The following is a 288,358-nucleotide window of genomic DNA, read 5'->3' on the forward strand; positions in this document are numbered from 1 at the left end:
ACTGCTTGTGTATGTCTTAGTCCTATGGAGCTGTGGCTGTGTGAAGGGCTCCTCCATGTACTATGCAAGACAGTGGGGAAAAAAACCTAAACAAACAAAAGTTCCAGTGCCACAAGGTTCCAATTAGCAACTTTGAAATGATAGTTTATACCCCAGGAAAGTGCCACATTTCAAAACTCTCCTGTTTTGCTTAAATGAGGCCATTTGCTGGACAACAAAAGCCAGAGGGTTACCCTGCAGGCGCTCCAAAGTCCTGTACAATACAGGCTAGATTTATCAACAATGAAATTCCAAGATAAAAGATTTTCATTACAAAACATTTTTCTTTTAGATATGAAACAACTTCCACACATAACAACACTAAAATCTTTATTGAATCTAAAAGTAGACATTGTAATTGTGTGCTTTTAGAAAAACAGTTCATGCAACCTAGCCAGATTTTAGAAAAGCCATTGCTTTTGGAATAATTCTTACCTCCTCAGCCTCCAATGGCATGGGCTGTGGGTAACCAGGACCTCCTGGTTTTCCGTTAGCCTCCTCCTCTTAATTCCTTTCTACCACTCAATGTATCTTGGCATATGGAAGAAAATTTAATCTTTTAGAAAACTCTACTTCTTATTTTTCCACTTCACTTACACAATAGTTTGTCACTGGTAGATCTTGTGTACACGTTAATCAGTTTAACTGAACTAAATCAAACTGCCTGTGCTCAATTGTGGTAATCACTGGTGAGTTTGCAATTTGCACTGTATACAATTCATATCTTCCATTCCAAGGCTAACAGCTACTACTTACTACCATAACTTTACAAGATCAAATTTTATGCAATACTTTATACCTAGCAATGGTTTTGCATTACCATTGCACAACTCAGTATCCACTGAGCCTTCTGAGCTAATGTTCTTTGCAAAGCAGATTCTTTGTGCTCCCTGAAAGCTCTGCAATGAATCTACTGCAGAATCTGCAACCAGGAAAGTGCAGCCTTACAGGTGTCCTCTGTACACACAGCCTAGACCCTTGCTTCAAGATTCAAGAACAAACGCAAGCAGCTTGAATGGAAAGGTGTCCTATTCTCCCAAGATCAGATAATCCATCTTTTTATTGTAAAAGACAATATTAGATTTCTTTCTTTCACTGGACAGCACCCAAACTTCCTGGATTCTCACCCCAAGCATAGCGGGAAGAGTTAAGTTCTAGCGAACAATGAGCTAGAATCCAGAGTCACTTGTTTTCAGTTTTGTTTCACAGCCAGAGGGAAATACTTCTAATATGCTCTTTTTCCACTTTATTTTACAACACACAATTCCAAAGTGCTTCCGCTGTTCTTCATTATGAGCTCCTGGTTACTGAATGCTACCAGCACAACTCAGCAGGGCACTGTCCTTACCAGCTACGTATGTTTTTATCTTTATGACAAGGACTCGAAGTAGATCCATTCTTTAGATTTTACAGACAAGGACTCCAAGGCTCACTGACTTGAACCCAGACTGTAAACTACTGCTACAGGCTGGGCTTTTCTTCACTAGACAGCTTCTTCATGCTGACGGTGCCATTAAAACATTCCCATCACCTTTCTGAGTCTTCTGTAAAATCCAGTCCACATATTCAGAAACTTTTGTGTAGACACCTGGTTGTTCCTTGCGGGCACAGCCTTCACCCCAACTGGTGATGCCCACTAACCGCCATATTCCATTGTGTTTACAGACTAAGGGGCCGCCAGAGTCTCCCTGTGTCATGGGGAGTAGAAAAGTGAAATGATACAAAGTTATAACAGAAGTGACTAAAATAAATCATTGCTTTTAAAATTCTGCAGTTACACTTCAGGCATCACACACACACACACACACACACACACACACAGCCTCTTAAATTTTTTCAGGTACCTTGTTGGTTGCCAAATGTGTGATGACAATGAGTGTGTGGTTGTTTTTTCAGTTTATTTCCTTTTTTATTTTGAGGAAAATCTAACATATTTGACATCTTTATCCCGAATGTATGTTTTAGGAATAATCACTTGCATATTCAATTATACTTCTTATTAAGTATAGCACACATACAGATTGTGCCATAAGTACTCATAAGTACTCCATGATGTACATTTTATTTATTTATTTGTCTCTGAATTTTAAAAATATTTTAATGAAATATACTATTGGAAAATATGTTCTGAAGTGAATTATCTCAAATGAACTACTGTGCATTTTTGCGTAGTCTAATACATACCTTACAAGCATCTTTACCCCCTTCCTTGTGGCCAGCGCAGATCATCTGTTTTGTTATGACATAATCTCTGTATCTTTTCTGGCATTCTTCATTTGTTACCAAAGGTATATTCACCTTTTGTAGAACATTTTGGAGTTCACCTGTGAAGTAACCGTTATATAACTTTAGAGGGAGGAAATAAATATGAAAATCAGTCTAAAGCCTTCAAGCAAATCAGGATGATGTCTGGTACTGGAGTCATATTTTTTAATAAAAATAGGCAGCAAGTATCAAAAATATAGTCACTGAGTGTGTGTGTGTGTGTGTGTGCGAGAGAGAGAGAGAGAGAGAGAGAGAGAGATGCTTTAGCCTCGCCTCAGCCTCCTCCTCTCCCTCCTCTTCTCCTCCTTCTCTCTCTCTCTCTCTCTCTCTCTCTCTCTCTCTCTCTCTCTCTCTCTCTCTCTCTCTCTCTCTCCCTCTCTTTCTCCTGTGTGCTAGTGATTGAATCTGGAGCCTCCTGCATGCCAGGCCAGTGCTGTGCCACTGAGCTGCCAATCTTCCCCCAGCCTCAGTTCTTTTCATATTTTATTTTGAGACAGGGCCATGCTAAGCTGCTCAGGGTGGCCTTGAACTTGGGATCCTCAAGCCTTAGACTTCCCCTCCACAAGTAGCTGGACTTGGAGAGCTTTCACTCTGTCTCATGCACTATTACAATTCCATCACTCATGCTGAATAGAGACTTCCATATTCCTTGCCTTCCTCTCCTTTCAAAAGAATTCTCCATGAAATTCCTTTGTATGTTTATTATCTACTAATCAAAAGCCTGGACATTCTTATTTTTCACTGTTTTGTTTTGCATACTCAAAATTATAATGTACAATATATCAGTTCTTAAGATAAATCTCAAACATTTGACAACAAAGGAACATTTTGTTCTTTGAGCAAACACGTTTTTCATGAAGAACAATTTACTTACAGATAATTGCTACCTACGTCCAGGTTCCCCTTGGACATGTGTTAATAATTTTTTTGTTTAACAATTTTTGTTCACTTTTGTTCCTGTCTCAAAGATATTAGTTAAACATGTGAAAAATTTGAATTTGTTAAATACAGAGAGGATTCAGGAAAAATGGGAGAGCTTGGTCAGCTATTACTTTTTGTTACAAAAAGTGTAAATATTATTCTCTATGGTGTTTATCAGGATCTTAATATTGGAAAGGAAAAATGGTCCGTTGTGGAAAAGTTTTAGGAAAACTAAAATAATCTGAGTAATTATAAGCAGGGATTCTTAACTTATGGTCTACAAGGAATCACATGGTCCTTAAACTCAGATTTAAAAAAAATACTCTATTTTCATTAAAGTCCAACTGAAGACTAACGCTTTCTGTAGTTAAAATTATAGGCAACAGAGTACTATTTACAGCATAAGATCACAGAGTCTTTTACAACATATTATAGCTTTGTAAATAAGCTATAGATCATTTATCATCATTGTTTAAAAATACTATAGTTATTTTTAAAGCTTGCTATTTCTTACATCAATAAATAAGCTCATATACCACTATATCACATACTCAATATATTTTGATGACTACGTTACAATCTAAGTTGGTTTTCTTTATAATCTAGGTTTTAAAAAATAAATTATTTTTTATTTTATGGAAAAAAGGTAAAACAAAACTTCACAACAAAATAATAGGAGAATAGAAACAATTAGTACTTCACATGTTGTTATTTAAATATGCAAAGAAATTTTAGAGAAATCATTTAGAGGCTCCATTAAGTTGCAACGAGATACATAAAAATATACTCTGTACTGGCTCTAAAGAGAGGTGACGACATGGTGATCTATACCATTATCCAGGAGTCAGGGATACAGCTCAGCAACAGGCACAAGGTCCTGAGTTTGATTCTTGGAACAATAAAGAAAGAAAGAGAATCCATATACTACTAGCCATTAGTATCAAGGGAGAACATGGTATAGAGAGGTAGGGACACTATTAACTTATGGGTTTCCCTGTGCTCATGGCGCTACAGGACCATCATTTATACAATGTCAAGCAAATAATCTTTATTGTGAAATAAGATGCTTCAAATGTCACCTCATGAATTTTTTCACTGAACAAATACTTAAAAATAAATAGATTGAAAAGATTATGAGTCATGACAGATGTGGATTAAACTGATTGACTGCATGTATTTTAACACAAAGGTCTGGTTCGGGGAACAGCTGGAGTGTCAGGCTGTACCTTTTTCCTTATTGAAGCCCCATCCAGTTACCCAGCAGTTGGTATAAACTGTATTATCCTCTTTGGAGGGTAGGCATATTGGTTTTTGGAATTCTGAAAAGTAATTTTAAAATTAGATTTTGGTTAAACTTTTACAGATAGTGGCTTTAAAAATACACCTTATTTCCCTTCCTCTTCCCACAGTGTAGACCCAAGAATGAATGTTCTGCTTTTTGTGAAGTTCAAGGTAAATGATTCTAGAAACTTTCTACCCATCTGTCATTCTTACATGGTATTTTTTGGCATTAAAGTTTTCTGTATGAAAGGAAAATTCAGAACCACACTTACTGTCTAAAGTATTTAGAAGTTATTTTATATATACATGTATATATATATATATATATATATATATCACCTTTCACAAAGAAATCATCATTCTCATATTATGAATGAGGAAATTATCAATGCAAGGAGAAAAAGCAGGTTGTTCAAGGTCACATAATTGCTACTATTAATAAATAATTGTGTTAATGAGCATTTAACTTCTGTAGACACTGTACCTACAAAACAGCCTTGATGCTCAAGGTTTCCCAGAGCTTCTTTCTGTATTAGTCTCTTTTCTCCTCAAGTTACTCCTAGCAATGAGCATCAGGTCCTGCTTGTTCTTATATAGACTGAAGATTCCTAAATCCAAGCCATGGTACTTGAGCTGCTCTTGCCAAAGGAAAGCCAGTGTCCCAGATGGCAAACAGATTTCATGTCTGTACTATTTCAAGCATGTATGTCAATTCCTCCCTGAAAGAACTAATTAACATTTCTTGCCTTTGAATTGAAAACGTTTTAGGAAAAATTCTAGTAACTTCACTTATCTGGCAACCCTCACCTTTCACTAATTGCACCAAACCGGAAGATAAAGACAGTCTGCAGATCATTCAAATTGATGTGAACATTTAAATCAATACAGATCAGCCATTCAATTTTCCCCTTAAGTATGCTACGTACCAGTAAAATTCAAGGGCGACTGAAGTTTTATTAAGGCAATGTCATTACCAGTTTCTGAGACTTTGTATTTCTCGTGGATAATAAGTTGTTTTATGTGTGAGAAAGAAGTTTCTTTTGTGATCTCTGAGAGAAATAAAATGCCTCCATAAACACGCCAAACATCTGAGAAAGGAATTCTAGGAAGAAAAATAAATACTGAAACTGGAAAGATGCAATGTTGATAGCATTCCTTTTTCCTCTCACTTTCTCTTTTAAAAGAAAAAGAGGAAGAGGAGGAGGAGGAGCAGGATCAGCAGGAGAAGGAAGAGGAAGAAGAGGAAGGGGAAGAGGAAGAAGAAGGAGGAGAAGGAGAGAGAGAAGGAGGAGGAGAAGAAGAAGAAAAAGGAAGAGGAGGAGAAAGAGAAGGAGGAGGTAGAGGAGGAGGAAGAAGAGGAGGAGGAGGAGAAAGAAGAGGATCAGACAGTATCACGATATACATGACCTAATGCCTCCAAATAATTTGTCATTGCCAATAGCAGCAGTGCTCAATTGCTGAAGATTTATTTAATTTGAAACACTGAAAAATCTGCATTGATGTAATGACCCTAGTGCAAGAGAAAATGTAGGAATGTTGCGGCCACTCTCTGAGAAGCCACAGGAAAATTGAGCTCTGTTCACCAAACCTGAATGTAACTGCTGCTATTAAGTTCAGATCTATGAAATAATCAGACTAATCTAAAACAGGGCACTCTAGTAGACCAAGTTAGGAGAATTTCTTTGTTATTTAAAAATGTATCTACATTGTGGGAAATATGAACATATAAATTAACTATATGCAAAGTAGATCCATAAATATGACCTGGTTTTGTGCAAAGATGGGAGAATGTTTGTGATTACCAAGTAAGTGGTGCAAGAAATGCACAAAATTCATGGAATTCCATGGTAATTCATGATAATGGAGTTATCAGGGGCAAAAAGGCTTTCTTTCAGTTAAAGTGCAGTATTTCCATGTCTGTTATCGCTCACAAACTCACAGCACTGAGTTCTCAAGAGTAAAAATTACTGATTGCAAATAGTAGCAATAAGGGTCCTGCTGTTTCACCCCTCAGAGTGTTTTCTTCTGGATCAGTCCTCCTGCATTACTGTGACAGAAACCCAAGTGCTCTCACTGCTAAGTGGCGCGTGGAGGAGACTCACACTGCCCAGCTGGGCCACTGACTGCTGTATTTTGGTAGCAGTCAGTTCAGTCTTAAGATACAGTAATCAAGGGGTAAATGTTACTAAAATATCCACAGTTTTATTTGTGCTTATTTTTTGAGACAGATGAAGTATGTGTTAGTATCTCTTGCTTATGCATATGCCTTGTGCATTTTTATATTTCTTACTGAATTACCTTATGTTTTCTAAGTAATCTTTTTGTTTCAAATACAGTGCTAAATGTTACAGTGTATAATGTAACCTTTCAAAAACTTAAAAATTCATATTTACAGTAAAACAAAAATTTAGAGAAATTTCAAAATTCCCCATAGCCATATCTCTAATGAGTAACAGGCATGAATCACTTTTTATTCTGACAACAAAGCTTGCTTTAAAATTTTAAAAATTTGTAATATTGGCCAATAAAACAAAAACATATACTATATACATTGAAATATGCAGGGCAATAGGTTTTTAGATTTTTTATTAGTAGTAGTATATTTGGACATCAAAGACCAAAAAGTAAAATTTATATTGACCTATAAAAGAAGGCTTTAAAGAATACATTGAGGAAGTGACCAGTGGATAGAATCCCAAATGGGGTATTTGGTAAGCTTCCCCCTAGACAGGAGTGATATCGAGGCAGGGAGGCATTGGTCCTGAAAACAGGCCACAGCCTTCCTTAATGAGCCAGACTGGCCAGGACCCTCGGAGCTGTTAAACATTTTGAATACCATCCCTATATTAAACCTTATATTAAAATGCCTTTGATTTTATTGTGTCTGATGGTATGGGCAATAATTTTGAAGAGAACAAGAGGCATTGTGGTAGCCACTGTTGATTTCCTATTATCCCATTTTGAAGTCCTGTATCACTTCCACTGTTTTGTTTGATTGGCTTTATTCTGTTTTATTTTGTTTAGCTTTATTCTCTTTAAAATAATTTTTTAAAAAGTGTAAAATGCCATTGACATCATTAATCATAAGATAAATGCAAATGAAATCTGTAAAATCACTTCATTCCTATAAGAAAGACTGTTATCAAAAAGACAAAAGATAACAAAAGACAAAAGATAAAGGCAAAGATGTGCAGAAAAGGAAATTCTTACACACCATTGGTGGGATCTGTGAATCCCATTACTGGATGTTTATTTTAAAAAATTCAGTCAGCATTTCAAGAGACATCAGCACTCCAGTGTTTATCGCAGCACAACTCACAATAGCCAAGAAGTGGAGACAATTTGAGAGGAATCCCTAACTGAGGAATACATAAACATGATGCGGTACATATTCACAACAAAATGCTATTCATCCATCAGAATAGATGAAACGTGCTCATCCGTGACAACAGGTATGGAACTGGAGATCATGTTAAGTAGTAAACCAGATAGACAAAGAATACAACATGATCTCACTCCTATGTGGACTATAAGAGGGTTTATCCAAAAGACACTATGGTAACTACTATTAAACCGGGTTATTTGGTGGTGAAGCACTAGGTTGCTGAAACTGTCATGCTTTGACCTGTACTGTTATGATGTTATGTCCTCTTTTATCTCAATCTCTTCCTTATTCATTAAAAAATTATTTAATTATTTTTTAATGATTTTTTTAATTAAGGGAAAAATAAAAAAAATTAGCAGGATATATTATAGTAACATATTTGATTTCCTATTAACTTGATTTGAAGTCCTGTAATACTCCCACTATCCTGTTTTGACTGATTAGACTCTGTTCCATTCTATATGATGGTATCAAGTTAGAGGCAACTACTTTGAAGGCAATAAGATTCACTGTGATGCCCATTCTGGTTTGACTATTATCTTCTTTGGAAATCCTGTAGTGTTTACAAGGTTTAGATTTTATTGGTCTTGTTCTCTACTGTTTTGTTCAACTTTATAATACCTAATGAGATAGACAATCCTTTTTAAGGAAGCAAGAGGCATTATGGTAACCATTGTCGATAACCTTGTACTCTGTTTTTACATCCTGTGCAATGCCTATCCTTGGTTTTGACTGACAGCTTTGTTTTGCCATATTTGACTTTATTCTCTTCCAAAAAAAAGTAATAAGAACTAAGGAGTAATAAAACCCAAAATGTGTAAGTTTTGTTGTAAAAAAGAGAGGAAAAAAGGTGCTCTAAAGTATACAACTGCAAGTGTGTTTAGGGGTGTTAAATAGATGCCCATATTAATGTTTTTGGTTGGATCATTGAACACAACTGTTTGGGTCTCACTGTTTGAATGTCCACTTTGTATGCTTTGATACTGTGACTTGAGCAACTGTCTCTAGGATGATAATTGTAATCTATTGACTGGTGATTTCTTACTGTTTTTTTTTGTTTTGTTTTTTTGTTTTTTGTTTTTTTGTTTTTTTGTAGTTCTGTATTGATTATACCCTTACACTGCTTTGTTTTGTTTTGTTTTTTCTCTTTTTCCTTTTAAATAAAATTTTTAAAAAAGAGTGTTTATCCAGGAGACTCTGAGAATAGAATAATGGTTATCAGACAACACAGCTACAGTGAAGGAGGGGGAGAGAGAGTGAAGGTTGATTAATGAGGACTTAGTTAAAGTTAGATAAGAGTAAGACTTTCTTATATGGTATTGAACAATCAGGTCACTACTGATGGTGATAATGTTCCGTATATTTCCAAAAGTTAGATGGGTTCTGTATGCTTTTAGAATACATGTTCAAAAAGATGGAAAGATTTACTCTAATTAAAACTATATAGACATCAAATCATCCAGTGGTACCCCAGAAATGTGCAAATTTTATGTTTTCATTTATCATTTTAAAAGTAAATTTAAATAAAATATTTTTAAAAAGAGAATAATTCTTTATTACTAAGGGCACTGGATGATGAAGAAACTGATTCGAGAGGCTTCCAAAGGCACAGACAAGAGAACACTCGCCCGTCACCTACCCGTCAAAGCAGTGAGCAGCAGTCAGGACCCACTGGGGTGCGATGATAGACCCTCCACACAGGTGACTCTGACTGGTCAGTTTCACCTGCAAGCTGACCTGCCAGGGCCACTCGCCCCGAGAAGAGTTCGCTCCTCCCACGATTCGTGCATCTATTTTTGTTGTGCACACTAAGAAGAAGAATATCAGTCAGTGGATAGAATTAGAAGTGAATCAGAGTTCCCAAAATAAAATAAAATAAAAAGAAAATGAAATACCTAATTCGATCATATAAGACTAAGCGGGCTGCCCAAATGTCACACTTTACTGGGGAGTGTGCTTTACTCACCAGAGCTGTCTTCAGTTTTACACAATCTCAAAGAATAGCCAGCGCTCCCTTGTACCCCATATGTAATCCTGGTTGGGGAACCATCTGAAGACAATCTTAAAAAACACTTGCACCTAGGTGAAATAAACAGCACAAAGGTCATGCCCTCACAGAAGGGAAAAATATGAAATATCTTACCAAATAAATTTTCCCTTACTTCTCTCCCTTACAGTCTTCTGGGAGTAAAGAGTAAGTAAAAAACTGACAACGGATTGTCTTCGTACAAGTCTCTTGGCAAACACTTTCTCCCTTCACGAAGGTCACATTCAATTCTTCCCCATGGAAGTCAACTCCAGAGTAAATTTTGGAGAGGCAGGGTTCTGTGCCAAGGATGAACATAAAGAGAGATAACATGAGAAAGCAACAAATAGCATCAACACAAGTTTCGGGTGTTTTGAGGATTATTTCATCCCCGTTACTTGTTACAAAATAACAGGTTTGTTACATGTTATGTTAGTATAATTACAGAATCCCGTTACCAGGGAAAGTTTTCTTGCAGGTGGAAAGGCTGTATCCAGATATTGTTTTTTCTTGAGGAGTAAAGGAACTTGGTGTTCCACTTTGAGAAGTCTTAAGGAAACAAACATTTCTATTCTCAAAAAAGAAAGAAAACTGTATTAAAGGCATTAGGTAAATATAAAAGCATCAAAAATATAACTGAAAATTTTATTTTCTAAAGAAGCACTCTTCAAAGTCAATCCCCAGGACACTAATAAGTCATAGAGACTACAGGTGAATAAAGCCACGGCTCCCACTGGTGAAAATTAATAGACACAGATAATTTGAAAAGAGAGTGATAGTGAAGTACTAAATGTTAAACTAACATATAATGGGATTTATGCTGTCTGTGCTATTATACAAATATACACTCTTCTTCTAGTCTTATGCTGGATTTGAATAAAGGGTGGGATAGTCTGGATAAAGCAGTAGGGCCAGAATCTTGATCAGATAAATAGAGACCTAATTTCTAAAACAGGGAGAAATCAGAGCAACAAGTTAAAAGGATAAACTGCCAGCTAGCAGCTTTATCCCAGCTAGTAAAACACAGTACAAGCAAGAAAGGTATCAGATCTTTTCTCTGCCCCAGGTGGATACTGTTTCATTGACTCAGTGGTACGTTGTGTGTTTGTTTTACATAAGAAAAAGTACACAGAAACGTCTACTCATCTCAAACCTAATCTGCACTTGATAGAAAAGTATCTATTTAAATTGCTATTCCTAGAGTTTTGAGCGCCATAAAACATTTTCAAACTCCAACTATTAAAGAAGATGAGAGAGGAGCAGCACGCGCCAGGCTCTCACGCTCACCTTTGGGATTCTGTATTCCACGCATTCGTATGAAATGTAAAGAAGAGGCATCTGGGGTGGTACGTGCAGATGGTTCGACATACAAAGGCGTCTGGGGTGATGACTCTGGCCACATCTGTGTCTGAAAACGCAGTGTGCTGGAAAAGGTTCATGCGACAACCTGTGAACCCAGAGAGGAAAGAGACTCTTCAGTCAGTGGCACAATGCTAGTCACTTGTTAATTGTCATCACAGCTAAGGGACTTAAGAGTCATATCCTTGGTGAAAAATTATCTGTTGAAATAGACCCAAATTTGTTCACCATTTGGAAGAAGGCAAAACTGTTCTAACTCTGGTAAGAAATAAAAGCAACCAACCGATTCTCCTATTTCCACCCTCTCCTGTGCTGTTGGGGTGACTTGGTTCCTGTTCATATTTACTTTGTATTGCCTTGACCCCAAATTGGGCTTATGTTATATATTCTGGAACATTGTGAAAAATGTTTCAACAAAAACAGATTAGACAAGTTCCAGGCAGCTAACAAAAATACCATTCGCCCTTTGAAATTAGAATAGGAAAAAATTGAATGAATCTTTCATTCTCTTTCCATGATTTTATTTCTCAAGTTTATTATTATTTGGGTTTATATAACTTACTCCATTTACTTGATAAATTCCATTTAAATTATGGAAGCTTAAAAACTAGTGGCAGCAATAATGGAAAAGAAAAACACCTTCCTAACCTCAGTGGACATAGCTGGACCAAAAAAGAGCACCTCCCATTAGCATTCATATTGGAAGTCTAGAAAATCATACCTCAACTAATAAATTTTTTTTTAAAAATGCACGTAAACTTTAGAAGCTTAAAGAGAACATAAGCAAGACCATGAATGCTGACCCACAATTGTATCCTCACAGGGGCCACTTTCACAAGTTTTCATGTAACTTTACTTAGACATTTATAAGTGCTAAAGAGTTCACTATCACAAGAGAAGATCCATTTTTTTCAGGACTACTGCAGACAGTAGCTTTCTTTTAAATTTTCTGCACTATAATATCAACCTAAATAATCCCTACAGAATCACCTAACCTAATATGATTCCTTTTCCAATGATGACCCTTACAAACAAAATAAAACCAGCAAAAAGTTAAAAAAGTAATTCTGACTCTTTTTCAAGTTAAGTATCTTTCAATTTTTCCTTTAATCATTTGTAAATGTTCCATTACTTTTAGGTACTCTTATCATCCTTGTTCTGATCTCTTGTGCTCTGTGAACTTGCAGTCGTGGTGTGTGACCTGTGCAGATGTAAAAGGACAGGCACTCCGTATTCCAAGGATCACTTGATGAAAACTAGCTTGTTTGTTTTACCAAAATTAATACAGAATGTTGATGGAGATGGCAGAGTAAGAACCTCCAAAAGTGGGTGCTTTTTTTATTTATCATGGTGAAGTCATCACTAGATACTAGTACCATCAAGAGATGACTCTCCAGGTCTCTCTTCAAGAGATGACTTTGCAGGTCTCTCAATGGTTTCTTAATATTGCTGTATTAGGAGTATATTTACAAACTTAGATGTATAAACAAATACAAACTTATTACTTTCAGTTCTAGAGACAGAAAGTCTAAAATGGGTCTTATTAGATTAGCACCATAATGCTGGCAGTGTTTTGACCCTTTGGGAGCTCTAAGGAGAACGTCTTTGCTTGCCTTTTTCAGCTTCCAGAGGCCCCCTGCATTCCTTTGCTTATGGACCTTCCTTCCCTTTTAAAGCCAGCAATGCAACAGCTTCAAATCTCTATGCCAGGTTGACCCTTCTGCCTCTCTTTATCTCTTACAAGAACCTTGGGACTAGAGTGTGTATCGCATCTACATCATGCAGAATAATCCCCTTATCTTGGTCACAACTAGGAAGACATTTTGCTGAGGCAACTCAGTCACAGATTCCAGGGGTTCTTATTCTACCCAGTGCTGCCATATAATGAAATGGAAGCTCCCCAATTACCAAATTCTGAAAGTGCACAGGGCTTCAGTGAGAATCCAGATATCACGTTATTCACCATCTTGATACTGGTTGGTGTTCCTGTTGTACTTTGTTTTAATAGGCAGTCGTTCCTGAAGGTGGAGAAAAAAATGTTACTTGGCTTTCCAAATTTTTAGAAGCATGTAATGGTCCTGGTAATATATGCCCCTGGGCAGGGGAGCACAGTGGGGGAATTAGAACAGTAACATTTACTGGATCATGGATTACAGGCTTGAGGTGTCAGTGAAATGGACATCTTTCCAGTTTTCAGATGGGAGGTTAGATTGGGAATGAGGCAAAACGCATTATTCTACAAATCTAGACCTTCATTCCACAGACACAATTTATCTGTGAATCAAATGGTACTTATTCTCTTCAGTAAAAATCATACTACAATTGCATAAGTAAATAAAGGAAATGGTTAGGACTATTTTCTCTTGAAAGGAAAAACTGATATTATGAAGAATACAATTAAATCCTGAAAACACTATTGTAAGGGGAAAAAAATCCTGAATTTTACTCACCGGTACCTTGCATTTCCGAACATTTGTGTGGCATATGTGAAAAATTGGCAATGAATATTGTTGGTGCACAATTTTTGGCATTCTTCAACACTCTTGACCTTAGATACATTAAAATTTACTCCTCTCATATCCATTCCTTCGTAAACATCTCGATGGCAAGCTGAACAAATGAAATCAGTGGAGCAAATTCAGTCAATTTTCTTTTTAGAGGGAGGTCACCAATCACCATTTGGGCAGCAGGGTAGTGTGGGAAGAAAAAAGTCCCTGTTTCATTTATGGGGCTATTAACTGAAGAACTTCAAATTCAATTATGTCACTAAATGATTAAATTTGTGGTCAACATAAACATAATATAATACCACTCCTAGAGTATTAGTATTAGGTGGGGGTTATTTTAATTCCTAAGCCATAAGGTGCAAATAGCAGTACAGGTATCATTTCAAGTTGTGGTAATCAGTGGGCAATGGAAACTAAACAAGACAATAAAAACAAGGATCCTGCAGGGTGTTCCAAGTGTTTACCTCGGTAAACAAACTGATGAGCCTTTGACCTCTTGCACTATACAAAGACGTTTGTTTGTCTGGTTTATTTCTTTACTTTCAGCTACACAGATCTGATCATGAACTTCATTTATAAACTCTAGCGTTGACTTTCCATGCCAAACCTTTACTAAATATGGAGCATTCTTGTATACACATGGGGAACGATTCTTATTCTTGCTTTAAACTTTTATTCAGTTCTGTTTTTCTATTTAAGCACCCTTTCAAACAAAAAATGCAGGTAGTTCACTTAACAGATAATGAATCAAATTAGGTTCTTATTTTTAAATGTTTATTTATTTTTTATTTTAAAGAGAAAGTCAATAAAAACAATTATACAAAATTTCATATCAAGATAGTAGAAAATTAATAATGGTTAATGTAGTTTGTATTGTTATCTTCAGTGTAGTTGCTCTGATTACAAGATGTAGGCATGCAAAATTGATCAAACAATATAAGTACAAACTGTTCTCCTTAGTGAACCAAAATAAATTAGTAGTATAATTATCTCAGCTATCTTGTATATATATAGTTTCTTTTCCTTTCCTTTTTATCTCTTTCCTCCCATCCCAGTTGTTTTTCCCTTTGAGCAGTCTCTTTCTCTTTCAAGATTTGTATTGTAGATTTTTAGATCTTATTTACTCTTTCAGTTTCTTACACTAGGGAGACAGGATATGGTTACACATGGGAGTCTGATTTATTTCACTTATGAGTATGGCCTCTAATTACACCCATTTATGTAAAAAAGCCTTGAGCTTATCCTTTTTTTTTTTCACCTGAGTAGTACTCTGTTGTGTTAAAATACCACATCTTCTTTATCCACTCTTTTTGACAGGCATTTGGGTTGTTCTCAAGATTTAGCTATTACCAATTGTGCTACTATAAAGATGGGTGAACATATATTGCTGTGGTATTATGTTTTTAATTTTTCTGGGAAAATGCCCAGAAGGGGGATAGGTGGGTCAAATGGAATATCTAATCCTACTTCTTGAGGAATCTCCACACTGATTTCCACAGTGGTTGTACCAGTCTACATCCCCACAAACAGGGGAGAAGATTTCTTTTTTCCCTACAGCTCTACCAACATTGGTTACTGGTTTCTTTCTTGATGATAGCCACTTTTTCTGGGGTCAGATCAAATTTCAATGCTGTTTTAATTTACATTTCTGGAATGACCAGTGATGTTGAACATTTTTTCATATGTTTATTTGTCATTTGTATTTCTCCGCCTGAGAAGTGTGTATGCATCTTAGATGCCCATTCTTGGATTGGGTCTTTGAATTTGGGGGGCCTGATTTTTTTCAGTTCATTATAGGTTCCAGATAGATATCCTTTGTCTTAGGAACAATTGCCTAAGATTATTTTTCCACTTTATTTCTTTTGATGTGCAAAGACTTATAAATAAGATGAGATCCCAATTGTCAACTCTTTAAAGTATTTCCCGTGCAGTTGGATTTTTGTTCATGAATTCTCTGCCTACCCCTATTTCTTCAAAATTTATACCTCCTTTTCTTCCAGTAGATTTAGTGTTTCTGCTTGAATATATAGATCTTTGATCCATTTTGACTTAGTTTAGCACAAGGTGATAGACATGGAGTTAGTATTAGCCTCCCACATGTGAAAAGTCAGCTTTTCCAACATCATGTTGTTTTTTGTTTTGTTTGTTTTTTAGACTCAAACATGTTAGATTTTTTATTTAACCCGCATTATAAGCCAGCACCCACTGTGTAGATACTTTTCCTAAGGAATATAAAATCACAAAATCAATTTTAAACATAAGAAAGACAGAAGATACACAAGCTTTCAGGAGACCAATATTCTGAGGTGGGAGGGAAGTAAGTGCATTATCCTCAGGGCTTCATGTACATGTAAATCTTTAAAACATAAACTCTCTTTTCAAGTTTGCTGCAGTTGAGAAAACAGGCTGGAATTGGGATGGTGTATTTATAACCAAAACTTTTAAATTATTAATTAGGATAGCTTTAAAAAAATTTTCTCAATGCACTAGCATCACTAGGTATCACAATTAAAGTTCTCTAGCATCTTAGAATTCACTTTTTTTCTTATCTTTTTCGTTTTTATCGATACCAGGGATCGAACTCACGACTGCCTGCTTACAAGGCAGGTGCTTTTGCTGCTGAGCTATATCCCCAGCCCCCTGAATTCACATTTTTTAAAGCAGTATTTCAATACCAAGATTTCAGAATTCCATTTCAATTTGGGTTGAATGGTATACAACAAGGTTTTCCAAGTGTTTATTAATGGCATTGTTGATATTTCTAATGATAAAATTCCTTGCTGTGGGGAACTGTCCTGCATTTTGTGGAATATTTGGGATCTCTGGCTATACTATACGTAGTAGCAGTTTCCCTATTTGCAATGATAAAAAGTGTCTCCAGATACTGCCAAATGTTCTTTGAGAAGAGCAAAATCACTTCTGGTTGAGAATCACAAATTATTCTCAAGTCAACTTGGAAAAGAGATGTTTCCTGGGTTTTCTTTGTAAGTATCAGGGAGAGACTATTCATTGGATATGTACACACTTCCTCAAAATATTGTGACCCTCATAAATAAGGGAAGCTCATTATTGACTGACAAAAACAAGAAAATTGTCCAAATGAATATGGTTCCCCAGAACACTTTCCCAATTGGATTATTTTTCTTAGTGCTTTCTTTGAAAAGTCTGTGGCAGTATAGGCTTTGACCAATAACTGTTTTAAGACAGATCTATCATTAACTCAAATTTAGCTAAAAAATCCACTACTTACCACTTATTAGATGGCCACATTGCTTTAAGGAATGTCCAGAAACTGCATTTGTCCGATGCACTCTTGGTAGAGTTCCTGTAACACTGTCTTTCAAGAAACAACCAAACCTGTTTGTAAAAAAAGGGTCACTTAAGTAGAATAATACACATACATTAAGATTGTGTCTAGGAATTTCCCCACATTAACAAAGCTCAGAGTTAATAAAAATGTTATTTCTTTGACACTTAAAGAGTTTTAGAGGTGATTCTATGATATCTAATGGTTTCTGTAATACCATACTGTAGAATTTTTAAAAGATAAATTTTTTAAAGTACAGAGAATCAAAAAAGTACAGAGAGTCAACAATATCAAAAAATTAATTACTAGTCTCATGTTTCTAAAACTTTCAGGAAACTATGTTCCCAGTTGGTGGTGCTTTATATATATTTTCATTTACTTAAAAGTTAAATCAGTCATGAGTTGGATGTGTATCTAGTACTCATTTTGCTTATTGATTCTTTCCAATCTATATCTTTTGGAAGACTTCTGTCTTTAATGTCAAATTCAATGCTAATCTGACTATTTACAAAGATTCCAGACTCAATTCCTAACTGAATATTCAACATGATTATTCTCATATTTAGGACAGGTTTTCTGCACAGCTTAACATGTAGGAATAGAGAATGATTATCCAGTTTCTAGTTTTTAAACTGAAGCAATAAGGAGATAAGAGTAAAGAATCATGGAAATGCAAATAAAATATTCAGTTCAGATATTGATCAAAATGCAAGAAATTTAAATTATGGCATGTTCACAATCTGATAAGATTTTTGCTTACCAACTATTCTTAAAATACTCTTTCAAACTGCCAGCAAATAGCACATGTGTATATAGGCCCATGATTGCGTGCATGAGCACACACACTCACATATACACACTCACACACACACTCACACACACTCACACAGTGCATGCCACTGGTGTAGAAACTAGTTCACAACAGGCACCATTAAAATCTTCCCTCTTCTAATCATATTCTCAATAAAAAGCTTGGTTTATGTTATATTATGTTTTCTTTCTTTGTTTTTCTGATGTAGTACTGGGGAGCGAACCCAGGATGTTTGTGCTGTAAGACATTCCCAGCCCTTTTTTATTTTAAGCCTGGGTCTCACCAAGTCAATAAATGGCCCAAACAGCCTCAAACTTGCTATCCTCTTGTTCAGCTTCCCAGAGTGCTGCGATTACATGTGTGTGCCCTACACCCAGCTGTGTTATATTTTCTTTAGACTGTGCTACCCACAAATATAATAACAACTCAAATAATTAAGTACTTTCCTTATTCAGATGAAAATATTTGTTATTAGACCCCTTCATGAGATAATCTCTTGACACAGATGATTCTCTAGTATTTTTCTTGAGGTGTTGGATAAAAAGTATTATCACTATTACTTCTACTGCCTTACATAAATGCAACGATTGCTTGAAATGCAAATTTCCAGACCCAAGACACTTGAGTTCAGTAAGTCTAGCTCTGGTGTCAGATTCTGCTTTTGAAAGAATCACTCCAGAGCCTTCTCATGAACCTAGTCCTTGAATGCCATTTGAAAAGCAATCTTTGTGAGTTGATGTACTGTTATGGCTTGGGTCTAGATGTTCCACTAAAGCCTTGGGCTGTCTTAAATGAGACTTCTGAGATGGCTGTATGTAGAGTGTGTGATACTGAGATCAGGGGTGTGTGGTACACAGTTAGTCCACTGATCGCTTTGCCATCGTGGATAAAGGGTAGGATTGAAGTTGCCCGAACCTGGGTATGAGCACTGCCTGCCCCAAGGGCAGGTAGCCTGGATAAAGTATAAGGGACGGAAAGAGGGCTAGTGTTTTCAATTATTTCCTGTTTAATTGCTTTCTGTTTGCTGCTCTGCTCCTTCTGGCCACCACGATCTGCCATGGCATGTCCACTGTGCACATCTGCCATACCACTGTGCCTTGAAGCAAGCCAGTTATGCACTGAAATCTCTACAAACTGTGAACTAAACAAACTTTTATTGTCTTGTCAGTGTTGGTTATTTTGTCTCAGCAAGAAGAAAACTAAGATGTGTACCTTTCTGCACATAGCTGATACCATTTTGAAAAATGATTGACTTTGCCTATGAGAAAATACAAACTTTTACCTTTTGGTGATGTCATTAGTTGAACTTGCTGGAAAAAAGCTGAACAACAAGCACCTGGGGTGGAAGGTGCACATCATCTGACAGTACTGGGCATCGGGGGTGAACATGGCAGTTACATCTCCACCTCTGAAGAAAGTATTCTTGTACCATTGAGTCAGGCATCCTGTGACATAATAATTAAAAATTAACTTGGAATGAAGGCAAATAATAATCTTAACAAAATGTATGTATTATTTTAAGGAAACAGGAGGATAGCAAGTTTGAGGTTATTTGGACCATTTAGTGATTTGGTGAGACCCAGGCTTAAAATAAAAAGGGCCAGGAATGTTGTTCAGTACAAACATCCTGGGTTTGCTCCCAAGTACTACATCAGAAAAACAAAGAAAGAAAACAGGTATTTCTGTAGAAAAGATTTAATGAGCTTTGTTAAAACATAAAAAATGTGCACATAAAACATAATCCTAACTCAATTTCTCCTTGTTACTTAACATGCTATAAAAGGGTCATGCCTGGGGCTGGGGATTTAGCTCAGTGGCATAAGTGCCTGCCTTGCAAGCAGGCAGGTGTGAGTTCGATCCCTGGTACCGATAAAAATGAAAAAGACCAAAAGAAAAAAGGGTCATGCCTTAAAAATAATGGTGTTTGATCTATTTTTAAAACACTTTAATAAAAATCCCTACTACATTTTCACAGCTTTATAAGGGTAGCTTTATTATCTACATCTGACTTTTTTTTAAAAAAGAAGTTAAATAACTGAGGCTCAGGGTGTACAGATTTGCCCAAGATTCATAAATTAATGAATGTCTTGGGATAAAACCTCAACCCTTCTTATCTTCAATCTTGTCCTCTTTTCTAGGATGCACTATTAAATGTTATTCCTCATCTCAGTTTAATTCAATCAAACTAATAGGAGGTGTGATTTGTTTTTTAAAAGCAAATCCCTGTAAGCCCAGAACTCTGAAAGGCCGAGATAGCAGGACAGGACGTTGGAGCCCAAACCTGGCAACTAAGAAGCTTAGCAAGACTTTGTCTCAAAACAAAACAAAACAAAACAAAAAAACAAATAAATAAATAAAAACTGAGGATGTAGCTTAGTGCAAAGATCCTAAGTTCTTCCCCCTGTAAAGCATAAAAACAAACAAATAAATAAACTTTACAAGTTAAGGAATGTATGCATATGCTAAATTGAAAATAAATTTAAAACCATTTGCTAATCTGAATTAATTATGGTGATATAGTATTTTGTGTATATCACATATTGAAAATCCTTGCTGGCATTTGGGAATACAAGCTCCCAATTGTGTGTTGTTGAATTTCATATGTGCACAGAACACTAATTAGTTGGTTTTATAATGATGCTTGTTGTAAATGGGCTTATTTTTTAGAAGTTGGTGTTTTCAGCTGATTCATAATTTTCAGTGGTCACCACGGTCCCATCCTAAACCAAACATGCTAGAGTACAAATCATGACCAGTGGTAGCTTGGGAGCTCCCATTCTGCAGCAGAATTTTTGTGAACTTCCAGTGTGACTCAGCTGATGGAAAGAAGTCACATGAGTAATGCATCAGCTTTGGAGCTGTATGGAAAGAAAGTTCTAGTAAATGTTCACGCTTATTCTCATACATTGGTGGTGATGGCGATGATGATGACAATTATAAATTTATCTGCAAATTGTTTTGAAACATAAGCAAGATGCCATAAGATAAATTATCTCATAATGATCATATCTTCAGCTTTCACATGGGTCCCTGTGTCCATGTCCAGGTTATTCAGTCTTGTTAAAAAGTTACATGATCAAAAAGAGCAGAAAAAATAGCAGGATATGTTATAGTAACTTTTTGTTTTCCTATTAACCTGATTTGAACTCCAGTATTGCTCTCCCCATCTTGTTTTGACTGATTTTACTCTATTCTCTTCTGTTTGATAGTATCAAGTTTGAGGGTATAGGCAACTACTTTGAAGGCAATAAGATTACCTATGTTGCCCATTATGGTTTGACTATTATCTTCTTTTGAAGTCCCGTAAGGTCTCCAGTGTAGGTTTTATGGGTCTTGTTCTGTACTGTTTTGTTCAATTCTATTATACCTGACGATATAGGCAACTCTTTTAAGATAGCAAGAGGCATAATGGTAACCATTTTTGATCACCTGGTATTCTGTTTTTGCATCATGTATTATGTCCATCTTTCTGTTCTAACTGACTCTGTTTTGCTTTGTCACATTTGGGTTTTTTTTTTCTTCAGAAAAAAAAAAGTTATAAGAACTGTGGGAGTAATAAAACACCAAAAGTATAATTGTGATTGTAAAAAAGAGAGGAAAAGAAAGTGGCCTAAAGGATAGAACTGCATGTATATTTAAGTGTGTAGGATAGAAAACGATATTACTGAGGTTTTGTTGGATCATTGAACAGAACTGTCTACAATCTCACTGTATGAATGTCCACTTTGTATGCTTTAATTTTGTAATTTGGACAACTGTTTCTAGGATGACAATATGTAATCTATTAACTAGTGATTTCTTACTGTATATTTTTTTCTTGAAATTCTGTACTACTTGTACCCTTTTACTGCTTTGGTTTTTTTTTTTTTTTCTCTTTAAATTAAAAAAAACTCTCTAACTTTAAAAAATTAGATGACAAAAGCGAAAATTAAAATGTAATTTTTATATAGAAAAAATGTCTAGAAATAGTAAATAAAAGCTAAGAATCATAAATTTGTAAAAGTTAAAACATTAGCATGTCATTTTATCCACAAAGTTAGCAAAAACCGAAACTTAAATAACTGACTTTGGTTGTACATGATATGAAATGTAATTCAAAGTGGCTTGAGTCCAAATAAAATTTATTGGTTCAGAAGCATAAAGCCTGTGGTGATTTGGCTTCTGGATTAACTAGACACTGTTCTCAAAGGATAGCATCAGTACACAATTTTTACCCATTGGCTCTGTTCCATGGTGTTGCCACGTAGTAAAATATGGCACTAGTAATTCAGGCCTCTGTATTCTCTCATATTCCAATTCAAATTGGAAAAATTAAGCATCCAGTTTCTGGACATCCAAGCAAAAACCTGGTTGTAAGGCTTGGGCTCTGACCTGTCCAGTGCCAGCAAAATATGTGCACTTCCTGATTCAGATCTGTCTGAATCCTTAGCTCCTGCTGTGGTGTCAAAAGTAATTTCCACAGAAAAACATGGACCCAAAGTGCAGGCAATAGGTTTCCAAAAGTAAATATCCATACTGCTTCCAGAAAGGTGAATACAAGTAGGCCTGTTTGATTTGGTCAAAGTAGAGTACTTGAACACTCTTAAAAGCTGGTATAAAAAGCCAACTAGAAAATAACCCATCTGGAAGGGAAGATAATTTCATGATGCTTGTCATAAAAACTTTAAAATTATTCACACTTTTGTGTTTAGTATTTACTTTCCAGTTTAATCCACAGATTTAATTGAATATGTGTATAAGAAGATATATACAAAAATACTATGAAAAGAGGATACTAGACATGTATTTATTTGATAAAAGATAGTTATAAGTGGCAAAAGTAAGTTTTAAAGTATATATACTTAATATAGCCTTTGTAAAATAAGTAAGTAGATCAATATAGAAAAATATTTAAAAGATCAAGTAAAAGATTTTAAAATAAGTTTTTCTGCATTTTAGGAATTATATGCAATTACACTTCTAATTTTCCCAGAAAAAACTTGTGATTTTTTTTTCTTTTATGCTAAAAATAATCGAAACAGACATGGTCCACAGACTCTCTGTTTTATATTGCTCAGAATTCAGCTGGTTTTTACATAGTCATAATTATGGTAAAGATTTTGGTTAGGGTTGAGGGGACAGGTGTAGGAAAAATAGGATTTGGGGATTTCAAAGGTTTTCCTAAGAAATTAAGTCTCTTTCGAAATGTAAACCTCACCCAGAGCAGCTGGGCAGTAAGCAAACAATCTTGATTTGACCATTTTAAGTCATCAGACTCAGAATTGACCCCTAGGGGTAGCCCAGAGAAAAATTTCTCCTTTCTTCAATGACTAATTGAAAATAAGTGTCCAGAGTTATTTGAAAACTAGTGGAATAGACAGAGGAAGAAGTGAGATAAAAATCCAGGATTGAAAACTATTTGCCTAAAATAGCAAAGGGATGGCATACTCGTTTGAATTTAAACCAGTGATCTTCATTTCTGAAATATTTCCCCAGTGGCCTGGAATAAAAGTATGTGTCATGTGCCTGTCAGGTCCTTGGAATAGACCCAAACACCATAAAAGCCCAGTAATTGTTTTTACCTTTCAATTAAAGCTTATTTTTTGAATGTTGATAATGAAAATGGGTGATCGATTACTTATTTGTGGATCTGCACAAAGCAGACCTTCAGACAGGCTAGGGAACACGGGCCATAAGATGGTCTCTCTTCCAGCCTCCTCCCCCTTAAACGTGTATTTAAGGTAATACATCTAGGAATTAATTCTGGGCTCCAAACAGAAAACAGAGACAACAAAATGAATTATCCAGGGATGCCTCCTTCCTTAAAGCTGCATAAATCAAAAGCTTTCTCCCTGGGGTGGTAAGTTTTGCTTAACTTAACTTTATCTCCTATAGAGGCTCTACTTACCACAAAAAACTGTACCAAACAAGCAAATGAAGTAAGCTGCTTGGCTGAATGCAAACATACTAGAAAAGAAAGAAAGCAAGGAAGAAAACAGCTCATTTATAACTTTGCTAGTTTTCAGTCTTATTTAACACATTTAACGTAACAAACTTTAATATACTTTAATTTAATATAGATATAGATTTTCTTGTTAATGTCTAAATTTCAGATCAAAACACACAATTACTAATACAGAGAATAAGTTTTTAGGGTACATTTTTTTTTGGTCAAGGAATTTGGGAAATTTTATAATCCCTCCCCAGACACAAATTAAGATCTCTAAACTCTTATTTTGTTGACTGCTAACTTTCCACCTCTGATGCTAATAATTTTTGAAACAGAATTGAGAGAGAACTTTAAAAACTTTAAAATTTAGCAAAAAAGAAAATCACTGTAAAAAGTGACAATATTACTCTAAAATCACTACATAAAGAAAATTTGTGAAAATATTCAAATACATTTAAAAATTTTAAATCAGTCAAATACTATCTTTGACATATAAATATTTTGTATTTAAATATTTCTCTGTACAAAAGCTTCTATTCCTTCTAAACTGTCTAGATTCTCAGTAAATTAGAACACAAACTAGTAGATTCTTCATAAAGTAAAAATTAATCCTTAAAAACAAAACACTGTATTTAGAAGCAATCAGAATAATAGAAAGTTGCTACCTGAAAGCACAATTGTTTCTGTGGTTCTGCAGATGAGGGAGTCTCTTGCCACTTAAAAATGAACGGTCTTCAAGCTGTCCCAGAGGCACTGCAGGCAATATTTGCTTGGGTCTAATATTGACTTTTGCTTTCTGCCAATGGTTTCAGCTTTTTGTCCTGTCAATACCTTCCATGAACATCCTATTCCTGTGTTCACTGGTTTAATATATTAACTGTTTCAGGGAAGGATGTCAAGATGTCAGAATAAGAATTTCCAACATCCATTCATTTACAGAACTATCAGGTGAAAAACTTTGCAAACACAAAATTACCTTGCCAAGGGCTAAGGAATCCAAGTGAGAGGTTAAAGCACTTGGTTGGAGCTTAGAAATTAGATGGGCTGAAGATCATAAGAAGAATAACTTCACATTAGCAGCATCACCTTGTTCCCAAGTCTAGGCAGCTCAGCATGGAGATGTCCTTTGCGTTAAGGGAGGAGAGGGATGTATATACACCCCACTGCCAAAAAAACGCAGGAGCAGGATTATCCTAGTAAATTCTAGCACCAAGCCAGCCATTGTAACCTGAAAACTCAGTCTCCAGGCTCACTACTGTGTATGTACCAACTTCTGTGGTCTCTAGGTCAGACCACAGAACCTTGGAGCTCCAGGCTCTTAAATGGCCCCCTAACATGTGTACTTCATGTTTAGGTTGGACTTTATGACTCCTGACTCCAGATTCAGCCTATTACAACATCAGATTAGCCCTCAAGAACCCGGACTCTAGACAGTCCCTGTTGACTCAGCTGTTGGGCCTGCCTCAGTGGAACAAAATATCAAGATGAGTTATGTAGACTAAGGACAAGATCCACTCTCATAAAGCAAAATGTTATGTTGTATTAGTCATATTTCCCTTCTCAGGGTATAATATTGGATACCTATAATATAAAGGAAAAGAGTTTTAATTTGGCCCATGGATTCAGAGAATTCAGTCCATTGTCAGCTAACCCTGAGGCAGAAATAGCATGAAGGAAGCATGTGATCAAGCAAAACTATTTAATGCATGAAAGATAGAAAATAAAACAGTACCAGAACCATGTCAGAGAAAGAGGGGTGAGGGATCAGCCCTAGAGCCCAAGATTATGCCTCCATAACTCACAGAGACATACCCAAAAGTGTGCTCCACCAATGCCATAGTCAGATCCCAAAGCCAATCAAGCTGACATTTCACCCTAACTTCCCTAAAGGTGATCCCTGTAAAGGCAAGCTCATAGTCCAACCCACTATCAATTTTAGGACTCAATTTTAGCTTCAAGCTAGTCTTCACTCACATAGGATACTGGAAGCCCCAGTGAATCAAGGCTGCTAGCATACATGTATGAACATAGTCACCATGTCTGCCTTGGTGGTTCTTGGGGCCAGGCCAAATTGCCTCAGGATTCTAGTTCCAAGCCTTCTCCCAGTCCCCACGAACTGGCCCACCCAGAATCTTTGGATGAACTGATCAGTGACTTCCCTGATGGGAAAGTGCTTAACTTTTCAAATGTTCAGACACCAGCACAACACCGTAAGGACTGACAATCAGGGAAAAATAACATCAGCAGGAGAAGAAAATAAAACACCAATAAATAATTGTCACTAAACAAACTGAGGTCCACAAGCTGCCTACACAAGAATTCAAAATGATTGTCTTATAATAGCTTAACGAGCTACAAGTGAATACAGACAAACAATCAAAGAAAATCAGGAAGACAATACAAACAAAATAGGCAGTTCAACAAGGATAAAATCAGCAAGTCAGAGGCAGTTCATTTGAAATTATTCAGAGGAACAAAAGAAAAGGAAAGAAGAGTGAAGAAAATCCTAATAGACCTTTAAGAGCCTATCAAGAAAATCAATTAGCTTTCTGAGAGTCCCAGAAGGAGCAGTGAAAGAGAAAGGGCTAAAAGCTTACTTAGAGAAATAATAACAGAGAACTTCTTAAATTTGATTCCTAAATGTGAAGAGGGAAATGAATATACAGATTCATGAAACCCAAAGAAACTCAAATGTGTCAAATATTAAAATATTCTCGTGAAGACACATTACTATCAAATTTTCAAAAGTCAGAGACAAAAATTAATTTGAAAGTATGAGACAAGTAACTTATCACATACAAGGGACTCTTCCTGAGAATTTCAGTGGAAGTCGTAGCAGAAATCTTGCAACTTAGGAAAGAGTCACATGACATATTGAGAGTACACATGGTCCCAAAGTTTCATCTTTCAATTTTACAATGGTACAAAATTGATACATATTCAGTAGAAACCATGCCTCAAATATAGAATTCTAGTCTTTCCACAAGTTCGCAGTGATACATCCTTGGAATGCTGGACAGCAGCAGTGAGCTTCAACTCCCAGTGATCATGAAGGAAAGCAATCAACACTCTACAGTATACTGTGTTGTTATGCAATGATGTATATCAGTTTAAATTCATTTTTCCTTATGATATTTTGAGCTTATAATGGACCTATTGTGATATAATCCCATTTTAAAATGAAGAGTATCTGTACTGAAAGAAAAAACTGTCAACCAAGAATACTATACCTAGTAAGGTTGCCTTTCAGAGAGGAAGGAGCAGTAAAGACTTTTCCAGATAAACAAGAACTGTGGGAGCTTGACACCACTAGGCCTGTCTTGCAAAATGTGATAAAGGAAGTTCATAAATTGAAACAAAGAGTTCACTAAGAGAATGAAAACATATCTTTAAAAAACTCAGTGAACTAGTCAATTTCAGAATTATTTGCTACTAAATTGGTTGCAAAAATAATTATATGATAAAATTAAAAGACAAGACTTAAAGTATTATAGCTATAATAGTTTGTCATGAATATGTAACATATGAAAGATATAAATATGGCATGAATAAAATAAAATGTGGAGGAAGAAGCTAAAATGTAGAGAACTGTATGTAATAGAAATTAAATTGTTATCATCTTATAATATAATATAATTTTTATTTATAATCTTTACATCAAAATGGATGTGGAAATGCATGAACATTCCTAATCAGAAAAAATGTATTTTGACTTAGGGTCACGCAATTTATACACAAGTTTCCATTTTTTAAAAACGTTCATAACATTCTCATTTATTTGAGACTTAAATCCATCTAATTATTTTTCTCTATCACAGCTTGGAGACATGCCTAAATGAGCGGTGGGTAGGGATAACTTCTCTTGAAGGTGTATTTTAACAATGATGCCTGCATCCTTCTACACCCGGCCCCAAAATTCATGTAATGCTGAAATTTTAGAGTTTTAACGGGCTTGGTTTGCATTAAAGTCCTCTCCACCCAATTCAGAAAATGTGATGTGTAAGAGCTGATAAATCATAGGTTACAGACAAAATCTGGCTCAGTGGTTGTTTTAATATTCATTATCACACATCCATTGACTCATGTGTTGTCTATGCCTGCTTCTTCCTTATAACTGCAAAACAAAGCAGGTACAACAAAGAATGGCCTACAAATGCCAACACGATTTACTAAGTGGTCTTTTACAGATAAAGTTGGCTAAAACTTGCTGTACAGCACTTGTGGTGTGGCATTTAGACATCCCTGTTTAATGCCTCAGGCTGCCTGAGAAACACTTTAATTCTCCAGGCAGCCTCCTCCTGCTCAGGAAGCTCTGTTTTATTTTTTTATATTTTAAGGAAACATTTCCCCCTATACTGAAATATGCCTCCTTGCAACTTACAACTTTCAGTCTTAGATTTACCCACTAGATATGCAAAAATAGTTACTCCCTTTTGTGTTTTTAAAAAATATTTAAATGTTGTAATCACCCACTAAATCTCTTTTGTTTTCATTCATCATAATTACAGTATATCATTCTAACTAATAAATCAGATTTGTATAGAGCTGACTCATAAATATTTGATGTGTGTTACTGGAACGTAGATCTATATTGTTTAGAAATGTAAGGTAATGTTGCTAATAAAATATTTTTTATTACTATAAAGTAGCATATGTAATATTCATGCTTTGCTGCCTTTTAGATTCAAGATATTAACTGGCACACCACCAATCAACAAAACATAACCCTCTACTCTGTGCAGTGCAAAAGAACTTGAATTTAGATCTCATCTACTGGCCGGCTTAACATGGAAAATAGACGATTGAAACAAAAAGCACTATGTTTTCACTTGCAGTAAAAACTTAAATGTTTTCTCCCTAGAGATAAAAGATTTAACCTACTGAAAAATATTTCTAGTTTAGTTTGAATTTTTCTTACAATGAGACAGAGTTATATTCTACCAATTCAATAAAAACTAAAAATTCCTTTGTGGGTACAGGAGAACCAAATCAATATATTAAAAAGAGGCAACAGGGTGAAAATAATTCTAAAATGTTCCCCTAAATTTCTCACTGTAATCCAGAGGACTGGGTATACAATCAAGTATCAGGTCTGGCATGATCATACTACATGATAGAAGCAATCTTGCAGATGTAATTATTACTTGGTTAACTCTGAGCTAATCAAAATCTAAATTGTCTATGTGTGCCTAGTCTAATCAAGTAGAACTCCAACATTCAAAGTGCAAGAGACTGAACAACAGTGAACTTCTCCAGCGCTGGCCCTGAGATGGACACGGTTATGTGACAAGGACCTAAAAGAGAGCTCTGTCCAAGACCCAGAAAGAAAATGGGGACTGAATCTTTGCAATGAACTGAATGAGGCTGAATGAGGAGGATTCTTCCCCAGAAATACTTCCTTCCCCTCAACATTCTCCAGCCTCAAGTTCCCTTCTTCGACTGGGCCACCCAAATGCGTGGTGTAGCCAGTCGCATTTTGCTCAGTCACCGTCTCCTCAGAGCTACCATCCTCAGAATCACATCTATAAATGTGCTCCACCCCAACCCTCTCTGCCTTTCTTTTACCCTACTTCATTTTTTAACTTTTTTTTGTCTTTTTCGTTTTTATCGGTACCAGGGATCGAACTCACAACTGCCTGCTTGCAAGGCAGGCGCTTATGCCGCTGAGCTAAATCCCCAGCCCCTCCTACTTCATTTTTTTCACAGCATATATGAATACCTAGGATTATTACCTATTTTTAAATTTCTATGTTATCTCCTCTGATTCATCTTCTTGAATATCTTGCTGTTAGTACTTGGGCTTTTTTGCTTTCTTTCCCTACAGCTCTAAATAGTATTTGGCAGGAATTTGTTGAATGGTAGATAATAAGTAAATAATTAAAATGAATAGGAAATTAAATATTTTAGAAAACAAACTGAGGACAGATCATCCACAGTTGTAAACCATCAATTCCCATATGTGGGTCACAACGATTCTTTAAGCTGTGATGAATAGCTTATCTTAGATGAACTGAATGATCATTAGAGTAACAATTAGATGATCATTAGAGTAACTGTCAAACTGGCTTTATTCTCTGTTGAACGTTCTTTTGCTGTAGTTGTTGTTCAAACTACTTATAGCAATTATTACTTTAGGGAATATTTTAAAATGGAAAAATAAAAATGAAATGTATTTATGGTATACAAATGCATGTGCAATGATTAAATCAAGCAGTTTAACAAATCTATCACCGCACAAATACAATTTTTTGGGAGAAAAGTATATGAAATTTATTTTCTCTGAAATTTTAAGAATACAGAACATTATTATTAACTACGATTATCAACTATACAATATTTGTCAGAATTATTTTTGTCTAACTGAGATTTTGTGCCCTTTGACAAACATCTCCCCGCTTCCCACTGAGTCTAAAGGGCGGTCCTGAAGCCTTGATCCATGGTGCAGGCCCTCCTAATTTTGAAATAGGCCTGTTCTCTGATTCTGAGAGTGTGAGCTTTGATCCTTGGTCCTCTGAGTCTATCCTGGTCTTTGGGTCTGTAACAGGGGGATCAGAACCTCAACTCTCAAGTATTGGCCAAGTGCCAATCTGCAGGGCAGGGCTGGGCCCTGGTTCATTGGAGCCTCAGGCAGCAAGAAATAGTTTGGACCCTGGCATTAGGGAATACAGGTTCTAATCTGGAAACTGGAACTGTAAGATGACCTGAGTTATGAGTTCTAGGTGGATCTGGAGGCTGGAACTGTGAAGAAAAGCTGAGATTTGGGGCTTTGAGCCTGGTGAGTGTCCTTTGGTGGGAGCAGATGTCTTTCTCAGGTTCTGTTCAATTGCACCAGTGTGAGACTCTGCAGTCACTGGCTTTCAGAAGCAGTATCATTTTGGGTAGTAGCTGAACAAAATTGGATACAGTATCAAATATTACTGGTTGTACCAACAATTAAAGAATAGAAGGCTGAAAAACTGGAAGCACAATCAGACTTCTATGATAATATAACCATATGAAAAAGTTAATTGCATGTGAATAGTTGAAACAGCTTAATGTATTATTTATTTATCAGTGTAAAACGTAAAATTGATACTGACTTGAGAAAGAAAGGAACTATAGCTTGAAAGTACAATATTGTAAGAAACAATCAGTTCCCTTCTGAGAACCCCTATGTCTGCATATTCATCACCATTCAGCTAAAACTTATGTTTTTAAGCTTTTTAAGTTTTTAAGATACAGTTATGTATCACCTAATGATAAAGTTTGAGAAATGTGTTAGGTGATTTTGTCATGAAGTGCACTTGCTCACACCTAAATAGTATAAGACATTCATACCTAGGCTAAGTGGTCTGTGTGTGCATGCGTGTGTGTGTGTGTGTGTGTGTGTGTGTGTGTGTGTGTGTGTGTGTGTGTATAGGTTACCGTTCTTAGAGATATGATGAACAAAACAACATGAGATTAAATCAGGCACAAAAGCAAGTGGTGCAATCAGCAGCTGTGATAAACATCAGATGTATGAGGCTGCTATCAGCATAATACGATAGAATGGCCTAACATACAATTTTACAGAAAGTTTTCTTTTGTTTTTATTTGTTTATTACGGTGCTGGGAATCAAATTTAGGGTCTCATGCATGCTTGGCAAATACTCTATCTTTGGGCTGTATACCTAATCCTGTTGCAGGAAGTTTCCTAAGTGAAGCCAAACAAAACCAAATCAAAAGGAAGACTCTTTGTACAGAGGATGTAAGAAAGCAGCATTTAATCTTTACACCAGTGGACTGTAGGATTTTCGAGCCAGTGGACTGTTGCAAAGATAATTCCTCCAAAGCGATCATCCTGAATCAGGAAGGAGTTTAGTTTGTATCAAATTAGAAGTGGGGGATACAAAGCAAATGACCAAATGTTATGTGATTGGTTACATACATTACATTACAAACAGGCTAGTCTTAAAATAATAGAAACACTCCAGGAATCAGGGAGGGGGCTCTTACAGAATGAGCACAATGAAGGGCATTACCATAATGTTCTGGAGAGAAGGCTTTTACTGAATGAGCACAAATCAGCCCAGTGTTCCTTAAGGTATAGACAATTACTCTGACTTAGTGTTCATCTGTAGCTGAGCTACAGACACTGTCAGGGTCAATCAAATTTAGCAGAAACAGCAGAACAATAACTTGGTCAGAGATTTCTAACAGATCATGAAATAGCTATATAAGTTTGCCATCTCATGAATGAGTTTCTATATTATAACTTTGCCCCAACAACCCAAGCACTTAAATAATATTAAAGAACTAGTAAATTCATAATCCAGTAAGAGAGCATTTGTTATTATGGTGTAGTAGTTTTATAGGACTGGCAGTTCTGCAGTGCTGTTAACAGGTGAGTAGTGCCTTGTGCTGTGACACTGTATAGCTATATCACAGCACAGCAGAGATTTTTTCATCTTTCCTTTCATAGTATTGGACCTCCACTGCACATATGATCTGTCATTAACCAAAGTATCGTTAAAGTGTTTAAAAGTAAACCTAACATTCTTGAAATGAACTGTTCTGAAAATAAACAATCATGCATAAATATTGTGATAATTTTCTTCCTAATAGGACTTGTATCGTCTGTGTCCCTTGTAGAAAAAAAGAAAAATCTATCACTGTATTTCATACAGAGATACACATTTCTGGGCAGCTTGTATTTTGATGGAATACAAATTGATTTGTATCAGGAAAGATAGAGATAAATATGCATGAGCCCTATCAAAAAGAAAGTAATGGGCAAAAAAATAAAATTATGGATAACAGAAAAACAAAAAAATGTATCTTCTAGGATAAAAAGAACAGGAATCAAAGTAGCTAAATATTTCAGCTAATTTAAAATCATATTAGACCTAAAAAACCTGAAGAAATAAACATTTGGTGACTTCCTAGATAAGAATCTGAGGAAAGAATGCAATCAGCCCATTGTTAGTGATTATAGATGCAAGATTTCTCAATAAAAAGTGGAATACTGATAGCCAGAAGAAAAATAAGGATCCGGTTTATAATAAGAATAATTGGCTGCAGCTGCCTCAGGGTGAGATCTCCTGAGGTCCACGCCATGTTGGAACTTAGGGTGCTGGGAAACCAAGCAACCAACTTGCCTCCCTGCTAAGCAATCATGAGCCTACCAGTGCATGGCTGAGAATCAAACATCCCACCTACTCCTAGCCCCTTAGCAAATGGGATCCAGAGATCTGAGCATCTCTTGGGAGGTTGACCGTATGTAATATAGCAAATAAGGGGGATTTCCTTCTACCATCTCTTTGAAGTCAAATATTTTTACCAATGTTTTGCTTTATTCTGATTAATGGTATTGCTCTATTCAGTATTCTGTTTTGACAAGTCCTATAATGTTCTGTATTTTGTTTTGTTTTACTATACCTGATTGAAAGAACAACTATTGTGAAGATAACAAGTTATACTATGGTACCTATTACTGTTATCCTGATAACCTGCTGTGAAGTTCTATACCAATTTCACTACACTGTCTCAATTGGCTTTGTTCTGTCTTGTTCTGTTGTATTTTACTAATTTCAAAATAATAAAAAATTTTAAAAAGCAATATTAAACCTGGTTTATTTAGAGAACAAAAAAAGAACTCTTTAATCTGGGTACTGATGAGGATGGAGCTAAAAAGCTGGACTGTTGTGTTAGAGCAAATCTGGACATTAAAATTTTTTACTGCAAATTAAAATTTTCTACTATGAAGAAAAATTGCATTTTCTTAAATGCTACAGCATTTAAAAGGCTAGTAGATACATGTACTACTAACCCATCATAGAGGATATTTATACAGCAGAACAAAGAAAAAAAAGCAAAGACTGAAGATAATCTCTAAAGAATAAGTTCCCTTTCCTCATTCAGCACCTGCCTGACAACAAGTAAGTTGCTTTGGCTTCAAGTGGTTCAAGACAAACCACTGAAGCCAAATAGCAGTACACTGGCTCTTGGCTTCCAAGGTTAATTGAACAACTGAACATGATAAACAGACATGTGACTGAATCTCAGGATCATCTGGAACATTAAACTCTTTCTAGTTCTTTTGCTTCGTGCTTTCTGCTCTCTTTCTGCTCATCAGCATCACTTCATCTCCAAGGAGTTGCTCCAGAGGCTTGTTTGTCATTGCATCATAAATCTCTTGACCTCAGACTTCTATCAAAGAACAAATATCTGTTTTCATCAGTTTCACCTGGGAATCCTCAAGTGAAGAACTCTGGTTTGACTTTGTTTTAGGGCTCTCAGTTTAAGCTGAACAAGTGGGAACGTCTAAGAATATGATAGCACCAAGCAAACTACATCTGTGCAGCACACATGTACATGTATTTGCTGAGAAAGTGAAAGAAGGAGAACACGGAGAAGGGATTCATCATAAGATAGTTCTAAAAAATAAGGGTGTGGTCTTCCCAGAGAAAAATTTACATACCAATTATGCATCTCATTACACTCTAGAAATACTGCAATCAGTATCTCTTTATTTTTTATTTTAAAGAGGGTAAAACTAAACAGAACAAAACAGAACAAAGCAGGCCAGAAAAAAACAATGTAAGTGGCACAGATTTCAAAGCAAGACAACAGGAGATCTACAGTGGCTTCCATAATCTCTTGTTTTCTTCTAAATAGTTTTCTACATCTTCACACCCAATGAATTCATACAAAACAAAATAGTATAAAACTGATCAGAACAGAGAAATGAAGACATTACAGGCCTTCAAAATCAGACAATATGAAAATTAACAATGGCTGCCATAATGTCTCTTGTTGTCTTCAAAATGGCTGTCAATACCTTCATATATGTTGAAATTAAACAATACAAAACAGACTAAAACCACTCTGAACAAAGAATAGAAGCATTACTGGGTTTCATAGCATGACAATATGGAATCGGCAATGGATATCTTAATGTCTCTTTTTCTTCAAAGTAGTTGTTCATTTCATCACCTATACTATAATCAAGTCTTATAAACTGTTTAGGAGAAGTTCTACACACATGTATAAGCCTCTACATGTACACCTATATCCTTTCTGTGTTAGAGGGAAAAACAAAACAAAACAGATTACCAGAAAGATAAGAAAGAAAAAAGACAAATAACAATAGCAAAGATCCCAAAACAATGATGATATAGGCCTTCAAAACAAGGTGGTAGGAACATAACTAAAGTTGTTTTTTTTACATAGAAATCTTCAAAAGAGTTCCTCAGATCACCAGACAAAAACAGGCAAAATTGTTCCAAACCTATGAATGCTAACTGTTTTGCTCCAAGAACTTATAGAATTTGTAGTACTGACATCTTAGCTAAACTGTGTGTTTATAGAAATTTAGATATTTTTTTCTTTTCCCTTACTTTTGCTTTTTTCCCCCTTCCCTGAGATATTATTTTTCCCCTTTGAGCAGATTCTTACTATTTCACTGTATTTATTGAGGATTTTGTATCTTATGTACTCTTACCATTTCTTACACTAGGGAGACTATATGGTGTTTACACATATGAGTTTGATTTATTGCACTTGGGAGTATGGTCTCAAGTTGCATCCATTTACTTATAAAAACCACAGTATGATCATTCTTTATATCTTGAGTAGTACTCCATTGTATAAAAGTACCACATCTTTTTCATTCATTCCTCAGTTGATGGGCATTTAGGTTGTTTCCAAGATCTGGCTATTACAAATTGTGTTGCTATAAACATGGGTGCACATATATCATTGTGGTATGAGTTTTTCAGTTCTGGGAATATGCCTAGAAGTGGAATAGCTGAAACAAAATGGGACTTCCAATCCCAGCATTTTAAGAAATCTTCAGACTGACCTCCACAATGGTTGCACCAGTCTACACTCCCAGTAACAGTACAGGAGAGTTCCTTTCTCTTCATAGCCTCTACAGCATTTGTTGTTGGTAGTTTTCTTGATCCTGGCCATTCTTTCTGGAGTGAGATGGAATCTCAGTGTGGTTTTAATTTGCATTTCTCTAATGACTAATGATGATGAACAATTTTTTAATATATTTATTTGCCATTTGTATTTCTTCATCTGAGAATTGTGTATTCATCTCAGATGCCAGGTTTTAGATTGGATTTTGAATTTTGGGGGTTTGATTTTTAAAAATTCTTTATATGTTTTAGACAGGAGTCCTTTGTCTGAGGGACGGTTCACTAAGATTTTTTTCCTAGTTTGTGGGTTTTCTTTTCACTATGCTGGAGATTTCTTTTGACGTGCAGAAACTTTTTAATAAGACGTGATCCCAGTTATTGATTTCTGGGGAGTGTTTCCTGTGCAGTTTGATTCCTGTTCATGAATTCTCTATCTACCACTATGTCTTCAAGGTTTTTACCCAATTTGTCTTCCAAAATAGTGTTTCTGTTTTAATATTCAGATCTTTGATCCATTTAGATTTTAATTTAGTACATAGTGATAGGCATGGGTCCAATTTTAGTTTTCAGCATATGGAGAGCCAGTTTTTCCAGCACCATTTATTAGAAAGACTGTCATTCTTCCAGGAACCTATTTGGCCCCTTTATCAAAGATAAGGTGGTTGAGCGTGTTTGTAGTTGTGGTTGTATCTTCTAATCTATTCCATTGATCTTCAGCTCTGTTTTTATTCCAGTACCATGTTGATTTTACTACAGTTGCTTTGTAGTATAACTTCAAGTCAGGGATTGTTAATGCCTCCTGCCTTGCACTTGCTGCTTAGAATTGTCTTTGCTATTCTAGGTTCCAGATGAATTTTAGGAGTGATTTCTCTAGATCTACGAGGTATGTTTATTGGGATTGCATTGAATCTATAGAACAGTTTTTGGGAGAATGGCTATTTCACAATATTTATTCTTCCTATCCATGAGCAAGGGATTTCTTTCCATTTTCTGAGATCCTCTTCTATTTCTTTTCTCAGGGTATTATAATTTTCCCTGTATAGCTCTTCCACTTCTTTCAGGATATTAATTCCTAAGTATTTCATTTTTTGGATGCTAGTGTGAGGGTGTAGCTTCCCTTATTTCTCTGTCAGTCATTTTGTTGTTAGTGTACAGGAAAGCCATTGATTTTTGAGTATTGATTTTGTATCCAGCTACATTGCTGAATTTATTTATTATATCTAGGAGACTTTCAATGAAGTTTTCTATGTAGAATATCATGTCATCTGCAAATAATGATAATTTAACTTCCTCTTTTCCTATCCTTACCCCTTTTATTTCTCACTCTTAATTGCTCTGGTTAGTATTTCCAGTACTATATTGAATAGGAGCAATGATAAAGGACATCTTTGTCTTGTGCCTGATTTTAAGGTAAAGGCCTTTAGTTTTGGGCCATGTAGTAGGATACTGGCTGTTGGTTTGTCATAGATGGCCTTTATCATATTGAGGTAAAGACTATCTATTCCAATTTTCTGTAAGACTCTTATCATGAATGAATATTGGACCTTATCATATGCTTTTTCTGCATCTATAGAAATGATCATGTGATTCTTACTTTTGGCTTTATTGATATGATGGATTATATTTATTGATTTACATATGTTGAACCATCCATCCATGAATGCCTGGATGAATCCCACTGGGTCACGGTGTATAATATTCTTGAAGATTTGCTGCATCCTATTTGCCAATATTTTATTGAGGATTTTTGCATCTGTGTTCATTAGGGAGAATGGCCTAAAAGTAGTGATAACAGACATCCTTGTCTTATTCCTGATTTTAAAGTAAAGGCTTTTAGTTTTTGGCTGTTTAATATGATGCTGGCTGTTGGCTTGTCATAGATGGCTTTTATCATATTCAGGTAAAGAGCATCTATTCCAAATTTCTGTAAGGTTCTTATCAGGAATGAGTGGTGGACCTTATCAAAGCTTTTTCTGCATCTATAGAAATGATCGTGTGATTCTTATTTTTGGCTCTATTAATATATGGATTACATTTATTGATTTGTATATATCGAACCACCTCTGCATTCTTGGGATAAACCCCAATGGTAGTGATGTATACTCTTCTTGATGACTTGCTGTATTGCTTACCAATATTTTATTGAGAATTTTTGCATCTATGTTTATTAGAGAGATTGGCCTGTAGTTCTCTTTTTCGTTTGGGTCTTTCTCTGGTTCAGGTTCTGGTATTAGAGTAATACTTGCTTCCAGGAATGAGTTAGGGAGAATTGCTTCCCTTTCAATTTCAGTGTAGAATTTGAGGAGCTTCCACATTAAGTCTTCTTTGAATTTCTTATAGAATTCCACAGTGAATCCATCTGGGCCTGGGCTTTTCTTTGTTTGTAAGGTTTTAATTACATTTTCAATTTCATGAATTGAAATTGTGTTATTCAGCAGTTTACCTTCTTGATCAGCTTTGGCAGTTCATTTGCTTCTAGAAACCTGCCCATTTCTTCTGTTATCAAGCCAATAAGCATAGAGGTTTTCAAAATAGGTGTTATCTTCTGTATTTCCACAAGATCTGCATTGATTTCAGCCTTTTCATCCCTTATTGCATGAATTTGAGTTTTTCTTTCCTTTTTAAAATAAGGTTGGCTAAGGGCTTATCAATTTTATTTATTCTTTCAAAGAATCAGGTGTCATGGTTTATGTCTGTGTCCCCCAGCCCTCATGAGTTTGAATTGTGCATTTGTTATTTGTTCATTGTCTAGTGCTTGGGTTGATTGTGTCAGTGCTCCACCCACATAGGGGTGGAGCCAGGATGTGATGTAATGGCAGGAAGAAGGTGTGTTTTTCTCTTTGCTGGTTCGAGTTTGCTGTGGGCGGCTGCCATGAACTGCAGCCCAGCCATGCCTGCCTGTCTTGGAGCCAACTGAGTGTGGACTGAAACCTCCAAAAACTGTAAGAAATAAATCTTTCCTTTCCCAACTTTGGGCTTCAGGTATTTTTGTCTCAGCGAGGAGCATAGAGTAACTAAGACACCAGGTTTTTGATTCATTGTATTGTTTTTTTTAAGTCTCTATTGCATTGGTTTCTGCTCTGTTCTTTATAATTTCCTCCCTTCTTTTGGCTTAGGCTTGAGTTGCTTTTCTTTTTCTAGATGTGTAGGGTATAGCATCAGGTTGTTTACTTGTGTTCATTCTGTTTTTCTGATGTGGAAATTCACCGCAATAAATTAGTATTCTTAACTGTGACACAGGTGAAAGAAATGGACACTTGCTAGTTGTCCGTGACAGTGGGTAGCACACCAGCACAATAGTTCCTAATACCTGCAGAGGTTTCCAGACTCTAAATTCATGGGTTCCAACCATGATAGTGGCTTTTGCTGATTCCCAGGTGGTTCTATGTGATTTCATCTTCTGCTGTCAGGTGAACCAAATGCTCTGGTATTGTACTTCTTTATTCCTTAGTCAGGGAAATTCATAGCCTATGACATACAAAGAACGTATTATCAGAAAGTCTACGTGTCACTGATGACTTCAATTCAAAAGTATTATTTCCTTTATTATTATGAGCTTCCACTGATTTACCTTTTAAAATTATATATCAAACAGACATAAATTATTAGAAAAAATAGTACTCAAGTCTAAAATATAATTTATTTTTCTTTAGAAGGCTCTTTCAAGCAGAAGTAAGGCAGGTGATGATGATGCAGACAGATATTTGATGATACAGAGCATGACATAATTTTTCAGTTCCAAGTTTGATACAGTTTAAAGGAATTAAAGTAGAAGTAACAGATTATTCTTGGGTTAAATGAATAATTTAGGCCAAAAATAACAGTAAACAATGTTTTACGGAATATTTAATTTAATGTCTAATGTAGATTCACTGAAGATTTAAAAATCCAGGGTTAAACATAAGTACCTGAACTGAGAGATCATATCAACGTCCATGAACAAAACTTTTATTACCCAAAATTCATCTAGATTTACCACATATGTCCACTTTCCAGAAGGTTGATCATTTGATGGGAATCTTTTCCAAGTGTATCATCCACTTCCTTGGTATTTTCTTTTCAACTAGGGACCAGTATGTACGAGAGCTCTTGGACAGTTAGTGGGCGCTCCTGCTGCTGGTACCATCAGTGCCTCAGGGGAACTGCTTGTCACATGGCTCTGGTTTTGTCACCTCTTCCTTTGCTATCCATTGAATATCACATATTTTATTCTCCTGATTATTTTTTTCTACCTGCTAGAGCCTTGGGAAAATTGGAAAAAGCAACTTTAAAAAAAAAAAAAAGTCAGTGAGACATACTTTGTGTATCAAATTAAAATTTGATACACAATGCATACCAGTTATCTGTTTGATCAGGTATGTTCCACAGGCTGGAATTGGGTGGAATCCCAACATTAAGCTGAGATATTACTGAGGTACTAACTATAGATGAGTGGCTTCTTTGTTCACTTAAAAGTGAAAGAATTCCAAAAGAAATACAACTAAACCAAAAGCAAAAATCTTGAGTTCTAAGACTACTTCTTGTCATACAAGTTCTAAAGAGGCATACAGACATTTAGATTATAGACTCCTATTTCCAGCCTAATCTGAACTAATAGCATGACTTTGATAGAAATTTACCTTCTAGTTGATTTCATTCCCTCACTCTAATATAAGAGAACACAAGCAGATAAGTCCTGAGGTCATTCCAGCTCTGAACACTATTAATCAACCCTCAGGGTTACTGTGAAAGAATACATGACATATGACATATAAAGGTATGTATGATTCCATGGAAGACAGTAAGTGCAGTCAAAAGGCCACAGAATTTCAGTTAACTTGTAAATGATCTGCTGTACATAATAAAATCTGAAAAGTGCATAGTAATTATCATTCTCAAACTGAGCCACTGATATAACTTTAAAAACATAAACCCCTTAAGGCAATGTGCTTAACTAGTCACCATTTTCAAGTTATGTTATATGAGTTGTGATCAAAAATATACCAAATTTTTTAAACTCTAAAAATATTTGTTACAGAAAAAGACACGTTGCCACTAATTCCCCTCAAACACTCCTCCCCTTGTTTCGAACACACATATTCCATCATTGTCACCACTTTATGAAGCAGTTCTGGAAGTTCTCCTTTGTTAGTGTCATTAGTGGCATCGTACTAGTGCTCTCCATAGTAAATAAATTCAAAATGTTTGCTTCCACGGTCATTTTAATGTTGGGGCTGATCCAGAAGTCGCACAGCACCAGACCTGGCAAGGAAGGTGGCCAAGGACACACGGTACTGTTGTGCTGAGCCTGCTTTTCCACTGGATAGCAGCAGCTTTCACAGTATTATTCTTTTAATCAAGTCTCAATAAACAAGAAAAAAGACATCTAGAAGAACTGCTTCAGAAAGTGGTAACAATGTGTCTGAAGCCACAGAGAGTCTTTTGAGGGGACACTGATGGCAATGTGCTCAGGAGTGATATTTTTATCTAAACATCCAGTGTATATTTTGATCACCCCTTGTATATATTTCTGAGTCAACCAGAATAACTTTAAAATATTCTGAAGCTTCAATTAAATTATATTTTTGAGTATATCAAATGAAGTTGAAGTAACCTGCAGATTCCTCTGTTGAGAAATTTGTTATATGCTTATTTCAGTACTGATTCAGCTAACTGTATCTTTGAGGCCAAGATCATGTAGCATCTATGATGTTAACAAAAGTACAAAACTCTGATAGACTGGACCCCAAGATCAGTGGAGCAACAAAAAATTAGGCCTGGGATTAATAATATTGACTCATGATCTACAAATCTCAAATTTCACATTTCTCTTCTGCAAGGATTTTTTTTGGTGTTGTGTAATAAAGGCACAGCTGGAGTACACAGTTACGATTTGTCCACATTTCTCCTCTTCAATGTGATCCAAATGCCATTATGTGGTCGAAGAATCAACTCTCCTGAGAGGCCAAGTTCTTCACTTTTTTGGTTGGATTCTACCCAGAACCGTCTCAAGATACAGGAAAGAATGGTCTTTTCTTCCATCACAGCAAACTTTTGACCTTCAAATAAATATAAATACTATCACTTTAATTACAGATACAACTCAAATGTGAGAAAGGTCCTATTATAGGTACAAGCTACTATATGCTTTCACATAGGCCTTCAGAGAACCATAATCACCTGCAGAAGATGAAGATTTTCGAGCATTATTTTCTGTTCCAACCCAGTGTATCTGAATCAGTGACCACAAACTCTATTTTAGCAGGACAGTTAGTCCTCAGTATCCACAGGTTCCAACATTAGAAAGAAAATCTTTATAAAATTATCATCTACAATAACATGTACAAATTGTTTTCACTATTCCAAAAACAATGTCATATAACTGCTATTAATTATTTGCACACTTTCATTGTTTTAGGTATTGTATATCATGTACAAACTTATATAGAAGGATGTGTGTAGGTTATTCAGAAGTACTACAGCAAATACACTTGAACATTTGCAGAGTTTGGTATTTGTGGGAAATTCTAGAACCATTTCCTGGAAGACACTAGGAACATTTGTGCCTCAGATGAATCCTGGGTTCATTCAGGGTTGAGAATCAATACTTTATATTGTGCTTCTTTTGACTCTTTAATTTACAATAGTGTCATCAAATGTGCTTCAGATATACTCTTTTCAGTCTGGCCATATTTTACTAATGTCTACATTCATATGAATACAAGGTGCTAGAGATACTAAAGCCAAGTGTTTATGTGCATTCATCTTGCTTAAGTACTTCAACTAGCCGAATGGCAAGTATACTTTGTTTTGGTTCTACAAAAAATGTAATTGTTAAAACCACACACATAAATTAGATTAAGCATGGCAAGTCACATATTCTTATCATAATAAGTTATATTTTACCTTACTCCCAAACCTACAACTTTTACAAACTCTATCATGAGACTGAGTATGTCATGTTGTACAATGAACTGTGTCCGCATCCAAAACTTGGATGTGTGTGTTCCTATCCCTGGTATTTTACAGTTTGATTATACTAGAGATAGGATCTTTAAAAAGCTAATGAATGGCCAGAAATGGTGGCGCGTGCCTGTAATCCTTACTACTCTGCTGCTCTAGAGACTGAGACAGGAAAAGCACAAACTCAAGGAGACCTTGGGCAACTTAGCAAGACCCTAATAACTAAATAAATAAAAGGGCTGAGGATAAAGCTTAGTATTCTCTACATTCAATACTCAGTAACTAAAAAAAAAGAGGAAAGTGATAATGAATAAGAAATGTTAACCTTAATTAATTTTAAACCAGGTCATGAGGTAGGACCTAATACAAATGCTGCAGAGATATGAGAACACAGGCACACACCAAGACCAAGAGAAGACACAGAGAGAAGGCAGCCATGTGGGAGCCAATGAACAAAGCCTCAAAACCTTGTGGAACTTTAGCCTTCAAAACTGTAAAAAAAAAATCTATTGTTTAAGCCGACCCATCTGGGATACTCCAGAAGGGCAGCCCTAGGAAACAACTGTACTTTCTGACAGTAATATTTTAAAATTCTAAAGTGGAAGGAGAAAGAGTCCAGTATCTTCAAGACACTTGTGCGCAGATAATGTCATATCACATCTTAAAGAGATTCTTGTGAGGAAGCGCCTAACATATAGGCTAGAGAGATGAAACCAATTCCAGTGGATACAAACCTATACAGTTTCTAGGTCCAGCAGAGAAGGGCACATATGCATATGGATGGCGTCCCTTTGCATTCTCAGGAAAGAACCGCTCTGGCTGGAATTCCTCAGGATTTGGGAAGTACCTTGGATCTCTGTGCAATGCATAGGGAATGATGACGGCTTCTGTGTCCTTCACAACTTTGTAACCCGCTGGCAAGAAGTAAGCATCATGTCATTCACAGAACAAGGCTCACACTAGTGATAATATCCACTCTTCCAATTATCCTAACTATGGAACACATACCCACTTCACAATCTTCATTAAGACGTCGGGCAAATAAAGGTACAGGAGGAAAAATGCGAAGGGTCTCCTTAATGACACAGTCCAGATACTTAAGTTTCTTTAGGTCTTCCAAAGTCACGGGATGATCAGACTTCCCTGATTAAAGAAAGTGTATGAAATGACAGTGAAAGGACTCTGGGCTTGGGAGGGGTGAATGCATTAAAGAACAATATATGACTCAAAGCATGAAACACTGAATCCCCACAGGTATAGTAGAACTTCTAATATTATGGATAATCAAAATAAAATGAGACAAAATGCTAATTAAATAAATCAAATACAAAAATCACATATTATATGACTATTTGTAAACATAGAAAGCAAATTGGTGGTCACCAGGGTCTGGGTAGATGGAGAATCAGGAATATTTAATGATGCAGAGTTTCTTTAGGGGTGAGAATATTTTAGCACTAGAGATGACAAACACATTGTGAATGTTCTAAATGCCACTAAATTTTGCATTTTAAAATGATTAATTTCACATTATGTGACATTTACCTCAATTAAGTGTTACTAATTATGGGAGATTAAAATCATTCATGACACTGGCAATGAGACAAAAATTGTAGAATACACACACAAAAAAATGTGACCCACTTCAAAAGAACTTGTGAGCTTTTAGAAAACCAAATTTGTACCCTGAAGTACCCTGAGAGAAAGTAAAGTTGAAATGAGAAAAAATAAAATGACTACAGAAATGAAGCTTGAATTTAGATATCTTTACTCTCTAAAAGTCTTACTTATAAAATCCCAGTCTTCACAGGGTCTGGATGCAAACCTGTCTTTCCAAATATCTCTGAACACTGCATTGAGCCAAGGGTCCTGAACTCCAGTGTTTCTTACTGTTCATTACTGCTCTGCAAACCAGAAAGCTTCCTACTTCGGTGTCATTGTTCTGCTGCCTCCTCTCTTTCTAGAATGCTTTTTCTCAAGCACTGTTTTCCTTTATTTTCCTTTCCCACTTTTCTCTATGGATCTAAATAAGACACCACATTTTAGTAAGCTAAGCCAACTTTTTTCCTTTTCATCTTCTGCCTATGTGGAACCAGTTGACACATGATTTTTAAAAAGGGTAAAATATGATGATGCACTGATAATGAGCCCCTAGAATATGAAGTCTTGATTCCTGGAACCATTGAAGGCTATCTTACTCAGAAAAAAAGGACTTTAGAGAAGTGATTAAATTAAGGCTCTTAAAATGTGGAAATAATACTGAATGCCATCAGGGATCCTTAAAATACACACACACACACACACACACACACACACACACACACGCACACACGAGAAGGCAAGGTGGAAGATGCCATGCACTCATGAGCAGAGGTTTGAATAATGCACCCATAAATCAAGGTACATTAGCAGCTGCCAAAAGTTTAAGAAACAAGGGTGATTTTTTTTTCCAGTAGGAGTGCAACCCTGTTGATTTAGGCTTAGTAATACTGATTTTTGGATTTCAATGCTCAAAAAATGAGAGAACATGTTTCTGTTAAGCCTTCTAGTTTGTGGAATTTGTTACAGTTGCCATAGGAAACTAATACATCGTTTACCCCCCACTTCTGTCATTTTGGTCAGATGTAGTTCCCATATGAAATTGCTTTTCTTTATCCTATCAGCTCTGCCTGCTCCTCTGTGTTCCCCTCTTTACGTCACTCAAGGACACAGCCCTTGAAGAGGAGCTTTATGAATGTGTGCCAGTTTCACCCATCAGTAGTTGGATCCTTGAGGTCAGTCCTATGGATCTGTGCAGGCGCAGCAGCTAGCCCACGGCAGTCACATATCAGGGGCTTGACAAAGCTTGTAAAGGAACAGATAGAGCCTCACAGAGGAGAAAGGTCCTGGAAGTGACTCTGCAGGGGCATTCCTGCCTTGGACACTGTCCTTAGAACAGGTCCTCCTGCACATGCTTAAGGAGCAGGAATGTTGCTTAGGTGCATGCAGGGTCTACAATCTCATGAGTGAAGGAGTCAAACATACCAAACACTTCATCCAGTTCATTGTCTACTTTTTTCTGGACTTCTGGATAAGAACCCAACAGGTATAAGGACCAGTTTATAGCTGCTGCAGTTGTATCATGGCCCTAGAATTGTAAAAAAAAAAAAAAAAAAAAAAAAAGCAAAACTAAAAAAAACAGCTTTAAAAAACAGCATTATACTAAGAAGATCAGGAGTAAGTATATATTCCTTTGCATTTTCTGTACACTTGACAGTTGTAGCCTAACTGCAGAACATAAACTCTTTCTATTTAGAACTTCACCTCTGTGACAAATACTACAGTCTCTTAAAAGCAGAGGCCTGTCCTTAGCGATGACCTTTCAATGTCTCACCATGTTGCATATTTTGCAGGAAGCTGCTGGGCTGTGCTAACGAAGGTGCAGTCTGGGAGATCCTGGAGAGCTACATCTTTCTAAGAGACACAAATGTCTGGTTCTCCTGAGTCAACTTCCAGATCTGTATTTGAGGGAAAATTTATGTGACGATGCTGAACACCCAGAGCACACATGTGTGCAATTCTGAGCAATATTCTCCATTTCAAGAAGCTGCCTAGTTAATGCTTGCTGAGTTTCAGGCAAAATATTAAGTACTTTCCAGAAGTTAATTCAATGAACCTTCACAAAACTCTAGTATATATTCATTAATATTATTCATATTTTTTAGAATAAAACTGTGGCAAAAAAAAGTCAAACACATTCTCCAGGACCGGACAGCTTTGTAGAAGGTACACATAGAAAGAGATTTCCAAAATGACGATAAAACCAAGTCCGTGTTATCGCCCACTACAACCATGGGGCGTCCTGCAGGAAGGAAAGCTCCCTGAGTCTCACGGCCACACCTAGACAGCCTCATCCTCTAGCTAGTCAATATTTTAGGGTTCGCTTCTTATCTCATATCTTCACTCATTGGATGCTTTCTATATGCTAAAGCAGTAAGATTCAGGAAAAAATGTGTAGGAAAATCAGTAATTGTGGTATGTCTCTAGGAATAAGATTTGTAACACAAATAGAAAAATATAATCTCCTTCATAGATGATCTTACTTTTCCACTTTCCTATGCAGTATAAATGCTCACTGTAACATTTCAATCTCTGGGCAAACATCTCCCAAATCTTTGTTGCACAGAGTAGCTTTTGAATTGTTTCAGTTTGTTTTGAAAATTTTAAAAATTAGTCTACGAGTCTCAGATTTTGGCACTTCACTGCATTTTCTTGCCTAAGTTCTTTTATAAACTCTACTCTAGATGTGATTCAAGCCATTTCACTCAGTTCTCTACTAAGTGATGTATGGAAAGACTTCTGCTGAACCATTTGGTTTTTCTTGAACTTGTGAGTGGAAATTTGACCCACATGTATAGGACTGAAGGCATGGAATTTCCTACAGTATTCTATTTTGTCTGCTGTCCACAAAAGGTGAATGAAGCAAAACAAAGCAAAGTTAACTGGAGCACACTGGTGACTTGGGGAGAGCCAACAGCTTAATACCTAAGGCTGGGGCCTAGAACACAGAAGACCTGAACTTAGCCTGCACCCAGCTTATAGAGCAGGCTGTGATATTAGCTACATATCATATGCCTCTTAGTGAAAGAAGAAGAGAATTAGAATGTCAAAGAATGTTAGAGATAGAAGATCATTAGCCTAGCTGTCTTATGGCAATGAGAGATTACAGGTGAGAAGAATGTGCACACATGCATGTGCATTTGTATGTGTGTGTTAATGTGAGTGTGTGTATGTATGTGTGTGTGTGTGTGAACATGGGCAAGGCCAAATGATAATATTCAATACATGCTGCAAGCTTCCTATGTACCACTGAGAAGAATCTTTCATTCTTAGTGCTCTTTGAAAAACATCTAATCACTATGACTGAGGCCTTACTTTTAAAGCAAGATTACAGGGTTGGGGATATAGCTCAGGGATTCAATCCCCAGAACTGTGAAAGACAAAAGAGGAAAAGAATACTCAGACTCAGAAAAGTTATATGTGGTGACTGAGGCCATGCTTGTCGTATGTGTCAGGCTGGGGATTTGATCTCAGAACCTGTTCTACTTTTCAGCTTGTTTAGACATCCATTTTCTGTTTCAAGATTTCTTTTCACTAAACTGTTCCCTCCTAACTAGTAAGTTTAAACCACTGATTCAACCTATCTCTCTCTTTAACATAGAGAAACTGTGATTGAGATCAGGAATGACTGTAAAGTGTCTTAGGCACTTCTTTGTCACTGCAACAAAATACCTGACACCTGCAGCTTAAAGGAGAAGTTTATTTTAGCTCACAATTCAGAATCCTATTCAATTAGAATAGATGACACAGTTTCATTTGTTTGTGCTTTTTCATTATTCTTTGGGGTCATAGCCAAGAAATTACTGCTCAGACTAATCTCAAGAAGTGTTCTACCTTTTCTTCTAGCATGTTTACAGTTTCAAATTTAGTCTGTTTAGTCTGCTTTAGTTAATTCTTGTATAAGGGGAAAGAAAAAGGTTCATTTTTATTTAAGAGCATGTAGATATTTCGTTTTCCCAAAACTACTTACTGAAGACTCTCTGTCATGCATTTTTGACACTTTAATTGAAAGTAAGTTGGTTATAAATGCATAGATTTGTTTCTATGTTTTTTATTCTGTTCCATTAGTCTATACATCTATTTTCATGACACTACCATGCTATTTTGATTGCTATAGCTTTGTAGTATGTTTTGAAGTCAGCTGATATGCCTCCAGTTTTGTTCTTTTTGTTCAAGATTGTGTTAGCCTGTAAGAATTTTTTATTTCTCTGAAAAATTTTATTAGAATTTTGATAGAAATTTCAATGAACTCTTAGACTGTACAACCAAAATAGCCATCAACAAATGACTAAATTTAATAGTAGGATGTACATACAATGAAACACTACTCAACTTTCTTTTTAAAAAAGAAGAAATTTTCATTTTCAATAACATATATAAATCTAGAGGACATTAGCCAAATTGAAATAAGCCAGAACAGAAAGAAAAATACCATGTGATCTCACTTATAAATGGAAGCTACAAAAGTTGAACTAACAGAAGAAGTTAGTGGTTACCAGAGGCTGGCTGTGGGCAGGCAGATGGAAAGGGAGTGATACTGGCCAAAGGACACCAAAATTTAGACAAGAGGAATAAATCCTAGCAATCTACTGTACAATGTGGTGATTACCACTGATAGCAGTGTATTATATAGCTCAAAATTGCTAAAAGGGTGAAATTGAAATGTTCTCAACACAAATAAATCATAAATATGTGTAGATGATGGATATGTTAATCTCATTTAATCATTTCACAGTGTACATGCATCATGCAGTTATTATTTATCAAAAAATTAAATACAATTTTAAAAGAATGCATGAGCACTTGTATTATAACCAGATGGCATGAATCACTTGAAACATGGATGGGTGTTACTTTCTTCCTCTTAAAGGATATTACTACATATGGCTTCTAATTATCATTTCTTTATTTTGCAATCCACATATAGCAGGATTTATTCTTTGTAATATTTAATATTTAAAATTGTATTTGTAAAAAGCACTTTAAAAAAAGGTCAGAAATTCCTTCAGAATCACAAACTGGTTGGATTCTACATTGGAGATGTTTTATATTTTTAATTACAGTACTGAGGATAGATTTCAAAATGAGAAACATCCCCGCCCTTAATTTTTATTTTATTTTATTTACTTTGAGACAAAGTCTCATTAAATTACTCAGTTGCTCAGGTTAGCCTTGAACTTGTGATCCCCGTGCCTCAGGCTCCCAGAGTGCTGGGATTACAAGTTTTCAGTACTGTGCCTGGCTTAGTAGAAGATTCTTACTATCCTTTATAGCTAATGCAGCTCACAGCAGAAGCTAAGTGTTCGTCTGTTAGAACTCTAGAAGGAGAAAGTAAAGAAGTTAATGGGCTGAAGATCTTAAAAGAAAGCATGAAGCAATATAGAGAACTGAGAGCAACTTCTGGCTTTTCTTCTGGTTAGAGAAAGTCTGACTAAGCTTCGATTTTCTTGAGAAAAACTATATATACTGCTGCAGCCACCAGAAGTCAAAATGTTGTTCCGAAGAGGGAAGTTGATCCAGTATTTCCTCAGGTTCTTGAATTTTGTAATTTCTGATGGTAATACAATGTCTTCTTCAGTTATACTGCACTACTGGCTAATTTTTTTTTAATTATGCAAAAGATTCTAAAAAGAACAGGAACTTGTTTGTTTTTTGTTTTTGCAGTGCTGGAGATGAAAGGGCTTCTCCCATGTTAGGGAAGTGCTCTATCATGGAGCTATCCTCAGGGGCAAGGTATTTGTTAATGGTACCTAGAAATCACCCGAAAATATCAAATACCTCAAACATGAAGGTGTCAACTTCTTCTCGAATATCTTCATGACTTAGTTTGTTGCCTTGTTCATCAGTCACACTTAAAAGCAAATCCAGAAAAGCCTTGCCTTTTCTTTTGGAGATGCCGGGAGCCGAGCTGGCACTTTTATTTTCTTCCTTTGCCTTCATTTCATTGACCTTTTCGGCAATGACCTGTATGATTTAAGTGACAGTCATATGAGGTTGCTCAGATGTTGTTAAAGCCTTAGAGATACATTTTTTCATAAAAATATGCTGGCTTCTTGAACTTACTTTTTCTGCTCTTTCCATTTCAATGACAATTTAGGCTCTTGTGAAAATACATTAAAGCCTCCTGTTAACACTTAAGACATTATTTGATGAAACTATAAAAACAAACTTAACATCAGACAAGTGCAAAATTTTCAAGTTCTATTTTTGTAATCTTCCTGGTATGGAATAGAGTCCTGCTCTACTAAATTATACCCTAGAGATTTGAGTGAGTTAACGAGAAAAGATTTTAAGTGGTGGAGAGGACACAGCCATTACATAGGAAACTAATTATAGATCACTCTTAATTACTGTGTGTTATGTTAGAGAAAAAACCACCAAGTTAACTCATCGATATACTCCTTGTGCTTACTATTTGATATACCTGGAAGGCTCTTGCCTCAGTGCCTGCATGGCTTCTCTCGGGTCTCTGCTCACTGTCACAATACGAGACTTTGCCTAATGACTGGTACCCTAATCTCTAGCACTATTTTCCCAGCACTTGGTTTTCCCGATGTCACTTCCCCCCTGACATATTACACCTGCTATTCATTATCATTTTCCTCAACTCAAATGCTACCCTCCACATGGCAGCAAATTTGTTTTGAGCAATTGATATATTGATATATTTCCAAATTCTAGAGCATCCACTGGAATTTAACAAATGCTCATTAAATATTTGCTGAATGAATGCAAGTTAAAGTCTATACATTTAATGATACATTTCAATTTTCTTTTTCTTATCAGGCAACTGACAAAATTTTCTGATAAGTAGCTTGAATGAGCAGACTCTAAGCTTACTGAAGGTAAGAAGAAAAAGAAAAAGGAGGAGGAGGAGGAAAAGGAGAAAGAGGAAGAAGAGGAAAAGAAGGGGAAAACATCTATGGGAAGCTCATTCTGTAAAAGTCTCAGTATGCAATTTTCAATATGTGTAAAATGAATGACACTGAATTTAGTCTGGAATTTGTTCATATTGATATTAATACTAATGTTTGAAATGTAAGAGAAAATGTAATTGTAATATGCAACCTGTTTGTTGTTTTGTTACTATTTCTTGACATGAGGCAGCAATTCCAATGTAATTGAACCAGTTTATAGTAAAGAAAGAATAACTCAGATAGGTCTACTTTCAATATATCTAAGTTGTAATATGCGTATTTTCAACCAACTCATGCTTTTTTCATAAACACATTTTGATACAAAGATTGATGTATTATATCCAAACCAAAATCTTTATCTTCTGTTTATTTTTCACTTAGAAATAAAAGAATAAAACATTTTCCTTCTAAATTAAGATATGTACTGCTTTAAATGCCTTTTGCTTTTGAAAACTACTACCATCTCCAAATATTGCCCAGTAAATTCTTAGACACAGATCTGTTTTCTTATTCTTTTGCACAGGCACTGTTTGTCAATGAAGTGTTCACAGCCAACACCATATTTTGTTATAATTTGCTAATGGATAACCTCCACTACTGGCCTAATCTATTACGGAGGGAGGGATCATACATATGTAATTTATTACCATTCGAGTACCGCATTTGGCATTTAATGGGCACTATAGTCATAGACAAAGTTTAAAAAGTCACAGGCTTACAAATTTATGGAAATAGTGATGATGGTTATGCAACTCTGAATCTATTCAATGCCAATGAATTATACACTTCAAATGGTTATAACGGCGAATTTTTGTTATGTATCCTACTGTAATGAGAAAAATGGCTTACGTTTTTGGTAAAAGTGTGTAGGATCTCTAGGTCCCTTTTGTGCTCTCGTCCTTCTTTAAACATAAGATACCAAAGGTCAGGCCAAAGCCAGGGCATCTTCATTCTTCGAAAAATCTTATCACTCATCCTGTAAATAGCATAAAAACACATCACATTTTACCACTGAAGAGCATATTCCTTGAGCACCTAACTGGTGTGTAGGCATAATGAAGGTTATGCATGTGAATGAGGCTAATTAGTCTTTCAGGCTTAGTGCTAATCAAAGGACTGGACTATTACGCAATCAAGGAAGCTTTTAGAAAATGGACTCTTCAGAAGAATGAAAAATCCACTACAAAACATCCTTATAGATGATACTTGGTCCCTATGCTTCTTCATCTACAGTGAGTTCTCAACTTCCCGAGGCTGCCCCAGTCCTTTGTACCAAAGGCTGACATGAAATCTGCTTCTTTTGAAGATCCACTCATTCATCTGATCACTCTTCTGAGTGATGCCAAAGCTACTGGTGTTTTCTACAAAAGTGCGCTCATGGCTGTCCAAAAAACTCCCTCTCAGTCCCAGTGATGGAACAGAAAATCCTCTACATGATTAGGATGGGATTAGATGCCAGTTTTTCAGAGATCTTTCCCCTGTAGAACCTACCCTTGTTTTTTTCTTTAGTATAAGTTTTTCTTCCTAAGAACGTATTATAATTCTTAAGTTTACATTTGATAACCCAATGCTTGTCTCCTATGCTACTATAAAATCAGCACTGTGTGGGACTGACATATTATAGATGGCCAATCAACATTTATTAAAATGAAGTGAAATGAACCGTAGACCTTAAGATAAGATAAATCAAATCAAATCCTGGCTCCGCTTCTTAGTAGCCAAAAAATTACAATTAACTTTAAATAAAACTGATTGTTTCAGTTGCAAAAGAATGTGCAGAAAGTATGGGAAAGGAAAGTAAATACCAATGAATACAAAAATGCAATAAAAAAGACAAATTCATACACAAAACAATGATTAAGTATTTTTTCTTCTGGTTTTTTCCCCTACAAATAATTTCTTATATATAGTGGTTGTTGTATTACAAGAATCGTTTATATTTTTCATGGGTTTCATAATGTCACTATCATAATTTACAACATAATATAATCTCCGTATATTAAAAAGTAACAATTTTAAATTTCTACATAATCTGCATATACCATAATTTACATAACCATTTCTATTACTCAAATGCACGCTGAAATTATGAGATTAATTTTGAGTTAATCTTTAACTCAAAGATCTTTGAGTTCCTTTTGAAATAATACAAAGTCACAACATAGACACAAATAATCACCAGTAATTTTTAAAGCCCAACTCAACACTTTAAAGAATAACCAAAAGAACTCTTATTTACCTATAAACTGCACGGACGTACTTGGAATCTTTATTGCTCTGAGCACCAATACGCTTCCCCATAGCTGTTTCTATAAGACACGGGGGAGAAGCAACCATTTAACTCACGCACATATCTTTTGCTTATTTTACAGAGGCAAAAGGCAAAATTCTGCCCCTTTCTGCTGTATTTTAGCAGATTTTTCCTTTGTTTGCTTTTGTACTGTTGCTTCGCCCACTCTTTGCTCCTCTTCTTCCCTCCTTTGGACCTTCCCAGCTCCTTGGCTCTCCCTGTTGCCCTGTGAGTGGCTGCTGTTTCTCAGTGGCCAACCTACCAGTTGCACCAGCTTGAAGAACCCCATGTTCTTTCCCATTTCCTCATTTCCCTTCCCGATGGAATGTTATTCTCTATTTGGGCTATTTTATCTTTATGCCATGACTTTAGATACAAATCAATCAGGCTTACCACAGATTATATCCAAGACACAAAGAGTGATATAAAAAAAGCAGTTAAATGCCTCTTGGTTAACATGTTTTTCAAGTTTATTAGCCAATATATTTGCTTGTTCATTCATGATATCTAAGAAATCCTCCAGAATTGTAAAATGGAAAGTGGGTGTTAACATTTTTCTCCGGGAGCGCCATTTGATTCCAGTACTAGAAATACAATACATGGTTACAAATAAGAAAACTCTCATGCAAAATAAATAAAGCACAAATATACCTAACCCAGCAAAACTCTAAAGCAGCCTCACCTGCACATACTCAGATGCTTTGGTTGGAACAGCAAACATACAAAATATTCACAAGTAGTTACAAAATATAGATATTTTCATACACTGTTTCGCAATACTGATAGTTAAAAGAACATCCATAAAGGAGAAAAATTTAAGAATTTCTCTCCACTTATAAGTTCTGAGTTTCTAACACTGTCTTTCTTCCTCACTGATACTTCAGTTCTCAAATGTTCACATGTTCCATGACTCTACTTCCCTTTTTTCTGTATTTGAATTCTCCAAAGCTCTTACAAGTTTTTTTCTCGTGCCAGGCCCTGTCTTAGAAGACGCAGTCCTATCACTGGATTCCAGGTCAGGTTTGAAGTCACTGTGTTCAGTGTTCTCCGAGGCTGCTGTCTATTTTCATTGGCTTTGCAAACTTTCCCTGCTCCAGATAATCTTTTGCTTTACTGCACTTGAACATCAAGATCTCTTAATTCTTCTCGGAGCACTATAGGTGGTCATATTGAGTATCATGATTAGAGATGACCAGATACTTTGAACCTCTGTCTGTCAAAGACCCACAGTTAGCTAGACCTCTCCTTCTATCCTTTTTCCTCCTTCTTGAGACCAATCATGCTGCAGAAAAACTATCTTCTGTCAGTTCCTAAAACAACAATTTACACACACAAGTAATTATGAGACATCTTTACAAATTTACACTGACCTACCTTGTAAGTAGTCCTAAGCCAAGCCACGGCTCTATGAACTTGTACATAAAGGATTTGTCAATTTGCTTCGAACTAGTTAAAATTACCTTAGGTAGAGAGGGAGAAAAAAGAAAGATACATATACAAACATCAAAACAACTTCAATTATTGAAAAACTTGGTTAGTATACAGCTATATTTTATGTTTCAAAACCTTTATTTTCGGGGCTGGGGATTTAGCTCAGCGGCATAAGCGCCTGCCTTGCAAGCAGGCAGTCCTGAGTTCGATCCCCGGGAGTGATAAAAAGACAAAAAACAAAACAAAAAACCCTTTATTTTCTCTGAAGTTCATTTTCATTCTTGTGCCTCAGAGAAATCCAATCCGAGTTTTGAACTTGTCGTTCAGTTTCAAAATTAAGTAGAGTTGAGGAAAAGATACTTCCCTAATTCTTGCCATGAATCAGGAGCCAAGTAGAGACATTAAGTGAGGATGGGAAGAAGAGAAGAGGGAGAGGAGTTTGGAGGAGGACCACGATGGAAATCATGAGATTCTCTTGGAGAAGGCTGATTTTGAGACATTTAGCTGTTTATGCTCTGAGAGCAGGTAGGAAGCTCAGGATAAAGATGCTACAGCAGCATGTCTGAGTGTCTCTCGCAGACAGCTAACAGTGAAAACACTGAGTATCTAAGGTGGTGCACAGAATGCTCCCCCAGCTTTCTCCATTCTGGACAGATCTCTATCCACAGGTACCAAACCGACTTCAAGAGGTCTACAGTAGCCCAAATCCTCTACTTAGTTCCCCTCATTATCTTCCTGAACTAGGACTCTGGCACAGGGCACAAGGACAACTCCCACATGTCTATCACAACAACCAAGGGAGACTTATGCCAGTACTTGCCAGAATCCCTCAGGGAATCCTGTTTTTAATTTTTTCCATGAAGAGACACTCTATTGCATTTTTACTCCCTGACCCAAATCCAAATCCTTTTCTCATATCACCAGATAGTTCCTCCAGTGGCACAATATTGAATACAAGGTCTATAAATTTTCTGAAGAGTAATTTCAACAGCAGGAATTAATAATGTCTACTCTGTCGACATCACATGAGCATCCCCTTTAAATGTAGAATAACAAAATCACTGCTGTCATATGAGCCCCTGAGCACTGTGAGGGAAGCCCCATATGTAGTTAGTCACATTTTGGAATCTTACCACTGTGTCAGGTAGATAACAAGTGCTAACCTTGTACAATAATCTACTTATGGTTCTAAAAGGCATATCCCTCTAGAGACTTTCCAAACTGGAGAACAAATATATTGAGAGTTTGCAAATGTACCTTGTCTCTCCAGGATTCTCACTACATCTATGAAGGACTAAATGAATTTTACATAACATAAAACATTTAATGAAATAATCTTTGTACAGAGTTAAGTGAAATTCAAAGGCACATTTGTTACATGTATTCCCACACTATCAAATACAAGTAAAACAGCGATCTTATTTCCCACACATTTACCTCCACATTTTCTGCATGATAAAGGGCCACCATCGGCACTGGTCCAATCCAGAGTTTCAGCAGTGGCATGTGTCGGAATTCTTCTGTGTATTTAATTAGCTGTTGAAAAAATTCTAGGAAAAATTATTTCATTTTAAATTCCATCAAGAAATGAACCTTGTTAATAGTATTAACAAATGTTCATTGCCTCGTTTAATGAATGTACAGTACTAATTATGTAGAATGTTATCATTAAAGGAGGCTCAAGGGGGGCAAATGTGAACTCTGCACTATTTTTGCAACTTACATATAGATTTAAAACTATTCCAAAATAATGTTTCTGTCACAAATAAGTATAACATTATGACATTAGTTATTATAGAACTATTAGGTTTCCCTATGGCAAATGTACACTTCTAAGACATTGCCCATCATTATGGAGCTAGTAAATGGCTTTGTACCCAGACTCTCGAACTGTTACACACAAATTTGAAATGTCTCATGAATAAAATTGCTGTGAAAAGGACTGGGTCAAATCACCAGTGTCAAAACATGTGGCTTCATGTTAATGTACTGCCTGTCTTTTTCTGTCTAACGAAGTGAGGTCTGAGTCTGTGGTTTGAGCTGTCAGGTCCTTGGACACAGCTGGACACAGCTGGGCACAGCTAGGGGACAGTGAAGGGAAGCAGGCGTTCACACAATGCACTGGAGATGCACCACGTCAGGGTTTAAAAGCAATCAGAAGCCACGTGCAATGCCACAGGTGAGATTAATGAGCCAAAATTCAGGCTTCAGCCCCAGAATGGAAGGAATAGCCTCTTATATAGCAACAACGGAACTTAGAACACTGATGTTATCTTAGGGGAGTCTCACATCCCCAACTTTGCTGAGCTCAATGTTGGGTGTAAATCAGGGCTTCAGTAAATGCTTGATTGGTAATTAAAGGATTTATTTTAGCCAAGTTCCAGGCAGTAGTCTAGAAGCTTTCCTTGGGTTTAATCCTTAAAAATTTAGCTCTGTAATACAGTTCCTTTTACAAATAAAATAATGAAGAATTTTTTTTAAAAACTCCTTTGATTTAGAGACTTTTAAATTACGTCTCAAATTCTTTACTTGGTTACAGAATTAGAAACCGAGCAAAAGTGCCATACCACCAAAATCCAGTATTTGTTGATAGAATAAAAGGTCACTCTGAAACAGGCAAAATATTGTCATTCCTCTCACTCATAAAGTCATTCCACACAGAACTACTTTAAATAGCCCGTGGTTTCTTTTAAAACTGGTCTCTTTATTGGAAAGTTTAATTCTTGGAATCCCTTCTCAATATATGATGATATTTCTTAAGTGTGTCACTTTCTCGGAATAAAGTTGGGAAAGAGTATCTAGGATAAGGTCATAATCCAAAAAGACACTATTATGAACTCTATGGGCCAAAGTATCGAAATCCTTAAAGATCGAAATATTCAGTCTTAAACCCCTGAAGTCTAAAGAACTGTAAAGTTAAAATCCTTAAAGTAGAATTCTGGAAAAATAATTTTAAAAATTCTTTAGCAAACATTTGTGTACATTTTTAAAAGGGGATTTGAGAAACAAAAACATGACAGAACATAAGCCATTTTTCACAATAAAATAAATACAATATATGTTTTTGCAATAATGAAAACAGTTATATTAATAACATCCATATAGCTACAGTTGACAGCAATATGCAGATAAACTAAACTTATAAAAAATAGGTCAAAGAGCAAAATATATGATAACCTATCTGTACAGCTGGCAACTGTGTACATCCAGCTTTATAGCTGCTGGCATGAGAAATGCCATAGCAGACAACCTAAATTTTGTGAAAAGATCAAAAACCACAATGATGAATCATCACAACATAGAGAACTGTACAAAAGACTGAGATCTCAAAAATCTTAGCTTCTCAGATGCAGGTGTTAAAAAAAAGGCATCTCTTCGTTCACATTGTGTTTCAGTGTTTTTATACACACGTACAGGGCTTCCACACAAAGCTAACACTGTGATAATGAGCTTTTACTAGTTAAAATATGTAAAATAATACATAAAATGTATTAGAATTTTCTGAGTCATTATACAATTACACTGTATTAGAAATGATGCAAAGACAAAATCCATAGCGTAGTAAATGAGATGGCAGAGGCCAACACACGCCTAAGTCCTGAAGTCTGATGAGCTAGGAGTTTGCATAGTCAAGGTAGCAGAAATAAATTGTGTCCCAGCTCTCAGAGACCTATTTGCCTTCTATATTTGTTCCTTCTGAGCCACCATAGACTGTACAGTCTGTGCCCACACTGAGTGTTGATCCTCCCTACTTGATCCATTGAGAGTCACACAGAAGTCTCCTCTGAAACAGACATACACAAAATGATGACGTTCTGTGTGTCTAGGTATTCAATCTGGTTAACATGATGCAAGTACTCTTGGTATAACCAGAAACAGTCATCTCATCCCCAGAATTTGGCTTTCATTCTCTCTTTTTTGTAGTGAGTTTTTTGTTGTTGTCGTTGTTTGGCTTTCAGGATTCCAGTATTTGTGATTTGAATATTTCACAGCTGTGATTTTGGAAATTTTAGACTTTAGGGATTTTGATCGTTCAGAATTTCAATACTTGGGATTATGGAATTTGGGCTGTGTCTTTTGAGATTATGATTGACAAAGGAAGAATCTATATTTCTATACAATTATTAATATCATAAAGCATTAGAGTTGAAGGGAGGTTAGCTCTGCTTTTGTACTAACCAAGATGATTTTTATCAATGTGATTTTCATATATCTAAATGTGTTTTCAGGTTATTTGTACCATTAGTCATTGATATTTGGTTGAAGACATTTACTAGGGTTTCTTCTATCAGATAATAGTTTTGGCAGTACTTTCTCATGCAGGCTTATCTTACTTTTGTGAAGTTGACAGTGTTATTTTTATTTGAGGAAATAGAGACAATGAAATAATCCTTCAAGCTTTGCAAGTAATGCTCAGCATACAAAAGTTACTCATCATAAATCTGAAAAAGGAACCGGGTTTTGGTCAGTGTCTATTTTACTTTTCTCAAGAGTCCATTGTAAAATGCTATTTTGGATAAATGTTTGGCCCTGGGTATCCCGATTTACACACCCACAGAAGTGAGAGACAGCCATGTAGCTCACTGTCCCTAATAGGAGACTCAAACGCCAGGAACTTAGCAGAGCTTTCTAACTTAAAACGATATTTTTCCATGCACAAAACGTAAGTGTATCTCTTTTTTTTTTTTCAACAGATTACTTCAATTTTTAAAAATTCACTCTTCAATAAACAATGCTTTTGAAAACTTGCCATGTAAATTTGCCTTAAGGCCAATCCAACGTAGTTTATCAACTTTTATTTTGAAACCTCCTTAAAGATGTTAACATACGAAAGTCAAGAAGGAACAAAAAGTATGTAGTGGTTAAGTCATATGATCCCAGAGTCAGGCATATGACAGGGGTACAGCACTAAATTTGGGAGCGTTTGTCATATTCTGAGCAAGTTTGTCTTACAAACCAAACTGCAGAAAAGACAGGGTTTGAGATGTGCACCTCTCTTGAAGCAAAAGAAAGGAAAAACAGGACTAGATGCGGGTAAAAGCTGCATTCGGCCCTATGCAGAAGTTAGGTACCGGATGAGTGGGGCGTGGAGCAATTTGGAGAGGGGTCAACAGGAAAACCCGGCGGATTCCGGAATCCACTCTAGCGGAGGCAGGCGCTCCCTGCGGCCAGCGCCTCCGGTCCTGGAGTTCGGGCCGTGGAACCCGAGGGGTGGGGACTGGGGAGGGGGCGCACTGCGCACCCCAGCGTGGCTCAGGAGGGAGCCTGCCTGCCGGGGATCGGCGCCCGGAGCGCCAGGCCTCCCGCCCCTTACCGGCGGAGCTGGGCTTCATCTGCAGCGCGTGTCCCACCAAGGGGTAGGCGCGGGCCACCTCGGGGATGGGCTTCATCTGCTGCCACTTCCGCGCGTAGCTGGCTAACATCTGCAGGACGCTGAGGAGCAGGGTGGCGCCGGCCAGGGAGACGGCGCTCGCCGCGCCCCAGAGGAACAGCTTTTGCGCCACCGGCTCCAGCCAGAGCTCCATCCTCTCTGCGGCGGCCGCCCGGCGGGGACTGCGGTGGAGACCCGGCGAGGCGAGGTCGGCCTCGGGCCGGGGCGGAGCTCCCGGGCCGGAAGGCGGGGCCGCTGCCCGCTTCCTTCTGTGGCCCGAGGGCAAAGGCACCCGGCTGGGGGCGCTGCGGCGGCCGGGACCCGGTTTCCAGCCTGGGGGCTGGAGGAGCCCGCGCTTGCTCTGTGAGCCACACAGTGGTGCACGCGCAAAGCCACAACCCAGCGGTTTCTGGGCGCTGCAAGGTGGCTTGGACGCTCTGGAAGGCGCTTAGGGTGGGATGCAGAGAAGCCAGGGTGTACGCAGGGCAGCTCGGGGATGGAGACCGGAACTCACCTCGTACCACTTGGGGCGCCCTGGGGCCAGTCGGGGTTCACTGAGTTTGGGATTAGGGGATCATACTGCTGAGTTTGGAAGGATTTTGGTTTAGTGAGTAGTTTTTTTAAAATCAGATTAAAGAGATCCCTGTACTGAAACTCAGCTTTCAGAGTTCTAAGCTCAGTCTTCCTTGAGCAACCTGCAAGCGGGGTTCTACTCCTCGGCCCCTGACTTCTGCATCAGGGTGACTTATAGCAGCAATCTGACTTTGATTCAGAGGAGTTTTAGGGACATGACCTTCGGGAAACCGCCTATCAGGTTGTGTGGGCTGAGACCCTGGAGAGCTGCATGAACCTGTGAAACAGGCACTTTCCAAAACAGCCTCCAGGCTAAGGGAAGCCAAGCCTAGGAGAAGGCCTGAGGGTAAGCAGGTTAAGGGCGAGGGTTTGGGGTGGAGGCGGATAGTGATGCAGGGAAAGGAGAAGATGATCAGGAAACAGCAGCAATGGAGTACACTCGCCATGGAGGCAGAGCCTGGTGTAGTGAAATGTGCCTGAATCCTCAGGCTCCTACTTAGGAGGCTAAGGCAGAACTTCAAGTTCGAGGTCGGCCTGCGTAACCTCGCAGGGCGGGGTAAACAGCCAGGTAGCTCAGTGGTAGAGCACCTGTGGCTTCCAGCCTCGCAGGATCCGGAGGTGGGAAGAGGAACCGAATTAAAACCACTGGGCTTGCAAAAGGCGAAGGACTGTGAGAACAATGCTCTAGTTCTGCCCAGGGCTATGCTCCCTGACTGCTGGTTTTTCCCCTCCTAACAGAAGTGCTCATGTCTTTTGTACTCCGATACTCAGGTTTTTAGTATCTCCCTCTCTTAAGAGCTGGTCCTTTAGCACAAAGTAAAGTCACAAGGGAGATGAAATCTGAAGAATGTTGTGGACTCTACTTTGTTTAACCGTACTGATTTTCTTGAAGATATTGTGTAGGTTGCCTGCCAGCCACCTGCAGGGCCTCTCAAAACACATACCTGCGGCCTTTCTACCGTCTGACTCTTTTTTGCATCTGTATATGCTGACATAGGGAGAGATTAATGAAATATTAAAGAAAAAAAAAAAAAAAGGACAAGTCGGGTGTGTGTGAAAGGACGAAATAATATGAAGCAGGCTCCGGAAGGAGAAGTTAACTTTCTCTACAGCTCGGGTGACAACTGGAAAGAAAAGACTGTTCAGCTCTATGGAGCAGAGATGGAGCGAGGGGACTTACACTCTGCTCATCTCTGCACCATCAGTCACTTCAAGAGTACTTTAAAAAATAGTTATATTGGGCTGGCATGTGGCTCAATGAAGGAGCTTGTTTAGCATGTGCAGGGCCTTGTTTTTAGCCCTGAAATAAAAAAGTATTTAATACACCTAATCATGTCTTCTGGGCTTTTAATTTCCTCCTCCCCAAAGGACTGAGGCTGAGCCCTAAGGTCAATTATAGCTATAAAAGTGTAAGATATGCCCGTATCTGACTCTGCTAATCTCTATGGACAAAACAAGGTTTAGGATTTATAACCTTCCTCCCCCCCCCTCCCCCGTCACCCACCCATTAGTGGAGGAGGGATTGCGCTCCAGACGGTAGCAAACAAGGGCCCCGGCTAAGCAATGCTCCACAGCAGGGCAGGGTCTGAGGACTGAGGCCATTGAGTCCCTCTTGAAGACAGGGCCTCTGGCAGAAAGTAATGGCTGATAATGTGCACCATTATAGAGCAAACTGCAGAGACTGGACGGCCAGATCCAGATGTTTATCTCTTAACAGATTTTGAAGACAGTTTGTGAGTGAGAAAGAAGGGGGGGGGCAATGCAAATAAAAGCCTTGTGCCTTTGTTCCCTTAGTCATCTTTCTGTGTTCTTCTCATACTGCCTTGGAATGCTGACATTTCAGATGAAACCTCATGCAGAAGGCTGGGAGGGCAAGAAACATGTGGGAAAACTTTCACAGGACATCCTTGTGCCAACAGAGAGCACGGTGCTGCACCTTTGAATGTCTGCCTTGAAATGGTATGGGGCCCCATCTAGCAAGCCGTGGTGCTGCGCCAGAAGGTAATCTAGCAAGAAAGTTGGAAACTTAATCGCAAGGGTACATGCTGAGGAATACCACTGTAAGATTTGCTAGTTGTGTGAACACCATAAAGTGTATTACCAAACACCAAGATGGCCACGCTATCTCTAGGTGTACTAGTCCATCTTCTGTTGCTAATAATACGATTCCACAGATTAAGTTATAAAAAAAGACATTTATTCTGGCTCAAAGTTCTGGAGATAAGATGTCTAGAGGCAACATCCAGAAGATTCTTGCTGACAGTGTCCTAAGGCAGCATATAGCACCACGTGGCAAAAGACCAGGAGGGCACATGGGTTCTTCATGGTCATTGAATGATGTGGCTATATTTTAATTTCATTGATTTTTGTTCTTATCTTTGTACTTTCAACTATTTTGCTTTGACTTTACTTTTTAATTCATTTCCCCATTTTCCCTTCTCCCCTGGTAATTTGTATTCTTCCTTATGAAACTGACTACTCCAGGTACCCGATATAAGTAAGGTCATGCAATATTTCTATTTTTGTGACGCTTTTGCTTGGCATAATATCTTAAACCTTCATATACATGTAGCACATGTCAAAATTTTGAAATGAACTCCACATTTCTGTTGTTTTTTGTCTTACTAAACTATTTCAGATCAGTAGCATAGAAAGAAAAGTGGTGAATGTATGTCATTGTATTTTTTTTTTTTTTAATGCTGGGGATCAAACTCATGACCTTGCACTTGCCAGGTAGGTGCTTATGCCACTGAGCTAAATCCCCAGCCCAGTGTATAAATATCTATAACTTCTTGGATTGATGTCTACTATTAATTTTGGAAAATTAGTTGATAGCTTCCCTTTGAGTAGTTTTTTCATTTTATCTTTATGTGATTACAATTGCGTGTTATATTTTTCTACGTGTTCTCACCATCTTTTTGTATCTTTTTTCTATGCTTCAAGCTGATTATTGTCCCATTTTTCATAATCTTGTGTCTCTGTTGCTAAATATAGCTACTAAATTTGTAAATTGTTTTATTCAGTGTTAGACATTCAAATTGGTTATTTCTCAGCTCCTGTTTTCTGTTGAAATTGTCTTTTAATCACTTTCTTTGAATATACTAATCAAAATGTATCATAGTTTGTATCTGAAAATGATAGTATTTGAATCACATGTATCTGTTCTAATCTATTTTATCTCAGGTTTCATTCATCTGGTCCTAAATCAAAATGTATCATAGTTTGTATCTGAAAATGATAGTATTTGAATCACATGTATCTGTTCTAATCTATTTTATCTCAGGTTTCATTCATCTGGTCCTATTTTGTGGGCTGTTAATTTTGGGTTGTATATTGTAAATGAAGTTATAGAAACTAGGTGACATTGTTTTTTCAGGTAATTTTTTCTGACATGCAGATAAAATGTAGACATACCTTTCATTTACCCAGGGATTGCACTGATTCTAGGTTCTGCTGCATTTGCTTTCAGAGTTTATCCTATTCTGAGTATGCTCTTCCTCCAAGTGTTGTTTTTAAGGTTGTCAGTTCAAAATTTGAGGCATTTCCTAACAGTCTTCCTGTATGTAGTCTACTGAGCCTGCCACAGATTCTCCAATAGCATGTTTTAGTCTTTCTGTTCTATGCTACTGATCTGAAATAGTAAGACTCAAAACAACAGAAATATGGAGCTCATTTCAATATATTTTTTCTGTCTACCAGTCTGCTTCTTCAAGATGCCTTCATGTGTCTGTGTGCACCTCCAAACAGCTGTTTCTTGTCCATTTACAGCTTTTATCGTCTTCCATGGAAGGATTGGCTTCCTTGAGAATTTGCTTATTATCTTACATTATTCTCTTGTTATTCTCTCTTGTACCTAACTACAAGCAGGCTTTTCTTGTTCATTCTACTAACTGGGTCACTTTCTTGTCAGGGTCACTTTCTTGGACCATTTTTTGTTGCTGTCATTGAATACTACACACGAGGTCAATTTATAAAGGATTGGAACTTATTTAACTCACAGTTCTGGAACCTGAAAAGCCCGAGTGGCTGCTTCTGAGAAGGGCCTCTCATGGTAGGAACTTGCAGAGTCCAGTGATGGCTAGGGTATAATAGGTCAAAACAGAACAAAGGTACTAACTTGGCTCTCTTCCTTGATTTACAAAGCCCTAATTGTACCAGGAGGGTTCCACCATTATGACATCGTCTATTCTTAATTAACTCCTAAGGCTCTGCCTCCAAATATCACTAACATATGGCTTTAAAGATTAAGTTTCCAATACAACAAAGTTGGGGACACATTCAAACCATAGCAATCACCAATAAATTACGTCTAAATATTTATGTTAATTTTCTAACTTCATTTAAACTGACTTCTCAACAGCATTCGTTATATTTAATCCCTGATGCTACCTTGAAACACCCTACCGTGTTATAGGAATTCTGCATTATCTTGCTTTCCAGCTGTTCATTCTCAGGGTGTTTGGGAGGTTTTTCTTCACATCACAGGCCTGTAGATTTTTAAATGCCCCAGGCTCAAAGTTTTCTTGACCCTCTACTTCTCTACACCCACTCTCTTGGTTGCCTCATCTATTTCATATTTAAATAAAATCTATAGCAGATCACGTAGATAATAATTGCCTTATGATGCCTTGACTTACGAATTTTTAACTTTATGATGGTACACATTCAATATACATTCAGCAGGAACTAGACTTGAATTTTGAATTTTTCATCTTTTTTTCTGGCTAGTAATATGGCATAAGATCATTTGGTGATGCTGGGGAATGGCAGCACCAATCTGCAGCTCTAGCTGTCAGATGGTCCTGATGCTAAATAACTGATACTCTATATTGTACTGTGTGGTCAGCATTTTTTGGATACAAGTACTCAATTCATTATATGAGATGATCAACATTTTATTAGAAAATAAGCTATGTGTTAGGTGATTCTGCCCAATGTAGGTTAATTCTGAGAATGGCTAAGCTAAGCTAAGTGATGATGTTTTTAGGTTACATTCTAGGATATTTTCAATTTTTGGCCGAGGATATTTTAAATTTATAGTGAGTCTATTATGATTCAACCCCATTATGAGCTTACGCACACCTGAACATGCTGATAATTTCCAAATTTATGCCTACTGTCTACACTTCCTCCGCTATCACAGCTGCAAACTGTCCAGTTAATTCAACATCTCCACTTGGCCATCTAACATGCGTCTTAGGTGCGTCATGTCCCAACACTCCCAACCTACTCACACTCTTCCCAATTTCAGTAACGTGAACACCATTTCCATGTGATAATCCAAAAGCATTATTCTTCTTTATGTACTTGCATTCCATATCAAATATCATGATCTCAGATTTCAAAACTTAACTAAAACCCTGATTTCTCCAACCTAACCACCAACCTAATCTGAAATATGATTATCACTGTATCTTCAAAGCTTTGGTGGCTTATTTCACATTGCTGCCTATTTCCTAGAGTGCCAAAAACTGACTTGGTCTCTCAGCTCCTGTTTCCCTAATCTCATCTTCTATTATTCACCTTACTGATGCCATCCCATGTGCCCCTGGCCTCTTTGCTGTTTCTTAAGCATTACAACTATTGATTCTGATTTAGGCATATTTGTCTTCTCTTCAATCTAGAATTCTTCTCTGTAAATTTCATGATGTCTTTGTTTTGTTTTGTTTTTATACTGGAGTCTCTGCTGGCCTCTGCAATCGAGCCTTCCCTGGCATCACCATCTACAGCTGCACTCTGTCACTGCCTTGTTTTGTTTCTTCAGAGCATTTATTGCTAACTGATCTCATATCAGGTTTTTATTTGTTCATGATCTATCTCCTCCACTAGAATCTAAATTCTTTTAGGGGAAAAACTATCTTTTTTAGTCCAATGCTAAGAACATGTTATACAAAAAATACTTACTAGGTATTTGGAATAATAATAAATTCTTAGTGATTATCATTGTAAAAACATCATTTGAAACATATATTACATTGGGGTATTCATAAACGTTTACAAATAAACATGTATATACAGTTTGAATTCACTGAGAAAGATGTACTATGCAATCAGAAATAATTGAATATCTGTGTATTAGAAATTGCAAAACACAGGGATAATTGCATAAATTATATACAAGTTGAGAATATAAAGATGCTTTTACAAATGTGAATTTTAAATTTTTTAACATTCTTGTATTTTATTAAAAAATAAGAATCCTGAACAATGATCTGAAGTCATAAGAAAACAATAACAATATAAATTTAGCCAAATGATTTATCGTACTATAAAAATGTATCATTCAATTAATATAGAACTCCAATTTAGGTCAGAATAACATTAATGTGGATTCTTCTTCTTATACTGTTTACAAAATCTAGCAGTTTTTCTATGGTATTTTATATTTCCTAGCTTATTTTTAAATTTTTTCATTTCTCCTTTGGTTTTGGAAAAATTAAGATATTTTAATAAATGCAAACAAATTCGAAAATTGATATGAGAAATAATTAAATTTGCTTTTTAAAATTCTTAGCACAAATTCTGAAATATGGCTTATTTATTAAAAATTATTATGAATACATGGACCTAATTTTTGTATTATTAGTTTTAAAAACACCATTGTGACATAGGCATTATTTAACAATCTCTAAATCTCACAACATATAAATAAAAATTAAACAAAATTGGAATAATAAATGCTATGAGGTCACTTCTGGAAACAATAAGACAGCCAAATTCTTATAAAAACTTTAATGGTGTTTTATCTTCCAATCAAAATGCTTAGAAGATAAAATTCAAGATGTTTGTATCTCCTGTTTTTCATTTTTTTTGCCACTGATGTTTGGGTTGAATGGGGAAGCAGCTAGATGGTGCCTGAAAACTACAAAATAGCCTGAACAGTTGGGAGAGAGCAGAGTGTACAGTCCTTTCAGTAGCAATGATGGACCAGAGGACAACTAACCAGGGGCCCAATGTACAGATTCTTTTGACTACTTACCAGTATAGAAATTCCTCAAATTGGAAAACTGCTTTATTATGATTGATATTTTCTCTTAAAGATCTCCATGGCTAATGTTGAGGACTAATTTAAAAAATTTCCCTGGTGCTTCAATTCACGGTGATATATTTCCTAGAGTTAAGGCATTCTGGCCATTCAAATGAGGTCTCAATGTTTGCACTCCCAAAGAGGCACCATAACTGGAGAATGGAGTGGAGAACATAAAGGATAAAGTATCTACGGGGGGCAAACTACAGGTTCATTTGTATTTTGTCACTGTGATAAATGATAATGCTAATTATAGTGTCAGTACACTTTTCCATTTCCAGGCATCTATAAATAGACAAAAACAAATCTGTTTCCTTGTAGTCAGAGATGGGTCTGAAAATAATTTCTTATACATTTATATCATATATATTATATGAAATTTTGGTTTGGATTGATGGAAATTAGATCAACAAAGTATAAATACATGATGGAGAAGAAGAAATTACACTGATTTGAGATGTGAGATATCAAGATAAATCTAAAGACTTACATCACTATAAATTGTGTATATTTCTCCTTTACACCCTCCACTCCATCTTCTATGTAAAGCCAGACAGGGAAGCGTTCTTTGAAGTACTCCCAGGAAACAGAGTGAAGAGAGCTGCTGTTTTAAGAAACAAATGTTAAGGGCGTCCTTGTAGACTATGACGACAGAACAGTGCTGCTGCAAAGACTTCCAGCAAGATGGACACTTTCACTGAAATAATAAAGATGAAGCCACATGCGATAGACTTTAATGATGTTTATGTTCAGTTTCTAAAAAATCAATAAATGTGGTTATGTACACATACCAACTCCCCACAAAGAAGGTAATCATTATATAGTGCAATCATGTACTAATAAAAATTTAACTGACAAAAATAAAAATCAATAAATGTAAAGCATTTTTCAGTGGATTACCTGGATTAAAAATGAAAACTAATAAAACACAACTGGCTTAAGGGAATTAGCCACCGACGTTTCTCAAAGTGGTTCATAACTAAAACACTTTAACAAACATGAGAAAGTCAGAACAATGACCACGACAACCTGAATCCTTTTCAAATAGATTGTCTCAAATACAACTTTACTCTTTTCTGAAGAAAAAAGTGATATGTTTAGGGTTTTGATGGAATTATTAAGAGAATTAGAATATATATGCTGACGCACAAACCTATAAAATGGATTCCTAGATAATATACTCTTACGTAATATTAGTATATGAGTACATGAATACACTGATCGTACACATAATTGATAAAGTGAGGGAATTTAAACACACATTAGTATCTTCTCCGTAAAGCTTGAAAAACCTCAAGAATGCTTTCAGTAAAGAGCAGTGGGTCTGACCTTTATTCTCTGGACAAGGCAAAGTGTTCAAAATTAAGTCGCTTGTTTGCATATCTCTAGGGTAGTCTAATGTCTCAGACTGTCCGATAAACAGATAAACAGGATAATACTTGTTCTTCAACTTTTCAAGTGTAAGTCCACAGCTCTGATGAAGAAGTGTCAAGATGCGACTTGGAACCTCTTTCTTGAAGCCAAAGTTGTCCTCTGAAAAGATTTAGGGAGGTACTGTGAACCTGAAACCCAAACCAAAAAAATAATTCTCATTAAAAGATTAAAACATCAACCTTTCAAGAGGATTGTTTTATGCATCCCATGTCGATGTTACTTTTTACCCAGAAGAAAATACTTTATTCATTGTCAGTTTTGCACAAAGTTGGAAAGGACTACACACAGACAGCCGTTTGGAGTCCTAGGAAAAAGCAAAGGTGCTCTCACAACCGGGCTCACGCACAGGCCATGTGTTCTCCCCTGCTAGGACCTCAGGGGTGGAGCCTGGAAGTCCAGGAAGTTCAGCAGGAAGCTTGGGCAGCTCCTCTATCTTACAGGAGTAGCCACTCAAACTGACTGCAGAGATCTTTCCCACTACCAGACAATATCCCTACCCTGGGATCTTCGTTCTTTTTTAGCTCAGAACTTGCAAGGCACAGGTAGTATGACTTCATTATACAGTGTTACTGATTAACAATCTTTGGTGTGTGTTTTCCTCTGATCATCTAAAATTATGTTAACTAAATACCTAACTGCACCATGGATGTCCAGAGAAATACTGTTAGCACAAAGAATGATAGCTAATATTGCTAAGGAACCTTAAAAGCAACAAAATGTACAGTAAGGAACAACTTTCAGTACATAAGAAATAATTTAAAGGGCGAAAGACTCCCTGAAATCGTTATACCAAACAATTATAGAAAGGCTTATACAGCAATAAATCTGCTTAAAGTTTACTTAATTTTTGGAATTATAAGATATTAAAAATTGTCCTCTAAACAACATATTATCCTTGACATTTCAGATTATCTATAATGTAAATAGTTTATAATTTTTGAGTGGATAGCATATGCCTGTTATCCAATGAGGCCCATTTCATAGATCTTCAATGGTTATTAACCCATATAGCCTATTAGATGAGAAGAAGCTCAGAACAAGGCAGGTGAGGCCATTTCTAAGAATGGGCAGCTCCTAGATGGCAAAGTCAGGATGGAAACCTGATACCAGATTCTAGTGCAGTACATCTTGTGATTATGCTCTACCACCTTCATGGAATTAAAAAAAAAGAAAAGAAAACATTGTTGACAGTTAAAAAATCAAACATCTCTGGTTTGCATTCACTCTAACATTATTCAAATCACACACGTGTGTAAATGGGCATGTATGAATTTACTTAATTTTTATTTTTTGTAGTCATAGAGATTGAACCTACGACTTCACACTGGGCTACATCCTGGAGTTTATGGTTTATCTGTTTATTTGATTGTTATTTTTTGTTTGCATTGTGAATCCTATTTCTTTTTTTTAAATTTAGTTTATTGGTACATTTTTGGTTCACATAATAGGGAATCTGGACCTGTATATGACATTTCTTAATTGTTTTTGCTTTTCCCACTCCTACCCTCCCTTAACCCTTTTATAGATGAGAAAGCTAAGGGTCTTGCTCAGGTGCTTACCTGCCCAGGCTGGGTGTGATTTCATGAACCTCCTGTCTCAGCCCTCCAGGGGTCTAGGATTACAGGTTTGCACCACCATATGTATTTACCAATAAAAGATTATGTATCTATCTGTAAAACCCTACACTATAAAATAATTAGCAAGTAAGTATTAATTTTCCTCATACATCTTTACCATTACATTTTCAAAGGTGATCTAGGTTGAGAATTTTCTTTACAAGAAAAGCATGGAAATCTAAGAGCACAGAGAGTGAACTCTTGAAAGGCAAAGGCAGGATTTCTGTCTGTCTTTCTCTCTGTGTGTCTGTCTGTCTGCCTGTCTCTTTTCTGACACTGAGACCCTCTCTCCATACATTCAACCCAACAACAGTAGAGTTCCTGTCTGAGCAGGCTTGCTATCAAAGGAGTTTCCGATGTCAGGCTGCAGAGCACAGATGTTTCCTGTTTCTTCCTACCTGGTCAAAATAGGCTGATCAAGTTAGGTAACCTTCAATTTCAGTTTTTAAAACTCAAAATATTACCATTACACAGTTAACTTGATAGGTGGAAAAATCTGACCTGTCAAAACACTCTGACCTGTCCACGTGTGGTGGGCAATTTCCATCAGGGTCAATGAACCTTTTCGAGGTGTATCCGACTGTTAAGAGGAAAAGAAAATGATGGATGAACTTTATTTTTTCAAATTTGTTTTAAGAGTCAAAGTTATGATTCACAGAAAACCCACCCGGAAGGTGTGAGTTGTGCTGGGCCTTGAGAGCTGCTCCATGGTTCTTTCTCGAAGAGGTGATCGTTCTATGCAGTCAGGCACTGCGCTTAACACCCGGCTGGGTGGATTCCTTCCTCTGTGCTGAATGAAGGACCATGCATCAGAAAATTGATAGATATTTCAGCCATTCGCGTGCTTATTCACTGACATGCTTATTTGGAAATTTCATTTAGATATCGCTAAGTATATGGGCTATTAAAGATAAATAGCTAACTATGTCTAAATTACAAAATTATTAATAAATAATTATTAAACCAGTTAAAATGGTACCATGACAATAAATAAACAGAGATCAAAAGACTTAACCACAGGTACAAATTTCCTATGATGAATGTGATCAATATGTATGACCAATACATACTAATAAAAAACGAAGCTTGCAAAAAATAGCCACATAAAATTATTACTATTAAATTACACCAAAAATGTAATTTTGAGTTTGTGAAGCATCAGACTTACTTATTTGACATTTATCTCCTTTCAGAATTTCCTAAGGAGAAACGTAAAAACGCTGCCACTCTTGCTCTCTGGGCCTGTAGTGTACTGCAGTGCCCAAGCTGGCACAGGGTTAGGTCAAGAGACAGGCAGATCTGTGTTCAGACACTGCCACTCAGCTTGGCACTAAAACACTCTTGGCTGAGTTGGGATTTTTGCTCCCCGGTGCCCCAGTGTTCTTAAAACCAGGATCCTTGTGCATTTTATAAAGTAGATTGGAGTTTTTCATATCAGGATGAGGCCTCCAGGGGAAACCCGGCTGGTCATACTTCCAGCAGCACCCTGTCCCCAGACTCGCTGTGACAGCAGGACTGAGCGTGAGTGAAGCTCTACCTCTACACAGCAGTAAACATGCCAAAGGTCAGCTATAAAAATGAGAGCTGATAAAAAATGATGAGGATAATAATTTACTTGGCTGTTCATCTGTGCCTGGTACTATTAAAATGTATTTCTAATACTTTTATAATAATTCCTTGAAGAATCATTACCCTTTTATTTTTTGTTTGCATTGTGAATCCTATTTCTTTTTTTTAAATTTAGTTTATTGGTACATTTTTGGTTCACATAATAGGGAATCTGGACCTGTATATGACATTTCTTAATTGTTTTTGCTTTTCCCACTCCTACCCTCCCTTAACCCTTTTATAGATGAGAAAGCTAAGTCTCAAGGAGATTAAAGTAATTTGTACCACATCACAGTTGGTATGACAAAATCCAAACACAGACCGCCCTTCCTTTGATCAAAACTAACCTCTGTCCTCTCCCTATCACTATGCCACCTTGACCATCAGACATGTCCTTTCTGATTTCAGTTTTCTGACTCAGTTTAAGCCCCATTTTTATTTCACACAGTGGTGAGTTAGTCCTCTCACCCCACATAAATTCTCATATATAATTTGCTTCCTAGAAAGACATTACAAAGACAAGACAACTAGTAAGATCATTGCCTATGCTACTGGCTTCTCTGGGAAGTACCAAGATATTTTTCTTTGTCTTCCAACAGATTACCTAAATAGTTGCTATTAAAATGACATTCTGTCTTACGGATACAGAGCGGGATCCAGAAAGTGCTGTGTTCTGTTCCCCAGAGTCTGAGCCAATTGGAGGCAACCGGCTGCGGGAAGTCTGAATTGGTGGGGAAGACAGGTGGTCTATACCAGTTTGCCTGTAAAAATATAAGGAAATGCAACTGAATACCCATGTCCAAAGAGACACAGGAGCAGAACCTACCATGAAGCTCTTAAACTGAACTGCTGATCACAATCTGCCTTCCAGATGCAATGCTCAAGAAGAACACACTTCATTTTAGAAAGGCAGGTGCAAGGCTACTGGGACAGAGATCTGTGCCTATAGTGGAAGTGGTGGGGAGGCTGTAAAATGGTTTGACCACTCTAGGAAGCACTCTGGCAAAGTATTTCAAGAACCTTAAACATATTTATAACCTTGGCCTGGTAGTTTTTCTTCTAGGACTGTACCCCTAGGAAATAAGTTAAACACATGCTTATTCAAAGAGGTGTAAGACGGGGTTCACTGTACATCATCAGAGTAGAAATACAAAAAAAAATGAAAACTTGCACTAATAAAGAAATTAATACTTAATAAATGATCATATGTAGGGAGTGGCTTCGAATAGCTGCTGCTGCCCTGCCCCTCCCGCCTGAGGGCATTTTGTGTGTCAGCCTACATTTCCCATGATCCTCCCCTTGCCTGCAATGCACATGACAAGCAAACTTCCTGTTTCAGCCTGCCTACATTACCCATAATCCTCTCTTGCTTACATCATATAACCGGATGTGACGATGACCTATCAGATTAAGCCTTCTTCCTGCCTTTGGCCTGCCTCCACCCTATATAAATTGTAGCCATTTTAAAAATAAACAAGACTTGAATGGAATCCCGCCAAGTCTCGGTCTCTCTTTTCTCTTGCCCTGCCCCCATCCCGGATCCCCTCTCCAGGTGAGACCCATGGATTGATCCGCGGGCCGGATCAATCATAGATGCATATGATAATTTGTACTCATTAAAAAATCATGCTTTTGAAAATATGTGATAACATGGAAAATATGAAAAGTTAACATCAAATGAAAAAGTATATGAAAAAGTGTTACATTATACAAGAGTCAACGCTAATAGTAGGAAGAAAACATGATAAAGAAGAAAAAATACAATCCTAGACAAAACTGATAGGAAATTTATCAAAAGCTGTCATTTCTATATTTATGTGTGATAAAAACACAAGTGATCTTTGACTTCTGTTCACAGTTTTGATACTGTCATGTTCCAACAGCAAACTTTTGGTACTTAGGTATATCTAGGAAAATATTATTTATTATAATTATTATTATAATACATATTATTATATATAATATATATTATAATACTATTTACTTAAAGTGAGTGACAAGGGCTCAGTGACGGAGAGCTTGCCTATTACAAGGGAGGTCTTGGGTTTGATCCCTCACCCTACAAAAAAGCAAAACAAAGTGGAAGAAAAGAGAAAGGGGAAGAGGAAAGAAAAGGCAGAAGAGAAGAGAAAGCAGGAAAGAGAAGGAAGGAAAGGAAAAAAGAAATAGTAGAAGGCAGCATAAACAAAATCATGGAAATAAGAGGACACATAACAGGTGTGTCTATGGTCACAAAGAAGATGAGGCTGCCAGCTGGTGGAGGGAGACAAGTAACTCGCAACAGTCACGTAGGCACAGGGAAGGTGAGATCTCCTCTACATAGTGCAAGAAATTTTACTCCTGCAGAATGCAATTTTAAAGCACTATTAGTTTTAAAGATGAGTCCACCAACATCCATCCAAGAGCACCCTACCACCAGAGATTCATTTTATTTACGAGGTATGGTACACTGACTTTTCACTCTGATATACAGGCCTGTATACTGCTGGAATAAAATTAGTATTAAATACTGAAACAAACTTATTAGAAAAGAGTCCAAATAAAATCTGATAGGAATCCTCTGTCCAGAATTATCCCTGAATCCTAATTCACAAATGCCTCTATTTTACGGGACCTTTAGCTTACCATGAAAGAAACAAGACTTACAGTTTTGTTCCCCTAAGAATTTCATCACTGTACACATTGGGGGTTTTTATTCTCAGTGAATCTGACGTAAGAGAAGGCAGCCTCCTGTGCATCACTGTTTTCTTGGCAGAAGTCTGTAATCCTCTTGCATCTGAGCTCCGCCCCATCCGGTGACGAACAAAGGAAAAGGCCCCAATGCCTGCAGCAGATGATTTGTCCTCCTGCTCACTCCTGGGGGAGGGAAACCCGGTTATATAAGTGCTGTAAGAACACAGCACAGAGAACACATTCCCCTGAGTGTTTGCTGAGTGAATGGACAATCATTTCCAACTCTACGCGCAAGAAGAATCACTCACAGGAAAAAAAGAGCTACGTTTCTTACTGTAAGTAATCAAATAAAGCCCACAGATTAAGATTTCTGTTCTCTATTTTGCTTTTCTTATCTCCCCAACTTAACATGCAACAGTCATTTTTTTGTAGTTGACTTTAGAAGAATTTGCTTTTGTTCTTACATGCTGGCTGTGCTGTCTCTGGAATGTACTTAGACACATCTGGAGCCTAAGATTAAAATGGAATCTTCCTTGTCACGTGTACCTGCAGGCCTAAGTGCTCAAATATGTTACCAACTTAGGGCAGTGGTTGAGCAAGTCTTACGTACTGTGTTCTGTCTGCAAAATAGGTAGGTCTCTGCTGAAGAGGTTTGGCTTGAATTGTCATCACACCGTTCAAATCACTACAGAAATTGTTGGAGAAGCGATGAATCTGAGCAAAGTAAAAAAATAAATAACATGATAAATATCCACTGCCATTACAAGTATTGATGCACGTCAGGAACCAGGAGGAAACAAATTACACAGACTGGCTAATCAGAGAAAATTTTAGTAAGGAAGATAGATTGTACACATAGAAATCTCATTTTATAAGGTTCAAAATGCATTTTAAGCAAGGTAGGAAATGCTGTACTGAATTTAACACAGCAGTTTAGAGAGAGCAAACAACATAATAAGCAGGTAACAACAAGGACATTATGAGACAGGGTCTCACTAAGTCTCTATGTTGCACAGGCTGGACTTCTTAAACTTGCAGTCCTCCAGCACCAGCCTCCCAGAGTTCTGGGATTACAGGTATGCACCACCACCCAGCTCAAACACATCTTTTGAGAGGAAAAAAATCAATCAGATTTATTGCAAAGCCCTTCTAATACAGAGGAAAGCACTCCTAATAAGTATTGTCTTAGTCTCTGTTCCCTGAACCACAAACCCTTTCGATTGTTTTGAAGATGTTCCAGTTATTTGCTTCTATGGTAGGTGCACATTTTTTGTTTCTCCCTTTACTGTTTTAATTTAATGAATCTTACCTAAACTTAAGGCTTAGTTTACATCTTATCTTAGTTTGCGGAAATGATATATCTTTACCCTGAATTGGATAGCACTCATGATTTAAAGAATATCTAATTATGAAATATATAATAAAGTATTTGCTTACAATAAAAACTAATAGTTAAGTATATATACTTCATGCATGCTGAATGTCTTATTTCCTTGAATTCTTATACCTTCCTACTGCATAGATGATACAGATAATGAAACTGAGGTTTTAAGAGAGATGGACTAATTTGAGATCACACAGCTAATAAATGGGGATGTCAGGCTCCAAACCTATAGTGCATATGCAAAGCCAAGCTTTTTAATCAGTCAGCTCTCAACTACAATTCCTCTTCATGCATGTGTGTCTGTGTGCATGTGCGCGTCCGTGCGTTTGTGTGTGTGTGTGTGTGTGTTGACTACCCCTAAACTGTAAACAGTATGTAGCTAAGACGAAGAATCATATCCAACCTTTTTCTCTGCTCTGCACACAAGATTCACTATGTGAAACATAAAGGTCAAATTCTCTAGCACACTGAAGCCTCCCCATGAGTAAGTCCACCATTTTTCTTCACTTGTTACTCCTGCACATCCTTGAAGATATAATTTAATAAAAATGTATTGAGCGCTTAAAATATGCTAGATGCCTTGCACAGAACTCTCACCTATTTCTAAGATTTGAGCCTCACAGTAATTTGAGACAATGTATTGTTATCTTCACCACATAGATATGGACACTAAGTTTAGAAAACCAGATAACATTCTGCACAGGGCTCCTGATTCCAAATTCCACTGCTGCCACCACTGTGCTGTGCTGTTTCGTCCTCTGTCCTCTACATCCTCACTCAAATCACCGGTCCCCTAACACATTCATCTTTCATTCACCCATGCCCTTGGCCTAAAATGTTCCACACAGTACTTTTATCCATAAAATTTTCTTATTTCTTCACATTTCATTAGATTTCACCTCTAATATCAATAATCAATCCTCATCCTTTATCTAGGATGAATTATTATTTGTTTGTTCTACAATGCTTTCTTACATACCCCTCACAGAGTGTACTCTATCTAACTTTGTGTCATCACATCTCACTAGATCAGGGACATTGTATTCATTTGTATATTTCCCCTAAGTATCTAATATGGCATGTTTAATGCAAACAATAGCTGTTCAGCAAACACAATGAACATTCACTGATTCTTCTGTCACCTTGGCAGAAAGACAGGAAGTCATTTATAACTTTAAATTGGCCAAAATTTTAGGGGAAAGTATTTTTTCCTTCTGCAAAAATAAATAGTTCCCCATTTCAAGGCAAAGCTCATTAAACCATGCAGCAATTCTACTAAACATCATGAAACAACTTAATCTTATTGATAAATACCAAAACTTGATAGTAGAATTGAGCAGAACAGCACTGTTGACTAGGCGAGAGACAGAGTGAGAGACAGGAAGACTAAAGGAGCAAGAGAGACAGGAAGTGAACGCATCTACCTGAGGTGGATTCAGCTGCGAAGCCAGGGACACACAGCGAGTTTCAGAACTTCTGGACGGGGGAGCGCTTGGCACATCTGTGCTAAGGCGAGGCATGAACACACGTGGAGATCTGGTTTCAGCTGGTTTGAACTTTTCTTTCAGTTGTTTTCCTTCTGAGTCAACAGCAAAATCAATATGTTAAGTAACATCAAGCTATATATATACTTAAAATTCACTCTTCAAAGAGAATATTTGCTCTTAAATTACTACAAATTTATGTTAAAGCCACTGATTACAAGCCATTGCATTAGAGAGCAGAGAACTCCAAGAGCAACTGGCCAATATAATTATACTGCACTGGTATGGAACGCTGAGATTATACAGTACAGGAAAAAAGATTCTCGGAGTTTTATAAATAATACAACTAAGCACTTTGGTGGAAAAAGATGATGTTAAAGTTAACATGATTATTGCTTCTTATTGTACCAACTGATAACCTACAACTAGCTATGTCTACTATCGATATTTCTATTAGTTTTTTCAGCTCAATTTTAAGGGGTTTAGAGAACATTCTATAAGGTGAAATGAAGATAAATGAAGTGATGAATAAATTAGTTTTGTTTCCATTTTGCTTTGTAAACAATGTCATGGAAGTTTCTTAAAAGTCTCATGATTAAAGACTAGTTTGGTAAGCATTTTTTTTTTAACTACAGTACATTTCTGTGATTTCTCCGAGCTGCATATATATTATTTTTTAATCTCCAAACCACTAGTGCCCTTTTGAATTGATTAAAGATCACATAAGAACACAGCCATTGAGCACGCTTCTCTTCCCATTCCAGTCCTGTACAAGATGTGGCCAGAAGCACATCTTAGAAGCTCAAAGCTGAAGGAAACGGGTGCTGTTTTAGTGTTTAGTAGGCCAAATTCTACAAAGAAGTACCTGTCAGTGCAGTTTCCCAGTGCTTCTGAATTAGCTCCCCCAATATTTCTACCATATTTGTCCAGACATGATCGAACACTTCCGCTGCCACAGTGTCTTTGATACAGTCGTGAGGGGAGATGGGAGGAAGTCCGTGTTTACGCCACTTCCTGCCAGCGCCAGCTGGCTTTTGTTCAAGTTGTTCATCACCACTAAGGATAAAAGCCCATCCTAATTACCAGAGTAACCAGATTGAAGTTACACCCAATCACTTATTAGTCATCTATCTATAATGACAGATATATAAGTATATGCATGTATTTACATATGTTAATAAGCACAGCATTCCTTTGGGGCACCATATTGTTATTTTTCATATACACTATTTTTATACCTCAATAAAGACAAGGAAAAAGCAAAACAAACAACTCTTTTTTTTCCTACTATCTATTTTCTAGTCTCTATTTTATGTCTATTCCATCTTTCTTCCTTCCTCTTTTAACTCCAGGCTTAATTTGTTCTTTTTCTAGTCCTTTCAGATGAAAAATTAGTTTTCTTGTTTGAACTCTTAAATTGAAGGTATCTACAGCTACAAATTTCCCTCTTAGAACAGCTTTTGTTTCATCCCACAAGTGTTACTATTTTGCATTTCCATTTTCATTTATCTCAAGATATATTTTTGTTTTCCTTTTGGCTTCTTCTTTGACCCATTAGTTTTTCAGGATATGTTGTTTAACTTCTGCATATTGGTGAATTTTCTAGATTTCCTCTTGTTACTAATTTCTGGTTTTCAATTATAGTACTATACTTTGAAGATCACTTGATATGATTTTAACCTTAAATTTGTTAAGACTTATTTTAACAACTGGTTATTTCTTCAACAGTTTTCAAAATCACAAAGCAAATTTTTACCCTTCAGTATTTATAGCTTTTATTTAAGAATAAAATACTCAAATTTGTATGGAACTTCCCCATTGCTCTTTCCACTGCCAGATATAGGGATCCTGGAGCCCCCAGTGCACCAGGTAAGCTCAGTAGCTTTATCCAATTTCACTAGTAGGCAGGACACAGCTCTGGTTTCCTATCAGCTGTGCCATGGTCTCAGAAAGAAAAGGAGTTACTGCTGTAGTACATATTGCTACAAAATGAAAAAATTGGGGGGTTACACAGTATTGTCAAAAGAATAGAAACCTGGATAGGTAAAAAAAAATACACAAAACACTAAATGAGCATTATCTTCGTCACATTCCCATTGCTGGACATAATAACTGACACTCAAAGGAGGAGACATTAATTTCAGCTCATGGTTACAGTCTCTGGTTGGCTCAACCCAAGGCAGCCAGATCACAGAGAGAAAAAACAAAGGAGCCAGAAGCAGAAAGATTCCTTTCTGGGTCACACCTGGTGACTCACATCGTGTGACCAGATCCCACCTTCCAAAAGCACATTCAGCTCTGAGTTGTCTAGTGGGGTAAGCCCCTGGTGAGTATTAGCACTGCATAATCACTGTCCAAAAGCTGAACTTCCGAACACATGAGGCTTTGGGGGAACATGTTAGAACTAAACCACAACAAGGATATAATAAAAATAAATGTCAGATAAAGTAACATTATACTATCAAGTCAATGTCAAATAAAACTCTACTTACTCCTCTCTTCTATCAAAAGCAAAATACTCTTCAATCTTCCCATCCACACCATAAACCTCTTCTTCCAGACATGAACATGCTGCTTGGCTTTCAATGCCTGTGCCATCGGAGTCTGGCAGGGCAGCGGCTGCAAGTGCTGCTGGCACTATCTGAGAGCCAGAGATGCACAACCTATGGGAAGAACCAGACTCTGTATGGGAGTTTGTAGAACATGAGAACGTAATGCTTGCATGATCCCAGCAGATCTTTTAACTGTCCATCAAGTACAAAATCTTAAATTTTAAAAATCACATTATATGTCACATTTGACAAAATTCATCTTAAAACCACTTTAACACAGGATCATAAAAATTTGTAAGGACTTCTTAAAAGATTAAGTTAATCTTCATGTCTGTGTCTTCTGTGCTATCTTAAAATGATGTGAAGACAACAAATTATGTAAATGGCATGAAGAGATTTATCAGTCTGTTAGTGAGCACAAGAAAACAAATTAGCATTTAATTTTTTCTGCTTCCATGGCCTCAAGACTTAGGATCTGTCATAATGAGGTGATGTCTGATTCTACATCTGTTTTACTTTTCTAGTGCCTCTGGGTCTTTGTGTGTGTTCAATACATATTTTACACACACACATACACACACACACACATCATTATCATCGTCATCTGATGATGTCATCATTTCATCAACCTGGCATCAGAAACATCTTGTAAAAATCATTCTCTGTACCTGTCATCCACTATTCTGTATCTGCAGATTTAGTGGAGCTAAGGATCATGAGTGAGACAAACTGAAAAAGATGACTAAAATACAATTAAAAGTGGCTTTGGAAAGTAACATTCATGAACATACTGTCTGACGTTGCTGTTGGGTTCAGGGGCATCAGGAAAGGGTTTGTGGCTGGCAGAACTTGGCAGGCTGCCCTGGAAGTGTTGGAACCCTTCATCAGTCGGCAGGATGAGCTGTCTTCCTAATACTCTGCAAGGACAAAACAGAAGCTAAGAAGCTATTAACACCTTTGATCAGACAAGGCAAAAATGTTTTATGACTTTTAAAGTAGAGTATAAAGTGAGTGTGCTGCAGCGTGTCTACAATCCTAGCAACGTGGGAAACCAAAGCAGGAGGATTGCAAGTTTGAGCCCAGACTAACTCAGCAGCACAGCCAGGCTCTATATAATCAATCAATCAATCAATCAAAAGGTGGAGAGCACTGTTAAGTACCTCAGTATGAAATCCCTGGCTTCAAGCTCCAGTACTACACCAGATAAATAAATAAAAATAAATAAATAGTAGAGTACAATAATGATTTTACAGGCATGAGATGACACAATGTGTATACACTGACCCATGAAAAGCATCATGGGGTTAGAGAAAAAGGCGGCTCTCTGAAGAGGCAGGACAGGCCCTTCTCACCATAGACTAAGTAAGAGTCCGCCTGAGGTAAACGACGGATGGTACTTGGCTGTCAATGACTGTGTTCTGGTGCCTATTTTGATTGGACAAATGCTGTCAGACACGGTATACATCGATCCCACTCTGGAAAATGTCTTCAAAGGATTTCTGTACCTCAGGTGGAGGGACCTGCTTGCCCATTCACTGCATTCCACCAGCAGGTTCTGAGTCTGAGCACCTACTTTCCCTTCAAATAACATTTCCTCCACCTCCCAAAATAGCTGTTGCACCTTCTGGGCATTGGCTTTATCAAATTCCTAAGATAGAAAGGCACAGTGAGTTACAACAGTAGAAGTTACACAAATACAGGTTTCACAACTGATGACACATAATTTAAAATGACCCATGACATAGAGGGAAATATAATAATGTGACAAGCATGTGGACTTCTACATTGACAGACAGATGGAAGTGTTCCCATTTTTACTTTTTTGATCAGTTCCATCTCATGTCAAATCTCCACTTCAGATTTCTTTACTGTAAAGTAGAGATGATTTCTACCGCATGAATCATGAAAGTTACTGGAGGTTTTACACATAAGGTGTAATAAAAATACAGCAAATGTTTAACAATTTAAAAAATATTACTGCAAAAGATACACTGCCTTTAATGCCTTCAAAATACTCCCTTTCAGTTGAACACATTTATCCTGCCACTCTCGCCCCTTTCGGAAGCAGTGCTGGATGTCTTCTTTCATTAGTGGCTTTTCATGGCTGCCTTGATGTTCTGAGTCAATTAACTTTTGTGCCAATTTCTGTCAATCAAACCATTACGGTGTGTCTTTATCTACCTTATTCCCAGATCTAGCACTGTGCAACTTCTTGTTCTTTCCCAAAATCAAAATAATCATTAAAGTAAATATTTTGAATCGATTTGGGACATGAAACCACAACAGCACGATTAAAGATACTTACAAAATGCGACATCCAGAACTGCATCAGAAGGTGGTAAGAAAAATGGAATAAGTGTGTTCAGAGGAAGAGGCATTGATGGCAAGATTTCTTTTACTGTAATAGTGACTTTTCAAATGTAAACATTCACTACATTTATTAATCACACAGAATAGATACACAGATATAGGGGAGGTCCATCTGCAGACATCGATATAGATGCTCAAACTTACATACACTTACCCACACACACATATACCCATAACACTCAGACACACCCATGGACATACATAAATGTGTCCTTCACAATGTTGTGCTTAATGTACCTAGTCCATCTGAGAAATACAAACTATTTTCTTCTGATGATACAGTGGAAAAAAGAAATTACCTTTGTAGAAAGAGCCATTAACCTTCTTTTAATCTTTAAAGGAGAAAGACTTCTTTAAAAATCCTTAGTTATTAGAGTGAGACCAGAGCATTTTTTTCTCCTGAATAATTTGGGCAGTTCTGTAACAGGAGAAGTAACCCACAGGCTCTAGGCTATGTTTTCTGTTCTTTTCTTTTGGTACCGGGGATCAAACTCATGACCTGGCACTTGCCTGGCAAGCGCTTGTACCACTGAGCTAAACCCCCGGCCCCAAGGCTGTATTTTCTCATAAGAGTATGTGAATCCAATATCTAACGTACAGGTCAAAGCACTAAAGTGCACATCAGGTTAAGACATACTTGACCCAAAATGCTAGAGTCTGATTGTCATACATAGTTATACATTACATTATTTTTGTGCCAGTTCTTCTTTCAAACTGCTAATAAACTAAGTTCCCAGATTCCAGGGAGCTGTATTAATTCTTTTAAAATTCAACAAGGAGAAAAACAGTAATACTTGTCTCTTAAAAGGTGACCACGTGGCTGCAGCACATGAGGAAGATTACTTTTATCCTGCTGTGTTGCATTTTGTTGCTTTTTGCAAATATTTCCTACAAAAATGTAATTTAAAAATTTAAATTAAAATGATGAAAAGGAAATTTCATAGAATAATTTAAATTCTATAAATGGAAATCATAAGAACCTCCCTTGACCATCCTATGAATATGTGTGCTGAAAGAATCCTAGATTTTGGGGGCTGGGGATTTAGCTCAGCGGCATAAGCACCTGCCTTGCAAGCAGGCAGTCGTGAGTTCAATCCCCGGTACCGATAAAAAGCAAAAAGACAAAAAAAGAAAAAAGAATCCTAGATTTGGACAGGGTGAAGAGACAGTTCTCAGGCTCCTTGGCAGGGGCCTAGCCTTGAGAGAAAACAGTGTGAGGTGGGCGGGCATGGCACTGCGCAGGCATGCAGGTGGCACTGCAATCAAGGGAGCCACATGTCCTTTCAGAAGTCCTCTGAGAGACTCTGAACTGACCCCTTCTAAGCCCCTCCTGTGTCCGTCTCACTGCCCCTCCTTTGGGAATCACTGCTGCCAGAGCACAAGAGGAAGTAGACTGACATGAGCTGCGGACAGTGGAGAACTGCTCTCAGAGACAAGGAGTAAAAGCAGACCAACAACAATGAGGAAAGCTAGAACCCAAGACGCCTTGATGGAGGCTCGTCCGTACCCAGATGGGCTTCTCAGAAACGGTATCCCAGGATGCTCGGGGACACTGATGCTGACAAAAACAGCCGAGACCACGGAGACAGCATAGCAAAGCTAGGGGTGCAGCTAAGAGCTCGGGCAGCTAAGAATTGCACTTTCACAAAGGATCAAAGTGAGATCACAGTTTAGAGCTTCCCTGTAGTGTCAGAAGATGAAACTATAATATCTGCTTTACTACATCAAAGGGAAATTTCCTAATTATGGTGGCGTTTCAGCTTTTACTTTTCAAAACTGTTCTTTTGTGTTCCTAATTGCCAATTTTATCCTAAACTTCAGCAACAGACAACAAATAAGAAGTCTTAAAAATATAATGGAGAGCAAAGTAAGGGTGGAAAAAACAAACTTACCAGTAGCCAAGGCTCTGGGCTATAACCCACAGATTATAAGTGATTTTCACTGTTCCTTATATTTCACTATTTTTATGTGTTACATCAACTACTCATATACACGTATGGATGTAAGTGATAATGCTTTTATAAATGATGAGAAGTTCTTGAACATAAAGTAATTCTCCATTATAACTGTAATAATAGATTTATCCAAAATATTCTGAGACGTACATCATCCCTCCAGGAATACACTGAGCTCCTCTCTGTGGACAGGCCGGTGGTAGAACTCTGTGTCGAGGACACAGCCCACGAGTGGTGGGCTTCGGTGGGCGTGCAGGTTCCACTGGATGAGGCTGATGATGGGGATTCACTGCAGAAATGAACACAAACAATGGAAACAACATGTACAGTACTGGTAAGAGATTATACTGTGCAACAAGAAGCGGCTCTGGACCTACTTCTTCCTTCTTTCCTTACATACATTTGTTAATTTCATTTGTTAATTTCACAGTGCACTCATTTCAAAATATTTTTGTAATGTCATTTTCTTTGACAGCATCTCGCTATGCAGTCCAGGTTGGTTTTGAACTCACTATGTAGCCCAGGTTGGCCTCAAACTTGTAGCAACCCTTGTGCCTCAGCCTCCTGAGTGCTGGGATTACAGGAACATACAACCACTCCTGGCTGCATTTTGCTTTTAGAAATGCATGTGTCTGTTCACTAATGTTGTTTTCTACATTTCTCATGGGTAGTTTTTTTAGTCAGTTAACAGGTTAATTCTTACCTGGTATATTTATTAATGGCCTTCTGCACATTTCTTGTGAAACATAGAGGTAAAGGCTTTTTGTTTTTCGCAGCAAAACTGTGCTTTCTAGGTCCTTCTGACAGTCCTCTTCTGCAAAATAAAATAAAACATGAAAAATCTCTTTAATATAATAATACAGTTTTACTCACTGAAACATAAATTTCCTTTCTATAAAGTTGTCTGTCTTATGCAGCTTTATTGTAAATGTGTATGCATACACATACATCCTCAAGAAGTTGAAACCCAGGTTTTTGACATTTTAATTTTTCTTAGACTTAAGGACTCCAATACCTTGAATGAATCGTTATGTAAGCTGGAAAAAATACATCAACTTTTAGTGATTCAGCTAGAGAAGTAAATGGTGGCCCAAAAGAGTTGGCAATATTCCAGGCATCCTCACTTGGAACCATAAGCCCTGAGCATGGGCTAGACTTCAGTTTGCCCTGACCTGTGCTGTTGTACTGTACTTAGCCAGCACTCCAGGAGCAAATCATTAATCCTGTATTAGTGGTGAAGCCACCAAATTATTTTGGATCACTAAGAAGCCACACATTTCACCTTGGCACTTTGGCTTGCTATGTGTTCTGGGATTTGGAAACTCTGAACATGTTAAAATTTAATGGAGAGTGAAACAGAAGAAATATATAAATTTTAAATAAACTATAAACTTAACTGTGTAGCACAGTTGAAGTTAATCATTAAAATACTCCTTCAGTGAACCTCTTAAAATATTTACTTCCCTCTGGTCAAAATATCTTTCTAATGTTAATAGTATACTACTTCTAGTCTTTTAGTAGGAATCCCATTTTTCTATGAAAATAAAAACTATGTTACTGTAAGATATGGTAGTGAACTAGAAAAAATTTTGAACTTTCAGTTTTTCTAACAAGAACACCATTGTAGTTTGCATTTAAAAGGAAAAAAAAAGTGTTTTGTTTTTAATTAAAATAGTACCTAATTTTGGGGCTGAGGATGTAGCTCAGTGTTGGAGCACTGTCTTAGATCCTGGGTTCCATCCCTAACATCACAACAAACAGGTAAATAAACAGACAAGCAAAATGATACCTAATTATCAACATTTATATATTTTTTTAAAATATAAGTGGGACAGCTCCTGCTTTATTTATGTATCTATATACTCTCCAATAAACAGAATTGTAAAAAAAAACAAAATAAGACTATAAACAGACACTGGCCAAGACCTGGTGCCCTCCATAGATATGTTTTGTACAACAAAAAATAATCAAATTATATGATTATTTCCCTTTCTTAACTATGCATGTGTCTTCAGTACAATCAAATAATTCTGATAAAAGTGTTAAATGTACCAGAGAAATGAATAAAGGACAAGCTTTCCTGCCAATCAACTGCTTTACTTTTAGCCCTCCTGAGATGTTTTCAACCACTAGTTATTTACCATTTATAGTGGGGCTCGATAACTTGAGAGAAACACAATAAAATATTTAAAAATTATAAAATATAAAACAAAACCCAACTAAAATTACATCAAATAGGTCAACTTTGAAAAACAAATATATACTCTAACATGAGCTAATGTTTTTGAGAAGTAATTTTAATACAGCATGCAGAAATAACTAAAATTTGCTCTTTCGTGATATTTTCTAAGAGTGGATTAAAATTTGCTCTCCACTGAGGTTTGTGGCATCGTGTAAGTTTGTACAATTTCTTAGACTGTTTAGAACATATAGACTTCTACACTGTTACGGTTTGTGTCTAGATTCATGCAGTCACAGGTGGAGCCTTTGGGAGGCGACGGGATCTAGAGTGTGATGCTGGGATTGAGGATGTAATGCTGGGATTCAGGGTGCAATGCTAGGATTAAGGGGACCCATAAAGAAGGATATCCTGGATAGACTACAAGCAACAGAAAGAGGCTGCTGCTTGTTGCTAGCTGCCTTTCCACCTCTGCCCTCTCTGAACTGTTGCTACTCTAGCATGCCACCCTGCCTCGGAGTCAGTCAACTATGAACTGAAACCTCTACAAACTGTGAGCTGAATAAACCTCTCCTTCCTTAATTTTTGATGTCAAATATTTTGTCACAGCAACAAGAAAGGTAACCAAGACACTGGGTAAAGAACTTGGGCGCATGAGTCCAATGTAGGATGGTCTAGAAGACACAGGTAGAGCTCCAACCAGGATGCACGCCACTGACCTGTTCATCTCTCCAGGAAGTACAATTTACTAACAGCACTGAATATTATCCTGTGAATAACGCTGAACATCTTTAATCCTTTGTAAACTATCGACTTCTATAGGTTCTAAACAATGGAAGAAAGTGTACAAACTTACAGGTTACATCCTGTTTGTTTTATTTATTTTTCTTGTTGCTGAGACAAAAATATCCAACACATAAAGTTAAAGGAGCAAAGGTTTATTTCACTTCACAGTTGGTAGCAGTTTTAGTCTGTAGTCAGCTGGCCCTAAGGCTGGGTGGCATGGAAGAGGGGCATCACCGAGATCAATTTGTGCCAGGTCAGGCAGAAAGCAGCAAGCAGCTGCCTTCCCTGTCTTTTTGGGCGGATGGTGCCACCCATACCTAGGGCGGTGCTTTCCTTAGCCACACCCAGGACCATGGTAAATCAATCATTTTAGTTATCGCATACTCTAAATCCAGGCCTACTTATGAGCATATGAGGCCATGGGGTCATCTAGATTCGAGCCACAACACTGTCCTGTAAGTATTTTAAAACTTGAATGTAGTGAGACCTGTTCAGGTTAAATTTCTTAACACATAGGCACATGTCAATTTTGTGCTTGTTGCTTTCTCTATCTATAATATATTGCTGACAACAAAATACTGCTTCCAGCCACATTTCATGTGGGCTTGAGATCTGTTTTCCCTAATGATGCACTGAAGTGCAATTGTCAAATTGCGCCTGAGTCCCAAACACCGTGACTCACTCTATTCCAGCTGCCAGGAAAATGATTTAATTATCAATTTTGCTTCTTTTAGGTTGCTTAACAGCTCACAAACTCTTACATGCGGCCCCAGATAAATAAATTCAGACAAGTAATAATCGTGAGAGCTTTCAAAATGCAGTTCGATTTGAAAGAATTATCAAGAATGCGCACGTCCTCTGACTTGGCTAATATCCATGGAGGTCTTCTAGACCACCAGCAAACACAGGCCAAGTGACCCCAGGAAGCTGCCCCTCCTGCAGGCACACTCCTGGTGCGCTCCCTTAAGCTAGGTCTAAGACCAAAGGCTGGGAATTGATGAAGTCACCTCAGATGCAGAGTGCTTCTGGGAGCAGGTGAGCAACTTTACTGGGGGAAGCCAGCTGATGTGTGCACGCCACGGTTTCATGAATGGATTCAGGAAAACAGACCAGATGGATTCTAGCTTTTCACGCAGAAAAAAAAAAAATCACTCACATTGCACAAAAATAGGACACAACAGAGAACTAAATCCCACCCCTCTCCAGAGCAAGACTTACCCAATCACAATCAGCTCAAGGCCTTGGTCTGCTTGCCCTGGCGCCGGCCCAGCGCCCCGAGGCCCGGGTGCCGTGGGGTGCTGGCACCTCGCTGCAGGCCCACGCAGGCAGCGGGCGGCCGTGCGCCCCCGCGCCCCCGGGGCCTGGGCTCCGCGCCCTCCCAGTCCTGCGCCCAGCCCGCTAAGCCTGCGCACGCGGCCGGGGCGCGCCCCGGAGCCCCGGGGAGCTGCTGGCCGGAGCTGCGCGGCCCATGGGCGCTGCTGCTCGTGGGGCGCCCCGCGCCTTCCCCTTCCAGGTCCTTCGGCACCGCCAAGGCCCGATTCCGGCGCGGCCGGCGACGCCTCCTGGCCACTCCGCAGCCGCCCTCCTCTCTTCCTCCCAGGCTGCCGCGCCCTCAGCAGGGGTCAAGCAGGGCGGGGCGGGGCTCCTGCACCCCCTCTTCCCCGATCCTGCCTGCACTTTTTGCCCCCTCCCACTAGCTCCTCTCTGTGTCCGCGCGCCCAGTCCCCAAGCACCGGATTCCTGGAAAAGCACGCAACTGTTCCTGCCCTTTCTCCTGAGCAGAGGCCCGGTTTCATGATCCAGTGACCAGAGCTTTTGGGCTCCTGGTGCACAACCCAGGGTCCTCTCTCGACCCCCAGTGCACGAAGTCTGCTCTCTGTCCTCTTTCTGAGGTCTCTCTGGTGAACAGACAGACAGAAGGTTTCTGCCTTAGCTCAGTGAAATGGAATTTTAATATCCAAGAGGACAGAGAACTACAGAAGACATCCCCACACACCCACAAACACAATTAAATGATGCTTAGGTTGGGGGGGGGGCGAGTGAAGTAGAAAAAAAAGAAGCCCCCAGTTGGTAAAAGCAACATGCATTACTCATTAGGAACTCTGAGACTAACCATGTTCACTATAGATTTATTTCCTTTCATCACCTGTCTCTCCAAGCTTTTTGTCACAAACTTGGTAAATTTCCTAGAAATCAGAAGGCATCTTTGCGGTCTGGCTTTTCAATATGTGCTTGTTTCAGTTTGGAGTCACACAGCTATACCAGTCACTGGACTCCATGGTGGGAGACTGCAATCAGCAAGTTATCACTTCTAAGCTAAAGGAAACAGGAGCGAGGTAACTGTGGTCAAGTGCATTCTGAAAGCCAGACATCCAAGGGAAGGTACCTCTCATGGCCTTACTTTTGTTACAGGCAGCTGAGTTACGTAGAAGTATTATAGGCAGTCAGACAGGGCTGAGCCCTCAAAGGAGCCAGGGCAGAAGACCAGATACTTTGCAGCCTTGGAAGAGAAAATCACCTTCTGCTGTGGGCCAGATCTCAAGACAAAATGCAAAGCAAATACAACCTTATCCTAAGGATCCACAGTCTGAATAGTTCTCCATCACCCCGAGGAAGTCCCTAAATAGGACAGTCTTTGGAAACCCACATGGGATCTCTTTTATCTCTCAATAAATATATTCCAGTCTTAACCTCTGATGTTCCTAAAATTCATTCTCTGATTTTAGAGAACATGAACTGGTACTGGACATATAGAAGGTCAGGAGTTTCATGCCCCGTATCACTTTCTCCCCTAAAAATTTTTAATAGTTAGAATTAAGAAAGCAAATGCAGGAGTTTTCCCCACCTCTGTACTGCCCTAAGCTTTCTCCTTTGAGAACTGAGGCCCCTATTCTTGAACAGGACAGTGAAACCCATCTATCCCTCCCGCATTTGCAAGATTGTGTGTGTGTGTGTATGTGTGTGTGTAATTTTGAGAGCTGCCTATGCTGACCTCAAACCCATGATCCTCCTGTTTCAGCCTCCTGAGTAGCTAATATTACAGAGGTGCCTCACAGTACCTGATATTCAGTATGTTTGGATTTTAACATTTTACATTCCTTTCTTTGCCACATTCATGCCATCCTTTACAACATGAATAGTAGTAGGAGGTCTATGTTTACTTCAAATACCATCTCCGTGTGTTTGCAAAGCATACTACCCCAAACTAAGTGAACTAAAGTGATAGTCATGGAGCTAAATACTTGCTTGGTGTACCATGCTTGCCTAACATACATAAAAGGCTGGATTCAATTCCCAGCTCCTCAGAAAAAACAAAAACAAACAACCATTCTGTGATTCTCAGAGTTCTCAATATTCAGGAATGCTGGCAAGCTTAGTGGATGATTCTTCTACTCCATGGGCAGGACAGGGGTTGTGTGGGACTGGCCTGGCCTGGAGGATCTAAGTGGCTTCACACAAGCTTCTACACCAGGAGGCAGAGGGATGGCTCTAAGTCGGAGCCCAGAGGAGTCTGACTCTCCCTTATTCTAACTATTTCCCCAAGCAGTCCCTCTAGCAAGGTGGTTAAATATTCAGCATGCTAGTTTAGAGCTTTAAAGACTAAGGCAGAAACGTCGTGGAAGCTGTGAAACTGGTGTTGCCCTGTATTCCCTAAAGCAGATCATCACAGCATCGAAGGTTTGGAAAGTCAATCTCAATTTTCAGTAGAAAAAGTGTTGAAGAATCTGCAGGCATCTCTAACCCCCTACAATTTTTGTGTTGGATGTAAATTATTTGTACTCATCCTAAAGGCACAGTATACTCAATCCTCTAAATGTTCTCAAAAATCTAATCATCCAAGTCACGTCCTGGGGTGGATGAGGCACCTCTTCTATATCTAAAGACTTGTGAACTAAAGAGAACGGTGAGCTTCCTTCCAAACACCCCATGAACAGTGATGAGACAGAGACAGGAAAACTGCCCCAAGCCTGATTCAAAAGATACAGGAGTGGGTGACACCCAGCAACAGTCTGGTCCATAGTAAACTTGCATTACCAGTTCCCTGAGGAAGATCTCCACCTCCTCGCCTCCTCCCCAGCCTGCTGCCTGCCATCTGGGCTCTGGCTTCCACCCTCTGATGTGTCCTCAGGACTAAGAAATGGCCCAAGTTTGCAACTGACCAAATGGCTTCACACTGAGCTTCCTCCCTGAGGACGTGGGAAAAGGGATTCTACAAGTCTGAGTCCTTTTTAGTCTAAACCAGTGGTGCTTCCCTCCATCCACCGAAACAATTCTTTTGTGAACTCTTTGGTTTTATTTAATTCAGAGCTCTTTCCCATAGTCCTAAGTCACCTTTCTGAGCCAAGCCCTTGGTACACTGAGAGTGCTGTGCAACAATTCTCCTAAGATCTTTAAAAGCCTTCTGTTTTAACTTAGATTTAGAGAGTGTAGGATAAGACTCTAAATCTTTCTGAGCCCTAGTTGGCCAAATTTTCAATTTCAAGTCTGTACTGCCAAAGATTTGTTCTATCCACAGAGACTGTTTCTTAGTTTTCCCCAGGCAGACAGTTTTATGTTCAGGTCCAAAAGTACTGACCTGTATTTCCTAAGATTTTTGCTCAATACTTCTATAATTCCGGCTTTCGTTAATATCTCTCTCTGCTCAAATTCCAAAACCAAGAGCCATATTGCTTACTAAAGGAAAAAGACAAAAAAAATGAAAGTGATAAAATTTTCTCATTTTAGATTGCTCTAGACCACCACTGCCCAGTAGCTGTATGATGTGAACACACATAATTTTAGATATTCTAGTACCCACGTTGACAAAATTAAATGGGTGAAATTAATTTTAATAATGTTTTATGTTATTATCACTTCAGCATATAACCAATGTAATGAATAATAAGACATTTTGATTTTTTTTTGGTACTAAGTGTTTGAAATCTGCTGTGTATTCAGACTATATTGTAAGCATTAGTAATAGCACACGAGTGTCATAGCTACCATATGGGACAATTTACATTTTATTTTTAAGAATAAACTTTTTTTTTTTTTTTTTGGTACTGGGAATCGAACTCAGGACATTGCGCTTGCCAGGCAGGAGCTTGTGCAGCTGAGCTGTATTCCCAGCCCAAGAACAATAAATATTTTAAGATTACATCATTCTAAGCCCAGTCTGAAGTTAAGTATTCAGATAAGCAAGATAGGTAATATAGAAAATACGTATGTGCATACACATTATATTTCTCTTCTAAATATGCTCTTATTTTTAGTAGTGGTTATAAATACAACCAACAGAAAATTAAATGCCCAAATACCAGAGCACAACTGCTGATTCTATTATTTTATCCTTGAAAATACATAAAAATATATTCAGGTTGTTAAAATGATCAAACATTCTAGATTTGAATATGATTTATGAGTGAAAACACATTTCACTTAGTATTTTAATTTTATTTGTTAATTTTATAAGTCAATTTAAGTGCATCATGGGAGCTAAGTGTTCGGTCACACATTATTCTGTGTGTTTCTGTAAGAGTTCTAGGAGGGCAAGATTAATATTTAAGTCACTGGACTGAAAAATAATAAATAATTCCATATTGTCACTTGAGTGTTTTGCATTCTAATTGGAAGGACCCCGGGATTAGTAATTCTAGTAACTGAGTAAGAAACCTCAATTCCTGATAAGGAAATAGGATCTGCTTTGGCATACTGTCGGAAAATTGATTAGGATACAGTGAATTGACCCTTGCGATGGTTAATTTTAGCTCACTGGTCTTTGAGTAAAGCAGATGACCCTCCACTGGCCTCATTTAACTCACTAATGGCCTCAATGGGAAAAGACTGACCACCTCTTAGCAAAAAGGGATGTGGCACTCAGTTAAGGGTGATGTGTCCACACTGGTTCATCAGTTGTAACCAATATATATTCTTTAAAGGTATCTTTGAAGAATCTACCTTTAAAGAATCTAAAAGCATTCTACAATTTAAAAAAATTTATCTTAAAGTACTTGTATTAACTTGTTCTATGCTTCTTTTTTGTAGCACTGGAGACTGAATCCAGGGTTTCAGGCATGCCAGGCAAGCTCTCTGTTCCTGAGCACATCCCCGTCCCTCCTGTACACATTTGGAAACATTTTCCAGTTAGTAATTATTTTCAAAGAAGATTAATAAAAACACCATTAAACTATTTATATGCGAAGCGTAAAAATCTTAGCACTGGGTAAACTATGTGGTCCACAGTTTATATAAAATACAAAAATTCAGAAGTAATGTATTTAATGTAAAACTGAAAAACATTACCTAGATGTTGAAGTTTATGAGGACATCATTTTAAAACAATTATAGGAAGTTAAATAAATTATATGTGACACTAAGCAATCATAGAATTTTTAAATGAAAGAACTGCAGGCGTATGTTATGTAGAACAGATCCAACTCCAAGCCACGTTCACTTCGGGATTAAAACGTTTTCATGTAATATTGACAGACAGCCACTGGATGTCACCATTTTCCTTATTTTGTTGCTCTAAAACCCTTCATACAGATTTTAACAGCACTGTCTTTTGTAAGATTTAAGATTCACTGAATTTTCATTCCAGAATACACGAAGAATCCTGTTTAATAAATCAGAAGTCACTTTTGCAATAATTAGTATCTGGTACAAGCAGTGCATAGAAAGCCTCACAATACTAAAATCCACCACTGATGGGTAAAACAGTCACCCACACTTAGACAGCTAGGGCCAGAGGCCCACACCCTTCTTCTAAGCCTCGATACCATCCTAAGAGGCGGCTGATGTTCTGTAAGGAATAAAAAACCAAAGTCAGCAATATCACATACATTGCCAAGGACAAGAACTTTCACCCAGATCCTGAATCAGTTCAGCAGTTCACCTAACAAAGATTTGTCTCAAACTCAGTTTGCTCATTTCTATTAAAGCTCCTTTCGTCATATGTCTATTGAGTGTTAAGTACCTCAGGTATGTTCTGTCACTGTGAAGGTGAACCTTTTAGAGCTTTCAATGATAATAAACAGTCTGCTGTGGTATGCATGCCATAGGTTTGCCACCACTGTTCTGTAACAGTAACATTTCTTGACCGTGTGCCACGTGCCTGGCCCCATCTGAGGTACTCGACATAAGTTTGTGTATTTAAGTTTCACGGTCATTCCCTGAAGGGAATGTTACTGTTAGCGCCATTCTGCAGGTTAGAAAACTGAGGTGTAGAGAAGTTGATGGACTGGCAGGGCACAGGTAAGCAAGGCTATGGGTAATAGGGCTTACATACAGATGGCTGCACAAAGCACACCCCAAAACCCTCTACAAATGACATGGAGATACTAAGGCTCACTATATTTAGCCAAGAATATAAGGGACTTTTCTAAGCTCATAGCAAAATTGTCTCTGAAAAAGAGACAGCAGATGAAAATGTGCAAGACTTTTAGTATTAGCAATAAAATCTGAATATCCTAGGCAATCTACAGGATTCACAAGCTTATCTAAAATCATAGAAAGACATAATTAGTATTTTACTCAATATAAATCACCTAACTTTTGAAGCCCCAAACTTTGAAATAAGGATTCAAATCTAGAAAGGACAATAATTGTTAGGCAGGACCACAAGAAATTATCAGCATTAAATGATTTTGAACCACAAAAACAGAAATTTCATGTCTTAACTGAAGTTAAATAAATATGTTCAATGACATTCTTGAAAGCCTACATTTTTCTTATATTTAAGGATTTTTTTATACCTTTATCAATAGAAAGGGAAAAACAGTAGAAAAATTCTGAAAATTTATTTTTATAAAAAATTGTTTTTAAAAATAAAAACTGTCCAAATATGTTTTGTTTCCCCAAAATTTATATCAGTATGTTCAAATTTTCCTAAATTTTTTTTCTATTACTGGATTTTTTTTTCTTTTAAATAGTGCAGCAACAGATAAACATTTGGTAGTAATTACTAGGTTTCCCTTAAATCAGTGCTGCATTTTATGTCCTTGGAATATTTAAAATACAATCAAACTTTTTTATTCTCTAGTTTACTATGTGTGAATTCATCTACTTGCCTCAATTTATCTGCAGCCTCAAAACAAATTTTAGGGTGTTTTTCTGCTCTTTGCAATCATGTGGAGAGCGAAACACTGGTTTGTACTCCAAGCTGAGGTCAAACAAGGTGACTCTGTATTCTTTTTTTGACGTCTTTTGCTATAAATGACTCTGGTTTTCCAAGGTTTTATTAAGTGATGGGTTTTATGAAGTTCTGTGCTTTGTGGTTGGTGAATTTTCTGTTTAAAAAGTCGCTGAGTGTCATGCTGAACGCTGTCTAGTGCTCCTGAGCACAAGGAAGCTATGGTGTGCCTTGTGCAAGAAATCCACAAGTTGCATTAGGCATCATTTATTGTGCTACCATCAGTAGTGAGTTTATGAGAGTGAATCAATCATATTATTGGTAAGAATGAGAATCAATTCTTTTATATACATTGCTGTTTGTATTTTTAAAATTCTATATAATATCTTCCAAAATCTATTACTTAACCTCAAAACTCTGTTGGCATATCACAACCATGAAACAATTTTAGATTACTAGAATTGGGAGCTAGTGTTAAGTTTCGTATTTAACACCTAAAGTAGCAAAATCTAATCACTGTGTATAGTGCTGTCTGCTGTGCACACTGCATTCCGCTCACCAAATTCAGCTGAATTCAGTGGTTCTCAAATTTTAACATGTGCTCAAATCCTCGATATGCTTATTAGAAGATAAATGGCTAGACCTTGTCCCAGAGTTTCTGTTCCAGCAATTCAGGGATGAGAATCGGGATTTCTCAATCTCAAGCGTTGCTGCTACTGTTGGGCCAGGTGGGCTCACTGCTGCAACTTCTGCTTTGCTGCTCTATCCCTCTACGGCATCCCACCCACACTCTGCCACTGAAACTGCTCGAGCCCAGGAGTCAGGTCACTCTTAGCCTTGCACTTTAGGCTCAGCACGCAATAGGCTTTTCATCAGAGTGTCAAGGAAGAGAGGAATCATTCAAAGCCTTTACCTCAAACAAGAGAAAAGTGAGACCCCTGGCTACTCAGTTCAGACCAGGACAGAAACACCAGCCTCCTGCAAACTGCCAGCACAGAAAGCTATTAGTCAAATATTCTCCTGTAATGTGCAATTGTCATCATAGTAGAATTCATTTTATCTTGGGTGGGGACAATGGCTGAAGAACACACCCTTTCCAAACACAAAGCAGCAACAGAACTGGCCAAGAGGGTATCTAGGAAAAACCAAGGACTTAGGCAAAGGAGACATTTTGGAGAATGCAGAGGTTCCTCTTCTTCATACTTCAACACTCGCAACGACCAAAGCTCAAAAGGGAACTCAGAATGCCAAACGCTCTCAGAATAACTGTGCTCTTGCTGTTTGTCTCATTCCCATAAAAAGCAAAAGCCAACTCTTTCACTACTTGCTATCACCCTTACAACAAAACCAGAAATGAAAATGCTTCGCATGCAATTTTTATGACTCTCGCCAAAAAGATGGCAGCCTAGGAATCTGCAAAGGTAGAAAGTGAAGACCATAACTTTTCACATTTTAATCTCAGAGGTTGAGATGGTTCATCAACAGCCCCTTGAAATGCAACTAAATGCAATAGGTTTGCCTCTTGGTGACTTCAAAGCTGACAACTAGGAGCTAAGTGTGAAGATTTATTGCTGGCATCAAGCAAAGAAAACCCTGCAGATAATTCTCAAAATAGTGTCTTCCTGCACAAAGAAAGGAAGGGACTTTTGTCAGGAAGCGCCTATATATTCTGTAGGAAAGACTTGCTGTTGCTTGTGGAGGGAAGCGGGGTGTCACATTTCTAAGCCTGCATGTGTTTATACATCACATATTCAGAACAGAAGAGAGGAACAGGAGTGGGTGGAGAATGCAGTGTACAGTGAGCAAAGTTGCCTCCAGATCCCTAAAATGCGTTAATCAAAATGATTCTTCAGTTTTGCCTGGTTCTTTGTAAATTTCTCTGGAAGCCTTATCTGAAACAAAGCAACATTAGCAGCCATTTAAAGCCCTCTCTGTTATCTTCTTTTCTCCCAACCACCAACCCCCTTCATGAATAGGTGTGTCTATTACACTTGTTGGTTCGTATTTGCACTTTTAGTTAAGAGAGGGGAAAGGGGAACGAAGGAAGGGAAAAGAAAAAAATGAGAAAAGAAGGATAAAATGGAAATACAACTTTATAAATAAGGAGGGGAAGAGAATTAAGGGAGGGGAAGTGGGAAAAAAATCACGATATATCATGTATCGGTACAAATTCCCTACGGTGAATGTGATCCTTGTGTATATCTAACTGGTATTAATACACTTAATATAAAAGAAAGAAGTATTTGCCCCTAAAAGTTCCTGCCTCACTGCTAACAGCCGGCATTAGCTAAGCAACAATCATGAAATTGTTATAAAATGTAAAAAAAGATTGCTTTCTGCTTCCCACTCATTAGAATAGCTATATTTGTATTTTTAAAATAGAAATAACAAGTGCTGGCAAGGTTATGGAGAAACTGAGCTCCTTGTGTATCACTGGTAAGACTGTAAATTGATACAGCTACTCTTGAAAAACACATTGGGAGCTCCTCAAAAGTTAATCATGGAATTGTCATATAATCCAGCAATTCTCTTTGGAATGTGTGCAAAAAAATCAAAATCAGGAACTTTGATGCTCCAACACTAATGCTCATAGTAGTAGTATTCACAATAGTCAAAAAAGAAATAATCCAAATGTCCTTGAATAGATTGAATAACAAAATGTAATATATATACAGTGAAAAGTTATTCAGACTTTGAAAGGAGTAAAAATCAAATTCATACTACAGTAGGGATGGGTAAAACATAGTTCTAAGCAAAATAAGCCAGACACAAAGGACAAATATCATATGATTTTGCTTACACGAGGTACCTAGGGTACTCACATTCACACAGACAGAAAGCAGAGTGCTGGGTGTCAAGGGATAGGGAGGAATGAGGACTTAGCTTTTCTGCTAGATGATGAAAAACTCTGAAGCTAAACATAAACAGGGGCAGTGCTAGGGGTCTCTAGAGAACAGAATCAAAAGAAATCATATATGTAACTATGGGGAGGGATTAATTAGTTGAGTTTACAGGATCAGAGCAGGAGAGTCCACCGTGGTCATGCCTTCACTGGAGAGCCAGAGGACCCAGGAGCTGCTCAGTCCAAGAAGCTGGAAGCCACCAATAAGAAGGATTGGAGATGCAGCAGTGGTCCAGGACTGAATCTGCACTGGAAAGTCTGGAGACCCATCTCCAAGGGTGGAAAGCGAAGACTAGAATGCTTCCAAAATGGGAACGCTGTTTCTTTCTTACCTTTTAATTTTCCAAGCTACAAGCCTCTTGGTCACTGCCACCCACATGGGATGGTCTTTTTCCTCCAATTTGTTGGCACACCTGTCAGTCACAAACAGACACACCCAACACTCTGCTTCGCTAGTCTGCTAGGAATTTCTTCATCCATTTAAGCTGACATACTGTGATTAATAGTCACAGCGGTAATGATTGTGCAACATTATGATTGGACTCAATACTACTGATTTGTACACCAAATACGGTTTAAATGCTGTATTTTACGTTATGTATGTTTATTGCAATTTTTTAAAATGACCTCCCAGCTTGCAGAATAAGTGTCAGTGATGAAGAAGTCAAGGGGTAAGACCAGAGCAGTTTCTCAATCAGTGACTTCCTGGCAAGGGTAAGGGAGGTGTCAAAGCACACGTCTTCCTCACATTCCCTAGGCGGTGCACAGTTTAGCTCTACAAAACCGCAGGAGTAGCAGACATTAACACCTCCAGATCTGTCATAGTACATTTCATGTATCTTTATTACATGCTATTAGTTCTTATAAATAGAAATTGAGAATGCTTATAGCAACTCATACACTGAACTCTTATCTTTATGAAATGGCCGTGGTGGCTTCTACCAGTGCGGCTTCTTTTCAAGTCTGCTCCCTCTGATGGTACAGAAGCAACAGCAGCTCTTTCGTTTATTAAAATATTTTCACGTACAAGCACTTTGCCTTTAATTTGTTTTAAACAATATTCTAATATTTGAGTGACAGCATTGGTAAACAATACACAGTTGCTGTTTGTGGGTTACATTCAGACAGGATTATATTTACTTCTTATAGCTGACTGAACCGTACTAGCAATCCTGGGTCATTAATCCAATCAGGGGTTGAGGAGATTTACAACTAGGTTTCAAGCCCTGTGAAGTTGGTCTATTCCCAGTTCACTTTAAATCCTGGTGTTTTTTAAAAATTTATTCAGTTTTTAAAATTTCTCTCAGCTGCTTGGGCTGGAAGTAGAACAGAGGGGCTTTCGGTAAGATGCTAGATGGTCTGTAAGCCACTGTGCATCTTCCCAGGGAATCTTCCATAAAATACAAGTCTCCTAATGATTTAAGTCAGAATGATTAATTATTTATGAGGAAAGTAGAGCTTCATCCGGCTTCATGATCAGTGTGAGGCAGAAACACAGACTCCTCACGGAACCACAAATACATTGATTAAAAATGTATTTTTTAGGTGCACACAAAGACGTGTACACATACTCATACGCACCCAAGGTAAAACTCAGTACATTATTAGCAAAACAAGAAATCTAAGTACATAAAATAGGAAATACAAACATTTTCATCCTAAATAAACTGAATTTAATATTGGCCTTGAGTTCACAAAAATCATAAGCTCTGGAACCAGACACACATCCAGTAAGCACAGCTCAGCTTTTAACCATAATAAAGACAAAATTATGTGTTCCTTGTGATAAGAAGGAAAAATGTATTGAGTTTTAAGATGGTCCAGAGAAAGTTCCCCTGTTTTTGTTTGGCTTGATTTCTTATAATATTTAGCTGACTTGCTCCATCATGACAGAAAATTACAATATGAATCTTCCCACAGAATACAGTTTCTTCTCACTCCTGTATCATTCTAAAATCTTGGCTCTTAAATGCAATATGAACTGTGAAGTATGACCCTCTCAAAAACAGAATTAATTTTATCAATAGTTTACGTTTGGAAATAAGACTTTTAAACTACCTATGTACAGTCCTCTTTTCTTAGTTGTGTGGACAGTGAGGGATATAACTACAGTGATTATACTAACAGGTGCTCAGAAAACTTTCTTGAATGTAAACATCACAATCTGGAATTTTAGGAGACAAAAAAATATTGGCAGCTGCTAGGCATAGACTTAGTAAGCACACTCCAGCTGTATGACTTCTGAGGGGCCAAATTCCTATAGACTTTCTGAGTTACAGAACCATTTGTAAAGATTCCAAAGGTTTTTGCAAAAACTATCTTTTCATTCAATCAACCTGCCTTGTCCAGGATGGCTTTGGAAATAAGCACACGTCTTAATACACAGTAGTGCCAGTGCTTTGTTAAAATAGCCCTAAGAAACAAAAGCTCTGGCTAGAAGTATTTGCAAATTTGCAGGGTATGACAATCCCTCCCTGGTTAATTGTAAAGAAGCAATGTGATGCCATTAAGTGTGGAATTGGAAAGAGATGTACTGTACATCACTGGCTCCTGTCGGTCAGTAACACCAACTCCAGCATACTTCTGCCTCATGGGAGACAGAGTTTCTCAAAAGACCACTTGAATTTTTTTTTTTTTTTTGAGACAGGGTCTTGCTCTGCAGTTTAGATTGGCCTTGAACTCACTTTATAGCCTAGGTTGGCCTCAAACTCACAGTGATCTTCCCGCCTCAGCCTCTCAAGTGCTGGGATTACAGGTATAAGTGACCCTTCCCAGCTTGAACTGTCACTTCTGCCTTCGTAATGAGGGAAATAAATCAGAACATTTGGAATTGGTATACATGACAATTCTATCATTTTTTAAAACTTTATTTAAAGAAAGACTAAATAAAACAGAAAACAGGTAGAAAAGATACATACTTCCAAAGAAAAAATAAACAGTAAGAAATCACTGGTTGATGTTTACATATTGTCCTCTTACAAATAGTTGTTCAAGACACAAAAGTGGAGCATATGAAGTGGGGATTCAAACAGCAAGACTGCAAACAGTTCTGTTCAACTATCCAACAAAATCTTAGTAATATGGTTATCAATGCTATACACTTAAACATACATGCAGTTATTCATATCTTCATTTATGTTGAGATTAAACAAACCAAAGCAGGCTAAAATCACTCTGAACAAAGAATAATAGTATTGCTGGATTTCACATCATGATATTCAAGGATCAGCATTGGGTTCTATAGTGCCTTTTTTTTCCTCAAAGTATTTGTTCATTTCATCATGTGTCATAAGATCAGTTCTTGTAAACTGTTTATAGGTTCTATGCATGCATGAGTCTTAACATGCATTTCTATCCTTTCTATATTAGATGGAGAAACAAAACAAAGCAGGACAAAACAAAACATATTCTTATAAACACATAAAATGAAAAAGACATATAAAACCACTGTACAAGGAGTTCTACCATGATTATTGTGTTGTCTCTTGATATCTTCAATAAAATGGTCTATATCATTAAATATAACATAATTAAATATAGCAGTACAAAACAGTATTAACAGAAACACAACTTTGTGGATAGTGTACAACTATAAAAACAGTAGTAATCAAACCAGGTTGGGTAGAGTAGTGAATCTTGTCATCATCAGTGTAGTTGCCTATACTCTCAGACTTGATACTATCAATCATAACAGTTTTGAATAAAATCTGTCGATACCAAGCAGCAATCAAACAAACAAACCAGATTTGACTAAGGTCAGTCATGATAAAACAGTATAAGTTACACAGGGCTCCAGATTAAGTTAATAGGAAATTAAAGATGATTACTGTGCTATATCCTGATATTTTGGGGATAGCTGTCTGTGCCCTCAGATCTAGTGCATGTAGACAAACTGGGACAGAATAAATTCTATCTAAGAGCAGTGCGAGTAATATAGGCTTTAATTTCTGATACACTATTAACAATATCTTCTGCCATGTTTTTTAAGACTATTTTTCCCCTTTCACTCCCCACAGGGTGCAACTGTGCATTTGTGGGTCTCACCAACACCGTTGGTTTTAAGTTGGGGGGCAATCTGTTATTTACCTAAGTGGTTCTGAACCTTCTCCCTCTTGGACTTGACCTCTAGTTGTATTCCTTTGTCTATTAAAGCCTGTCTTTCCAACCTATCCATAAGTGCCGGCCTAGTTGCCCCTATTACTCTCTGGTTCCCTGTCATATAGAACATTGTTTTCTCATATTTGATTTTTGGTCCATATACCCTTTTTCAGATTAATTGTATTTCCTATAAAGAGCATCTCAGTGGATCCTACCTCCTGATCTACTCTGTCTGTGATTCTCTTTTTTTTAATTTAGTGTATCAAGTCCATCTATATTAGAGATTATAGCCAACCTTCTCTGCCTCATTTCTACTGAGCTCTTTTTCTGCCATTAGTTGTCTGTTTGTCTTCTTCACTTCGCTTTCTGCTCCATTCCCTGAGGCCTCTCTGCCACTGTTCCTGGAATCTTGGTACTTTTTCCTCTCTCTAGAATGTCTTGCAGTATTCTCTGTAGAGTTGGATTGGTTGTGAATTCCCCCAGTTCCTCTTTATCCTGGAAGCATCTTGTTTCTCCATTAATTTCTAGAGACAGTTTTTCAGGGTACATCATTCTGGGTTGGAGGTTATTTTCTTTCAGTGCTCGGAATACTTCGCTCCAAGTTCTTCTTGATTTGATGGTCTGTATTGAGAAGTCTGCTGTAATTTTGATGGGTTTTCCTTTATAAGTGATCTGTTTCTGGTCCCTGACAGCTTTTAATATTCTGTTCTTATACTGAATTTCTGGGATCTTGATTATTATATGCCTGGGTGTAGCTCTGTTTTGGTTGTAGGTAGCTGGAGTTCTGTATGCCTCATACATCTGAATATCATTTCCTTTTCCTATGTTTGGGAAGTTTTCCTTAATTATTTCTGTGAATAGCCTTTGTAGTTCCTTTGTTGTACCCCTGCTTCTTCATTCACATTCTTTATTCTTAAGTTATAGATTCTCTTGTTGTCTTCTAGCCTTTGTATTGGTACTGCTTGTTTCCTTGCTATTTTTAAGAAATTTTTCCTTTCACGATCCCACACTGCAAACCTATCTCCAGTTTGGATAATCTATCCTTAGTTTCTTTCAAGCAGTTTTGCCAGCTTTCAATGGAGTTTTTAATTTCCTGGTAATCTCTTTGAACCTGCTTCATGTATTCTGTGTTTTCTTTATATTCTTTATCAAATGATTCTCTCCTTTTTTGGGGTTCCTCCATTCTTCCATCTGTGTCTTCTTGAGAGGTGCTTAGCATTTCTTTTATTAATCTATTTATATCTTGTTTTACTTGGTTAAATATTTCACTTTTGAACTCATCTATGAGGTCCCAAAGATATTCCTTTATGTCCACCGGTGGCATATCATATATTGCTTGTTTGCTGTCAGTCTCCTTTGTATTTACCTTTCCTGAATCAATGTTCTCAAGTTTGGGGGCTGGGGACTTTTTCTTGTTGCTTCCTCTTCTCATATTTTTTGTTTCTTCCATATAGGAATATATAGGAGGTCCCAGTCTCTTTCTTTGTTGGGGTTTTTCTGTCGTGCCTTGGCTAGATGATCCTGCCCCCTCCAGTGTGTTATTGTGACGCAAACAGGGCGGTGAATGCTGGCTCCTCTCCTCCAAGTCAGTCAACCTGCTTAGGCCTTCACTGTGTTAGTGTATGCTGGCACTCGTGGGGAGTTGGTCTGGGACAACTTATTGAGTCTCAACCAGGGGCATGACCCATGCCAAGCATATCCTACCAATCCCATCGTGGAAGGAAACAACTGACTGAAGCCACTGCTGTTCCTTGTTCTTGCCAGTCCTGCCCAGTTCCAAGATGTGGAACCCTTTTCCACTCACTGCAGGTCGATGCAGGTCCTCCACCCACTCGGCTCTCCATTGGATCCACCAACCCCCGACCTTGGTACAACTTCAGTTCCAGTGAATTGAAATGATAGGAATTCAGGCAGCTCAGTAAGTCACGGCAGTGCATGTTCTGGCGCTGCAGTGGGAGCACTGAACCTTTAGCTGCTCCAATAGTAGCACCAGGACATCATGTTTGCTTGATTCTTCTCACCTTAGTTTCTTCCTGGGTCGAGAAGATCCATCTCCCTCTATCAGGGACTCCCCATGGAGTGTTATTTTGGCATCTAAGTTGACTATCTCCAGGAGTTTCTGAAATGTACTCTTATCTAATTCACCATCTTTACCGGAACCCCCGACAAAATTCTATCATAATAAAGCACCACTCTGACCCTCATCAACCTCTTTAGTGACTTGGAAGCACAAAATTAATTTAAAGTCACCACAAAATTTTTAATATTGCTAGTTTGTCAAGAGCAAGTCTCTGTTAACACCTATACCCATATTTAGAGTTTTTCAGAGAAGCAAAACCAATGAGAGATAAATAGATATATAAGGAAGGAGAGGTTTGTTACGTGAATCCAGCCATGCGATTACGCAGAGGAGTCCCATGATCTGCCATTTGCAAGCTGCAGACCAGGAAAGCCAATTCAGTGTCAGTGTGAAGGACTGGGGAGTCGATATATGTGGATGATATAAATACCAGTCTTAGGTCAAAGGTTGAAGACTTTGGAGCAGGGCCCAGGAGTGCTGCTAGTACAATTTCTGGGGTCTATGGGCTGAAAACCATAAGACAAAGAAAGACAGACAGACAGTCCATTCAGGAAGTAAGAGAATTTGCTTCTCCTCAGCCTTTTTCTCTGTTCAGCCCCTCAGTGGATTGTACTGTGCTCTCCCCACACCGGTGAAGGCAGATCTCACTCAGTTTGATTCAAACTCCAATCTCTGCAGAAATACTCTCAGAGACAGGCCTGGAAAGCATGTTTTACAGGTATCTGGCATCTCTTAGACCAGTCAGTGAATACCTATTATCAACTATCACACTCTGTAAGGAAGAGAATCTGAGCAAATGGATAAATTCTCTCCATCTAGAAGGAAAGGAGAACTTGAGAAGAATTTAATTGGATCACTTCAACCTTTTTGGTGACTAGGAATGAGCCTCATTCAACTTACCCCTAGAAAGGACTTTTGGGAACTAGGAAAGTGAAGTGATAATACCAAAAGGGTTTTTAATGGCAGAAATTATTAAACTAGGAATATGAAAAGCATGAATTTAGATCCCAGAAAGAAGTGCCATGAAAAAGAATACAAGGGAGGAGCAAAAATGGCTGATTCTGAAGGACTGGCATTTGGGTACATGTTAGCCATTCAGCCTCCCAGGTGGAGGGAAAATAGGTCACCATGTCACCCTCTTGACAGGATCATGAGTATCAATACTTCTCATCTCTTGCGTGTTGCTTCTTCAGTATCTTCAGTATCAGTATCAGCAATCCGCAGTATCTTAACCTCCACCCCGCGGCCTCTGTTTCCAAGCTTTTAGTTACCCATGGCCCATACATCTCCTGGCCTCTATTCTTTACGCTCCTTGCTCAAGTGTCCTGCTTCAAATGTTAACAATATTAGTATTTGTTACCTAACACTTGTGAGGTTTCAGCCAAGCACTCTGCTAAGGGCCTCATGTGATTGATTTCACACCCAACAACAGCCCTGTGAGAAAGAAGTGTTCTTACTGCCTTTCCTCTAACTCAAATGTAGGTTCTCTGCTCTCTGTGCAGAGCTTTCCATCTGCTGGCCAGCTAACAGATGGATTGTTTTCATCAAGGTTTCATGCTGGCCAGATTAGCTGTGGAAAAGTAACACCATTATGCTGTGTTTGAGAAACCACCTGGCATCTTCCCTTTGCAAGGCCTATGGGCAAGAGTTGTGCCTCCCAAAGAGTGGCAGGTATGCCAGGCATCCGGAATGATGCTCATTCAATGGGAAAGACTTGGTTACGGGGTGGGGCAGGCACATATCGTAAAATAGCAAGTTAAAGACCTGAAGTCTTATTGTTATTTTGCAAAAAAGTACTGAGATAAAATAATGGTTGAGCGATGCTGCCGATGAGGATTCAAGATTGTTGAGTCACAGACCTGTGTTATGGTGACAGAGTCCTTTGAGAAAGGAGAAATATTTAAAGCCAATCTGGCCCCTGCCATCAGTTTGGAGGAATGCAGTACAACTGAATTTCCTATTCACAAAATCATTATGTAATATAGCTTACAATCTTATCGTGAGGTCCAAACTGACCAAAATTTCACATCTTGTGGAAGACAACACAGTGACCAGCCACTATGAACTTTCTCACCACCCTAATGTGCATTCATTCTCCTCACTTCATATATATATAAAAAACCATAAGGTATTTTAGCTATCTAGTGTAGACTGGACGTTTTAAAAGTAAAATTTTTGTCTATGAGTTCTACCTATTGTCACTGCTGTGCATAAAAGATGGTTCTGTTTAAAATGTATGTGTCACTTAAATATCAGCTAGCATATAAATTCTGAAACTATAATGTTGGTAATCAAAGACTGAAAAATCTGGAATTTCATTTTACCCTGTTTATAAACCAATACTTCAGTTTGTCACTATTTTGAAGGTGCTTAGAGAAGATGCTAGAGTCTCAGATCAGGGATTGAACATATTACTATTACACACAATGTCAAAATTTTTACTTTCCCCCTGAACTCCAGTTCTGATGTACATGCAGAAGTAAAGCTAGTAGCCAGCCTTCAAGTTGTCCCTTATCTCTTACATTCCAAGGGCAACCTTGAGAAATAGCAATAACAAAGAGCCATCAAGAGCCTTGCCCTTTTGGAACATCCAGCAATATGTACAGGAATGAAGGCCCATGGCGAACTATCTCTTATCATTAGCAAATGTTCTTTTTTCATGAACCCATCTTACAAAGCACAGATAAAAAAAATTTGAGGTAACTAGACTACACAATAAAAATAATGATGCTTTGACAAAAATAAGCCTTGCCTATGCTTTGAAAGACCACAGCAATATTTGCTTTTGAAACACCTATATATATAGCTTACTTATGTTAATGCTGAAGGATATCATGATGGCTGGATATTGAAATTAGAAGCCTGGCCTAGGTATAAAAATATGTTTTAGCTCTTTCATCATTTTTTATTCTCTTCCTTCACACTTAAAATATTCATTTTTAATTTTCATCTTCCTTTTTTCTTAGAAATTTTGTGTCTTTTTTCAGGTTTTAAAATTTTACAAAAGAAAGTCATTCGTGCTAGAGCCCTTCAAGAAGGACAGAAATATATTTGAAAATTATGATTCACAGATTTTAGAATACAGTACTCTAAGTGGGAAGAATTTCTTCATCATGTTTTAGTTTATTATTTACATGTTTGTTATCTATTGATTTAAATTATTTATGAAAGTTTCCCAATAAAAAGAAAACTTTTAACACTTCTATTGATATGAGAATAATATTTTTTATGTACCATCACCTTTCTAACTTTTTACTGTAACATTTTAAAAATATATGAAAGAGTTGATGATCCATGCAAAAACTCACACCTATTGCCCATGTTCAACCAATGTTAATTTGCCATAGTCCTTTATCACACATATTTGTTCTGAGGCACCAGATAGGAAATTGAAAATGTCATGACAGTGTACACAGAGATAATTCTAAAAGATCATTTGCCAAAATTATCTCCATTTGTCTCAAGTGTCTTTTACAGCTATATTTTTAAACCACCATTCAAACTTCTACATTTTAAATTCTTCTTGTATCTCATCATTCTGTTTTAATCTAAAAAGAAAATGGTTCTACCTTTTTTTCTGAGATCTGCTACACTAACAATTTAAAAGAGAGCAGGCTGGTTATCCTGTGGAATGTCCTAGGTTTTTGAATTGTTCTTATAGTTTCTTTTCCACTAGTTTTTTTTTTAAAGAATTTTTCATTATATCCTTATTAAAACATATAGACATTTTGATAGAAATATTCTAACTTACTATGAATACATAATTAGTATGAGCGAGTGATTAAGCAAAGAAAAAAAGTATGAGCTATGCAGTTCTCCATGGTAAGGAAGGCAGAGCTAGGCACCGTATCAGGCAACAGGTCAGTTTCTTTGGAAGGTTATAGAGCTAGATCTGGATGGGCCAGTACAGTAAAGAGAAGCCAGGAAGGGTGATCCTGGGGCACTTACATCAGGTACTCAGGAGCTTTAAAGCTCAAATCAAGAGCCAAATGTATTCAAGTCTCAGATTAAATTCCATCACAAAATCAAAACCAAGACAAAAGAATGAAAAATAGAAATTCAGTGGCATCAGAAGGATGAACATGGGGAGAAAGACAACAGTTAGATATAGCATGGGCAAAACTGAGTTCATTTTTCTTAGCCTCAAACTTGATGGTGTGTACATGTAAAGTGGCTTTTAGGATAGTCATTATGTATGTTCTTTGCATCAAATTTAATTACTATTGGTATTTCTATTACAGTTTTGATAGAGTCCCATGATACTCTCAATGTAATTTTGATAAACCCTACTAAAGAAATTTCATGATAAGGAATTAAAGTTAATGACAAATTTTTAAATTATCATTTCAATAATTTTTAAAATAAAATTTATAATTTGTATCCTTGATACTATATCACTGATGTTAGATATCAAAGTAAAAAAGTGATCCAAAATATTATGTAATGTGAAAAAAATATACTTCTTGGATAAACATGAATATTAGTGCTTGGCAAGGGTTACAGTCATCAATATTTAATTTTGAGACTTCTACTGAACCTTTAAGTGAAATTACTAATCAAGAACATGCTAATGTGTAGACAGAGACAGACTTTCTACTGGCAAGTGTCATATTTAATTGACTTTTGCTTCTCTATTTTTTCTAATACAATGTTTGCTTATCTGTTCTACTACTATTATTTGATTTGGTATTAAATATATGCAAAGTAATTCATGAGCAACAATTACATAATGAACTAGAAGTGAGTTGATATTAAAAGAATGCTTTACTTTTTAAACAGTCAAAATTGTTTAATGAAGTTCATTAAGTGTATAACTTCCTACAGTCAGATTGTTCAAAGAAAGATACTGATGGAGTTTTTAATACTTACTGGCATGTTAAATAATCCATTAAAAATACTTGGTTACCACATATCTGTATATGATATGGGTTGACTGCCTGGATTTAAATGTTACATTTTTTACATAAAAGCCAGGTGGAATTGGACAATTTCTTATTCTCTCTGAGCCTCAGTTTTTTTATTTGTAAAATATAAATAAAATTTCTATCCTGTATGTTTGTTTGGGAAATCATTATAATGAGTATAAAACATACATGCAGCATTTGGCATCTAAAGGACAATAAAATATCAGCTGTCATTTCAAATGCTTGTACAATATGACATATTTGAGCAACACTCTTATCAGTCATAAATATGATTATAAAACAAGGATTGGGGATTTAGCTCAGTGGCTCAAGCACTTGCCTGGTAAGTGCAAGGTCATGAGTTCAATCCTTTGTTCAAAAAAAAAAAAAAAAGAAAAAAAAAAAAGAAAAGAAAAGAAAAGAAAAAGCTAGAATTACTAAGTAGAAATTCTTACTAAACATAACTTTTACTGAGAATGCATTATGTGATTTTTTTTGCATCATGATTTTTAACAATGTACTTAATATACTATCACAACTCCTTAGAATTTATTTTTTAAGCATTAACTAAGCAATGAAACTACTATGTATGTTTACAGAATGCAGATTATTTTATTCAATATAGACTTTTACTTCACCTGATAATGGAGAGTCCTGCAGATACAATGATAGTTTCAAAGGTTTCACATGCTCAAAATAAAGAAATTAAATCAAACTTTGCATCTACAAAAATTGTTTTGCAAATAGCCACATTATCTGACACATACTTAAAGCTTTACGTAAATTATGAGCTTTCATGGTGGGGATTTATCTTCATCTTCATCATATTTACTGACACTATTCAGAAGTTCTACATTATTTGAAAATAGCTTCAAAAGTTATGATTACAAAGTTGAAGAGACAATGATTCTAAGAATGTGTGCATATATGCATATGAGAAGAATGTTTTATTTAGTTTTAGTATCAAAGATCTGTTTATTTAACAACGGGAAGAAAAATGTTTGACAATCTTGTTTTTCATTGCCAAAGGCCATCATCAATTTTTCCAAATTCAATGATATTTAATCTTTAAAAAGGTTTTAATTTTTGTACTTTGTAAAACATGGTGTCTCAAGTGAACTGTTTCCGCCTTTTAAGAATAAAGGGCAACTTTTACATACTGTAGTTCACAGTATTTCATGTCAGCCAGGAAAGAAGAAAGAATATTCTCTGTGTGTGAAGGATACACGAGAGGGCATTCTTAAATTTGAACTGGCATTTTTTCCCTACTGTTTTCATTTTCCATTGTCCCTTCCATCACTGAGGAAAACCAAAGTTTGTTTTGGCTGCTAAATACTTCAGAAAAATAGAGAAAGCAGCAGGCAGACTCTGGTGCTCCCAGGAGTCACAAGCGTAAGACAGCCAATGTGAAGTCTTCATGGATATGGACAGGAAAGTCGGATATAAAGAAAGAGAAGAAGAGATGATGCATGTCTCAGTGGATTCCGAAAGGACAGAGGCTACCAATGAACAGGTGTCTTCTGCCACACTGGATATCCCAGTCCCATGTAAACCCACCAGAAAGAGACCAAGCTTTCACAAAGACGAAAGCAACCTCAGAGAACTGAAATTTAATTTTTACCACTATGAAAAACTCTGAACTTAAAAATAATAATTAAATTTGAGCTAGAAAAATTTCCTTATGAGGCATGAGATAACTGATCCCATCATGATTCCTTCTTACAAGATTCAGCAGGATCAAGTATTTAAGTAATTATCAAGTAAATTACAAGTATCTACTTGTTTTAAGCAAGGTGCTCTTCTCAGATAAACTATAGATTGGCAACAATAGAAAAGAGCTTTCCATAGTCCTATCAAGTTCTTCTATTTAAGAATTATTGTCTGTACTTTATGCTTTATGAGAATAACTGCTAATGTGAGTTGAGAGTGAATTACATAGATTCTGATGGAATTTGACCAATGACTTACAATGTCAGCTCAGATTTTTTTAAAAAATCATCATAAACTCCCTCCTTTGTGGATTCCTGGCCAGAAGTTATATCCCCACTGCCGTAGCTCTCAAAGCCACTGTGAATTGAGTATATCTTCAACTCTAGATCGTTTAAAAATATAACCTCATCTTTAACCAGAGGGTACTATTTGAATATTATTTAGCACTATATATTAAGAAAAATAAAATATAATCACTTGGTTGTGGGCAAAATATATTAATTTTCACTGCAAAATATATTAAAAATATATTAATTTTAACTGCAAAATGTATTAATTTTCAAAGCAATAAGGCATGCTTTATAGAAAGGATGGTAATTATTGGTAATAAACAAAAATACATTGAGAATAATGGACATTATAAAATAAAATTATATCATAACTGTATACTGACTGCTTACATATTCATTATAAAATAATACTGCATATATTGATCCTTTTAATGCTTGCAAAATCTTCTTGAATAAGTATTATTAATTGGAGGAAGTGAGGCTTGTAAAAATTAATTAAGGTACATAATGTAAATATTTAATTTATATTTTTAGGATTTTAAGAAAAATTATAAAATGGTATTAAAAGCAGATTCAATCTATGCACTAAAAATCATACTAATATAAGTTAACCATTAATGTGGTATGACTAAAGAATTCAATTTCCATATATTATTGTTGTTATGTTTGGCTAATATCAAGGACTGTATATGCTGAATTTTATATCAGTAAAAATTCAAAATGTGTTCTTCAAAGTTGTAGCAGTACACAGACTATTAGCTCAAATATAATCTTCTAGATGTCAAGAAATTCCATAAGTGTGGTCAAAGGGCTTCTGATAAAGTCTACATCAATGCTTCACAAACAATCTATAATGTTAGTTATTTTAAAATTAATTGTGAACAGTAAGCAAAATTTATTGGGATTTATGCACATGCTGGATGTGGAAAACCACATCACGTATATTGCTATTTTTAATTAAACTAATGGTCAGATGACTATAATAGAAATTAATACCCATATGACAATTGTACAGTGAGCTCACCACTCATCCCTGGAGAAATGCAAAGTCCCAACAGAAAGCATTAGTAATTTTGGGAAAATTAAACTCGAAGACAATGAAACAAAAAGGTCAAAGGCAACAATAATTTTTTAAAGAGGGACATTTTTAGATTTTTGAAATTAGGAAATCATGAAAGTAGATTATATGAGAAAGAAAATATTTTTGTTTACTCTTTTAATGAACACTAAATGCCTCTGTGAGCTCGTGTTGTCTTAAATGTCTTCATTATATTTAATAAAGAATATAGGCATAGATTGCAGGGTAAGAATGAACAACTGTTATCAAAATTGTCACACATGTGTGACATGTGGTGCTGCTTACTACATTCTGCATGGTCCCTAAAAACTAAAAATTTGATTCCATGATGTTAAAATACACTTCCTTCTTAGTGTTACACAGTACTCAATAGTGATGCTAATTAAACTAGTCATTTTCTTTTGTTAATCTTACAAGAAAAATAACTATGAAAGATTAGCATGCGCTATAATTTGTTTCCCAATAACTGCACTAATATATGTCATTTACTTGCAGTCACATGTAAATATAAATGAATCATTAGTAGTCTCATTCTTTTCTTTACTTGGAATATTTCCTTTAATAAAACATTCGTTTCCATGAGAAGAAGCAGGTGGTAATTGCAGATAACTTTAAAAAAATCTCTATGAGCTAAGCACTGAAAGTATTATTTAAATTAATTTTTGGAACACTTGTTTGTAGAAAGTCTTATTATCATCTTCATTTTATGAAAGAAGAAAAACTATAGAGTGGTATGAATGAATAATTTGCCCCAAATTACTCAATGAACGAATCGTTTTAAACTAGAATTAAATATGTCTGATTTCTGGGTACATAGACTGTCTTCCAACCTTAGGGTACCTCAGCGACTAATGAATTGCGATTTGAGTTCTGATCATCTTACTGCCAGCTGACTTGACAAGCCCTTGATATGGCAGGTACTGCAACATGTCCACATTGCCATGGCCTTAACAGCGGATGGCAATCACTCAGAAAAGCAATTAGTGCAGGCCATTAACAGTGACTTAGAAAAGATATAAATGCTTCCTGACTACAAGAAGTTTACAGTATACCAACACTCAAATGCCACAATTATTTACCTACCTACCTACTCTATCAATTTTTAGGAATTCTTTTATCTGTGGAAGAAACGAATAATACCTTTACAAAGTGATAATTTGTATGGCTTTAAAGGGAAGTATGAAGAGGCACTGATGAATGGGGAAAGACAGTGGAAACTGGGTAAATAAAAGGTAATGTGTTAAGTGGAGTATGTAGGGAGGTGAAGGGGAGGCGAAATAGAGTTGGACTGAATAAACAGGGGTGCAAGACACTGAGTTATAGAAAGAGAATTCAGTAGTCTGCTGCCCAGTCAGATGCAGCAGCCAGTCTGACCTATGCATGGAAAGATCAAGCCTTTTGTCCTCCGATTGTTTGCCTATGGAATGCATGGGTCAAAGATCAAAACCCAAGCTGCTAATAAACATCACGGTAAGAAACAGAAAGCCAGTTAGGAGTTGCAAGAGAGTTCCTATATTTTCTTCTCAAATTACTTTGCTACTTCTAATTTTAACAGGGGCCAAGTACAAGAAGTGCTTAAATGCAAAGTTTAAAGTTTATCTTAATACGCATAATATATATCACCATAAATTTCCTTTATAAAGTTATAAATTAGATCTGCAAAATTAGATCTATATTTCTTAAAACATGTTTCCATGTGCTTTACATATATTCACATTCTCTCTAATCACTTTTTCCCTTCCTACTTCTACATTAACTGTCTGCCTTTTTCTGTATCCTCATATTTTGAAAAATTAAATACTCAATTTCAGTTTTGCCTGAGCAAGCCAATAACAACAGCTACCTACTAACTGACAGATGATCTGGCAGAGAAATAATTTAAATTTGTTATCTTATAAATAGCCACCACAAAATCCAGGAGGGAAAAGATATACTTAAAACTGCAAAAGTTTCATAATCATGAAAATCTGCCTCAATACTAACTTTCATTCTGTCCCTTTCTGCATTTTGATGGCTAAAAAATGAAATGAGAAGGAGTAGTTGTGCATTTAAGAAGAAGATGGAAGGCTTAGAGGGCAGTCGTGTTTCTCTCCTTGACTTCTGCCTGCTCTAAACAGGAGGAACACACACCATCAGAAAGACTCTTACAAACGCACCCCAGTGTGTATTATTTCTCAAACTAATCACCTAAAATTCACTTTATTCAGTTTCAGTAAAATTGCATTTATTTGCTGATAATCTCGTCTGTAAATAATACCAAATTCAGCGCTATTCAAAAAACAATCTCAAAATTTTTTGACAATACAGACAGAACTAATACGTTCAAGAACTGAAACTGACAGAATTTTTTTTTTTTAACTGTCTATCACTCTTCTGTATTCCACTGCCTGTTTGTTAAAAGCACTCAGGCTTAAGGTCAGTGTGGATCTGTTGACTCATAAAACATTAATTGCATAAATTTTAAGGACCAGTTGCTAATAACAAAGGTCTAATTCCTTAGGTATATGGATTCTAGCCAGTTTTCCAAATGCAAGGAGGTTTTTCTCCAGGGGAAGCTGATAAACACATTTGATAAGGTAATATTTTAAATGAAAGGAGACAAGGGCTGGGGGTTTAGCTCAGTGGCATAAGCACCTGCCTGGCAAGCTCCAGGTTGTGAGTTCAAACGCAGGTACTGCAAAAAAAAAAAAAAAAAAAAAAAAAAATGAAAGGCAACAACCTAATATTATTTGACAATTTATCTGTAATAGCAAAGACACACAGTTTTGCGAAAGCCTAATAATAATAATAATCAATTGTGAGTGAATTAGGGTCAGTCTTACTGTAAAAATCGTCCAGTTGGGACTCTTGTTGGAGGGGGGAGAGGGTGGGATGATTCTTGAGCCACTACTAGGACGTTTCTTTACTAGATTACAAAGCAATCTGTGAACAAGCTCCCCATGCAACTTTGACCATTTCACTTTTCTTCACTCAAGAGGATGAAATTTTCACACTCACCGAAGAACTGCTAGCTGTATTCTCTGCACATTAAAAACTGAAACTCACCTTAGTTCTAAAACACAGTGCAATAGTAACAATGTTGCTCACTGCTATTGGCATTAGCTCAGAGCTTCAGAGCAAGGACTCAGGACCTCCAGGGAACACAGTCAGCTGCTTCCTGAGCACTACAAATCCCCTTTGTGTCTGACGACGACGTGCTACAGATGTCACAGAAAGGCAACCCATCTCCCTTGGGCTAAGACTGGCGCTGATTTTGGAAAGCACCCAACATAGTGTGTCATGGTCATTAAAATCAAATCGTGGGCGCCAAGGTGTGTTTCTTGCACGCCTGATACGCTCTGCAGGAAGGAAGGGGCTTTAAGACTCCTTTTAAAAGTCCTTGAGAAAATCAGACTGCTAATCAACTATCAGTGCTTCACATGGAAAAAAACATTAAATTCTCCTTGCCTTCCTGTTTTCCCCCTGCTAAGCAAGTAGAGATTACTTCTGCAAAGTCGGAGCAGCGTGATCTTTGAAGACTCCAAATTCAAGGAAGTCGGGACCCCCAAAAGTGCAAGGAGCGCCCAGGGAGTTGGGGAGTTGGCGGAAGTTACTACAAAAGGCGCGTTTTCTAAGTCCGCGGGAGTAGGAGGGTGTGGCAGGCGGGGTCAGCTGTTCCCTGGAAGCAGCTACTCACCCTTCTGCGCCGTCCTCCGAGTCGCTGTCCGAGGGCCGCTCTTCGCCGATGTGCGGCAGGGTGAAGAGCAGGGTCCTGGGGCCAGGCCCCGGCGCCTTGGGCGCGCTGGGCTCCCTTCCCCCGGGGAGCGCTCGCTGGGCCGGGGACCCCGGGGCGCTGCGCCCCGCGCTGCTCGCGGGCAGAGGCGGCGGCGCCGGCGGGAGCTTGGCTGCTCTGGAGCTGCCGGCCGAGGGCGAAGGCGACCCCAGCGCTCCGGCGGCCGCGACCCGCGCGTGGGAGGCAGCGAGCGGAGGGCGCAGCGCGGCGGGCGCCCCCCGCGGGGCTGAGCCGGCGTCGGGGGCCAGCGCGGGGAGCAGGGTGCGGGTCGGGGTCGGGGTCGGGGTCCGGACGGCGCCCGCAGACCCTGCGCCCCCCGAGGGGCCGGAGGAGCCCCCCGGGGGGCCGGAGGAGCCCCCCGGGGAGGGGGCCGCGGGGGGTGCCTTCGGGGTCCCGAAGAGTTTGGCCAGGAGAGCCCCGAGGTCCAGCACCGCCACCTTCATGCCGCGCCCTCGGAACAGCCGCCCTGGCTGCCGCCGGAAACGCGGGGAGCCGGGCAGCCGGGCTGCGGGGCTCCAGCCATCGCGCCCACCGCGGGGCTCTGCGCGGGGCGGCCCGGGCCGGGGGCGCAGCGGGGGTGCTGGGGTGCCCGCACCCCGCGAAACTCCGGAGAAGTCGCTGCTTCCGGCGCTCAGCTCCGCACGACAGGGACAAACTGTCCTGAGACAGCGACCCCCTGGCAGCCGCCCTACAGCGAAGACACCCGCTCCGGGGTTGGGGGTCGAAGAGCCCAGCTAGGGCGCCTCCAGCTCGCCAGCGCCACTAGCCTCACTTCAGATGGCAGCGACCTCAGCCCCGGGAGGCCAGCGCCCAGGGGCAGCACCGGCGGTTGCTAAGCTAAACAAAAACCCAGCTAAGCCGAAGGCTAATTGGGCCCCAGACAGCTCTGGGCTTCACCTACAATAGAAACCCTGGCTCCTCTCCTCGCCTTCCGCCTTAAAGAGACAGTCTCAGATTTCTCCATCACTCTAAGATTCTCCAGCGAGGGACTAGAGCAAGAAATTGAGAAAAACCAGAGAAATATAATCCTGCTCCGGAAAGGTTCTGAATTCAACCTGTCTGACAGAGCCAGAGGTGGTACAATCAGGGGCAGTTCTCTGATGTGAGGGACAGTGGGTTAAAAAAAGGTATTCAAGGACCTATGTTCCAAAGAGCAGTGCCCCCCTGCCCAGTCCCAGGGCCCTGTTCAAAGGGTGTCACTAGGAGTGGCGTATGGCAACAACAGAAGGTGCTTCACCCTAAAATTTGGAAATAAAATTGGGCTGGAGAGGTAAAGCAGAAAAATCCACATACAGTTACCAGGACGCTATGTACACTATGTAAGATGTGTATGAGTCACACTGTTTTTGTTTCTTTTCTCTGGTTTCTGAGACAAAATACCTAATTGCCCAAAATTAAGGAAGGAAAGATTTATTTAGTTCACAACTTGTGGAGGTCTCAAAGTCCACAATCAGCTGGTTCCAAGACAAGGTGACATGACACACGGGCAACACTTAAAGGCAGCAAAAAAAAAAAAAACCAGCAAAAGCACTAAGCAGAAGGAGGAGGAGGAAACCTCTTTTCCTTCCTTTAATAAGCAGGCCAGGCCCCCACCCCCACCCCAAGTGTAGCACTCTCACTACCTGCTGGTTCCCTCAGAAGGAGGATGTTTACAAAGTGAGGACTCTACCCCATGCTGAGTCACTTAAACTTCTCAAGTTGACACAGTGTATCAACCAATGTATCAAACCACGGTTTGTAAACTTGGCAACCAGACACATTTCTTCAAACAGCTTTCTAGATACAGAGACAAGCTTATTCTTATCCTTTCACAACTTTAACATTATAAGTTTAGTAATCCTTAAGAACCAGTATTAAACTCTATCAATATATTACATTAGAGCCATAACACTCTGCCCCTGTTCCCCCCAAAGTCCATGAACATCCTTTTACCTAAAAGGCACTTAGTCCCTCTGAAAGTTGCCAAAGTTCTAACAGTTTCAGCATTGCTGAAATGTCCAAATTTCAAGTCTTCCAAGATGAAAGGCAAACTCTTAGCAGCAAGACCTTGTACAAATAAAAAGTTAAACACTTAAATATTCAATGGCAAGAGATAAACATTTTCTTTCCAAAAGTTACAAACAGAGGATACAAAGGATTGGAACCAAAGCAAGCCCAAAATCCAGCAGGGCAAACAGTTCTGTGGTTCCATGTCCAACATCTGAAGAAATCTGTGAGAAATTGTGAGCTCCAAAAGGTTTGAGTGACTCTACCTCTATAGCACTTCTAGTGGTTGCAGCTCCCATGGATTCTGGCTTAGACTTGCCAGCTGGAGCAGTAGCTAAGCTTTTCTCCTTCTTGGATGTAGAGATCAAGTGCCTGGATTGCTGGGAATTCTGAATCCAATTCTGAGGAACAAATTTTCTAAGCTGCTACCATTCTGGCACATAATAAATACTCTGGGCTTTCTCCTCAAAGCAAAGTCTTTCACTTTTGCAGTTTTGAAGCAGCAAAGAGTGGGGATTCGCTGCTTCTTGTGATCTTTTATATTTTCCTGTTACTTCTCAGTAATGGAGATCTCTTTAGCTCCATCTTTGTAATGTACAGCTTTACTGGAGCTTCCTTTCTGGCCAAACTGACAATGTTTTAAATCATCCCACTGGATTCTTTGCTCTTGATTTGCAACATAAATCTGGATAAAAGCTCCTAACAATAGCCATGCCCCAGCTTCAACATTCAGTTGTGTTGAAATTTTTATTGCAATATTTATTAGTCCACTCCCCTTGTCTCAGGCTCAAAGTGTCTGAACAGGAACAAATTGCAGACAAACTTTCTGCCAAACCATAACATACATCTAAACTCCAACAATCAATGTAGTCCTTTTCCCAGTAGAAATTTCCAGAGCCTGGACTTTACTAGCAGGATTTCTGTCAGCTGCCGTGTCTTCTGAACTCTGATCAGAATCTTCCATCCAGAACAGTCTAAGGCATTCCAGTGATACTCTTTCAGGCAACATCTCCAAATCTTTCCAAACTCTTTCCACAAGCCATTCCCAGGCCCCTGAACCACATGGTCAGATATAGTTACAGCAATGACCCCACTTCTCTGGTACCGTAATCTGTATCAGACAGGATTTGCTAGAAGAACATATATATCACAAGATATACAAATGTATAAGAAATTACAAGACTGGCTTAGATGGTCAGCCACAGAGTTAGATGAGGAAGCGAGCAGAGGGAGTCTGCAGGTGGGAGGATGAGGAATCCAGTCCTGAGTCCACTTCTGTGTTCCATGTAAGTCATTATCAGGAGGCTGTTGGGTTTTCGATGGAACACTGAAGAATTTACCCTGGAAGGCTGGGGAGTCCCAGGTGGAAACTGAACAGTCTGCCCCTGAAGCCAGAAGACGAAGTCCAAGCTGAAGTTGAAGACTGAGCTCCTCTGAAGAACCAGCAAGCAGTTCTTCCTCATGGCCCTTTTGTTGTGTGCAGACTGCCCGCTCTGGAAGAGGGATCCTTTACACTCACATCATCTCCATGCCCTCCTCTTGCACAGGCTGAGGATACTTACAAAGTAAGGACTCTGGCACCCTGCTGAAGCACTTAGTTAAACTTCTCAGATTGACACAATGAACAATATCCTGGAGTATTAAAAGCATGTCCTCTACACACCAGGATGCAGAGCTGCTGAGTGCTTAGCTGAGCTTTTAGACTTCTCAGGTTGACTCAATATATCAACCACTGCACACACTAATCAGAATACCTATCTACAAATGACAAACATAGAGTCAGATAGGAAAGTTAAGACTCCTTAGTGGAATAAATTACATTTTGCTTAATGTGAAGAAATCATGGCAGAAATTCCTCAAAAATTAAAAAATTCCATTTTACTCATGTATCACCCTTCTAGGTATCTTCCCAAAAGAGTTAAAATCATCATATTATGGTGATACATGCATCTTCATGTTTACAGAAGTAATTTATAATGAGATTGTGGAAAAACCATGTATGTCCATAAACAGATGAATGGATAAGAAAAATGTGGCATCTACACACAATGGAGTGCTGTGTTGCCATAAGGATAAACATGAGGTGTTTGTAGATAAACTGATGCAATTTGAGAACTTCATGCTGTGTGAAAAATGTCAGACACAAAAGCTCAAGTATCTCATAGAGCTTCTCTCATAGGAAAAGCACCATATATATTATATGGAAAGCAAAATAAAAGAGGGATAAATAGAAAAATTAGTAGAAGTTCAAATACTTCCCAGAATTACATGTTCTATCATTTAAAAATAATTTAATATATATGGTAATTAGTTTCATTTACCCTACTAGTTTACAATCCTTTAGTCCATTGTAAATAAGGTATTAAGTTATTACCTGTTTCCTTTTTATGTGTTTCTTTTTTATTACCTGTTTATGTCTTGTATTCTGGATAACTACTCTGAGGATAATGATACAGTGTATTAATTAGTTATTCTTGTATTATTTTGTTATTAAACTTTGTTTTATATTTTCATAAAATAAAAATAATAATGTACATCAAAGGTAGAGTATAAGAGTGGGAACTTCTATACCAGGTTTAAAAATATTGAGAAATAAGGTTTAAAAATATAGAGAATCAGGGCTGGGAATATAGTTCAGTGATTACTGCACCAACCTTGGAAGTACAAGGTCCTGAGTTTAATTCCTGGTACAAAAATAAATTTAGAATTATCCATTGATATAAGAATTTTTATTTGGGGAAAGGAATTTCTGCTAGATGAATAGTCTGCTAGTGAAGAAATAAACTGACGCTCATAGTCATGTATTGCAGGGAGTTATCAAAATGAATACGGAGCTATAATAAAGTCCTCGGCAATGCTAAGTTTTGTTTTCCTGGAGACTGTAATTTTCTGCTTATGGTATTGACATTCTCTTATAATCTATTTTCTGCATCCAACTAGCAGTATCAACAAATATGTATCAAGCACTTTTTCTATGTCAGGATTTGAAAAAGCACTGAGAGACAAAAAAAAGTTGTGCTTTTCTCAGAGCTGGAATAATGATTTTCCCATCAGATGCTGTATGAGGTAAATACCTCGGAAAATATGAACAGTGGGCAGCAGCTGTCTCAGTCAGCACTGGCTTGGGGAAAGCAGAGCATGTGTGTGTATAAGAGAAGAGAAAAAGCACTAAGGCTGGATCATAACTAGATGTCAGAAGAGGCAACAGTATACAGTCCTCGGCATGTGAAGCACACGGTGAAATACCAAAATGAAGGAAAGAGAATGTAAGCCATAGATATCTCAGCAATGAGAAGAGGTGAGGTCCCAAGGTCGAGCAGGAGTGCTGGGCCAATTGTCATAATGCAAGGTCACCAGAACAGTCTGAATGCATCAACACCTCCCATTCGTCACCTCCCTGCGTTCCTGCAGCAGCTCACCGGGTAGGCTCTGGAGTGCATAAGGTCCACCAGATCATTTTGTATAGCACTTCAGACTATTTCCAGACTCTTCTTTGTTTCCCAAGAATCTTGATTCTGACTCATACATCAGTTAAATCCTTATATGTTAGGTTGCTCTCAATACAAACAGAGGACATTTTGGGGACATGAGTTTTCACCTTCTAAGCTTTTGGTCCTCTTGAAAGGACATGAAGGGACAAGCAGCAAGGAAGGGCCACTGCCAACGGAAGCTTGAAAGCGTGATCCAACTCATCGAGTTTCTCTTGGAATCAGATCCCGCTAGCTGGAACACTTGGAGATTTCTGATTTTTCAGGCTCAGAATTCTGATTGGTCCAACACCTTCTCAGTTCACTAGCTGGTGAGGATGAAATCCCTGTAATCTGCCTCATGAAACTCAGATGCAGAGTGTTACATCTTCAGTTCTCTCCTCGTGAGCTGAATGCCTTTTACGACCAAGCTGGCTTATGTTATTGCTTAGCTCTAAAATGTCTCCTGAAAGTCTCACGTGTTCGAAGTAGCATCTGATTAAAAGGAGCAAGTCACTGAGGTCACAACCAGAAAGATGTACTCCTTCTGCTGCTCCTCGCTTCTGTCTCTCGTTCCTGGTCCCATGTAGTGAGCAGCTTTGCTCCACCATGCTATTCTTCCACATTGTTTTTGCATTGGAGCCAGCCAACCCTAAACAGAACCCTCTACAGCTCTGCGCCCAAGCAAAACTTCACACTTTTAATTTACAGATGTCACGTTTCGTCCAATCCATGGAAAGCTGAGCTACAGTGTTAGTGACTTCTAGGTGAATATAGAGTCCAAGCAAGGGAAGTGAGTTTTGTAGCTTATAGAAAGGAAACAGTCATAAGAAGAAATCATGTTCCGCCTTTTGGAGGAGCAATCCTATCTGTGTAAGGGTACATTCATTCACCCATCTGATGTAGATGTTTCTATGCTTCCAATACTAACCACTTCCCGTACGTGGGTATACTTTTCTTAGTAATTGAGTATTCTTAATAAAACTACAAAAAAGCTGCATATTCCCAGATCCCATCTATTTATGTATTTTGTCTCTTAGATGTGATTGCTTGTATACTATCTGTTATGGGTTGGTTTTTACCCTTGATAAAAGTTATGTTTCAGTTCTAATATCCAATTCCTGTGAATGTGAATTTGTTTGGATATAATATCGTTAGGGACAGACAATAGTCTTCCCTTATTCATGGAGATACATTCAAAAACCCCAGTGAATGCCTGAAACAGTAGAATATCAAACAGAACAAGTATAATAATATGCTGTAATACATGTTATGTGAATTATTGATTCTTTTTTCTTTCTCTCTCAAAGTATCTTAATTCCTCATTCCGTGATAATAATATGTTTAGATTGCAGTTGACCTTGCATAACTGGAACCATGAAACATGGAAACATGGCTGACCGGGCCTAGTATAATGCAGTTAAGCTGAGGTCATAAAGATGGGCCCTAATCCAATGTGGCTGGTCAGCTTTCAAACTGAGGGAAATTTGAACACAGACCCACAATATGACAGAGGCCGCAATGAAATGACACAAAGCTGCAAACCAAGGAACATCACAGACTGATGGTCACAACTGAACTCTACAAAGAGTCCTATTTTACAGGTTTCAGAGAGTACAGCTCCACAGATTGTCAATTTAGGACTTCTCGTTTCCAGAACTGTGGGAGAATAGACCTCTGTAGCTTTAAGCCCTCAGTTTGTGGCAAACTGTTATGTCAGCCATGGGAAATGAACATGTTACTGAATGTTTTTTTGTACCGGGAATCAAACTCATGACCTCACATTTGCCAAGCAGGCACTTACACCATTTAGCTAAACCCCTGGCCCCTTATTGAGATATTAGTTTGGGGGATACAGCATGATTGCAATGTCTCGCTAATATTCCTATTCCCATGAAGGTCTTTTGTGCATGCATTTGTTTCTAAAAAACTGGTCATAAATTAAAATGATAATCACACACTTGTTTCAAATCTTAGAAAGAATGACTGAAAGCATAAAAGGAAGGGGAGGAAAAGGGGCTATTTTCAGTGAAGGTCCTTAATGTAGCATTGTGAACAGGCAGCCTTATGAAAAAGGGACAATGAATTAATGATTGATCCTTTTGTTGAAGCTGTTCCCTTTGAAAAGGACATGTAATTGCATACATGATAAACGATTCTTAGCAAGATCTAGGTCTTTTAACCTATTGTACATCTATCAACAGTCTTTCAGACAAATGCTAGGTGCTACTAAGCTTCTCAGTTAATTACTAGCAGCAGTTCCATGACATAAGCCTTAGGAGACAGACCGCAGTGGTGTGACTAATCCATTATTTCAAGACTAATGAGACAAAAGTAAACATAGCAAGTGACTTTATCTGCCTGTGAGGGTATTGATTTTATGTCAAAGTAGTGCTTTACATGATACAATTCTTTTATTCATTAATTAGGAATTTGATTATTTTTCTGATGTACATAATAAATGCCTGGTTACATCACTGAAAAAATTATTAAAAATTACAAGAAAGTTAGGATCATCTTGCTATGAAGAAATGTTATGTTGTGAAAATATAAAGTTAAAACAGACTGAGTAGTTAACCTGTTTATCAAGTTAAATTGCCTCTATTAACATGTCACCAAGGAAAGAGACTATATAAAAAAATCAAAAGTTGATCAGAAAAAATTTAAAACTTCTAAATAATAAAAGACAGCTCTTGATTCAACAAATATTTACTAAGCTTCATAAGGAGATATTATAATATTGGAGACTTTGAACCTGGACTTTGTCTCTGCCTCTGACAAACACTGACCTTTCTGTTCGTTTTTGGTGCCTTCAATTATAGCTCAGGGATAATAATAATAGTCTCTTGTGAGAGTTACACTACTTAATACATGACAGGTCACTGTGACAGAGCCTGGCCATGGCACACTCTCAGGATAAGTTAACTTTTGTCATATGTGACACAGGGTTACAATTAGTAACTGGAGAAAAAGATCTTGAAGGAAATTGCAACTACATTTACTTTTAAATTCATTCATTTTTATACCATTTGAATGGTTCAAAAACTTATCTTAGGAATTGTATTGCATGATAAGCACAGTAAAGGAAAGCAAAACAGATACAATCTTTCATAAAGCCTTGGGCACATTTACTTGATATTTGTTTGAGGGTTCTAAATGCTACTGAATGGAAAATATTAAGATAATAATAGGTACAATTTTAAACTCATCAAAAAGCAGCGTAAGATCATGACAATAGACCATGACTGTATCCACTGAGTGTCATAGGAGATGGTATCCAGTGGAGACGGCAGAGGGCAAGACCAATGGTCAGGGCAGGTACATGCAGATGTATAAAGCCTGTGCTTGAATAGTCCAAGTGCTCGGTGAAGGGAATTATCAGTGTCATCAAAGACTCAAGACCTTTCTTTTGTTTTTATGCAATGTCATGGTGTTATGGCACCTATCACCTTCTACATAATTGTGTTTAAGTCAAGACAACTCTACTTTCTTTTCATATGATACTTTCTAGAAGCTTCTCAAGCTAACTTACAATTGAGCCTTATCGGCCAGAGTTAAATCAAAAGTCCATCCCTAAATAAATCATAAGAGCAATAGTGCTCTCACATCTTATGATCACTGTACATCTCCTAGTGTTGGAGCAGGGCTCATTTACTCCTGATTTTGTGCTGCCTGAGCAAAAATGGTTGTTCACAAACCAAGGAACAGTATGAGATGGAGAGGTTTGTTAGGTAGGTAATTAGGACTGTCTGCTATAGTACAGAGCTAATATAAACAGTTTGACCATTCATTGTTATCAAATTAAAAAGGAAACTACCAATTTACAATTTCTATTAAGCTTTATGAAGTTAACACAGGCACAGAACATTTCTTCGCCACTTCAAAAGTTATCATTAAAGAGATAGTGACAGACCTTCTGAAACTCAACCATCATATCTCTGAATGAATTTTCCATGTCATGTCATAGAATTTTGGTAAGAAACTCATACAACAAAGAATAACATCTACATACATATATACAATGTTAGGACTCTCCCCAGTGTTTGTATTTTTTTGCCAAGCATGTATATTAGTCAATGTTTCATCATCATAGCAAAGTATGTGAAATAGCCATTTTTATAAGAAACAGATTTTTTAGGTCACGATTTTGGAAATTTAAAGTCCAAATGGCTTGATGTAGGTCCTAGATCCATGACAGATAGTAGGTAGTGGACAATACGGTAGTAGGTAGTGTAGAATAAGGATCACGTCATAAGTCTGGAAGTAGAGGCAGCAAGAGTTCAGGGGAACTAACAGGGATCACATGAAACCTACCCTAATTGGTCTTCAAGACATCATCCCAGTGATGCAAAGGACTTCCACTAAGCTCCACCTCTTAATAGTTCCACAACATCTCCTAATAGCCTTCAGGGACATCTGGGGGATTCCTAAATTTTACTGAAGCCATGATAACATGCCTCCAGAATGGAGCATAATGTAGGGAGAACAGAATATGAAAGATAGAAGACTGAAGATAAATGACAAATAACAAAGATAGAAGGCAGATGGAGGATATATTATGATGGTTTTGCTGTTTAGGTTTGGAGTGTGATCTATGGCACCTTCTAGAGTTCACCCAAAGGTACAATGCTCAAAACCCATTGTGCCAAAATTATTATAAATAAGTTCAATTTCTCATCCACAGACCTGGACCAGCCCTTAATACCTTTTTTTCTTTATATACTCCACTATTATGTTCAGAAGTCATCAGATGCCTCCAGAGGAGTCAAAGTAAGCAAGGGAGAAGTCCTGCTGGCTCTGCTCTTTCAGCTAGGATACAACACTGGTAAAGCACACTTTAAGGCCAGACAATGCCACAGAGGCCACCAGAAATGGGTGATGTCAGAAGAACACAGTCATTAAACTCCCAGCCAGGTGGCTGAACTGTTATCAGAGAAGTCTAGAGGGACCTCTGTTTCCCATGACTGCTTAGGTAACAGTGTTTCTCCAAGGAAGACTATCTCATCTGACCCAGTATTTGTCTCAGTTGAGACTACTTTCGACCAAAACAAACTGCGCAGAAGAACAACTCTTTTAAACTCTCTTGTACCAAAGAAGGATAGTAGAGTGGAGAAATATGCTGACCTGAGAGCTTCCTCCTCAAAGACTAAAGACTCTTCTGCCAGGGTTTGTACAGATATTGAACCCAGAACACTAGATCTCAAGGTCATGCTGTCTTTAGAGTCCTTAAGAGTTTAAGGCCTTTCCATCCAAGCAGTAGGATCAAGGTCTAACTAACCCACCATCTTAAAAAATAAATGTGCTTCTAACTCTAGTACCTGATTTAATCATTGGGACTGAAAATGAAGCCAAAGGGAGCTGGAGGTCAGACAGCAGGGAACACAGCACCTCACTGGGCGGACACATGATGGAACTTGGAAAGGTCAAGACTGTTTGGCGGAGCTGTCAGTAGTTCTGAATGTCAGAATTTATTCACTTCACTACTTAACCATTGAGTCAGCAAACATTTCATGCTCACTGTGTGTCAGGTACTACTTAAGTAAGAAAGAATTGATGGATACGAAACAAGAGAAAAGGAAACCAAGATCATTTTAAAAATGGAATTTAAATTTATAACTAGTATTCTTGCAATCTTTGTATTATTGATATGGACTAAATTGGCAGGTTTCTGGAGCAGGGATTACAGAGTTGCTAAAGCACAAAGGAATTCTGGAACACCCTTATTTTCTTTGATTGATTTCCCAGAAAGAGAATCACCAGATATAAAACTTTCTGACAGTAAAAATATGTTCACTGCCACAGATTCCATTTATTATTTGCTTTTCCAACAACTTATTGTTTGAAAACTTATGGTTACATTCTTCTGGACATTGATATTATCAACATGAATGTGATGTGTACTAGGTGCTCTGATTCCAAAGATTAGGGACAGAGTCAGAAATATACAGCACCCCAAACACATTGTCCTGTTAGACTAAGAGGATGAGTAAAATCCTAGGGATGGAAGGAGGAGAGGATTTCTGCAAGAGTTGACTCTCCACTGGAGAGGAGAAGAAGGGCCACTGTGTAGAGAAAGAGGAATATACACCAGTGTACACAGCCACTGGTGTGACAGTACTGAGACACAGAGTGACTTTTTGGAACTACTATGAAGAACATAGTAATTAAAAGAAAATCAGGCCAGAGAGATAAACTCCCTCTAGTTGGGAGGGGTCCTAAATGTTAGACTAGATAATTTTAACTTTATTCTATATAATTATTGACATTGCTAGAACTTTAAACTTTTATGAACTAATTATATGCTCTCTAAAACTCAGATAAGATCATATACCTTCTACACACTTAAGAAAAAGGCTTCACAGTTCTGTTTTCCACTAACTCACTTCCCTAGCTGGTATTTAGATTTTCCAACCTCACACTTTGGTCCATTCTAAAGTCAAAGCTACAGAAGAACTGAAAGCACCATACCACAGTGATATACGCGCACCTATGTTTATAGCAGCACAATTTGTAATTGCCAGATCTTGGAAACAACCCAAGTGTCCATCAACTGAGGAATGGATAAAAAAGTTGTGGTATTTCTATACAATGGAGTACTACTCAGCTATAAATAAGGATCACATTGAGGTATTTATCAATAAATGGGCACAGCTTGAAACCATACTCATAAGTGAAATAAATCAAACTCGCATCTGTGAACACCGAATAGTTTCCCTAGTGTAAGAAATGATTCAAATATATCAAAGTACGTGGTAACCATGATTCCCCATTATGTGGCCTTGAAGTCTTATAAAGTTTTCACTCATTAATTGGAATGGCTTTATTTTGGGCTATTTGATATTATGGCCTGTGATGCAATGAACAGCTATTCCGAAGAAAACAAGACATCATAATAGCTAGTGCTGATTTAATACCATCTTGTTTTGAAGCCGCACCAAACTATGGCTCTTCTGTCTCCATTGATTTTATCATGTTGTATCTTGCTGGATTTTATCGTATGTGGTAGTATAAACAAAAATTGTTATAGGCAAAGAGACAATATAGAAACCATTGTTCATTTTTCTGTTAGCTGGTTCTAAATACTCTACAATGCTTTCATCCACTTGAATGGTGTTACCCTGTCTTGATATGTTTGACGCTATAGCATATGAAGTTATATTCAAATATTTCAAGGAAAAAGACACTATGGTAACTACTATTAAGTCGGGTTATTTGGTGGTGAAGCACTAGGTTGCTGAAAGTGTCATGCTTTAGCCTGTATTGTTATGTTGTTATGCCCCCTTTTATCTCAACCTCTCCCTTATTCATTAAAAAATTATTTAATTTTTTAAATTTCTTTTTTTAAACTAAGGGGGAAAAATCAAAAAAACTAGAAGGATGTATTACAGTAACTTTTTTGATTTCCTATTAACTTGAAGTCCTGTAATACCCCCATTATCTTGTTTTGACTGATTAGACTCTATTCTGCTCTGTATGAAAGTATCCAGTATCAGAGTATAGGCAGCTACTTTGAAGGCAATAAGATTCACTATGATGCCCATTCTGGTTTGACTATTATCCTCTTTTGAGATTCTGTAAGATTTACAATGTTTAGGTTTTATTGGTCTTGTTCTCTACTGTTTTGTTCAACTTTATAATACCTAATGAGATAGACAAGTTTTCTTAAGGAAGCAAGAGGCATTATGGTAACCATTGTTGATAACCTTCTACTCAGTTTTTACATCATGTGCTATGTCTATCCTTGATTTTGACTGACAGCTTTGTTTTATCATGCTTGATTTTATTCTCTTACAAAAAAAGTAATAAGATCTAAGGGAGCAATAAAACCCAAAATGTGTAAATTTTGTTGTAATAAAGGGGGAAAAAAAGTGCCCTAAAGGATACAACAGCAAGGGTGTTTAGGTGTGTTACATAGAAGGCCGTATTAATATTTTTGATTGGATTACTGAACACAACTATTTGCAGTCTCACTGTTTGAATGTTCACTTTGTATGCTTTGATCCTGTGACCTGAAACACCGTTTCTAAGATGATAGTATGTAATCTATTAACTGGTGATAGCTTACTGTTTTTTTTTTTTTTTTGTAGTTCTGTATTACTTGTACCCTTATACTGTTTTGTTTTGTTCTGCTTTTTTTCTCTTTTTCCTTTTAAATAAAAAAAAGAAAGAAAGAAAAAAAATAAAGTCAAAACTATTTTCATCTAGATACTGAAAGTGAGGCAGGAAATGCTGCTGAAGTGAAATTTACTAGCAAGAATGGTGTGCATTTGGAGGCTCAGAAATAAGAGGCAGAGGCTGAGAAGAGGGCAGTGAAGCCTATGGAATAGAGTTTAAGGTGAGAAATTGTGTAAAAGGAGATTTAATAGAGACTGTAAGGAGGTCTAGAACAATTAAGTCTATGTAGTATATTTCTAAAACCGTGCTGCACAGGATATGTCTTTAGGAGAATGTCAAGAAGAGTTACAGAATAAGAAGGATTCTGTGATCAAAATGCCTCAATAATAAAATACTAAATTTCATACAGAAAATATTAAAAAAAGAAAGTGCTGTGAGAGGAGAATAAGAAACTACAACATAGCTTTCTTTTTGGCCAAACTTGTTGAATCACTAGTTACATATGTCTTGTACATGGACATCAAGTACTTTGCTTGTCTGGCTTCTGCCTTTGGGAAATGGCACTTGCTTTGGGGGGATGGACAGCTTCTCACGCTGTCCTCTTCACATGGTTCCAGAGGGCACTGCCAGGCACAGAAATCAAGTCCCATAACTGCAAACATGGACATACATCCCAAGCTCAAAGACTCAGATTTTAAAAATTAGGAGTGGGAAATAGAAATTGTGCACTGCTGACGTGAGACGGTAGCCTCAGATCTCTTGGGTGCTGTGGTTTGAAGGTAGTTTGTCTCCTTAAGATTCGTGTGCTAAAGCTTGGTTTTCAGTGGGTGGTGCCAAGGTGATGCAACTTTCAGGAGGTGGAACTGAGAGGCAGGTATTCCTTAACCTTCATGAATGGATTAATGCCACCTCAGGGGAGTGGGTCAGGTCTCCTGGGACTGGATTCATTCTCCTGAGAGGGGGCTGATGTAAAGCAAAGCCGTTCACATTCTTGGCTCCTTCTGCTTCTTCCCATATTTAGACTCATCCAGGGCTTTCCTAACCAGACACCACACTGTTTAAAATTTCTAGCCAGAATAATTTCAAGCAAAATAAACATTGTTTTCTTTTAAATTACCCATCAGCAGGTATTTTGTTATAGCCATAAAATTGTCTAAGACCTTGGGCAAATATGTTTCTAGAAGTACAAACCAACCTTACCAACAATCAGAGAAGAGGAGATGGCAGCTCTGGTGGTGCTTCCGCCCCTGGTTCTAGCTCCCATGAGGCCAGGTTAAATCCTTACCCTTTCCCCAGGTCAGTTATATCATACCACAAACATTATCCTGTTTTGTCCAAACTACTTTGTGCTTTTGTCACTTAAAATCAGGTAGTCACTGACAGAAAAAGATATCTCTGTTAGAAGATATTGGCAACCCGGCACTTACAGGAAGGCAGAGTTCTCCTAATTGGATATAAGCAGCTTCACAGATTACCACCCTCAGACAAAGCTTTATTACTTTATATGTAAAATTTAACAAAGCATAATCACTACATCATTTTGACTGAACACAGACCAAAATAAATAAATAAATAATCACTGTGCCATTCCTCCTTTGGACAAATGATTGGAGTTTCTTTAGAAATTATAATTTTATCCTTTTTTTTCCTGTCTTTTTCCTTTTTTTATTGGTACCGGGGATCGAACTCACGACTGCCTGCTTGCAAGGCAGGTGCTTATGCCGCTGAGCTAAATCCCCAGCCCCCTTATCCTTTTTCTAACCCCTTTACTCTTCAATGTCCCCGCCCAGATCCAAATCATATAAAATAGGTTTCTTTTCCAAGTACCTCCCTACTGATTTGCCCTGTCATGTGTCTCTTCCTTCAGTGCAAACTTAAAGTGCAACTTGTTCAACTGCAGGTATGTTTCCTGCTGTTTTGGCTACAGGAAATGAACACTATTAAAACATTTTAATGTTTTATATATATATTATAGTAATATATATATTATAATATATGTAACTTTCTTTGACGCCATATGTTTCCCAGAACTTCCGGAAGAAATTTTACTTAACAATTTTTTAAAAGACTGGAAATTTGCACAAGTGCCAAAAGAAACCAATTGAGCTGTATATCTTTTATTTCTTAAACATCTTAGAAGGTATGGATATTGGAGTAAAGAGATTTTCCCCTAATGATCCTGGCTCTTATTCCGCCAGCTGTACACTGTGTTAACTTTTGAAGGTTTAGCACTAAGCTGTCCTCTAGCATTTTTTCTGGGCAAAACTTTTTGCTCAAGGTCATACTTCCTACCTGTGGCTGCCGGCGTTACTCATGACTGGCTTGTGTGATGGTATGGAGAGGTCCTGCCTTTTTGCTTAGATTTGCACCAATTCCAAGCCATTCCAGCTGTAGGACTCCCTGCAAGACAGGTTAAGTAAGGCCTTTGCTGGAACTGCAGCTACATCACAGTTCATCATTTTCTCTCTTCCTAAGAGCTTTATGAATATATGACCTGGGTACCATAAACTCACCTGTTTTAAGTATGAAATTCAAGCTTTTTCAGTAAATTTGCATAGTTGCATTATCATAATCAAAATCTAAATATGAAATATTTTTATGACCCTCAAAAGGTCTCTACTGCCCATTTGTTTAGCATTCCTGTCCCTCAGCCCAGACCAACGCCACTCCTCTAGTGTTTCTATTCATTGTAAGAAAGAATTTTTGATTTGAAGTATTTACACTTACTAATTGCTTATTATCGAGCCCCTTTTACAAACATTCTAAAGTATATATACTGTAATAAACACTGTCAAATAAGTGGCTTTGAAGAACACCCTCCTTACTAGTAAATTTTTCACACGTACTTCTTATTGAATCTAAAAGCTATCTTTTTAGACAAAATTAAAACACTAAAATTTAGTTAAAACTCAATGTTGATTAAGTTGGATTTGGTTTTGCAAGGTGAAAAACAGGAAGGTATTGGAGGGAACAGATTACACAGTGGCCCCTTGAGACTATTCTAACAAGTCAAGTCACTTATGGAAATTAAATAGGCAGACAGACAAACATCCTTTTCTGTAATCCCCTTGTCTTTAACCCAAGGGACATGAACTCCCCCTGAGAACAATTAAAATGGACAGCATACAGATGTTCAAGATACTGCTTCCTGTGCAGGTCAAATACAAGTCATTGCATACATCTTTTATTAATTTTACTTATATTCATTTAAGTAAGTCATGTTTTATATTTTAACCTCTTCAGTGTTTAGTTTTAAAATGTTGAGTTTTTAAAAAATTACATTTGAACTCAATTTAAATTGTAATCATTGATCAGTTATAATTACACAAAAAGGAAACTAAAAACAAAAGTATTTCTTGCCTTGCTTTTATTCGATGATTAATTTATAAAAATATTTCTTTCAACATTTTAGTAAAGAGTTAATATAAGATATATAAGACAATATAAGATAACATAAAAGTATGTCAAGAAAAGAAGTAGTCATAGTTTTCATTTATGATGTCAAAATAAAATAGGATTATATCACATTTTTAAAAAATCTTATCTAAAATTCTATAGAACAAGTGTTCACATGTAAGGGTACAGAACAGTGAAAATACATACATTCACACCATTAGCTAACTGTAGACTGTTTCAGAACGAACAATTCTTTGAATTCTAGGGTTATGTGTATTTAGCTCTAAGAATGTAAAGTATTTAAATCAAAGTCTCAAAATGTGACATCTCATACTACTTAAATCTAGCAGATGAATGAACACTTCAAGAAGAGAAATTAATTCAACATTATAATTTCAATCTTTCTTATAACTGAATGCAAAACCTATATTTGATGTTTCAAAAATCTATGCATATCTAACACCTAAATTCTGTTTATTTCAAAACAAACTGAGCTCTTTCATTTTATTACAAAACAAAAATAAAACTTTAACAGTCTTTCTAAGTAGAGACAGACAGCTTTTAATTTAATGGTATGATAACAAATTAATGTGAGTATATTATAACATGTTCTCCATCACTAAGATTTTATTCATCATCTTAATTTTCAAGATCAGGAATCAAACATCTCAGTAGGACCAACACTGTCTCCTGAATGTATGAGCAGGGAAAGAAAATTCTTTATTTCCACAAAGACAATTTACTAAGTAACCTTGAGGAAGCAAGCATTTCTGCAGAATTTTTAAGTAAGAGAACTGTTTCTACACTGTAGTAGCAGAAACTCAAGTACTGGGAAAATACAAATAAGAGTTTGCTACAGTGTTTATCTTATTAAGCAATTAAAATGAACTCTGAAAGTTTTCTGTCCCTTGACACCAAATTTAAAATGTATTTAATATTTAGCAAACTTAATATGGGGATACTAAAATGTGAAGCTTTCAAACTGAAAATGTCTCTGTTATTAAACCTTTTAAGATATTATACTCTTTTACAACACATCTGTTATTAAACTTTTAAAGAGATTTTATTCTTTTACAACTGAAAAAGTCTATATCCATTAAAACAATTATCTTTCACTCTAACTACATTTCTAAAGTCTAAAGATGCTTATCATAAAAATGTGACTTAACTCTGTTTTCTTCAATGGCGAGTCTTTTAAAACATTTTGAGGCTGTGATAGTTCTCAGTGACCAACTGTATATTCATTAGTAAAAGATACCTATATGATTAGATATCTATTTTGATTGGATAACTCATTTGTCAATAAGAGGCCTGAAACAGAAATGAATTTCTATAAGGAGATATAATACCATCACTTATATCTATGAATAATGAGATTACATTACTTTTAGGTAAAACTTAAATTTACCTTGAACTTTTGAAATTGGAAAGCTACTCTTTTATTCATTTAATTTCTAAATAAATTTAATACACAGTATTGCGGGATCCAAGTGCTACTTGCAATTTATGATGAAAGGCATTTGTGCGTTCCTTCTGAACTGGCCAGTTCAATATGCAGTGAGACCTAAACATTCCTCTTCGCAAACAGAGTGCGTGGTTAAGTTTATAGTCTGGAATATTCTCAAGAAAAATCAGTATGATGGAATCCAGATTTTGTTCAATAGCTTGCTGAACTGCATGATGCACCTTGAATCTAAGTTTAAAAAATTTAAAAACGAAATAATTAGTGTACATCTTAAGAGACAAAAGCCCAAAAGTCTAAAATTTGTTTTAGAATTTACTTGAATGTGTCATAATAATCAGCATTTTCTCCTTACTTTTATTTTTAAATTTCTTTGAGGTATATTTGAAAGTTCAGTAGGAAAACAAGTCTGTATTTAAAATTTCACAACCTTCACCTACCTTTTGCACAATGGATCTTTTAATAGATGCTGTGTTATAATAAAAACAATTTTTCTGCTTCTTTTGATACTATTAACAATTGCTTCAAGTTCAAGGGCACCTGCCTCAAAGTCTCTTTCTTCCAGACAAAATTTGAGAGATTGGTCTTTTTCTTCCAGTGGAGAGAAGTTTTCCCACACCCAATCTCTATCCTTGTAGGCATGAATTATGTATGCTGTATATTCAAATTGTTCTGGCTGTCCATCTACTTCCTTGAAACCAAGAACTCGATGGACCAAAACATTCCAAAAGAAAGATATCCTCCAGCCCTCAAAGTGGATGAGCAGGACAATAAAGATAAAAATCAAAAGCACACTGGTACTGATCATGAAAAAGAGTTCAAAGGGGGCACTGTCTTTGCACGGTGCTGTATCAAAAAGCATCACTGGAAACCCATGAGATTGATGTGGAGTGTTGCAGACATAATGACTTGATAGCTCAGAGATGTGAGTATGGGTTTTATTAATCCAATTAACGAACCAAGCAATACTTTCACATGTACAATCAAAAGGATTAAAGCGCATATCTAAATAAGTCAAATTTTGAAAAACTGGCTCAAAAACGTTCTTCTCAACCGATGTTATGAGATTCTTCTGAAGGTTCAATGACTTCAAAGACAGCTGATGGTCAAAGACAGAAGGTGGAAGTATGTTTAAATTATTCAACCCTAAATTGATGCTCTTAAGCTCCAACAAATCCTTGAATACATCTGCTGGGATTTCATCAAAGCCATTAGACTCTAAGTTAAGGATGTGGAGGTGATAAAGACCCTTTAGAAAATGAACAGGACCACCAGGGTTTACATGTTTCCAGAGCCGTGCTAAGTTATTATGCTGTAGATCTAGAATTTCTAGCTTCTCAAGACCTTCTAGCATTTCCTCATCGATGTTGGCTATGTTGTTGTTGCTTAGATCCAGAATGGTCAAGTCACGAAGATTGTGGAAGGGTGAAGGGGAGCTATCTATACTTTTAAGGCCCACCCTTCGGAGCATCAGTCGTTGAAGTCCCGGGACTGAGGCAAAGGAGTTGCTAGTCAGTTGTAGGTATTTGTTGTAGGAAAGATAGATTTCAAAAATATTTCCTAGACCTCTCCATTCCTGGCCTGTGAGTTCTTGCTCAATTTCATTAAGGCCAAGGTCAAGTACTTCTAGGTCACCCAAGCAAGAGAAAGCACCACTCTCTAATTTTGAAATTTTATTTCTAGTTAAGTTGAGCACACGTAGAGGAGAATGAGCAAGTGATAAAAATGTTTCGTTTGTTAAAGTTTGCAAATTTGTGAAAGTGTTAGATAGACCTAAGTATTTCAGATTTATCAATCCAGTGAACATGCCGCTTTTTATGCCTGGAATATTGTTATCGTCCATGTTGAGGTACTCCAAACATTTTAGCCACTGAAAAGATAAGTCATCAATCTTGGGAAGTGAAGCAAGGGAAATACTTTGTTTAGTAAAAGATCGTTTCAGATTCAGGTATCTCACATTGGAAAGCCCATAAAAAGAGCGAGAAGACAAATGTGCTATGTTATTATACTCCAGGAAGAGATATTTCAGATGCGGAAGCCAAACAAAGGAATCATTACCAATCACATTTAAATTGTTGTGGGAAAGGTCGAGCATGGTGAGATTAGTCTGCTTTAGTCCAAAGAAAGTTGTGTTGCTGGTTCTATACAGCTGGGTGTTACTCAGAGATAGATTCTGGATGCTTGTATTTGATAATTCCAAACAAAGCTTCTCTGTGAGACTGGGGCCCAGTTGGGCATTGTTCAAAAGAAGGCCAAATAATTTTCCAATCACATGAAAACACCCTGGAGAAATCTAAAGTGGAGGAATAAGGTTAAAAACTAAAATATGATACGTTTCGTAGGATCCTTGAAAGACATACATACAATTCTTTATTCAATTCCCCTCTTCCTGTTCAACACATCTGTCTCCATTGCTTACTCTGTGCCCGTCACAGCCACCCTGTGCTCCCCGCCCCCGGCCTACCCTGGTGCCTGGCTAACTTTTACTATGCATCTTACTCACATGCCACTGCTTCAGGAGCTCTTCCCTGACTTCCATGGCCAGGTTAACTCTTCCGGGACTTTTACATTGCACACTGAATAACAACTGTAGTTAATAAACTATCTGTGAGGTCACAATGTGCAGACTCTGCTTGTGTCTTGGTGGCCATTTATTGACAGTGACTATCAAAAAGGAATAAATACATAGATAGCTTTTCATTGGGGGTGACACTACTTATGTATTTTATAAAATTATGGAAATAAATTGTAAATATATATATATATATATATATATATATATATATATTTGAAGCAGAATCTTATTACCTTAAGATTGGGCTCAAATTTGTCAACTTCCTGACTCCTGAGGCATTAGTGTTGGGATTATAGCCAGGAGCCAATATATCCAGTTGGATAAGTTTTATTATGAAGCAGGGACTAATATGGTTTAGATATGTTCCCTAAAAGTCACCTGTGTTCAGAGTTGGGGTTTCTGAAAGATGACTGGATCATGGGGGTGCTATATTCATCAGTGGGTTAATCAACTCCCTGAGTTTATAACTGACTGTACTATTAGGCGGTGAAGTGCATCAGGAGGCATATGACCTGGAAAGGTGCAATCCTATCGCTAGCATTTTCTCACTCTCTCGCTCTCACGCTGGCTCTCTCCTTCCTGGCTGCCAGGGTCAAGCAGCTTTCCTTTGTCATCCCCCCCCCCCACACTGTTTCTGAACCCACTGAAACTGAACAAAAGTAAACCTCTCCTCCTTTAGCTTATAGGTATCAAGTGTTTTGAGCTAGTGACGGAAAAGTGACTAATACAGTGACACACACTTACACGTTGGATACCCAGAGTTCCAGCTATCTTTTCTGTCTTTTCACTCAGGTTTTCTCCTGACTCTATTATCCTGTTTCCAATTCCCTTCCACTTGCTCCTATTCTCTCCTCAGAAGCTGTGTCTGACTCGGAACTCAGAGAGGAGTCAAGGAAACAGAAGCTGGAGAGATGGGCGTCCACAGGGGACTCCAGTCACTGGTAGTGAACCCACCAGGAACAGAAAAGGAGCTCTGATTTCTAACATTTCTTATGTGACAGACTTGAGCAAATGGAAAAATAATTGTGAAAGAAAGTGTGCTCCACTATACATAAAATGAACTTGCAAAGTAAGAAATTACTTTGATGCACCTACATGTTAACATTATTTTGCAGCTACTAAAATTAAATTTTTGAAGGGGCTGGGGATTTAGCTCAGCGGCATAAGCGCCTGCCTTGCAAGCAGGCAGTCCTGAGTTCGATCCCTGGTACCGATAAAAACGAAAAAGACCAAAAAAAAAAAAAAATTAAATTAAATTTTTGAGTGATTCTTAACTACATGGGAGATGATCATGATATGATACCAGGAGACACCATTACCCTTAAGAGGTAACACAGCTCAGAAATTAAGAATATGGGCTATGGCCACACAGCCAAAAACCCAGATCTGTCAGCAGGTGGTTGATGTCTCTCAGCAGGAAGGAGAACTTAGGTAAGTCACTTAACCACTTCCATCACAATTTACTGTCGCACAAAATGACAAAAATACATTGACTAAACATGCTCATATGCATAAAAAATAAAAAAATAATATTTGAACCAAAGTTAATTTTCCAAATACTCTATGAATTTCTGCTGCTTTAAACAAAATAATTATTTGAAGATGACCTGACAATAAATACCCAAGCATTAACAGCAGTTGTTTCTGATTGCAAGCTTATGCATGATTTTATTAACTCACATTTTTATTGCCCGTACTACTTATATAATACATACTATTTATGTATTTTATAAAATTATGGAAATAATTTTTGCAAATTATTAATAAATTATGGAAATAATAATTTGCAAAAAAGAAGCTGTTTAAAAATAAAATGAGTACCTTATACAAGATATTTCATTATTTCAGGATAACTTTACAGTTTGTTTTTATGTCTAAAAAATAATATAGCTTATAAAAAGCTATTTGACTTAAAAACTTCAAATATTCTTACATCCTGAAAGGTATAAAATAGTGTGCATGAAAATAGTTCAACTAAAGATCATGGATTCCAGAAGAGATAGTTAATTAAGCAGGTATATCCCCTTAAAGGAAGGTTTTTATAACATAGTGCTAGATGTCACTCACTGAACGCCAGAACTGCACTAAATTCCTTACTATACCATTCTATGAAGTAATGTTATTGTTATACTATTTGAAAGGTAAGAGATAGAGACAGAAATAATTTGAATTTTCCTGGTTATACAGTAAGCTACAGTCTCAAGAGGGACAGTTAAAACCTTAGGCCATTATACTACCTTAAATCTTCAGATGTTTCAGGAAATAAAGGGTATTATTTCCACGATAAGTAAGGAAATTAAAATGAGTAAGTTTCTCAAGGTCAAAGACTGGCACAGGGATTTCAATCTCCTGTTTTACAGCAGGGCTCCATCTTCTAACCACTTACCACCAAAACTCTATTGTGATAATGTCCCCAGGGCCCCAGGCAACATCTGTGAAGGATTTCTAGAAGACTCCACAGAGGGTATACAGTTTCTTCTCAAACAGTCTTTAGATTCTTACCAGTGTGGCACAGTTAGGATCACATATAACTAACAGCAAAATGCAGAATGATTTCACCTTACTTCTTACCTCTTTAATTTGATTTGATGACAACTCTAATTTTTGTAAAGAAGAATTACCAAGGAAATCAAGTTCTTCACTTCTTAGTGCATGAATTTTATTATTTGATAATCGAAGCTCTTGGAGATTTTCCAGTTGGAGCTGAGTTCCCAATTTTGTAGATGATAAACCATTATGTGACAGATCTAGCTTGACTAAATTCTGAGAATAAAAAATAATATGTATGTTAGAATTTTTTCCATCAAAACACTTCTTTAAGCATAAGTAAATCTTAAAAATATATCTTCAGTGAAATGTCATCTGTCCGTTATCCTCTAGAGAACTGACAGCACTGACAGCAGAATAATCTTTCTTGTGATTAAAAACACCATTGTTGCGAGAACTGAGTTTTTTTCTTCAAGAATAATTTTATTTATCTTACCAAAGTAAAACAACTTAAGCTTATAAATTTAGGAGATAAGAAAAAAATTACAATTTACTTATTTGTAATAAGTGTTTATGATGCAAATAATATCTATGTAGTTTCAGGGCTATTAAACATGTAGTGTCATGCATGAGCCTGAGAAGTAATTAACAGGAAAAAAAAAAGGAAAAATGTTTCCTTAAGAAACATGAGCAATATTTAAAATCATTTTATTTTAAAAATAGCACTTTACAATAATTTATCTAATGATATTTGAGGTCTTTGTATCCAAAAGATACAAGTTCTAACAGAAAGCAAGAAAATATCTAAAATAGCTAACCAACAATCTAAAGAAACTACTTAATAACTACCTGACACAGATAATGACATGACATTTCAGATTTATAATTCAAAGTGCTAAAACAGGATACTTTTGGGAATTTCTCAAATAAATAGTAAGAAAATTTTTGTTGAATAATTTATCTTTGGTCAATTTGTTAGGTTTCTTGAAGTTAGAACTTGTACTTGACACTTCACTGTTTCTACGCTAATCAGCAGCACTGCAAGGTTGATTTAAGGCTATAATTTTGAAAATGGCAATGTTTGTGGAAGGGTCTCTGTAATCCCAATGGGGTAAGTCAGCTTTCTTACTCTTGATAGATACTCAGTTGAAAGATGAGTAAGGAACTTCAAGACTTAACATTAAATAACATATTTTACATTTCTTAGATATAAATAAACATTTTCATCTTACCTTTTGGTTCCTAAAAGGATTGTTTTGAATTTTCTGGATTGAGTTGGACATTAGATGGAGTTCAGTCAAATTCACACAAAACATGAAGGTTTTATCAGAGACGTGAGATAGCTCATTGTGCTGGAGGTTCAAAATTTTCAACAAAGGGAGATTTTGGCATAATTCTGGCTCTAGTTTTGAAATTGAGTTAAATCCTCCATCCAAGACAGTAAGTTTGCTGTATCTGGTGAAATTGGCAGGCGGCAATCTTCTCAGCTGGTTGTGGGTCAGATTTAACACTGTTATGTTTGTGGGGAGGTCGTCAGGCACTTGAGTCAGCTTCAGATGACTGCAATCAGCTACTTCCTGTGTCACTGTGCATTTGTTGTTGGAGGATGCACACAAAATACAAAGGAGCAACAGTCCCAACAAGGAGTAGATTTGATAAGGCAAAGGCTGTTTCATGATTCTGCCCAATGAAAGAAATATTAAAAAGTAGTAGATAATTTTACTAACACATGATTTCATAAATATTAGTACGTTTCTCTTGAAATAGACAAGCAAAATGTAGCTACATGTAATATTTTTATTCGTAACTCTTATGCTATAGGAGTGTGTATCATACATCAAATGAAAATATTTTGAATAGCACAAAAAATAAAAAATGAAACATGCAAATTCTCATTCTTCACCTCCACCCCAGCTGCAATGTGCCAAGGTGACCTCTCAGGACAGTTTCTATTTTAATTTCTCATAATCATCTCCGTAAAAAGTAATTCACTTGTCTTTCTATTTCTTTACAAACATTAAGCATTTACTCCTCACTACAAAGATACAATATTTTTTTAAAGATATGACATTTAGTCACACTATTTCTTCATTGTCTTCTCCACATCGGTTACTTTTTATTTTTCTGAATCTATTGTTACATTTACAATTTTAAAGACTACTTCCTAAACTCCATTTATAAATCAGCCAAATTTAAACCACATATTTTAAAAATTATTTTTATTAACATGAAATAATTGTACACATTTAATTAGTACAGGGTGATTATTTCAATACATATACAAATGTGCAATGATCAGATCATAGTAACTGGCACATCCGTCACCTCAGACACTTACCATTTATGTTGAGAACATTCAAAATCGTTTTTAGTAGCTATTTTTAAACATGCAATCAACTATTGGTAACCATCGTCATTTTACTGTGACGTAGCATACCCAAAGTTATTCAACATTTCGCCTGAAATCCAGTGTTTGTCAATCATCCTCTCTCCATTTCCTCTCCACACCCTTCCCAACCTCTGGCAACCACTGCTGTATGAGTCTAGGAGGTTAAGTGCCTTAGTTCCTGCATGCAATTGAGAACATGAGGGATTTGCCTTTTCATGTTTGACATTTCATTTGTGCCTCTAGGCACATCAAGGTTTTTTTTTTTGTTTTATCGGTACCGGGGATCAAACTCATGACCGCCTGCTTACAAGGCAGATGCTTATGCCGCTGAGCTAAATCCCCAGCCCCCACATCAAGGTTTTTATTAAGTGTTTTCTTTCCACCTAAGAATAAATTAATTATACTCATCCCTAACTCTCTTCACAATTTCTCTTATTTTTAGTTTTATTTAATGTATTACTGTGTTTTTTATGACTACACACTTACAGCACATAATGAACAGATTGTCAGTACACATACCTGTGTGTGCATGATGTATCTTAATTTTTTTATGTTCCATCCTCTCCTTTCCTCTCAGCATCTCTTAGTCACCGTATGATTGCTGGATTTATAATTTCCACGACTATATCTAAAATTATGTTTCTTGGTCAATACAAAATCTTATACAAAATCTCTTTATGCCTTGCTTTGTGATGCAGGAAATGGAAATTATTGGGGTTTCTCTACCCTCCTTCCTTCCTTACATTTCTTAAAACTGTTAGCTCTGTCACTCAACACTGTCAACATGTGAAATGCTAGTACTTTATCCCCAGACTCTAGTTAAGCATGAGGTGCTTAGCCCAGATGAAACTATAAAACCTGCAGGTCATGCGCATCATTAAGTTTTACCTTTACAGCAAATCTACGCAGAACTAAAGGATGTGGGGGCTGGGGATTTAGCTCGGCGGCATAAGCGCCTGCCTTGCAAGCAGGCAGTCGTGAGTTCGATCCCCGGTACAGATAAAAAAAGAAAAAGACAATAAATAAATAAAGGATGACTCATGTGCCTGGTGGGATCAAGGGGGATTCAGAATGGTGTGCAATTTCAAATTTAATATTTATTTCTGGGAATTTCTGTTTAATATCTTCAGCTTGCTGTCAACCACAGGTAACCAAATTCAAGGAAAACAAAGCTGCAGGTAAGGAGGAGTATAGAATTTTTCATCTTTTCTTTTTCTTTCTTTCTGCCTTCTTGTCTGTGTTTCTTTCCTCTCTCTCTCTCTCTCTCTCTCTCTCTCTCTCTCTCTCTCTCTCTCTTCTCTGTGTGTCTGTCTCTCTCTGTGTCTCTTTCTGTCCCTGTCTCTTCCTCTCTCCTTTCTCAGAACTGAAGACTAAACCCGCAGTCTTCACATTAAGTTGCTAAACTGCCTCTGCTGAGCTGGAACTTGTGGTCCTAGAGTCTCAGTCTCCCATCATGCACTCACCTACATTTTTTGTTATGACAGAATTGGTACAAATACTTTACAAATACATCACGTCATATACATATTTTATCCATGTTTATATTACTAGATATTTGGATTGCTTGAAGTTTTTCATCATTATAAAGTTTTCATGAACATTCTTGTACATGTTTCTATAGACATATCTATTCTGTCTATTTTTAATAAATACTTAGCATTGAAATGGTTGAGCCATTTTGTATTTTGTGGTTTCATAAGAGATTGACAGATCATTTTGCAAAATATTTTAGGATTTTTACATTCCTACTAACATCTTGACAAAATTTGATATATTATGATCCTTTTATTTTTAAACCTTCTGATAGTATATAGTAAAGCTAATTATGCTTTTACTTTGCATTTCTCCAAGGATAATTAATAATTTTATATGCTTATTATTTATATCTCTTCCCTTGTATATTCAATTTTTTCTCATTTATTAGATTTTTTCTTTTTATTTATTGAGCTATAAGAATTTTTATATATCTGAGTATCAGTCACTGACAGATTCATATTTTGTAAGACAGATTCATATTTTTTTCTCCCAGTAGACATGCTATTTAATTTCTTAATGATATCTTCTTAATTATGATAAAGTTTAATTTACTGTTTTAATATTATTTTTTTCTGTGTCTAGTCTAAGAAATTGTATACCCTCAAGTCATTTAGAGACTCTCTTTTTATGTGAAGATTTATGACCTCTTTTAAATTTTGTGCATAGCTTGAAGTAAAAGTCAGGTTCAATTTTTTTCATGTTTATCTCTAGTCAGACTAGTTTTTAAAAATATGATTTTCCATTCCCCTGCTGGATTGTTTTTGTACCTTTCTTTAAAACACTAACAAACATTTAAGTGTGGGTCTAGCTCTGTATTGTATCCTCTCTTCTACAGAATATTTGTTGATTCTTGTGATAACATCACGCTGTTTTGATGATTATAGCTTTACAGTAGTCTTTATTACAAACACTTTACTATAAACACTTTGTTATCATCTATTATGTCTAAAGTGTTAATCCTCTTGTTTTATTTTTCATTTATTAGGTCGCTTTTCCATGCTGATTGCTGAGTGATTTGATATTTATTATATCAATAAATAAATAAAATTTATTATCTATTAATAATTATTAATTATCCCTCTTTCCTAGATGTAAAGCTAAAGTACTAAAGGTATTAGTTTGTTAAATTCCACTCGGCATGATTATTGCCAAAAAAATACTGGAATATTGTTGATGATGAATAAACAAAAATATATTAAATGAATATCCTACCATGATCATTTAATTAGCTTAAGAAATACAGTCACACTATATTTTGATGGAATATATGCCTGGGGCAGTATTTTCTGGTATGATCATTACTATAGTTTCTCTTTCAGATATTTTATTTATTTTCAAGTTTTTTATTGTCATAAGTACATGTTTGAAGTACTTAATGTTAATTCATCATGGGAGAGTTATTTGCGTAACACATTTCGATTCTTTTTACATCCTGTCTTCCTTCCCCCTCCTCCTTCCATCTCTTGATTCCCTTTTTTGCAAATATCCATCTTCCTGTTTTCCATCATCTGTCTTTTACTTTGGATGTTTTAAAATGTCAAATGCATCCTCAACATGTGAAAATAAATCAATACTAATGATATTAAATTGATGTCCCATAACATCTAAAATTCACAACACAAGAATAATTGCAGATAAATTTTAGAGGATAAAAATCATCGTTAGTGGTTAAATTCAGAAAAACAAACTAATTTGAGTACCTAAAATGATACTGATATGCTTTTAAGAAGGGAGGGTTGACTAGCATTCCTGTTTGGTTCTCAGAAAAAGTAAACTGCTTTGAAAAAGTAATATTCTAACTGTATGACCTTTAAAAACTGGACTAAATATTTTTAAAGTTACACACAATTTTATGCTATGAACAATATCACATCCCTGATTTGCAAAGATGTGCATTACCAAAACATTCAGCTGTACATGGTGGAAACGATGTATTCTGAAAATCAGGAACCAGCGCTCCTACCTCATACCTTTCGAACTGTCTCAAAGCCCTCACAGTACCATGGGCACCTCCTATTTCTACTTTGCAATTCACAGGTCTGATCCCTGATACATGCTCTTCTCATTAAGGGACTACTATCACACTGGAAGAGCTGTAGATAGAGATTAGAATTTCTGAGAAGGATTAATCCCCTTAGCTAGTATACCACTGAATGACTGAAAGGCATTCCCACTTCTGAAGACACATTTTTGATGGCAAACACCCAGCAACCCGCAACTAAACCAGATGTGTAAAAAAGAAAAACATATTGAAAGAATTTTATAAAATTTTCAAAATGATGATCACTATTCAAAAACAAAAAAAAAACTTCTAAACTTTAAACGGAAAGTATACAATTAATTACTTCCAAAGGAAAGATGGAAGTTGATGTAAAACTTTGCATCAAATAAGCTTCTAAACTGTTTAGGGAAGATTGTTTTGAACCTATAATTTCATACCCAGCAGAACAATTAAAGAAATGGGAAGAGTTTTGATACATTCACAAATTCAGTGAGTTTAAAACCATACAAAGAAGTTACTCTAGGACAGACATCAATATAAAATACAATGAAAAATGAAGTGAAAATGAAAAGCAAGTGGCTGTTGTTCTTCAGATCTAAATGAAACAAAGAAAGCAAAAAAAAATAAAGGTTGAAAATAAAAAGGAGAAAGAAGGAAAAAAGGAAGGGTGGGGGAGAGGATTGCAATTTTGGAATGTTTTTTGAGGGGACATTCCATTCCATTTTTTTTGTCCAAATAAGAGACAGTATTACACTAAGCTTAAGACATGGAATTTGGAGCCAGGCCACTGGGAGTTAACCATTACTTACAGTTTGGATTGCAGGCTGTAGAACATTGATAATTTATGTATTTACATATATTTTTGTAAGTTAATACACAGGTATCTAGAGGCACACATACCAACATATAATTATATTTTAATATTAAGAATCAATTTGTTGAAATTTCAATAGTATGAAAGCTACTTTTTACCCGAGTGTCCCATAATTGCTGATGTTAATTTCTGATTGTCTCAGATATATGAATACCTTTCTTCTTTTCACCTTCCTCCCCTTTTCTTTATTAGGTAAAAAAATGCATTTACTTACCTGCAGGGACACCTAAATCGTCCTCTTCTTTTTTAGCACATTATCACTTAATGCCAGTCTTATCTCCTCCCCAGCCAACAAAACTGAGAAAAGAGGGTGATTTTTTTTAACCTCTGGAGATTTTTTTTAAAAACACAAACGTGGGCTGTCACCAAATAATTTCCACTGTTTCTCCAATGTGAATTTTCAAGTACAGAACTCTACAGAGGAAACAACCTTAAAATTACCGCATAAATATTTTATCTGTCACTTAGATATTGCTGCTGTAACTTGTATTCTGAGTTGAGATGCATTTTTCTCCATGCCTTCATCATCTCCCTTTCCATGCACAATGTCAGGCCCAAAATAAAAGACCCTTGACTGCTAAAGACAAACTATATTCTTACTTCCTGCAGCAGAGAGATCCAGTCCCCCACAAAGATTTAAAATACATACCTTTGATTATTCTGATGACTGCTGTCCTTGTCTTTTATTCATTAGTCCAATCCAGACATTTTCGTCAGGGAAGTGCATGTTGCAAGGTTATAGCAATTTCGAAAGTGAAACTAAAGTTAATTTAAAAAAAAAAAATAGAAGAACTCCAGTGTTCCGAGTATAGCAGAGGTGGAGAAGAAGAGAAAAACAAAATACAGAATAATCTCAGTGAGATGCTTTATTTGCTTTGTTACAATGTCTCTTTTAAGATTGTTTTAGGTCCAATAGCCTGTACTTTACTGAAATGGTCACAGATTTAATCAGGAAAAGTTGAAAGGATATGAACTCATTGCTTGGTATGAGCCAGGCTGCATTCTGGAAGTTAATGAGTACTGTGCTTCCTAGAGAGAGAATGCTCCCTTTGCAAACCGTCAGATTTGAGTAGTATTTGTTCAGAGGAACAGAGAAAATCTTTAATCCCTACCTGAAGCTAAAATGCTTTTCTATCATTTACCGTGTTTTATCTTCCAACCTTGTGAAATAAGCAGAATTTTAACCTGTTGATCAGAACCTAAAACAAGTTTGACAAGAGTCAAAGAGCAGTAAAAAGCAGAGAAAGCTGAGCCAGTCTTGACTCCTGCCTGTCCACTCTTCCACATCTGCACTTGCTAAGGAGCAAACAGGTACACTAGAGAAAACTGAGGTTAACTACGACCTTCTGATTAGCTCTGATGGCTGAAGTTCATTAAAGGAACATATTTGCCAGGAAGAAACTTTCAGCATTTCATTACTGATGTTCTATGATAAAACAAATCACTGTACAGTAAAATACAGCAGTTTGGAGGAAGTGGTGAGACACCTAACCCAGCTTCCTTGTTTGAGAAATGAGGAAAAAGAAACCTAGCGAGGTATGTGATTTGTCCAAGGATATGTCAGATTATCACGATGATTCTTGCACAAACCTGTACTAAAACAGCCAAAGAAATTTGAAAACATGTCACTACATTGAATTGAAGGCAGAATAGACAGCAAGAAATATTTCTATCATGGTATAAATTGCCCTCTACTGGCCCTGATCTTAAGTAAAACACTGTGTGGTTATTGTGCTCATGGTTGAATACTTTTGATTTTCAATTGTAGTGTCTGTAATACAGTAAAATAAGCAATCAACCTGAGTAAATAATTGTGTACCCACTGGGATGTGCAATAAAACCAGTAATGATTCCTATAATTCAGAACATTTCACCTTTGTGAGCTCTTTGAAGGTGGTACAGGTTATTACTAGTATTGTAATTTTCCAGCCACCTTTCTCTGGTAGACTATTGCCACATTCCTTTTTAATAGTCATCCATTATGTGGTCTTCTATAGTAGCCATGTGACCCATCTCGCCCAGTGTGATAGTACAAAGCATGAACCAAAGCTTGATTACCAACAATGATCACCAAGGGCTCATATTTAGTACTTGTACACTGCGACATTTTCCCTTAGACCCCCAGCTCCTAGCATGCTTCTTTTTGTAACCCCGAACTAGGTGTTGAGACTCCTAGCTTAGCAGTACAAAAGATACATGGAGGAAACTGAGACTCTGGATAGCAGCCCAAACTATGTGCCAAGAAGACAGCATTGACTTGACATAAGTGTAAACCATGTTGGGAGCATACATCCCACTCTCAGTCATATTATTCCAGCTAAGATTGCAAGGAACAGAGATAAACTATCCTCAGCAAGTCTTGTAAATTCCAGAATAGTATGCAATAAATGATTGTTAATTTAAGTTAAAAATTGGAGAAGTGTATTATGCATTATTAGATGAGGGAAACATACTTCCTTAATAATGTTAGGTATCTGTGTCTTATGCCTTATTATTCCTTATGCTATAAGTTAATTTTGCATAGTAATGATTAATGAATAGCTTTCAGTAAATAATTTTTACTGATGATCTCATAATGCAATAATTGTTATATAAGCTTAATACCAGTTTCCATCCAGATATTACTAATTCTGTATTTTTCTTTGCTCCTAAATACTATCCAGATTATTTTTCTCCACTGACCTTTCTTAATTATGTAAATTATCTAGCCATTAAGGAGATGGGGGTTACAAAGAAAATGCTTACTTTTCCCTTTTTAAGATGAGTAAAAAGCATGAGATGAACTTATATGTGCAAAATACAGGGTTTCCTAGAAGTTTGTATAGCATTATAGATCAGCCAGTCTCAAAATAAATGTGAAGCTCACTATTTCCAACAGACCTTAGAATTCCCAACAGAATTATAGAAACCACATTTTCTTGAATTTATTAAATCGTTAAAAATGTCTAGGAAATTTTTCCCTTCAAAGAGAGCTCATTTTTCTGAGAACTTAATAAAATAATGTACATAACTCTGGAAAAATGAATAGAGAAAATATAAAATTATATAAATGATTAAGCAGATAATAACCTCTAATTTACTTTTTACCTATTTATTAAACTACAGATGCAGGATTCTTACCTGCTGGTTCCTGATAGTAATTCTTAAAAAGCTAGTTATTGCTTTTAAAGAACATTTACAATCATTTAATTATAGGTAAATAATTTCTATGATCACGTATAAAGTATAACTGATAGAAGGTCAATTTGATTCATATAAGATTTACAAGGAAAAGTGTGATGATCATTTTCATTATTATCAGTATTTGACTATTAGTGTTAGTGTCAGTCTAACACCACACTGCTGAAAACTTTTACTTTTTATTGTTTTCTTGCTTGTTTGAGACAAGGTCTTGCCTTGTGATGCAGGTTGGCCTCAAACTCACTATGTAGCCAAGGCTGGCCTCAAACTCCTGGTAATCCTCCTGCCTCAGCCCCTGCAGTGCTGGGATTACAGGCATGCACCACCACATCCCACTACTACTGAAAGCTTTATGGAGCAATCCTTGCAATCTTTCATATGGATTATTTTAGGCATGAAGATTACACAGCTGCAGATTTTGACCACTGTTGAAATGACGGGACAAATAGTACTTTCTTCTCAATGCATGTATGCGAAAAGTGAGGTTAATGTTTAACAATAATTATACATTGCCAAACTTTATGAGGACAACATGAAAAAAGGACTGATTTTTGAGGAATAGTCAAACTTATGCCAGTAATGAATATCAAATTCAATAGCCTGTGACCTTTTGATTGTTTCAGAATTAACATGCATAGGTGCAATGTAAATGGCTTTTAAAGAAACTTTATTAATGAAAATAAAGAGACTGGATAAACTGGCCTTCTCTAGGTTAATGGAAAGTTGTACCTTTTCATCATTAAAACTTCTTATGAACATTTAATGTGACTGCTACATTATGAACCACAATAACAAATAGCTTTCTGTGCATTTGACAGTCTTATGAACTGTGCTGAGAGCTCTTCCATTCAGAAAGGCCATTGTCCCGCTCTGTATCATAAGAAGGCTGATGGCACTTCTTTTCTTTTGGAACACTGTCTCCTAAAGTAAGGGCACATTTCTTTTCGCTAGTGTCAACCACTGCTTTTGACTGAATGGCAGCTGATTTAACTTAGATGAACTAAAGAACCCAAATAGAACTTCAATATGGGAAGAAATACACTGTGTTCCCTTTCGCTATTCTCGCTCATGTCTTCTGAACAGAATTCAACTTACACTTCCTCTCTGAAAAAGAAACCACGAAGATTGTGGTTTAACCTAAAGTTTGCGGGTTTTTTTTTTTTTTTTTTTTTTGTAATTTTACATATTATTTGAAAACTGGTGACATTTTTTATGAGATATGCACAGCTTTATTTCTTTCTTTAGAAAACCACTTTAATGAGGTATCATTGACATATAAAATCCATACATATTATACTTGCCTTGCAGGAGAGTTACTATGATTATGAAAGTCGTTTTCCTAGGTTGAGGCTCATCCAATGCACTTCAGATGTGCTGACCCCTGTGATTTCCCCAAATGCAGGAAACTTGACTGCATAATTTGTGGTGTGGGGGGGACTGCATTGCCACTCTCCCCTAAGAAAATAAATAAATATGTACACTGTTATAAATTTGGAAATAAGATATACTTATGAAGCTGTCACCATAATTTTTACTTTAAGTCTATTGTCTATAAAATGCTCTACTCTCATTTATTAGTTTCAGTGATAAAACTTATCCTCTTAGCAAATTTAAATGTTCAATACATTATTGTTAACTATAGGCAGGTGATGGTTAAGTTTAATTGTTAATTGATTAGCTTAGTATCTGCCTAAAGGATTAGTAAAGCACACTTCTGGGCATGTCTGGTGTATTACGGAGGCATGATGTTGGTGCTACGTATGACACCTGGCCCCTCCTGCCAGCTACTTCCTCTCCACTGCTCTGCTTCTTGGCCACCAGGAAGTATGCAGCTTTGCTGTGCCTTGATATTCTGCCTTGGCCAGCAGACTATGGAATAAACTTCTGAACTCCTAAGACAAGTATACTTTTCCTCCTTTAGGTTGTGGGTGTTGAAAACTGTTTCAACAATAGTAAAGGTGGCTGATACATAAAATTGGAACCAGAGTATAGGATAGTTGCTGTGATTATACCTGACTATGTGGTTCACAAGTCTTTGAAATTCATTTGTGGGAAGGGTTAAAATTTGGAGATGTACACTAGAAAGGGCCTAAGATGCCATAAATAGAATTGAGTAGGCAATTGTGGTTAGAGTTCAGAAGACAAGAACGCTAATAAAAATGCAAACAATGCAAAGACAGGCATATAAAATATCAGATGGGGACTCTCTTGGAGAAAAGATGAGAGTCGTGCATTTTGCCTTCTAACAAAGAATGTGTCTACATTTTGCCCATGTTCTAAGGCTTCACAGAGGCTAAATTTAGAAATGGAGACTAGTTGATCTAGTGGAACAAATCTCAGGACAGCCCAATATTCAGACGATGGCATGGGTTCAACTGGCCTTCAACAAGATTTACAGTGAGAATTAGAATCAAAAAGCAGAGCAGAACAATTAGAAATTTTAAATTTTAGCCTGAAGGAGCCACATGTAAAGTTGGGGCCAAAGGAAGTATGATTACTCTTTAGATTAGCATTATAAAAATAAGCTGAATACTTAACAGAGACACAAGAGGAAAAGATGTCAGGAGGATGTCTCAGGAATCGGCAAGACTCCATCCATCACAGACTAAAACATGAAAAAGTATAAACTTTCAATTTTGGAAGAGAGTTCCCTGCTGAAGAAGGATCTCCTAGGGCATTGATTCCCTGGGATTTGTCTCATCATGCTTTGACATCCAAGTACTCAAAGACCACTACTACCATGATCTGAGGGGGCTTGGCTTCTTTTCCAGCTAGTGGCAGACCTTGCCATTGGTTATGTAATACTATTTGATCAGGCATTCAGAATACAAGAGTTGAGGAGTCATGGAGGCTTCTACCCAGGTTTGAGAGAAAAATTTGGGAGGCCAGAAAAAGGAGCTCCTCATATGAAGCTATAGGAACAAGCCTAAGTTGAAGTGGAAATTCCAGCAAGTCAAAGATTCCAGGAATATGGATCATCGGCTGAGAAAATCCACAAGCAACAAGTACAGCCAGCCCAACAGGAGTGGAACCACCCAGTCCCTCAGGAGCTCACAACTTCTTACACTGTGTCTTGGATACCAAACATGGAGCTGTAGGCCATAATGTTGCTGTGCTAGCCTTTGGTCTTACATTGTCCATTTCTTTTCTACTCTTCACTCCTCCTATTTGGATGGATACAGTTACCCAGAATCATTGTATCAGGGGATCAAGTTACTTGCTTTGTAAATTTTATAGGAATTTATAGATAAGAGTTCAGATTGAGTATTAGAGACTTTGAGTCAGACTTTTGAGCAATGCTGGAACTGTTGAAACTTTGAGAAAGGGGTTAGTACTTTTTTGGTTGTATACAAGATGGCTACTAAACACTAGGTGGAATGATGAACTTGTTACTACCTTTATTTAGAGACAAAGTATGGTTTAAAAAGATGTGTTTATATGTCAAGTTTACAAGGATTGAATGTAACAGTTAAGCTTAATTATCAACTTTTACTGGCGTGGGAGATTAGCACAGCACATATTTTATGTGTTTGGATGGGTTACGGAGGCAAGACCTCGAGGTCTATATATGGTCCCATCCTCTCCAGCATTGTCCCTCTGCTCTACTTCCTAGAAACCATGAAATACACAGCCCTCCTCCACCATTCTTTACTACCATGTTGTTCTGCTTTAGAGCTGGAACACCATGGACTAAGCTGCTGAAACACTGAGCCCAAAAAACCTTTCCTCTTTTAAATGGTGGGTTCCAGCACCTTGTCAAATACAAGTAGTGTACTACGTAATAGTGACCCGAAATTTTTACCTTTTGATTAATGTTATGCCCCCTTTAAGCTCCTGGTAACCACCTTCCATTCTCGGATTCCTTAAGTTTAACTGCTCTAGATTCATAGTGCAAATAATATCATGTAGAATTCATCATTCTGCATCTGATTTACTTTATTTAACATAATGTCCCTGATGTTACAAGTGGCAGAATATCCTTCTTTTATAAGGCTGAATAATATTCATATATTTTCCTTCATTCATTGATTAACAGATTATTTCCATGTTTTGGCTCTAAAAATCTGAATGTTTGGCTCTACAGTATCTGAAAAAATAAAACGTTTAAGAATAAATTTATTTTAAATTTTTAAATTTTTATTAGTACATGTTTATAGTACAAAATTATTATCATCTTTGTAAGGGATTGGTACATGTTCACAGCACATCTCAATGCGATTTTCTCTCTTTCCACTACCCGCTTTTATTTTGCTGGCTTCAGATTCATTTATTTAGAAGTCAATATTAAATTCATTACCATATATAGAGATTAACAACCAAATAGACATTAACAACCAAAAACATATAAAATACATGACAATTGTACTAAATCAAGGTAGTGAAAACTTGGACACTGAAAACTATCACACACAGATAAAATAAATTAACAAACAAATAAGTGGAAATATAGTCTATGTTCATGGACTGGAAAGATTATTATTCGACTATTCATACTACTCAAGGTAATCCACATATTCAGGGCAAGTCATCAAAATCTCAAGAACATTTTTTTGTTAAAAAAAAAAAGCATAAATAGAAAAAGTCATGGAATACACATAAAATCACAAAAGACACCAAATAGCCAAAGGAACTTTGAGCAAGAAGAACAAAGCTGACAGCATCACACTCCTTGACTTCAAGATATATTACAAAGCTAAAATAATTAAGAGAATCCTCGCATAAAAATGGAAAACTAATAAATAAACCCATACACACATTATCAATGTTTTTTGGCAAAGGAACAAAGAACATACAACTTTAAAGAAACAGTGTTTGGAGAACTAATTATCCAAATATAAAGGAAGAAATTACAGTCTTGAATTATACTATATTGAAAATTAATTTAATAGGTTAAATACTTAATCATAGGTCCTAAAACCATAAAATTATTATAAAAAAGCAAAGAAAGTTTCTTAACATTTGCCTTAGCAATATATTATTGTATATGGCACTAAAACCTCTGGCAACAAAAAAAAAACTTAAAAGTTGGTTGTATCTTGCTGTCTCTTATACACTGGAGAAGTAGGTTAATATCAATAGAAGCTCATTCTCCTTATTGACGGTTACCTGTTATAGTTAAGAGTTTTTCAGATTCTTTGCCTTGAATTTAATATTTATTTACTAAACTAAAATTCTAGCCACGTTTTTTCTTTTGTCCATTTTAAACATCTTAATTAGAGTAAACTGATATTCAATAGGCATCTAATGAATGAAAGCATAAATGTCCAACAAAACCATTAATAAAATATGTTTAGCAAAAAGAAATTCAAAATATTAAAAGTAACATAACTTATATTCAAAAGGAATAATCATTGGTAAGAGTTAATGATTACAGAAATTTATCTTAGTCATGGAAATATTCAGTCATCAAGGAAATGAAAAGAAAACTCTTTTGGAAGAGATGCATAGTTATTTTTGGACATGTCTCTTGCTTTTTACATGAGAGGAACTTTTACCTCTACTAAAGTAGGGTCTTTTAATGAGAATGTGAGTAAACTTAAAAAGAAGGATGAAAAGTAAACTTAAAAAGAAGGAAAAAGAGGGATTCCTTGCTAACCTAAAGACTTGGAGTGGAGTTAGGTAAAGCCAAAAATTTATAAAACTCCAGTATAGAGTTTATAGAATGTCCCAAACACTACGCTTATTCTTTGTTTTATTCAGAGATAAGTCTATATAAAAATTCAGTACAGTTTAACATCATCAAAAAATGGTGACATTTATTTTTCTTTAAATTACCTGTTTATACCATTTGTCCAATTTCTTCTGCTTGATTTTCATATTTTTCGTATAGATTTTAGGAGGACCTTGGAATTTTTTAGAAATGAACTTTTTTTATCTAAGCGTTTTACCAATTTGGCTTGATACGCTTTTGCTTTTGTTATTTAAAAAGCAATTACCTCAGCTGTACCAAAGTTTCTCAAAGGATTGACATCATCAAAATGTCAAAATCACACACTTAAAATAGTTGTTCCCCCACAAAGCTATCAAAGAACAACCAGAAATCAGCTGAGTTAATCTTACAGGCATTTTAGAAAATAGCCCGGTGGTCTATGGCGACTAAGTGAATGTGTAATAAAGAAAAAATCACCTGAAAAGCAATAGAATATATAAGGTATTTTCATGCATTCTGGCTTTCTACATTGGTGCAGCACGGTCTTGCTCTAGAAGAAGAAGCAGCCTAATTCTTAGTTTTCTCCTGAATTTGAGGTAACAGTACAGAAGGGGTTGCTTGCATGACCCAAGAAGTAAGTGGCCGCTAACAATGGAGAATCATAGGCTTGGGGTTTGTTCTTGGGTTACAGATTCAGAGTGTGTTCTGGTCTTTTTGGGGGATGAAAGATAAGATGCAAGAAGAGGCCCCTTTTTGGATTAAACACAGGACTACTGATCTCCATGGACAAAACTCACAAAGGCCTGAGAGCACCGGGAGCCTGAGGTCTGCTGGCAAGAGCTTCGAGGTCTGCACAGCAGTGTAGAGGTTAATCAGTACTATGCCTGAGCTACAGAAGCAACAGTATCATTTTCTACTGCAGGAGAGCTCAACAATCACTGTGTGTAACATACAAACAGGGTTCTTCCCCAAATAATAAGCCCTGGATATCGAAGTGAGAGATCGTTGGAACAGGCTTCTAACAAACAGGCTGTGACTAGAGACTCAGCAGAATACCCAGTCCTGATTCAAATGATCTGTCATTTCCTGGTGTACTAAAGTGTGCCACCTAGATTAGTGTCTAGAAATTTGGGTAAAGAGAGGGGTTGCAACTTCTGGGAAACACAGCAAGAGCAGTCTGACCAAAGAGCAAGTTTGCCAATGATCTGTGGTTGATTTAAACTGGTAGCACAGTGGTGAAAAAATGCAGTAAGATAAAACCTGGCTGAGGTTGTAAGCTTTTAGAGTGTAGATTGCCTGATCTGGACGACTTCACTGGACGCTGGGCATCAGGGTTTCCCTAGTTGCCTGGAAACTGGCTCTGAGGAGGTTAGGCAGATATATAATGACCTGGAGCGTGAAAACATAAAAAGGGAAGTGATTGGGCAGTGGACTAAATTAGCTGCCCAAGAAGGGGAAATGACAGGTCTAGTCAGGGCACACATCTGCTAGGCTCAAAACCACAAAAAGAAAATCATACATCAATAAACCAGGAACTGGAGGAACTTCCTAAGTGTCATGAAGATCATCCTGAGTAAAACACAACTAACATCACACCCAATGGTGAAAGACTGAAAGCTTTTCTTCTAAAATCAGGCACAGGACTAGCATCCCCACTTTTGCCACATCTATTTCATATAGTATTGGAAACTCTAGCTAGCATGTTGCAGCAAGAAAAAGAAATAAAAGCCAGGCATAGTGGTGCACATCTGTAATCCCAGCACTCAGGAGGCTGAAGTAGGAGGATCACTGCAAGTTTGAGGCCAGCCAGGACTGCAAAGTGCGTTCAATGCTAGCCTGAACTACATAGTGAGAGCCTGTCTCAATAAAAAAAGCATTAAAATTAGGAAGAAAGAAATAAAATGATTTCTTTTTGCATGTTATATGATCTTATATTAGAAAACCCCAAAGACCTCTCTCCTCTTCTCTCTCTTTCTCTCTCTCTGTGTCACACACACACACACACACACACACACACACACACAAAGCATTTGTGCTGAATGTTAACTTTCCTGGATTAAGAGACTATTGGAGAGCTATTGGAACTGTAAGGGCACTTACCTCAACAATAAAGGAAACCATTGATGCCTTGAGCTCATAGCTGAATATGCTCTTGGGAGGTGGGGCTTAGGTGGGAGAACTGGATCCTAGGCCCATGACCTTTACACCTGTATTTGGTCCCCGACCTTCCTGTTTGGCTGTTTCCCTGCCCTCTGAAAAGCTGCCATGAGTCAAGACACTTTCCTCTGCCAAAAGTTTCTGCCATGCTGATTCGGTGGGGGAGCCCAGAGAAACCATGAGCCAAAAATAAACCATTTCCTCCACTAAGTTGCATATGTCAGGCATTTTTGTCCCAGCAACTGGAAGGCTATGAGACGAATAAACAAATTCAGCAAAGTTACCAGACAAAGTCAGTCCATTCAAAACCATTTATGTTCCTGTACAATACCAATATACAGAAAAAGGAAAATTAAGCAAATAATTCTATTTATGATATAAAAAAGAACCAAATTCTTGGTGGCAAACCAAACCTAAGGAGTGAAAGGCTCATACACTGAAAACTGTTCTAATTTTCTTCACCACAGATACTTTTTTTTTTCCGTTTCTAGAATTTCCAATAGATTGGAATCATACATTTTGTGGTTTCTTTCGTTTGGCATAACATTTTTCAGTACCAATAACTCGTTCCTTCTACTTCTGAACAGCATGGTTCCCTTAGTAGTCCCTTGATTATATTTCTGCTGTTTGTTTATTCAGACTATTAACAATCACCTTGTTTCACTTGCTGGCTTTGCTTATTATGAAGTTATTGTGAATATTTTATGACATTTGCTTTCACTTTTTTAGATAACATCCAGGATTAGAATTACCAGTAGGTAATCATTTTGATTTTATGTATAGAAACAAAAGTCAGGCCTTTGCTAAAATAACCATGGCATTTGTTAATCCAACCAAAAGTATGAGTTCCAGTGCTCTGTATCTTTGTCCAAACTTGCTATTGTCACTCGCAATAATTTTAACCATCCTGTCCAGTTGTGTAATGATTACAATTGGCATCCTCCTGATAACTAATATTGTGAAGCATTTTTGCATATGGCTTAGTGTATTTTCTTTATTCTTTTTGGAAATGTCTGCTCAAATATTTTCTTCCTCTTAAAAACTGGGTTTCTTTTTTCTCTTCAGCTGTCTTATGTGGTATCTACAGCTAACCCTGATATTTCTGGCATTAGCTCTCTGCTCAGAGAGGTGCCAGGTATCTCTGGACTCTTGCACAAACATATTGTGGGAGGTCCATTAAGAAAACACTTTGATTTGGCGGCCCAGTATTTGCTTCATGAAACCTCACTATGTCAACAAGAACCTTCCTGGAAAGGTGGGCAGTTTCCTGCTATTCCTTGTGGCAGTTTTGGCTTTTGGTTGTATAAATTTATTATCTAGCCATATCCCAAAATTATCCCTCGTATAAAGCTTAGGGTAGGGAGAAATAAACTCTTCTCTGTTTTTATACATCCTTAAAGTATAAAAAAAAAAATCAGTATAGGGAGCCCTCCCTAGTCCTTGTTGTGGTCCAGGAAGTTTATTTTTGTAATCTCATGGAAAAGTTATTGAAATCCTAGCAAGTTAATTCCAATCTATCACTTCCAATACAACCCACAGTGAGAATAAAGACACTAAGGCAAACCTATAATTGGGAGCCAAGGGAGTCCTAAGTCCAGCTAGGGTGATAGCTAACCAGAACAAAGGCCTTGACCCAAGGCCAAGCCAGGGTGTACTAATTCTCCATCAGGGGTGTGGCTGGGGGAGAGTGACTATGAGAATGGCAGGAAGGACCTGAATACTGTGAGCTGGGCTAGGAAGGTGGTGTGAAGTCACCTCTGCCACATGCTGACAGAAGCATATGCCAAAGGAATAATCTGTATAACACAATTCAAGGCAGTATCTAGTGTTGGGGTCGGTACTTCAGCTCTGATGTGTAATCTTTTATGCCCTGGGAAGTCATAGCTTCTTATCTCGAGGCTGGATCCCAGCAGACAGCGTGGAGTGTGGCTTTGCCTTTTGCCAGCTCACACTTGATTTTGGGAGCTGCGGGGACAGGGTAACACTGACCTGTCCTCTTGCCTCATAGATTACATGTCAGCACCTCTGCTAGACTGATTTGCATGCCTTAAAGTCAGTTGAAGGGATAAGGAAAAGCCTTAACCAGCTCTGTACATAGCAATACATGGTAATAGGGCCGGTTTAGCCAAAATGGAGATAATTTCTCTTCTTTCAAGGAGGGTACTCCCGATGGACCTCCACACGTTAGCTCTAACTTTACAGAAAATTTTCTTAAATGAGGGATCTGATATCAAGTTGAACAATGTTCACAGTAAAACGCACTTTTGCCCTAAATCACATTACTCTAGAGTGCTTTGGAAACCTGAAATATGTTACCTTGACTCAATGCTCTGTCATATGCATTCATGAAGAAAAAAATATTTAGTTTTTCCAGACTTGAAGTTTGATGACACAGAACATTATAAGAATGGTTTGGTAGTTATATAGAACAGAATTCTTCCCCAGAGAATAGGAATAAAATTTAAAGTGCTTATAGAAAAAGCAAATGTAGCTAGCACGATGGGGAGTGACTGTAATCTCAGCTACTTAGGAGGATGAGGCAGGAAGATCACAGGTTGGAGGTCAGCCTGTGGGCAATTTAGTGAGATCTTGTCTCAAAATAAAATAATAAAAAAGACTGAGGGTATGTTCAGTGACAGAGTGGCTATCAAGCCTGAACCCTCAGGATCAATCCTTAAAACTTCCCCCCAAAAAAGAAAAAGTATTTTAAAATGACTATAGCTAGAGAGAACATTTACCCCTAATTTTTGGTTTATATGTTAGAAGGCTTTTGGCATAGGTTAATGGGAAACATAGATTATAGTATTACTTGCAGGGAATTATATTATTAGCTAATGAAGGACAGAATCTTTGTTGTTGAGGTTGCAATTCTGATGCTGCTTCATTAGACTACTGAGCCAATTTTCTGCAGAAAAGACTGTCATTTGGAGGTACTTCGTGCAATCAATGTGCTGGTAATGTTTGTTCCTGGTATGACAAGCTATGTCAATATAAATTACCTGCATCCTTGCATTTGGAAATGCTACTTGAAGCTACATTTCTTTTTCTTTGCCTTACAACTTGTGTGTGTTTCAAGTTTAAACTGACTGTTTGGGCCATGCTCTACATTTTACAACACTGGAGATCACTTTTGGATATAGTATAATAGTGAAAAAGATAAGAAACAAATCTTTCAATTTCATCACAGACTTAAAGCGGGGGCCCAACTTTTAGATTTGTGGGGTCATGGTTTGAAAGTATTTCTGATACAGAAAGCAACAGCACACCAGGGAAAAGTAGTTTTAAAATCAAAAAGATGGAGAATTGTCCCACAGTTCTATATCTTGATGATTATCCACGACCCTAGGCAAGGTCACAAAGCTCTTAAAGCCTCAGTCACCATATATGAACAGCAGCCTTGTGATCTATCTGAAAGAATTACTGATTATGAGGATTAAATGACATAATGGTAGTATGTATCTGACATATAGAAAATAACAATCATTACTATTGGATGTCAGTGATAATTTTACTTTCCTATTTAATGGATTCATCATTACATTTATTTTAATCAGATAAATTTATGACAATGTATTGTTGTGATATTTTCCTTCATTTTCATCCAATGTGATTAAATGTGTGTGGCATCCTCCTGTTTTCTTCTTCCCTTCTTCTTCCTTTTCTTTCTTTCTCCCTTATTTCCCCAGAAACATACATAGTCTATGTGTAATTGTCAAATGATCTGATGCTGAAGTTATATTGGAGAGCCTGGTTATTGTCATTGTTCTGACATCTAAAAGTGTGACCTATTTGTGAACTTCCTTCTCATAACTGGATATAATTGCTGCCGTGCCCTAGGTTTAAGGACTTTGCTGGCCTCGGAGAAGAATCATTTGGTGCTGAGAATGCATAATCTTTTGCTTTTGAACAACTCATCACAGGCAACCAGAGAGGGTGGCTTTTGCCATTAGTCTCTGTTCCGTTTCTGGTTATGCAGTGCTGCAGATCTTTGGGTTTTGAGAGGTTAAGAACTAGAGTGTCATTTCAAGATGCAGCACTAGATGGAGTAGACCGTGTCATTTCAGTATGGAACACTAGATGGAGCAAAGAGATCTTTTTTTCTTTTTTTGTTTTCATTTCCAACCCAAAAGTTTAGATATTGTAGCAACAAAATCAAAATTTCATTTTGTAATTAGATGACTAAATAAGCCAATCAGATTTTAAAATATTTAGACTCTTGAGTTTTCATCAACCTCAATCCTTCCACCCGAAGACCCCTACCACCACCACTATCATTTTCCTTGCCACCCTACAGCCTGCCTTGAGATTTGAGCCCTTTTGTAGTGACACAAAAGATGTTGGATTTGCCTGTTGATTGAACAAGTGTAGCTAGAGGATCCACCCAACGTCTTTTCCTTGTGGAAACACTGGAATAATAACAGTGTTTATGAGTTATGTATCAGTCAGCTTTGCAACTATTGGAAAATACCCGACACCAGCAATTTAAAAGTTTATTTCGACTCATGGCTTCAGTGGATTCAGTCCGTGGTAAGTTGATTCCAAAGCAGAAATGGCATGGCAGAAGTGCATGGAGGAGGAAAGTTACTCAATCCATGACAACCAGAGAGCAGAGAGGTAGGAAGAGCCAGAGCAAAAGATCTGCTCACTAAAGGTATTTCCTCAGTGATCTAACTCCTTCACTTGGGCTGCATTTACTAACAGTGCATAGAGATATGAACTGAAAGGTGGTCAATCACCAATTTCCAAAGCCTCCAGCTCTGGATATGTAAGTGTTTTGGGGGACATTCTATGTAAAAACCGTAACATGTGATACCTAGTTGGTAATACTGTATCCTCGGTTCTGGAAGGCTGAAATGTTGGGACTATGGACAATCTCTGGCTGCAGATTGCTTTACCATTTCCTCATTGCATTGAGCTTAGTTATGTGTCTAGAGTACATGCCAGGCCTTCCTTCCATCCATTACCTCCCATCCTTCCCATAATAACTCCCTCTTTTCTAGAAGAGCGCATTTTAAAATTGTCTATATGTGCATTAAATGAATTGAGGCAGATTATCTTTAGAGTCATTTTCCCAACTTAAACATTTATAATTCTTGGCAAGAACTGTTATTCCTTTGTCCTACTTCCCTTCTGCTCCTTATATTTCACCTCCTATATAATATTCCACAAAGTTTAAATAGGCACTGTGGAGTCAATGAATGGATAAGCATATGAATAACTAGTTGCCCTTCCCCACGCTTGCCTCCTCCTATTTTCTTGTCTGTATTAATTGTTCTTTGCTAGTAATTGAATTTAGGGCTGTTGGTCAAATTCCTCCCGTATAAGTTAATTCATTCACGTAATCTTTTCTCTCTCTCTCCAGTGCTTCCTGCTGTGTTATTTAAATGACTAGCGTTTTGTATTTTGTTTTCCACATTTATCTCTGGGCTTATATGGATTATACTTGGGCTCATTAAAATGGATTGACCGAGATATTTATTGAAGTGGCAGATTTGGATTCACTGAGCTTTCAAATGAAATTTGAATCTGAGTAGCGAGGTTACAAAAATAAAACCAAATTGGTAACATGAATAGTTAGGGAGTTTGAAGCAAACTTAAGAAATAAATGAGCTTTTATCCTTGGGAGGATAATCCTTGTGTCAGTGGTCTTCGATGCATATAAAAATACAGTGTTCAGATTGCTGCCCTATTCTGCCTCATAAATTTCCTGCCTTTGCTAATCAGTAACTGATTATCTTCAAAGCCAAGGACACTTTTCTGTTTCCCAAGATTTATATTAAGTTTCAGTAGCAAAATTCTCTCAACTGGTACCAGGCCTACTGAAACGGATTTGAATATGAAAAGACGCATCAGTTTTTTATATTTGGAAGTAATAATGACTTAAAATCTTGGGACATAAGTGTATGCATGTAAATTATTCATCAAAGACTGCTATAAATAAAAGCAGTTTAAACCCAAAAAGTATTTCATAACAATGCAATTTTAACAGTGTATATGGATAACTATTTAAGTGCTAATTAGAAAAAAACCCTAGAAATATTTTTTACCAATAAAATACCATCATACATGGTATTTCCCTATCTCAGGGAGAGTGGGGTGTACCATAAAGCTATCTGTAGCAAGAGGATTGATGGTCCATAGGTGCATTAAGAATTATCTCTACATTAAGTAAAATAACTCCTGTATGTACATAGTAATCTTTATATATAGTTGCAGTTTTAGTTAACAAAATAAACTTTGCTTAAAAGAAATCACAGATGTTCTTACTGTCTTTGCTCAATTGCGTAAAAACAATTTCCTCTGCTTTTTTTCACCAGGTACTTATGTTCTTTACGGAGTACAAGAACATTTGTTTTAGATAGTTGGCTCAATTTCCCTTATAGTGTGTTGATTATTATTCTTCATTTATTAAATACCTCCTAGTCTTTATGGCAATCTGAAAGTCACAGTGAAGAAGGCAGATATGAATTGGATGCTGATTCTCCTGCTGGTTAATATAAGCTGCAGTTTCTCAAATAGGAAAACACTGCACCTTGACTTGTTCTCTCAAAGTAATGTTAGTGGGGCCCAATTACACCTTTTGAGGACAGGTCATAAGAAGGAATTCTCACTGCTAAAAAAAAAAAAAAAAAAAGAAAACCAAAAAAGAAAGCTGACAGTTACTGAGAAGTTGAGAACAATCGAGTATGGGATCCATTTGCTTGTTCATATCTGGCTCGCCTTTCAAATATGGAAGTCTGATAAATTAATCTTTTGAAAGGAGCTTAACTCCCTGCCAAGTTTAAGGTTTTTCTGGGGCAGGAGATTTATGGTCCTAGCAGGGTAGGCAGATGGTGTCTTCCTGGCTTCCCAGCAGCAGCCTGAAGAAGCCTCCTGCTCTGGGGGCTCCTGGGGGGGATCCATCTGGGGGCTCCTGACTTCGTGATGAACCCCATCTCAATCCCTTCTGGTGAGAAAAAGGGAAGGCACAGGGAGCTCCTGTGCCAAGTGGTGACTGACATCAGCAGAACTAGCAAGCTGAACACACACACTGAACACTGAATTCCTCTCCAACCAGGGGAAATCCCCCAGCTTGAGGAATGTTTCTTGCTAATCTCTCTTTCTGGCTATTATTCAACTATTGTGAATCCCTTTTTAAGCTTCTAGCCTCCTTTTAGTTTTAAAAGGAGAATGAAAAAAATGCACCCTAAGACCTTGGATTATTTTCTTCCTTTTCTGTTGCCAGTGATTCAGTTTGCAAGGCAAGCTGGCACAAGTTCCAGGAATTTGTGTAAATGCCTAATGGAGATACACTGAGTGGGTTGCTGCCGGACACTTCCAAATATGGTTCTAGCTGCTGGCTTGCACTTTTAGGGTAGTGACCTGACAGTGACATGTTTCATACCTGCAGAGAGACTCTGAGCATTAAAAGTATTTTATTATTCCTTCATCTTCCTCCTTTTTTCTTTTCCTTTCTTCTTCTTCAAGGTAGGTGAGGGTGGGTCTCATACATTTGGGTAGCACCATGATCAAAATAGCTACTTTTCAAGCAAGTTATCTAGACGGTCACATCATTTTAAGCTCCTTCTTGAGTGTTCATCCTATGAATCTCAGAAAGCTGAATGTAAATGTGATTATGTTTTGGTTTTGTTCTCATCTGATACTCAGAGGCTATTTGTTTATTCAATAGTATTTACCAAATTCCTGCTGTAAGATAAACCAGTTTATAGCAAAAACATCCCAAAGAAGCTATGAGATGAATTTATAAATGAATTAGGTAGAGAGAGAGACATCAAACCATCCTAAGTATTTTGTTATCTTAAAAGGGTTCTGGCCCTAAGAAGGAAACAAACAGAGCATCTGGTATAATGATGCCTATTTGGATGGTAGGTAGTATGGACTGTCTTTACAACTCCCATATTAATCCACTGATAGAATCATGTTCTGTGCTATGAACAAGCAGGCATTTAAATAGACTGTCTGCTTGCACTTCAGAAACAAAACAGGCAAAATTGTCATCAGCATCATCATCTGCACTTCCCAGAAGCCCTTTAGCTAAGCTCTGCCTCTCCAGTGAGACCTAGACAGAGTGGCACCAGGCAGAGGCGGAAACCACGCTGGATGGAGTTAATTCAGCAAGGTTGGTGCCAGAGATAATGCATTCAGCCAGACACTCTTTACCTCTGCTGTGCTGGAGATGCCCAGAAGAGGCGGTGGCAGCAGGGTTTCCACAAATGGACCTCTATGTGGTGTCACTTCCTCAGCTGCTGTTGTTTCTGACTGAATAACTTTGCAGAGCCTGGGGCAGGAGTCCTCTTTCTGTCTTAAGCACAACAGGCTGGTGTTTCGTAACTGATACTATATCCTGTGCTACCATGTTTTCTGGTCCCTCCTCCCAGAGCAAAGTCTTCCTTCCTCCTCCTCTGACAGAAGCAATGACTTGTGTCAGTGGGTGGTGGCCGGAGGGTTTGCTGCCCTGCCTCAAGTCTTGTTCACAGACGTACAGTGGAAAAAAAAGCTGGCGAGAGTGCAAAGTCTCCGTGGTTCGGCGGAGCCCCACCGTTGTCGCCTGTCCAATGCACTAGCTTGTACTTGGTCTTTAAAAATTCATAGAACTTTTAGCTATTTTTTTAAAACCACATGTGAAGTTGTCCATGTTGCCTGTTTCTCCTTAGGACTCATCACCCTTTGGAGTTGGGGGTCACCTGTTTGCTTCACAACCTCAGCTGTTGGATGTGTTCAAGGGAAGTTATCACGACAACTTTGTAGGTCAGCGGTATTTTAATCAAGTAGGTGGCAGCGACATTTCTCGAAGCTATCTTCACCTGTGGTGGAAGTTGAATTCTGTTTGTGGTTAGAGTTCCAGTTGGCGTGATGGTGCATTCATTCCTGGGCAGTGAGGAATACAAGCTTGCATGCTACTGTTTCAGAACTGAAATGTTTGTTAATTCACCAAGCCTTCAATAGCTACCTGCTGCAAGTTGAGTATCTCTTATTTGAAATGATTGTATTTTTTTCAGATATTTTTAATATTTGCATATACATAATGAGATATTTACAGGTCTAAACATGAAATTTATGTTTTACACAGCCTGATGGAAATTTTATGCAATACTCTCATCATATCTGAACTTTAACTGTGGCTTGTCACACAAGAATTATTCACTGAGGTGTCAAGTATGCATTCTCTCAGATTTTGGAGCAATTTGTACTTCAGATTTTCAAATTAGGGATGTTTACCCTATTTGTACATCACTAAATAAAAAGGCAAGGAGACTAAGATCATCGAGGCACCGTGTTCTAATAATCTAGGAGCAATAAATGCACATAAACAAATATTATAAAACAGTATGATGAATGCCACAATTGGAATGGGAAAAAATAGCAATGTGGGAACATAGACTTGAATAAATAGGATGCAGAGACACTGAGGAGGTATAATAATTTGAGATATTTCTAGCATTCAGACTAAGAGTTTTCTAGACTGAAAACTGAAAATCTTTTCTAGACTGAAAAGATGAGGAGTTGCTCTCAGAAAAATATTTCTTCTGTTCCTTATTCATGAATAAGAATCTCATTTCTTCATAGAGTCTGCCTGGGTAAGAATGCGATTTCTAATCAAGGAAATTAACCTGCTGGTAGCCGCCATCCTCTGCATGTCCACAAGGTCAGAAGGTTCTGGCTGGCGTTATCAACAGGGACTTTAGTCTATCCTACTTGATTAAAATACAAGTTTTTTCCTGATCAAAGAAGTTTGATAACAATGTATAAGTTGCCATATTTCCCATTTGCCTTCTTTATAGTTGTCTAAGCTTCTGGATTTGTGGTCCTGTACCCCCACCGAGTAGGTACCCAGATATATTTACTTTAACCACTGTCAGAAACATTCTGAAAAGAATGAGGATGTGATCAACTGCCAGAGCTCTCATATTTTGGCCCCTTAGGTCAGCCCAGAGGTCAGGCATGTCTGAGCCCAGACAGGAATAGCACTACCCAAACAGGGACTTTCTAGAGTTAGAGCCCAAGGGACCATGGGACTTAGGCCAACATTTGGTAGTGGAGTCTGCAGCAGGCTGAGTTTACGAGAGGCTGAGCAGAAGGTGCCCAAGCCCAAAATGTGAGTAAATCAATTGGTCTGTGGATGAACCCGACCTCGGAAGGTGGAGAAGTGCGCAAGCGCAGGGATGGGAGCCAGGGCAGGATGCTGCCCTGCCTGGAGGATTCGCGATGTGGCCCTGTTTCTAAAGCCTCAGACTGGGTCCCATCATCCAACTCCACTGGCCAGGTCACTACTATTTCCGAACGGTGTGCCTATTATAAATACAAAAGATGAAAAATAAAAATGTTTAAAAGCACAGTTGAGCCAAAAAATACAAAAACAGACATAAATCCATATATACGATGTTGTAGGATTTACTTTCAGATGGTAAGCACGATAAGGAACACTATAAAAAGTAACTTTTGAAATTTACAGAGCCTGCCAAAAAATGTATACGCACTTGAGGAAAAGAAATACTTATATAAATATTTTAATAAATACCAGACACTGACTCCCGGTAAACCGATTGCTTTGTCCACATACATGTTTGGATTTTCAGGATGCCTTAATAAATTTAGTGTTAAAATATCTATACAAGGTTTTCTTTTTCTGGAAGGGCGTATGCATTTTTGACAAGCTCTGTATATAAAACATTTATGCAAATGTTAAGAGATACAGAAAATAACTGAGTGATCGAAATTTTTCTCTTTCCTTGAATTACTGGTTTATGAAATAGGTGGATGAAGAGTGAAAAATAATCAGAGAGCAGCAGAGGTTTCAAGACATGATGCAAGAATTCCACAGTTTGCCATGGGTGGTGGTGCATGCCAGTAAATCACAACACTTGAGAGGCTGAGGCAGGAGAATTGCTGCATGTTTGAGGTCAGCCTGGATTACACAGTGAGTTGTTTGTCTAAATTACTTAGTCAGATACAGTCTTTAAAAAAATTCCACAGTTAGGCACTGTGTGTGCCAGCCCACCCATATCCCCATTCCTTGGTATTTATGACTCCACCTGGGCAGCATTGGGTGCTCTCCACCCTGCACTGTGCAAATTAATTCCACTGAAATTCTGGCCTATTCTGGGATGTCTCACCATCTCTTCTACTTCTCCTTCTGTTAGTTTGAATTTTCATGTGGTTATGAAATTAAAATAGCTATCAGCATTTGCCAGATGAAATATTAAATACCTTGAGGTTATAAAGAGCAAAAACTTAAAAACTGCTTTAAGTAAATATTTTTCGTATGGGAAATGTTCCTTCATGTCCCATCTTCCTAGGACAGTATACAAAGCTGTGTTTGCTTTTGAATTGTTGCTGAATGTGTTATTTTACTGAGCCCATTTTTTCTGTTGATGGTAGAAAAATAAATGCCACCGAATTATGTTATACAATTTGAAGTCAAGTGTGACTCCTCGAGTTTTATCTCAATGTAGTGAAAATGTGACAATCTAAGCAGTTGTTTATGATCATCTCCTTTTGGAGGGTTTAATATCTTGAAAGTGGTTTAAAGACAGTGGACATAGGATCTAGTTGGAAATTTTACCTCTACTGACTTCGGGGTAGCACTCTCCACTCTCTATTTCTGGCTACACCACACACACACACGCATGCTCATGATAATGATCGTACAGAGGCAGCTATGCTGTGGAAATTCGGTTATGCAATTTAAGTCATTGTAGATGAATTATGGGGATAAAGACATGCATTTTTCAGAGTTTAAAGTCACCTATAATGCATATTCTTCATAAAGAGGCTTTTATTAGTAGATTTAGAAGGGAGGTAATTGCATAGGATAGAAATTATTGCATTATACATATACACATGCATATATATATATATATATATATATATATATAAAAGTCTGAGAAAAATATTTCAACACAGAATTGAATTAAAGAAGTATTTTAAATGATGACATAAATATTTCATTTTCTTCAATACTAACACATTTGATCAAAATTTTTAACTTTTAAACTGTTACTCATGAACTTTTACTTGATCTTTATGCACATAACTCTATGACAAAGAGACTTTGTTCACTCCCTAAACTGATGAACAATGTATACTTAATAGACACAGAAGCATCTTGAATTTGCCATTAGGGAAGCTGAATTATGAATAGAATAAATGCATGATTCACTGTTCCAGAGGCGAAAGCAGACCCAGACCATGCAGCTGTCACTCCCCAGACAAGTCAGACAGAACCAGGATTATTTGGGTCTGGATTTAATCCAATGAATTCTTTTAATTTTGTCCCTCAGTTTGGTAAGCAGCAGATTGTTCTGGGAATCAACTGACAGCACCATGGGGGAAAATACAGTAAAATAAATTTCCAGTTCTGATCTCTTACCACTAGGGGACAGTATTGTACTCTTCATATCGCGCTGGACATTCATTCAAAGAGAAGAGGATGGAAATCCAGTGAATAAAGAACCCACACTGTCACAGAGTGTACCTGAACTACTTTGCATGACCAATTCTAGATGACGTCTCAATTGTCAGCCTTACATAGCAACAGAGCGTTGGGCTCTATAATGGGAAATGGTGGTTGGAGGGCGGGGTCGGCCTTACCCTCACTCTCTGCCTTGGGGTTCCATGACTTATGTGTCTTTTGAAACCTCTCAGAATCTTTCTCTGTGTTAGGCTATCAATAAGTAGTTGTTATCATAGGTACTTTAAACGTAAATGTCTCTAAGTGTTAAACTGTCAGTAATGGTTGTTGTAGCCTAACTTATTTCATCTTTATAGAAAGGAAAACAAAAGATGGATTGCTACAATCATATCGTCAGGTATTGAAAAATATAAGGAGAAACATATTCCTTGATGAACTGCTGTATAGAATATAAATCTCATAGGCCGAAGCATAATGTACCTCCACCGATGTTCAGAAATGCTTCCAAATGAATGTGTAGGTGAAAAGATATTTCTGACAATGGCATGACATTCCAGCACTTCTAAAGAGTATAAAAATAGCCTGTAAAAGTTTCTACAGTGGCAAATGATGAGTCTTAACTGTGTGAGGCTTCCTGGCCTTTAGGAATCGTGCTCTAAATGGTGCCGCTAGCAGATCTCAACTAGCAATCTGCGGCTAAAACGGACTTGCTAATGAACACAAGCTAGCTCACAGGTGAGGTCTTCATTCATGGTGTGGGGTCAGTGCTTTCCCCTCCTCTGAGCTGACATATGTGTCTCTCTGGCCACTTGTCTCTGCTACCCTAAGTTTTCAAAGAATTTTTTCCGAAGACTAGAATGACAATTTCAGTTCCATGAAAAGTGACCACATAATCCTTAGGGAGTGCTGGACTGTGCCAACAGATACTTACCCCCACCCACCCTGGTTTCCTCAGAGCTAGCCAGACTGTGCATGCCTCCAGTAGTGCATTCATAACGATGATCTGTTTTCTATTGGTCATTCTTAGTTCTTGCTTCTGCCTGCAAACCCATGCTCTCTCCTTGTGTGCACGGCTCAGGAATGTTCAAGCTGTCTCATCAGTTCCCTTCCATTGCTTGAATTCCATGCCCACCTCCTCTCCCCCAGCCCGTGTTTATTTTTGTCAAAACCTAAAAAGGGAGATCACTGTCCATGTTACAGAAGAGGATAATGCTGAAGAAGGCGTGTACCTATGAGCCCAAACCACTGGCCCTTGCTGGGATCTTCAGTAAACCAGGGCCGCCCTCTCTGACCATCTGTGCTTCATACGGGTTTTGGTGAAGATTCTAACACGTCAGAACTGCACTCTTCTCAGTTTTCTTGCCTTCATATCAATGAAAACCCACTCATTCATTGTTCTTCGGTCACAGATCTTGTGCACGTTAACTCCAGTTAGGTTCCACGTTAGCAGTCATCTCAGCTGCCTCTAAACGCCAGGCTGATTGTAGGCTGAAGCTTCCCTGAGAAGGACAGGTCATGTATCCTGACCTCCCACAGGAAGTTCTCAGCCAGGGCTTTGCCTTTCCCAATACGCAGCACAGCAGATTTCACACAGTAGGTGCTGAGTACATGTTTGATAAGAATGGTTATCAGTGTGGGAATCTGCTTTAATTTTATGGTGGCCAACCTGTCATCTAGTTCATGTTAATATTTTAACAATAAATTAACTTGCTTCCATCTTGACCTATGTATTTCCGATGATTTCATGTGAATAAATCTTCTCTCTTTGATGAGACAAGAAAGGCCTTCTGGTCAGGGAAAAGACTTGACTTTCATTTCTCTCATCACCGTTGCAGACTCTCTGTCGTCTGCACTCAAGCAAACCAACCTCCAGCAGCCTCTCTTGCTTCCTGCTGGCCCTCCAGCTTCCTCTCTGGAGCCATCCTCTCTAGCACATCTTCCAGGCTTTACTAAAAAGTCTCCTCCACAGGAACTTTTCTCACTACCTTATTTAAATTTGTGAACACCCTCCTACCCTTCTCTGCATCATTTCCCTCCACAGCATTCATACCATCTGATGTGCCGTGCATAATTTCATTTTGATTATTGCCAGCTCCCCACTGAAAAATGAGCCCATCCAGGAAGTTTTGTCTGTTTTGTTCACTTCTGTATCCTCAATGCTTACAAAAATGTGTGACACGCAATCAATATTCAGTAAATAAGCACTTAATGTGACTTTCTCCAGAGTTAAAATATATTTGTTTATTTGAGCAAATACAACTCTGTTTTCATCCATTCAAGGAAGTGAAGGGGAAGAGTCACTTATGAATGGGGCCATGCGAGTTTGAGGCAGCTTATCAGCTGTTGAAGTCTCCAGAAACTGTACAAATGTGATTTTCTTGGGTAGCAAAATAAAGGCTACCTTGGTATGAAGTCGTTTGAAACTGGAATCATGGAAGGTCCTGAATCTGGGTAAGATTCACGGCAGAGTTCAAGACCACTTGCACACCAGATCTCTTTCAGGGTTTTAGAGGTCCAAACTGCAGGTAGATTGAAAAGTGCCGAGGAGCACTCTAAGGGAAACTGTGTAGAACTATGTAACAGCAACAACAATGACAACATTTATCGTTAACGCACAACAATCACGATTCTTAAAGCCCTCTGCAAAATAAGACTGCTAACGTAGAACACTGTTGTATTCTCACCAAATCAAGATGTCCTGTTTCCTCTCTCTGGAATGCAAGTTCATGGGGCAGAGATGTCTCTAGTTCATTGTTGGCTAACACCAGATCAGAGAAGTGCTCACCACACAGTAAATGCATAATAAATGCTATTTATTGAGTGTCTATGAGAAAGAAGAATTTTTTTTTTTTTTGTCTTTTTCCTTTTTATCGGTACCGGGGATCGAACTCACGACTGCCTGCTTGCAAGGCAGGTGCTTATGCCGCTGAGCTAAACCCCCAGCAAGAGAAAGAAGAATTTTAATGTGGGATTAATATAGCCGGACCAATAATGTTGCAAAAACTAACTCTACAGGACAAAACAGAGGAGATGGACCTGCAATAGCGGGCCATGTGGTTTCTCACACAATCTGCTGTGCGGTTCCATCAGCCTAAAGTCGCAGGCAGTCATGGTGAGGCGCAGGAGTGATATTCACTTAATGATGGTGTGGTGATACTGCACACAGCTGATGTTACAACAGGGATGGGAAGAACACACACACACACTCTCTCACACACACACACACACACACACACACACACACACACACGATCAGTCGGTTTCTAGCTATCTGCTTTTTTGTCATTTTCAGGAATTAGCATAAAGATAGCACCTGTTATTTCTCCTGGAATGAATCAAACTGGTAATAAGAAATACTTTGGAGGCAGATGTTCAGATTATTTTTCCTACATAACATAGGATTTACAAAAAAATCCCTTCTAAACGTCTCCTTTTAAAAATTGATTTTACATTTTAAATAGACTTCATAGCATAATATGCTGAGCATGATTAATTAGTATTCGAATAATGATATAGTACTGTTTCATTAATATCAACTCCAAATTGAAATTGATGTTGAACAAATTGCTCTGTCTTAAGGAGCTGCATTCAAGTCCTCCTTTGACTAGACCCAGCTGACAGTGACCTTTACTGTGTCCTTTATTTTAATGTTCACAAGCACACCTTCAAATAAAGTGAAACCAACTGACATCACATTCCTCAAATTTTAACAGTCTGTTTCTCTAGCAGCTTAGAGAAAAGGATTTGTATGTACTGATCAAGCCGTATATCTGTTAGTATTTCTTTATTGATAAAAAAGAGCAAAAAATATTTATTGATAAAAAAAGAGCAAACATATTAGATAAAGTTGGGCATGGTGGGGAACACCTGTAGTCCCAGCTGAGGCAGAGGGATTACTACGGAGCTTGGGTTATGAAATGAGTTCAAGTTTGGCCTAAAAAGCATGGTGAAATCTTGTCTCCAAAAGACCAAAAAAAAAAATTTTTGTATTACATGAGGTAATAAATATGCCTGATCTAATCATTATATATGGTAAACATGTATTGAAATATCATGGTGTATCCCTACCTAATGGAGAATTACTACAGAGAAATAAGAATATATAAGTATTTAAAAATATAGTTGTTTTATAACGCTAATATCTTCTCACCTAAGTTTTATAGGCTTTTGAAAGTTCTGATTTATATGACTTATTAGAGCAGAATTCTATATCTGATTGTGATCAGTCATCAAAAAAGCGTTTTATAAATCCACACACTCAGTGTTAGGAGGGATTCTTGATATCACTTGATCTAGCCTTTATATCTTTACGATAGTGCAAATGGAGTTGAAGGAGCATGCATGTGTAAGAAGAACATAAAAAGATTTTTCCTTTTTTAATATACACATTAATCTAACCCACAGTCACTCAAACTAGCATATTACGTGTCCCTAGATTCTCAAAAGAATGGATCTGGGAGAAGCACAACGTGAAGAACATTGAGTTCTCGTATCTTGTCAGCTGGTTGGCATCACCATGAAATATTCCCATACAGCCTTAGAAAGGAACAGTCATAAAGCCACCTGTTAACCTATGTGGAGGCCACATGAATTTAATGAGTGCTAAAAATACTAGTGAACCCCAAGACTTCAAATTAAGGGATCATTTTTATGAGCTTGATAAAACACCTTATACTTCTTTTAGCAAGGAAAGCCACTGATAACAAATTCTGTATGCCTAAGAGCAGAAAATAGAGATTATCACTGAATAAGGAAACACAAGGTAAACCAATTTTATTTATTTATTTTCATTTTAAAGAGAATAAAACACAAGGGAACAGAACAAAGCAAACCAGAACAGAACAATACAAGCAACGTAGCACTTCACAAGACAACTGAACATCAACAGTAGCTACCATAGTGTCTCTTTTCTTTGAAATAGTTGAGCATACCTTCATACACATCAATATAAAACATAACAAAATAGTCTAAAACCATTCAAGAGAATGAAAGTATTACAGCGCATTCAGAACCAAATAATAGAAAATGAACAGTGGCTACTATATTATCTCATTTTCCTTAAAAATTTTGTTTATCCCATCACACGTAATAAAATCTAATAAGACACAACAGGATAGAACCAATCAAAACAGAAAAACAAAAGCATAGTAGGACTTCAAAGCAAGATGATATTAAATCAGCAATGGCTGCCATAATGTCTTGTTTTCTTCAAAATAGCTGTTCATACCGTTGCACATAATAAAATCAAACAAAAAAAAATAAAACCCAATCCCACCAATGAATGAAGACATTATAAGACTTCAAAGTAATATAAAGGGAAACCATGATTACCATACAATCTTATGTACTCTTACCATTTCTTACACTAGGGAGACTATATGGTATTTACAACTGTGAGTTTGATTTACTTCACTTATGAATATGGTCTCAAGTTGTATCCATTTATTTATAAATATCTCAATGTGATCATTCTTTATAGCTGAGTAGTACTCCATTGTATAAAAGTGCCACATCTTTTTTATCCATCCCTCAGTTGATGGGCATTTAAGTTGTTTCCGAGATCTGGCTATTACAAATTGTGCTACCATAAACATGGATGCACATATATCATTGTGATACGGCGTTTTTAGTTCTGGGGAATGTGCCCAGAAGTGGGATATTCAGGTCAAATGGGACTACCAATCACGGCTTTTTGAGGAAACTCCAGACTGACCTCCACAGTGGCTGCACCAGTCTGCACTCCCACCAACAGTGCAGAAGAGCTCCTTTTCCCCCCCGCAGCCTCTCCAGCATTTGTTGTTGGTAATTTTCTTGAACCTGGCCATTGTTTCTGGAGTAAGATGGGATCTCAAGGGGCTGGGGATTTAGCTCAGCGGAATAAGTGCCTGCCTTGCAAGCAGGCAGTCGTGAGTTCGATTCCTGGTACCGATAAAAACGAAAAAGACCAAAAAAAAAAAAAAAAAAAAAAAAGATGGGATCTCAGTGTGGTTTTAATTTGCATTTCTCTAATGACTAATGATGATGAACATTTTTTTGTGTATTTATTTGCCATTTCTATTTCTTTCTAAGAATGTCTATTAATCTTAGATGTGCATTTTTGGATTGGGTCTTTGAATTTTGGGGGTCTGATTTTTTAAAAATCTTTATATACTCTAGACAGAAGTCCTTTGCGAGACAGTTGACTAAGATTTTTTCCCAACTTGTGGCTTTTCTTTTCACTATACTGGGGATTTCTTTAGACATGCAGAAACTCTTTAATAAGACATGATCCCAGTTTTTGAGTCTGTGAAGTACTTCCCATATGGTTTGATTCTCGTTCATAAATTCGCTACCTACAACTATGTCTTCAAGATTTTTATCTACTTTGTCTTCCAACATATTTAGTGTTTCTGTTTTAATAGTTAGATCTTTGATTCATTTAGACTTTGATTTAGTACATGGTGATAGGCATGGATCTAGTTTTACTTTTTGACATACCATATGGAGAGCCAATTTTTCCAGCACCATTTTTTAAAGACACTATCTTTTTTTCCAGTGAACATGTTTAGCTCTTTTATCAAAGGTGGCTGAATGTTTGTAGTTGTAGTTGTATCTTCTAATCTATTCCACTGATCTTCAGGTCTGTTTTTATTCCAGTAAAACGTTGATTTTATTGCAGCAGCTTTGTAATATAATTTCAAGTCAGGGAATGTGATGCCTCCTGCCTTGCCTTTGTTGCTTAGAATTGCCTTTGCTATTCTAGGTCTCTCCTGGTTCCAGATGAATTTTAGGAGTAATTTCTCTAGATCTATGAGGTATGCTGTGGTATTTTGATGGAGATTGAATTAAATCTGCATAAAAATTTTGGAAAAATGGCCATTTTCACAATATTTGTTCTTTCTATCCATGAACAGGGGATGTCTTTCCATTTTCTGAGATTCTCTTAGATTTCTTTTTTTAGGATATTATAATTTTCCCTGCATAGGTCTTTTATTTCTTTTATTAGGTTGATTCCTAAATATTTCATTTTTTTGGATGCTATTGTGAAGGATGTGGCTTCTCTTATTTCTCTCTCAGTGATTTTATTGTTAGTGTGTAGGAATGCTATTGATTTTTGAGTGTTGACTTTGTATCCAGCTACGTTTCTGAATTTATTTATTATATCTAGAAATCTTTCAATGGATTTTTGGGGTGTATTCTATGTAGAGTATCATGTCAACTGCAAATAATGATAATTTAACTTCCTCTTTCCCTAGCCTTACTCTTTTTATTTCTCTCTCTTGTCTAATTGTTCTGGCTAGTATTTTCAGCACTATATTGAATAGAATTGGTGATAATTAACATCCTTGTCTTGTGCCTGATTGTAGGGTGAAAGCTTTCAGTTTTTGGCCATTTAATATGATGCTGGCTATTGGTTTGTCATAGAAGGCTTTCATCATATTGAGGTAAAGCTCATTTATTCCAATTTTCTGTAAGGTTTTATCATGAATAAGTGTTAGATCTTATCAAAAGCTTTTTCTACATCTATAGAAATGACCATGTGATCTTATTTTTGGCTCTATTGATATGATAGATTACATTTATTGATTTTCATTTGTTGGACCATCCTTGCATTCCTGGGATAATCCCACTCAGTCATGATGTATAATCTTCTTGATGATTTGCTGCAATCTGTTTGTCAATACTTTATTGAAAACTTTTGCATCTGTGTTCATTAGGGAGATTGGCCTGTAGTTCTCTTTTTTAGTTGGACCTTTCTCAGATTTTGGTGCTAGGGTAATATTTCTTTCCAGAATTGAGTTAGGAAGAATTGCTTACCTTTCAATTTCATTGAAGTGTTTGAGGAGTGTCAGCCTTAGGTCTTCTTTGAATTTCTTGTGGAGTTCCACAATGAATCCGTCTGGGCCTGGGTTCTTCTTTGTTGGTAAGATTTAATTACATTTTCAATTTCATTAATTGAAATTGGGTTATTCAACAGTTTTACATCTTCTTGACCCAGTTTTGTTAATTTGTATGTTTTTAGGAATCTGTCCATTTCTTCTGTGTTATTGAATCTATGAGATTAGAGGTTTTTGAAACAGGTGTTGATGATCTGTATTTTCATGGAGTCTGTGGTGATTTCACTCACCCTTTTCATTCCTTATTGCATGAATTTGAGTTTTTTCTTCCCTTTTTTACATTAAGTTGGCTAGGGACTTATCAATTTTTTCTTTCAAAGAATCAACTCTTTATTCATTTGTATTGTTTATTCTTTGTACTGTATTTATTCTTTGTATTGTTTTCTATTATATTATTTTCTGTTCTGATCTTTATAATTTACTCCCTTCTTTTGGCTTTGGGCTTGACTTTCTTTTCTTTTTCTAGATGTTTGACATGTAGCATCAGGTTGTTTATTTGTGTTGGTTCTGTTTTCATGATGTGGGAATTCACCACTATAAATTTTCCTCTGAGGATAGCTTTCATTGCATCCCACAGATTCTGGTAAGTTGTATTTGTATTTTTGTTTGCTTGTAGATATTGTTTACCTTCTTCTTTAATTCCCCCTGTGACACACTGATTGCTCCTGAGTGTATTATTCAATTTCCATGTGTTTGTGCTGTTTTTGCAGTTTCTTTTATCCTTAATTTCTAGTTTCATGGTGCTATGATCTGATAATATGCATGGGATAATTTTAGTTCTTTTGCATTTACGTAAGTATGTTCTGTGGGTCACTATATGGTCTATTTTAGAGAATGTCCCATGTACTGATAAGAAGAATGTATATTCTGATGTTGTTGGGTGGAACACTCTTTACATATCTATCAAGTCCACTTGTTCACAGGTATGATTTAGTTCTGATATTTCTTTGCTGATTTTCTGTCTGATTGTTCTGTCCCTTTGTGTCAATGGTGTGTTAAGGTCTCCTGTTATAATTGTGTTATTGCTTATTTGATTTTTCATTTCTGTGAATATTTGTTTTATATAGCTGGGTGCTCCCAAATTTGGTGCATATATATTTAAGATTGTTATCTCTTCCTCTTGTAATTTTTCCCTAACTAGTATGTAGTGACCTTCTTTATCACTTAGGATCATTCTTGGTTTGAAGTTCACATTGTCTATAAACAGAATAGCTACTCCTAATTTGGAGTGGGGGGTTGCTGTTGCATGAAGTATTGTTTTCCCTCCTTTGACTTTTAGTCTATGAGTTTCCTTTTGGTTTAGATGAGCTTCTTATAGATAGCATTTGGTCGCATGTTGTTTCTTGATCTATTCTGCCAGTCTATTTCTTTTAATTGGTGAATTCATGCCATTTACATTAATGGTTACAACTGAGATACGTTGGTTTATTTTTCACGTGTTGTCTTCTGCTGTTGGTTCTTTACTTTTCCACTCTGTTTAATTGTCTGTCTTGCTTAGTGATTTTTTCCTATGTGTATCTAGAATGTCTTGCAGTATTCTCTGCAGGTTTGGTTTGGTGGTCATGAAGTTCTTCAGCTATTCTTTGTTGTAGAAGTATCTTATTTCTCCATCCACTTTGAAGGATAATTTTTTAGTTCGAAGTCATTTTCCTTTAGGATCTGAAATACTTCACTCCATGCTCTTCTTGACTTCATTGTTTGTGCTGAGAAGTCTGCTGTGATTCTGATAGGCTTTCCTTTATAGGTGATTTGTCTTTTCTGTCTAACAGCTTTTAATATTCTATTTTTATGTTGAATTTCTGGGATGTTGATTGTTTTATGTCTAGGTGTAGTTTTCTTTTGGTTATGGTTATTTGGAGTTCTAAATGCTTCACTGATCTGTGTGTCAGTTTCATTCTCATGTTTGGGAAATTTTTAGCTATTACTTCTATAAATAACCTCTTGACATCCTTTATGTTGTCCCCTTCTTTTTCATTTATCCCTATCAATCTTATGTTGTTTTGCTTTGTATCATCTTGAAGCTGTTGAATTATTATTTCTGATTTCTTGTTATTTTTAAAAGATCTTTCCTTTCCTGTTCACTAGCTGTAGTCTTGTTTTTGAAGTCTGAAATTCTATCTTCACTTTCATTGAGGTGGTTTTTCCAACTTTCAGTGGAATTTTTGATTACCTGTATATCTCTTTGAATCTGCTTCATGCATTGTTTTTTTCTTATATTGTTCACTCAGAATTTCCATCTTTTTGCACTGCTCCTCTATTTTTTTTAACTATATCTTCTTTAGATGTGTTCAGCATTTCTTTCATTACATTTATCATTTCTTCTTGTACTTGGGAGATTATTTCTGATTTGAGTTCTTTATAACTTCTTGGAGTTGTCTCTTTACTTCAGTTATTATCATTTCAGGCATTTCAGGTTATGGTTTACATTTCTTTTATGTATATGGCTCCTAGGCTTGCTTGGGATGGGCTGGAGGTTTGAGGTTGTATTTTGTTCTTTTGTTTTGTCATTTTTCTGTATTTCTGTGTTTCAAGCAATGTTCCAAAGCTTCCCCTATGTGTGCTGGAAATCACCTCACATGCATTCAGCTCCCAGGACTGAGTGGAGGTCACTGGGTGTGGCTCAGTCAGGCCCAAGGGTTCTCCCATGCATTGTTGGTGATTTAGGATGCTGGGGGGGGGTCTTAAGTGTCAGATCACTGCTCCAACACTTCCCCTGCATACTGGAAATCACCCCAGGGGGCCTTCAGCTCTTGGGGCTGAATGGAGGTCACTGGGCATGGCCCAGTCAGGCTCGAGGGGCTTCCTGTGCATCCTCCAGTGATTTAGGATGCTGGGCGAGGTCTTACCCACTGGCAGCACCAGTCTAAAGCTTCCCCTGTGCATGCTGGAAATCACCTTGCATGCATTAAGCTCCAGGGACTGAATGGAAGTCACTGGGCATGGCCCAGTCAGGTCCCAATTTTCTTTATTGTTTGAACTTATTTTCTGAAAGTGGTTGCTTTGTTTAACAAAGAAACCCACTTGATTTTTTTTTAAATGAGTGTATGTACTGTCTTTTCCAGAGGACTTGGAAAACAAGCTTCACACTACCACCATATGTCTGGAGTGTTTAATCGCAAATGTGTTAAATGATAAAATGATATTTTAAATGATTAAATTCAATTTGTTCCAGAATTTAATTCTTTTAAAAATGTCCCAGAAGGAGATGCTCATTTTATTCTGAATCTTTTTTTGTATTTATAACCCTGGAGAATTAAACAATAGAAATGAGATGGGAAAACCAGTTTCTGATAGTGAAAGTTATGAAGTAACATAGAATTGACATATATGGCAAAGTGGGAAAGAAATTTTCAGAAAGGATTTAATAGTGAATTATGTTTCTTCGCATGCAGTATGGGTTCATCTAGTTATACCCAGCAACATTTCAGACAGAAAGAAGATATTTCTGACTGTCAATGTGGGAGGCAATTATTTTGTAAAATGTTTTGGAAGATGGTAGAATTTCTTTAGTGTCAGGATTATGCAAAACTGAGTGAAGGTAAATTTGTGAGTGAGCATTTAATGCTTTGAGATCTGACATACGGTCTGTACGCTGATAACAGATTTTTTTCTTTAGTTTAGAGAATGATTAGAAGAGACCAAAAGGGGGACAATAGTAAAAATGAAAAGAATAAAAGTGAATATGTATATACATACAAAGATGTGTGTGTGTGTGTGTGTGTGTGTGTGTACCTGTTCAAAACTATAGCTTTAGATAGTTTTCTCTAGTTCTTAAACTAGTGACATTTTAGTTAATACCAGAAAGACATGCATAGGAACCTGAGTTCACACGATAAGATATGACTGTACTGTTAGTGCTACACATTTGACCCATTTTCATATCATAAGACTGTGGTTGAAGAGGGGGCAGGTGAACTGAGTCTGCAGGACGCCTACAGTCTTCTCTTGCAAGGTATCTGGACATCCTGCTTCCCATGTGTCCAAGAATGTGAACCTGTACTCACCGTCTGAGTAAGTACACCTCTGTGTGTGTGTGTGTGTGTGATATATATATATATATATATATATATATATATATATAGAGAGAGAGAGAGAGAGAGAGAGAGAGAGAGAGAGAGAAAAATAGACCCACAGAGAGACAGACAGAGACACAGAGAGACAGAGATAGGGAGAGAAACGGGTGAAGGATATAGGGAGAAAGTGTAATGGGTTTCATTGTCCAGTCAGATATCTGGAAATCTCCACCACATAGTTTTGCTAATTCTGCCTTAGACCAGGAGCTGCAGCCATTTCCCCGCACTCTAGATACTGTTTCTTATTGTACAGAAGGATAAGAAGTGGAGAAGTGAAGAAGTGGAGAAAATACGTCTCATATTGTGTTTTGTTCTATTGGTTAGTGCAACCTGAAAGAGCAGGATTTTTCTCATGCTTCCTCAAGCTCTCGCACTCCCAGGACCATGTCTGAGGAGGGCGGGATGATGGACACATTTCCGAGTGTGCTCAGTGTCACTCTTCCACAACCATGACTGAGGCTTAGCCCACAGCTAGCACATCTCACCTGGTTCCTTCTTCCCTTACGATGGGCTTCCTTAAATAAGCAGATGTTTAGTGGTCTCAACACTGAACAGGTCATACACATCCATGAACGCTCAGCTAAAGCTCCAGAAACACCTTATTAACACACATGCATGACACCAGCTGCTCATTAGAATTGCCCGACAGGTTTATAAAATACTGTGCTATGTGGATCCCATCATGATCACTTGAAACATAGTCCCTGAAGGGTGGATCCAACACAGGTAAACTTTGTATTCTATCTCCAGGCCATGGTAACACTGAGAACCACTGGTGATTTACAAGGTCTAAGTAGGGTCATGTTACCCTAAAAAGCACTCAGGTTATTCAGTAAGTGACCAGTGTAGGAACCATGGGCCTGAGCTGCAATGGAACCAAAGTGCACAGCTGCCAATTCCACTCAGTTCTGGGGCTCACTATGAAGCTAACCTGGAAATTACCTCTTAATGATTCTCATCTTGATGATTCTCAACTCTGGCTATGTCAAAATCATTTTCAGGGCTGACTTTCAGTGTCTGAGTTCAGAAACTTGGATAAAAGTCTGGTTTATATTATTTTTTAGATCTGTTGCCTTAATTTTATGTATGTATCACCTGTTACGCTTGCCAAGTTAGTGTATTAGGTTAATTAGATTGATTAGGTAATCAAGGAGAAATTTTTAAAATATTATTAATATAGACATTATCTTCCATAGGTGGAGGATATTTTAAGACTGCTCAATAAAAGAAAAATAATAATAAAAATGAATAATAGAAAGAATATTGTAAAGAAAAAAATAGAAAGTGTTCTATAAAAATACAGAATAGTATTATAAATGAAACAGATGGAAATCTTGTGATATATGTTCCCGTTGAATTAGCATTATCAGGGGGATATTTAATATTAAGCAAAAATAAGGGAAATAAAACAGCAGAATGTTAATCAGAGGAATAAATCTCAAGACTAAAATTGCAGAAAATTTCACTCCGCAGCAGATTTGGGACTTAAAGTAGACTTACAGTATTACTGATGCAGAGAATGAAAATCTTCTGCAATGACACCAGGAGAGACACATTTTGTGACACCCTGCTACGGAACAAAATGCAAAGTACGCATACGATGTTAAACAAAATTTAGGCAAGGAAAAGCAATGATTGACCAAGAAAGAAGGGGCATTAATCTCTTCCTCAAACTTGATTAAATATTGTTCTTTAATGTGGAGACACTGGAAATTTAACCAAAACTTCACAATATTAGTCTTTGTCACTGTTTATGACTTACAGTGCAGTAAATTGTATTGCAAGTTAAAGATAGCTTCACCCATTCTCACAAACATTTCTCTTGACATTATAAGACCCTTTCAAGACCCTTTCAAGTGTTGCCAATGTGATATAACAGGACTAGGTAGATTCCTCATGAGCATCAGTTATAATTATAATAGACATTTTTGGATATTCATCTGTTTCCCTGAAATTTTCTTTACAGGTTTATTTCACTCTGATTCTGTTTCCAATAGTTTTTTTTTTTTTTAATAAGGATCTAGTTAATTTACTATTCACTGTATGGAAGCCTCCCTTTATCTGCAGGATATATGTTCTGAGATCCCCAGTGAATGTCTGAAACCACTGGCAGCGCCAAATCCTATATATTCTAATTTTCCATTAGTTCTTACTGTAGATCTTAGCAACCTCAGCGGATGATTTTTTCTGTTCTTTTAAAATCAAGTACTTTCACCTTTCCATTTAAGGGAAGCACATTATGGTTTTTGTTTAGCACATCCAAACTGACTGCATTACTATTTTGGTGCCTTAGGATCATTATCAAGTAAAACAAGAGTTACTTCTACACAAGCCTTGCTATACCATGAAAGTCAATTAGATACTGAGATGGCTCCTGTGTGACAAATGGGCAGGAGTGCACACAGCATAGACACACTGCACAAAGAGATGATTTGTCTTTCAGGCAAGACAGAGAAAGATGTCATGAGATTTCATTTCATGGGTCCCAATGGCACGTGATTTGAAAACTTTTGAATTGTTTATTTTTAGAGTTTTCCATTTCTAGAGTTTTCTATTTCATATTGTTAGGCCACGGGAAACTGAAATTGTGGAAAGTGAAACCATAGACAAAAGTGGGACTGTTCTCTCCCTCTCTCTCAATGTGTATATATATATATATATATATATATATATATATATATATATATCTTCAAAGTGCTAAAACCATTCATGTGTGAATATTATAGCTCATACCACTGACACCCAAGATAAATGATCTTAGTCTGTGAAGGTTTATTTATTGACAAAACTTACACCTGTGTAATACACAATACCCTATAAATACATACAATTTTATGTATCAATACAAGTAACTTTTAATGGAAAAAACAATGTGGTGCCATATGAACTGTCATTTTTGATCACCTCCACAAACCAAGATACTAGCCTGGAAGTAGGGGAACATTTAATATGAAAATGAAATTGTATCTTTTAAAATCCTCTTAACAAAAGAGGAAAATTCCTAAAGTCATATTTAGAGTTTTCATTCCTAAATATAGATGCTTTAAATTATTAAAATAAACTTTTTCAGAGTATCTTGAAAAGTAAATAGGAATCATACAAGTGGCTGTCATTTCTATGGAGACTCTGAAAAAGATGTTTAGAAACAGGATCCTAAATTCAACAGTATCTTACAAGAGACAGAACAACAGTGTACTAGAAGTAGAGAAAAGAAATACTAGCAAAGAGTGAGGGAATGTATAGATAAGTACAGTATCAGACTGATTTATACATCAAATGCAATTTGGGATAATTTCAGTGAAAACCTACAGAGCAAGTGGGAAAACCACTGTTTGTCACTGTCATTTGGTGTAAACACCTAGGAGTGCTACTAGGTAGTAGACATAAGGCTTTATATGTACTCTTATCTATTTATAGCTTGGGAAAGTGAAGAGGAAACAGTGCGTGTGTAACTTAGGTTGTTGAAATCATGATACGACCTCGATGGTTCAGCGTTCTAAACTTTATACACTCTCGCTGTCCATCTCTGCCTCTGCCTCTGCCTCTGCCTCCATCTCTGTCTACTTCCTAGCTGCCGTGGGATGAGGAGCTTTCCTCTGTGGTGTCCTCTGACACACCGTTTCTGCCATGGAGCCAGCCAACCACTGCCTGAACTCTCTGAACCTGTGATCCAAAATAAATGCCTACTTATTTATTTATTTAATGCTTTGGGTACCAGTACTTAAAATCAGACCTCACGCTTACCAGGCAGGCGCTACACCACTGAGCTAAATCCCTGGTCCAGTGCCTGTTCTTTGAAATAACAAGTATCACATATTTTTTCCAAGTGAAAGGAAAGTGACTAATAAACATGAATTTGGAGAAAAGACATAAGAATTTTTATTACTCATAGACTTTGTTATATATAATGTGAAATACTCATTGTATATCACATTTGTATTAATCATATATTAAATTTATTTGAAAGTGAGATATTAGTGTGGAAACTAATTTTTGGATTTATGATGGGGGCAGAAGGGTTTCTAAGAAATTCAGCTGGGTCAGACAATACACCCACCCCAGATACGGTGACCAGCTGGTCTAGTCCTCTGAGAGCGAGGCTGTTGCAGTCTAGCCCTGTCTCCTGCTCCTCCTTTAAACCACGACAGTACTGGCCTTTGAAGGAAGGAAGTATTATTCCTAGGAAAATGGGGATGAAATTTTATCTTTCACAAATGCTGTATAAAAGAAAATTCCAAAAATCATCCTGAGAATTTTTATTTCTAAATATAAATGTTTCAAAATTATTAGGAAATAAACTTTGTGAGCTATTATGAGAAATAAATAAAAATACTATCCCTGAAGTATTTATTGTTTCTATAAGGACAAAACAAGATATAGGTAATCTACCAAAGTACTCAAGAGTAGCACCTAAGAATCTGTCTCAGTTTCTTTTCTCTTGCTGCTGAGACAAAATACCCAATGCCCAAAATAAAGAAAAGAAAGGTTTAATTAGCTCACAGTTTGTGGAAGTTTTAGCTTGTAATCAACTGGCTCCATGGAAGGCTGGCATGGCAGAGAGGCAACAGTTTACAGCAGCAGAAGATAGACAGAAGAAGACAGATGGTGCCTGAAGTCTTATACATCAATACAAGTTAAAACAGCCCTGTAAATTTTAAACCTAAGCCATTACAAGGAAACAGGCATTAAAACATGCCTTCAGAGCTTGATTGGTTGATGGAATCATGGTAGATGTGACTCAGTTCTAAAGTTTCTGTGGGATTTGTTTATTCTGGTAGGGTGGAATGTAGATGACCAAGATTTTAAAACCTAGAAACTTCCCTAGTATTACCATAATATAAGAAAAAATTCAGAGAATGAAGTTCTGTATTTATGAATAAACAATGTGTCTAAATTCTATTTTTTCAGGCTCTAAACAATCATACAATTACCTTAAAGAATGTGATCTCCAAAATCCTAAAATCAGAAAGTGTCATTTTTTTCATTACTACCAAACAAGGGTGTGTTATTGTGCTCGATTAAATATAGTGTTCAATTCAGCTATTTATATTTGCCAAATGTGTAAGAGGATTATGAGTTGAACATGGGATATATTCAATTGAAAGTAGCATTAAAAATTTAATAGACAGGCAACAGTATGAATAACATTCTTTCCAAACTATTTGTGAAGCTATGAAACATTTCTGACTCCTGATAAAATTCAGTGGCTTAAAATGAGTCAATCATTGAATACACAAAAAGTGTCAGCATTAAAATGTAAATTTATAGGCCATAAAATTGCAAATTGTGTAAGATAAAGTTGTGAAAAATATTGTAGAATACTAATTAATAGTTTTCTACTTAGAATTTTCTACCTTGCTTGCCACTATTTTCCTTACTTTGTGCAACAATTATATCAAGGGGGTTGGAAAAGCAGCATAGTATTATTAAATATCAAGCCCTTCCCATCCCAGTTAATTATCAGTCCCATTACTTAGGTAAGAAGGTACAGACTGATTTAACTGTAAATATCTGTAAACATTTCTATAACCGTAGGAAATGTGTTTAAGAAATACAGTTCTGAGATGTGAATTAAGGTCCACCTGGATCTTTATTCAATGTCTTTTTGACTACATCATGATACACTAAATATTTAAGCACCAAATTTTTTTGCTAGTTTCTTTTGGTAGGAAGAAATTCAGATTCTATATATGTTACAAATTCTAATATATGCTACTATAAATATTTACATATACTATGCTACTTTTTATGCAGTTTTATGTATTTTTTTACTAGTTTATCTTTTTCTGTGCATGTCTCTTTCACAGCAGTAAAGTATTCAAATAAATTGATCCTTTATATTTGATAATTCTAGTCTGATTCTATAGGTGACACTTAGAAAATCCTATTAGAAATATGAGGCAGCTCTTCTAGGATATTCCAGGATGTAGCTTATTCTTACCTTTTAATTAAGTTAATATTCCAGTTCTGCTGCTGAAATTTATTTTCCCTGTGGGTATTGCAGAAAACTTGCTGCAAATGTACATAAACATAATATGATGCAAGTTTTATTTATTTTGTATAGTTCTGTACCACAGGAAATAATCTCCTTCTAGAAAATTTTGATTTCCATTAACAGTTAATTTACAACCCATTTAATACTTCTATATTTGATAAATTCCTTTTGTAACTAGTCTACTTGGAATTATATCCCTGTTAACTGATCCTGAGAAAGGAACCAAAATTCTGCCCCGAGATGATCATTTTTCATTTGTTCACTCCAGCAGCGTCTCTAACAAGTACAGTCTCCACATTCTCCCTTCCCCTCAAGACATTTCCATTTTGTAATTTTGCTTGAGCCCGTGTTTCAGAGGAATGAGGTCACTCAAATATCATTTGCCAGATCTCTCTACCAACGGACAATAACCAAGAACTGAATGGAAAATCTTGCACAAAGCCAGATTAGAATTTGCGCTAATGAGACTGTGGTGTTGGTTACAGTGATGCTATCTCTGAAAGGCAGCACAGTCACTGGAAGTGCCCCAGTCACCTCTCCTCCTCTGCAGCTTCTCTTGGGCAGACTCAGAGATTCCAAGTCTAGATCTGACCTTGTTTCCAAAAGCATGGTTTTCTTTACCAGGCGAAGGGGCCAGTGCAGGTTTTGAAAATTAAAGCAAAATATTTGGAAAAAAGTGAAATCTCTGAATTCCACTATATTAATGCAACCATATTTTGTATTATCTATTACATGATAGGGTATGGGAGACATGTTTTTAATGTTGAACTTGAAGATCTGCAGTTTAGCTCACATTTATTTGCTATATGGTTGGGTTTTCCTTGTTTCCTTTAGGACTTCACTAACTTCATTGTTAAAAACTGGAAAATAAATAATAATATCTAACAAATTTATTTCAGATAAGCAAAAAACATACAAAGCATGTGGATAGATATATATATATGACTGCTCTGTTTGTCAAACCAGGAAGAGCAAAACCTGTACATTTTTACATGGACAAAACTGATAGTGGTAAAGTGAACAGTATATAAGCCTAATTAATCTTCCCATGATGTGTGTATGAGAAAAGAGAACCAAGTATTTTTGTATGTATCTGAATAGGGATAATTCCCATGAAATTATGCTTTTCATGGAAACTTAGGCCATATTAATCTTGGCAGAGTTTGGATAATATTTTTGGAACTCTGAAGGGACTTTCATTTTAATTTCCATAAAGTAAGGCCTTACTTTTATATACTATATTATAGTTATTCACCAGGAAAAGATAAATGCCATCATACCTCTGATAATATTTCATGCAAATAAACACAGATTCAGAAGATGGTTCATATGTCACCTGTACCATTACTATAGTGCTTTAAGTTATTTTTTTCTTGTTGCTGAGGTAAACACCCATTACCCAAAATTAAAGGGGAAAGATTTATTGAGCTCACAGCTTGTGGAGGTTCCAGTCCGTAGTTGGCCAACTGCAAAACAGAGTGAGATGTGGCAGAGGGGTGTCACAGAAAGAAACAATTCATGGCTGACACAAAATAGCAAAAGCAACAGAAAGGAGATAAGACTTTCCTGTGGTTTTTTTTGGGGTGGAGGTTACCCACCCTAGGGAGATGTAGCACTCACATCCTTAATCCTAGTGAGAACAATGGCCATTCTGTAGATTGATTTAATAATAACATATCCTTAATCCCAGAACCACACATTCTAGACTTAGCCATGCTTTAAAAACCCTATGAGGCTTTGGAGGGACATCAGACACAAACCAGAACAATAGTGTTACAAATGAAATTCTCAACCTTAATTCATTAAATGTTCATTTCATAGTTAACAATTTTGCAGTAAGTTCATGCTTTACACTATATTTATCTTTTTTATGAAAATTTATCTAATTTATGGTGTATTTCACAGTGAGTTAGACTCTTTCCAATTGTTTATTACTTCTAAAATTTCTAATTTTGTAAAGTACAATGACCCTTTCTATTGCAGCAGTGACTTAGTCTGAATACTATGCTGGCTTTGTGGAAAAGTCCATTCCACTGACTTCAAGGCCAAATAATATAACCCAGAGAAACAAAACAATTTTTTAAAATAAAATATTTTGAAGTACATCATTGCTGCATGCTCACAAGGCCAGTCATGCCAAGTTTTCAGGAGGCAGTGGTGGGTTCTTTTATTCTCAATAATAGAATAGAAGATTAGAATGTTGAAAGATTAGGAAGTACTAAGGACTGAGTCTGGCATTGAGTATGGTGAGATCATAAGTCATTCTTTTTCTGTGAAAAGTACCTCTGTCATTTTACCAATCCAAATCTCTCTAACAGTAGGAGACTGCCAAGGCCCCAATTAGTAAGTCCCTAAGCCCCAAAGTTAATTATGTAAGTGGAGAAGATGGTGAAAAATCTCACTGCCGGGAAAGAGAAGAGTTAATTAGCCGTTAGCCCCACTGGGTGAATAGAAGGACTGTAGTTCTCCACATGAAGAGGCATTCATACCCACCCGCTAAAAGGGAATAGATTATTACTATTGGTAAATAAGTCAGTACTTTTGAAAAGCAACAAAAGACTGTAGAGGACACATGGCCACTTGTTCTTCTTAAAATGATCCTTGACCTCTTATGAACAGTAAAAGAAAATATAAAAATATGTTTAAAGTACTAAGGGAAAAGAAGGTTAAGAAAACAAATGATTTTTCCTTGATAGACCAAGTCAGGAACTTCAGCCTGATGTAATAATAAACATTGTGGCGGTTAATAATTAAGGGTAATGTCAGCACCCACCAAAAAAGGGAAGTTAATTAATGTCAAAGATAGACTGTACATTGTTGAAATGCTACAGAATTAAACAAGAATATTAAAATAATGATGAAGACTACTGTTGCAGTCAGAGGTTACAAGGAAAACAGTTACATACAGGACATAGAATTTATGCTACTATTTTATTATGGTCACCTAGAATTAAACACAAGAAAGACCAGGATCTGTCCTCAACACTAAAGGCCTAGAAAATTCACCAGAGAGCCTGGATCTGTGCTGGGAAGGCTCAAAGGTCAACAATGAAAGCTAGAAAGTCTATGCCAGCGGGGTGAAGGAGCTGTGCCAGTAGGTTGAGAGTTCTGCACTGAAACCAAGAAGTGACACTCAAGATAAGGACCAGGGCTCCTCTGAAAAGTACCACAGCCATCCTCAGCAAAAATGAGGTCCTGAGCTCCTCGGATGAAGAGAATATGCAAGTACATGTCAAGAGGCGAGCATGACAAGCTTCTACTGGAGATTAAACAGCAAACATCTTCTTCTCCCAAGCCAGACAGCAGTGCTTAAGGAGCAGAGCTCCCCCAAAGTGAACTGCATCCAGTCTCAGTGACAAGGTTCCAAGCTCCTGCGATGATAATGACTGAATTCATATCAGGGAAGCCAGCATGACAGGCTTCTCCAGGAGAACCAATGGCTCCAAACAGCAACACTTAGGAGAACCCACACCTCGCTTTTCTTCTCCACGTCTCTATTTATGCAGGCAACTTTCCTCAGGTGGGACATCCACACTCAGCACCGTACTGATTCAATTCAGCTGGTATTAAGTTGACCACCAGTTCTTAATCCATAACAACTACACATATGAATGTTTAGTGAAAATTAATTCCTCCAGGCAACCAAGTTAGGATATTTCATAAACTGGAGTTAATAAACACATAGATGTCAATTGGAGAACATTTGCAAGATCAAGAACTCTGGTCTGTTTTACCTGTAAGTTGAAATAATTCCTTACAAGGAAGATCACTATTTTGATGGTAACCTGAAGATATCCACCCAAATTTTTCTTTATTCCATAATACATAATACAGTTTGTGCTTGTGTCACAGCTGGTCACTCAGGTACTACATTTTTAAGTGTCCTTCACAGAATATGTGATAATCATCCATGTAATAATCTCTAGACCTTAAACATTGAGTAAGCAGGCTTCCTTGTTTCTCTGTCAAGCAATGAGGTACATTTGAGTGATGAGGAAAACATCCTAGGAAAAGTAAGAAAATGAACAGGGAAAGAATTTGTTCCTGTAATGCTCATATGAAAAAGAGCTATACTGCCAGTTCAAAGTACCAACCTCAGCACTGTTCATGAGAATGAAATAAATTACTCTTTCTTTAAATAGCATGAATATGATCCCAGTTTTCCTAGGATAGTTCTGTCTCATGCCTGTTGTCTTGGCATGATTAAAAATAGTATTCTTTTTTGTTATCAACATGAATTAAATGATTGGTATATTGCAAATCATTGTATCAGGCTACTTAGTTGTATTAGTAGCTTAATTTTCCTGCAATCTATGGAAACGGGCACCTGGGATTCTAGTGCTGTCACCTACGGTCATGTGTTAGAAATGAGGGCCTGAATATATAAGGCTACAAAGTGAGTAAACCTAGTTATGTGCTGCTGTATATAGGAACGTATTGCAAGAAAGAAATAAACAAGAATTATCTAGTGTAAGCGTGGAAGTGAAAGAAAACAGGTTGGATGTACCTACTGCACAGCTGCTATTTCTTGGAGTCTTTCTCAAGGACCCAACATTAAGTTAACCCAAAAAAGATCAAACTAAGAATGTCACTTCTACACATAAACTCACTCTTCATATGTCTTCAGAAGAGGCACTTTAAAATAAAAGGGAAAGACAGATCCTGGAAGCCATGAAATAAGATAAATCTAGGAAATATATATGAAAAAGACCTTCCTGTGCAGTGGGAACTAATGGGAAGAAAATAGATCAACTAATTAGTCTACTAAATTTTGGGAATAAAGAATCTGGCTTACAAATACCTATGACTATTTGAATAATAGACAGACATATACTCTCTATCCAGTTTTAGATATTAGCAAAGAAAAAATAAATAAATAAAGGAGACCTTCCCAGGTAGACAAAGCCAGGAGTCAGGGAACATGACATGTAAGAGAGATATTAGGAAAAAGAACCAGCTGAGGTGGGGAGAGCTGATCATTTAGCTTCCAGAGTTGTGATTCGCCACTACTGCTTGATGAAGGCCCATCACTGGATTTGCTATTGGTCTTCTCTTTTACAGTTGAAATCTTCTTTTTCCCATACATGCATATAAACTTTTGGTCCTGTGCATCTCTCCTGTCATCCTCCTTTACTTCCTCCTTCTCGACTGAGTCTATATTGCAGGTCTGCAATCCATACCCTACCACTGGGGATGTGTGAGGAGGGAAAGACACCAATGGTCTTTGGCTTAAATGTCACCGGACAGCAAGCAACCACTGGACCAGATCAAAAAACACCATTCATGCAAGGAATCAGCTTCACAAAGTTATAGCCATTTTGTTTGTAAACATCTTTTTGCCTACAAGTGACCTGTGCTTATAACCCAAACTCTACAGTACACATTCCTTAAGATAGCTGCTTTTTATTAACTGATGTGTGACATGTCAATAGTTTTTGAGAAAGGCCATGTGAATTTCACTTAGCAGCTGCCCACTTTTGTCTGTAATTCATTAATTGTACTTTGTGCAATCCACAGTCCTGGATCTGTCTGTTGTTTCTCTGTTCTTTGACTCTTTGTTTTCACACAGAAGGGCTGGAATTTTCAGAAATAACTCATTATGCAGAAAACCTAAACCCTGAGAGGGTGTGGAACTTGGTTACCTCCTGGATGGATCTTTGGGAACTTCCTAGAAAGTAGGGTGGATGTCGTGTGCTTTGGAAAAGAGTACACACACATGGGTGAGAATTGCAAGACTCTGATGTGGACACAGAATGTTATATACTAAACTTTTCTGTAAATATTGATTCATTTTGTCTCATGGATGACTTAGGGACCACATTCCTGAGCCTTTTTTGCAGGCGATGGTGGACTTTGACTAAGTTTCAACCGCTGAAATTTGCTGGAAAGTGATACTTGCCTTGTTGGATCGGTGCTTTCAAATGCGGAGCATTTGCTCCTTGATCTTTTCTCTTCCTCAAAACTGGTGCATCTAGGTGACTTAGGCTCAGCTCCAGTCCTGCGGAAGAGATGCCCTGATAAAGCTGAGGTGATCTTGCTCTTTGCCAGCCTGAAGTGCTACTATTAAGGTAAGTTATGAAAGAAATAAAAGTTTTTTCGTTACTGTTTCAGGGGAGCTTTGCTACCAAATCCTAACCATTTATAGCTTTTTCTAAATTTAGATCACCTGTCCATCAGGTAAAGCAGTGTGTAATGAGCAGCCTCTAGGTGTCAGATACTTGCTGGGCTCCGAGGCCCTATGCCTAGGTCACTGGTCAGTGTTTGTACTCTATTCCTCAGAGTAATGCTGTATCCATGCCTTCCTAGCGGCTTGTAGTCTTTCATATCAATCCCTGCTGAATCACACAAAATATCTACAGCATACATGGAAATGAACGTAGGACTATTTGACTCTGGAACTGTTTATCTTCCCATTTATAAGATGCTTCATTTTGATGCTGATTTGCAAACATACTAAAATCTTCCAGGAATGCAAGTTTTGTGTAATTTTCATGTTTCAAAAACCTAACAGACATATTTATTTTGCCTTTTTAAAAATTGTTTTGCCCAATTTTAAAATTGTTTTTAAAATGTTTTGATAATTTGATTTTACATAAAAATAAAAATTAAAGTGCCAATTTTTTATGCTTAGATTCTGGAAATTTTATATGTAATTCAAGTTACAATTGAGTTTCTAATAAATGAATTTTTTAGGACGCTAAGACCATGAATACAATGAATACAGGCTACAGAGTATCTTTTCATGTCTTGGCTGTATCAAATTTTGTGAAGATACTGGCAGTAAAAATTTTAAAGAAAAATATGCTTCCAAAGAAAAGATTTTTGGTTCATTCTGGTAGATTCACCCTGCTTACCTAAAATCTTTTTATAGTCTGTTTATTTCCTTATGGAGAAACAAAACCTGAGGAGGCAATTTTTCACACAGTAGAAGAAAGTTTACCTTACAAAAAGTGCAACATCCTGATGTCTTCAATTTATTAGTATCAAACAGGTAAAAAAAAAAAAAAACCAGTAACTTCCTAACGTGAGGATATAAAAAGTTGTTATAAAGCCATTTGCTCATGAATTTGCTTAACAAATATTTATTGAGCAGCTCCAATGTCCCAGGCCTAGCTCTGTAACACTTCTAGACTAATGTGGCCAAAGGTCCCTTCTGTGAGGTACTGAGCTACATGTAGGAAGAAACAACAACAGAGTACACACGTCTTTTGTGTATGGAATTTGTTATAACTTGAGCCCCGGTATAAAATCCAAGGAGGCAAGAGACCAAAAATTTAGTGGCAAAGGCTTTATTTTCAGGCCTGGTGACCAGTCTCCGGGAGCCAATTTGGAGACTCTCCCCTAGAAGCTGAAGGGAGGACTTTAAAAAGGGGCTGGAGGAAAGGGCGGGGGGAGAGAAACAAAGAAACCTGTAGAGCCATCAAACTTGTTGACCCGAGTCTGGAAACTGTATTGTTGTCTACTTAGCTCTGACAATCTAGGGAGTTTCTGGTGTTTTTTAAAAATTATTTTTATCCTGCAGACTGACATTATCTCAGAGTGGCATGTCTGCAGCAATATTTGGAGAAGAAAGTGGACAGTTAATTATCTCAGGACAGCTTGTCTTTGCTAGTGAGTGTAAAGGGGTCACAAGTTATGAGACGCTGGAACTTAAGTTTTATAAAGACCTGATATCTAACTCATTTGATACATACAGAACAAAAGGAAAGCACCGATTGGGGTTTGGGCCATAGTATTACCCGGTAATTTGTTTAAGCTAAGCAGTTTTTAAAATTGGGGCAGGCTCATTTTATAACAGATCATCACCGGGTCAGGGGGAGGTCACCAGAAACCCAAATTCTTTATGGCCTAGATAGATAGGTGAGGGGAGAAGGAGGCAATAAGGCGCCATACAGAACAGAAAACGGCGGTAATGTGTCAAGGTCAGGGTAAAGGGTTAAACTCACACGCAAATCTCTCTGCACACAAGCAGGTTACTTTAAACAAATATAAATTAATTGTCATTTTAGTTTTTTTTAGCTCTTTAGCGGAGAATAGAGGCTCCTAGCAGTGATTAACAACCCTTGTTAGCTTGTTTTAGCACAGCTTCTGTAGTTTGTAGAGAGCAACAATGGTTAACATATCAATTAGGTGAGATTTTTGCAATTTTTTACAGAGGAGAGTGTTGCTCAACAGATCAATTAGGTCCCTTAACATATCAGTTAGGGAAAAAGGATAAAACAAACACATTTAGTAAGCCCCTATATAGGTTTGCTATAATATATATATAACAAAGCTATTTTCTTAGGGTACAACATTCCCCACTGATTTTAGTCAGTGTGTCAAATCATTGACTCTTTAGCATCTGTTTATAACCTTGTATGTGTCTTTAAAATTATAAGCTTTTAAGAACTTTGACATAGTTTATCAACTTGTTTATAACACAAGGCCCAGTAGGAGGATTAACAAAGGTCTTGTAGCTGTCATTAAAGCTGTTAACCAAAAGGAGAAAGAAAACCAACATTTAAATTTACTCTGTTTTATCATACAAGTAACAATTTTAAGTCAGACAGAGGCCTCTTAGGGGTCTCTACAAAAGAGGAGAACACAAAATTATCAGTTATATTAGACAATCTTAAGCTTTAAAGTGTCCTTGGAAGAAATGACAGTTTATTTATCCGCAGGCTAATGGTCTTTTGAAGCTGGGACCTGTCTGTAGTGGGAACGTTGAATCTAGGCAGGCTTTTAGCTACTTTGACAGTCCATTGTAGCTCAAGTGATTTATGGTGAGGTCGCTTGTCTAGGTGTCTAGGCTCTTTAGCTCGCAGTGGGCAGCAGCGAAATAACCAGTGGATGGAAGTCAGAGCTGGCTGAAAAGTCTGGGGGAGACTTAATAAGATCTTGATTAGTTAAATCAGCTAATTTTTAGAAACCTTTAATGATAAGAGGAAGATCTCTTATATAAAACCTCAAAAGAGGAAATATCTGCAACATAGGGGATGCATCACGCACACAAAGGGGCAGAAGGAAAAGAGACTTACCCAGTTTTTGCCAGTTTTTAAGGCCATTAGTAATTAATAGTCTTTAAAATCTAACTTATCTTTTTATCTCTCCTGAACTCTGAGGCTGGTAAGCCCAATCGAGTTTTTAATTGATCTGCAAAGCTTAGGTTAATTTGAGTTATTAGGCTATAAAAGCCAGGCCATTGTCGGACCCCATAGATAAAAAGGGAGACCAAATCAGGGAAACTGTTATCAGAGCTGACTCAGACTAAGTAGAAAACGCTTTTACTCATCTAATGAAAGTATCAACCATTATAACATTTATATCTTTGAAGTTTTAGGCTTTTTATTTTTGTAAAATCTATTTTTTAGTGTTTTTAGGCATAGTCTCACGATAACCAGTGGTTTCTATTTGTTGTAGTACTTTTAGATTTACCAATTGGCACTGAGGGCATCTGAAGCTCACAGACTGGGCTAGCTTGATATTAGCCCCCGGGAATCTCTCGGAAGTTGAGCTGCCAGATGCTGGTCTTTTTAAGTGTAAATGGACTCTGACAAAGAAAATAGGTGGGATCAGCAGTAATGTCAAGCTTATCTCAATCCCCACTGATTTGGGGGCTTTTTGGCTATCTTTTGGAAGGTGGCATTTGTCAAATTATTTTTTTCTATAACAAGATCATCTTTTGTCCAATGGCTTATACAGCAGATAGTAGCCATTCTCTTTGGCATCTAGATGGCAGCCAACAAGTCCAAATTTGGGGAGCAATTTAATCTTTTGACTCTAGAAGACAATAAACCCCATTTTTGATAAAGACAACTTGAGGCCTCAGTGTGGGCAATGGGTTTAGCCCACTATGCTGATGTCTCTGGCTCTAAGATTTTTTCCCATAGAACCTAAGATTTTGTGTAACGGCAGCTCTCACGACCCGCTTACCTTGATAGACGTAACTGCTTCCATCAGAGAAGTAGGATGGAACTCTAGATAATGGCTTATCCACTAGATAAGGTCGAAGTCCCGTGAGGTGATCAATGACCTTAGTACAATTGTAGTGAGGCAACGAGGGGTCATCCTCAGGCAGCAAAGTAGCCAGAGTTTGAAGCCGCTGTTTCCAGAAATAGTGCCTGATAATGTATGGCTCAGGAATTAGACATCCGCAGTCTGATGGGGCCTTGATGAGAGTCTCCAGGGAACAGGAAGAAACAAGAGTTTGTGTCTAAAAGTCAATTTTTAAGCTTCCTTTATGAGGGGGCCACTGAGGAAATCACCACAGACAGGGTGGTCATCTGGTTGTTAAAGAATCAAGTGTCTTGGAAAGGTAGACAACAGACCTCTGCCAGGGTCCCAAACTCTGGATCAGTCCTGTGGCTCCTAGAAATTTTGTACTTGTCTTTTAGTCACAGGGACTGGAATCTGTTAGATGGCTCACAACAACCAGTGCAGTCTTTCTTTGTGTAGACTGGTTTTGACAAGGTCGGGGGGGGGGGGGACTCGCATCAGAGCAGTTACTTTCTCGGCTGGCCCCTCTGATGTGATTGCTACTCTTTGAGAGGCCTGATCTGCCAAATTGTTTCCTCAGGTGAATAGCAGCAATCTGCTGACAGCCAGACTGTTGCCAGCAAATCTAGGATCTGTGGAGCCACCCCCCCTTTTTTTAAATCTTTGCCCTGGCCGAGGTTAAGAGACCTCGCTCTTAATAGATGGCTCCATGTACATGTATAGTAGCAAAAGCATATCTACTATCTGTATAGATGTTTACCCTCTTTTTTGTGGCTAGTTTTAGTACCTCAGTCAAAGCAATGAGCTCCACCTTTTGGACAGAGATGCCAGGCTCTAACCGCTTAACCCAGAGTACCTCTTTTTGGTGGTCACTGCTGTCCCGGCCACTCATCTGCCTCTGCCGTTCTGGATGAAGCTGCTTCCATCTGTGAAATTTCTCAGGTCGTTGTCAGGCATAAGGGTGGCTGGGTTTAAAACTGAAGAAGTCTTGAAAACTATCAATTCTGGGTCTAGGAGCAGGGCCTAATAGTGTGAGATTTTAGCACTCACATTTTCAGGAGGGGTTTTGATAAGAGTCTCTAAACTGTGGGAGGTCACTACAGAAATCTTCTGTCCAAAAGTGAGGTTTTTTTTTTTTTTTTTTTTTGGCCTCTTTTAAGTAGCATTGCCACAGCGGCCAGAATTTTAGGCATGGAGGCCACCCTCTTGTTACTGGATTGAGCCTTTTGGAAAGATAGGCTATAGGCCTCTTTTAAGAGCCAATGTCCTGGGTTAGGACTCCTTTGGCAATGCCCCTGAGTTCATCTATGAACAAGGTGAATGGCTTGGTAACATCAGGGAGTCCCAGGGCTGGGGCCTCTGTCAAGGCCCACTTGAGCTGCCGCAAGGTCCAGTTTACATTTATCAGTCCAGTTTAGTGAGTTTTTTCCTTAAGGGAGCCCTACAGGGGGTGAGCTGTTTCAGTAAAATTTAGAATCTACAGCCTGGAGTATCCGACAGCTCCCAGAAATTCGCGCACCTGTTTTTTAGTTTCTGGGAATGGGATCTGCAATATAGCCTGGGCACTTTTTTTAGACAAAATCCTCCTTTTTTTTTTTTTTTTTGCAATTTGTAGTCCAGATGAGTCACAGCCTGACAGCACAATTGTGCCCTTTTAGTCGAGACTTTATAGCCTAATTGCCCCAAAGTCCTTAACAGTTTTTTAGTTGTCTCTTGACAAGCTTACAAGCTTCTGTGGGGGTCGAGGCTATTAACAAGTCATCTATGTGCTGGAGGAGCACTATCTTAGGGTGTTTTTTTTTTTTTAAATTTTAAAAGATCTCTTGTTAATGTCTCATCAAAAAGAGTGGGAGAGTTCTTGTAACCCTGAGGTAAATGTGTCCGGGTCAGCTGTTTTTTTACCCCCGTATCTGGGTCAGTCCATTTAAAGGCAAAAAGGAGTTGACTCACCAGAGTAAGTGGCAAAGTGAAGAAAGCATCTTTCAGGTTCAGAACAGAGTACCAGGAGTTCTCAGGATTTGGCACTGTTGGGTATAGACTCAGAACTCATGTATTAACTCTCCGAGATCCTGTACAGAGCGATAGTTATTTGTCCCTGGCTTCAGTGACTAGAAGCAAGGGCATGTTCCAGGGAGAGACACAAGGAATGAGAATATCATTGTCTCTTAGCCTCTGCATGTGGACTTTAAATCCCTTTCCGGGCCTGCAGGCTTATCGGGCATTGTCACAAGCAGAAGGGGCATGCTTGGGGTAAGAGCTCCATCAGAAGGGGGACTTGGCTGACTGTTAGCCCTGGAGGATTGTCTTCTGCCCAGACTTCTGGAATCTCCTGATTCCATTTGCCCAACAGTTTTAACTCTAAGTCAGTTGTGAGGACTCAGGTACGCTGGACAAATTTCCCAGTAGACGGTAATTTTTTTTAGTTTTAAAAGACCTTTTGTGCTATCTCTATCAACTGGCTGAGGGGCATTTTTTTTTTAAACTCTCAAACCTTTGTAATCTTTTTTTTAACATGTGGGGCCGACTGAGTTGTAAAGAGACCAACTGGCGATACTAGGGAAACCTTTTTACCTCTGGATGTCTAATCGGCTTGGGACAAAAGGAAAACATGGTTTTGGCATTCTGGATCAGAGAGCAGGCTTTATCTGGATGGCACACCACCTTTTGTCCCAGGGTGCCACCTGGCAGGCCATCATTTTACTGAAATTACATACTTAACAAAAAGAAGCTTTTTCATAGGTAACAAAATTGTGCCATATAATCTCCCAGAGGTCTACAGCACATGTGAAAACTTATATCTTATCTCTATTATCATCTATAATCTCATATTAATGGAAACACTTTGCAGCAAAGGTTTAGAATCTTATAAATAAATCTAGCAAAACTGATCTAATACTGTCAAACTTTGAACACATTTATTTCTTGTCAAACCTGTTGTCTTCATTATTATAAACCAAGACAAAATTTATATTATCTCGAGCTTTTTATAACTTATAATATACCTCTAAGTTTTATCTTTTTTTTATATTTTGGCACAGCAGACATTTTATTTGAAGACAAACCACTTTTTTTGTCTCTCTTTTTTACTATCACCAGTCAATTATCTTTTTTTTTTGCTTCTCAGACAACATTAAAACTCTCAACAAAACCCTTGAAGTTACCTTTTAGTAGTCTAAAACATATTTAATTAATTTTATGTCTTTTTACCACATTAAAATGCTGGGTTTTTTTAAAGCTATAACCTTTTAACTGGCTCAATTACAGTATGACCTGGTTTTTACTTGGTAAAGTTGATATGATTTTTAAAAACCATAAATATGCACATATATGTGCACATATATTTACTTTTTAACCAGAAAGAAAAATACTCCTTTTAAAAGGCATGCCAAGGTTGCAAGCAATCAGTTGAAGACTTACATATTAAACAAGGCGCCACAACATTAAAGACACAAACAAAGGGTGCTTTTTGCACAGTTTGGTGAGCTAAAGGAAACAATTTTTCTTATGAAGCTTGAATCTAATAAGCCATATGGATCCTGCAACAGAAATGGGCAACAAGCCCCTAAGTTAGTAACAAATCCAAACAGGCAAACAATTTTAAAGAACAAAAACACTGCACATCAATATCTAAATCCCTTTGTCCATTCTGGGCTCGTAGAAGGGGTTCCTAGGAGAGAATGTTCTGTTAGATTTAGGGTAACCAAAAGGAGAACAATTAGAACAAATGGACAAACAAACAGACATACAAGACGAGACAAGCTGCAGCAAAAATGGCCTTTGCCCAAAAATTAGTCAAATTTTGGGATCTGGAGGAATTAACAAATTAACCAACAGAGTGGTTCCTCACCCGGTGCAGAGTCACAAATGGCAAAAACCAATTGACTCTGTCCTCAGGAGGTTTCACTTCCCAAATTAAGGGCGTCCCCTTCCAAACGGAGCTGTTCCCCACCCGGGGCAGAGTCACAAATGGACAGAATTTGTCCTACAAACCAACTGACTCTGTCCTCGGGTGGTTCCCGCTCCCAAATTGAGGGCGTCCCCTCAAAATTACAAATTGACCGCGGCCCAAACAAATCCTCCAGAGCACTTACTTTCAAATGTTCAGAAATGAGTCTGGGGTCTTGCTTCCATCCAGGGCGAGCCCCCAAATGTTATAACTTGAGCCCCGGTATAAAATCCAAGGAGGCAAGAGACCAAAAATTTAGTGGCAAAGGCTTTATTTTCAGGCCTGGTGACCAGTCTCCGGGAGCCAATTTGGAGACTCTTCCCTAGAAGCTGAAGGGAGGACTTTAAAAAGGGGCTGGAGGAAAGGGCGGGGGGAGAGAAACAAAGAAACCTGTAGAGCCATCAAACTTGTTGACCCGAGTCTGGAAACTGTATTGCTGTCCACTTAGCTCTGACAATCTAGGGAGTTTCTGGTGTTTTTTAAAAATTATTTTTATCCTGCAGACTGACATTATCTCAGAGTGGCATGTCTGCAGCAATATTTGGAGAAGAAAGTGGACAGTTAATTATCTCAGGACAGCTTGTCTTTGCTAGTGAGTGTAAAGGGGTCACAAGTTATGAGACGCTGGAACTTAAGTTTTATAAAGACCTGATATCTAACTCATTTGATACATACAGAACAAAAGGAAAGCACCGATTGGGGTTTGGGCCATAGTATTACCCGGTAATTTGTTTAAGCTAAGCAGTTTTTAAAATTGGGGCAGGCTCATTTTATAACAGATCATCACCGGGTCAGGGGGAGGTCACCAGAAACCCAAATTCTTTATGGCCTAGATAGATAGGTGAGGGGAGAGGGAGGCAATAAGGCGCCATACAGAACAGAAAACGGCGGTAATGTGTCAAGGTCAGGGTAAAGGGTTAAACTCACACGCAAATCTCTCTGCACACAAGCAGGTTACTTTAAACAAATATAAATTAATTGTCATTTTAGTTTTTTTTAGCTCTTTAGCGGAGAATAGAGGCTCCTAGCAGTGATTAACAACCCTTGTTAGCTTGTTTTAGCACAGCTTCTGTAGTTTGTAGAGAGCAACAATGGTTAACATATCAATTAGGTGAGATTTTTGCAATTTTTTACAGAGGAGAGTGTTGCTCAACAGATCAATTAGGTCCCTTAACATATCAGTTAGGGAAAAAGGATAAAACAAACACATTTAGTAAGCCCCTATATAGGTTTGCTATAATATATATATAACAAAGCTATTTTCTTAGGGTACAACAGAATTATCTTAGCTACTTTTTACTCGTCGCTGAGACAAAATACCTGAAGCTCAAGTTGGGAAAGGGAAGGTTTATTTCTTACAGTTTTTGGAGGTGTCAGTCCATACTTAGTTGGCTCCAAGGCAGGCGGGCATGGCTGGGTCACAGTTCACAGTGGCTGCAAACAGCAAATGGAAACCAGCAAAGAGCAAGACAGACCTTCTTCCTGCTACTACATCACATCCTGGCTCCACCCCTTTGTGGGTGGAGCACTGACACCATCAATCCAAGCACTAGACAATGAACCAATCACAGATGCACAATGCAAACTCATGAGGCCTGGGGGCCACCAACATAAACCATGACAGGAATTTATTGTCTAGTGAAATGTCCTTTAAAAGTGTAATCTTTTAGGATAAATAATTTTTCTCCTTCAAGATGAATATTCTGCAAATCCAAAGCCAGCAGTAAGCAGTTCTCTCTTCTGTGACCCTCTCTTGTGTAGTACTATTAGTGCCAGTCCCAGCCAATTAACTTGCACTTCTCTGTAGTGCACTTTCTTGCTCATTTTTCACACCTTAGCTCTGGTGCTGCTTCCTTAAATAAGCCTGTCTGAAATTCTACTCTCAATATGGTTTCTTTTTATGACCTTGTAAAACTGCATTTATTTTCTTCCAGGCACTTCTTTTATAAGGTGACAATACTATGTTTTGTGCAGTTATTTGATTGCTTGCCCCCTTATCACCAGATTATAAACTCTATGAAGTCAAAGACTAGTCATTTAAGTTCATAAGTTTATCTCATAGTGCCTAGCAGAGTTATTGACTGAAAACAAACAAAATTACACACATTTATAAATATTAATCATTGCAAATTGCTGAATGAGTGAGTAAATACTGAATGTGTTATAATGTTTGTGTTGGCAGCAGTGGTAATCTGAAGATGCTGAGTATGCTTCTCAAGACAGTAGGATTTGGGGATTCAAGTCAGTAGTAAAGGACTTATCCATGGAATATGAGGCCCTGGGTTCAATTCCCAGCACCATGGAAAATAACTGAAAAAAAAAATACAGCTGTCTCTTATTTCAAATTCTCATAGTCATAGAGAGAGCTGGGAAAATTACTTCTCTAAACTCCCATTTTGTTTAAACTTGCTGCTGCTGTTTCTCCAGCCTGCTCCGTGGTGTCTTCAGGGTTCGTGTCCCAGGAAGTTGTTCAGTGTTTTCCAAGATATTTTTATGGTCTAAAATTTCTGTGGGGCAAAATTCCAGTACCCTGTGGAGTAGTCTGTGAGTTACTGCCTGGGATTTCGGATGGGTGCATGCTAAACATCTCTTCTTAGGATCCAGGGCCAAAAGAATAAGCTAGAACCACAAGAAGGAGGAACAGAAACATTTGGGGCAGGTCTACCCATTTATATGGAGATAGATGATAATTAGATCATGTTCAGAAACAATGGCATGAGGTAGAAATTGAGGCCCTGAAGGGACTGAACCAGAAGTTGCCAATACACTTTCTGTTAAGTAGCATATTACCTGAGGGTACAGAAAGTTGTGAGGCTAGAGAGAGAGAGAGAGAGAGAGAGAGAGAGAGAGAGAGAGAAGCTTGAACCTACCGGGAAAGAAGTGTTGAGGTAAGTGTTGGGTTTCCTGACTTACACTATGCAAAGTTAATCAGAGACATTGAGAAGCACAGAGGTTTTAAAATATAGCAGCACAGTTTGTAATAGCCAAATCTTGGGAAAAATCCAAGTACCCATCAGCTGGTGAGTGGATAAAGTGGGTTTTTATACAATGGAGTAGTACTCTCTCATAAAGTACTACTGGAGACATTTCTGGAAAAATGGACGCACCTTGAATCCATACTCTTAAGTGAGATAAATTGGACCCACATGTAACTACCACGTTGCTTCTCTGGTGGGACAAATATATAAAAGTATGTGATAACCATGATTCCCCATTATATGGCCTTGAAGCCTTATAAAATTGTCACTCATTACTTGGAATGGCTTTATTCTGGGCTCTTTGATATCATGGCCGGTGATGCAAACTGAAAGTGTAAACAAGAACCAAAATGCATAATGCATATTGTGAAATAGGAAGAAAAATGTCCATATGGGGAGAGGAACAAGGGAGAGGAGAGGAGAAAGGGAAGAAGGGTAAAGTCAGAAATGGGAAAAGAAGGGAAACATGGAAATGAAATTTATGTAACTGTGGAGGGAGAAGGAGTTGAAGAGAGGACGGGGAATGGGAAAAGAAGCGAGTTATGTCACGTACATACACAGATTCCCTGTGATGAATGTGATCATTATGTCTGTCTAAAATGTACCAATAAGATCTAATTTAAAAATAAAATATTTATTTGCTTTGGACCCTAATGCTGTTCGGGTAACATCCAAATCTTAGTAACTAGTGACACATGAATGCACAATGGCCAGTGGCCGTTATGATGAGAGAGATGGGTTTTCCTGCCCAGCAGCCCTGCCATGTAACCCAAAACAGACTCCCTAACTCACTGGTCCTTCACTGTAAAACAGATATGTAGTCCAGACTTCAAAAGCTAATGCAAAACTAAAGCTCATTGTCAAAGCTTAATAAACTTGGTACCGTTCTGTTTTCTAACTCACTTATTTGATGCCCTAATACTCCGGCAAATTCTCATTTCTGTTTATTCCTATTGTAAATATCAATGTCCACAGTGAATGGAACACTTTAAAGAAAGAGGTTGCTTCCACAAACCTAAAATTACAGGCACTGGGCTAGGATAGAGAGAACAATATCCAGAGAGATTCTATTGAATGTCAATACAAAGTTACGATTTTTGTTAGTCTAAGTTTTCCTTCAGGTACATTGGTAACTATGTAAGTATAATTGGCTTATTTTTATTAATTAATTGATTCATTTAGCAAATAGTTAAGATGCTATTATACGCCAGGCACTACGCCAGTCCTATGATAGAGGAGTAAACAAAACAGATGTGGTTTTTTCCTTTGTCAGATCATAGAAGTCTCACTGTAGAATCATATGGTAAAGAGGTGGACAAGAAATATTTTATTTGTAGTTTTATCTGGACATAATGTATATGAAAGATAACATCATGCATAGTAAAGATTTTAAGAAAACTACCCTTAAAATAGTTTTTACTCCATAATGGCTCTCAAAAAGAAATTATAGAGGAATTTTCTCAGGCTTTATTGAAGGACAGGCTTCAAGGACTATTCCAGAGCAAGAATTTTCATTTATAAACAAATGAATTGCAGTTGGTTCATTTAGACTCAATTCAATTCAATTCAACAGTGCTCAATTTAGCTCAATTAAACTTGCTGAATCTTTGTGTGAGTGGAGAAAAATGGTTCTCTTTTGTTGCCTGGGACATTCCGTCTCCCTTCTCAAGGTCCTAATAAACTTTAGACCTGATTTCATTTTCATTGTAACACCTAATGAGCATTTAGAAAATGACATGAGGGGGAAAGGAATACACCTTAATGTACAAATGGGGATGAATTGTAAAATGTTATGAGTGTTTTTTTACATAAATGGAGTGATGAACTTTTTCAGTTGAAAACAGTTAATGAAGAATTGCATTCCAGTTGTTTCTAGAACAGAAACTGTGAATTGCTATCTACATGTTGATTTTTTCCACTTCATTTTTCAATTGTTATTATTAATTTTTTTTGTCTTCTTGAGATAAGATTTTGTTATGCAGTTTAAGATGGCCTTGAACTCACTTTGTTGCCCAGGCTGGCCTTGAACTCACGGTGATCCTCCTGCCTCAGCCTCTTGAATGCTGGGCTTACTGCCACCACTCCAGGATAGGTTCTTCCTCTTTAAATTTGAGTTTCTAGATAAAATTTGCATTTTTTTGGTTCTTTTGATTTTTAGAAAAATCCTTGTGTTTCTTTTCATTTACGTTTAGCCCAGCAACACTTTAAAAGTTAGTTTTTGGGCCTGAATAACTTTCTCACAATTTTCCTGTTAGTGTAATAAATGCCTTAGCAAGGAGATATAAAAAAAAATAATTAAAATTAGGGTTAATTGAAAATTTTTCTCTAGTGTAAATACCTTCTACTAGTGAAAATAAAGCTAAAGAAACTCCACCAAAAAGGACTTTGATCACCTTAAATTAGTTTCATACTATTCAATTTAAATCAACTTCCAAAACATGTTTATTGCCATTTTCTCCGTCACTAAGAACACATAGCTTATATAAAATGTTTCAAGTACAGTTTAGTAACGATTTGGTTGCTAATTCTTTATTTTTGGTTTTGATCATCTTCTGAGTAGGATTAAAATTTCAATTAATCAAAGTGGAAGCTACTTATTTTCTTTAAAGTTAACTAAATAAGTATTTCTCATGGTTCTATCATGTTAATTACAATATTTCAAGGATTACATTGTACAAGAGTGCAAGAGACATCCAAAAAATTCACTTAATATTTGCCAATTCTTGAAATTACTGTGACATTAACTTGTAAAAATGTTAGATTTGTGGCACAAAACAGAAATGTTGGAAATGAATCAAAAAGTAGTCTAATCTATCTGCATTTTACCTATCAGTTACCCACCCAGGAAACTAAGAGGAAGACTGCCATTTCTTCTAGCCTATTTGGTTAATCTAAATCTGAGGAATCACCCAGCAGGCCTTGATTGAACAGTCATCCCTCCCAAAGTTCTAGTTTCTGTTACATGCCTGAGCGTACTATCTGTCCTGCACTGGTGTTACTTATTTTTAATCTGAGGTCTCCTGGATTGAGGGCAAGCTTAGAATGACACTGCTCCTCCTTTCTCCAGGCAGAACTGATGCCAAGAAAAAAGACTGCGCGTCCCTTTGACAAGAAATGGGCTTTCTCTAACGTATTTAAAATAATAAATACTGCAGCATTTTAAGGACTTTAGATGTATGAAGGAGTCTCTGCCCCAGCTCCCTAACGTATATGGACTTAACCTTGTCTCTCATCCCCACACTGGAACTTGCTACCATCAACTAGAAATTTGACCTTTGCTGCTTTAGACCTGGCTCAATATCCTAGAAAGAGGTTCTTGGATTTTGTGTTCCATAAACATTTAAATATTTTCTTTGTTCAGTATATTAAAGATATTTTAGGAACATTTTGAGAATCTGTAACCCACAATACTTCAAGAAGTATAATTTAAATATATGCTTATTGTAATTACCATTTTTAAAAAAATATCTGCCCCTTTCTAACATTTACAAATATTTTATGTCTAGTTCTTCAAGAAACATGACTTAACTGTCCCAGGTGTTATTGGAATGTTAATTCATTTTTGTCTTATTTAAGTGTATTCTCGATTCCAACTTTACAGTTTCATTTTGTTTTTGCCTTACTAGGGATTGAAGTCATTGAGCTATAGACCCAGCTGTTTATTTTATTTTTATTCTGTTTTTGAAACAGTTCCAAGCTTAAGTTGCCCATGTTGGACTCAAACTCACCATCTTCTTGCCTCGCCTTCCCAGAGCGTTAAGTAATGTGTACCACCATCCCCTACCCAACTCTACAAGTTCTTGTAATCTGACCTTCTATTCAGAGAAAAATCTTCAGTATTTTTCCCAGTCTTTAAAGAATACACCAACTTCATATGATCTGCAAACAAGTAGGAGATTAAGCATTGAAGATTACTATTTTCCAGTCGTTGAGAAGAATATTTATTGGAAGGAGAAAATATTGTAAAGGTTAAGGTTCAGACAGACAATTGATAAATGTTTCATAACTTTTTATTAAGTTGCTTCAAAGGAACTAAACCATATGTTAGTGACCAGGAGTACAATGCTAAATAAGGAGGCTTTGGACATAGTTGTCTTTCCTCATAGGACTTTTCTACAACTGTATGTTAGAGTAGTGAACAATTAGTATGATATAAAAGCTAATTAGTGTCTCATATTTTTTAAGGCTGTTTCTAGGTGTAGATACATACATCAAAATTCTTCCTGAGAGCTGAATTGCTTTCCATGGTGCAAATTATGGCATTTAGATGTTCAGCAGTTAACATCATGTCTGGAACTCTACGTGTCCTCACCTCTGTTCATCCCCTTTATTTAACCAGTATTTTTGTAATACTTAGAATTTGATATTGAGAAGTTTCCCTGTATGAGTTTGAGGATGTTATTCTACAGCCTTTCCAGATGTCTTTTGTTAATGAGAAGTGTGCTGCTTACCTAGTTATATTCCTTCTATAGGTAAACTTTATTTTCTCCCTATTTAACTTTAAGATTTTATTTATTACTTTAATTCTATGTAGTTTTAATATGACTTATGTTTGGGCATATTCATTCTTCTTGGAATTGCTTTGTTTTGTTTTGTTTTAGTACCAGAAATCAAACCCAGGACCTTGTATTTGCTAGGCAGGTGCTGTGCCATCTTATTAGAATTTAACATGCTTCTTCAGTCTCAGTAATCATGTTTTCATCTCTGGGAAGCCCTTGCATCCCCACAATCTGTTATATTTTATCCAGCATGAGAATACACAGCAGCCTGCCTCATCATTTTCTATAATTACAAGGTATCCTTGTAATTGTTACCCCTATTCTCATGAATGTAATTTTTGTGGAATCCCTTTGGTATATAAATGAGGTAATCCTCTTTGTCTGTGTTGTGTTAAATTTCCATTGCTTTGCTTTTCCTGGCTTTGTTTGGCATGGCTTCCTTCCACCTGTTGTAGAGGATCCTCTAGATGCCCCCTCTCCTTGCCGGGCAGTACATCTTTCCTCTGCCTTCTGTGAGTGTTGGCTCCTAAGGGATCCCCACTCTGCTCTCTTCTGTGTCTGAGTTCAAGAAGACACCTCACAAGCAACTGCCTAGAAGTCTATGCCTCTCTCTTATGAGTGACTCCTGCCAAAAATGTCTGACTGGTGTGAGAATACAACCTTCAATTCATTTGGCCTCTGAGTGGGATCATCCTGTGATGCCATTCAGGATGTCAAAGTCCCTTCAGGAACTGAACTGAGGTTCTGCTTACCTGAAGTCACATGTTTGAGTGATCCTAGCCTCACCAGCTTCTCTCACTTTTCAGTAAGTTTCTTGGTTCAGCCCTCCTCATCAGAGACTGTGCTGTTAGGGTAAGAATCCCATTCCAGGCATCTGTCTTAACTATCTGGAGTGTGTCTCATTATTTGGTAACCTGGTTTGTGTTACATTTCAAGTAACTATATATTTCTTTTATCCCTAAAGTTCACTGGTTGTTTTTCAAAATTGTGAAATTTCTACAGTGATGTGTTTTCAGCACATTTTTCTTTGTATGCCTCTCATAATTTTATTTATGTATTTATGTATTTATTTATTTTTGGTACCTGGGATCGAACTCATCACCTTGCATTTGCTAAGCAGGTGTTTATGCCACTGAGTTAAATCCCTAGCCCCTCTGTTCATAATTTTAAGCATTTATTTTCTAGTATCTTTCAGATAAGAATCATAATATTCTCAGTTCTTCATGTTAACTATCTAGTTCATTGTCACTGATGTCTCTTCTTGATCATTTTCTCCTCTCATGATGTACAATTTTTAAGGATGGGCTCATTTCCACTAGTGTTTGCTTTTTTCTAGAAAGATAATGTGTCTTCCCTCATATTTTCTTTCAACATGATATTCCAGTTTACTTTTATTGTGATTTTAAAGCTTTTAATGGTCTTAGGCCAGGTTTTTGTGCTAATTTTTCATGTTTTTAAACCATAAAGATGACCTGAAGTCACATGCCATACCCGTGCCTAACCCAGGTTTGTTACTGATTACTTATACCAACCAAGATTCTGGTCGTGTAGAAAGTTTCCCTGGCATTATGAGTAAACACTGTCTAGACTTCTTTTTAACTGAAAGGCAGTTTGTATGCAGAGAAGTTTACTTTTGCTTGTAGTTTGAACATTTTATATATTCCCTAGGGCACATTATTTCTTTCTCTGTGGCCATTAAATTTGACATTCTCTCCTGCTGAGCAAAAGAGCTTTGAGTTTGTTTTATTCAGGGACTCTATCTATCTTTCAAGCTCAATTGTGCATTTAAAAATTCATTTTATCTTTTATCCAGCATAGGTATTCACATTATCCCAACTCATCTTTTGCTAGAATAACAGTATTTTCTCTACAGCATCTGTAAATTCCTCATGCTTCTAAAGCAAGATTCTGAAAAGGAAATAATACAACAAAATCTATTGGTTCATAATGGAACTTATAAAAGGATATACGCAGGAAGTATGTGTCAAATTCATTTTACACTTGTAATCTCAAGAATTCTGAATCTGCTATCTCAACTTTCCTTGTTTCATGTTCTTCTCTCACTCTCTTAACAACCTCTGAAACAATATTTAGCTTGTGACTTACATACTCAAAAGCACTTACAAAAGGATTGGGAACTCTGAATATAAATATATTTGTTAGGTTACGAAGAGATATTGAAGGGATTACACTTCAGGAAGTGAATTATGTGCTCTTCTACTCAGTAATATCTTCCTTACATCCTCCTCCAATTAATTTTACTCTAATGTCACAAAGGAATACTCAATGACATAGATCCTTAATAGCACAATGTATTAAAGCTTAAGGCTAATATTAAAAATAGTATAAATAGTAATCTCAAACAGGGGATGTACCTAAGTCATTCAGTGTTTTAAAAAGTACATTAAGAGTTGGAATTTGGAATTCAATCATATTTGGAAAACTTAACATGGTTATCTATGTGTTATTCAGTCCTGGAGCACTGTCTCATTTGTAGCCTTCTAAAAATTCTTTAGGCATTTATAATTTTTCAAGTTATAGAGGAAAACTGAATTCTTTGTTCTACTGTGATAATCTGGAAACTATTTAGAATATCATATAATCTAAGGATAAAAACCTCACCGTTATTTGCATCTTTTTTGCAAGGATTCCCCATCTTTTTTGATCAGGATTCCCTAATGTGACAAGTATTGGCCCAAGGGTAAAATAAGTGTTTTGCAAATATTGCTGCCTTGTGAAAGAGCTCTATAGGATGTCTGTCCCTATCTACCGAACCGTAGCGAAAGTATGAATCTTGAACCAAAAACTTTGCTGTGTGAAAAATATTTCTCTATTTCCTTTTTATATAATTTATCCCGACTCTCAGACCCCATTCCACTTTGTTCGTAAAGAATGTAGTTTCCAATTCTACTTTAATCCTTTGCAAGATGGAACCAGAATGTAGCAGGGTTTAATTATTCCAAGAAAATGAAAATCAATGTTTTCTGTGTGTGTGTGTGTCCTGGGGAGTACACCCAGAGCCTTCAAACTGAGTTACATTCCAGCCCCATATATTTTTTAAAATTTTATTTTCATTGTCGTCATTGTTCTTAACTTTATCTGGAGACAGAGTCTGGCTACCTGTCTAGAATGCCATGGCTGGGCTCAAACTTATGATCTTCCTGCCTTGCAATTGACCTCGTTTACAGTCCTTCAGATTTTGGTGTCTAAATGTTTGGTGGGGCAGATGATCTTTGCTAAGGCTGGGAAACTTTAGTTGTTGTTTGTTTGTTTGTTTGGAGATAAATTCTTGTCGTGAAGTTCAGGCTGATTTTGAATTCCCTGTAGCCCAGCTTGCCCTTGAAGTCACAGCAATTGTCTTGCCTCAGCCTCCAGAGTACTAGAATTACAGGTGTGTGCACCACACCTGGCTCAGGGTTGGCAGTCTTAAAGCCTAGAATTGTATCTCATGTAAGTGTCTGCTTGGACGTCTGGTCTCTGCCTTCTCTTCTCAGAAAACTCTAAACAGTGACTGTGTATATGATCTACCCCTTCCTACTACCTTTTAAATCCAGGAAAATAGCCATTCCCCAAAGTTATTTTCCCCCTTCTGATTAAAAATAACTCTTTTCATTACAAAGTCAATTTTATTTAAAAAGGTAGAGAATTATAAATTTGCAACAGATTAAGAACTCATGCTTTTGGGGATTATATCCTCACTACCACTTCTCAAAAATAAATAAATAAAATAAATAAGTGAAGTGATGAGATATTAATTAGGTTGATCATCATAATCATTTCACAATATGAACCTATATCAAAGGTCACATTGCACATAATACATATATAGACTTTTACTTGTCAGTTATACTTTAAGAAGTAAAATTCTAAATCCAGAGTAGAACTGAGTGGTAAAATGCTTGGACTAGCATTCACAAAGCACTGTATTTGATCCCTATTACTAAAAAAAATCCTAGAATTAGAAAATAGATTATTGGAGATTTAAAAATTCATCGGAGGGCTTAAGAGTAAATAGGTGCACAAACGATAGGTGCACAATGAGCTTGAAGATGGCTCCATTGAGTTTATTCAAACTGAAGTATAGAAAAGAACCATGAACAACAGAGATCCAAGACCTTTAACAAAAATAAGCAGTCTAACACAGAAGTGTATTTTCTCGAACACGTGGACCCATACGATAAAGGATCTCAGCAAATCTCAAATAAAACAAAACTAATGAAGATCTCACCTGCGTCACAATCAAAAACTAAAATTTAAAGATAAAAAGAAAATTACAAAAGTAATAAGAAAAAACACAGTACCCATTGAGAACATGGTTTTAGAGATGACTTCTCATTAATAAAGAAACCCCGCTACCATCATTGAAGTACTAAAAGACTCTTTGTCAGCTTAGAATTCTATATCCAGTGAAATGTCCCTCCTAAATTAATATGAACAAGAGCCATTTTCAGAAAAAATGCAGAAAATTTATCTCCAATAGTTTTGCATCACAAAAATATTTTTTAAAAAAAAGTACATGAGGCTAAGAGCTAAGAGAGTTAGCCTTAGGTCACAACTTGGATCTGGAGAAAAATGGGAGAACAAGAAGAAAGAAGGATGAAGAAGAAAAAGGAAGAGGAAGAGGAGATGGAGGAGAAGGATGGGGAGAAGAAGTGGAGAAGTGGGAGGAGAAGCAGAAGGGAGAGAAGAAGGAAGATGTCAATGATGAGAAGTAGTAAATATATGAGTAACTAGAAAATTTCAAAAGTCAAGGGATTTTCTAAAGCAAAACAATAAAATTATACAATTATATATATGACACAAGTTTTCTCTATTTATTTATTCTTCCTCTTTCCTAAGACCATTTATGTCTCTGTTCTTTTCCAGCAACTTGTAGGTAATGCACAAATAGTTTTATATTTTACTGTGTTGAGGCATGTGCATATGCAGAAAGATGTTTTAAAGATTAAGATGAATCATAATAAAAAGTGAGTGCAAACAAATTAAGTCAATGTACTACTTGGTAATGTAACAATCAGAGTGTTTGTTTGCCCTTGATTTTAAATTTAGTCATGAATTCTATTGTTTATATTAGGGATTGATTTCCATCCTAGGATTCTAAGTTGAGAAATTAAGCATGAAAATCTGTCAAAGTGTACAATATTTAGTACAAAAGTAATGAAATTATGAAAGGTGGATTAAAATCCTACATTGGGCCCATCAAACCAGACCAAACCAGAATGGATTTGCTCATGTAGATGCTACATAAACTATAGTTTAATGGAACAAGTTTGCCAAAGATTAGACTCACATCAGCCAAGCAGAAAAGGCTCAGTTAGCCTGAGAGAACAGGATAAGAAATCCCCTCTGTGTTTACCACATAAGGAAAGAAACTCTGAATAAAATTATTTTAATTCTTTTTCTTCAGCTCTTTGCTAGCTGACCTCCTGTGACTCATTGGAACATTTTTCTAAATTTCTAGATAAGATACTACCTAATTCACGAATCATTAGATACAGCATTTAAACTGAGTAGGTTGAAATTATGTATCTTAATAACCAATATTATGGTTTGCTTATGATGAAGTAGCAGAAATTAGCACAACATTCTGAAATCTACCTAACAAAGCTGCCTCCAGTATGTCATGATTATACTTTATTGGTTAGGTATATCCATGTTTGATCTACTAAAGATGAAGGAGGATGGACTTCTAACTGTATCACGGATTCATGGAGTCCATCAATGAAATAATGAAAAGGAACTTGTGGGTAAACAGGAAGCACTGATCCTTAATAATACTTTTGATGGGTTTTGGTTTTACTCAGCTTCCTCCTTGAATATACACACGACTGCATTTTCCTAATTCCTTTCTTGGCTCTCAATACAGGATTTAGCTTCTGTTTTGTATTAGGCCCCAAATACAAGGAAATGGAAGATACTTTGAAAAAAAATGCATTCAGTTCAATTTCTTTATCTATTTTTTCCTCTTCCTTTAGTTCAGTCTAGTCAAGTAATAGTAAGTGGTAGCATAATTAAATGTGTCCGAGGAAGGAGACAACAGTAAATTTGGATGAGGGATGAATTCTTCCAAGCAATTAAAGTAACACTTTAAAACATGTTTTAAAGCAGAAACGGCTATGCTCCTCCAGAACTACACAGATACAAGACATATTTTATTTCTTTAGCCTGTTGCTGAGATGAGCTAATGTGAATGGAGTGATTTATCAGGATAATAATTAGTTTTATCTGAACTGTGGTCTGATGGGCACTTTCATACGAGTCAGCATCAGAAGTCTCCCTTTTCATGAAACTAAATGAGTGAAGTAGGTCAAGGTGGTAAATCTAGACCAAGAAGGTTAGCTGTTAAGGTAATTCTAAAACAAAGCATTTCAGCCCTGGTAACCAGACACTGGCACCTATATTGTTTTTGAGACCTGCAGTTGAATATGGCTTTGAAATGAACAGACAAAAGCAGAGACAGATTGGAAAGAAGCAAAAAACTATCAACAGTGAGAATTTGTGCTCAGAGAGGAAAGGTGCTGTCATCACCCAAAACTCAAAAGTGTGTATTGTATCCAACATGCATATGCTGTGCCTGCTTTGGTAGCACATACACCAATATGCATATGTTGTAGGAACTGGAACTGGTGGTGAAGGGTTATATTCCAAACTTGAATGGTTCCCTTACTTTGCAGTCTAAGTTCTGATAAAAATGTACAAATTTAACTAAATAGGCAGTCTGCCATAATTATTTCATTTCCATATAGAATAGAAAATTATTCAATTACTTTCTAAAGCAAAGGTTTGAGGGAAACGTCTGTAATTGCTCATGACAGACCCAAATTAAAGTTAGTCAGGTATACAGAAAGTATCTACTTGAATTTATGACCCAGGCATAGGGAGAGGTAAATTCAGAGGGACATCCCTTTAGTGCCTCTGGATACGTTCTGTAAAATAGGGGGCCTAGCATTGGCAGGGTGGGTTACATTCTAGGATGGTTTAACTTCTTCCTAATGTGTTGTCACTGCATCTGTCTTTCTATACTAAAGCTCACTATTTCACACAAATTTGGATGCTGATCTGAAGCATTCAAGGTTTGATGAGTAAAGACAGGTAAGTGATTGACTACAAACATCACAAAACACAACTTTTTCCAAATAGCTTTCTAGATTACATTCTGAAATTAATGATATGCACTACAGATGTGCTTATTTTATTTCCTAACCAAAAATTTTGGTGTACAAAGTATCTTCTGTAGCTGCCAGGTCCTTTTCTTCTCCATTATCTTCTCAAAAGCCCTTAGTAGGCATCAAATGGTTAGGCAGAGGGTGGGTGTGACATTAGTGGGTGTGAAGGTCCAATAAAAGGGAGTCCAACGTAGCCCTGCAGGTAAGTAAAGAAATAAAGACTTCAATGAACAATACATTTATAATCGTTTTCTAAGGTCTCCGACCAAAGCGATCCTCCGAGGCACAACGACGTTTCAAGGTTATACACTGGGCACATTCTTTCTAGTATCTGGTACAGGCCACCTGGGTGCCTAGTTCAGAAATGTGGCGTTCAGCATTCCTTAACTTCTAGGGCCTGTACCTTCTTTAGAGATTCTCCTCCCTGGAGCTAGGACCTGGTTTAAATCAAGAACTTATCTTTTGTAAATGTTTGGTTTTTTTCATTATTAACTCTCAAGGAACTACTTACCATCTAAAAAGGGCAAAAAGATATTTTGCAGTTCCACAGTAAATTCTAAGTAAAATGTCGATAGCATCATAATTTGCCTAGCTCCCTGGGTCCAAGAATAACTCTCAGGTGCATAAGATGGTATCCAAACTCATACTCAGCAAGGTTGTTTTTGTGACACCGCCTGCCTTTGCAGTGGCAGATATAACTCTCTACACCTAATCAGAATCAGTTCTACCTTACTGCTGTCAAGACCAGTTTTTCTTGACTGAATTCTTTCATGAAGGCCACCAAGGTCCAAGGAAAAAGCAGTGAGAGGCCAGTTCCTCAGTGGGTCAGGGACTGGCTTCCTGTTGACAAAACAAGTATTTTCAAATTCTTGATTATTGTTGGTTTTATTTGCTTAAAACTCACTGAGAAGCAAAACTTGTAACTCTTTTGCAACTTAACAAAATGCTTTCATTGCCAAAGCCATAGGAATATTTTATTTTACAGGATTTTTTTCAGTTTATTAATAAAGTCTAAATTTTTAAATGTTATACATATTTTACAGAAAAATATGATTGTACTTATGTGTCCCTCCTGAAAGCTATTTTATTCAATTTTTTTTAGCACTAAAGTATCCAGTACGACTTCTTGTATGTTTCAATTTGATTTTAAAATCTGTTATTTTCTCTGAATGTTTCTAACAAGAAAGGGGTTGGAATAGATAATTCTGAGAAAGCATCACAGACATTGTTCTCAGTGAGGAATTCCAGACAGAATTCACATGTTTTTATTTTTAATGCCAGAAATGATCTTGAAAACTAAATGGAAATGAGTAATAAAATACTCAAATATTAGGAGTTTTACTAATGTCTATAATTTATGACATTAAATAAAATATCCTATGGAAGAGACATTATAGAACACACTTTCACACTTACCTGAGATAGGAAAAAGGAAATACAGAGAGAATTACAATTAGAAATGAGAGAATGTTAAAGCATTCTGTTAAGAGCTCTGGTATATAATAAGATTTCCGATGGTTTTGATTGGGATTAAGGGTTTAAAATATTTGGTTGTCATGGTATTGCCAGTATGCAAAGTGAGTTAAGAAAGTTGATATTCTAAATTTTTCTGAGGATATAATTATCCTCAGAAAGGTCTAATATTTTGGTGAATGGTAAAACAAGGGTTTGAATTAATTTTGGGAAGCCTAAATTATACTATGTTCAGCAATTTTATTCATGGCCCATAATTGGGCAACCTTTGATCTTAACTCCAATTCTACTTGTAACCATCAAAACCACTCCGTGTGATTCTTCCAAGTTCCTATAGTTTCTGTTGGACTCAGAAAATGATATCCCAAAGTGTGGTTTTTTGGCATAATGTGCACTGCATAACATTTCAGTCAACAAAGAATCACATGTATGATGGTGGTATGTTAAGAATGGAGCCGAAAAATTCCTATCACCTACTGATCTCACAGCCATCAGTAATGTCATAGTACAAAGCATGACTCACATGTTTATGGCAATGGTGTAATCAGATCTACTGGGCTGATAATCATATAAAAGCACAGCACATGCAATATGTATGAGATATACCACTTAGAATGGTAACAAATGATCATGCTACTAGTTTGTATATTCCCTACACTGTATTTCCTGTAGCTTTTTTAGAGAGTATTTTCTTCCCACACATAGTTTTCAATGAGACAGTATGCTGACTTTTTCTCCTATCTTGATGGCATCATTCTCTCTTACTCTTGACATAGTCTCCCTTTTAGTTCCTTATGATCTCTATGTATGCAAAAATCCATGACTATTGTTGACCGTAAGGGACCACGTTGAGTGAATGACTTGGAAACCAAATCAAAAGTGATCTAGGATCAAGGACAATGAAGGTATAAAATCATTGTTCTCCAGTGAAGCCTTTCTCATCTCACCATAGCTCTAATCTTGAAGAATAAGAACACAGTGGTGGAACCTGGTGAATCTACTTCACTGAGGGCAAAGAGACAAACAAAAATCAATGAAGTTCTTATATCAGATATGGGAAAATGTCTAGTGAACCAAATTAAAAATCAGTCACAGAAAAGTCTCTTTTTCAGTGCCATTATTATCATAGCCAAGGAAATAAGTTTGTTTGCAAGACTGAAAGAAATGGCTGAATCTGATGATGATGTGGCATTTACTACTAGCTCTGGGTGGCTTAAACTACTTAAGAATCATTTATTACATAATGTGAAAGTGACTGGTGAGGCTCCAAGTGATGATGTGAAGGCACATTGTAGAGGAAAAAATACTAGCTAGAGGAAACCTTCAGGATGGATAAAAGCCCCCTATTCTGGAAATGAAAGCCTGAAAGGACTTTGATCCATACAGAGATCGTGTCTTAGTTATTTTTCTCTCCTTGCTGAGACAAAATACGTGATGCCCAAAATGAAAGAAGGAAAGGTTTATTTACCTCAAAATTTCTGGAGGTTTCAGTTCATATTCAGCTAGCTCAAAGTCAGGGTGGCGTGGTGGGGGGCAACTGTTCATGACGGCTGTGGCAGATACGAAAAGTGGCAGGGGCAAAAGGGGATGAGCACACTTCTTTTCCTCCCTTTTGTAGTATGCCAGCTACGTGCCCCTGGACACATGCAGTGCTCACACTACCAATCCCAGAGCTAGACAACAAACCAATCACATATGCTAGATTCAGCTGCCTTCAAAAGGCCAGCCCCTCATGGCCACATGAGGCTTTAGGGGGACATCCAAACAGAAATCATAACACCAAGCTAATGCCAGGTTTCAGTGTTCTTAACAACAGTATTACATTCTTGCATGTGTGAGTGTTGTAGGATACTAAATGTTTGAAGGAACTCTTTGTGATCTGGCACAATGGGAAGCACAAGACCTTTAACAACATTAATAAGTATACACTGGTGGTGACCTACAGATGTCAAAGATAACCTGTCTCTTGTTCCAAAGAGCCCTATTCCATCACTCTTCTGTTTAATGAAGAACATATTTGTCAAGATTTTTTTCATTATCAGTAATACACATCTCTTTTTTAAATTGATGATTCAAATATCAACATGATGCTTCACCCTCCAAACATTGCCATTTTGATCCAACCGATGGATCAAGGAGTCATAGCAGCTGTTATGGCCTGCAATTTGAGAAAGACTTTTGCCCAGACTCTTATTGCATCTAATGGAACTACTAAGGCATCACTAAAGCAACTCTCTAAGGATTGTACTATGTATGACTATACCAAGAACCTTAATTGGACTTCAGGTGGTGTCACCAAGGAATATACAAGTAGTATTGGAGGACAACAATTGAGAGTTTTGTCCATGACTTCAAAGGATTTATTAAGGAGGAGGACTTTGAAGAAATCAACAAGGCTGTTCTTGAGGTGGCCAACACCTTGACCCTGGGTGAAGATGAGGATGAGATTGAGAAGCTCCTGCAAGGTTCTTTCTGAGGGACTCACTCAGAAGCAGTTGTGGGTCTGAAACAGGCATACACAGTTTAAGAAGAAGCTAGAGAAAAGGAAACTACAAGGGAAAAAAAGAACCACCACAAGAAATTCACAGTGAGAGGGTTAGCAGAAGCTTCTGCAGACCACAAGTTCTTTAGTGTTTAAAAGCATGACTCCCAACCCATAAAGGCTTTCATTAGTAGAGAGGTTTGCATTTTACAGTAATTCAGCTGCTTAGAAGCAAATCTGTGATGAAAAAAAGAAACTAAGGAAACCATCACGGGCATATTTCTGAAAAGTGACATCTGCTCAAGAAAAGCCTCAGGCAGGTCCCCTAAGGGGGACCCCAGGATTGAGCATTGTTCTCACAGAAGTGATAGTGTGATAGTGTCCATGAAGACCCTCCATGGGACAAGATGTAGAAGTGGGAGACAGGGGCACTGATGATCCTGACCCAGTGTAGTCCTAGGCTAATGTGTGTGTGTGTGTGTGCGGGTGTGTGTGTGTGTGCGTGTGTGCGTGTGTGTGTGTGTGTGTGTGCGTGTGTGCGTGTGTTATTTTCTTTCTTTTTTTTAAATTTTATTTAAAGAGGAAAAAAACCCAAAACAGTAAAAGGGTACAAGTAATACAGAATTTCAAAAAAAAAAAAAACAGTAAGAAATCATTAGTTAATAGATTACATATTGTCATCTTAGAAATAGTTGTTCAAGTTACAAAGTTAAAGCATACAAAGTGGACATTCAAACAGTGAGATTGCAAACAGTTGTGTTCAATGATCAAACAAAAACTTAGTAATATGGTCATCTATCTTACACACCTAAACACACTTGCAGTTGTGTCCTTTAGAGCACTTTCTTTTCCTCTCTGTTTTACAATAACAATTACACATTATGGGTTTTATTACTCCCACAGTTCTTATTACTTTGAGTGTGTGTTATTTTCAACAGAAAAAAGTTTAAAAATTAAAAAAAAATAAAAGTAGATAAAATGTAAAGACAAAGGATGGATATAAACAGTATTTTATACACAGTGTACGCATATTAAGATAAATGCTATAAGAGTCAAGAAGTTAATATTTAAAAGTCATAGATATAAAATGTCATAAAAAAACTAAAGCCAGTTTATTACTGAGGACAAGTGATTACTGCTAAATTAACCACAGTCTTAGGTGCACAGTCTTCATGGGGCAGTTGCACACAGTCGCATCCTGTGTCTTCGTGTCTTGCATCTCTCCATTACTAGCTCACCCACAGCATCTGCCGGTCCCATTGCTCCTAAGGGTCCTACATGGATTCACCTTTATTAAAAAATATTTTTCTCTGCATCTTTCCTGTTTGCATGCACAAATACCATCATGTCACAATTATCTGTAATATTCAGTTCACTGACAGGAAGCCTGGGTTTGTAACTGGGAGCAGTAGGCTACAGCATATGTGCTCCAGGCTTTTCCACATAGTTTTGGGTAGGTACACCCTATAAATATTCCCCAAATAACACAATCACCTAGGGAAGCATTCTCAGTATGGACTCCATCATTAAGCAACACAGGGCTGCATTTTCAACTAAAGGAGGATAAAAGGCATCAGATGCAAAGACTCTGAGCTCCTCCTATGCCTATATTTCTCCCAAAGTTAGTGATGGAAACCAAATTCCTCTTGCCCTAGGGAGCCAAAGAAATCACACCCTCTCTCCCAAAACAAGTCAGAAAACCTAGAAATGTCACTCTCTCCCTTCTTTCCCGAAGACCCTCTTTCCAAGAGGTCCTGCCTCATTGCCAGAGAAAAAGGAATACTCACGGAGAGACAAAGAGTAATGTGAACAGGCAGTCAGTCTTGTTGGCCCCACCCTTTATCATGTTACCGTTAGAGCAGACCAGTGAACATGGCATGCACACCACAGTGGGCACCCAGACCTCTCTCTGTTCACACATGAGCCAAGTTGCTTCAGCATCATCCCAGCAGCAGAGCATCAAGTAACAGAGCAGAATTGGCACCTTGCAATAAATAAAGGTTTTTGGGTTGCAGGTTGGGCGCTTAGTCTCTAAAAATTTGCCATCACTGGAGTCGGATTTTTATTCAATTATGATTTACATTTCCTCCATAAAAGTACAGCTCTACACTGGCCCACACTACACTCTGCAAGACGGAGGCAAGAGAATTGTCAATTCGAGCCTAGCCGAGGCAACTTAATAACTGACTTTGTCTCAAAATTAAAATAAGATAGCTCTGGGAATGTAGCTCTGTATAAAGATCCTGGGTTGTGTCCCAAGCATTTCTCATAAAAAATAAGGACACTTTCCCCTGACATTCATTTCTGAGGGCTTCCTTTTTATGTAAGACTTTGATTAAATAAATGGATTATAATTTCTCTTTCCTTTACCTGTTTTTAAGGTTGTCAGCTGTGACATGACCTTCCTGACTGTAAGGAAAGATACCACACATCTTCTCTGCCTCTCAGCCTTTATCCTAGGATCTGCTTCTGTTTTTCTCATTATATCGTGGGGGACCTGGAGACCTTAATCCAGCAAGGAACCAGCTCCTTACTTCCTTGCCTTCCTGCCTTTGTGCCCTTGATAAAAAAAAATTCAGTAAAGACATATACACTATGCAGAAGCATAGACTATTTTTTAGAGTAGATCTATAGAGAGTTACATCTTCGAGTAAGGATGCAGGCAATGCTTCTAAAGGTGTATGTGCTGAAAGCAAATTCCTCTTTTCATTGTTCATCTTGTAATATCCTACATGGTTTTATCACTAGGAGACAAAGAGTCAAATTAACAAAACACTCTGTTGTCTATGCATGAACTAACATATGTGAAGAAGCCAATCACTGAAGAACTTTAAAAAGCAGTGAAATTATTGTCACTGATCCTCAGTTATCATTACTTAGTGACTGAACAGGGAAGCTAATAGCAAAGTTTGGGCACCGTGTAATTACACTTAACATACAACTGGATAGAAATCTGAGCTGTATTCCTGGAAGACTGATGCTATAAACTAAATAGTGTAGCTAATATGCTGGTGTGTGCTCTGGTTTGTCCCCTCTGACACATACGGTTGAAATTTTATTCCCATCGGCTGATATTAGAAAGTAGAACCAGATGAGATTTTAAGAGATGATTAAGTCTCTGTCTTTATGGATGAATTAACTCATTCATGCTATTTCAAGGGATTATTGAGTTATCTCAATAGTGAGATATTTATTTTTCCTTTGCTGTGAAGAAAAATAAACTGGAGTTAGATGTATTATAGGGTATTCAGAACCCTGTAATACTTTCATTCTCTTGAATGGTTTTACACTGTCTTGTTATGTTTGATACTATAGTATATGATGGTATACTCAAATATTTAAAGGAAAGAGACACTATGGTACCTACTGTTAGGTCGGGTTGTCTTGTGGTGAAACACTATATTGCTTAAATTGCTCTGTTCTGAAAAAAAAGATGTAAGTAAGAAAATGTAAGTACCTTGGGATTATAATGTTAAGAGAAAAAAATCAAATGCACAATCTTATTAAACAATCACATGATTTCTCTTATAGTAGAAACTCAAAATATAAATAAAGAGCAAAATAAAAGCTAAGAGGAAACAGGGAGATACAGCTTTTGCAAAAGACAAGGAAACCAAAAGATTTTAGGAGGGAGAGGAAATTTCTTCTGTGTTTCACATTTTGACTGAGGAACAATTGGACTGTCAGGCCACCCTAGAAACAGCCCAGTCAAGTGCTTCTCAAAGACATCAAAGAGGGGGGGATAAAAAGCCCACCAACCACTGTTACCCAGAAACCCCATAAAAGAAAAGTACCTGATATCTACAAGAAAACTGTATCTGTCGGGGCATGGTGGTGCATGCCTGTAATCTCAGCACTTGGGTGGCTGAGGCAGGAGGATCACTGTAAATTTAAAACCAGCCTGAGCTACAAAGTGAGCTCAAGGCCAGCCTGAACTGCATAGTGAAACACTCTCAAAAAGATGAAAAAAAAATATTTAATCTGATAGCCAACCAAACCAACTGGCTAAGAGTTATATGGGTTATGGACACAAAAAATAAATGCCCCTTCAGATTAAAATATACAGACTTTCAAAAACTTCAATCTAGATCAGATGACAGCACTTTTATTGGTCTGATGGGCTCAGACTAGGCCAGACCGGGCTCCTTCTTCAGCTGGGTCCCCAGGAGCCATAGTACCATCTTTGGGGCAACAGAAACTCCTGCCTGTCACCCTCCTGCCAGGCACAAACTCACAGCCTGGAAAGATATCTGCTGTGCAAACCAATTCCTACACCACTTCTGGAAAACCTGGCTTCAGTGTCTGTGTGGCTGGCCCTGACTTCCACCCAACATGACTTAGTGCTCATCTGTACGTACTCAGATCAGCCAAGGCAATAAAAATATGTAGGGTCCTGCTATAAAAAAATCATACAAGTTCTGAAAGAGGAACAACTTGTAACCAGCTCCATAAAAATTTACTGAAAGACCAGCTATTCCCGTAGGCATTCCGGCACACACATATAACCAAGGTATATATTAACTACCTCTACAAGTTTCAGAAATCCAGTTTCAGGTCCACTGAAGAACTTACCTGGACCAGACAGTTCACTCTGAAGAGGTGATGCACTCAAAGCCCTGCTCTGGTCACTCCTGAGCTGCCCAGTTCATACACGGCTGAAGCCTAAGGACATCATTTATGATTTCTGTACCTTTTCAGGCTGCCTCCCCCAGCCCTTCCTTTGCTTTAGCTCTATGGGTGATTGCTCTGAGAGAACAGAAAATAATCAGTAAGGCCCTTACAAATGATAAAGATTTGATGAGTGTCCAAGGCACATTGGACACTCTCCTAGATCAGATTAACTCCTTCACGCCCTGCTTTGCCAGAGTAGTGTTACAGAACTGCTTCTAGTTGGGCCTTGTCTCAGGAGATCATGTGCAGAACGCCCAGCAAAAATTTGCTCAGGAAACTGAAAGAGGAGGGAAATGTAACAGAATTGCCTCCCCCTGACCCCTTCAGTTTCTTGGTTGCCTGGGTAATAGTTCCTGTTGCATTCCCATTGCTTCAGTCTCTGTGGCCAAAGCTCTCCTTCTGCTGCTTCCTGCTGGCCACTACGCTGCATAGCTGGCCACTACGAGACATATTTTAAGACCCAACCCCCAAATGATAAGCTCTGTACTTGCTGTTTGTTTAATTCATTTAAGCCCTTAACCACCAGAAATTCAGGCCCGATATTTTGGGATTGTTCCCAACCAGTGCCTGTTGACATCAAATAAATCCGCCTCCAAATCCTGGATGTTATTTCAGCACTTCTGTGTACCACTGCAATGTGACAGTAAGTGCTGGGTGATCTGGGCGGGCCATTTCTCAGGGAGGATCACATAGGAACGCCTCTCAGTCTGCTGGCCGTGACTTGGGCTTTGCAGGGAACACTCTTCCAAATCCCTCTTCATGGAGTAAACACTTTGCTACCTATCTCCCGGGGGCTTGGCTGGAGGAAGAAGGTGTAGGCTGTTTATGTTGTTTCCCACTAAGGCTCCCGATTTTCAGTTTGGTATTGTCATTCTCTACCAGATCAGTTTAGAGACCCTCTGTTTTCTCCTCTGCAAATGGTATGCTTTAAGAGCAGTGGGACCACCTGCTGTTCTTAGACCACTTTGCTCACCTCTTCCACAGGTCCATTAGGCCACGAAAGTCAGAGCTCACTGGGGATGGTGGGTTGAAAACGCTGCTGTTTCTTGCTTTGGCCCACTGGTAGTTGACTGTGATTCTCTCTCCCCCTTTTTCCCCCTTTCTCTCCTCAGTGCTGGGGAGGTAAGCCTTGAGCATGCTAACCAATAAGTTATATCCCGGCTTTTGATCAGCCGTCTGTTGATTTGCCATTTATTCTTCTGCTTACTACTAAATTTGCTTGCTATTTTCTTCTTCTATTTCTTTGCCCTTTTGGTTTCATGGTTTTTGAAATAAAGATGTTACTGTCATTTTAGTGACCCTAAGTAATAAAAGGTTAAATGTGTTTGATCAATTTATCATCTTTAATTTAAAACTTCTGATTTTTAAGACTTCTTTACCTATGAATATTTTTTAATACATTGTTCTTTCTAAATCCTTGACCAAATTGAGTGCAATATGTGAAAAGATGACAAGATGTACTTTTTTGTTCTGTTTTCATTTTGGCTACTTTCACAGAGTAAAAAAATTTTTTTCTGTTACTTTTCTTCCAGACTTGTATCAATAAAGGCTTTATCATTTGTCACTGAGTTTTATGTTTTTATAATAAGAGGTATATAAAATAAATCATAGATAGTGTAAGAGCATTTTGTGTAAATGATTTATAACACTTTTTGGGAGAAGGCTTCAGTGAAATTATTCAACTGCATCTCCTGGCATTTTAAATAACCCTCTTAATGTAGTCTGTCATTCCCATCTGTTTTGATTTAAGGTTGATTATACAGACATGCCATGCAGCAAAAAGCCACCTGATCACTTTGGTGGTGTATTATTTATGTATTAAACTTAAGGTATTTTCAGAAAGGAAACACAAAGCTGTTACTGTTAAATTATGTCTGTTTCATTAGATTTCTCCTGGGTAGACTACTTAGATTATTGAGAAATTAAACATCAGACATAGTCTTAGAAATTTGTATCGCTGATTTTGTTTCAACCAGCTCAATGAAACCTGCCACTGATTCCCCAACCAGCAATTCTCTGACTGTATCCCTAGGGGGGAAATACATTGAACTGTCAAAGGTTAAGGCAGATGAGTACTGGGAGAGGGAAGCAGCCAATCGGGTGGAGAGGGTCTAAATATCTGGTGCCTGCAGGCGAGCGCACCAAGCCGAGCCGGTTAGTCTCTGATTGCGGATGAACACCACATACGTGTGCTAAATGTTCCTTATGTTGGCTGCAGCCAGCCAGCAGACCCGCAGCTGAGAAGAGAGGACTCGGTGCCCTGCAACACATTCTGCACAGCAGCTGACAAGGCAGATACCCCTGTGCTGGAATGTTCTCACTCGAAGGTACTGGTTCTTTTTCATTGAGTTGCTATATTTTTTTAAGAATTATGGAAAACGAAGCAGTTGGTACTGGTCAAGAATCCCTGCTTTCTAGTAACGCTTTGTTCCTGTTCTCACTCTAAATGCCAGCTTGGAAACGGTAGCCTCTGAGGGAGACCGTGCTAAGCAGAATAAAGGAACACTTTACATAGCTTAAGCGGACTGTGCACAGGCCTTTTATTAGGGCGGACTCTTTGTTAATGTTGCTATTGTTCGGAATGTGAGCTGGTTAAAATGCAGCTTTAAATTATCACATTCTACCTCATCCCTAACTAAGAGCATCCAATGGGAAAGGAGGGGATGTGGGTGGGCCACGTATTGTGTCTTTAAGATTGCTTCTGTTTCTATTTCTATTACTATTGCTACATATCAGCCTTGGACAGGAAAAAGGTCTAAATTGCTGATCAAAAGGAGAAAGGATTTAGCCAATATGCAGATTTTTCGTTGCTTTAGACACAAGTTTTATACAATGTGAACACTTTGCATATTTTCATCGTGCTTACTAATTAAGATGCCTTCATTATCATTTGTAACTGACAGCTAGGGTAATAACCTAAAAGTCATCAGGATATTAGGAGCCCTTGTTTTACTTGCCAAGGTAATTGGAAGGATAATTTAATATGTTACAGAGTAACAAAAGACCCGTGAGAAACATATTGCACTAGGTGAGGCATGAGATTGCTTTGTGGAGCATTTATTTTTGAGAGCGGGTACCTTCTTTTGTCTGTCATCTTCGTCAATTATCTTTTGCAAGGAGTAGCTAAAACAGAAGCTCTCATCACAGGCCATATATTTAAACTGACACAGCTGCTTATTTTATACATCAGGCAAGATTTAATTTATGTCTAAGACCTGAAATTGTTATGACATAAGGAAAGGTAGCTCCAGTCAGTAGATCATTACCCTCCGTGGGCCCTGAGAGGTCACACTTCAGTGGGTTATGAATGGTGACCTGATGGAGGTGGGGAGAATCTGGTTTCTTGGAAAAGAGGTGAATGCAGGAAATGTTCTGCTTCATTTTCTACTTATTTCTAAGAAAAATGAGATGCGCAGGAAGTTTAATCTTCATAACAAATTGTCAGAGCTGACATTGTAATGATTTGTCTCTGAAAGCTCACATAAGAATCTTCACAGATTCTTTGTGAAGTTATTTTTAAAAAGAAGGAAATATTAAGGCAGTTTGTAGCATGCTAGGCTGGTGCTGTTTTTTAGTCTTTTAATCCATGTACTTATTAATTATGATCCACGCAACTAAATACACTTTACCTGTGTTAAATCATCAATCGTGGTCTTATGGTATACTTTGTGATTTCCAGTTTCTCTAAATATTCATAATGTGTATGCTTTTATTTACCAAACATAAACAAGTAAAACTAATATGTGTAACTAACAGGTAAAGTCATTGTTTAGTTATAGGCAATATACCTTATTATAATTAAATATTACAAAATTAAAATTATAACCATAAGATTAACATACTATGCAATAAAATAAGACCTTTTTCATAAGTGTGAAATCACTACCTTATTTATTTCTATGTTTAAAAAATTGCTTTAGAGAAGGTAAATATTAATTGGGTGGCCATTGAAAGTCTATTAACAACTTTGACAAATAATGGCAATGTAAGTGTATTATTCTGCAGCTGAGAGTACAGAAGAATAGTATCTTGTGCTTGACCTGTAAGAAGAAGGTGTAAGACCTAATATGATGTAAAATCTATTTCTGATAAAGGAAGATAAAAAGAATAGGCAGAGAGTGATCTTAGAAAGTAAGGTCAGTGTCAATGAGGCATTTTTAGGGCAGGGAGAGATGGGTTAACTTAGGGGAATAAATTAAAGTAAAAACAGTGGCATCTCCCCAAGAGGTCATACGGGAATGGATCAAAACTGGCCTTTGACACCAGGAAAACCTGGCTTATGTCCCAACACTGCCATGTGCTCTCTGTGTGAACTAGATGTGAATTAGATCTTCCCGAGTGGCTTATAAGATCTATGAGAAGTCCGTATAATTATAAGTAATGCATGTAAATATCAGATGAGTGTAATTATAAAAGACATGAAAGCAGAATAGACTCTCACCTCGTGGGACTGACTGGTCGACATGACTCCTCCTTGGGAGATGGACTGACATCAGTGGCAACCAGAGGCAGGCCCTTATTAATGTTTCCTTCTCTGTCCTCATCCCCCATTCACATTCTCAGCACCTAAACTTCTACCTTTGAGCACATTTGAACCCTGATTGAATGCAAGCACCCTTAGGAAGAATACAGTAAGATGTTATTACTGCTTGCTGTTCTGGGGGAACCTGAGAGTGGATGCCTACTGGGGATCCAGAGGGATGCTGAATAAAAGAGAGACTTTTAAAAAGGAGAGGCCAGGCAAACGGATGCTATTGAGAGAACATGAGGGAAGTGGAAAATTTGGAGTCTGGGAAATGGATCCAGTAACGCAAACACAATCTAATAAACCACTAGAGAATAAATAGGAATATAAAGTTGAAAGCCCACAGAGGCAACAATCTTGAAGAGAAACAGGAAATATTCCTTTTTTTCCCCCCAGTTATGAGGGTATTTGCTATAAGCAGTGTCTTTCATTTGGTTTATAAGAAGAATTTATTTATTATATTTAAGAAAATAAACAAGAAGACAGGGAAATGCGATCTAAAAGACAGAGTAACTTTGCATGGCATAGTACTTGTTGCCAGGGTGCATGTGAGAAGCTAATGTGAAGAACAACTTGGTTGTTCTTTAACTCAGGCCGTATGCAGGCTACACCTCGATATTACAAAAGGACATAAATGCAGTCTCAGAATAAGAATGAGCTTCCAACTCATGTAGCCATCTAAACTCTCCCTTACTCAAGGTAACTCAGAGGCACTGCTTGGTTTTTCTCCAACTTGAGGTTAGTTGCAGTTGCCCTCAGCTGTGGAAGAGGGGTTAGATCTGGAGAAGGCCGCCTGCTACCTGCAGATCAAACGCCTGGCACGGAGGTTCACGGGGGGGATCCTTCTGTCCCCCCACGTCATCCCTCCCACACAGTGCCTCAGTGGTAACTGTAACCTCACACCACCTCTGTGTGAATGAACATTCTAAAAAGCTATTTTATCTTCCCATTTTCTACTATTTATGATATTGTCCTTCTTTGCATAGTTTTTGTTTGTTTCCTTTACTAGATTGGAGTTATTCCAGAAAAAGAATAGTTTGACTTCAAATCTACCACTATGATGTAAAAAATATTACATAAGCTTTTGTGTAACTTATTTTTCTCTATTATTTATCTTTTATTTTGCTCTTTATATTTTGGGTTTCTCATTTAAGAGAATCTTTGCAATATTTATACACTTGTGTATCTGATTTATTTCACTTAACATTACTATTATGATTTCAAAATTTTGATTATTAATGCAATTCATTTCTCAGGAAGTGTGTGGGTGCAGTTATTAAACTAATTACCGAAGTTACACAAAGACAAAAAAATGGACACATGAATAGCATCGATTTGACTTGATAATACAATATGGATGTTTGTAAAAATTTACTTTTGTTCAACATCTCTGAACCTCAGCTGACTGTATCCTGGCTCCTCATGGTACTGCTGATCCTGGGGAATTATGCTGATGCCCAAAGCAATTCTATAAATGCATCCGAGCAACATAGTAGGTCACTTTCATGAGTGAAGTAGGCAAATTCAGAATATGCAATGTCAGGGTAGGCTGGGGAGAAAAGGTACAAGGGAACAACAGAAGGATCTGCCACGTAGGGGCGGGAGGGGGTGGCTTCTAATAGGAAGGACAGACACCAGGGAAGCCACAGTAATGAAGTGGTGGTCCGGACTTCTAGAGTTAGATGAAGGACCTCTGGGTGATCCGCCTCACTCCATTATCTGGAGAATACATGGAGCCATTTTTAAGCATTGTATTAAACGACCTTTCCATCCCTTATGAATGTTTAAACTCTCGTCAGATCTTTTCAAAATCCTTGTATGGAGGGGAAAAAGAAGATAAGTGTGTCTTGTACCCAATATGCCTAAAGTAGTGATGTACTGATACTTACCTCTTAACACCCGTGGCCGTGTGATCACAAATTTCCTTTCAGGTAGGCAATGGAAAAACAATGAAGCTCTTCTGCTGGAATGCTACCCAAACAGTTCGTCTTGTTTTGTTCAGTATGATGTCATTGAGGGATCATTTGAAGGTAGAATCTGGGTTTCTGATCTTTGAATCAGTTGGTCTAAGATTCCATTCTTTCCTCTCTGTTTTGAATTCCATCATGAGTATTGTTCTTGTTACTCTGCTCATTGCTGGGACAAAATAACCCAAACCCACAGTTTGAAGAAGCAGAGCTTTATTCATTTCAGTCCTTAGTCCACTGGCTCCAAGTCAGGACTGCATGGCAGAGGACAAATGCCTTCATGATATGGCCACTGGGAAGCAGGGAGTGAAGGAGGAGCCGTAAAGGGCTCCTCATGGCAAGTCAGCTCTAAGGCACCATAACCAGGCACCTTCCAAAGGTCTCGCCTCTGGGTAGGCGAGGGGATTTCTAGGTAGGAACCATACAGATATTTTTCCTACCAGCAAATGCCAGGGAAACATTTATATGGATTCATTTCATGGACACTGATTTTCCTCTTGGACCATGTGGACTTCATTCTATTTGTATTCTATTAGCAGAGACATTTGTATTCTATTCCCTCCCCTCAACACTACAAGAACAGAGACTCTTGGTTCAGATTTTTGTGTCGTTTCTGAAGAGTCTCTCCAAAGCCCACTCATCCAGCTTTTCAAAGAAAAGCAGGCAACATTAATAAAAAGCAGACTCTCAGCAAGTCAAAATGTATATTAAAAATATTGTTCCCAGCATGGTGTTGTGTTTCTTATGGCTCCAAATATACATTTTTAAAAATCATTGCTGGGATCCTGGAAAGAACATTTGTTATTCCTGGGCCACACTGTTGGGCACACCTGAGTCCTAGATGAGTATTTAAATTAAGTAAATAACCTCTGTGAGGCAACATAAAAATTGCTTCCACAACCTCAGCTGACCACTCTCATCTCCCTTCTACTAACTATGATGAAACCGTAGCCTGTTCCTTTGATGATAGCTTTTCTGACAATTTGCACTTTACCTTTCCCTAACTTAGACTCAGAATTGCTTCCTAATTGTATTCATAGGCTTAGAATTGCTTCCTAATTCACTATTTAAAAAATGAATTTTGAGCTAAAGCCTCATTTTCTTTAAGAACTTCATTCTCAAAATGTTCTTAATAGGACCAATTACAGGAGCAATTCCTTTTTCCTTCCTCTTTTTCTTGTCTCTCAGTCATTAAGGTGAGATAGGGGACCCCTGATAACTTGAGGGTTGAGTGGCAAGATGTCAGTGAGCAGTTTGAGAATATTGATGTTGTCAGGTAAATTCCCAAGTAAGTATTAGGTCCAGGTTTTTCTTTAAATTTTAAAACATCTTTGTTTAGCCTCCTATGAGATCTCTCAGCAGAGGACTGTCTTAGATTTTAATTGCTTTATTTTTATAACTAAATTCTTCGTTCTTCCATATATTCTCCACACTGCTGCACAATTATGATACATCTTGGGTTTTTCTCAAATTATTCTTTGGCTAAAATATGTCAGTGTCACTTTCCACCCTCTGTCTCCTTAGTGTATCACTTCCACAGTACGGTAGAACAGAAATTCTTCAGTCAAGTGACCTTCAGTTCAAACCCTCCTGAACCATTTTTGTGGTTGACAACATTGATTTCCATGTCAACAAATGGAGCTAATATATATGTACATTGTATTTTATTTAAAGTTTAAATAGCATAGTTAATATTAACTCTCTAGGATCTCATTTGCTACCAAGTAGCCACTTAGTAATTTGGAAACAATTCTTTCTGCTGCAGAGTCAATACTGGGCATGACATGAAAAATAGTGACTATCTGATATCTACCCAAGTAGCTGCCCACATTCTGCCCCTGCTGAATTTCTCCTAACTCCAGATCTATTCTTTGAGCAGTCCTGGAGGTCTTGGATATCAAATGGTGTTTTAGCCTACATTCCTGTATTCTTAGCATGATAGGTATTTTTCCCTCAACATAGATTGCACATTGTTCTTCAATCCATTCCTCCATTTCCTGGAAGTCTGTTCATTATTGATCATATAAGCAGTAATCATATGAATCTTCTAGAGACATTCTTATACATCCCGGTAGGTAAACTGACATTTGGCAGCCTTCACCATGTGCTCAGTGCTGTTTTACATAAGCATTTTATATATTATATACTTTAATGATGAAAGTCATTATCCTTTACATGGTAGTACAATGGCCTGACCTTCCCATTACATCTGTGAATTACCCAAGTGTAGGAAAACAGATTATCAAAGCTTTAATGAATAAAAAATAAATTAGTGAATTAATAGAAAATCAGGAAGGACCATCGTGTATTAGGGGATGTGACAGTGTTTCCCGAGGTGGCCAATGTTTTACGGAGAGAATGATCATGGAACCCAGAAACTTTAGAAAGCATGTTATGTCAACAAATATACTAAAAGCAAAGCAAAACAAAACAAAATACAATGCCATGAAAAAGCAGAATAGCCTGATGGAGATTGGAGAAGTTCAGGTAATACAGATGGCCTGTTAAGAAAAATTGAAAATAAGAGCAGAGTAGATACTACCTCAGGAACTCATGAAGGAAAAGTCTGGGAATGCACTAAGTATATACAGGTTCAGGTCCTAAAGAAGCTAGCCAGAGTGGCCTGGCCAGAAAAGTAACCTAGATGGAAAAAGAACCAGCCTCTTTCAGAATTAATAAAATGTATTTGATTAGCACTTCCTTAGTGCTAGATCATATGCTAAGCATATTACATAAATTGGCTCATTTAATCCTACTTTTAAAAACTTGAGAAAAAAAAAGGATTTTATAGTCTCTGTTCTATAAATGAGATGACACAAATGTAGCCAGACTTGTCTAGCATAGAGCTGGAAATTGTCATCGAGCTGGTATGCTGCCTCTTTTAGTACACTGTGAGAGAAGACTTGAGTTAGAAAAGGGAGGATCAATTACTTTAGAAGTGAAAGGCAACACACCTCACTTCCAAATTTTGAACTTTGAAGAAATCAAGAAATTAAAAACTAAAGAAATTAAGATACTAGAAAAGAACGGAGCCTTGTACTCTGTGTCATTATAATTGAAGGCTGTGAGATCAACATGGTCCATTAAGAGTCCCTTTATGGGAGCAGGAGAATTACTGTGGACACTGAAGTCTAGCCATGTGGACGGACTGATTTTTCTGGGTAAGGAAATAATGAAAGGATAGGAAAGAATTCAACAAAAGCGGAAGGGGGAAACTATAAATACCAGGCTGTATCTTGGGAGACAAAAATCCTCCTTTCTCCCATAATCCCACCCTTACCCCTCAGGATGTAGCTTACAAATGGAGGGGAAATTGGAGCATAACACGGGCAAAGTGTGAGCCGAGCACTTATCTGTTGGCTACTGCTCTGGGAAAGGTATCTGACACCATCACCCCCAACACAGAGTGTCACTGAGGAGAGATGAATGGAGCCAGGGAGCTATGCCACAGTCTGTAATTGTGCACTTTGTGTTTTTAATAAATCATATTGCATCTGTTTGATAAAACAAAGCTAGCTGAAGGTTTATCTTATTTGATACTTTTTTTGGAAGCTATATGCTCAAAATATGTGGTATTTATAAAATTAGGTTCATATATACAGTATGTGTTGAATTTATTCCATCAATGAGTTTAAAAGATGAACTTATTGTTTAGGGAAAAATAAAATGTATGAGCAAATGCAATCTTATTGTATTTTTTTGTTTGGCTTGTATTCTCTTTGTTGATATTTTGATTCTTATTTATTTATTTTTGAGACAAGGTCTCAACTATGTAGTGCAATTTGGCCTTGAATTTACTTATATATCCCAGGCTGGCATCAAATGCATGGCAATTTTCCTGCCTCAGCCTCACGAGTAGTAGGGTTAAAGCTTGATGTTTTGATTAGAACATTATCAAACAAAAATATTTTGAAATATAACTGTTCAAAACTATCACACATTGATTTTTTGCAATTCATGTCTGTACTCTCACCTCCAATTTTGCATTTCAGACCACTTTTCCATATAGCTAAACTTACAAAAGGTATTTGTGAGTATTTTGGTCTTTTCAGTCTGTCTCTTTTTCTTCCAGACTCACTACAGCCTTAATTCACAGGCATTTTGTTTGTTTGTTTTGCTTATGACAGTAATCCTGTAATAGATGCACAGGCATGGCTCCTCCAGCCTCTGTGTAAATGCCAGTATCACTTTCTAGAATAGACATTCTCTCATGTTGATGAGTTTCTTAAATTTCTTTGAATAGCTAGCTCTTTGCTCTCACAATAAAGACTAGATTTTTTCACGGATTAATTCTTGTTCATCTCTCAGTACTGGGCCCCTTAATGGTTTTGTAACCCCTACTTTATGTTACACACATTTTTAACCACCTGTAATTGGGAACATAGCCTAGAAGATTAGCCTGTATTCCCGGTACTTCTGTGCTCTCCCTAACACGTTCAGTTTTGTATGTGCCACATCTCACAGCAAAACTTCTCTCCTCATTTCCACTGCTCACACGCCCGGCATGGCTTGGGTGTCCTCCCTCGAATCTCACATACCAGGCTGTTCCTATTTCTAACATACCGATCATGTTTTTATATATGCCTAGTTCTTAATAAATACTTCCTAAATGGATGAACAACGGGTGAAAACTCAAGACCTTCTGTAATGAAAATAGTAAAGAAAAATATATTTCCCATAAAAATACAATCAATGAAACACTAGAAGAGCATCTGTATTGAAATCAAGTATGCTTTCCAAAGATTTAGCAAAATTGTATGCTTATCAGGAAGTAATTTGGGATTTGAATCCTTTTCTCTTTTATTCCTACTTTAAAGTGTTGCGGATTAAGTGAGCTTCCATTCTACTTCAACTCAACCAAAAATGTGACGATGTAGTTAAAAATGTGCTCGAGAATATGGTATCCCTTTCTGTGCTGATAATCTCATCCAAATATATGATTAGTTTCCATGTTTACTCAGTATTATCCTGTTGGAAGAGAGCTGATGAAGTGCATAACATTCTCAAAATAGCCTCTCATTGCAATAGTTGCTGAATCGACAAACTGATGGAATCAAATAGGTGGATTAAGCTTCCGAGCAATCAGGATTTGTTGCAGCATTTATTTTATTGTTCAGAGTTAATGTTTTATTTAATATTCAGGGCCTTGTTTCAAGTCAGCACTGACCTGAATTAAACGTACGAAGCATTGGCATATATGACCACTTTGTTTAATGTGATTTATAGCTCCCAGGTCCCCAGACACTCATGGGTTTATATTTGGAGCATCCTAGAAAGCTTTAAGATTAGTGCTTTTCTCCCTTAAATTGGTGGCTGTTACATTTGAGGAATTCAATAAGAAGATGGTATGTATTTGACAGTGAATGTTTCACCTATTAATGGTGTCACTAATTTTGCACTTGTTTGTGCTTGAGATAAAAGGAAAAACATTGTAATATGTAGTGGCTTACCAATAGCCTTCATAAAATCCACAGAATCACATTCCTTTATACTCATTATAATTTTTGAGAACATAAAGTCACTTGATTTACCTGTGTAATGAGTGGCTTCAATGAAACCTTGCAGATACGGATTGCTGGATTCTTCTCTCTATGCCGGGGTTTCCTGTTAAATATTTATAAGAGCCTTGCACCGCATTTCAATCTCTCTATATTGTGAAAAATATAAATGCGTCATGGATTTTGTACTGCATATTTCAGATCCAAGTTTTAGAGATGCTCTACAAATTCTTGAAAATAGATGAAATTGAGACTCAGTCTATCTAAGTAGTTAAGTGGCTTGGCCAACACTATACAGATGTTAATAACAAGTCTGAAAACCTGATGTAGCCCAGGGTCCACACAGTGGCTTTAATCTGGTACCTGTCATCTCCACTTGGGACTTTCAAATTCAGTTCTATCCAGTCTTACCTAGAAGTTGCAGAAGATTGGAATAAAGAAAGTAGATTGATATGTAAGTGTTTATCTCTCTATATGAAAGTCTTCCCATGAGGAGCCTGTACACTAATGTAATATTAAAGAGAATAAGATAGGGAATTTTCATGAATTAGTTCTTAATAAAGCTCAGAATGACAAATGTAAGTGGGATGTAGCTTGATGGGAGATATTCTAAAGCACTACCATTAGCTTTTTTTCAACATTTTTACATTCAACATTTCAAACATACAAAAGTTGAAAGAATGTCACAGCAAATATCTACTAGCATATTGCTAAATCCTCATGCATGTATATTTTGAAGATACATTTACAAATAAGTTGCAGATATTATGACAAGCTTCACTCCTAGATATCAGATATCAGAATAATTACACTATTCTATATAGCCTTAATTTATAGCACAACTTAGAAAATTAATATTTTCCTAATATCATATAATGCATATTTATTTTTCAATTGCTCTCCTTTAATTATTTTATTCTCTGCTCTTTAGCCAGGTTACCCTTGGGTAAGCTCCTGATTTAGTTTATTAATCTAGTGTATTCCACCTACTGTTTTTCCCCTAACACTTTTGAACAGAGCAGGCCCAGTGTCTGGTCAAATGTACCACAAGCAGGATTTGTGTGATTTGTTGCACTGACGATGTTTATTTGTTTTTCATTCCTTTTTTCCCCATACTAAATGGAAATTACTTCTTACACCTTGAGTAAAGGCTATTTAGTTGGTTTTTGACAAGGATAATTCCTACCTAATATTTTACGTGGCCTCCATAGCAGAAAGTACAGATACTATAGACATATTAACTGTGAAATATTTTTTCTTGTCCAAATTATTAAATATACAATTGTCTGTGCATTACCTGGATATAAATCATCTTTTTATGCTATACTCCTTGAAATAATTTGAAGAACTGCGACTTATTCCAGCATTTTTTTTTTCTTGGAGTACAGAACAGTTTACATCATAATGTCAGATGTAAGAGGAAGCCAAATTTTGTCCCTTTCCATCTACTTTATAAGCTTCCTCAGGGCGTGAACCACAATTCTAATGATTTTGGAATAGAATAAGAGACAAATGTGGAAAGTATTCTAGACTGCACATTGTCCTGTGGGACACATTGTCTTGCAGGTTAGGAATGTAGAAAGTATGAACCTTGGGCTGTCAATGCCTAAATGAAGGTATTACTCCAATTGAAAGTGAGAAAAAGTATCTGACCAAGTAAGCTCTGGGGAACCTGGTGTTCCAAGATCTTCTACAAAGTCTTTTCTTCCACTAAACTTTCAAAGTTGCATTAAAATTTCAGAAATTAGAAAAAAATGAAATTATTTTCAGGATCTTGCTGGATTTTTGTGAGTCTTCTTTTTCTTAAATGTAAAATATATTATATGAGAATTATGATCCTTAAAGTTATTTCTGAAAAGAAAACTATATAGATATATGGATTGATTTTTAAATGTATTATGTCAGATTTAAGGTGTCAGTGGAGAAATAAATGGATATAGTTATCTGAGTTTGAAGAGAGAATTGAAAGAGTATAAATCAGACCTGGGTGAAGTGTGGACTAAACTAGAGAGGAGATATTTTGAATGTGGCATGCCTCAAGGGTAGAAACAAAAACAGTTAGATAAGAAGTGGGCTCTGGGGAAAACATGTGAAGTAATGTTAGAAGGACATATAGAACTCTTTATTTATTTAAGATTTTAGATCACCTATGTGTCTAGACAGAAAAGATCCAGGGATAAGCAAGCCCAACAGATCTCTGTTCTCATGGAGTAATACACTAGTAGAAGAAAACAAATATAGGAGAAAGTATAGACTCATGGCCCTGTAATATAGTGGTTAAAAATGTAGGCTTTGGAGCCAGACAGTCTGGATTCAAATCCCAGCTTCCAAACTTTACCTTGAGCAAGATCTTTAACCTTTTCATGCCTTGGTGTCATACCTGCATGACAAAGATAATAATAGGTCGTACTTCCTATGATTGACGTGTGAGGAAGAATGAGGGGAATAAATGTATAATTTTAGAAGTGTCTGATGCACAGCCTAAACTAAATGGCGGCTATTATTATTATGCTGGTAGATAAGGCGACGAGAAAACAGCAATGGCATTGCTTTTCAGTCTCAGCCCGGTCGATATTTGTGGGGGCCAACTAATTACGTGTTGTGAGGGACTGTCATGTGCAAGCTAGGACATTTAATACAGCTTTGGCCTCTACTTACTAGGTGGCAGTACCAATCAAGAATGTCTCTAGGCAGTGTGAAATACTCAGGAGGAGGCAAAATCTATTGTGGTTGAGAACCGCTTGGTCCTGTAGACAGAGGATTATTATGGTTTGTGTGTAGATATCTCCTCGCAGAGTTTCAGATGAAATCTTTTCACAGATGGCTGAATCTAGATGTGTGCTTGATTCATCATGGTTCAAAGGTGCTGGAATTAAAGATGAGTGATTACTGGATTGCTCCTTGGATTGAATTGACGCCACCCTAATCCCAGTAGACTTGATATAGTATAAGGGACAGACAGAGGTTTGTCTCCTCTCTCTCTCCAGTGTTACTTTTGTTGTTTTCCATGGTCACGAGCCATTGCCCTTCTTTCATGTGCCACCTTGCCTTAGAGCCAGCCAACTATGGCCTGAAACCTCCATATACTGCGAGCTAAATAAGTCTTTTCTCCTTTAACGTCAGGAGCCATATTTTTGTCTCGAAAAGAGAGAAAAATAACCAAGTTAAGGATATAGAGCTACTGAAGAGAGAAAGGAATGGGACCTGGAATGATGAAAAGAAAGCAGCCATGCAGAAACTTGGGGAAGAAAGCTCTCGTAGGAGTAACAGTCAGGAAAAAGGCCCTCAGGCAGCAATAAATTGGTGTGGCTGGATTGATGGGACCAAAGTGAAGATGTCAGAAAAATAGACTGAGTCAGAATATAAAGGTCAGTAATAGCCATGATAATAAATTTGGGTTCCATTTTTTTATGTGCTGAGAAACTAGGAAACTTTAAGCAGGAGAAGGTTATGGATTGATTTCTGTTTATAAAGTTTACTCTTGGCTTGCAAAGCACAGCAGAGAGGTCACTGAAGGAGCGGAAAGTGTAGTTCCTTTCTAGGGGCTTGAATAGGAGAAGCAAGAAGCCAAGGTTGTAGATCTGCTAGGATGTCATAGTGATATATTACAGTGAAAGAACCCAAGAGGCTGGCTGTGTGGGCACAAAGGGTAGAAAAAGGCAGCAAGTTTATGCAAGAGTTTAAAAAATTAATGATTCTCTGTAGGCTGTGTGAGGTTCCAGCCCCTGTTAGTTTTGCAAGAGGAAACTGGCCTATTTATCATATTAGTCTGGGGATAAGGCAGGATATGTGTTTGAGAGTCATTGAGTTTCCATGGCATTTAAACCATGGGGTTTAAATTTAAACTATCTGAGGTTACCACAACAGGGAGTAGAGTGGGAAACCAAACGCTGATTCTGAAGCATCCGCATATCAGGTACAGAGTGTAAGAATGGACAAGATGGCGGGAGTGTAACTCACAGTGTGGTGTTTTAGAAGAGGAGGAAATAAACGTGTCCAAAAGGAGAATGTGATCACCAGGGTCAAAAGTAACCAACGTGTGAAGAAGAGGGCTCTGAACTTACATTTAGATTTGATGAAGGAAAGAGTATTGGTGATGAAGACAAGAACAGTTTCACTGGAATGAGAAGGATGAAAACCTCAGTGAAGTGTATTATGCAGAAGATGGAAGGGGAGGGGAAGGAGAGTGAAGAAATAGAATAGTAGTCAGGGGTGGGTTTGAAACCAAGAAAAGTGCTATCTTTTTGTTAAGAGGAAATATCGGAGAAAATTTGAATGCTAATGGAACTATTCCAATAAAGAAGAAGAGATTTATCATCTTGAGAAGTATTACAAAAAAAAAAAAAAAGGATTGGATTCAGACACACGGATGAATAAGAAGACATCTGTTGAATTCTTACAAAATCCCTGATAAGAAATCGTTGCAATCCCACTGTAAGACTGAGTGAATGGAAGTGTGGGAAATTTATTTCATCCACAGTGAGACTGCTGGTAAATTGTGAAGTTTGATTTGATTTTCAAAACTGTGTTTAGGGCTGGACTGTAGCATTCGTGGTGCTTTCAATTAAAGCTCTAGTGTAAAAGGAGACCAATGCACTTAGGAAGACATGTAATACATTTCTAATAATGTTAGAAATATTTTCACCAACTTTTCTTACAACTGCTGTAAGACTAGTGAATTTTTCTTAAAATTGTTTTAAAGTATCAACCTTCCAGGAAACTGTGTTATAATTAAAATCAATCAAAAGATATGTTAGAACAGAATAAATCATCAACCAGTCAAGGAGATAATTTCGAGTAGAATTTCAATTAAATTTATAATTCAAACGACAGTACTGTGGAATCTTTCAGGACATAGTATTTGTACTAAGAAATTAAATTTATTTTTAAAAACATTTTGATGAGACGTTCCTGAAGACTTTCTATCTTTAGAGAAATTGATAACCAGTATCATGCTGTACTATTAATAATGAAATCAGAGGACAGAAATGGGGGTAGGGAGTTTGCATATTTCAGGATCCAGAGAGAAATGAAGTTTAATGGAACTTACATTTCCATTAACAATGATGCCCATATTTCCTTACCTCAAAATTGGAACATGTGATAAGACAAAGAATGTTCAAAATTAGGACTGTCCAGAAATAGCGAATTTATAATACCATATCATTAACAGTGGTAGAAAGGTTCAACTGGAATGAGGGTCCAAAATTCAAATCGGATTTGACAAATTTCACTTTAAAATGAATTTCAAAATATGTCACACTTCAATATTGATTTTCTGTCTTGAAAGCCCACAACCATTCCTCTCTGAATCTATCCTTTCTGAGTTCCCATATCTTTTATACATTTATTGATTTTAGACCCTTGTACCATGCCATTTCCTAGGCTGAACAATAGCAAATCTATGTAGTCTGGGCATCTAGTAGAAGGCTTCTTCTCTGTGGATCCTCAGTAGAAGTTTGTTGAAGGCATGGAGATGGGTGAATCTGGAACCATTCTGAACTGGGATAAGGTACATTTCTTAGTGATTTTCTTATGAAGGCTTTGCACTTACTTATTTTAGGTGCATCTAAACATGGGACCAGGTTTGAACAGAAGACATCTCCTTATTGCCAACTCGGTTGTATATTTTCTTTGATAGTTAGGTAACTGATGGTCAACCTGAGTGATAATGCTCAGTTGAGTTGAGTTAACATGGTTCTGGGGAACAGTATAAAAGGAAAACAGAAGAGGAGAATTTTTTGCTAATTTCCCTCAGAGAAGCTTTGTCTGTTCTCTTTTGGTCTGAGTGCTGGTCTTCCCCAAGGATGGCTATTGTTCTCCGGGAGGAGCTCTGTTCCTTGGCTTTGCCTTGAGCATCATCTTCTGGCCTTTGGCACAGATACTTCAGCTGAGAGTTCTGGTCATTGCCTTTGCCTTGGGTGTCATCTCCTTGTTCTCAGTGTGAATTTTTTAAGCTTCTGGCATCAACCTTTCAGGCTGCCAGCTTAGACTTTCTAACCTCCAGTACTGCCCCTTGGACTTTCCAGCATGAATCCTTTAGTATTACATCATGGATTCCTCGGCCTCCTGGTTCAGACTTGCATGGAACATTGGTGTGATTGCTAGGCTTTCTTCTGAATTCCTCAGATCTCTAGCACACAGACAGATCTCTTACACTCTTCTCCATCTAGTATGCATTAACTAATATACTACATTTCCATTTAATTTCCTTATCTAATTTATGGATTAGTCAACTTTCTGCCATTGTGACAAAATACCTGAGATAATTCAATTTAAAAGGAGGAAAAGTTGTTTTTGGCTCATGGTTTCAGGTCATTTGGCCCAGTTTCTTTGGGCCTGTGGCAGCATGATACCTCATGCTAGAAGCACTTGGTAAAAGAGTCCTGTTTACTTCTTGGCAACTGGGAAGCAAAAAAGGAAAGGTCTTTGTGCCTTTGTGTGTATAATGGTTTATATCCAAATGTTCCCTCCCCAGCCTAAACCTCCTCTGCTCATAGGTGGGACTTTTGGAAGGTGACTGGATCTTGGGGCTGTGATACCCATAAGTGGTGTTAAGAGGTGAAGCTTGTTCAGAAGAGTTGGGTAACTAGGGGCATGACATGAAGGATATAATGTCTCTTTCTCCCCTTTATCTCTTTCTCTGGCACTATGCCATGAGCTGTTTCTCTTCTGCCATGCCTCTTTCCCCAGCTGACCCTGCCTTGTGGACAGTTGGGACTTGAACTAAAACCTCCACAGACTATGAGCCAAAATAAACCTTCCTTCCTTAGAAATGTGGGTGTCAGATATTGTATCTTAGCAACGAGAAAGTAACTAAGACTATGAAACCCTTCCAAACCATAGCAACCCATGTTTCTTTTTCATGGTTTCCCATCATGTTTGTATTAATTACCAAATATTTTTCACTTTGTTGTGTCTCCGTGCAGGTTAAAATGTAGCCTCCACAACATATTTCTCAAAAAACAGCCTGCCTTACTAGTTCTTAACAGGATCATTTCAAACTGATGCTAACCCATTGAAGGAGCTGGCTTTTGGGTACAAATGCTTGTGATGAAATGCTGTCTTTTATGGTGGAAATTGTTCTGACGATCGAATGGCTTAACACTGCTGTAGGAGTTGGAATAATGCTGAAACATAGTGAGTGTTATTTATGTGCTTGATATTTTTGAAAGATTTCAGTAAGCTTAAGAGGATAGCACAAACTCAAGGAATCTGTTACCACATAATCTTTCATGTCTTAATTTGTGATGTCATGCATAAGCATGAAATAATAAATTGAAAATAAATACTCAAGACCTTCATTTTAGGACTGAGGTGCATGGACAGTAGATGCTTTGCATTAAATCCTTTGTGCCTTTAAGACTGGAAAAGCTTCTCAATAATTCAATTTGGCTTAGGTTTTATTCTATCTCCTACTGAGAAACATATTTTGCCCACTGGATTGGGACTGGAAACTATTTTTTTTTTAGATTTTTCTCAAGATTTGGAAAAAAGAGCAACTAGGTTGTTGCTTCCTTTTAATATTTTTTAACTGTTTTATTTGAGATAAAAAGACAAATGGAATATATTTGATGCATGGGAGGCATAGCAGAAACTCCTATAATGCAAATAATGGAAAAGCTGCTTGCCTTAGTGACAGACTATCTGGACATAGGTTTTTTTTTTTTTTTTAAATACTTGATCAGAGTTTATGTTCACAACTGACTTGATTTCTCCCTTGAATATTCTTCCTGTGTAAAATCTCTCACTGCTTTGTAAAGGGTGAAAGTTTTCGTGTCACATTGGAGGCCTCTATTTTAGCACAGTACTCTTCTTTGGCTCTACCAGCAGTAGAGTGCAAGCCTCTTGGCAGCAAATCAAATCATTTGTATGTTTTTGTCCTGAGGGTTACAAAGATCATACCACAAAGAGTGGTTCTGGATACCATTGACTGAATAAACAAAATGGCTGAATGTAAACAGGAAAGACTTCTTGCCCTGTAGAATCTCACTGACACAATTTTGATATCAACCAACAAAGTCAAGAGGGAAAAGGCAAAAATCTTATAAGTAAAATTGGTCAAGTAAACTGCCAGCTAGAAAGGGGGCCTTACATAAAATCTAAGTTTGAAATGTGTTCCCCAAAATCTTCCCCCACACCGTCATGGAAAAAAATGCTTTGAAAAGACTTTTGATTCAGAACAAAACTAGAATTTCTGGAAAGCAGGTACATAGAAGACCAGTTTAGAAATAGTTTAAAGCAAGGTGGAGCTTTACTTTTGTACACCTGAACTTTACAATGTTTTCAACAAAGAATCTAATTTTAGTCGGCCTACTTTGGCTGTAATACAACTCATATTGACCAAATTGTGTCCCAGACTCTTAAATTCATACTTTGAAATACTAATCTCTCATTCCTTTGAATGTAACTTTTAAAAAAAGAAAATAGGTCATTTTAAAATTAACTAATTAGTTAAGATGAAGTCATCATATTAGGGTAGGGAGGGTACCTAATCCAATGTGAATGGTATCCTTATAAAAAGATGAAGTTTGGACATAAGCGCAAACTAAGGGAGAACATCATTTGAAGATGAAAGCAGAAGTTGAGATGATGCATTTATAAAGCAAAGAATGCCAACTAACTACCAAGAGCTGAGGTAAGAGATGAAGGATAGATTCTCCCTTGGAGGAAACCATCCCTGCCATGACCTTGATCTCAGACTTCTGGACTCCAGAATTCTGAAACAATAAATTTCTCTTTATTATGGCAACCCAAGAAACTAATAGACCTGCAGAGATCGTTCAAAGATGGCCCTGCTGTAACGGCTATTGCTAAATACCACAGTTCTGATCATTCTAAGACACTAAGTGCTGTAATGTTCAAGTAGACACATGATCACTAGGTGAGTGGTGTTTTTACCAACGCATGAAAGTGTAATTATCCACAAGCACTGTGCTGCCTTTAACGACTCTGCTGGTGCAAGTGATTCAGACTTCCCTTGAGGGAGGTGGTTATTAGCAGTCACAGTGATGTGAAATCAACTTTGTCTCTCTGAAAGACTGAAAATAATCATTGTAGTTTGACTGCCTGACAGCCACCTGTTTTCTCCATGTTGTAATGATGTAAAACACTTTATTAGCAGAGGGGGGAGATCTTTGAGAGAGGTATTTTGAACTAGCATGCATGAGAATTCTGGTTTTCCTATGAGTGTTCAGGAAATTGAAAAGAATTGAAAATATCATAGAATAATTGAAAGTGTGATCCTTAAATAGCAACATTTACAATGGGGATAAAAATCTAGAGAAAAATCTTAATTAGCTGTTAGAAAAAGTTGTGTGGCCTTCAGAGAATGAGTCACAGGAAAAGATCACAGCCAGGAGAGAGGGCGGGGCACAGGGTATCCCTGTCTGTTTGGCCTGTCCTTGACTGAAGCCATTCGTGAAGGCTGCTCCCAATCACTTGGCAACCAATGCAGCCCTGCAACACAGTGTCACTGCATTCAGATGACACTATTCTCTTGATATTTTATAATAAAAACTTGGCTCAAGCTGAAGAGAAAAGACCATACACTTAGACTCTCAGATCCTTTGCAGGGTTGTTTTTGACTTGCTGTGGAAATATTTTTAGCCAACCAAGTATTGTAATGTATGGTGCCTTTTTTTTCCTTTTAATGGTGATGGTCATCCTGGTCAAACATCCTTGCCACCTAGAATTGAACAGATTGTAGATCAAAGGTATCCCTACAGAAGCTGACATGTGGTGTTCTAAAAGACAACAGCCTACTCTGCCTTCCATTATCCTGTGTGAGATTTCCCCAGAACCCCAGGGGATCAGTCCTGTTTTCCCTCCTGTGTTCAATGCCTTCTTACCTTTCCTTCAGACAAATAGCTGTTTATCCTTTATGCATAACTGTTAAGCTACTTCCAAGAAATATCATTTCTTCATGTTCTTGAGGCCCCATCCTCCACGCATTCTACTAAGGTCTTTATTTGTTAGCAGAGAAAGGTCATTTCTTTGCTAAGATCCTTTCTAGGGCAAGCTCATACCAAACATTTTTTTCAAGTACTTTTACACACTGTCTCTTAATGCCTATGAACTTAGATACTAGATTGTTTCCTTACATTTCCTTCTTAGTTTTATTCTTTCTGTACCTCCCCATACCTTTTTCTTTTGTTTCTTTCTTTATTTTTTTAATTTTTAATTTTCTTTTGTATTGACAAAGACTGTCTCTTTCACCTAACCCTGATCAGGTTCATTTAAGCCCTCAAGGCCCAACCTCGGGCTCCCTCCTGGCTCATTTAGTCAAATTTTATCAAGAACCCCGTTAAGTCAGTTCAGTGCAAATCTCCCACTCCTGGAACCTGATCACCTTGTTGTCTAACCAAACTCTTTACCCCACACCCTTCGTATCTTATTGTTGTGGCCACCTTCAGCAAGATTGTTTTTTGATCTGTCTAACAAGAACCCTTCTAACCTTGATGCTTTCTCTTTAATTTTCCATCCACCAAGCTCCACCCTGTCCCTCAACTATAAATCTCCACTGGTCTTTGTGTTTGGAGTCCAGCCCAATCTCTCATCGCTACGAGGAAGCTGTGTTTTAATAGTCTCCCTGAGTGAGGTCTTTAACTTTACTCAGCATCTTTAACAAAAGTCATGAATATGTTTTCTTTAACAGTAAAAGTAATCTTACCATATTTTGAACACAAGTTTTTCCAAGATAAAATGCTTCCCCTTACCTTCTGAAATAACACTGAGCATATCATATGTGGTCAGTGAATGTTAGCTAATAGATCTGTTTCTCATTTATCTCTTCCCTCTTTATTCTTTGTTACGTGCTCTATTTTGAATAAAAATTAAAAATCACAATTATACATTCTTTAGTGTGATCATAAATTACATAATTCTGCATAATATAATTATACCAGAAAATTGAAGATATCTTCATCACTTTTAATATGGGTATGTATTATTCTTTATTTAATTAGTTGGTCTAACTTTGCTATAATGAAATTTTGTACTTTAATCAGATAGACATATTATTATATGAAGATTTTAGAGGGATATACTTTATAGTAGCACTGGAATTTTAGATACATCCATTGCATTAATGCATTCATTAATAAAAGGAGAGATAGAAATTCACAAAACCTATAATATATATCATTGCTATTTTTTCCATCACAGAGTCTGCCTAGTTTTAGGAAGAATTTAGAAATGATATTTTTTTGCATTGTTTGAGACAGATGAGTAACCATTCAGGCAACAGATCTTATTTCATGAGTTACACTCATACAACATAACAAATCATGAGGAGGAAGAGGAAAGCTATTTTAACAGTGAGAGCTCAAGGCATTTGAAATCTCCCCACTTAAAACTATATAGTAATATTAGAGCCTCATTTTTTAAACCACCAAAATGAGGTAAAATAAACTACAACTCTTTGGGGGTGTTTGTTTGTTGCTATGTTTGTGGGACAGGGTGATGGATATTTAAAGTTTGTAAGAAAACAGGTTAATTTATATTTAATACATTTTTAATACAAAGCATTGATTCTTGTAGAAAAATACTGACAGTAACAAGCATTTTATTCTACTTTCCCATATGCAAGAAAGGTGGTAAATGTTTTGCATACATTATTTCATTTACTTCTCACTATTAAAGCTTCTTATGTTTAAACTCTTTTTTTAAAGCTTTTTTTGTCAGAGGAAACTTCATGAACATGGAACCCTTGCATGAATTAGAGCCCCAGGTACTTCTTTCCTATAGTTTCACTCAGAGACAATACCGTATTTGTAATTTGTAAATAAAATTTCATTTGCATTTCCTATCTGCTTACTTAGTAGATTTAACCCTGTGAGGCTGGAATAATGTCTGCTCTCTTCTCTGACTTTCCACCCCATCTTTACAAATTTTGTACGTAACCTGACACATTCATGATTCAGTAAAATGGATACAATGTGTACCTAATTTTGATGCTTCATATTTATAAGATATAGTCAAAATGCAGGCTTTCATATAAACATTAATGGATACACATTTATACATATTTTGAATATGTGATTATGACTTTAAGAACATAATCAAATGTTATAGCCATTATTTCTTGGTAGTATGCATTTAAAAATATATTTCTGTATTTTCTAGTTGCTTTTAAAATCCATTCATCTTTAAAATTAGGAAAAAAATACTAGTTATAAAACTATGTTCCTTTTCGTACTAATCTAGATACTGCTCACCCACCGTATCCTGTGTTGCGTCTGGGGTTAAGACTTCAAGAGGACATGTTTAGTAATGTTAAACCTAATGAGTAGTTATATATTTAAAGACCAACGACTTTACAGGAAGTATTAATTCTCAAAAAACACAAGGACTATTTCTGAGAAAAAAATCCAAAGTAAGACCAGCAAGTCACTCAATTCACTGGAAAATTAAATAATAAAATAGAGTACAATAGAGAAGAATAAACCATGTTCTTATGTCACAGCAAGTTTTTGTTTTTTTTTTTTGTTTTTTTTTTTGCTTTGTTTTGTTTTTTGGTTTTGATTTTCATGAAAAATTAAGTGGTGGCATTTTTCATTAGGAATATGGGCATTGTTTTAAAGCCCTATGTATTCACTTAAACAAAACCTATCAGAGCAATTGCTGAGCCATAAATAAGTAATGTTTCTGCCCTACCGTGAACCTGGCTTCCCTGAACTCTAAGCACGTAGCTTCCCTTCCCACTCACTGACACTGCATTCGCCATCACTGACAGGATGTGTTCCTCTCTACTGCAAATTGTGTTTCCAAATGCAGACTACAAATTCCCTGGGCAGAAGAGCATCTCTCATACCTCAGTACAGCTGTCCTCACACACAAGCATGTTCAAGCTATCCACAGACTCATTTCATTCTTTCCTTCATGGCAAGATGTTTATTGAAACTGACTAGATTCAAAACTCTGCTCCAGTTTCTGGGGGTAAAGAAAAACAAAACTTGACAAACTTCCTGCTCCCTCCATCTGCCGGGACAGCATGCACTCCAGGGAGACTGGTGAATATATGCTGATTTTTAAAAAAATAAATTCCTGTTGGAAATTTTTGTGTTAAGGATTAGAATTTAGGAAATTATCTGAGGAAGCAGAAGACATTTTTCTTTTTTACTTCTATCCAGTAACTGTTAGACTTTTTTAATTTAAGAAGTTAATTTTAAAACTTTAGTACCTATCTAAACAGGAAACTAGTGGAGAGGTGTTTGTACCTGTGTCTTATTAAGCCTATATCTCGAGAATCACTATGGAAATGAGTATTCATTGCCATCAGATCTCAATTGGAGTTACATAAATGCATTATGAAAAGGCTTGTAGAAAGAAGTATTATGACTGATTCAGAAGAGTAAGTTATTCATAAAAAGGTGAAGGACAGGCTGTTCAACATAAGTAGCATAGATTCAAGGCTGTAGAGATATGGCAGAATGAAGGAACTTTCAACTTGATTAAGTACCTTCTCGACCATGCGGTAACTACTAAATATTACCCCCTTCAAGCCTCACAATCACATTGAGAATCAGCTATTATTGTTGCCACTGTATGGAGAAGAAAAGTGAAGTTGAGAGAGACGAGGTTATTTTCTGAAAGGCTCTTTCTAAATCTTCAGCCCGTTTCTGCATTTAACTTCAATGTTCTAACTCCTTAAGAGTCAATTGATACAAATTTTAAATTTCAGTTCCTTCAGTTTACTAACATAAATCCCTACATGGGTTGCTATACTTCCTAGATCTTTCCTTCCTCATCTGTTAAGTAGGAATAATAATATTTATGGTATATACAGATGTTACCTTTTAAAAAAGTCTAGCAAGCCATTTTGCAACCCATAAAGTATATTGGAAACTAGAATCATTTCTAGGTGCTAAGACTGTGAAAAGTTTACAAACTATTTTCTATGAGAATGGAAAGGAAAGATAATCAAGTATACCACACATAGAAAGGAGGAACTGGGCTGGGATTTTAGCTTATTTGCTTAAGCACCTGCCTATCAAGTTCAAGGTTGTGAGTTTTGGTACCAAAAAAAAAGCAAAGAAAAGAAGAAGAAAGAAGAAAGAAGAAGAGGAGGAGGAGGAGGAGGAAGAGGAGGAGGAAGAGGAAGAGGAAGAGGAAGAGGAAGAGGAAGAAGAGGAGGAGGAGGAGGAGGAAGAGGAAGAGGAAGAGGAAGAAGAAGAAGAAGAAGAAGAAGAAGAAGAAGAAGAAGAAGAAGAAGAAGAAGAAGAAGAAGAAGAAGAAGAAGAAAAGAAAGAAAAAATGAAGCCCTGTCTCAAAAAAGAAAAGTGGCATTTTGGGGCTGGGGATTGGCTTGCCTGATGAAAGGGAGAAATTGACAGCTGTAATTAATTAAAAATGACAAAAGAAGAGAAAAAGACAGTAGAATGTCAGCTTACAATAAAAATGTAGGCTATACACATCTAAAAAGTTCTAGAAGAAATTAGAAAAAAAATCCTCCAGATATGGTGTATTGTGAGGACTCAGTTCCATGATTTGGTCCTATGAATTTGAGATGTAAGTATAAGAAGGAACTTAATGAAGGAAATGAGACTTGGAGAATTCAGAAATTTGTTCAGTGCCCGAGGTGGAAACAAGACCCCTGGCTTCTCTTTCCAGGTGAGGTGCCCTAGTCTCCACTGCCACTAACACCCTGTAAATTACTCCACATAATACATTATGATGGGGACTAGGGCAGAGGGAGGGGTTGGTGAGATCCACCTTTATCTACAATCTGCCAACAAATTAAATTGATGCCCTAGAATTTTTTTTTTCAGAGATGAATAGCATCATCAGTACTCACCATGACCTTTAAAACTACGTAGTTTACCCTCCTGAGTGCCAGTATGACAAGTAAGCTTCACTATAGTGCACCCTCCATGAGCCTGAGTAGGGCTGTCGGAATTGGTAACTGATCCAGTGTATCACTAATGAAAAGACAGTGCTGGAAACTTGATCTGTTAATAAGATGAGAAACATTTTTCACAGAAGGAGGAGCTCCTGTTTTCCTAATGTTAATGAGAGTTTTGAACAGTTGTGAGGCTAACCCCAAGCAAGATGTTCCTCCAAAAGTCAGAGTCAATAGTACAGCAATCTGAATATCAAACTAACCTCTGGGCATAAAGCCTCTTTAAAGCCTTTATGTTGACTCTTGAAGTGTTAAGGAACGCAGGGCTACCTTTTGTAGGAAAGGCAGGAGTATCTCTTTGAAGTTCTGAAGACCAGCAAACATCCTGCCTAGAGAATTGGCTGGAAATGCATCCAGTGTGGCTGTGGGCTGACAGAGCTTATTTTGAAAAATTGTGTATGATTGCCTAGGAGCTCAGGGTATTTATAAATGCTTTCTACTTCCTTCTATGCCAATTAAAATATATTCTATTGCTTTCTCCTCCTTCTGTCCCCCAACTTTATTGTGATACATATTCTACCAGAACGATAAGGAGCCTTTAATGAACATCTTTGTAATGTCACAATTACAAAGCATTAGCGTTGCCCTTTTTAACTTCTATTAACAACTTCTTATCAGGAGCTATTAACTTGAATGGCTCTATAACATTATTTTAAAAAACTCTGATTGTCAAGTACAGTATTCACAAATATGCTTAGTTAATCCTCATGGTATTGATGTCAGCCTCAATTTAGAAATAGCTGAGTGGAGAGAGAGATTAAAGCTGCCAAAGAAAAGATAAAGGATTGCTGTCTAATGTCTATGAATGGGAACCATGAAAAATGGAAACCCCACATAATACAGAACTGTGACTTAAGCCAAGAGCTATCTGCTTTGCCTCCTTCCACGTTCTTCATCTCTCTGTACTCTTGGTGAAGAAAGATAAGATTGGAAATTGCCGAGGATGGTCAGCATCTCCATCAAGCCATTTGCCTCCTGTGCTAAGGGACTTCCATCAAAGGCAGAAGAACCAAAACTTTTGTTTCCTCTTTCTTTCTTCTGTTCAGGACTCTGACAGCAAGTCTCATTCAATAAATGCCTGAAAAGCATTTGACAACCCAGCCTTATGACTATCATATATGTGAATTTATGTAAATGACTTTTGTCATTATTGTCTTATCAGGAAAATAATAGTACAATAGTCTCACTTTTCTTTTGTATTAGTAAGATGGATTTTATTAATTTTGAAAATTTAAAGTGTTGAGTCCACGAACTATCATAGCATTTTGAAGGAATCCACTGGCAATTCACAAATAATACTAAACACTACTTTCAAGTTGCTCGTTTCTTTTCAACACTCAAGATTTAAGTTACATTGCTTTGGAATGTGGAGTGGTCAGACCCTCTCTGTCATGACATGCCTACTCTATTCTGCTCTTTTTCCAATTTCAATCACTCAAGCACTTTTAGGAAGGTCCGAATGGAGATACTTTGTGTGACAATTCTAGATGAAGCAGGTTCTGTTACAAGTTCCCTGGCTGAAAAAGTACCCTTCTTTCAGCACTATTGTACATCAGCTGTCTCCAGTTACAGTCAAAGGAGGTGTGTAATATATGAGTGGACTCGCGACAAATGCTAGTACACAAATCCTGGACAGAGACACCTTGTGCTGCGGTAAATTAATCTGTCCCTCGCCTCCATTAAGTCATAGGCACACAGAATGGGAGCTCACATCAGAAACGGTGGGAACTAGTTGAAGTTCTGATTTTTATCTGGTCATTCAAGATCTGTAAAAAGAGTGAATTTAGAAGCCCTTTTTTTGTAGACACTATGAAGATTATTTACATATTCTAAATATTCTGGATTTAGAATGATGACTGTATGCAATTTAATATTTAAAAGTCAGACATCATAATAACCTAATGTACTTTTCACTATTTTAACTGATTTTTCTAATGTTTCCCCTTAGAATTACTTTTTTATGTAATGCAAGTGGCAAATAATTTACATTTACGTTGCATGAAAATATTAATATTGTGAGCATGAGGAAGGAAGATTAATGAGAAAGATGGCATACTGGCATTAGTTCATTTCCTCTGTGAGAACTCAGAACACCTGTTTTATCTTCCTCCATGACAGTGTAATCTGAATCATTTACCCTATTTTTTAAATTAGTATGAAGCCAATTAGGGAATTATATTATGTGTATTTTATTAAAGGAGTTGAAGGTCCCCTAGAAACACCGTGGTATAATTAATATATGTCACTTTGACTCTATTAAAAAAGAAAGACATAAAGAAAAGCCAATACTTCACTTAAGTTCATTACCATATGCTATTGAGACATACCAAATGTGGATCATGTTGGCAGGAGAAGATGCACGGCATGTATAGATCAAGGCAAGAGAATAAGATGCCCTGAAATAAAAATAAAGAGATGAGTGAACGCATTGCACCAGCTATTTTTAATTCTATTGGTGGAATGACACCTTTGTCAATCTTTATAAACACAAAATCAGAATAGCTAATGTAGTCACCAGGATGTCATCATAAATGATACCATTTATTTAGGATACTTCAGTGAGCATGTAGTAATGAGACTCTTTTCAATGGTATCACCATGATATAAGGCTAACACAAGAGCTACCGTAGTGTGCAAGGCTGTGTTTCATCCCAAGTCTGAAAAGGTTGACGGGAATCAAGGAAAGCGGTGAAAAGGGCTAAAATGAGTTGGGGGAACCCACCAGGCTATGGTGACATTTAAAGAAAAGCTAAAAGAGGAAAAGACTTCCCTACCTTTTTGTCTTTTTTCACTTTTCAAGTTGGAAGCCAGAAAGTAGCTGTATCTGTTCACATAGACTGTCACAATCAGTCAGCTGAGCACAGGGAGAGAAGGAGGGGAGTTTATCTGCGGGGACAAACAGAATGTAAGCATTTTTAAAACTACTTGAAAACAGGATTGAAACCAAAATTATCAAACGTAAAGACTATAAACTCACTTCATCATACATAATACGTTTCTTTTCTGTAGCCAGGAATATGTATAAACAGGAAAATTATTTGATCTGCTAATAGGATCAAATAGCACAGCATGTTTGGGAAATGACAAATATGATTTCTGCAAAAGACCTGACAAAATATTTTCGTTAAACAATGCTGGAGATTAATGACTGTATAAAAACATGTTGGGTATTGTTTTCTTTCTCTAGTAAGTATTTTGAGTTTATTTTATGCTTAGTAAATACTGGTTAAATATCAAAGGTATTTCAAACAAATTGTCCTGTTAGAATGTGTCATCACTGCTGTCTTTAACATTACATTTCTCATGTGGTTTTTATTACTAAGCTAAGAATTGCCTTTTGTCTGCCATGTCCATGATATGCGGAAGTTTTGATCAGTTTGTTCTCAAACATCAGGGTATCTCAATTTTTGCACTATTAATCTGTGGGAGCAAATAACTCTTTGCTGGGGGTGGGAGGTTGCTCTGTGTACTGAGGGATATTTAACAGCATTCATGTTCTCTAGATGTCATATGATACACTTGGCAAGTTGTGACAATCAAACATGTTTACAGACACTGAAAATCTCCCCTGGGAAGTAAAGTCACCACCATTAAAAACTACAATTGACAATGAAATGTACTGGGAATGTCATGTATCCATTCATCTATGATACTTCTCTTCACACCAAGCCCTTTCAAGAATCAGCCAGGAAGAAGAGATACTGAATCAGGCGCCTAAGCTGGTTAAGTCTATGATAATCATTAACGATGATTTGCCACGCTATGTTTTCCCAACCAGGTGTCTGAGTGGCTTTGAATCAAAAGTGACCTTGAGCATACCAGGCCTGGAAACTGACATGATTAGAATAACCATCCTCCTGGCTCTAACTTATGATAGCTGCCTAGAGGAAAAGTTACATCTTTGCAAGCATTTTCTCTGTGGAAAAGACCAAAAGACTTGATCTCCCCATCAGTTTCACTGCTTTTGGATAAAGGTCCATCATCTTCTGCTTGAACTGTGCAATTCTCTCCTAATTTAGTCTCCCTGGATCCCTTCTTGCATCCATGTTCTACGCAGTCCATTGTTCATACTGTAGCTTTAGTGACTCTTTAAAAATGAGAATCACTGTTGCTCTCTAGCTCGAAACTTTTCAGTGACTTCCTGACCCGTTAGACTTGGCCTCTCCTTACTTAATCTCATTTTACCTGCCTGCCATTTCACTCTGCTTTGTTGCTATACAAGCCCACAAACCTTGAGCCCAGGACTCTGCATTTCCTACTTTTTTTCTTCAGCCTCCTTTCATCTAGTTAATACCATATTTCAGCTCAACTGTTGAGCTGAAATAAGCTCACATAAGCTTTTCTGACTGTGCGATGTCAAGTCCTCAAACTTAATCAAGGTTGAGATTTTTTGTTTAATTCTCTTAAAGAGCTATATTCTTTTCATTCACAGCATTTACCTTGCTTTGCAAGTATACATTTACTAGAGTGACTATTTGATTAATGGCTCTCCATTAAACATAGTGACCACTGGGAGCAGAATCTGTTGATTTTTTTCTCACTACTGTACAGAAAATTCTCAATAAAAATATCTAGAACAAAGAAAGAAGTAAAAATGACAGATGGAGGAAGTAAAATGGGAGAAAAAGAGAAAGGACAGCAGAAAAATAGATATCAAATGTCAGTGTGTGACTGAAATCAGATTTTATCTTATTCTGTCCTATGCAGTTTAACTTCGTAGTTGATTTTTCCCCCAGTGCATAATGACTTTTCCCATGCCATTTTAATGATCTTTTGAGTGGATCATCATCAGGCTTTATGCCAACAGGCAAAACATTCCCAAGGCTTATATTGTTAAGAAAAATGTTTTTTACTGTGTTAAAATAAACCAAGTATGAGTCTATGGTAATGTCAGAAGAAGATTCATGTGAGATGGGAACTGATCTTAGAAAATATTGTTCCAAAAACATTAATGCCATTGAGATCCATTTCGTTCTGTTAAAGTTACCATTCACTTGAGCACGTAAAAATGTTATTGAAAGCAATAAAAAGGCCAAAAAAGTTTTTAAATAATGATAAATGAAAAGTGGTAGTTGTGACCTTGGTCTTCAGGGCATCCATTGAGATGAAAGCTTTTGTTTTGCAGAGTGTTCCTCGCATCAGTCTTTAGTGCTATAATTTGTTACACAACCTGTCATCATTTACAATCCATTTGCCACACATCACACTGAAAGAGATGGAAAAAATCCATTAGACATAACCCAGGCTTTCTTCTTCCAGCAGGGATCAATCAAGCAGCCTTGTGGGCATTTCTTATTAATTACAAAGTGATTGTGTGTAGATATTTCAACACTATTTTTTAAGTGACAATAAACAAGTCGTGATTAATTACAGAGTTAGATAAAGATGGTGGGGCAGGAAGAAGGGAGGGGAGGGGCAGGAAAATTAAACAAAGATGCCTGATAGTTAAGCCTTGTGGTATCTGTAAACTCATTTGTTGCTGAATGATGGATAAGTTTCAGAAACCTCAAGAAGGCATAATGTTGACTTAGTAGGTTCTTTTGCGCCTGGGTTCCTGCAGTACTTACAGCAACTGTGCACTCGTGCTAATAACATAATAAAACCTTTCATTCCCAAATTTTGGGTACTTGCACATTTATAAGCTATAAATTTTTAAAGCAGCTGGTAATTAACATTCCAGTTCTTGCTTCTGTAATGTAACTTGTTACAAAACAGTGCTTGGAAAATTTCTCAAAGGTCACATAGTAAGGTGGCAACTCTGAGACCTAGACAGTAAAGGTGTATTTTAAGAAAAGGTGAAATACTCTGTATGAAAATTGGAATGAGGAAATGACACTACAAATTTGTCATCTGAGATCTGTTGAAGCAGCAATAAGTGGAATTACATTTCTTCAGAAATTAAAAGGAGAGAAAATATATTGACTTTCAGTTTATCTAGAGAAAAATAGGTATTTTAGTGTTGTTAGCTTTCTAGTTTTCCTGCTTACTTGTTTTTAGTTGGATGCTGCAACTACCGTAAAGTTAGAGCAAGCATGCTATTGTCTACCATAAAATAATTATAGAATCATGAAATTTTAAGCTGGAGGACTATTTTAAAACATACTTACTTCGGGATCCCTTGACGTCTTATTTCTAACTTTCATACATCAGCAGTTGCATGTGTGTGAAGGTATGAAAATCTAAAGTTTTATGGTTTCAAAAGGAGCCGTGGCAATGAAACTCAGTGTAGCAGAGCTAAGTATCTCCCACACACAGAGATTATAAGGATTATATTGTGTTTTTCCATATGAACGTTTTTAAAGCTCCAAAATTCATTTTGCTTGGAATATATTCAAAGTAAACCACTGCAATGGTTGTCTTTGAAAAAACATTTACACATCCAAAGATCCAGGATGATGAAAATCTGCTCTAGTTTTCTGTCAAGAAATCATTCTCTCTGTTGCTTTGTTGAAAATGACCACCAATCGCCATCTTCTCAACAAGAAATAAAATTAGAGTGTTGTTATTGGTAAGTGACTTCTTACAAGTTAATTCTATTATGACAGTTGAAAGCAGACAATAGCAGAGCACAAATTACAAGTTTAAATTAAATTCTATTTTGTTTATCTTGAAAGAATCATTTGTGATCCTTTGATAAACTTTTAGCATATGCTTTTTTAAAATCCAGATTTAGTCTATTAAGCAAACCTAAATCAAGCACTAAAGTTTGGGATGGAATGAACATTTATTGGTGTCATGTCAGATTTTGAGAAAACTGCTTTTATTTGGTCTGTGTTTACTTGTTCCATAATAGATAGATATAATCAAGACTGTTTTATATAATGCATGTTTATGTAATAGAGCATAACTATGCAGTGGGTCCCAGGAAAATTATTTTATTTATTTGCTTAGGTTTTTCCAAAAAGATTAAAAAAGCAAAACATCCTTGTACATTTTTAAAGTTTATTGTAGCTTTTGAATTGTCATTCAAATTGAATCCATTTCAACACAGCAAGACACTTCTAAATTCAATCCTACAGCACTCTAGCAAATAAAAACTGTATTTTCAGTGAGTCATTCTTTGAATTACAAAATGTTCATCACCTAGGACGGTTTATTGTGTCTATAAAACTAATGCAGTACAGTCATAGGTGTTAATTTCAGCAGTTTCCGGCTGTTTATTAGGTAATGTTCAGTATGAAAGGTTGGTGCCTAATGCTTTTATTTGTTGTCTAACATTTTAAATTGTTGATACTATCAAGTACTTACGCAATGAATCAAGTTCTTTCTTGATATTCCTCACGGCAAAAAATTAGCTTGCCAACATCTCAAAAGGCATTTTTTTTCCTATCAGAGACAGCCTCTAGTTTTGAATACTTTTTCCCTTTTCTCCTACAATACTCAAGTAGAAAGTACTCATGTCTAAGTGCTCATAGAAATAGATCAACAAAACTTCACTGTAGAGCACTTACGGTCCATAGCAGTATACACTATCCTTTTTTATTATCAAGTTTTATGGATGAGAATTAGAATTCAACATTTATTTTTATATAGCCTAGATTTCTGTCCTATTTAATCAATTTCTTCCTTACCTCCAGTTGAAAAAAGAAAAATATAAAAAAATATTTTAAATCCATGTTGAATGCCAGTTTTCCTGAACTAATAATATACTTAAGCTTCATGTAAATGAACATCTTCATTTAACAACAAAGATGTTTCAAGAATTCAGAGGAATTAAGCATCAGGAATGTCAAATTTTACTTTCTCTCTCTCACAAAGAAATTAAATAAGACTAAGAAACAAGACAAAAACTTCTACAGTTATTTTTATTATGGTTTTCTTATTTGATCGAAACCTATGAATTTCATTTTCCTCATTTATCTATTCAACATAAAACATCAGCCTTGTATGTATTTTGCTGTGAAAACAAATATGAATTTAGGTAGAAAATGTTTAATGATAAGAAAAGTATAAGCAAGTACTATAGCTATTGTGAAGTGTAGAGGAAATACTCCAACTTTTGTCCCTGTGAGTAATCTTTTGATCTAGGAGTGAAGATTAAAAATCAAGGCTCTTCACTCTCAATGTGTCTCCACAATACAGTTCACAATGACACAGCTCACTAAAGATTCAGCATCAGGCAGGCTTCTGAGAACTCTATAAAATTCAAAAGACTAAATGGTTTAGGAAAAGGGTAGAAACTGTCTCAAAAGTAAAATAAGAATCATTAAATAATTGAGAACAAGTTGCTGAGTATACTATTATCTAGACTAGAAGTATAGTAACTTCAGACTATCGCTGTAGATAAGAATAACATAAACCAAATGTATAAGTAAGATTACCACATAATTTATCACTGCAATCTTAACATTTTTCAGAATGAAACAATATCCTGGAATAATATCATGAAGTATATTGCCTTGAGAAAAGCAAGATTTAACTTCTCCCTAGCAAAATATAATAGAATAGACTGGCTAATCAATTGAATCTAAAAGGATGAGATAAAATAATTAGATAGAAATAAATACTTTCTAAGAAAGAAACAAAACACAAGAGGGATTAGCCCAATCAGATTTAAAAACATGCATTATGGAGTAACATATATCACACAGTGTGGTGTACTATTACAGCATACCACATAATGACAATCACCATCGCCCTAATCTCCACTTATGGTTTCAAACCTATTTCCAGATCAGTTAAATGCTGAGACGTATGGCCTGTATAGAACCAGCTGTACTGTACAGCCACAGCCACGCTAGAAGCATTTTGTGAGAAGTAAATGCTTGTGGGTGGTGACACTCAATGTTTTACGGCTCACATCATTAGTAAATATTTATTAAACCTCCACTGCGTACTAAGATCATGCCAGGCAATACAGGTGCAACAATGAAAATAATGTTACCTAAAAGCATTGCTCTAAATTTACTCCTTGTTTTGTTGGGGAGCCACCAACTTATTAAATGTCATGCAATCACTTCAATTGTAAGGTTATTGCACAGTTATTAATCCATTAGATCCCAAAATGGATTTATTATGGAAAGTTCATTGAGAAATACTCTGTAGATGTAATGCAAGCACAGACCATATGATATTCTAAACAGTTGCTCTAGGGCCAGGGATTTAAGTCAATGGCACAGCACGTGCCTGGCTAACATGAGGTCCTGAGTTCGATTCCCAGTAACAAATGAAAACAAAAATGAAAACCAAACTAACACACAAATTATAGCCCATTTTTCATGTGTTAAATCCTTTATGAAAAAGGAAGGGTCTATTTCATAGAACATTTTTGAAAGTCTAAAGATTAGAAAATCTAATTAGATAAGGTTTATATTGCATATAAGAAAAATATAAATTTGTCATAATATCACAAAACAGTTTGAGGTAAAAACTACTTATAAAATGACTGTTTAGTAAATAGAATAACAGATTGGCTATTTAAAAACTTTAGAGTCATAGTTTATATCATGTATTACTGTAAGGTTCAAATTGATAAGCATTAAGAACAAAATTTAACTGATTGAACTTTAAAAACAAGAATATATTGCAAAGATATTTATTTATCTGCTATGGGAATATAAACAACATAGAAAATAAAACAGCCAAGAAAATATTTATAGAAACATGATAAAAAGTTTTTATCCACAGTGTAAAAACATAAATTATCACTATAAATTTTCATATCCTACAGATAATAAAGAGAAAGAAAAACATTTAAGCAAGAGTAAATGTGATTGGTAAATATTTATGAGAAGAAATATAAAGCATTGCTGTCTTAGCTTTGGCTGCTGTGACAAATTACCTTAGGTAGGTAGTTTAGATAACACATGTTTATTTCTAATTTCTTGAGGTTAGGATGTCCAAGGCTGGGCTGGCAGTCCACTCAGTTCCCAGCCAGGCCCTCTTCCTAGTTAGCAGATGTCCATCTTCCCGCTATATCCCCACATTTCATTGGGTGGGGGCAAGCCTTCTTTTGCATGTTACTGTAAGGGGTGCCCCATCTTTACCTAATTACACTACCACCCAAAGTACCTCCCTCCACATACCATTGTATTAGGAATGAAAGTTTCAACATGAATTTTGGGTGAGCACAAATATTCAGTTTATGCTTCAGATTAGATTCAATCTATATAATGACACATTTTAATCTTTTAAACTAATTTTTAATGTTGCTAACACATTAATTTAGTTGTAAAGCTAGATTGTTATGCTAATAACAATGTAACTTATATTTTACTGGCAAACTATAAAAATATTGCTTCTGACCCTGTCATGTACTATGTATTTTTCACTGTGGTAAAAATGAGAGAAACTATGTAAAACTGATTAAAGCATTATCTGTGTATGATAAGAATGCCCAACAATAAGACACTTTAATAAATTATATCGCCTAAAGATTTTATCTACGCACCAGTAAGAAATTTTTTAAAAAGTGCTACTAATTAAAAATAACACAAAAAAAAGCTCTTTGGGGGCTATTTCAACATCATTTTTATCTTGAAATTTATACATATGTGAGAAGAAAAAATAAATGAGATCTTGGTTAAGGATTCCTAAAACATCTTTTCTTCAAAGCCTAGCTCCTCTACATCACTTTTCAGCTCTGCATCTCTGCCGTTCGTTATAGCACACTGTCCTCAGAGACGTTCCTGTGTCCTGAAGGGCTCCCGGATGATCTTGGTGCTCTTGCTGCAGGTGACACTCTGCATCTGTCTCTGGGATTCTTTTGGAAGGTCTGTTCTGTAGGTTTTGATGCTGCTGGTTTCTTGGCCTCACCAGTAGGTGTTAATGAAAGGGTTTTGGAACACAGTCAGCACTCGTATTCCTTTCCTCAAGTGGTCCTTGCTAGTCATGGATCCAGTACCAACAGGTGAGGGTTGTCCAGCTGTGTCACTGAGACAGTGAATATGTTTATGGATATGCAAGCAGGGACAACTCTGTTAGCACTGCTACCTGGCCTCCAGTGTCAGTTGCCTTGATTGTGAGATACACTCCATTTAAGAGAAGCTAAAATCTTTTTTAAAATGTGTATCCTAGAAACCCTTAAAATGCAGCAAAGTGTATTGACCAAGATGGAAACATCCTAGATTGAAAAAGAAAATTATCGTAACCTATGCAGCATTTTTGTTGATGTTTTATTAGAGATGAGATGTTTTATAAATGTGTAATGTATTATCTGCCTGATAATACAGCTTATCAGAAAGATCATAAAATTGAATTTGATTCCATTATCTGCTTAGAAATATAGACAGGTATCTTGATTAATTTATCTGGAGCAATTATTTTCTAAGGGTTAAGTGGAAGATATTAATACCTCTATTAATACCTGCTTTACGTGGTTTTTCTGAATATTAAATAATTTTTTTTGTCTTTTTCCTTTTTATCGGTACCAGGAATCGAACTCACAGCTGCCTGCTTGCAAGGCAGGCGCTTATGCCGCTGAGCTAAATCCCCGGCCCCTTGAATATTAAATAATTTAATGTATGATAGATTTAGTATTTTCCATGGGAATTTTTTTTTTAAAAAATTTTAAAAGCTCAAATAATACACTGGGTATAAAAAAAAATGAGTCTTCTTGGGTGAAACCATGTATATTTCTTAGAGTTCTCTAGAAGCATAGATTCAATATAAAATGTATGTGTGACTATAGATGGAATTTACTAGTTAGGCTTACAAAATCAGAGTCACAGTCACAATGGGCATCTGCCTGATCACAGATGAGAGAATCCAAAATGGTGTCTGCATGCTGGAATGCCACAGAGTCCAGCAGTAATTGAAGATCGAAGTCTTGGAAACTCACTGCCAAATCTATAAGTCTATGAGTTTGTGCCACCCACACCAGGGTAGGTCTTCTGCCCTCAGTGGCTGGCCTGCATGTCAATCATCCACAGTCACACCCAGAATTTACTAATCTGATGTTACTCAAGTCAAGTTGCTATATAACAGTCAACTATCACATTATTCATCTGAAAAAAGTCCCTGAAGGAAAATTTGGATAGTATTAAATTCTGAGAAACTGAAGAACAAAAAATTGTCCTTACCATAGAACTGTATAACTACATTAGGGCATCCCGCTGCTCTCTTTTGTACACTGCAGAAAACAGGGTCAGAGGTGGTGATGAATACAGTTATGGACCCAAATCGGTTGGCCTGGGATTCAAACTGAATCATATACGAGACGTGTCTTAAAGTCTCCTGCCGTTATGCCTTGAACAGTGTTCCTCAGGCGTGATGTAGAAGCAGCACGTTGACCAGTTCTGGTGCAGAAATGCACCAGAAAGCCAACCACGCAAAACACTGTTGAGAATTAACATTTCTATTTTATTAATACACATTGAGGAGCAAAATAAAAGATGTATACTAGAAGTAGGGAAATAGATCTTTCTCAAACAGGAAGGGTACTGAAAGTTAACATTTCTTTGCATGTTTCTGTAGTTTACCACTCCTTACTAAATTTTCCAAGCTTCATGGAACCCAGTGGTAGTGAAACAGCCTAGCAACCTACATCTTCTTGGTTCTTCAGGGGTTTGGGCTATAGTCAGATGATAGAACATTGTTCAAAAGATTTTTAATTCACCAATTTAAATATATTTTTTAAATTCATCAACTTAAACCTATATATTATATATTAGTATACATATTTCTTAGCATCTATGGGAATTATTTCTTATCCTCTAAGATTCAGTATATTTTGCCTACTCCATCTATTTTCTATGAATGTGTACCATTTTTCTGAACTTTCAATCCTCCTGCCTCGGATTTTTTATCTTTGTATATACTTGATAAAATATATCAAGCGCCTGTATTTTACTATTCAAATCTCTACTCATTATACTATGAGATTTTTTGTTAGTATTTAGGAATATTTAGCAAAACGCATTTGATCAATAACTTATTGCCTTTTAAAGGTCTGTAAACCTTTCTGCTAAGCATAACACAGCACAGCTTGAGAATCATCGCCACCCTATTTTAAGTGTTTTACTGGATGTACTAAGTACAGACTCATTTATAAATGAATGTTTTCTTAACTTTACAGATTAGCAAGTTCTACTTGTCAATCAGAAGAAACATGATGTTTCACTGAGAATAAATTTGTTTCAAATAAATTGCAAATATTCAAATCGATTTTATGTCTGGGTAACTATCAATAACCTCGTGGCAGTTTACAAGCATGATTTTCTTTTTATTCATTCATAACACAGGTTCCTTTATAGTTCACTTAGAATTATAGTATATATATATATATATATATATATATATATATATATGAATTATAGTATATACATAGATAAAATAGAATTATAGTATATATAGATAAAATAAAATTTTTATTAAATTAGATGGAAACCATGTCATTTAGGAATTTAGTCCTTGAAAACAGAATTAACATGAAATAGCTTCTCATGCAGAAAAGAAAAAAAAAACAATATGTTGAATATGTTTCAGGAAAATAAGCATAGGAAATGAATGTGTGAGGAGCTAAATTTTCTCTGCCTCACAATCTTTCAGGTAGATTTTAATTATACTTTATTGTTAGCTGTGTTGAGAACAGAGTTCTAAGATTGTTTTAATCCCCTTATAGCAAATAATTGGTTATAATGGAAAACAAAGATCTAATGAATCTTTGACAACAGAAAATACCTTTATATGAAGAGACTTGAGTGAAATTGAGTTATGCAACTTAAATAGACGCCCACTTGGGTTGAGGAGGAAAAGAGCAAGAGAGCAAGCTTAGCTATAGAGCTTAGCTTAGTTTAGATCCGTATGTGTGTCTGTACTTCTGTCTTCATCTATATCTCTGCTAAAGAACGGAGAGAGCCTGAAAATTCAATGAAGTCTCAGAAACTAAAATCATGAGCTATGAAAGGATAATATGATTTTAAATAAAAATCCAGGACAAGGGAACAAAATAACGGTGGCTTTGCATGGTCTGCAGAGAAGCAGGCAAGCTCCAGAGCAAGCCTTTGCGTTGGAAAAAAAAAAAAAAAAAGAAAAGCGAAGTGAAAAAAGAAACAAATTAAAAATAGACATCATCCCGAAATCTGCAGAAAAAGAAACTAGCATGAATATGAAGGCCATAAAATCTGTTCTTTAATAGCCAAAGTTAAAATGAAAACAAGGCAATTCTATTATAAACACTGTAAATATCAACTCCTCAAGAGAGCTATAACTTTACCTCATTGCTCTCAAATAAGTTTCTTATACGGACTCTTATATTAAAGTTTCCTAAATAAAATGAATTGCTACATGCTAATAGAGATATTGCTACACAATAATAGAAATATAATGTCATATATAATGTACATATATTCATATGTATCAAAGTCATCTACATAGTCCAAGTTATAATACACAAACAGGAAATTTCCAGTTATTTGTTATGTTTTTTTTCTTTTCAGGATCATCTTAAATGATTTAAAATTTTTTGGCTTTTTGGAATCAAATAATTTTAATTAGCTTTCTAATGCCCACAGAGTTTTTTTTAACAAATTTTGATAAATTATTCCTTCTTATAGCAGAGTAACCTCAAATTTAGAGGTGTATACAACAAGCTATAGCTGATAAAAAGTAAACACACATAGTTTCTAACCTATATATAGCTGGTGCAATTTATGTGTTGTGTATGTGAACATTTTCCATAGCTGAGGTAGAATTTTCATATTTTCCTGGAGTGCCCTTCACCTCGGTTGCACTTACATGAAGGCAACTCTAATCATCCACAAGGCAGATAGATGCTCACCAATGCAGAACAGGGTTTTAGAACAGGCTACGTTTGAGCATTTCAAATCCGGTCTCCCAGTTTCCTTCTAGAAGACTTTGATACTTATTTTTCTCTGCTTTTATCTGAATCAAGTGGGAGCTAGTATAGAGTGCACACGGGGTGATTTGCCCCAAATTAGCACTTCCTCCAATTCTTTGGACTGCCACCTGGGGCTCAAACATATTATGGGATGAGGCAGAAGATTCTGTTCTTTCTGCTGACCCAGAAGAGGTTGTGTGGATTCTTAAAACAGCAGGGAACGTTAATTTTTATTTGAAGGCCCTGACTATTTATTTTGTTTTCCTATGGTGGTCTTTGACTTGGAAATGTACATAGGATCATTTTTAATATATATATATACACACATGCAAAAACACAAAAAGAACAAATAAAACTCATTCCCAACTCAAAAATTAGCACTTCTAACAGATAGGTCATGATTCCAAATTGTATGTTTAGGTTTTAGGAGTGGACTAATATTTTGCTGAAGATTCCAACATGGTTCCATGAAAGTCATTTTTCAGAGCCAAACAATTTAACTTTTAACATCTTTTGGTTGAGAAATCACCACTATAAATCCTATATTTAAGGAGCTTCTATACACATGAAAATATTGTTATATATGTATCATACTGTTATATGTAGTGTATATGGTAAATGTGGAGATATTTTCACATACATAGATACAGATATCTGTACAGGTACACAGTATATATATATAAATATATATATATATGTGCATATATATGCCTACAGATTTTATGTGTGTTATAGTTTACACAGAGATTTCTCCAAATAACCTCATGTGCTGATAGGTAGGGCTTTTGTGAAAAGACTGGGTTATACACAATGTATAGCTGACTTGCTGTCAGGAAGTGACAACTCATCCAAAAAGGCAGGTCACTGAGCAGGTGACCTGGAGAGCCAGGTCTCTCTCCCCAGCTCCTCTGTGTCCCTGCTTCCTGGAAGCCAGGATGTGAGTAGGTTTCTTCTGCCCAGTCCTTTTCACCATACCTTCCTGCCTTGGAGCCAGTCAGCTATTAGCTATAAACATAAACCTCTTATTCTTTAAGTTGCAGGTGTTAGGTATTCTTTTACATTGCCAAGGAAAGTAACTAAGATAATGTCTAAGGTTAGATAGATAGATAGATAGATAGATAGATAGATAGAATCTATATAATCATTTAAAAGCAAGCTCATATTAAATATTATTTAATGGATGCTTGATTCTGCTTCAATAAGGTCTGAAGTTGATTGCGTAGGGACAGCTGGTTCCCTGGGATAACGTAATCTACTTTAAATTGTCAAGCAGGCTGGAACAGCTTCTTTTTCTTTGTAATGTGGTTGTACTTTTCATTTGGTTGGGTCGCTGAAGGCCTGAACTTTTCTACAATACTGTGGGGAACTCCTTATCTTCGTGCCATCTCTTATCCTTGAAGCACCGAATCTATTCCACAGTATCAAAATCAGTTTTGAGCTTGCCTCCTCCCAAAGCACACAGTGTTTGTAACTTGCTTCTGACTTTGTGCTGCGTGCACTGTTATTCAATCAATAATTTCAGGGAAACACCAAGTCAGAAAAACATTCTTCATTATTCCTTACTGCTTTCATCCTGGCACATACAGTAAAGCATCACATGACGGGAGGCACTGTACTGCTCTCACGGAAACAGAAGCCTCTCCACAGTCCTGAGTCTGAAGAGGCCACTATATCCAATCTCTCTCTTTCATCAACACTTAAAGAGTGTCTACTGGAACAAGGTGGGTCACACTTACCTGAGTAAACTTAAACATTCTTTTGCCATTTCTAAAAGATGTCCAATCCAGTGATGTTTCTTCCCATACAGACTGAGATACTACGCCTTCATTTTGGGAGAGCAGTAGGTATTCAGGCGGGTCTGTTTCCCTCAAAAATCCTGTTCATAATTAAGACAATTACATAGACTCACAAACTAAACTTAGAAAATTGAGGTCATGATAAGGAAGAATTCACATTGCCAGGTAAATAAAATTTCCATCTCTCAGTAGTTTTGAATAAATGTATAGTGATTTCTAAATTTTTTAAAGATATATCATCCTCTTAGCAAGGGAGCAAATTTCTAGAAAAATAAACTATTGCTGTAAAATAATTCCTGGATGGTAAATAGGACAACAATCATAGGACCAGACAGCAGTTTTCTAAATCAGGTATGATCTCACAGTACAGCATTGCCATTATCCAGCAGCTCTGCATGCCCAATTGATTTTAATAATGTTGATACTTTCCACTGAGCCATTTCCTTAGACATGATTCCTTTACAAATAGAGCCAACTTTCAAGGTTAGTGCCATTTGAGAGGCTTTGAGAAAATTTTTACAAGGTCCTACCACTGCTAATGCAGGACATTCCATTTATTCTTGGCTTAATGAACTATCAGTAAAAATGTAAAAATTTGACTGAAAGAATATGTTGACAGTGATTATTTGAAATACCTTACAAATGCTTTTCCAAAAACATCTGGCAGAGGAAGAGGGAAGACTAGCAGATATTTAAGGGTTAGTTCCTCTTGATGATAAAAGAATTTCAAAGAGTCGTTACTGATGCAAACAGCCATTTCCACCATATTGCTTCCAAATAGTCATAAATAACTTCTGTCTGTTGACCTGAAACATCCATGTGTCAAACCAAAGTGAACAGTAAATGTAAATATTTAGAAATTCATGGTGATGACAGAAATGATAACACCTCCTACCACTGACTGAATTACTAGTCTGGCATGATACTGAACACTCTACACTTGCTATCTCTGAACTTCATAGTGTCTTTAAAGAGTCCATGTTTTGTATTCTTTTTTTTTTTTTTTGTACCTGGAGTTGAACTCAGGACCTTACACTTGTCAAGAGGGCACTTGTGCCACTGAGCTAAATCCCCAGCCCAAGAGTCCATGTTTTTTGTTTAAAGATTAAGGATTTCAAATTTAGGATTCAAAAATACAAATCAATTCCTATAGCACTCCCTCAAAATACTGATGTACAAATAAAGCTATTTACATTCCTTTTTGTTATTTTAGATACATTTCTTTTAGTTCCATAGAAGCAATATAATGATTGATATTTGTTGCAGGTGTATTGGGGTACAGTTTCTCACTCCACTGAGAACTTTCAGTGGATTTAGTAATCCAATACCCTTGGAATCAGTGCTATTATTATACTGAGTTCTCTAAGGATTCAGTGATTGGTAGACGTTCCAGAAAGGCATGCAACTTGCAAATGGCAAAAACTGGTTTCAATTCAGCAATTATGACTTCAGAATAAGAGCTTCTCATTACTTTGCTGTAGAATTTACATCACAGTTGGGAATATTACAGAAAACCCCAGAAAAGCTAAACCATTTGCTCCCAACCATGCTTAATGGAAATATATGCAAAATCAACAATACAGCAGATGATATAGTAGCTTTAGTAAAATACAGAAAATAATTGGTATTGAACAAGTATGATGCTGTGTGCGTGCGTGCATGCGTGTGTGTGTGTGTGTGTGTGTGTGTGTGTATGTGTGTGTGTACTGTGGTCCCTATCTCTTTTTTAGGAGGCTTCTTTGGACCCCATTTGGGAGACATGCAGTACATGTGTGTGCGTGTGCATGCGTGTGTGTTAATAGAAACACGGCTCCTGCCCCTATCTTCTTCCTCACACATGAAGTCATTTCCCTCATAAGCACAGTGTCCCTCAGGACCAGTCACTGAAGCTATTCTTCTCAAAAAGACAACCACTCAAAACATTCATGTAATACAACCATCTTTCTAAAAGTTTTTAAGATTTAAAAATGCCCTGGTGTTAAAATGTCACTAAATAAAATTATTTCTTTATTCACAAGTCATTTATTTTGGAAATACTAGGCTGTATAGTGAGTTCAATTCTAGCCTACACTACAAAGCAAGACCCTGTCTCAAAAAAAGCTATTTTATATTCTATAATCTCTAATATTATAATTAACTCTTTTTCATCCTAACATACTAGAAAATATGTAAGTAATTGCCTTTTTAGTTCCAAGCACTCAATGTAAGACTCAAAAACTGAACTTTGAAAAGTGAAGTTTCAAAGTATTATCCAGCAGTGATATCTCCAATAACATATTAACTTCAAATTTGAGGAATAAAGCACACTTTTTGAAACATTTAAATGTAATTTACAAAGAACAGAGCAAATTATTCATACAATAAGTGTAATTTATAGATGATCTATATAGGAGCCATTTTCTTTCACAATGCATTGTTCTTATGATACTTCTGTTTTTTGTAAGAGGTTACTTTTTCATATTTGGTAGAATTGAGGATTAAAAGTTAATTTAAGGGCTGAGAATCTTGGTAGAGGGTTTGATCACCATGCATAATGCCCTGGACTCTCATCATGGAAAACAAAAGCTAAAATAAGCAGATAACATAAATTGCTTTTAAATCACACAACTCAGATTTCCAGGGATTTACTTGTATAATCTTTCAGGTATGAAACTTTAATTTTAATACTTTGTTTCAATGCTTACTATTGTAAGAATTGTCAGTGAATACTTATGTACCTTTCCATGTTAAAGGATTTATTTGTTGCTTGATGCCTTAATAATTATTTCAACATTTTCTTCACAAAAATGATTTAGCAAAATTTTATATATCTCCTTTTCCTAATCAACAATACTATAATCCATTATTTCAAACTCTATTAAAGCCCCATAGATATGAATACTAGGGAGATTAGTATTAACACGTAGTAATTTCCAAGCAACCCCTTAAAATTTTCACATCATTTTTGTCATGAGTTTATTTTACTGTAAATTTTTCTTTTCATTGTTTTTTGTAGGAAAAGGGGAAGATCAAGTTTTGGTAACTTACTTTATGTAATATATGTACTATAAAAAGAGAAATATAAATTAAATGTTATAAATTACATCATAATATTGGACTAAGGAAATTCAATGGAAAATTCTTCAGGAAAATAAATAAATGTAACCTAATTTATCTATCTTGCTTAATGTAACTAAGATTACAAATGGAGGATTTGTGAAAAATGAGTTTAGACTTTACCTAGGAAAAGAGAGCTAGCTATCCACAAAAGGTGTCTTACACAACTTGGTAACTGCATAGATTTTTGGACTATCCTTTGTCTCTAAACCAGATTTATTTCTTATTTATATCTACTGATTTAGATTCTTTTTAAAAGAGTTTTTATGGACATATTTGCACACATTTATGAGGTACACTGTGATCTTTTGATTTATATATGGTTGTGTAGTGACATTCAGCATAAAGACGAAAGTGTAAGATGATTGACACACTAATTGAATTGCATTAGATTCTTGGTCTGAAATGTTCTGATTTTCTCTCTTATCTCTCTCTCTCTCTCTCTCTCTCTCTCTCTCACACACACACACACACACACACACACAGAGTAGGTTCTCGACTCATCATAGAATGAAATACAGGGTTCTTTAGTGTGAGAGGTTGGTAGATTTATCAAGCAGAATCAAACAAATACACACAGAAAATAGCACAGGAGCACAAGAGTGAGTTACATTATGTTAGGTGCTGGGAGTATTGATGTGATCTTGGAGGTGTCCTCAGGATGCATTATCTAGACTATATGGTCCCAGCATCTTTCAGGTTGCCCATTAGTGGGCTAAGTTAAAATGCAACCCATTTACGTGTATCTAAAGTTCAGAGATATGGTACTCAATTAATACTGTTGTTTCCTTGAGAAGGAAATCTGTGCAATTTTAATATGTATAATATCAGAAGAAAAGCACGGGCTAAATTCCAGGCTTGCTGTTTACTTAAGACTCTCAGGAATTTAGGAGTAGGGATCTTGGAAGAAAAAAGTTCTACAGGCGAGGAAAAACATAAAAGAATTGTAACATCATATAACTTTGTGTTTTGAAGCTCCAGTCTCCTTAAAAGTACAATTTTAAAATTACAACTTCCTTGTCTCCTTTCTACTTATCTTTCTTTCTTTTATCCTACCTCAGTTCACACATACAGTACTGCAGAAAATTTTCAAATATTTTCTGTGTTGAGACTTAGACTCATCTGTCACATGTTTTACAAACAGAAAAATATGAGCCACGTAATTTGCATGTATTATTGTCTGTAATGCCTTTACTGTGTCTTATGATTGCTCTTTTACTATCCTCTACATATGATACATCTTTATTTGCCTCTGTTCTTTTCATAAATCATTTAAAAATTATTGAGAAATAATATTTCTCTCACTTTGCAAATCATCATTGTCATAGCCCAGCAAACTTAATCCTTTCATCACTGGAATAGTCTCAGGTGCCTCAGGAGATGGAGATGCACAGAACTGACTCCCAAGAAAGGTGAGCCTTGAGCTTGATTAAAGAAATCACTGCCTCAGAATCAGTGTGGTTAGCTCCTGGGGACTCGGAATATAATAAGTAGGTTAATTGTTTTCTACAAGGTAAAATCTGTCCATCTAACTTAATATTTTGTTGTCATGTATATTAGTCATTTATTTTTCCTAAATATTATGCTTTTTAAAAAATTTATGAACCATTGTCTGTTTCTAAATTTCTCTTAACCCTGTCTTTTATACTTAATGCCATTGTCTCTATTAGCTTTCATCAGTTTTCCTCTATATTATGGTAGCAGCCTGATTAAGTTTTATATTTCCAATTTTACCCTTCTTTTAACAAGACTTTATAGTGTCCAGCATAGTAACCATTTAACAAATGCTTGTGGGATAAATGACTGAATTCATGAGGTTGTAAAGAATGTGTTTAACATTCAAAATGCAGTACTTATTAGACTAACACTTAACCCACACAGTCACAAGCCTATTTATTGGACAGAATTTGTTATGAAAGGATATTTACTTCGTTTTCCTGACTATAAATATCAAACCTCTTATTTAACTAGACAATCCTAACAGTAGAGTTTCTGAGGGTGTAATCTGGTTGGATAGTGGGTTTTAAAATCAGTGCTTTGCAAAATTGTAAAACAATTATCAAGAATGATTGAATCTCCACTCTGAAATGAAAAAAACATCTCCACATTGCAGTGACACTTAAATATAATGAACGAGGAAGAAGATGGAACAGGCCCTGAGAACAACATCCAATGCCTTCTCACCAGAGAGGCATGGTAATGCTTCTTCATCTAATTATGGAATATTTTCTCCCTGTTCAACTTGGACCACCTACAGTATGTCCCAAATGATCCTATCTAGATTGGTTTGGCTGCTTCTCACCTGTGGAAATTGTTTGTTTTGCAATGCTGTTTCATTATTTCTAATGTAAGCACTCTGTTTCAGAGCCTGCTATGCACTCTGCCTCCTTTATTGCAAAGTAGGCTGAACTGCATGATCTCTGCAATGTGTTAATGAGAGAGATTTTAGGCTCCTTTTAGCTATAAGAGCATCTTCTTTCTTGAAGTATGATCAAAAAAGGATTCCTCTTTGGACCAAAACATGCTATGTTTTTGTGTGGCTCTGTTAAACATCTCTTAAGTAACAGTGGATCAAGATAGTACCATCAAATATATCAGGCTTAAAACTGTGTGGTTCCACTAACATAATAATTTTTAGATTTATGGTCAGCATACCTTCATTGAATCTTACAGTGCCTCTGCCTCTACAGTGGAAGTCAGAGCTTCTGAATAAATTTTCACTACATTTTCTAAAGACTTGCTAGACCATATGCTAAACTATGACAGCCCCTAATTTTATGCCTACAACATTTTGGCTCTTTTTTCAGGTGTAAAGACAAAGCAATTATACTAGTATTCAAGCCATATAGTCACGAAACGAGTTAGTCTAAGTGTTGATGAGCAAAGCACTTCCATGGTCAATCATCTGCCAAAAACCCTACCTCTGAACACAGGAGGACTTAAGAGGACACCTCAAATCTAAACCACAGTATTCCATCCATGGCCTTCAAAAGGCTCATGTCCATCTCTATGCAAAGTGCATTTAGAGACTCTCTCTGAGTTCCCAAAGCCCTAATAGTTCCAGCATTGCTGAAAAGTTCAAGTTTAAAATCTCCTCTGAGACTCGGGCAAACTCTTAGCTGTAAACTCTTATCAACATAAAAAGTGAAGCTGAACACTGAGACTATGCAGTGGCTCAGGGTAAACATTCCCATTCTAAAAGAGAGAACTATGGGGATAGGAAAAGATTTGAGCCAAAGCAAGACTAAACTCCAGCAAGGAAAACATTAGTTCCTGTAGCTTCAGGTCCAGCTCCTGGAGCAAGTTTTGGCAAGATATGGACTCCAGAGAACCTGGCTGCTTCTATGACATTGCTTGTTGTAGTCCTCATGACATCTGTCTTGGGCTAGTTCTGCTTATTTCCTATAGCATTTCTCAGCAGACATTCCACATTCATGGTTTCCCTAACTTTCTAATGACTGGACTCTACTTTTTGCTTTAATGTCATAGTTTCACCCTGTGTCCTCTCAGAGGCACACAGAATGGCCTTTCTGAATTTGAGGGACTGAGGATTGTCTTCTTGACAGAAAAGCACTTGTATTCTACATGCCTGTAAAATTAGCACCACAAGGGTGACCCCAGTGTCTGCTGCTAGCTCAAGCAGTAGCCATGGCTCCTTGTACCATGGCGGCAGTGTCCTCTAAGTGGCTGGATGGCTGACCCTTGTAACACAAATCCTTGGGAACCAATTTCCTAGGCAGGGAAGGGTGCTCCAGGGCTCTCATCTTGAAGAAAAGCTTATCAAGCAGTTTACCCCTTTACCACCTTGAGCAGTGAAGGTAAGTGGTCTTGCTGAGATATCATCAAACCATCTTTACTATTTTTCTAATGTAAAATACTTGGCTTATTTTTAATGTGAATCTTTTTAGCAACCAAGCTCCCTCCTCTGACTTACAGGCCCCAATTTTGTAGGCCCTTCTTTTATAGGCACCAGAAAAAAGATCAATTTATTCACTTTTGTTCTTTGGTCTTGATTTTCATGATACACCTAATCAAAAGCTTCAGGCAGTATCCATGCCACAGCTCGCCTTGTCATTTTCTCACTGATTAGTCCACTATGCTTAATCTCAATCTCCTGCAAAGTCTCAGTACATGGGAAAATGCAGGCAAAGTTTCTTCCAGAGTATAACACACGTGGTTTCAAGTCCAACTGCCAATGTAGCATTTGTTCCCAACTGAAACTTCCCGAGCCAAGTCGTCTCTGCCTGCATTTCTTCAGCGTTCTGGACTTCTGAGCTCTGAGCAGACTCTCCCATCAAGCTCAGTTTGTAGCATTCTCAAGCATCTCTTTTCAGCATCACTAGATCTTTGCAAGTTTTCTGCTAATCACTTCTGAAGGCTTCTGAATCCCATGATCAGTCAGATAAAATCACAGCAGCAGTCTTACTTCTCTGGTACAAAAATCTATCTTAATCATTTTTGTCATCACTAGGACAAAACACTCAAATTTCACAATTTAAAGAAGGAGACATTTATTTTGATTAATGAAAAAAAATTCATGATTTGCTGGTTCCAAGGTCGTAACAGCATTGCAAAGGGTCTGGGCAGAAGATGGCTGCTTATGTCATAGTAGACAAGAAGCAGAGAAGAAAGGGATGAGCCAAAGTGGAAGGTATATTTTTATATATCACGACCCCAGTGACTTGACACTAACCAAGCTCTGCATTCTAGTAGTTGAGAGTTTAGGAGGGTAGCACCTTCTTGATCTGCTCCCCTTCCAAACACATGAGGCCTTCGGGGACATCCCAGATCTAAATAATGACAAGGATAGTTAACTTCTATACTTCAAAATTTCCTTTATTTCCTTACTTTTAGATACATCACTATGTCGTGCCCTTCTTATCTTTGACATAAGCTGTTGAAATATTTATTTTTACTTGTTGTATGGTACACTGGTATTTATACTCTGTTCAGTGGCTAGAATGATTTATTTAGATTATAAAAGTTAAAAGCATCAACATTTTAGGATGTGAAAAAGTTCCTTTGGCTATCACACAGGTAGAAGTGCTATCAGAAGCTCTGTTCTATTTTCAGTCACGAATGAGTGGTAACAAGAAAATACTCAGGAAAGGCCCCAAGTGTATTTATATATCCAAAAGTCATACTCAGAGTCATCTTGCTTAAACAGAATGTTAACCTGGTTAGAGAATTTATGAGATTGATATACTCTTTAGCTTTTTGGACTCTCTAGAGTTGAAACAGCCATTTTTGTCCTTGATTTCTTTATGAAAAACAATGTGCAGATTGGGCAGAATTAATTCAAAGTTAGACTTTTAAAGGGAAAAAATCATACTCATTATCTGCACACAGTAAGTTATGGAGCTTAACCTTTTCAACCTTCTGTTATTTGTGGCTGCTACTGATGACTACAGCTTTTCCAGTGGTGCAGTAATCCATACTCATCACTGACATGGTAAATATTTCCCTTATGAATAAGCAGTATTTGTACTAGAGGCATCAATTGCAATGTAAGCATCAATATGGTGTTATTAATTTCCAACGGAAGCATCTTTCAGATAAGAACCTCTACACAGTAGCATTTTTCAGAAAACCTTATGACCTTGTTAAAAGGCACATATACCTAAGAAAGGGGTATAATTCCACCAAATAGGTGTCACAAGACACCCTTGGGCAATTATTTTATAACAGCACACAACAGTTTAGTGTTTAGCAAAGAGAAATAAATCAAGACAATAAGAAAATAATTTCAAATGTCAAAAACCAGAAAATAACTGTTTAAAGAAAATTATTATACAGTATGTAGTCTCAGCATATCCAAATAAAATACTTTCCAGAAAGTTGAATTGTACTTGTATTTCCAAGACAAAGTAGCTCAGGGAGATTCCACTGTTAAAAATTTTACCTTAGCAGCATAGGTTTAGTTGAGTTCAGGAAAAATAATCTGTCAAATATTTGTATTTTTCTGACATTCTGACATTTTCTCATTTTCCTTTCCTTCCTTCTTATAATTATTTGAGAATATGTAACTTCCTTCAGTTCCCTCATTGTCGGAACGTTCCCTTTACATTCAAAATTAGTTTTTGACGTTGTATCCATGATTTAATTAAAAAATAAAACCTCTGGCATTTCCTTTCTTCTGATCTGTGTTTCCAGCTCTGTGAGGTCAGCATCTATGACAGCTTGTTCTTGTTGTACAAGCTACTTCAAGGTACAGTTATTGCTCTGTTGGAGGATTTTAATACAATCGTCATTGACTAGTGCCTTATCTATGACTACTATGACAATTTTTAATACAATGTCGTGTGTTTTCTTGACACCTGCTGAACACTCTAATAGTAACAAATGTTTAAATGTCTTCTCTCGAGTTTTATATTTAATGCTGAACCAATCATGTTTGAAATTACCTATTTTCTTTAAATTCTTTTCTTTATGCATTAATCCATTGGAATATATCTTTTCCTCCTGTTTCCCAAAACAAATTCCATAATGAAATCACTATGGAATCCATTAGAATAGTTTATTAGTCATCATTAGACAAGATCATTTTGCCTAAACCAAACTTTATTTTTTGTCTAATGATCTTTCTTCACAGATGAGTACTTAAAGTCATGCTAATAACTGAAGTCAATTTGAAATCCCAATTACTCATTCCAATTGGGATTTCAAAGCAGTTGTTCTACTTGGTCCTTACTGACTGTTCTCTCCAGCTATTTTTAATTCAAATGAAATTTGAAACTGCGAATTTATGATCAAAACTTTTTAATAACATAGTTTAAAGAACATAATAAGATGACTGTCCAAAATTAACTGATAGTTTTTTTCAAGAAAAATTATACTTTATCTGCATTTTTCTTCTTTGCAAAAAGTTGCTGATGTTACACTGTGCCAAAGTACTACTCAGTGAGGTTTTCTTGAGAAGTCCAAGACTCACAGAAGAACCCTTGTCCTTAACTCTAAACTTCATTGTTGAGGCCAGTCACACTCCAGGAACTCTCTGGGATTATGGACACTGGCACCTGATCAGTGAGCTGGAAAACAGACAGGCACTGGGAACTGATTTTTATAGTTGCTAGCTGGAGTGATACTATCTCCATGAAGACCAAAGGCCACCCTTCCACCAGTGGCTGCTGCAGCCTGGTGAGTGGATGCTCATGTTACAGGCACTGCTTTGGGTTATTCTTGTTGAAAATCTTAGACTGAAGCCTAGGCTAAGCCTGGCATACAGAAAGTTAGATCTGGCCTTCTCTATTGGAATGGGTCAGTAGAACAAGGTTTCTCGTCTTGATCTCATCTAGTGATGATAAGCATAGAGTTCAGAAGATGCTGTGTTGCCAAAAGAATGTCCATTGCATCTCTTCATTGATATATAGTTGACAGCCTTTGTTTCAGTGATGTCATGATTCATTCCATCATTCACAAATTTGTCTTGGGATGGATTTCAGAATTATGGTCCTCACAGAGCCTATTTCCCTAATTCAATCTTCTCTCTTTTCTGTATCTTGAATTCTTGGAATCATCCAACCAATTAACCATCTAGTATAAAGTTAAGATGACTATGCAAATCCATGTGATAAGGTGAAGGAATCATTTAAAAACAGATGCTATGGCAGTGTGGAAACAGAACCAGGCCGGGGCACAGAAGACTTGAATGGTCCCTGGCTCTGTCATTAGCTCATCAGTTGAACACCCCCCCCCCCACCACCATCTTTGCTTCAGAAAAATGGTAGCCTAGCAGGAGATGGTTTCCAGCCCCACATCCCTCTTTGACAAGTCTGTGATTTTCCAGTCACTGTGATAGGTGCTGTAACAATGGGGTGCCATTTCTGGCTTAACTGTGAGTTTTGTTTCCTTAATGGGAACTGAGGAAGCAGTTTGGCATCAGCTGAGCTGTGTGGGCACACTGGAGCTGATTGGCTGGCCCTCAGAGGCAGACCCCAGAGAGAGATTGATTCTGACAGGGAAACAATTAAAGGAGGAAATTGGTGCCTTGCGAGGTAAGACATCTGTGTGCTGTGATGGCTTTGGTCAAGTTTTCAATGTAATATGTGATTTAATTGGCATAGACAGAAATGCCGGGGTTAAGGCCATTCTTAAAAAGTGCTGGAGACTATAAATGGGGGCTTGAAAGTATGGACGGACATTGTCTAATCTATTTTTATTTTTGAAGACTTCCAACAGCAAAAATGACTATCCCTTTATATTTATTACTTCTGAAGCCAATTTGTTGGAAAATTAGTCAAAATCTAATTTTAATGTTATGCAAATGTACTGGGGCTTGAAGCATTTGGCAAGTTATACTCCCATATTTTCCCACCACCCCCTGCCAACATTTTCTTTATGTTTGATCCTTTTGCTCTGTTCTTTTTCATATTTTCTCCTTTAATATGTACCCATAGTTTATAGCTTTATAAAATGTACATGTTTTTGTGATTCTGTGATCAAAGACTTTAGATATGTCCATGAATGTGATGTTGAGAGGTTCGAGCTTCTCAGTATTATAGAGAATAAGTAATCTTACTCATATAATCTCTTTCAGGAGAGGAATTCCAGCTGGGTCCCTGGCACCCCACCTTGGGGTTGCAGGAGTTACTCTCTCTAGTGTGCCTCAGTTTCTCAATTCTGTTCAGCCAGGCTCATGTTTGCCCATGTCAGGGCCCACACCAAGCCCCATTGCCACACTCATGTGAGTGCAAGATAACAGAAGTCAGATCATTTCCTAAAAAGCCACGGCTGTTCACTTCCTTCTTCCTCACGACAGCGTGGAAATCAGAGTAGTGTCTCCTAGTCATTTCATTAGCTTACAATAATTAGAGTATTTGGACCACTGCAAAAAAAAATTACATATTTCCTTTGTTCTTGTTTTGTGATACTCTTGTTGTTCTTTTACCTGTGCAAAGTCATTATTAATTTTGAAATTGTGTTAAAATACAAATAGCATAAAATTTCTCATCGTAACCATTTTGAGTATATTAATGATATTAAGTACATCTACTTTATAAGTAACCACCATCATAAGCTTTCAGAACTTTCTCATCTTCCCAAGCTAAAACTCTATCCCATGAAAGAACAGATACCACACCCTCTCCTCCTGGCCCTTGGCAACCACCATTGTGCTTTTGTCTCTGTGAATCTCACTGCTCAGGAACCTTGTTGTCTGAAGTCTCACACTTGTCTCCTATGACTACCCTTTCCCTCAGCGAATTTTCCTCAACGTCCATCCACATTGTAGCATCTGTCAGAATTTACTCCCCTTTAAAGGCCATCTTATATGCTACATAATCAAACTTCTTTTAACTAAAACTACTTTGGAATGCTCACATTGCCTGAAGGGGTAAGCAACAATGATTACTTGGTGTTTTTAAGGAAAAAAAATACTACATAGCTGTTTAAGTGGTGATTTCAGATCTTTCTAGCCTTTGCCCCTGGAGAATAACACAATACAAGACTAAAACATTAACAGTTTCAAAATTTATTGATAACTATATTTCTGTATATTCAAGTTAATTTTTTAAAGCAATTGAATTGTTTCATTTTATGTTGCTGATTTAGGATTTCTAGTATAAAATAAAAGTAAAAACACTAACTTGTAATATAATCTAACATAAGATACAACGATAGTTATTTTGCTTTTTTAGATTTTATTTTGGTATACAGGAGCTCACTTATTTTTGTTTATCAGTATAAAAGAGGATAATGGTAGAATATACAAAATCTTAAACTTAGCATCTTAGATCTGGAAGGAATCTTACAAAGTCTATCCAAGCTCCTTTCTTTTACAATTGAAGAACCCCTGGCAATTTATGTGATTTATTTATTCCCTACTTTCAGTCATTCAATCATTTAATCAATATCCACTGAGCATTCACTGTGTACATTCACTATGTTTAATACTGTATCATTCAAAACAGTTTTGTTTAATTTCGTTCCTACCCTTACAGAGCCTATTTGTTAGCAACAGGGAAATTTAGACATTGAAATTCAACTAACCAGTGTTCTAAATAGTGGAGAAAAATACAAAGATAGGAAAAGTGCAAGCCAACAGCAGAGGATGGCATATACACATCTGCAGTTTGGGGCTTACGTGATGCGTTAGGGTACAATGGGGACTTTAAGTATGTAAGTATCACATCCATCACTAGAAGAGAGAGCGAAAGAGAGAGAGAGACTTCCAGAGAAAGCTCACACTTGTAAGAGCCTTCAGGATGTACAACCCACTAGGAGGCAGAGATGAGAAAACTGACAAGGAATAAAGTATGAAGGCTAAAAGGCTCCAAGCTTTGTATCTCTCGTGGGCTCTGTCATCAGGCTGAGAGATAGCAGGTTCTCGTTCTATTTCTGAATCCACTGAGTAATAATAGTCCCTGCCACATAGGGGAATTGTGAGCAGCAAACAAAATAAGGTCTGTGAACTGTTTTACAGTGTGTGGAACGCAATAAAACTCTGTTAATGTCAGCCTTGGTAGCAAGTATTATATTGCAAATTACCTTTCAGAAAAAAGAAATTGACCTAAGCTACATTGAATTGACCTAATTCAAAAGAAAGTGGATAGGCATCGGAGGATTTTGTCCAAGGCAATGATATAAATATATTTTTAAAACATTAATCTGGAAGAATTATTTAAGAGTGGTTGAAATGAAAGAAGACAGAGGATAGAACGTGTGTTGGGGGTAACTGCCACTTGGCCATAATTTATATAAACTATATAAATGTTCAGGAAATAAAATCGACAAAGAGGTTGATGCTGAGAGACCAACAGAATGTGTATGGCGGGAAGAAAGAAAATAATCACAAATAAACCTTTAGCAGCTTCGTTAGAGATTGAGAAGCTTTGTGCTTTTGTCTCTCATTTCCATCCCCAGTTTATCTTGTTTTCTTCTTTATTTTAATATCATGGGCCACATTATGTATTTAAGCATGGAAGAAGGTACAAACAGAGATAGATTGCAAATGTTTTCCAGAAGGAGAATATGGCTAGAGCAAGGTTCCACAGGAGGAGGAAGAGATTAAGATTAAAAACCTAGTTGAAGAGTATAACTTTGGACTGAAAGAGAAACACTTCTGGTATTTAAAATAAAAACAAAATATAAGAACTTTAAGTAAAAGGAGAGATAAAAAGCAAAAACATTAGATGAAAAAGAAGAAAATCAAAGAAGCTTACTCACCCCTAGTCTCCTCCTAAGGCATTATAACAATGAGTGTTGTACATTGACAGAATATTGTACATTGACAATGTGGAAAGGCACAAATCAGTTGACATCTGCTTTCCCCAGGGCTATCTACTGAATATTCTTATATTATTTCAAGCAATTTACCATCACAAGACTGTTTTCAGAGGAGACTCCTAGAGGTGGGGAGAGAGTAGTTAGTGACTTCTCTGTGTGGTGACCTGAGATACGGCGGGTGACTCCCCTGATGCCCTGTCTGGAATAGGACCAGGAGGCTGCTCAGGCCACATTAAGCATTGCCAGAATTCTACTACAAAGGGATTCCAGGCAACCGTGTGTGCAATTTTTAGGAGTCAGAGAAAGGCAGTAAAACATACTTCAGCACTGAAGAGCACTCATTTCCTATGGGTTCTGGAACACATTACCACAAACTGAATGACTTAAAGGAACTGAACTTTATTTTCTTACAGCTTTGGAGACCAGCAGTTCAAATCCAAGATGTGTGCAGCCCACACTCCCTCTGGAGGCTGTAGAGAAGAATCTGTTCCTTACTGCTAGCTTACGGAGGCTGCTGACTTTCTCGGCCTGTGGCCCCTTTGTTTCAGTCTCTGCCTCCATCTTCACATCATCATCTCCTTTGCGTCTGTCTTGATACTCCCTCTGCCTCTGCTTTACAGTTATACTTGTAGTTGCAGTTTGAAAACCCTTAGATAATACAGGATAATCACATTCTTCAAAGACCTTTTTTCCAAATAAGAAAATACTGGCAGGTTCTGAGATACTTCGGGAAGCATGGCACATGCAGTGGAATCTCAAGAGTGAACCAATGTGTACAGGCCCTATATTGGATTCCAGGGGGCAAATAAAATGTAAAATCTTGTGTTTAGCACTTATTTGAATTTAATCAGAATCTATAGCAATGCGACACATACATGTATATATACTGTGTGATTATGACATACCAGTTTAGTAAAATACAAACAAACAAAACCCCTCCATTTACAACAATTTAAGGATGAAAGTTTTGAAGAACCAAATTATGGAAATTGGGCATAATAACTGGACAATTTATTATTAAGAAGACCAGCAATCATATCTTAATAATCCTCCATGATTCTAATAACAATAATTATGAGTAATTGAAGAGTATTTTCCTGTAATAGGAAGGTGATAGCACCCTTCAGCTTTCCAAAATCTAAGTTGCATTTGCTACGTGTGAACACTGAGTACCTTGTTTAACTTGGGTTACAGTAGCTCATTTTGTTGCAATCTCAAACATAGCATATTTCAAATCACTTGCAAATAAAAACATTTTTAGCAGCCCACAAAATCCAAAATATTTAGGCCATAAATCTGTATGCTGTGTGGTATAAATTTACAGTGCCTGAAATACTAAAGAGCGGGTCTGAGATAGCCTGCAAGTTATGATTTTTATTTCCTAAAGCTGTATTGCAGTTAATTAAGCAGTAGTTTTCCAACCTATCAAACAAATAGATCTTTATAACAGTTTCAGAGTTGTATATAACACTGAAATATATGTCTTCAAACACTATGATTTTGCTTGTACAAAGACTTCCTCAATACACAGAGTACCTTCTCTTTCCCCAGCCCACTAAGAGGAGAATATAGAAAGTCTTCCCTTCATCGCCATGAGTGTACACATGAGTGGGTTTCTCTGAGTTCCCACTTAACAGCCAAGCTTTGTTGCAAGGACTGACAGGTTCTTTTCACCTCCCTCTCCTTGATCTTTTACATCTCTTCCTGCTTCCCATTTATTTGACTGCCAGGTTTTGCTTATGGAATGTCTAACACTCCCAAGTTCCAGGCACCCTGTTCTGTCTACAGAGAGCTAGAAAGTTCTTTTTCCCAAGTTGAAATCTCCGTAGTTTTTAAGCTATTTTATCTAAGTTATACCATTGAGGACAAGCCAAACAGTATACAAGACTGTTTAAAGCATGACCCATCAAGTAGTTGAAGGACGTGGCAGCGTCCTTTCTTGCCACATTGAGTTTGCAGATCTTTTCATTCTTCTGGTGCATCTCCTAAGACCCAGCCCCTCTCCTGCTGCAAACCTTTCCTTGCTGAAGGTGAGCTAATTCCCTCTCAGTGTGTGTTTCCCGGAGCTGAATCACAGGTCCCAGATTTGGCCTGAGCAATGGTTGGAACAACAGAACCAGACTCAGCTGCATTAATAACTGCTCCTCAAAAAGCAGACTAAAATGCCTGAGGCTTTCTGATGGCTAACTCGCATCTCCTTTAGAATAGTTTCTAGCAAGGGATTTGAAACTCTTTAGACAAACTCGGGGAATAAGTTACTAAGCATGAATGCTTTTTAGTCAGCTCTGTGATTTTCCATCTTTGCCCATGGACTTGCTGTGTTTACTTGTATTACATTGTATTTGCTTGTAAATACTTGTATTTGACAACTTTTCCTGTGGCTTCCTGAGCTAACTTGCAGGAGAAGAAATCTTAATGCCTTGGATTTTCTCAGAACCTTTAAATGGTAATGACAAGGTGAGAAAGTTACTTGTTAGCACTTACGTATCAAATTGAGAAGTTTTAAAAATCAAGCATTATCTCCTCTGTGGAAACTTACGTAAATAAGAACAAAATATTTTTTTTTCTAAAAAGATACCCTCCACGAATGCAATGAAATTTGGAGTGGGTGTCTGTGAGGCACGATTTGGCATTTAGCTTGCTACCTTTTTTTCTCTACAGAGATGCCAACGATGTTCTAGAAAAAATCTAAGCAAAGAACCAAACAAGTTCATTTATTATTATTATATATTTTATTCTTTTCTTTAAAGTTTGAAGAGTGTGATGAAAGGTTATAAAAATAACTAGCTAGCTCTTTTTCATTTGAATTTATATATGATCGAGATGGGAGGCCTATGAGAGCTTGGAGAACACTGTGAATTGTTAACCTTTGAACTGTCCTCAGCAGTGGAGGTAGGCTCACAGGTGAATCATGTCTGTGTGCACGGAGGCCACCTTGGTTATCAGAGAGCCTTGAGCCCAAATGGGTGTCGCTAGACACTTCTGCGCACTGTTAGGCCTTCAGTGAGTTCTTGGCTCTCCCTAAAATGCTATATTCAGCCGGCGTCTGAGGGTGGTTTGTCTTATTTCCAAATCAGATATGTAAAAGTGCAAGAGTAAACTTTTACCTTACCTCAGGGTATCTTGTTAACATAACACTTTCTATTTTTTCCTCCCATTTTGCAGTACTTAGGATAGAACTCAGGGCTTTATGCCTGTTAGTCAAATGCCCTGCCAGTAAGTACACCTCCAGCCCCAAGTTTTCTTAATTTATCCATTCCCAGTGTCCCATCACAAGGCCAAAAACAACTCACTTAGAAGAGAGAGCTGGAGCTCAGTAACTTTTAAGAGGAAGCTCATGGATCAGTTGTGAATATCTCTAAGTTCTGCTTCGCTAAATAGCACCCTCTGTGCTAGCAACATCACTCAAGCAGTGTTAGCTTTTTGCTTCTTCCTGTTGCTGCCATTCCCCAGATAAGCCCAGGCAGATGTGGAAGAGCTGATGTACATACACACTGAGAACAGATGGAAGATTTCAATGTGCCAATTTATTCTGTGCTGCCACTTCCCTTGCCTGACTTTTTCTGTAGACATTATTTATTACTAAAATGATTTCAGGAAATATGCAATAGCTTTTCCCAAGGACTAATCAAATATGTCACCTTTTATCAGTGTGCCAAATACCTGAGGTACTCAGTTTACACAGAAAAAGATGTATTTGTCTCCCAGGTTTGGACGTTTCACTCCAGGATCCGCGGGCTTTGTTGCTTTTCACCCGTCATGGTACATCACAGCAGGCTGCACCCCCGAGCAAAGCCACTCACCTCATGACCAGGAGCCCCTGACACAGAAAGAGGAAGGGACCAGAGTCCCACACTCCCCCAATGACTCAAGGGCCTCCCATGGGCCCCATATCTTACAGTCTCCCAATACCCCCAAGCTGGAGACCAAGCCTTCACCACACGGGCCTTTGGGGACATTTCACATCCAGATGGTAGCATTCTGCTCCTGGTGCCCAAGGGGCGCACGTCCATCCCACAATTCAAAATGCATTCAGAATGGATTATTCCAATACAATGAGAGAACTGTCTAATTTTTTTTCTACTTTTTGAGTTTTTCAGGAAAACACTGACTTCATAAAATAGACTGTGTTAGAAAACTTGTAGGAATCAGGAAATAAAAGACATGGAGTGATCATGTAAAATGAGAGTCTCTTTTGGAACTCTGGGGATTGGTTACTCATCAACTGTCTCCTCACATCCAGCCCTTGCACTCAGAAAAAAGGCCAATGTGATCTCCCAAGAAATCATGTCATTGACTTCTGCTGGGCCCCATGGGTATCTTGGATCACTTTCATTCGAATCTTATTGAATCATTCATCTTTTGAGTCTATTTTAGGCTTTTCAGAGAAGACCAGTGCCTTTGTTTTTATTTTAAGAATGATGTAAGTTTACTTTTAAAAAAATCAACCAATGAAGAAAAGTACAAAAAAGAATGCAAAATATCACCCTAAATCATATTACCCTTATATAGCCACCATCAAGATCAAGTGATAAAAATTAATATCTAATCTTGTTTCTCTATAAGGACATCCCCATAGAAAAGATAAACAATTCTCATTTATGGATTTAAAAACTGCCAATTTAGTTTAAAAGTAAGTTTGTTTATGTGTATTTCATAATACATATATGGATTTTCTGAAAAATGTTCAGGCTTTATGACTTGTTATGTATCTTTATAATGCTGTTTCTGCTTAAAAGTTTATTTAAAAAATATTTCTCTGATGTATGCATAAACTCTTATTTTAATTCTTACAGGTTTTATTGAATTTTTTAAAGCCACAATCACTTAGTCTCGGCATAAAACTTTCACCAACTTGGGCATAATGGCACACACTCTTAACCCTTGCTACTTGGAAGG

General features: G+C 37.1%; 4 protein-coding genes and 1 non-coding gene across 14 annotated transcripts; 1 reads left to right on the top strand and 4 right to left on the bottom strand.

Annotated features, from left to right (window-relative positions):
• Positions 1 to 352: 352 nt before the first annotated feature.
• On the bottom strand, positions 353 to 24,596 carry Klkb1 (kallikrein B1). The gene is made up of 15 exons (XM_003469162.3): positions 24,496 to 24,596; positions 23,789 to 23,847; positions 19,184 to 19,346; positions 17,034 to 17,140; positions 13,727 to 13,886; positions 13,185 to 13,294; positions 11,205 to 11,364; positions 10,376 to 10,485; positions 10,054 to 10,216; positions 9,858 to 9,970; positions 9,531 to 9,699; positions 5,433 to 5,608; positions 4,452 to 4,544; positions 2,224 to 2,363; positions 353 to 1,727 (listed from the first exon to the last, which is right to left on the bottom strand). The coding sequence occupies exons 2-15, from the start codon at positions 23,844 to 23,846 to the stop codon at positions 1,536 to 1,538; spliced, it is 1,914 nt and encodes a 637-aa protein (XP_003469210.1). The 5' UTR covers position 23,847; positions 24,496 to 24,596; the 3' UTR covers positions 353 to 1,535.
• A 14,737-nt stretch (positions 24,597 to 39,333) lies between these two features.
• LOC100716074 (cytochrome P450 4V2) lies at positions 39,334 to 60,704 on the bottom strand. 2 transcript variants are annotated; one of them, XM_023564820.2, is made up of 11 exons: positions 60,206 to 60,704; positions 56,329 to 56,441; positions 54,835 to 54,920; positions 53,854 to 54,044; positions 53,410 to 53,479; positions 52,020 to 52,146; positions 50,032 to 50,217; positions 45,679 to 45,781; positions 43,663 to 43,797; positions 43,389 to 43,568; positions 39,334 to 41,750 (listed from the first exon to the last, which is right to left on the bottom strand). In XM_023564820.2, the coding sequence occupies exons 1-11, from the start codon at positions 60,414 to 60,416 to the stop codon at positions 41,578 to 41,580; spliced, it is 1,575 nt and encodes a 524-aa protein (XP_023420588.2). In that variant the 5' UTR covers positions 60,417 to 60,704; the 3' UTR covers positions 39,334 to 41,577. The 2 variants fall into 2 exon arrangements, with proteins under 2 accessions (XP_023420588.2, XP_063090708.1); XM_063234638.1 differs by having other exon boundaries at positions 56,329 to 56,427; positions 60,206 to 60,343.
• A 7,876-nt stretch (positions 60,705 to 68,580) lies between these two features.
• Positions 68,581 to 132,726, bottom strand: Fam149a (family with sequence similarity 149 member A). Of its 6 annotated transcripts, none has more exons than XR_010042559.1 (14): positions 116,752 to 117,403; positions 85,642 to 85,752; positions 85,089 to 85,227; positions 82,119 to 82,261; positions 81,405 to 81,530; positions 80,554 to 80,724; positions 78,927 to 79,117; positions 78,002 to 78,156; positions 75,804 to 75,907; positions 75,167 to 75,376; positions 73,161 to 73,281; positions 71,580 to 71,697; positions 71,432 to 71,492; positions 68,581 to 69,424 (listed from the first exon to the last, which is right to left on the bottom strand). XR_010042559.1 is itself a non-coding variant. In XM_063234637.1 (14 exons), the coding sequence occupies exons 4-14, from the start codon at positions 82,202 to 82,204 to the stop codon at positions 69,351 to 69,353; spliced, it is 1,440 nt and encodes a 479-aa protein (XP_063090707.1). In that variant the 5' UTR covers positions 82,205 to 82,261; positions 85,089 to 85,227; positions 85,642 to 85,752; positions 132,708 to 132,726; the 3' UTR covers positions 68,581 to 69,350. The 6 variants fall into 6 exon arrangements, 4 of the variants coding, with proteins under 4 accessions (XP_063090707.1, XP_063090706.1, XP_063090705.1 ...); XR_010042558.1 differs by having other exon boundaries at positions 71,414 to 71,492; XM_063234637.1 differs by lacking the exon at positions 116,752 to 117,403 and adding an exon at positions 132,708 to 132,726 and having other exon boundaries at positions 71,414 to 71,492; positions 71,580 to 71,702.
• A 1,039-nt stretch (positions 132,727 to 133,765) lies between these two features.
• Positions 133,766 to 148,132, bottom strand: Tlr3 (toll like receptor 3). Of its 4 annotated transcripts, XM_063234508.1 has the most exons (7): positions 147,786 to 148,132; positions 147,351 to 147,433; positions 143,244 to 143,352; positions 141,568 to 142,015; positions 140,420 to 140,611; positions 135,714 to 137,566; positions 133,766 to 135,504 (listed from the first exon to the last, which is right to left on the bottom strand). In XM_063234508.1, exons 4-7 carry the CDS (start codon positions 142,009 to 142,011, stop codon positions 135,276 to 135,278), a joined length of 2,718 nt encoding a protein of 905 aa, XP_063090578.1. In that variant the 5' UTR covers positions 142,012 to 142,015; positions 143,244 to 143,352; positions 147,351 to 147,433; positions 147,786 to 148,132; the 3' UTR covers positions 133,766 to 135,275. The 4 variants fall into 4 exon arrangements, with proteins under 4 accessions (XP_063090578.1, XP_005003432.1, XP_013007061.1 ...); XM_005003375.4 differs by lacking the exon at positions 143,244 to 143,352 and having other exon boundaries at positions 147,786 to 148,130; XM_013151607.3 differs by lacking the exons at positions 143,244 to 143,352; positions 147,351 to 147,433 and having other exon boundaries at positions 147,786 to 148,131.
• Positions 148,133 to 151,609: 3,477 nt separating this feature from the next.
• On the top strand, positions 151,610 to 151,774 carry LOC111756628 (U1 spliceosomal RNA). The gene has a single exon (XR_002791058.1). It is a non-coding gene; the product is annotated as a U1 spliceosomal RNA (small nuclear RNA).
• Positions 151,775 to 288,358: the final 136,584 nt, after the last annotated feature.

Source organism: Cavia porcellus, unplaced genomic scaffold (genome assembly GCF_034190915.1).
Source record: "Cavia porcellus strain 051 isolate PalLab524CR breed Dunkin Hartley unplaced genomic scaffold, mCavPor4.1 scaffold_24, whole genome shotgun sequence".
Lineage (NCBI taxonomy): Eukaryota > Metazoa > Chordata > Mammalia > Rodentia > Caviidae > Cavia > Cavia porcellus.

Coding starts and splice junctions, on each gene's coding strand:
- LOC100716074 (XM_023564820.2), bottom strand. CDS start 60,416: ATGGAGCTCTGGCTGGAGCCGGTGGCGCAAAAGCTGTTCCTCTGGGGC. Junction 56,442..60,205: donor GATGAAGCCCAGCTCCGCCG/GTAAGGGGCGGG, acceptor AATTTTTCCTAG/AATTTTTTCAACAGCTAATT. Junction 41,751..43,388: donor TGGACCTAGAAACTGTATAG/GTTTGTATCCAC, acceptor ATTTATTTGAAG/GTCAAAAGTTTGCTGTGATG.
- Klkb1 (XM_003469162.3), bottom strand. CDS start 23,846: ATGTTTGCATTCAGCCAAGCAGCTTACTTCATTTGCTTGTTTGGTACA. Junction 11,365..13,184: donor CTGTGCACTTTCAGAATTTG/GTAATTGGGGAG, acceptor CTGGGTTCACAG/GTTGTCGCATGAACCTTTTC. Junction 9,700..9,857: donor TAAAACTGAAGACAGCTCTG/GTGAGTAAAGCA, acceptor TCTTCTTCTTAG/TGTGCACAACAAAAATAGAT.
- Tlr3 (XM_063234508.1), bottom strand. CDS start 142,011: ATGAAACAGCCTTTGCCTTATCAAATCTACTCCTTGTTGGGACTGTTG. Junction 140,612..141,567: donor ATCCTTTTAGGAACCAAAAG/GTAAGATGAAAA, acceptor TTTTATTCTCAG/AATTTAGTCAAGCTAGATCT. Junction 135,505..135,713: donor AAAGATCCATTGTGCAAAAG/GTAGGTGAAGGT, acceptor TTTTAAACTTAG/ATTCAAGGTGCATCATGCAG.
- Fam149a (XM_063234635.1), bottom strand. CDS start 117,290: ATGAAGGTGGCGGTGCTGGACCTCGGGGCTCTCCTGGCCAAACTCTTC. Junction 81,531..82,118: donor AGCAGGTCCCTCCACCTGAG/GTACAGAAATCC, acceptor TTGTCCTTGCAG/AGTATTAGGAAGACAGCTCA. Junction 75,377..75,803: donor TATTTTGCAGACAGAACACA/GTACGTAAGACT, acceptor TCCCTCCCCCAG/GAGTGAGCAGGAGGACAAAT.